At 45.3% G+C, this 253,075-nt stretch overlaps 4 protein-coding genes, 1 long non-coding RNA gene and 1 pseudogene across 15 annotated transcripts; 4 read left to right on the forward strand and 2 right to left on the reverse strand.

Annotated features, from left to right (window-relative positions):
• Nucleotides 1-5,547: 5,547 nt before the first annotated feature.
• On the reverse strand, nt 5,548-142,101 carry LYZL4 (lysozyme like 4). Of its 5 annotated transcripts, XM_049862323.1 has the most exons (6): nt 142,041-142,101; nt 46,891-47,130; nt 32,587-32,820; nt 32,325-32,474; nt 29,023-29,101; nt 5,548-5,813 (listed from the first exon to the last, which is right to left on the reverse strand). In XM_049862323.1, exons 3-6 carry the CDS (start codon nt 32,753-32,755, stop codon nt 5,744-5,746), a joined length of 468 nt encoding a protein of 155 aa, XP_049718280.1. In that variant the 5' UTR covers nt 32,756-32,820; nt 46,891-47,130; nt 142,041-142,101; the 3' UTR covers nt 5,548-5,743. The 5 variants fall into 5 exon arrangements, with proteins under 5 accessions (XP_049718280.1, XP_049718277.1, XP_049718279.1 ...); XM_049862320.1 differs by lacking the exons at nt 46,891-47,130; nt 142,041-142,101 and adding an exon at nt 141,373-141,763 and having other exon boundaries at nt 32,587-32,693; XM_049862322.1 differs by lacking the exons at nt 46,891-47,130; nt 142,041-142,101 and adding an exon at nt 141,373-141,763.
• On the forward strand, nt 122,669-125,762 carry LOC126063861 (uncharacterized). 3 transcript variants are annotated; one of them, XR_007514414.1, is made up of 5 exons: nt 122,669-122,866; nt 123,276-123,330; nt 123,584-124,563; nt 124,927-125,155; nt 125,377-125,762. It is a non-coding gene; the product is annotated as an uncharacterized LOC126063861 (long non-coding RNA). The 3 variants fall into 3 exon arrangements; XR_007514415.1 differs by having other exon boundaries at nt 123,584-123,788; nt 125,374-125,762; XR_007514413.1 differs by having other exon boundaries at nt 123,584-123,788.
• A 322-nt stretch (nt 142,102-142,423) lies between the features above and the next one.
• On the forward strand, nt 142,424-184,740 carry VIPR1 (vasoactive intestinal peptide receptor 1). 3 transcript variants are annotated; one of them, XM_049862318.1, is made up of 13 exons: nt 142,424-142,744; nt 154,328-154,436; nt 159,855-159,962; nt 169,168-169,274; nt 170,730-170,836; nt 171,302-171,434; nt 173,872-174,025; nt 174,570-174,630; nt 174,888-174,954; nt 175,331-175,422; nt 178,713-178,842; nt 179,079-179,120; nt 179,767-184,740. In XM_049862318.1, the coding sequence occupies exons 1-13, from the start codon at nt 142,676-142,678 to the stop codon at nt 179,956-179,958; spliced, it is 1,371 nt and encodes a 456-aa protein (XP_049718275.1). In that variant the 5' UTR covers nt 142,424-142,675; the 3' UTR covers nt 179,959-184,740. The 3 variants fall into 3 exon arrangements, with proteins under 3 accessions (XP_049718275.1, XP_049718273.1, XP_049718274.1); XM_049862316.1 differs by having other exon boundaries at nt 142,534-142,744; nt 170,733-170,836; XM_049862317.1 differs by lacking the exon at nt 142,424-142,744 and adding an exon at nt 165,147-165,270 and having other exon boundaries at nt 154,344-154,436.
• Nucleotides 184,741-186,480: 1,740 nt separating this feature from the next.
• On the forward strand, nt 186,481-190,543 carry LOC126064397 (proliferating cell nuclear antigen-like; annotated as a pseudogene).
• Nucleotides 190,544-198,412: 7,869 nt separating this feature from the next.
• On the reverse strand, nt 198,413-222,850 carry SEC22C (SEC22 homolog C, vesicle trafficking protein). Of its 3 annotated transcripts, none has more exons than XM_049862053.1 (8): nt 222,727-222,850; nt 213,259-213,390; nt 212,654-212,862; nt 208,105-208,268; nt 205,438-205,617; nt 202,817-202,935; nt 201,469-201,534; nt 198,413-198,963 (listed from the first exon to the last, which is right to left on the reverse strand). In XM_049862053.1, the coding sequence occupies exons 3-8, from the start codon at nt 212,833-212,835 to the stop codon at nt 198,763-198,765; spliced, it is 912 nt and encodes a 303-aa protein (XP_049718010.1). In that variant the 5' UTR covers nt 212,836-212,862; nt 213,259-213,390; nt 222,727-222,850; the 3' UTR covers nt 198,413-198,762. The 3 variants fall into 3 exon arrangements, 2 of the variants coding, with proteins under 2 accessions (XP_049718010.1, XP_049718009.1); XR_007514397.1 differs by lacking the exon at nt 213,259-213,390 and adding an exon at nt 200,623-200,770 and having other exon boundaries at nt 198,878-198,963; XM_049862052.1 differs by lacking the exon at nt 213,259-213,390.
• A 3,353-nt stretch (nt 222,851-226,203) lies between these two features.
• Nucleotides 226,204-234,198, forward strand: SS18L2 (SS18 like 2). Its single transcript, XM_049862054.1, has 3 exons — nt 226,204-226,373; nt 226,940-227,016; nt 231,107-234,198. Exons 1-3 carry the CDS (start codon nt 226,305-226,307, stop codon nt 231,213-231,215), a joined length of 255 nt encoding a protein of 84 aa, XP_049718011.1. The 5' UTR covers nt 226,204-226,304; the 3' UTR covers nt 231,216-234,198.
• Nucleotides 234,199-253,075: the final 18,877 nt, after the last annotated feature.

The following is a 253,075-nucleotide window of genomic DNA, read 5'->3' on the forward strand; positions in this document are numbered from 1 at the left end:
GGAGCCCAATAATTGTTGGAGTTAGAGAATGGTTAGAGGGAGTACAATGGAGAGATACAAGGAGGTGTTCAGAGAGTGGGATACTTAGAATTGAGATTTGGGAGGAGATAGAGATGTTGGTAATAAGAAGGCTAAGGTATGGTCATAGTGGTGGCTGAAGTGAGATAGAGGACAAGATCTTTGCAGGTGATGACACTGAGGAACTAAGATACCAGAGTGCTGGTGGCTTGTCTACACAGATACTGAAGCCACTGAGAATAGCAAGTCCAGTAGTGGTAGAAAAACAGTGAGCCAGGAGCCAAATCCTTCAGTGAATGAGGCACGGGGACCAGGAGAAAGCAATCCAGCCAGAGAAGTTTAGGGAGGAAAAGGAAGCAACAATGAAGAGCAGAGACTGCCTGGCTCACCTGGTCCCAGAGGTAGATAGGGTTTGGATCCTACATCTCCAGCATTTGTGGGGAATTCTGGGAAGCAGTATCCAAGGGTGAGCAAGACACAATCTTCTCACCCTGTAACTCACTTGGCCAAGCAGTGCTGCAGGATACACATGGCTCCCAGGCAGCAAGGGCTGCCCTCCCCCACAAGACTCCCCTGATGGCAGATCTATAGCAGCATCTTCACTCATGGAGAAAGCCAGCACGGCTCTGAAAAACAAGTAGAGGGTCCAGGAATCAGAAGATCCCATCACCCCACTGGCCCCACTGCCCTCAACATCACCACTGTGTGACCAGCGCAGTCTGGGTCATTTAGTCCTGTCTGCTGTTGTTGTTACCAAAAAAAAAAAAAACCAATGATTGTTGTTAGGTGCAATCAAATCAATTTTTGACTCATATCTACCCCATGTGACAGAGTAGAACTACTCCACAGGGTCTTCTAGGCTTCAATCTTTACAGGAGCAGATGGTCAGGTCTTTCTCTCGTAGAGCCACTGGGTGGGCTTGAACCACCAACCTTTCAGTTAGCAGCCAAGTGCTTAACGTCTCCATAACCAGGGCTCCTTTACTACAGATAGGAAAAATGAGGTTCAGAGAGTTAAGTGGCCCAGCAGTAAGTGGCAGAACCAGGAAAATTCCTATGCCGTCTGACTCTTCCCAGCCTTGTGCTCTTTCCGTTAACCAGTTTTTCCCGTTTCCCAAAGAAAAGATCTTCCCAAAGACCTTTTAAAAAGAGTCTCCAATATACCTGGAGACCTTTTTAAAAATACAGATTCCTGAGACCTGTTCTTTGAGATTTGGATTTAGTAGGCCCAGGGTGTAGGCCTGGAATCAGCTGCCACAGGTGATTTTTATCATGATACAAGTTTGGAAACTCTGCAAGTCACCATACTGCCCTCTCTACTGATTATTTCATGTTGTTAAGATTACTTCATCTCTTGGTGCCTCAATTTCCAGCCCTTGAATTGGGCACTATGTCAATGACCCATGTCCTAAGCTAATTGCCTAACAATCTCTTCCAATACAAAGTCCTAGTTTAAAAGCTGGAGATCAAATTTTCCAGGTAATGAATAGAATGGAAAATTAATACCAATTAATTAATTCTATAGAATTAACATTATATTATATAAATCTATGGAATTAATAATATTAATGTTAATAAACAAATAGGATGGAAAATTAATACCAATACAGTACTATGTGGGGGCTATAGGTTTTGAGAAGAAAACTATCCCATCTCCATAACTTAACAGGCTAGAATAAAGCCAAGTTATTTAGCCTCTCCACCTATAATTACAATTTATATCTACCTTACAATGTTTTACAAGGTTTGGAAATATTATACGTAAAGGTCAATATGCAAAATTTATAAAATTGGAGTCAATATGGTTGTTGTGTTGTTGCTGTCGCTAGGTATCATCGAGTCATTTCCGACTCATAGTGACCTTATGTATAACAGAACAAAACACTGCCCAGTCCTGTGCCATCCTCACAATTGTTGTTATGCTCAAACCCATTGTTGCAGCCACCGTGTCATTCCATCTCATCTTTTTCACTGACCCTCTATTTTGCCAAGCATGGTGTTCTTCTTCAGGGACTGGTCCCTCCTGATAACATGTCTAAAAATACATGAAAGGAAGTCTTGCCATCCTTGCTTCTAAGGAGCATTCTGCCTGTACTTCTTCGAAGACAGACTTGTTCGTTCTTTTGGCAGTCCATGGTATAGTCAATATTCTTTACCAATGCCATAATTCAAAGGTCTCAATTCTTCTTCAGTTTTCTCTATCATTGTCCAGCTTTCACATGCATATGAGGCCACTGAAAATGTCATGGCTTGGATCAGGCGCACTTTAGTCCTTAAAGTCACAGTCAATACGGTAGTTGCTGGTAATAGAAGTAATAATATTAATAGGAGTCATTGTTGTTGAGATTTCCTAATCTAGCTTTGATCATTCAGGGAGATCTGACCCAGAATGATTGCTCATTGTAAGGGCCATTATCAGTGAGTTTGAGAACACAAAGCCAGGAGCTGATATTGGGAAACCTTAGAGAGGATGTTTCAATCAATACACTAACATTTGCTTTATCCTCAAGCCTCATGCCCATGTTGACACAAGTGGCCATTAGACGACAATGAGCCACAGCAGAAGTAATGGGCTGGAAGGAGGCGGCAGCACGCTGGGTTTGGCACTTGAGGAGAGTGTTTTAATCAACTGCAGGTTGTCATTAATGTCTGGGTTAAGGTCAGGATAAGGTCAGGGGCATTATTACACCCAGGCCCACCCTTAGAAAGAGAGCAGGGTTCCAGCTCAATAAGGAAGGTGCTCTATGGTCTCAAAACCTTGTCATCGACCTCAATAGCAAGCACCACGCCAGCAGAAATGTTACTGCCCGATTCATGCTGTGGAGTTGGGAAACATCGAACACCATGTTCTTTAGAGAGGAGGGAAATTAATGCAAACCCAATGAGGGCTGTCCTCTTTCCCTACTTGCTGAATGTGAGAACAATTTCTGCCCTGAAATTCTTTCAGCCATTTCTTCCCCTTTCTGAAAAACAACCAAGTTGTAAACATTGCTTTAGGTCCTACCTGCCTTAAAGTGGCCACTGTTCGCTTAACTTGTTTACTTTGTCCCTGGATTAAAAAAAGTAACAGTAAAGGGTTATATACTGTATAGTTTGTCCATGTAATGGGGTACTGTGCAGTCCTTAAAAATGGTGCTGACAACAGAGAACCCCTGAGGGAGCAGGAGATCAGTGGGATGCAGACCCCAAATTCTCATAAAAAGACCAGACTTAATGATCTGACTGAGACTAGAGGAATCCCGGCAGTCATGGTCCCCAAACCTTCTGTTGGCCCAGGACAGGAACCATTCCCAAAGACAACTCATCAGACATGGAAGGGACTGGACAATGGGTAGAAGAGAGATGCTGATAAAGAGTGAGCTACTTGTATCAGGTGGACACTTGAGACTGTGTTGGCATCTCCTGTCTGGAGGGGAGATAGGAGGGTAGAGAGGGTTAGAAACTGGCAAAATTGTCATGAAAGGAGACTGGAAGGGCTGACTCATTAGGGGGAGAGTAAGTGGGAGTATGGAGTAAGGTGTATATAAGCTTATATGTGACAGACTGACTTGATTTGTAAACATTCACTTAAAGCTCAATAAAAATTATAAAAAAAAAATGGTGCTGAGATTCTTGTCCTAGACCCAGAAATATTAGACCACAAAATGTTAAGTAAAAATAGCAAGACACAAAACGGTGCATAAAAAGTAGTCCACATTTATAAGGAAAAAACATGTGCACACACACACCCTGAAGTAGGGCAGGACACACACCTAACCATCAACACTAATGATGCCTGGATCGGGGCTCTCTCAACTCTCTCTGCACAGCAGTGATAGAAGCTTCTGCTCTCAGTGGGAGGGACGGGTGATGAATATTTTTAATTTCCTTCTTTGTGACTATCTGTACCCTCTAAGTTTTCTTCATTAAATATATACGGTTTGTTTAATTTTAAAAATGTAAAAGATGACAAGAAGGACAATCCCCCAAAAAAGGGCAGTACAGCATTCCCTGTAACGGTTAAAAACAGGCAATACCTCAAAATCTAACAGTAGGGAAAAATTTAAATAAAACATGGTACATTCATATAATGGAACATGACTGGTACTAAAACCTCATTGTGAAGGTGCAAACCATTAGCATGCTTGGCTGTTAACCAAAACACTAGAGGTTCGAGTTCACCTAGAGTCACCTCAGAAAAAAGCCCTGTCAATCAACTTCTGAAAAATCAGCCATTGAAAACCCTGTGGAGCACAGTTCTACTCTGACACACATGGGGTCACCATGAGTTGGGATCGACTTGACAGCAACTGGTTACTAGTTAATAACATCATGAGGTGGCAGATGTTGCAGACAGACTTGCTTGACATCAGTTCTTTCCTTCCTTGGACAAGGGGATAGAAAGCTAAGGACTATGGTTTCCAAACTTCTTCATGGCTTGGGTTTCCACAGGTGACCTGGCTTCTGACAAGCAGCTACCTCTATGCCGTTTCCACTCCTGGGTCTCAGGCAGGTGTGTCCTGGAAGTCCAGGCTGACACCTGCTGCTCCATCCCACACAAGGATTCTGTAAGCCACTAAGCTTTAGAAACAAACCCTTTCCCCCTCAAAATTGGAATACATGCAGGTGAAATGTTTATTACCATGGAATTTTTTCTTCCAATAGAAAGCAATGTATAAAGCTCTGTCTATAGCATCATCACAGCACTGTGGAGAGCGAATGAAAAACCCCTACACAGAAAACAGACCAGAAGGAAATGAGACCAAAGTATAACAGCAGTTGTCTTTAGGTGCTGAGACCATGGGAAGACTCTTCTCCTTTTTTACCTTTCTGTGCTTTTCAAAATTTCTCTAATGTGAGTATTGAGTTATGGAAGTCCTAACCCCTGTACCTGTAAATATGACCCTATTGGGAAATAGAGGGCTTTTGTTATGTTAATGAGAGTAGGGTGGGTCCTAAACCTAATCACTTCTAGGTGATGTCTTGTAAAAGGAGCAGAATGGACTCAGAGAAGAAGAGACCATGTGAAGATCCATGTACAAGCCAAGAAACCAAGGAACACCCACGGCTACTAACAAGGAAGGACTATCCCCTAGACCTGAGTCCCTAATTTGGACCACTAGCCTCCAAACTGTGGAACAATAAACTCTGTTATTTAAAGCCATCCACTTGCGGTAATTTTTACTTGGCAGAGCTAAAAAACTAAGACAATGTGTTATTTATAATTTTGAAAATGTAACTTTTAAAGCAAAAGAGTACTGTCACTTGGTTCCCTCCATAGAAATGCAAAGATGATTTTGTGCTTGCTCACTTCCACCTGTGTGTCCCAACATAGGACAGTCCCAACCTTGGGTCTGGAGGCCCTGCTGTGCCAGCCTCTCCTCTTCTGATTCCTCTCCTTCTATGGCACCCTGTCTTTCTTTCCCTATTGACATTCATGGGAACATCTTGTTAACCAAATACTTTCCTTCCCTCAAATCTTCTCCACCATCTGAGATTTAATAATAAGTCATGACACTAATGGTAATGAAACAATCGTAATATAGTGGCACAAATGGAGACCTTGGGCCCAGGTTGAGTAACTGGCTGATTTATTCTGCATCCCTAGATGAAGCACATTTTTGTCCTTTTCCTTTTGGAGCTGTCAGAAAGTGAGATAACCAACAGGTTTTGGTGAAGGATGCAGACAGAAAAGCATCTTCATTCAGAAGATGTGACTGGTGAGTGCTGTGGGCCCACGCAGGCAGCTACAGAATGCATCCATCCAACCACCGTGCCAGCGTGTCGGAGTTCTGGCAGTTCAGGGTCCAGGAAGGCCTGTGGAGAGGAAGGTGGGAAGAATGAATGGGAGGGAGCTCCCTACATCAGGATCTCCAGGGCTCCACAGCCTCCACAGCCTCCTCCTGGCCCATTTACACCCTCCTGCGTGGTCACTGGAACAGCTGAGTTTACCACCCCTGCTGTGCGCACGCTTCTGAAGGGTTTGTCATCTCGACTTTGTCTCTCTTCCTCTCATTACATCCTGGCATGAATGCTGGTGCTCCCCACCTCCTCATACCCACTCCACACACCTCTTTCCATAAATCCCTCCCCCAACTCTGAAACGTGTGTATTACTAACTTCTCTGCAATGACTTCTGAGAAGTTCTATGACTTGCCCAGGGTCCCACAGCGAGTCCTTGGCAGACCCTAAACTTGAAATCAGAACACTTGTTCCCTGGCCAGGACACCCCCGCTCCCGTTCACTTTTCCATATGTCTGCTCCACCCATCACCTTTCAAAATTCCTTGTCACTCCTCAACCCTGCCTAGGTCAGCTGGACCAAGTTTCTCTAGCCTTTTCTACTGGTGTCCCTAAAAGTAATCCCCCAATTCCCAGTCCCTATGGCACCTGGACCCCAGGTCCTCCTACCCAGCCTGGAGGCTATAGGAGTCCCAGGCCAGCTTCAGGCCATTAGATATCCTGTTTATCCAGTCCCACCCCTCAACAGGATAAGCAAGGCTCCATGAGTCTTCCAGGGTAGAGGGTCTCACAGTTGAAGAAGGGGCTGTGGTCTCCTGTACTTTCAGAGCTATAGAGAGGCAGGGGAAACACACACACACTCATAAATTTTCAGAAACGGAAAACTAAGGCTCTCCAGGGCCCTGGGCAGACACTGCAGAAGGGACTCTGCGAAGCTGCCTGGTCTAAGCTTTGGAAAAGGCCTGGCTGCCTATTAGCTTAACTAGAGCTCACATTACTGAGAATCCTGAGCAAGTAAAAAAAAAAAAAAAAAATCTTGATCAGCCTGGCCCAGCCATGCAATAAAGATGATTTTAGATCATAAGGGTCAGTGAAGCTCCTAAATAAATTGCAAAGCTGAAATGATGTATGAAAAATATTTCAAATATGGTTAACGTTATTAAAGAGACTTCCACTTCAAAAGCTATTAAATTAGTGAGAGGAATGAATTAATTAATATGTGGTGTTGAGACCAGTAACTAGCCGTCCATATAATATAAAGGCTGAATCCCTACCTCACTTTTTATACCAAAATAAATCATAACAGGGGCAAAAATTTTAATGTAAAAGCATGAAACCATAAAAACTATATCTTCTAACTGATTTAACAAGAACTTAATTTTATTCCAGGCACAGTTTCAATATAGAGGAAAATATAATTTTTTTTATTTCTCTAACCTTTTAATTTCTTTACTATCTTGGGAGTAGGGAAGACCTTTGTAACAATGAGACTTCATATAAACCCAGAAGCCACAAAAGAAAAGATAGAAAAATCTGATTCCATAAAAACGTAAAACTCCCATACGACAAAAACACCTTAGCAAAGTCAAAACACAAATAACAAATCTGAAAAAATAGTTTACATAGCTACAATGGATGAAAGCTCATTGGTCCTAATTTATAAAAGACACACATAAAAACAATAAGAAGAAAACATCAATCCAATAGAAAAATAGGCTAAGAATATTTCATGGATTGAATTGTGTCCCCCAAAAAACATGTGTATCAATTTGGCTGGGCCATGATTCCCAGTATTGTGTGGTTGTCCTCCATTTTGTGATTGTAATTTTATGTTAAAGAAGATTAAGGTGGATTGTAGCACCCTCACTCAAAGTCGCATCCCTGACCCAATGTAAAGGACATTTCCCTGGGGTGTGGCCTGAACGACCTTTCATCTCTCAAGAGGTAAAAACGAAAGGGAAGCAAGCTGGGGGGGGGGGGGGGGGCGGGGAGCATACCACCAAGAAAGCAGTGCCAGGAGCAGGGTGTGTCCTTTGGACCCAGGGTCCCTGTTGGGGAAAGATTAATGAGAAGGCTGACAGAGAGAGAAAGCCTTCCCCTGGAGCTGAGGCCCTGAATTTGGACTTTTACCCAACTTTACTGTGAGGAAATAAATTTCTCTTTGTTAAAACCATCCATTTGTGGTATTTCTGTTATAGCAGCGCTACATGACTAAGACAGAATATGAATAAGCAGTTCACAGAAAAAAATGGCCAATAAACATACGAAAAAATGTTCAACGTCCTTTGTAGTTTGGAAATGCAGAGCAAAACAAAATGGTATCATTTTCTACCTCTCAATTTCCAAAAACTGCACGAGTTTGTAACAGCCCAGTCTGATGAGCTGAGGGGCCACAGGCCCCATTGTGCAGTGTGGCAGGAGGTATAAAATGGTGCCCCTTTTTCTAAGGGCAATATGGAAACATTTCTCCAAATTTTCAAATGCACCAAATAAACCTGTTACATCGAGTCAATTCCGACTCATAGTGACACTAGACAACAAAGTAGAACTGCCCCCGTGGGGTTTCCAGGGCTGTAAGTCTTTTGAAAGCAGATTGCCACGTCTTTCTCCCATGAAGCAGCTGGTGGGTTCAAACTGCCAACCTTTCAGTTAGCAGCTGAGTGTTTAACCACTGCTTCGCCAGGGCTCTTTAGATGCACCGAATAGTCCCAGCAAACCCACAGCAAGGGATTTCCCTAAGGATACACCTGATAGAACACACCAACTTCTAAGAGCAAGATACACATTGTAGAATTGTTTGAAACAACAAGTGCAGCAACAAAAATGAAAACCACCTAAAGGTTCATCAGTAGGGGACTGGCAGGTAAATCGTCCTGCTTCCATACAGTGCAGCACTAAGCAGCTGTTACAGCCAGGGGGAGATCTTTAGGTAGTGATGTGCCAAGGTTCGCAAGTTCTATTAATAAATGAGAAAAAAGCCACCTCCAGGACAGTGCATACACTCTGGTTCCACATGTGTTTTAAAACAATTGTGCATACATTTCCATCTGATTTATAGGACATGTTAACAGTGGTGACATACACAGGGCTGCTGATAAAAAAAAGCTGATAGGAAGGAAAAATTTTTTTTTTTAATCTTTATTTTCAAGCATGTGTATATTATTTTTATTTTAAAAACAACAAATAATACATTTTATGGATCAAAGACCTAAATATAAAATCTAAAATGATAAAGATCATGGAAGAAAAAATAGGGACAACGCTAACTGAACCCATTGCCATCAAGAGGATTCCAATTCATAGTGGCCCTATTGGACAGGGTAGAACTGCCCCACAGGGTTTCCAAGGAGTGGCTTGTGGATTCGAATTGCCAACCTTTTGGTTAGCAGCCGAGCTCTTAACCACTATGCCACAAACTCCAAGGAACAATGCTAACCCACTAATCCACTGCCGTCTAGGGGCCCTAATGCATGGTATAAATAGTATACAAACCTTAACTAATGATGCACAAACACCGGAAGATAAGCTAAATAGCTGGAGCTCCTAAAAAACCAAACACTTAGGCTCATCAAAATACTTCATCGAAAGAGTAAAAAGAGAACCTACAGACTGGGCCAAAAAAAAAATTGGCTACAATTAAACTGATAAGGGTCTAATCTCTAAAATCTACAGGATATGGCAACACCTGAGCAACGAAAAGACAAGTAATGCAATTCAAAAATGGGCAAAGGATATGAACACACTTCACCAAAGAAGACATTCAGGTGGCTAACAGGTACATGAGGAAATGTTCGATATCATTAGCCATTAGAGAAATGCAAATCAAAACTACATTGAGATACCATCTCACCCCAACAATACTTGCACTAATCCAAAAAGCACAAAATAACAAATGTTGGAGAGGTTGTGGGGAGATTGGAAATCTTATGCACTGCTGGTGGGAATGTAAAATGGTACAACCACTTTGGAAAATGATATGGTGCTTCCTTAAAAAGCTAGAAATAAAAATACCATATGATCCAGCAATCCTACTCCCAGGAATATATCCTAGAGAAATAAAAGCCATCACACGAATAGATATATGCAAACCCATGTTCGTTACAGCATTATTCACAATAGCAAGAAGATGGAAACAACTTAAATGCTCATTGACAGGTGAATGGATAAACAAAGTATGGTACATACACACAATGGAATACTATGCAACCATAAAGAACAATGATGAATCCATGAAACATCTCAAAATGTGAACGAATCTGGAGGGCATTATGCTGACTGAAATAAGTCAGTCGCAAAAGGACAAGTATTATATGAGATCACTATTATAAGAGCTCAAGAAAACGTTTACACACAGAAAAAAGCATTCTTTGATGGTTATGAGGGTGGGGAGGAAATCACTAACTAAATAGCAGACAAGTGTTAACTTTGGTGAAGGGAAGGACAATGCACAATATAACAGAAGTCAGCACAACTGAACCAAAGAAAAGCATAGAAATTTTCTAGACACATCCAAACACTTTGAGAGACTGAGTAGCTGGGGCTGGGCCTGGGAACCATAGTCTCAGGAGACATCTAGGTCAACTGGCATAACTATAAAGACTTGTGTTCTACATCCGGCTTCGGCGAGTCAGGTCTGGGGTCTTAAAAGCCTGTGAGTGGCCATCTAAGATACATCTATTAGTCCCATCCCACCCGGAGCAAAGGAGAATGAAGAAAACCAAAGACACAAGGAAAATATTAGCCCAAAGTACTAAAAGACCACATGAACACAGACTCCATCAGCCGGAGACCAGAAGAACTAGATGGTGCTTGGCTAACACCAATGACCACTCTAACAGGGATCAAAACAGAGATCTCTGGACAGAGCAGGAGAAAAATGTAGAACAGAATTCAAATTCATGTAAAAAGACCGGAATTACTGGTCTGACAGAGACTGGAGAAATCTGGAACTATGGCCCCTGACACTTTGCTAATCCAGAACTGAAACCATTCCCGAAGCCCACTTTTCAGACAAAGATTAGACCGGTCTATAAAACAAAAAATAACATGCATGAGGAACGTGCTTCTTAGTTCAACCAAATGGGTAGCTATTGTCCAAAAGCCGGACAAGAAGGCAGGAAGGGACAGGAACTGGACAAATGGACACGGGGAACCTGGAGTGGAAAGGGGGAGCATGCTGTCACATCGTGGGGATTGCAACCAATGTCACAAAACAATATGTGTATAAATTTTTGAATGAGACATTAACTTGAGCTATAAATTTTCACCTAAAATGCACACACACACACAAAATAGCAATAAGTAATACATCTAAAAAATAGAAGTTTTAAAAATAGCTTCTGGGTCGTGCTCCAAATGCAGCCTCAGTTTTCAACAAACATTTATTGTTGTTGTTAGCTGTCACTGAATCAGCTTTGACTCATGATGACCTTACGTACAACAGAACAAAATGTTGCCCCATCCTGTGCCATCTTCATGATCTTTGATATGTTTGAGCACATGTTGTGGCTATTGTCAGTCCAATTCATTGAGGGTTTCCTTCATTTTTGCTGACTCTCTACCAAATATGATGTCCTTTACAACCAAATATGGTGTCCCTTACAAACATATACAGGACACCTATTATGTGCTAGGAACAGAGCTAGATGCTAGAGACGAAGAGGTAAGAAAAACAGACAAAAATTCCTGGTCAAATCTAGCCCCAAGATACCTATGAAGACACAAAATGAGACAAAAAAGCAGCAATGAAAATTCCTGACCTCTGAGGTGGACACATCCCCCATTGCCAGGTTCTGGACAAGGCCTCCACTGTCTACAGGGCCTATGGATTACAGCAAGGGACACCCACCCAGGCTTCTATCAGTGAAAGTGAGCTGACTTACAGGTCTGAAGCTGATTTGTCCCTCCTCCACTGTCCGAACCTGCTCAGAAACCTTCAGTCCACACCACAGGAGAACTGGACCACTGTCCTTTGCTGCCTTCCATAGGCCAAACCACAGGTCTCTCACGCCAACCATTCCCATCTCTTTGAGTAATCTGGTGAAAGTTCAGGCTTGGGAAAACACAGATCCAGGATCAATCCTAGCTCTGTGGGTCTGGGCAAGTTATTTTATCTCTGTGCCTCAGTTTATTCATTTTTAAAATGGTTATAGGAATATTCACTGAAGAGGAGTTTGTGAGGATTAAATAATGACGAGTATGTAAATGTACAAAACCCACACGCTGTCAAGAAACGGTAGCTCTTATTACACTATTTCTTTTATTGTAAGATGCTTCAATGATTTAATAACAGCTTTTGGGAAAGGACACATTAACTGCAAGATAAGCCCTGATTTCAGAAATATTAAAATGTGAAAAATTGTATGATCTGGAACTAAGGAAATATGATGTTGTTTCTAGATTTATCTGAAGACTTATCTGACTTATCTGCCCAGGCAGAAAATTGTGAGATGTGAAATGAGAAAGAAGGAAGGGCAGAGAAGGCAGGGGAAGGTGGAAATCGGTGGTGGTGGAGCGTCCACTGCTTGGTGTAAGCCCACCACAATAAGTGGTATAGACCAAGGTGGTTGCAGTGCATGCTGGGAATGGGCATTTTTCAGAAAAAACTGGTTCAGTCTATCAAAAAGAACCAGCCACCTATACCAGTATAATCTCCAGATTAGAAATCAGGCTAAGAGATGTACACACCAATCTACCTCAAGATGGATATTTAAGAAGGAGGTCTGACTAGCACCCAAGTAAACAGTAAGCAGAGACAAGGAAAAGACATACAACTCATTTATTGGCAAACACTGGGTATGGGTAAATCTTCCCTCATTCCAAAAAGGGTAAAGAGGATAAAGCTAATATGGGGTCTATGGGAAAACATGATAAGGAGATATCATCATGAAATTCAGAGGAATATTCTTCTGAAAATAATATACTGCAAGATCCGGAAGTAAATTTCACAGAACTAACATCCTCAATAAGGTGCAGCCAGACATGACCTCTGGAGAAAGCCACGGGAGAGAACAGAGATAAAAAGACAACAGTTTACATTTAAAAAGGAAATTGAATAAGATAATGCCCAATTGGAAAGAAACTGGAAATGTAATAACTAAAATTCAACACCAATTCATGATTAAAAAAAATAAAAAGAAGCCCTTTAACAAACTAGATATAGAAAGGAACAGTCTCATTAAGAGTATCTCAGAAAACTTACAGAAAATATCACACTTAATAGTAAAATATTGAACTTCTTACCTGTGAGATTGGGAATAAGACAAGGATGCCACTATCACCACTTCTATTCAACATTTAATGGAGATTCCAACCAATGCAATAAGGCAGGAAAAAAAATAAAATGTATTGTAGAGCCAAATGAGAAAGGTTAAATAATAAAACTTTTAGGAAAAAAAAGAACGTTCGACAAATATTTCTTTAAAATAACCAAATAACCATAAAGGGAAACTAATGATAAATTAGAGTATATTAAGACTAAGAACTTCTGTTTATCAAGACACCATTAAGAAGGTGAAAAGATAACCCAAAGAATGAAGGAAGATATTTGTAATACATGTGTCCAACAAAAAAACTTTTACCCAGAATATATAAATAACTCTTAACAAATTAATAAGAAACACACAAAAGAAAATTTGACAAAACGTTTGAGCAGATACTTCACGAAAAAGGGATATCTAAATGGCCAATAAATATTTGGATAGGTGCTCAACCTTATTAGTCATCAGAGAAATGCAAAGTACAACCACAGCACAATACCACTACCCGGCCACAAGAATAGATTAGAAGATACCAAGCATTGGCAAGAATCTGGAGCAACTGAAACCCATAATTGTTGGTGGTAGTGTAAATTGGTAAAATCTCTTTAGAAAACTGTTTGACAGACTATACCGAATCTGAAAATATGCATATCCTGGGGCCAGCAATTCTATTTCTAGGTACAACCAATGGAAATCGGTTTATATATTCACCAAAAGATAAGTATGGGATGTCATAGCAGCACTGAAAAAAAAGAAAGAAAACTACCCATACGCCACCAACAGAAGAACAGATACATAAATGGTGGTGTATCTGTAGGATGGAATACTATACAGCAATGAGAATGAACAAATTACAGTTACACATGGCAATATGAATGAATCTTACAATTCCACTCTAATGTTGAGCAAAAGAAATTACTTGCAAATTTAGACTCCTTTCCTAAGCAAATATCTGATTTAAAAAAAAAAAGCAGAACTTCAGTTATTTTTGGCAACAAATATACAACAATCAGTTAATATATCTAATATGTAAAGAGCTTTTTCAAATCAATATGGTGACCTTAATTTTAAAAATATGGAAAAGATAGGGACAGAAAACATCACCACGAAAGAATATAAATATATAACAAACACAGGGGGGAAACACCCTCGTGAGATATCATAAAATGCAAAAGAAGATAAGACAAATTGTTATTTACCTTTCAAATGGCAAAGGTTTTGTAATAATATTGGTGGGGGTACAGTAAATAGTGATTTTACTAAATTCTTTTTTTTTTTAATTTTCTTGTGCTTTAGGTGAAATTTTATAGCTCAAGTTAGTTTCTCATTCAAAAATTTATACACTTTTTTTTTTTTTTATTGTGCTTTAAGTGAAAGTTCACAAATCAAGTCAGTCTCTCACACAAGAATTTATATACACCTTGCTATATAATCCTTGGAAACCCTGGTGGCGAAGTGGTTAAGTGCTACGGCTGCTAACCAAAGGGTTGGCAGTTTGAATCCACCAGGTGCTCCTTGGAAACCCTATGGGGCAGTTCTACTCTGTCCTATAGGGTCCCTGAGTCGGAATCGACTCAACGGCACACGGTTTGGTTTGGTTTTTAGTTATATAATCCTAGTTGCTCTCCCCCTAATGAGACAGCACACTCCTTCCCTCCACTCTCTATTTTCATGTCCATTTGGCCAGCTTCTGACTCCCTCTACCCTCTCATCTCCGCTCCAGACAAGAGCTGCCCACATAGTCTCATGGGTCTACTTCATCCAAGAAGCTCACTCTTCACCAGTATCATTTTCTATCCCATAATCAAGTCCAATCCCCGTCTGAAGAGTTGGCTTTGGGAATGGTTCCTGTCTTGGGCTAACAGAAGGTCTGAGGACCATGACCTTCGGGGTCCTTCTAGTCTCAGTCAGACCATTAAGTCTGGTCTTTTTATGAGAATTTGAGGTCTGCATTCGACTGCTCTCCTGCGCCCTCAGGGGTTCTCTGTTGTGTTCCCTGTCATCGGTTGTAGCCATCTAGTTCTTGTGGTCTCAGGCTGATGTAGTCTCTGGTTTACGTGGCCCTTTCTGTCTCTTGGGCTCATAATTACCTTGTGTCTTTGGTGTTCTTCATTCTCGTTGCTCCAGGTGGTTTGAGACCAATTGATGCTTCTTAGATGGCTGCTTGCTAGCTTTTAAGACCCCAGGCACCACTCTCCATAGTGGGATGCAAAATGTTTTCTTAATAGATTTTATTATGCCAATTGACTTAGGTGTCCCCTGAAACCATGCTCCCCAAACCCCAACCCCTGCTACGTTGGCCTTTGAACCATTCGGTTTATTCAGGAGACTTCTTTGCTTTTGGTTTAGTTCAGTTGTGCTGAGCTCACCTGTATTGTGTGTTGTCTTTCCCTTCACCTAAAATAGTTTTTATCTACTATCTAATTAGTGAAAACCCCTCTCCCTCCCTCCCTCCCTCCCTGCCCCCTCTTGTAACCATAAAAGAATATTTTCTTCTCTGTTTAAACTATTTTTTGAGTTCTTACAATAGTGGTCTCATACAATATTTGTCTTTTTGCAACTGACTAATTTCACTCAGCATAATGCCTTCCAGATTCCTCCACATTATAAAATGTTTCACGGATTCATCACTGTTCTTTATCGATGCGTACTATTCCATTGTGTGAATATACCACAATTTACTTATCCATTCATCCATTGATGGGCACCTTGGCTGCTTCCATCTTTTTGCTGTTACACATATTGTTTTTGACATTCACTGTAATCCCTACAATGTGACAGCACTCTTCTTTCCACCCTGGGGTTCCCTGTGTCCATTTATGTGGTTCCTGTCCCTTCCTGTCTTCTTGTCTTGCTTTTAGGCAGGAGTTGCACATTTGGTCTAGTGTATTTGATTAAACTAAGAAGCATGTTCCTCATGTGTTATTTTTTGTTTTACAGACCTGTCTAATCTTTATCTGAAAAACGGGCTTTGGGGGTGCTTTCAGTTCTGAGTTTGCAGAATGTTCAGGGGCCATAGCCTTGGGATTCCTCCAGCCTCTGTCAGACCAGTAAATCTGATCCTTTTGTCATGAATTTGAATTTTGTTCTGCATTTTTCTCCTGCTCTGTCCAGGACTCTCTGTCAGAGCAGTCGCTGGTTGTACCGGGCACCAGCTAGTTCCTCTGGGCTCAAGCTGATGGAAGCTCTGTTCATGTGGTCCTTTAGTCTTTTGGCTAATATTTTCCTTTTGTCTTTGGTTCTCTTCATTCTCTTTTGCTCCAGATGGGACGGAACAAAAAGATGTGCCTTAGATGATGGCTCGCAAGCTTTTAAGACCCCAGACACTACTCACTAAAGCAGGATGTAGAACGATTTTCTTTATGAGTTATGTTATTATGCCAATTGACTTAGATGTCCCCCAAGACTATGGTCCCCAGACTTCAGCCACAACAGCTGAGTCCCTCAAGGTGTTTGGATGTGTCTAGGAAACTTCTATGACTTTGCCTTGGTCAAGTTGTGCTGACTTCCTCTATATTGTGTGTCGTCTTCACTTCACCAAAGTTAACACTTGTCTTCTATCTAGTTAGTGATTTCCCTTCTCCCTCCCTCCTTACCCTCATAACCATCAAAGAATATTTTATTTTCTGTGTGTAAATCTTTTCTTGAGTTGTCATTACAGTGGTCTCATACAATATTTGTCCTTTTGTGATTGACTTATTCATTCAGCATACTGCCCTCCAGATTCATCCATGTTGTAAGATGCTTCAAGGGTTCTCCATTGTTCTTTATTGTTGTGTAGTATTTCATTGTGTGTATGTACCGTAATTTGTTTATCCATTCATCTGTTAATGGGCACTTAGGTTGTTTCCATCTTTTCGCTATTGTGAATAGTGCTGCAGTAAACATGGATGTGCATATGTCTATTCATGGGACAGCTTTTATTTCTCCTGGATCGTATAGTATTTCTATTTCTACCTTTTTAAGGAGGCACCATATTGTTTTCCAAAGTGGTTATGCCATTTTACATTCCCACCAGCAGTGCGTAAGAGTTCCAATCTACCTGCAACCTTTCCAATATTTGTTATTTTCTGAGTGTTTGTTCATTTTTAATTAATGCCAGCGTTGTAGTAGAGAGACGGTATCTCACTGTAGTTTTTTTTTTTTTATTTACTTTTATTAAGCTTCAAGTCAACGTTTACAAATCCAATCAGTCTGTCACATATAAGTTTACATATATCTCACTCCCTACTCCCACTTGCTCTCCCCCTCTTGAGCCAGCCCTTTCAGTCTCTCCTTTCGTGACAATTTTGCCAGCTTCTCTCTCTCTCTATCCTCCCATCCCCCCTCCAGACAAGAGTTGCCAACACAATCTCAAGTGTCCACCTGATATAATTAGCTCACTCTTCATCAGCGTCTCTCTCCCACCCGCTGACCAGTCCCTTTCATGTCTGATGAGTTGTCTTCGGGGATGGTTCCTGTCCTGTGCCAACCGAAGGTCTGGGGACCATGGCCGCCGGGATTCCTCTAGTCTCAGTCAGACCATTAAGTTTGGTCTTTTTATGAGAATTTGGGGTCTGTATCCCACTGATCTCCTGCTCCCTCAGGGGTCCTCTGCTGTGCTCCCTGTCAGGGCAGTCATCGATTGTGGCCGGGCACCAACTGGTTCTTCTGGTCTCAGGATGATGTAGGTCTCTGGTTCATGTGGCCCTTTCTGTCTCTTGGGCTCTTAGTTGTCGTGTGGCCTTGGTGTTCTTCATTTTCCTTTGCTCCAGGTGGGTTGAGACCAATTGGTGCATCTTAGATGGCCGCTTGTTAGCATTTAAGACCCCAGACGCCACATTTCAAAGTGGGATGCAGAATGATTTCATAATAGAATTATTTTGCCAATTGACTTAGAAGACCCCACAAACCATGTTCCCCAAACCCCCGCGCTTGCTCCGCTGACCTTTGAAGCATTCATTTTATCCAGGAAACTTCTTTGCTTTTGGTCCAGTCCAATTGAGCTGACCTTCCTTGTATTGAGTGTTGTCTTTCCCTTCACCTAAAGCAGTTCTTATCTACTGATTAATCAATAAAAAACCCTCTCCCACCCTCCCTCCCTCCCCTCCTCGTAACCACAAAAGTATGTGTTCTTCTCAGGTTTACTATTACTCAAGATCTTATAATAGTGGTCTTATACAATATTTGTCCTTTTGCCTCTGACTAATTTTGCTCAGCATAATGCCTTCCAGATTCCTCCATGTTATGAAATGTTTCACAGATTCGTCACTGTTCTTTATCAATGCGTAGTATTCCATTGTGTGAATATACCACAATTTATTTACCCATTCATCCATTGATGGACATCTTGGTTGCTTCCAACTTTTTGCTATTGTAAACAGAGCTGCAATAAACATGGGTGTGCATATATCTGTTTGTATGAGGGCTCTTGTATCTCTAGGGTATATTCCCAGGAGTGGGATTTCTGGGTTGTATGGTAGTTCTATTTCTAACAGTTTAAGATAACGCCAGATAGATTTCCAAAGTGGTTGTACCATTTTACATTCCCACCAGCAGTGTATGAGAGTTCCAATCTCTCCGCAGCCTCTCCAACATTTATTATTTTGTGTTTTTTGGATTAATGCCAGCCTTGCTGGTGTGAGATGGAATCTCATCGTAGTTTTAATTCGCATTTCTCTAATGGCTAATGATCGAGAGCATTTTCTCATGTATCTGTTGGCTGCCTGAATATCTTCTTTAGTGAAATGTGTGTTCATATCCTTTGCCCACTTTTTGATTGGGTTGTTTGTCTTTTTGTGGTTGAGTTTTGACAGAATCATGTAGATTTTAGAGATCAGGCGCTGGTCGGAGATGTCATAGCTGAAAATTCTTTCCCAATCTGTAGGTGGTCTTTTTACTCTTTTGGTGAAGTCTTTAGATGAGCATAGGTGTTTGATTTTTAGGAGCTCCCAGTTATCGGGTTTCTCTTCATCATTTTTGGTAATGTTTTGTATTCTGTTTATGCCCTGTATTAGGGCTCCTAGGGTTGTCCCTATTTTTTCTTCCATGATCTCTATCGTTTTAGTCTTTATGTTTAGGTCTTTGATCCACTTGGAGTTAGTTTTTGTGCATGGTGTAAGGTATGGGTCCTGTTTCAGTTTTTTGCAAATGAATATCCAGTTATGCCAGCACCATTTGTTAAAAAGGCTTTCTTTTCCCCAATTAATTGACACTGGTCCTTTGTCAAGTATCAGCTGCTCATACGTGGATGGATCTATGTCTGGGTTCTCAATTCTGTTCCATTGGTCTATGTGTCTGTTGTTGTACCAGTACCAGGCTGTTTTGACTACTGTAGCTGTATAATAGGTTCTGAAATCAGGTAAAGTGAGGCCTCCCACTTTCTTCTTCTTTTTCAGTAGTGCTTTGCTTATCCAGGGCTTCTTTCCCTTCCATATGAAATTGGTGATTTGTTTCTCTATCCCCTTAAAATATGACATTGGAATTTGGATCGGAAGTGCGTTAAATGTGTAGATGGCTTTTGGTAGAATAGACTTTTTTACTATGTTAAGTCTTCCTATCCATGAGCAAGGTATGTTTTTCCACTTAAGTATGTCCTTTTGAATTTCTTGTAGTAGAGCTTTGTAGTTTTCTTTGTATAGGTCTTTTACATCCTTGGTAAGATTTATTCCTAAGTATCTTATCTTCTTGGGGGCTACTGTGAATGGTATTGATTTGGTTATTTCCTCTTCGGTGTTCTTTTTGTTGATGTAGAGGAATCCAAATGATTTTTGTATGTTTATTTTATAACCTGAGTCTCTTCCAAACTCTTCTATTAGTTTCAGTAGTTTTCTGGAGGATTCCTTAGGGTTTTCTGTGTATATAATCATGTCATCTGCAAATAGTGATAACTTTACTTCTTCCTTGCCAATCCGGATACCTTTTATTTCTTTGTCTAGCCTAATTGCCCTGGCTAGGACTTCCAGCACGATGTTGAATAAGAGCGGTGATAAAGGGCATCCTTGTCTGGTTCCCGTTCTCAAGGGAAATGCTTTCAGGTTCTCTCCATTTAGAGTGATACTGGCTGTTGGCTTTGCATAGATGCCCTTTATTATGTTGAGGAATTTTCCTTCAATTCCTATTTTGGTAAGAGTTTTTATCATAAATGGGTGTTGGACTTTGTCAAATGCCTTTTCTGCATCAATTGATAAGATCATGTGGTTTTTGTCTTTTGTTTTATTTATGTGATGGATTACATTAATGGTTTTTCTGATATTAAACCAGCCTTGCATACCTGGTATAAATCCCACTTGATCAGGGTGAATTATTTTTTTGATGTGCTGTTGGATTCTATTGCCTAGAATTTTGTTGAGGATTTTTGCATCTATGTTCATGAGGGATATAGGTCTATAATTTTCTTTTTTTGTAATGTCTTTACCTGGTTTTGGTATCAGGGAGATGGTGGCTTCATAGAATGAGCTGGGTAGTATTCCGTCATTTTCTATGCTTTGGAATACCTTCAGAAGTAGTGGTGTTAACTCTTCTCTGAAACATTGGTAGAACTCTGCAGTGAAGCCGTCTGGGCCAGGGCTTTTTTTTGTTGGGAGTTTTTTGATAACCGTTTCAATCTCTTTTTTTGTTATGGGTCTATTTAGTTGTTCTACTTCTGAATGTGTTAGTTTAGGTAGGTAGTGTTTTTCCAGGAATTCATCCATTTCTTCTAGGTTTGCAAATTTGTTAGAGTACAATTTTTCATAATAATCTGAAATGATTCTTTTAATTTCATTTGGTTCTGTTGTGATGTGGTCCTTCTCGTTTCTTATTCGGGTTATTTGTTTCCTTTCCTGTATTTCTTTAGTCAGTCTAGCCAATGGTTTATCAATTTTGTTAATTTTTTCAAAGAACCAGCTTTTGGCTTTGTTAATTCTTTCAATTGTTTTTCTGTTCTCTAATTCATTTAGTTCAGCTCTAATTTGTATTATTTGCTTTCTTCTGGTGCCTGATGGATTCTTTTGTTGCTCAGTTTCTATTTGTTCAAGTTGTAGGGACAGTTCTCTGATTTTGGCTCTTTCTTCTTTTTGTATTTGTGCATTTATCGATATAAATTGGCCTCTGAGCACTGCTTTTGCTGTGTCCCAGAGGTTTTGATAGGAAGTATTTTCATTTTCGTTGCTTTCTAAGAATTTCCTTATTCCCTCCTTGATGTCTTCTTTAACCCAGTCTTTTTTCAGGAGGGTATTGTTCATTTTCCAAGTATTTGATTTCTTTTCCCTAGTTTTTCTGTTATTGATCTCTAGTTTTATTGCCTTGTGGTTTGAGAAGATGCTTTGTAATATTTCGATGTTTTGGACTCTGCAAAGGTTTGTTTTATGACCTAATATGTGGTCTATTCTAGAGAATGTTCCATGTGCGCTAGAAAAAAAAGTATATTTTGCAGCAGTTGGGTGGAGAGTTCTGTATAAGTCAATGAGGTCAAGTTGGTTAATTGTTGTAATTAGATCTTCCGTGTCTCTATTGAGCTTCTTACTGGATGTCCTGTCCTTCTCCGAAAGTGGTGTGTTGAAGTCTCCTACTATAAATGTGGAGGTGTCTATCTCACTTTTCAATTCTGTTAAAATTTGATTTATGTATCTTGCAGCCCTGTCATTGGGTGCGTAAATATTTAATATGGTTATGTCTTCCTGATCAATTGTCCCTTTTATCATTATATAGTGTCCTTCTTTATCCTTGTGGTGGATTTAAGTCTAAAGTCTATTTTGTCGGAAATTAATATTGCTACTCCTCTTCTTTTTTGCTTATTGTTTGCTTGATATATTTTTTTCCATCCTTCGAGTTTTAGTTTGTTTGTGTCTCTAAGTCTAAGGTGTGTCTCTTGTAGGCAGCATATAGATGGATCGTGTTTCTTTATCCAGTCTGTGACTCTCTGTCTCTTTATTGGTGCATTTAGTCCATTTACATTCAGGGTAATTATAGATAAATAAGTTTTTAGTGCTGTCATTTTGATGCCTTTTTATGTGTGTTGTTGACAATTTCATTTTTCCACATACTTTTTTGTGCTGAGGCGTTTTTCTTAGTAAATTGTGAGATCCTCATTATCATAGTGTTTGACTTTATGTTAGTTGAGTCGTTACGTTTTTCTTGGCTTTTATCTTGAGTTATAGAGTTATTATACCTTTTTGGGGTTACCTTATTATTTACTCCTATTTTTCTAAGTAAAAACCTAACTTGTACTGTTCTATATCGCCTTGTATCACTCTCCATATGGCAGTTCAATGCCTCCTGTATTTAGTCCCTCTTTTTGATTATTGTGATCTTTTACGTATTGACTTCTATGATTCCCTGTTATGTGTATTTTTTTTTAATTAATCTTAATTTGTTTGTTTTTGTGATTTCCCTTTTTGAGCTGATATCAGGACGTTCTGTTTTGTGACCTTGTGTTGTGCTGATATCTGATATTATTGGTTCTCTGACCAAACAATATCCTTTAGTATTTCTTGTAGCTTTGGTTTGGTTTTTGCAAATTCTCTAAACTTGTGTTTATCTGTAAATATCTTAATTTCGCCTTCATATTTCAGAGAGAGTTTTGCTGGATATATGATCCTTGGCTGGCAGTTTTCTCCTTCAGTGTTCTGTATATGTCGTCCCATTCCCTTCTTGCCTGCATGGTTTCTGCTGAGTAGTCAGAACATATTCTTATTGATTCTCCCTTGAAGGAAACCTTTCTTTTCTCCCTGGCTGCTTTTAAAATTTTCTGTTTATCTTTGGTTTTGGTGAGTTTGATGATAATATGTCTTGGTGTTTTTCTTTTTGGATCAATCTTAAATGGGGTTCGATGAGCATCTTGGATAGATATCCTTTCGTCTTTCATGATGTCAGGGAAGTTTTCTGTCAGGAGTTCTTCAACTATTTTCTCTGTGTTTTCTGTCCTCTCTCCCTGTTCTGGGACTCCAATCACACGCAAGTTATCCTTCTTGATAGAGTCCCACATGATTCTTAGGGTTTCTTCATTTTTTTTAATTCTTTTATCTGATTTTTTTTCAGCTATGTTGGTGTTGATTCCCTGGTCCTCCAGATGTCCCAGTCTGCATTCTAATTGCTCGAGTCTGCTCCTCTGACTTCCTAGTGCGTTGTCTAATTCTGTTATTTTATTGTTAATCTTTTGGATTTCTACATGCTGTCTCTCTATGGATTCTTGCAACTTATTAATTTTTCCACTATGTTCTTCAATAATCTTTTTGAGTTCTTCAACAGTTTTATCAGTGTGTTCCTTGGCTTTTTCTGCAGTTTGCCTGATTTCATTTGTGATGTCTTGAAGCATTCTGTAAATTAGTTTTTTATATTCTGTATCTGATAGTTCCAGGATTGTATCTTCATTTGGGAAAGATTTTGATTCTTTTGTTTGGGGGGTTGGAGAACCTGTCATGGTCTGCTTCTTTAAGTGGTTTGATATGGATTGTTGTCTCCGAGCCATCACTGGGAAACTAGTTTTTCCAGAAAATCCGCTAAAAAAAAATGCAGTCAGATCCCTATCAGAGTTCTCCCTCTGGCTCAGGCTATTCGGATGTTAATGAAGCCGCCTGGGGAGGGTGGAGGAGGGAACAGAGAGATAGGAGAGTAGCACCTCAGAATATAGCCAGAGTTGCTTGTCTTGCTTGGAATGATTATTATATGTGAGATTCCTGCGGGGCGCATCGCCTATGTGTGCTGGCTGTGTGGAGATTGCCCCCGGGGGGTCTGGCCCGCTGGAGTCAAGGTCAGATCCTCCGCTTTCAGCCCCACGCCCAGCGTCAAGGCTCCCCTACTGAGACGGTGCACTCTCGACTCCAAAATCAGTCGCTGCCTCCCGGGGACTTCTCGTCCCTCCAGCCGCGTTGCCGTGCCGCCTCCGCTAACCAGTTGGGCCGCCTCCCGGGGTTAGTTCAGGTGGGTGGAGCAGGTCCTCGTGCTTGTGCCGTGACCGAGCGTCCCGGCTGGGATGCTGTTCTCCCCGCTCCAATACCAGTCGCTGCCTCCCAGGGACTTCTCCTACTGTCTGCTTCCCACGCCGCCCGCGCGACCCAACTGGGCCCCCTCCCGGGGTTAGTTCAGGGGGGTGGAGCAACTCTCCGTGTTTATGCCGTACCTGCGTCCAGTCCAAATCCCGGCGAGACGGTTCCCCGGCTGGGACGCTGCTCTCCCCGTTCCAAGTCCAGTCACTGCCTCCCGGGGACTTCTTCTACCGGGTGCGTCCCACGCCGCCCGCGAAACCGGCTGGTCCCCCTCCTGGGGTTAGTTCGGGGGGGTGGAGCAGCTCTCTGTGCTTGTGCCGTACCTGACTGTTACGCTGGCTCCAGGCTCTGAAAACAATCGCTGCTTCCCCGTATTAGTTCGTTCTCCGTCTCTAAATCTGTGTTTGTTGTTCAGGGTTCGTAGATTGTTATGTGTGTGATCGATTCACTTGTTTTTCCGTGTCTTTGTTGTAAGAGGGATCCGAGGTAGCGTCTGCCTTGTCCGCCATCTTCTCACTGTAGTTTTTATCTGTATTTCTCTAATGGCTAATGATTGTGAGCATTTCCTCATGTGTCTCTTAGCCCCCCAAATGTCTTCGTTGGTGGAGTGTCTGTTTGCCTATTTCTGAATTGGATTAGTAGTCTTTTTGTTGTTGAGGTGTTGAAGTATTTCTTAGATTTGAGAGATTAGGCCCTTGTCAGATATGTCATAGCCAACATTTTTTTCCCAGTTTGTAGGTGCTCTTTTTGCTCTTTTGGTAAAGTCTTTTGATGAGCATAAGTGTTTAATTTTTAGGAACCCCCAGTTATCTAGTTTATCTTCTGGTGTTTGCACATTGTTAACTATGGAATGAGTTTCATTCATGACGTGTATTATGGCACCTAGCACTGTCCCTAATTTTTCCTCTAGGATCTTTATCTTTTCAGGTTTTGTATTTAGATCTTTGATCCACTGTGAGTTAGTTTTTGTGTATGGTGTGAGGTATGGATCTTGTTTCGTTTTTTTACAGATGAACATCCAGTTATGTTAGCACCATTTATTAAAGAGACTGTCTTTTCCCCATTTAACAGGCTTTGGCCCTTTGTCAAATATCAGCTTCTCAAAGATGGCTGGATTTGCATCTGATTTCTCAATTCTGTTCCACTGGTCTGTGTGTCTGTTGTTGTACCAGTACCAGGCTGTTTTGACTAGTGTGACCAGGCTGTTTTGACTACCGTGGCTATGTAATAGGTTCTAAGATCAGGACATCATACATGAAGAAAGGAAGAGGTCATTAAAAAGACAGGAAAGAAATAAAAGACTAAAATGGATGTCAGAGGAGACTCTGAAACTTGCTCTTGAACATAGAGTAGCTAAAGTGAATGGAAGAAATGATGAAGTGAAAGAGCCAAAAAGAAAATTTCAAAGGGCAGCTCAAGAACACAAAATAAAATATTATAATGAAATGTGCAAAGACCTGAAGTTGGAACACCAAAAGGGAAGAATACACTCAGCGTTTCTTAAGCTGAAAGAGCTGAAGAAAAAATTCAAGCCTCGAGTTGCAATTTTGAAAGATTCTATGGAGCTCTGGTGGTGCAGTGGTTAAGAGCTATGGCTGCTAACCAAAAGTCAGCAGTTCAAACCCACCAGCCACTCCTGGGAAACCCTATGGGGCAATTCTACTATGTCCCATAGGGTCACTATGAGTCAGAATAGACTCGACAGCAATGGATGGACAAAATACTAAATGATGCAGGAAGCATCAAAAGAAGATGGAAGGAATACACAGAGTCACTTTATCAGAAAGTATTGCTTTACACTCAACTATTTCAGGAGGCAGCATATGATCAAGAACCAATGGTACTGAAGGAAGAAGTTCAAGCTGCACTGAAGGCATTGGTGAAAAACAAGGCTCCAGGAACTGACGAAATACCAATTGAGATATTTCAACAAACAGACGCAGTGCTGGAAGTGCTCACTTGCTTATGCCAAGAAATTTGGAAGACAGTTACCTGGCCAACCAACTGGAAGAGATCCATATTTGTGCCCATTCCAAAGAGAGGTGATCCAACAGAATACAGAAATTATCAAACGATATCATTAATATCATGTGCAAGTAAAATTTTGCTGAAGAACATTCAAAAGCAGTTGCGGTAGTACATCAACAGGGAACTGCCAGAAATTCCAGCCGGATTCAGAAAAAGACATGGATCAAGGGGTATTATTGCTGATGTCAGCTGAACCATGGCTGAAAGCAGAGAATACCAGAAAAATGTTTACCTGTGTTTTATTGACTATGCAAAGGCATTCGATTGTGTGGATCATAACAAATTATGGATAACATTGTCAGAAATTGGAATTCCAGCACTTAATTGTGCTCATGAGGAACCTGTATATAGACCAAGAGGCTGTCATCAAACAGAGCAAGGGGATACTGCCTGGTTTAAAATCAAGAAAGGTGTGCGTCAGAGTTGCATCCTTTCACCATACTTATTCAATCTGTATGCTGAGCAAATAATCCAAGAAGCTGGACTATATGAAGAAGAATGTGGCATAAGGATTGGTGGACATCTCATTAACAATCTTCGATATGCAGATGACACAATCTTGCTTGTTGAAAGCAAAGAGGACTTGACGTACTTACTGATGAAGATCAAAGACTACAGTCTTCAGCATGGATTACACCTCAACATAAAGAAAACAAAAATCCTCACAATTGGACCAAAAAGGAACATCGTGATAAATGAAGGAAAGATTGACGTAGTCAAGGATTTCATTTTACTTGGATCCACAGTCAATACCCATGGAAGCGGCAGTAAAGAAATATTGTATTGTATTGGGCAAATCTGCTGCAAAAGGCCTCTTTAAAATGTTAAAAAGCAAAGGTGTCACTTTGAAGACTACGGTGCACCTGACCCGAGTCATGATATTTTCATATGCATGGGAAAGCTAGACAATGAATAAGGAAGACTGAAAAAGAATTGATGCTTTTGAATTACGGTGTTGGCAAAGAATACTGAATATACCATGGACCTCAAGAAGAATGAACAAGTCTATCTTGAAAGAAATACAGCCAGAGTGGTCCCTGGAAATGAGGCTGGCAAGACTTCATCTAGTGTATTTTGAACATGTTATCAGGAGGGATCAGTCTCTGGAAAAGGACATTGTGCTTGGTAAAGTAGATGGTCAGTGAAAAAGAGAAAGACCCTCAATGAGATGGATTGACACAGTAGCTGCAACAATGGGCTTAAACATAACAATGATTGTGAGGGTGACGCAGGACTGGGCACGGTTTTGATCTGGTCACTATGAGTCAGAACACACACAATGGCACCTAACAACAACAACAAGATCGGGTAGTGTGAGGCCTCCCATTTTGTTCTTCTTCTTCAATAATGCTTTACTTATCCAGGGCCTCTTCACTTTCCATATAAAGAATGGTGTTGGAATTTGGATCAGGATTGCATTGTATCTGTAGATTGTTTTGGTAGTACTGGTATTTTCACAATGTTGAGTCTTTCTATCCATAAGCATGGTATGTTTTTCCACTTATGTAGGCCCCTTTTGGTTTCTTGCAGTTGCGTTCTTTGTTTTTGTACTGTAGATGAAGGCTTACAGAGCAAACTAGCTTCTTATTAAACAATTAATACACATATTGTTTTGTGACATTGGTTGCCAACCCCACAACATGTCAACATTCTTCTCTTCTCAATCTTAGGCTCCTCATTACCAAGTTTCCTGGCCCCTTTGGCCTTCTCTTCCTTGCCCCTGGGCTGATGTACCCATTTAGTCTCATTTTGTTTTATGGGCCTGTCTAATCTTTGGCTGAAGGGTGAACCTCAGGAGTGACTTCATTACTGAGCCATAAGGATGTCCAGGGGTCATACTCTCTGGGTTTCTTCAGTTTCTGTCATACCAATAAGTCTGGTCTCTTTTTTGTTTGTTGGTTGGTTTGTTTTTTTGCGTTAGTAGGAATCTTTTAATGCTAACTAAAACCAAAACTGTTGCTGTCAAGTCGATTCCAACTCTTAGCAACCCTATGGAACAGAGTAGAACTGCCTCATAGAGTTTCCAAGGAGCACCTGGTGGAGTCAAACTGCCACCAGGGTTTCCTTTTAATGTTAAGTGATCCTTAAATCTAAATAGTGGGTGATGAGTAGTAGGGGGAATATGTATATTGCAGTAGCATTTTGTGGTTTTCCTAGTATAGGTCTTACATCTCTGGTTAGATTTATTCCTAAGTATTTCATCTTCTTGGGGGCTATTGTAAATGGTATTGATTTGTAGTTTTCCTTTTCAAAATTCTCTTTGTTGATATAGAGGAATCCAACTGATTTTGGTACATTAATCTTGTATCCTGCTACTTTGTAGAAATCTTCTATTAGTTCCAGTAGCTTTCTTGTGGATTCTTTAGGATTTTATATGTATAAGATCATATCATCTGCTAATAGGGATAGTTTTACCTCTCTCTTACCAATTTGGATGCAGTTTATTTCTTTTTCTTGCTTTATTGCTCTAGCTAGGACTTCTAGCATGATGCTGAATAAGAGTGGTGATAAAGGGCATACTTGTCTCGTTCTTTTTCTCAGAGGGAATGCTTTCAGTCTCTCACCATTGAGAATGATTTTGGCTGTTGGTTTTGTATAAATATCCTTTATTATGGCTAAACTCTTAATAGAAGTATAAATTGGTATAAGTTTCCTAAAGAGGCATTTCACAACATGCATCAAGAACATTAAAAGTATTCAAACCCTTGTAGGAATTTACATAAAAGAAATAATCAGAAAAAAAAAGTCAGATATATGCAAAGACTTATTTATAAGGATGCTCATCCTAGCATATTATCAAGATTTGAAAAAAAATCTTACCTAGCACCCTAAACAAGATTTAAAAAAATAATCCAAATGTTCAACTAAAGGCAATTTTTCTGATAATTATTCCGTTCCTCCATGACCTTGCAGCTGTGGGACTCCATGGCACAACATTGCTTTATTTGGTGGGTAGGACTCCATCAGTTTGAGATTGCATATGTAGAGTGACCAAGATTAAGATAATGGACAAAAGTCTTTAATACGGTTCTTTTGAAGATGGATCACTTACCATGCTCCCATCCCATCTTTTCCTTGTACAATTTTCTTGGCACATTCAATTGTCTTCTTTAAATCTGGATTCAGTAGAGCTGTGAAGAAAATAAAGTGGAACAATACCATGCCACCATGTGACATCTAAGTTACAGAGTGATGTCAGGGAAGGTAGCAGGTGCTGACACCTAGGAAAGCTCCCACATGTTTCCAAGAATAAATCTATATCTATATTTTTCTTAGACCACACCAGGAGGTAACAGGATGTGGTCATCTTTTACTAAATCCATTGCTTTTTTTTTTTTTTCTTATAATTCTTACAATCTTTTTTTCATTATAGATATAGAAAAATATATATCCCTCTATAGATATCTATATAATATTTATTCTGTGCTAGGCACTATGAGAAACAGTGGAGATATAAATGACAAACATGATAAACCAGTTCCTGCCCTCACAGAGCCTGCAGCCTGGAAGAGGGTAGAGTCATAACCATTGCCATTGTGTTGATTCCTACTCACAGTGACCCTGTAGGACAGGGTAGAACTGCCTTATAGGGTTTCCAAGGCTGTAATCTTTACAGATGCAGATCACCACATCTTTTTTCCATGGTGCAGCTGGTGGCTTTGAACTGCCAATCTTTCCGTTAGCAGCGAGCACTTAACCACTGCACCACCAGGGCTCCTTGGTAGAGTTGTAGGCAATTATAATACAAGGGATACCTGGAATGATAGGAATGCAGCATGATGTGGGAGCCCTGTGTAGGGGCATCTAATTCAGACTTGAAGGGTCAGGTTGGTGTCAATGGGCCAAGTGACATCTAAGGAATAGATAAGGAAAGGGAGTTGAGGAAGTCACAGGAGGAAAACTGTTCCAGGCTGAGGGAACAGCATGTGAGAGGGCCCGGCGGTACCAGTGAGGAAACCCTATGAGGCAGTTCTTCACCATTCCTCTTCCATTCCCTTGCACTTGGAACTACACTTTCTCCTTATTTATCAACTATCTCTTTATTTGACATTTTGCATTTATGACAATAGTAAAAAACTACTACCTGACTAATTTGCACATTAATGATATATGTCTGGCAGTAATGAACACCAAGGCGCAAGGCAAAAGTAACACTAAAGGTGATGATTAAGGATATGTGTCAACTTGGCTGGGCCATAATTCTCAGCAGTTTGGCAGTTACATAATGATGTAATTTGGCAGTTATGTAATGGTATAGTCATCCTCCATTTTGTGATCTGATGTGATCACCCTCCATTTTCACATAATGCCATTTTGCATAATGACCTGGTCTTTGGAACCTAACCATATTGAAGTGAAGGGAGGGAGTATTGCAATGCCCTCCTTCTTGTCTACACTACAGTCTCTGTCTTCTCTAATCTAGTGTGATGGCTTTTCCTTAAAACATCACTTCAGTGTCCCCTAGTTGCCTGTAAAACAGAACACCAAATCCTTAGCTTAGCCCAGTTTTGCCCCAGCATGCCTTTTCACTTCTACAACCTTAGTTCCCATTGCTTTCCTCCATGAAGCCATCATTCAAGACATGTCAAGAGGTGGGAGACAAAAGCTGTGCCCACCCCAAAGGTAGCACTCCACCCATGATACCCACAGCTTGGGGATCATATGCAATTCCTCCTCTGCAATTTTGTTCATGCTTATCCCCCAAACCGGGTCTGCTCATTCAAACAGTATAGTCATTCAAAATCTGTCACTGACCACCTAGCCCACTGTCCCCTCTCCCTTCTTCTGAATTCTTTTTAGGCCACTTTGATTCAGTACTTATCTATTATTTACATACATACATACATCCTAGTCTCCATTATCTTGCAAACAATTTGAATGAAGGAAAGCTGCATCCATCAAGCACCAGGCAGTAGCAGGTACTGTGCTCAGCACTTTACATACACTGTTGCATGGAAAACTCATAAAAGCCTTATGAAGTAGGTACTATATCCATTTAACAGTTATAAAAACTGAGGCTCAAATCACACAGCTAGTAAAGGTTAGAGCCAAGATTCAGTCTGGCCTCAAACCTGTGGTCTTTCTGCTCCCTCAGCCTACTGGACAGGGGAAGGCATTTTTACACAAGTAACACACACCTTCTATGTTTGTTTGCCAACCTCATCCTCCACCCACAAGTATTTTCTTAAGCATCTTTATGCCCATTTTTTAACATGTTGCTGTAAAAAAAAAAAAAATAGTATATTGTGCTTACAGAAATACCTCACAGGGCAAGGTACAGTTGGCAAACAAACGTAGAAGGTACGCATTATTTGGGTAAAAAAGTGGTTTATGATACCACTGTACTTCCCACAGTACTTAGTACAGGATCTGACACCTCTTGCTCACTTAACAGAGTCTAGCCCTTTTCGTCATGGTGCTTTGCTTCCTTGTGAATTCTATTGCTTGTAGTTACAAATTTTCAGGGAAGACTGTTTTCCTTCTCTACTTAGAATGTCTTCACTCTCTGGATTTTCTAGTTCATCCCTTTCACTGTAGCTTTTGAGGGGTCTCGGCTTTCTGTGGAAGTCTCCAATAAATCTCCCCATCTTGCTCAGGCCCTCCCTGTCTACACAGTGACAATTAAACCTGTGCATTAGGCTACAAGTATCATCTGATGCTCTCAGGACCATTACTGGCTTCAGGCCTCACTTGCTCCTCTTTTTAGCCTCTAGGGGTTTCTCTTCCTTGCCAGGTACTTTCAAAGATGGCAACGTGACAGCATCTGTTGCCCTTGAAGAAGGAAGCGGTGGCCAAGTATGGGTGAAATCAGGCCCGCCAGAACCCTCTGCTCCCACAGTTCAGGCTCAGATGGGTTTGGGTGACTGCAGCCTCCTCCCTGCCTCCTCTCAACATCCCAACACCATCTCTGCCCGTTTGGATGTGGGTTTCTATCGCTCCATTCCCAAGTTATCATGCCTGACTCACTGCAGCCATTTCTCTCTGTCTATCCTGGCAGTGGTGCAAACAGTTAAGCTCTCAACTATTATCCACAGGTACCTCAGAAGACATGCCTGGTGATCTGCTTCTGAAAGGTCACAGTCTTGAAATCCCTATGGAGTAGTTTACTCTGCACACATGGGGTCACCATGAGTTGGAATCAACCCGATGGTAACTAACAACAACAATCCTGGAAATACCGTGCTCAGGCCTCTCAGGGTTGTACCTTGGATGTGGTTCAGCCCAGATCCTACCATCCCCTCCTCCTTCCCCCTCCAAACTTATAGTTACACTCCAGCCTTTGGAAAGGCAGATCTCTGAGCACAACGCCACAGCCCCCAGTTTCCCAACATGGAACAGAGGGAAGGGACCTACCAGAGCATGACACGTGGCAGCGGTTCTTGCCGTGGTCACACCAGTCATTGTTCCGGATCTGGAAGAGGCCATAGCCAGTGTAGTCACCACGCAAGTTGTCATAGACAGCTGAGGGGTTGAACTTGCTCTCAAAGTAAGCCAGGCACACCCCTGAGATGGAACAGGAAGTTCGAGGCTCTAAGGAAAGTTGGAGTTGGGGATGTCTGGGGAGGGGGTGGAGGGAAAGGTAAGGAAAGAAGGAGAGTGGAAGGGCCCCACTCACAGTTTTCAAGGCTGTAGCCATCAAAGTCACTCAGGCCTCCTTCCTGGAGCTTCTTAGCCACCCTGCAGCGCCCTAAGACCCGAGCATCACTTGGCACCACCAGGTAACTGAGGAGGGAGAGAACCACAGATGCTTTCATCTTCTCAAGGCTCCTCACAGCTGAGGGCATGAGTGGTCAGGTAAGCAGACGGAGTCACAGATAATTCCTACAAGATCACAGGGTCACCGGGTCCTCTGAAGGAAAAGAAGAGGATGAGGTGAGGCATGTGGAATTCAGTGTGTTCAGAAAAATGGTAGTACTGCCTGGCTTGACCATGATACTTCTCATCCTAATTCTTTTCCTGGTGTTGCTGCAAACCTGGGACTCCTGAGACGACTCCTCTCCTCCTCTTCTTGACCTCCTGTTCCCTAAGAACATCGTTCTCATGAAGGTCTACCTCCTTTCTAACAAAACTCAATGGCCTTTTCTTGGTTTGTCTCTCATTCACTTCTCTTTGACATTAGCTATAGATGCTCAATTCTTCTCTTCCCCTCTATTGTGAAGGTATTACTTGTTCATCAGGTACACATGGGAAAACAGAAGAGAAAAATTCTGCCATGGTCCCACCACTGAAGCACACCCACTACTGTCATATTGATTTCCCACCTCAGGCTTTTATCCTGGAATATATTCAACTTGTAGTCTTACTCCCAAATTTTCTACAAGCCAAACTCCACTGAGCTTTTTCCTTGCTGTTCACACAAGGAAACAAACTCAGGTCCAGTCCAGATATACCACTTACTAGGTGGACAACAACCAACAAGTCACTTAGCCTCACAATTGCTCAGTTTCCTCATCTGTGAAATGGGGATAATTCATGGGGTGCTTCAGAAGACTAACTGAGATTCTGCATGTAGAGACTAGAGTCCATCCACTGCAGGGCAGGTGGTAAGTCCTCACTAATGTTAGTCCTTCTATCTTCTACTATATATAACAATTGTTCTTAATGACTGCCTTATATCCCATTGAGTGGTGTATTGAACCAATATCCTTCTCCTGGGCATTTATACTGTTTTCAATTTTTACTAATTTAAGTGATAAACATCATGGCACATCTTTGATTATTTCTTTAAAACAAACTCTAGGAATGGAACCACCACAGCAAGTATTAAAAAACATGAATATTATGGATCCTCTCAATTCATATTGTCAGTCTGCTTTCTAAAAGGTTGACAATAATCTAACATCCCATGGGCACTGGGTAAAAGTGCCCCTCCCAGGGACACTGGCTTGTCACCAATTAGTTTTATCGTTTTTAATCTTTGCTATTTTGGTAGATTATAAAAGACTAATTATACCTCTTGAATACACTGTGCTGGACTTCCCCCACCTCACCAGTGCTCCTCCGCTGCTTCCTTCCTTCATGAGGCCCTCTTTCCCTGGACCAGCCACTTCAGCCATTTATCCATCTGGCCTCACTCTTTTGGAGAGCACATGCTGTGGTTCCAACTCTAGGGGATTCTGCAGCTCCAGCTTCACCCCTGCCATCCCACTTCCCTTCAGCCCAGTGGACACTTCCCCACATGGCTCCCACCAGTTTGCAAGCACAACGTGCCCACCGGATTCCCAGGCCCTGGGCTGGAGGCCAGGTGATTTGGCAGTTGGCCACCAATCTCCTCAACCTGTGGTTCTTAGACAAGTGTCTGAGCTTCCAATTTCCTGATGTGTTAATTGTAAGTCACTGACATCGTGGGGTTGTTCAAGAATAAACTGTACTAATGTTTTTTTTAATGTGTTTGAGCGCCTCTGTGGAATCTGAAGTGCATAAGTGTAAAAGGTTGTAATTCTTCATTTCTGTTAGTATTCTCACTGCTACTCTGAGCATAGAGCTGGGAGAAGAGAGACACTCACATTTCCTCATAGCTTTTTTCTTTTTTTTCTCCATGCTGAGCAAAGTAAAAAGAAAACCAAACTAGTTGCCATGGAGTTGACTCTGATTCACGGCAACTCCATGTGTACTAGGTGGTTGATGAATCCTCACACCCTTGAGCAAAGATTCTATTCTCCCTATTTATCAGATAAGGGAAATTTTAGATTCAGGGAGGTTAATTGAGTTTGCCACCACCCATCTGTCAGTTTGTCGTACTGTGGTGGCTTATGTGCAGCTATGATCCTGGAAGCTACGCTACTGGTATTTCAAATACTAGCAGGGTCACCCATGGTGCACAGGTTTCAGCAGAGCTTCCAGACTAAGACAGACTAGAAGGAAAGGCCTGTTGATCTATTTCTGAAAATTAGTCAATGAAAATACTATGGATCACAACAGAATATTATCCCATATAGCACTTGAAGATGAGCCCCTTAGGTTGCAAGGTACTGAAAATACACAGTGGCCACAACAATGGACTCAAGCATACCAACAATCACGAAGATGGTAGAAGACCGGGCAACATTTCCTTTTGTTAACATGGGGTCGCCGTGGGTTGAAGCCAACTGTGACAACAACTAACAACCACAATAATTAAGTTTAAGCCTCACATCTGGTAAGACATGGAACTGGTATCTAGACTAAACCCTTTCCACACATCCACAAAACCCAGGAACTGTCTAACTCACCTGGATTCCTCATCTTCTTTAGCCAACCCGTCACAACAGCCTCTGAATCCTCCTTTTGAACAGACACTTGAGTTTATCCTTCATCTTCATTTCTGCTGCCACCACCTGCCCCCTCATTACCCCAAGCATGAGTCTGTTCAACCTCCTGGTCCCCATCTCTCCAGACCAGCTCCTTCAGGTGGCATTTTCTACCATGATTGAGGAATGCCCCCAAAGCATATTCAACATGTCACTTTGTGAACACTGCAAATCCTTGTTCCCTACCACAGCAAACCCACACTTGGTTTTCTAAGCTCTCCGTAATCTGGCCTTACCCTTCCCAGCCCCAGACAGGTAGATCTGGCTTAGTTAACTCCAGATTCTCACAATGGTCCCTGTTGCGGATTGAATTGTGTCCTCCCCAAAATATGCGTCAACTTGTCTAGGCCATGATTTCCAGTATTGTGCAGGTGTCCTCCATTTTGAGATTTGATGTAATTTTCTAATGTGTTGTAAATCGGTATCTCTGCCTGTGGTTAATGAGGCAAGTTTATGTTAAAGAGGATTAGGGTGGGATACAACACCCTAACTCAGGTCACAGCCTGACCCAACGTAAGGGGAGTTTCCCTTGGGGTGTGGCCTGCATCACTTTTTATCTTGCAAGAGATAAAAGGAGAGAGAAGCAAACAGAGAGATGGGGAACTCATGCCACCAAGAAAGAAAAGCCTGGAGCAGAGTGCATCCTTTAGAGTCTGGGTCCCTGTGCTGACAATCTCCTAAACCAGGGGAAGATTGATGACAAGGACCTTTCCCCAGAGCCAACAGAGAGAGAAAGCCCTCCCCTGGAGCTGGCACTCTGAATTCAGACTTCTAGCCTCCTAGACTGTGAGAGAATAAATTTTTATTTGTTAAAGCCATCTACTTGTGGTATTTCTGGGTTTTTTTTAGCACTAGACAACTAAGCCAGTCCCTCACTGTGCCTCTCTGCACCACCCAATGCCGCTCCACCAGCACCCAGTCACCTACCAATTCTCACCTTGGTACCTTCACACACAGTCCTCCCTCATCCAAGGCCCCTACCATGCCTTTCCCCACCCTAATGCCATTCCATCTTCAGGATGCTATTTCCCCAGATGCTACTTCCTTGGAGCCTGATGCAATTCTCCACGAATCTTCCCCCCTGACTCTCTACTGCCCTCACAGTCAATTCCATGACTCCTAGCAGGTGATCGTCCTGTTTTATGCTATTTCCAATGTCCCATTCTCCAGACAACAATGTGCAATTGGAAATTACAACACATCTTCTCCCGGCAGGCCCCACAGCCTCTAACACTCCTTCAATTGACCAATTAATTGTAACTCCCTGTTTGCTGCCATTCACAAGTATATGCGTATTCCTTGGCCTATGTTCACCTACACCAGGGGTTGAGAAACACTTGGCACTATTGACGTTTTGGGTCAGATAATCTTTGCTCTTGGGAGCTGTCTTGTACATTGTAGATTATTTAGGAGCATGCTTGGCCTCTACCCATTAGATGTCAGTAGCACTTCCCCCACCCCCAACTTGTGGTAACCCAAAATATCTCCAGACATTGCCAAATGTCTGCTGGGGAACAAAATCATTCCCTGTCAAGAACCACTGTCCTATATTAAACAGAGCCCTTGTGGCACAGTGGTTAAGTGTTTGGCTGCTAACTAAAAGGTTGGCAGTTCAAATCCACCAGATGCTTGGAAGCTCTTTGGGGAAATTCTACTCTGATAGAGTCGCTATGAGTCAGAATCGACTCAACAGCAACAGGTTTGGTTTTTTTTTTTTTTTAATAACTTTTATTAAGCTTCAAGTGAACGTTTACAAATCCAATCAGTCTGTCACATATAAGTTTACATACATCTCACTCCCTACTCCCACTTGCTCTCCCCCTCTTGAGTCAGCCCTTTCAGTCTCTCCTTTCGTGACAATTTTGCTGGCTTCCCTCTCTCTCTATCTTCCCATCCCCCCTCCAGACAAGAGTTGCCAACACAATCTCAAGTGTCCACCTGATATAATTAGCTCACTCTTCATCAGCGTCTCTCTCCCACCCGCTGACCAGTCCGTTTCATTTCTGATGAGTTGCCTTCGGGGATGGTTCCTGTCCTGTGTCAACAGAAGGTCTGGGGACCATGGCCGCCGGGATTCCTCCAGTCTCAGTCAGACCATTAAGTTTGGTCTTTTTATGAGAATTTGGGGTCTGTATCCCACTGATCTCCTGCTCCCTCAGGGGTCCTCTGCTGTGCTCCCTGTCAGGGCAGTCATCGATTGTGGCCGGGCACCAACTAGTTCTTCTGGTCTCAGGATGATGTAGGTCTCTGGTTCATGTGGCCCTTTCTGTCTCTTGGGCTCTTAGTTGTCGTGTGGCCTTGGTGTTCTTCATTTTCCTTTGCTCCAGGTGGGTTGAGACCAATTGGTGCATCTTAGATGGCCGCTTGTTAGCATTTAAGACCCCAGACGCCACATTTCAAAGTGGGATCCAGAATGATTTCATAATAGAATTATTTTGCCAATTGACATAGAAGTCCCCGCAAACCATGTTCCCCAGACCCCCGCGCTTGCTCCGCTGACCTTTGAAGCATTCATTTTATCCCGGAAACTGCTTTTGGTCCAGTTCAATTGAGCTGACCTTCCATGTATTGAGTGTTGTCTTTCCCTTCACCTAAAGCAGTTCTTATCTACTGACTAATCAATAAAAAACCCTCTCCCACCCTCCCTCCCTCCCCTCCTCGTAACCACAAAAGTATGTGTTCTTCTCAGGTTTACTATTTCTCAAGATCTTATAATAGTGGTCTTATACAATATTTGTCCTTTTGCCTCTGACTAATATCGCTCAGCATAATGCCTTCCAGGTTCCTCCATGTTATGAAATGTTTCACAGATTCGTCACTGTTCTTTATCGATGCGTAGTATTCCATTGTGTGAATATACCACAATTTATTTACCCATTCATCCATTGACGGACACCTTGGTTGCTTCGAACTTTTTGCTATTGTAAACAGAGCTGCAATAAACATGGGTGTGCATATATCTGTTTGTATGAGGGCTCTTGTATCTCTAGGGTATATTCCCAGGAGTGGGATTTCTGGGTTGTATGGTAGTTCTATTTCTAACAGTTTAAGATAACGCCAGATAGATTTCCAAAGTGGTTGTACCATTTTACATTCCCACCAGCAGTGTATGAGAGTTCCAATCTCTCCGCAGCCTCTCCAACATTTATTATTTTGTGTTTTTTGGATTAATGCCAGCCTTGCTGGTGTGAGATGGAATCTCATGGTAGTTTTAATTTGCATTTCTCTAATGGCTAATGATCGAGAGCATTTTCTCATGTATCTGTTGGCTGCCTGAATATCTTCTTTAGTGAAATGTGTGTTCATATCCTTTGCCCACTTCTTGATTGGGTTGTTTGTCTTTTTGTGGTTGAGTTTTGACAGAATCATGTAGATTTTAGAGATCAGGCGCTGGTCGGAGATGTCATAGCTGAAAATTCTTCCCCAATCTGTAGGTGGTCTTTTTACTCTTTTGGAGAAGTCTTTAGATGAGCATAGGTGTTTGATTTTTAGGAGCTCCCAGTTATTGGGTTTCTCTTCATCATTTTTGGTAATGTTTTGTATTCTGTTTATGCCTTGTATTAGGGCTCCTAGGGTTGTCCCAATTTTTTCTTCCATGATCTCTATCGTTTTAGTCTTTATGTTTAGGTCTTTGATCCACTTGGAGTTAGTTTTTGTGCATGGTGTGAGGTATGGGTCCTGTTTCATTTTTTTGCAAATGGATATCCAGTTATGCCAGCACCATTTGTTAAAAAGGCTTTCTTTTCCCCAGTTAATTGACACTGGTCCTTTGTCAAATATCAGCTGCTCATACGTGGATGGATCTATGTCTGGGTTCTCAATTCTGTTCCATTGGTCTATGTGCCTGTTGTTGTACCAGTACCAGGCTGTTTTGACTACTGTGGCTGTATAATAGGTTCTGAAGTCAGGTAAGGTGAGGCCTCCCACTTTCTTCTTCTTTTTCAGTAGTGCTTTGCTTATCCGGGGCTTCTTTCCCTTCCATATGAAATTGGTGATTTGTTTCTCTATCCCCTTAAAATATGACATTGGAATTTGGATCGGAAGTGCGTTAAATGTATAGATGGCTTTTGGTAGAATAGACATTTTTCCTATGTTAAGTCTTCCTATCCATGAGCAGGGTATGTTTTTCCACTTAAGTATGTCCTTTTGAATTTCTTGTAGTAGAGCCTTGTAGTTTTCTTTGTATAGGTCTTTTACATCCTTGGTAAGATTTATTGCTAAGTATCTTATCTTCTTGGGGGCTACTGTGAATGGTATTGATTTGGTTATTTCCTCTTCGGTATTCTTTTTGTTGATGTAGAGGAATCCGAGTGATTTTTGTATGTTTATTTTATAACCTGAGACTCTGCCAAACTCTTCTATTAGTTTCAGTAGTTTTCTGGAGGATTCCTCAGCGTTTTCTGTGTATATAATCATGTCATCTGCAAATAGTGATAACTTTACTTCTTCCTTGCCTATCTGGATACCTTTTATTTCTTTGTCTAGCCTAATTGCCCTGGCTAAGACTTCCAACACGATGTTGAATAAGAGCGGTGATAAAGGGCATCCTTGTCTGGTTCCCGTTCTCAAGGGAAATGCTTTCAGGTTCTCTCCATTTAGAGTGATATTGGCTGTTGGCTTTGCATAGATGCCCTTTATTATGTTGAGGAATTTTCCTTCAATTCCTATTTTGGTAAGAGTTTTTATCATGAATGGGTGCTGGACTTTGTCAAATGCCTTTTCTACATCAATTGATAAGATCATGTGGTTTTTGTCTTTTGTTTTATTTATGTGATGGATTACATTAATGGTTTTTCTGATATTAAACCAGCCTTGCATACCTGGTATAAATCCCACTTGATCATGGTGAATTATTTTTTTGATGTGTTGTTGGATTCTATTGGCTAGAATTTTGTTGAGGATTTTTGCATCAATGTTCATGAGGGATATAGGTCTATAATTTTCCTTTTTTGTAATGTCTTTACCTGGTTTTGGTATCAGGGAGATGGTAGCTTCATAGAATGAGTTGGGTAGTATTCCGTCATTTTCTATGCTTTGGAACACCTTTAGTAGTAGTGGTGTTAACTCCTCTCTGAAAGTCTGGTAGAACTCTGCAGTGAAGCCGTCCAGGCCAGGGCTTTTTTTTGTTGGGAGTTTTTTGATTACCGTTTCAATCTCTTTTTTTGTTATGGGTCTATTTAGTTGTTCTACTTCTGAATGTGTTAGTTTAGGTAGGTAGTGTTTTTCCAGGAATTCATCCATTTCTTCTAGGTTTGCAAATTTGTTAGAGTATAATTTTTCATAATAATCTGAAATGATTCTTTTAATTTCATTTGGTTCTGTTGTGATGTGGTCCTTCTCGTTTCTTATTCGGGTTATTTGTTTCCTTTCCTGTATTTCTTTAGTCAGTCTAGCCAATGGTTTATCAATTTTGTTAATTTTTTCAAAGAACCAGCTTTTGGCTTTGTTAATTCTTTCAATTGTTTTTCTGTTCTCTAATTCATTTAGTTCAGCTCTAATTTTTATTATTTGTTTTCTTCTGGTGCCTGATGGATTCTTTTGTTGCTCAGTTTCTATTTGTTCAAGTTGTAGGGACAGTTCTCTGATTTTGGCTCTTTCTTCTTTTTGTATGTGTGCATTTATCGATATAAATTGGCCTCTGAGCACTGCTTTTGCTGTGTCCCAGAGGTTTTGATAGGAAGTATTTTCATTCTCGTTGCTTTCTAAGAATTTCCTTATTCCCTCCTTGATGTCTTCTTTAACCCAGTCTTTTTTCAGGAGGGTATTGTTCATTTTCCAAGTATTTGATTTCTTTTCCCTAGTTTTTCTGTTATTGATCTCTAGTTTTATTGCCTTGTGGTTTGAGAAGATGCTTTGTAATATTTCGATGTTTTGGACTCTGCAAAGGTTTGTTTTATGACCTAATATGTGGTCTATTCTAGAGAATGTTCCATGTGCGCTAGAAAAAAAAGTATATTTTGCAGCAGTTGGGTGGAGAGTTCTGTATAAGTCAATGAGGTCAAGTTGGTTGATTGTTGTAATTAGATCTTCCGTGTCTCTATTGAGCTTCTTACTGGATGTCCTGTCCTTCTCCGAAAGTGGTGTGTTGAAGTCTCCTACTATAATTGTGGAGGTATCTATCTCGCTTTTCAATTCTGTTAAAATTTGATTTGTGTATCTTGCAGCCCTGTCATTGGGTGCATAAATATTTAATATGGTTATGTCTTCCTGATCAATTGTCCCTTTTATCATTATATAGTGTCCTTCTTTATCCTTGTGGTGGATTTAAGTCTAAAGTCTATTTTGTTGGAAATTAATATTGCTACTCCTCTTCTTTTTTGCTTATTGTTTGCTTGATATACTTTTTTCCATCCTTTGAGTTTTAGTTTGTTTGTGTCTCTAAGTCTAAGGTGTGTCTCTTGTAGGCAGCATATAGATGGATCGTGTTTCTTTATCCAGTCTGTGACTCTCTGTCTCTTTATTGGTGCATTTAGTCCATTTACATTCAGGGTAATTATAGATAAATAAGTTTTTAGTGCTGTCATTTTGATGCCTTTTTATGTGTGTTGTTGACAATTTCATTTTTCCACATACTTTTTTGTGCTGAGGCGTTTTTCTTAGTAAATTGTGAGATCCTCATTTTCATAGTGTTTGACTTTATGTTAGTTGAGTCGTTACGTTTTTCTTGGTTTTTATCTTGAGTTATAGAGTTGTTATACGTTTTTGTGGTTACCTTATTATTTACTCCTATTTTTCTAAGTAAAAACCTAACTTGTATTGTTCTATATCGCCTTGTATCACTCTCCATATGGCAGGTCAATGCCTCCTGTATTTAGTCCCTCTTTTTGATTACTGTGATCTTTTATCTACTGATTTCCATGATTCCCTGTTATGTGTATTTTTTTTTTTTAATTAATCTTAATTTGTTTGTTTTTGTGATTTCCCTATTTGAGTTGATATCAGGACGTTCTGTTTTGTGACCTTGTGTTGTGCTGATATCTGATATTATTGGTTCTCTGACCAAACAATATCCTTTAGTATTTCTTGTAGCTTTGGTTTGGTTTTTGCAAATTCTCTAAACTTGTGTTTGTCTGTAAATATCTTAATTTCGCCTTCATATTTCAGAGAGAGTTTTGCTGGATATATGATCCTTGGCTGGCAGTTTTTCTCCTTCAGTGTTCTGTATATGTCTTCCCATTCCCTTCTTGCCTGCATGGTTTCTGCTGAGTAGTCAGAACATATTCTTATTGATTCTCCCTTGAAGGAAACCTTTCTTTTCTCCCTGGCTGCTTTTAAAATTTTCTGTTTATCTTTGGTTTTGGTGAGTTTGATGATAATATGTCTTGGTGTTTTTCTTTTTGGATCAATCTTAAATGGGGTTCGATGAGCATCTTGGATAGATATCCTTTCGTCTTTCATGATGTCAGGGAAGTTTTCTGTCAGGAGTTCTTCAACTATTTTCTCTGTGTTTTCTGTCCCCCCTCCGTGTTCTGGGACTCCAATCACCCGCAGGTTATCCTTCTTGATAGAGTCCCACATAATTCTTAGGGTTTCTTCATTTTTTTTAATTCTTTTATCTGATTTTTTTTCAGCTATGTTGGTGTTGATTCCCTGGTCCTCCAGATGTCCCAGTCTGCATTCTAATTGCTCGAGTCTGCTCCTCTGAGTTCCTAGTGCGTTGTCTAATTCTGTTATTTTATTGTTAATGTTTTGGATTTCTACACGTTGTCTCTCTATGGATTCTTGCAACTTATTAATTTTTCCACTATGTTCTTGAAGAATCTTTTTGAGTTCTTCAACAGTTTTATCAGTGTGTTCCTTGGCTTTTTCTGCAGTTATCCTAATTTCATTTGTGATATCATTAAGCATTCTGTAAATTAGTTTTTTATATTCTGTATCTGATAATTCCAAGATTGTGTCTTCATTTGGGAAAGATTTCGATTCTTTTGTTTGGGGGGTTGGAGAAGCTGTCATGGTCTGCTTCTTTAAGTGGTTTGATATGGATTGTTGTCTCCGAGCCATCACTGGGAAACTAGTTTTTCCAGAAAATCCGCTAAAAAAAAAATGCAGTCAGATCCCTATCAGAGTTCTCCCTCTGGCTCAGGCTATTCAGATGTTAATGAAGCCGCCTGGGGAGGGTGGGGGAGGGAACAGAGAGATAGGAGAGTAGCACCTCAGAATATAGCCAGAGTTGCTTGTCTTGCTTGGAATGACTATTATATCTGAGATTCCCGCGGGCGCGTCGCCTATGTGTGCTGGCTGTGTGGAGATTGCCCCCGGGGGGTCTGGCCCGCTGGAGTCACGGTCAGATCCTCCGCTTCCAGCCCCACGCCCAGAGTCAAGGCTCCCCTACTGGGACGATGCACTCTCGACTCCAAAATCAGTCGCTGCCTCCCGGGGACTTCTCGTCCCTCCAGCCGCATGGCTGTGCCGCCCCCGAGAACCAGTTGGGCCTCCTCCCGGGGTTAGTTCAGATGGGTGGAGCAGCTCCCCGTGCTTGTGCCGTGACCGAGTGTCCCGGCTGGGACGCTGTTCTCCCCGCTCCAATACCAGTCGCTGCCTCCCAGGGACTTCTCCTACCAGCTTCGTCCCACGCCGCCCACGCGACCCGGCTGGTCCCCTTCCCGGGGTTAGTTCAGGGGGGTGGAGCAACTCTCCGTGTTTATGCCGTACCTGCGTCCAGTCCAAATCCCTGCGGGACGGTTCCCCGGCTCGGACGCTGCTCTTTCTGCTCCAAGACCAGTCACTGCCTCCCGGGGACTTCTCCCACCGGCTGTGTCCCACGCCGCCCGCGGAACCGGCTGGTCCCCCTCCCGGGGTTAGTTCAGGGGGGTGGAGCAGCTCTCTGTGCTTGTGCCGTATCTGACTGGTACGCTGGCTCCAGGCTCTGGAAACAATCGCTGCTTCCCCGTATTTGTTTGTTCTCCGTCTCTAAATCTGTGTTTGTTGTTCAGGGTTCATAGATTGTTATGTATGTGATCGATTCACTTGTTTTTCCGTGTCTTTGTTGTAAGAGGGATCCGAGGTAGCATCTGCCTAGTCCGCCATCTTGGCTCCCAGCCAGGTTTGGTTTTTAATGTACATGTATATATATGCATGATGCAGTGGTTTTCAATTGTCAAAGGAAAGCACCAGGGAACCAAAAGGTCGGCAGTTCATATCTACCAGCCTCTCCTTGGAAACTGTGTACAGCAGTTCTACTCTGTCCTATAGGGTTGCTGTGAGTCAGAATTGACTCAATGGCAACAGACTTGGTTTTTTATGTGTGTAATATATATATATATATATAGGTATATACATATGTTGCAATGACTAATTTTCAGCTGTTAAACAAAAGGTCAGCAGTTCGAATCCACTAGGCACTCCTTGGAAACCCTATGGGGCAGTTCTACTCTGTCCTATAGAGTTGCTATGAGTCAGGATCGACTCAACGACAACGGGGTTTGGTTTTGGTTTTCGTTATGTTTGTATATGTAAATATATACGTAAATTCATGAATTAAGAGAATTGCACTTTCAATTATTTGTTTAAAATCTCAAGCTGCAGAATTACAGTCATGACCATGACACCAAATACAGTGTCTATGGGAGCCTAGGGAGTCCCTGGGTGGTGAAAATGGTTAACATGCTCCGCTGCTAACCAAAAGGTTGGAAGTTTGAGTCTACCCAGAGGCTCCTTGAAAAGAAGGCCTGTCAACCCACTTCTGAAAAACCAGCCATTGAAAATCCTATAGAGCACACTTCTGCTATGACACACATGGAGTCTTCATGAGTCACACTGACTCAATGGCAACTGGTAATGGTAATGAGAGCCTAAAGTTTGAGAGCTCAGAATTGGGAATCAGATTGCCTGGATCCAAATCACAGCTTTACCCCTGAGTAGCTGTGTCATCTTAGGCAAGTTACTCAACCTCTCTGTGCCTCAGTTTCCTCATCTATAACAGAGATTAAAATAGTGCTTACCGAATTGTGTTGATTTGCAGATTAAATTAGTTAAATATGCAAAGCTCTTACAATCATGACTGGCACATGATGGGTGCTATAACATTGTGAGTTATAATTACTGGGTATGACACCCAGGGCAAGCACTGTGGAAGTAATGAACAAGAGCAATCTGAGGTGATTCTAAAGAGAACAATGTGTGCAGCTGGCCTGCCTGGGATAGAAGAATATAAGCAGTGAGCTGAAAGGCACAGTGGTGAGTAAGTCAGGAGACCAAGATGAGGGTGGAGGCTGGGAGCTGGGTGACCTATGTAGCCAGCAGGAATAGCAGGTGGTGTGGATTGGCAGCCAGGTAGTTCTGGATGCATTCCAGCCTCCACAATCCCTTTGCCATAGGGTTTGATGGGTCCGTGATACTAGAAACAGAAGCCCACCCTCCAGCTTTTGCGCCTTGGTGTCTACACTCCTTCCCTGATCTGCCTGCATCCATTCCTTCCACCATCCTCTCCAGGAAGCCCCTCTTCCCTCTTAGGTCCCTTGTGGACAGTCAGTTTTCTCAGCTCTGGTTGTACCCTGCATCCTTAGCTTAATAACTTATTTTCAATGAGTATAGGAAATAATTCATTTTTTAATTTCCCAACAGAGGAAAAAACATTTTCAGGCAATGTCTGCTCCCTGGAAGGCAGGACCCACCTCAACTCATAAAAGGCATCCTTGAGTCCTCTCTCCTTCCCTCTACTCCAGCAGCCAATTCATTGGGAGTGCCTGCCCTCTGATCCTTCAAAGCATATCCACCTCTCACCATCTCCTCTGCACCTTCCTGGTCAGACCACAACCATCTTTTACTTGGACTTCTCTAGACGTTTCTTAACTATCCTCCATACTACTTTCTTGTTCCGCTAAATCTATTCTCCACACATTCTCTAGAGCCCTGGTGGCACAGTGGTTAAGAGCTCGGCTGCTGACCAAAAGGTCGGCAGTTCAAATCCACCAGCTGCTCCTTGGAAACCCTATGGAATGGTTCTGCTCTGTCCTATAGGGTCGCCAAGAGTCAGAATTGACTCAACAGCCATGGGATCCAGTCACATTACTTACTTCCGGTGGATTCCCCTTGCACTTTAAATAAGTTCCCAACTCTTTGATCTGGCTGACAAGACCCTTGTTGAAGTAGCCCTGCCCACCTCTCCAGTCTGATTTCATACCACTAGCTCCCTGTTTACCTTCGCCCCACCACATTTCCCTTCTTTCCTTTCCTTGAGTGTGCCAATCTCATTCCCACCTCAGGTCCTTTGCACCAGTTTTTCCTTCTGCTTGGAACACAATCTCCCCTACCACCACACAACACAGATTTCTCTTTCTTGTCTTGGTCTTCTACTCACAAAAGATTCTCTGGTCACTGCCCTCAAAGCATAAGATAATGTTAGAAATTACTTTGTTCATTCAGTTGCAATAGATAGACCATAGCCTATCTCCCATACCAGAATGTAAGCACCAGGAATGCAGAAACATTGTCTGTCTTGTTCTCTGCTTTATTACAGAGCCTGGCACACAATACGTGCTCAGTAAAACTTTGTTGAATAAACGAATGAACCTACTCTTTCTAACAGAACTGTTATCAGATGTGCCATGAGTTAGTTTGCCGACGAGAGTCTCCTGCAGCTAGCAATCCTCATGCCTGTTTCAGGTCCTGCCTACCATATACCTACTTACCAGTCAACCAGTCCTTCCACAGGCCCTCTGGTCCTCCCCGAGGGGCAGCCACTGCGGCAGCTTCAACTCTTGCTGCAGGAGAGTTGCTCCGCCAACACTCAGCTCCCTGGATTTTTCAGATTCTACTTCCTTAATAACCCGTTTGCCTTCACTCAACAACTTCTAAGCCATTAGTCCTTCTCCATGCCCTGCTCTTCTAGAATCTTTTCTGTGACATCAGTTGCTATGCACCAGAATATTCTGAAACAATGAGAAGACTGTCATCATTACATTTGTATTAGTTTTCCATTGCTGTTGTAACCACTTGCCAAAAACTTAGACTATGAACTTAGTGACTTAAACAACACAAATTTACGATCTTAGAGTTCTGGAGGTCAGAGTCTGACACAGATCTCACCAGGCTAAAACCAAGGTGTCCACAGGGTTGTGTTCCCTTCTGGAGGCTCTAGGGGAGAATCCACTTCCTTGCTCATTCAGGTTGCTACAGAATTTGGTTCCTTGCAGTTGAAGGACTGAGGTCTCCCCATTTCATTGCTGGCTGTCAGCCAAGGGCCATTTCTACCTTCTAGTGGTTGTCTGCATTCCTTGGCTTGTGCCTTCCTTCCTCCATTTTCAAAGCCATCAAGGGCAGGTCAAAAGCCTCTCACGCTTGGTTACAGAGTTACAATACAATTGCAGGGCTTCATCTTTACTTGACATTATCAACTCTATTTCCTAACTTCCTGGGACAATGTTGACTAAAAGTATTCTAGGACAAGCTGTGCAAACATTCTTAGCAAACATCTTTTAACAAACAACTCCCAGTATTTGCTGAAGTTTTGACCCTTGCTCCTTTCTGTGTTACAAACAGTTAAACTTTTATAAGAGGCTGAATGAGGTCTTTTCAGCAAAAGCAGAAGCTTCTAGGGCAGGCTGCAGTTTGATTCAAAATGGAATTTAACTTAGATCTGAGCCAGCCACCTTAGATCATGCTAAGCACCCCAATTTTAAGGTCCACATACACATAACTTTAATCACATTTACAAAGCCCATTTTGCCACATGAAGCCCCTTTTCCTATATAATCACAGGTTCCTGGCATTAGGGCATAGACATTATTGGGGGTCACTATACTGCTCACCACAGCATTCTTTGGGCCCTCACAGGCCCACTTCCTGTATGGAGCAGTGGGGAAAGCCCTTATTTATCTTCTCTGCTTGTGATGGGGTCATGGGCAAGAACTTCTTCTCTTGCGCCTGGACAACCTTATTTGTGGTATGAGGGCATCAGGTTTGGTTATTCTTAAGATTTCTTCTAGCTTCAAAAGGTTAAGAGATACTGAGATGATTGAGAATAAAATTGGCCTTTTGATAGCACAGTAGAAGTCCTCTGGCTGATTCAATTAGGACTGGTAATTAGTTGATTAATTGAAACTCTGATAAAGTGGGGAATCATTAAAAAATGCACCCATATCATAAACACTGAAACTTAAACCCATAAATGCACATTTGCTCAATAGTCTTTAGTGATGGCCTTTTCTTAAATATGGGGACTGGCTAGACTAAGGCCTAAACTTTTTCGTGTGTGAACTTTATACTGTACTAGGAGCCCTGGTGGCACAACCATTAAGCGTTTGGCTGTCAACCAAAAGGTTGGTGGTTCAAACCCACCCAGTGGCTCTGTGGGAGAAAGACTTGGAAATCTGCTCCCTTAAAGATTACAGCCTAGAAAACCCTATGGGACAGTTCTATTCTGTCAGATGGTGTCACAATGAGTTAAAATTGACTCAATAGCGCCTAACACCAACAATACTGTGCTATATTCTGTTCCTAGTTTATCTTTAAAGTAGTACAAAAACTTAAAGACCCAGGCAAAGAAATGTCACTGAGGAATCCTCCTAGACTGCCAAGATTTTTCTAAATTTTCTTAGTTATTTTGACCACACTTATTCCTTCGGTGAAATGCTTTAGTAATTTGCCTTTATCAAGTCTTTCAAAGTACTCAAGTTATTTTTGACTATTACCTTAAGCTAGAGTGATCAACTTATCACCTCTGGGTGGGTTTGAACCACCTAGTAGTCAAGTGTTTAACCATTTATTGCCCCCAGAGACTCCGTTCCGTAACTCTATACACTTTCAAATAGCTTTTTGAAGATAATCTCAGATTGCAATAGTCCTGCTTCAGGTAATTATTAGTTTAAAGGCAAGGCCATCCCTTGTTATTGTATCTTTACACTCCACCATATTTAAAACTGTCTGACTTACAGAGATCACTCACTAGTGAAGTGAAGTGTCCAATATCCTTTACTTGAGATTGTACACAACCACTTGAAAATACAGCAAACTTTGCAGAGTTGCCATTAGGTTGATCAGGCTACAGAAAGGCTTCCCCTACCTCTGGCGGAAGGCTTTCTCTCTCTTTTGGCTCTAGGGGACAGTCCTTGCCTCTTTTCAGCTTCTGTTCCTTGCCTCCTTAGTGATCTTCCTGTGGCATGGAATCTGTCTTAACCCATGGTGCTTTCTTCTCTATGACTAATTTGCTCTTTTCATATCTCAGCTGTTAATGGTGTGAAACACACCCTACACTGATATGGTTCATTAACATAACAAAGAAAGTCCTGTTCCCAAATGGGATTATATCCACAGGTATAGGGATTAGGATTTACAACACATTTTCCAGGGACACAAGTCAACCCATAACAATTACCTATTCAAAAAATGAAATGAAGTATTTTAAAAGGTTTCCATGGCACAGAAAGAAGTAGACTAACTGCTCTCATACTGGAAGTTTCCCATACGTATGTACACACACACACACACACACACACAATGCCCCCACCCATTTTTAAGCAACTTTGCATCATGACTCTAATTAAAACTTTCTAGAAATAATTTATTTTAAAAATTAGGAAAAAGTGCTTAGACCTGCCCAAACAATCAAATGATCCACCTGACAAGTTAGACAATGATTGTGGCCGGACCCTACCCCCACCCCCGCCCCCGGCCCCGCGCCTATCAAACCACGACATCCTACTTGTATGTTTTTCCATAGTCACTCAATCATTAAAAGACCCTTTATTAAGCACAGACTACCTACTGGGTGCACAGTGGGCTCCAGTGAGGAACCAGACACAGTCTCTGCCCTTCAAGAAACTGCAGGGCTCATAGGGAGACAACCACGAAAAACAAGATGGAGTCAGCTGACGGCACAGGGAGGGAAAGCTCCCTTCGCAGGAAACTAACCGAACCAGCCTCAAGGCTGTGAGCCTGAACTCTAGTGTTAAGGGCTAGGATTGTGCCACTTGTTCCGTGTGGAAAACTGTCTTGCATCTCAGGGACAAATTCATCCCTGTCATTACAGGTACCGCTCTCAACCTCTGTGAGGGGGAGCTTCTAGCCTTCCCTCCGTTGCGGGAACTGCCCAGATTTTCCACCTGGACACCCACCTCACTCTTTCCTGTGATCTGCAGGGAGCTCGAGCCATTGCTCCCTGGTGGAGCACATGACCAGACCTAAACCAATCACCACATTGTATTTTCCTGGGCATAGGGATTGGTTCAGGCATGATGAAATGACCTAAGCTGGACCAATCAAAGAGAAGATTAGATTTTGATAGCAACTACTATAAAAGAAGCGTACCCCAGTGACCTGGAACCTCCAAGTAAGGAACTAGAGCTTTTGAGACCGTTGTGTCACCAGGAACGTCAAGTCTGCAGCTGCCAGATGTCACCGTGACAAGCCAGAGAATGAAGCTGTCTCTGCAGCAGGAAGAGCTAAGAGGCAAAGATAAACTGAGCCCTGGTAACATGGTTTTACTTCTGGATCTGGCGGTGTATGAAGCCAGCCCTATCCCTAGGCTATTCTGTCTCTCTTTGCTTCAGCCAGTTTGAGTTGTTTTAAGATCCCTGGCCCATTCACTCTGAGGAAAGCACAGGACTCTGGAGCTTCGCTAATAAGACAACCCGTTAGGACCATCCTTGTTGTCCTTAATTCCCATGAGAGACCAGAGGGTTCTTTGTGTTTATCTTTCTTTAAAAGCTCCTTATTCTGGTGTATCAATATTGCATTTCATTCCTCTTTCAGCTGACATTTAGGGGAGCCACATAACCTTGGTTGCCTTTTAACTTATCCTAAAATAGAAGGCACTTGGATCACTATTGATTTACTTGATGTTCTTCACACACAAAATTCATTCCAAAATCCAGATTGCAATTTATGTCATCTTGAGTTATCCCAACACATGCCTCTGCCGTGGCCTTGGGCTGGTGGAGTAAGTGTGTCTTTATCATGGGGAACCCACATTCCTGTTGCCAGGAGACCTCTACCTTCCAGGAGATGAGTGGCACCAGTCACCTCTGTTGCTGGCTTTCCAGGGGGAATTCTGCATTTGGCTCCTGTGGTCCCTGGAAGCTCTGATGGCATATGATCCCCCTGGGAATGATGGGTCTACTTCTGTTCCTCATTGACCATAACCTAAACCTAACTTGCAAGAGAAGAGGAAGTTGTGGCCTTAGGAATCAACATCATGTGTGCTTCTTATAATCTGGACATTTTGTATGTGTTGGGGATGGAGGAAATGTCTTTGTTCTGAGGAATGTACACTGCTGAAAGACTTCTCTCTGCAGTCCCGGAGCCCCAATTCCCACAAGGTCTTGAGCCACCCAGGCCTGCCTAACACTCCAGGAGGAACCCTCTTTAAAACATCTACCTCAAGCCGGTCCCGGACAGGCGCTCCCTGCTTACCGCTCTCTGCCCCTTGAGCTCTCTGGAAGCCAGAGAAGTTGTTAATGTGGTCCCATCTCCCACTTTTGCGTGGTACAACTGTCATTCAATGGGCTGATATGGGTATGGGAGAGTATCTCCCTTGGCTTTCTCTGAGAGGACCCTTTCCTTGTTTGGGGGCTTGGAAGGGCCTTGGGCTGGACCTCATTCTTGACAAAAACCTGGCTCTCTCAGCCTCAGGGATCTTTCAGAGAACTCAGATGTAGGTGAGGCACAAGAGAAGGGACAGTGCAAAGACAGCTCCAGGTTCTGGAGACTGGTTGACAGAGACCCAAGGTGCTCTTTACAGAAACAGGTTAATCAAGAAACATCCCATCTGCAGAAACTCCCATGTATGAAAAGCCATAATATCAGAAAAGAAACCCTGCCCCCCAACCCCCATCCGCTACAGTAGACTGTTTGCAAAAACAGCCATGATTCTACTGTCTTCTCTATATCAATGTCTTCTTTGCACTGTGACTTTTAGCTTTTCTCTTTAAGGAATGGAGTCTATTTCTTCATCCCTTGAATCTGGGTTAGCCTTGTGTCTTGTTTTGACCAATACAATGAAGAGGAATAATGGTGTGCCAGTGCTAAGGCTGGGCCTCAAGATGCATTGCAGCTTCTGCTCACTCTGAACCCTGCCACAACCATGTGTACAATCCTGGCCACATCTTCCAGGGGATGAGTGGAACCAGTTACCCCTGTTGCCCCAGTGGACATCCAGTCCACTGCCAGACATGTATATGAGGCCACTCTAGACTGGCCCCTAGCTGACCATAGATGCAAAAGCAATAACAGCCAAGATCAACCAAGTCCAGTCAGGATAAACAGAACTTTCCAGTTGACCCATGATCTTGTGAGCAATAAGCTACTAAGTTTTTTTTTGGTGGGGGGGAGTGTAGAGTCATAGTGGGGAGTGGCTTATTACACAGCAATAAATAACTGACAAAGCCCTCAGCCTTGTGCTCCAGGTCTCCAGGCAACAATCTGTCTGGGCCCATAGCATATTGGCCATCTGCTCCAGATTCCTATCAACAAACCACCCTATTAACTGCTTTTGTAGAATTGACTGGTCAAGCTGACATCGCAATCGCAAAACCTCCAGCAAGGGTGTAATTCCCAAAGGGATGGGAATTTCCTTTTCTCCCTGATATGATATTTACCTTACAGAAACATTGACCAGGAAGCCCTCATGATAAGGTACCTCCTTCAGGCAAAGGCACCAAAGAGCTTGCTGTCCCCTCATTTCCCCTGTTATTAAATCATTGGGTACAGCTCGATGGAATGGGTTTTAGGTTACACTGGCTGTGTGCACTGGGGAAACTGGTTGGAATTCGCTCTTTCTTGGGCAATGATTAATGGTTCTGTGCAGCATTCATTCACCTGCAAATATTTATTAGGCCCTACTATGTACTGGAAACCGTGGTGGTATAGTGGTTAAGAGCTACGGCTGCTAACCAAAAGGTTGGCAGTTCGAATCCACCAGGCGCTTCTCGAAACTGTATAGGGCAGTTCTACTCTGTCCTGTAGGGTCACTATGAGTCGGAATCTACTCAACGGCAGTGGGTTTGGTTTTGGTTTTTTGTACTATGTACTAGAAACCCTATGGAGCAGTTCTACTCTGTCCTATAGGGTTGCTACGAGTCAGAATAAACTTGATGGCAATGAGCTTGGTTTTTGGTCTTGGACTATGTACTAGGGTCCCTGGGTGGCACAAATGATTAGTGCTCAACTTCTACCCTAAAGATTGGTGGTTCTCCCTGAGAGTATGGCCTCCGGACACCCTTTTAACTCAGTACTGAAGTCACTCCTGAGGTTCACCCTTCAGCCAAAGATTAGGCAGGCCCATAAAACAAAACAAAGACTAACTGGGCACATCAGCTCAGGGGCAGGAACAAGAAGGCAGGAGGGAACAGGAAAGCTGGTGACAGGGAACCCAAGGTCGAGAAGGGGACAGCGTTGACATGTCATGGGGGTAGCAACCAATGTCACAAAACAATATGTGTATTAATTGTTTAGTGAGAAACTAATTTGTTCTGTAAACCTTCATCTAAAGTACAATTAAAAAAGAAAAAAGGTTGGTGGTTCAAACCCATCCAGTGGCACCACGGAAAGAAGTCCTGGCAATCTGCTTCTATGAAGATTATAGCCAAGAAAGCCTTATGGAGAAGTTCTATTCTGTAACACATGAGATTGCCATGGGCTGAAATCGACTTGGTGGAAGTGGGTTGGTTTGTTTGTCTGTCTTGGGAGAGATCACTATGTGCAAGTAAAATTTTGCTGAAGATCATTCAAAGACAGCCGCAGCAGCGTATTGACAAGGAACTACCAGAAATTCAAGCCAGATTCAGAAGAGGACATGGAACCAGGGATATCATAGCTCGTGTCAGATGGATCCTGGCTGGAAACAAAGAATACCAGAAAGATGTTTACCTATGTTTTATTGACTATACAAAGGCATTCGACTGTGTGGATCATAACAAATTATGGATAACATTGTGAAGAATGGCAATTCCAGAACACTTAATTGTGCTCATAAGGAACCTGTACATAGATCAAGGACAGTTATTCAAACAGAACAAGGGAATACTGCATGGTTTAAAGTCAGGAAAGGTGCACATCAGGGTTGTATCCTTTCTCCATACTTATTCAACCTGCTTGTTGAGCAAATAATCCAAGAAGCTGGACTATATGAAGAATGGGGCAGCAGGATTGGACGAAGAATCATTAACAGCTTGCTTTATGCAGATGACACATCCTTGCTTGCTGAAAGCGAAGAGGACTTGAAGCACTTACTGATGAAGGTCAAAGACCACAGCCTTCAGTATGGATCATACCTCAACATAAAGAAAACAAAAATCCTCACAACTGGACCAATAAACAACATCATGATAAACAGAGAAAAGACTGACGTTGTCAAGGATTTTATTTTGCTTGTATCCATGGAAACAGCAGTCAAGAAATCAAAATATGTATTGCACTGGGCAATCTACTCCAAAAGACCTCTTTAAAGTGTTGAAAAGTAAGGATGTCACCTTGAGGACTAAGGTACTCCTGACCTAAGCCATGGTGTTTTCAGTCGCCTCATATGCATGCGAAAGCCGGACAATGAATAAGGAAGACCAAAGAATTAATGCCTTTGAATTGTGGTGTTGGCAAAGAATATTGAATATACCATGGACTGTCAAAAGAATGAACAAATCTGTCTTGGAAAAAGTACAACCAGAGTGCTCCTTAGAAGCAAGGAGGGCAAAACTATGTCTCACATACTTTGGACATATTATCAGGAGGGATCGATTCCTGGAGATGGACATCATGCTTGATAAAGTAGAGGGTCAGCAAAAGGGAGGAAGACCCTCAGCAAGATGGATGAACGCAGTGGCTACAAAAATGGGCTCAAGCACAACAACGATTGTGAGGGTGGCACAGGGCCAGGCAGTGTTTCGTTCTGTTGTACACAGGGTCCCTATGGGTCAGAAATGACTCAACGGCACCTAACAGCAAAAACACCATGTGCCAGAAACTAGGCCAAGTCCTGGGGACACCAAGATGAGATCATAGCATGACGGGATATTTAAGCAGGTTAAAAAATAATAATAACTGACAGCACTCTAATAAATGCTCTAGTAGAAGTCTATTTGATGTTCTGAGGGAGGGGCAAAGACAGCCCTAACTTTGCATGGAGTAGAGTGGGATGGGGCAAGGAAGGCTGCACTGAGGAAGAAATTTGGAAGCTGAGTCTTGGAGAATGGGTAAGTGGGTCCTCTCAAGATGGGGGGAGTGTGCTTGAGATCAGCCTCTCTTCAACCTCTTCTTGTTTCTATCTCCTACCCACCAGCACCACCATGCTCAAGTGCTTTTTGAAATATTGAAACTTCTACCTCCTCTAAAATAGTAGCTAGCATTTCTTGAGTCCTGGTAATGTGTCAGGCACTGGAACAAAGGAAATAAATAATATGAACTAGGGAACATGAACTAGGTTATTTACATCCTTTAAGTTCATAAAAGAAGCATGGGGACATTGTCAATATTCCAGGAGTCTACATGAGTGGCTCTTCAAATCTGAGATTATGGATTTTACCATTTGGGACATTTCTGTCCCATTTGGGATCAAAAATATAACCAACATATTAGGCTTTTCCATTGCAAGTAATAGGAAATCAGTGCAAACTAGCTTAAGAGAAAAATGATTTGGTTTAGTCCAAAATAGATCTAGCTTCAGGTGTGAGTGGATCCAAGGATTCAAACGTCATGAGAAATCTGTTTGTCCATTTCTCTCTGCTTTCCTTCCAGGCAGCATTATTCTCAGGCATGTTCTCCCTAAGTGGGGGCACATTTGAACACCAGAGAACCCAGGCTGGCATCCCACTCTCATCGGCCAACCTAGGTTTTATGCCCCATAAACTGTTCACTGCTTTAGTTGGCCAAGTCTTGATCAAATGATGTTCACTGTAACTAGAAAATAATAATTCCAGAATTTGCTTTATTTGTTAGCAAATAAAAACTGCAACCCTGAAAATCTCAAAAGGATTCAGGATCACAAAGAATGGAAGGCTGTGATAAACTGTTTTCGTTGAGGAGACTAAAATTTCATCACAGCCAAAGGCAATGTATAAACCTGACTGGATTCTGGATTGAAACAAAAAATGGGTATAAAGGACACGTGTAGGACAACTGAGGACATTTGACTATGGACTGTGCGTTGGATGATGTAACTGAAATAAAGTTGATTTTCTTAGGAATGATAATGGTATTAAGGTTGGGAAGGCAATTGTCCTTGTTCTTGGGAGACTCAGACTGGAGTATTTAGGAGTAAAATGTCATGGTGTTTGCAGCCAACTTCCAGATGGTTTGGCAAAAGAGAAGTGTGTGTACATGTTGAGAGAAGGAGAGATCTGGAACAAGAGTGGTAAGACGTTCACAGCCAACAAACTTACCCAAGGGACATAGAGGTGTTTGTTACACTGCTCTTTCAACAAGAAAAATGAGTTAATATTTTTAAGAGGCTAAAAAAAAGAACTGGGGTTTTAAAGTCAGTCCTTGCTCTACCACTTCCTAGCTATGTGAGCTTAAATACATGATTTATCCTCTCTTACTTCAAATTCTTCACCTATAAAATGGGGATAATAACAGAATCTGCCACATAGATTTTTTGGGGAGAGTTAATTCAATAAGACAAATATATGTAAAATGCTTAACACAATGCCTGGCACATAGTAGGTGCTGCCATTGTGTCAACTCCAACCCATGGCAACCTTATGTGCAACAGAACAAAATGTTACCCAGTCCTGCATCACCCTCACGATCACCAGCATGTTCAAGTTCGTTGTTGCAGCTACTTGCCATCTCAGGTTGTGCCATCCTTACTGTCTGTGAACATCTTACCACTCTTGTTCCAAATCTCTCCATCTCACCGAGGGTCTCCTACACCCTCGTTTGCCCTCTGCTTCGCCAAAAATGATGTCCTTCTCTAGAGATGGATCCTTCCTGATGACGGGCACAGAGCAAATGAGTCTGTCAGTGTTCTGTTGTTACCCATAAGGTTTTCATTAGCTGGTTTCCAAAAGTAGATCACTAGGTCCCCCTTCCTAGTCTGTCTTAGTTTGGAAGCTCCACTGAAACCTGACCACCATGAATGACTCTGCTGGTATTTGAAATACCAGTGACATGGCTTCCAGCATCACAGAAACATGTAAGCCTCCATAGTATGACAGACTGACAGATGGGTGGTGGGCTCAACAAATAGTAGCTTTTAAAATCAAAATAAGAAGAAGGAGGAGAAGGGAAAGATTAGATGGAGGAGGAGAAGGAGAAGAGAAAGATGAGGAGGAGGGCAAGAGGAAGAATGAGAAAAAGGAAGAAGAAGGAAGAGAAAAGAGGGGGAAAGAAGTTGGTTCCCTTCCCCCTCTCCAGCCAGTGGCATTCCATCACACCAGTGCATATGACACAATTTGATCAGGGAAAGAAAAAATAAAAAAAGAGGACAATGCTGCCAGGCAAAGTTTCCTATAGGTGGGAAAATCTATTTGGGGAAATGTTTTTTTCTCAAAGCTCTCAAGGTAAGTCAACTAATATCCTAAGTTATAAAGGCAAAACATTTAACAAAGCCTTAAATAAATGCAGCTCAATCGCCACAACACCCAGCTCCCAAATCCCAGAGGGCAGCGTACCGCCAGCCATGGGACCACTGGTTGCTTGTCCTCCCCTTCCCAGGTCTGGTGACAAAGGGAAGTCATCAATCATTAACCTCCTTGGTCCCAAGTCCACCAGCACAGCTTAGGGGACCCCTCCTCTCACAAACCCGAATATACATGGAAGTTCCCTTTAGCTTCAGAATGCAGAATGTATTCACAAGAGGACCTTGCCAGGTGTTCCACCACTTTGGTTCTTTAGGGGTCATTTGTCAACCAAAATTCGAAAGTGAGATAGATTTGGATGGTTCAAGTACCAAGTCCCTTAAAGGATCCAGGAGCTCTCAACTGGGTGATATGGGACCAACCCTGAACCTCTGAGTCAGGCTTGCCGTCATGGAGATATGCCTTTCAGTTCTCCCCACCCCTAGCTGGACTTCTCCTAAGTCTTCTCTGACAGACGGATCTCCATCTGCTCTGCAGACATCACCAGATACCATGATCTACGACTACATTTGTATCTGTGTCAATATCTGCATCTATATCTGTACAATGTCTGCAAAAATGCTGAGAGCTGAGAAAAGATGCTGGCTGGCCAATCCTGCAGATACTCAGAAATATCTGAGGTCTCTTTGAAATGATGTAGTTTACCTGTTTTCAGAAGTGTTTCTTGCCATGTACACTTTGATGAAAAGCAATCTCATGCAGAAATCCTCACAGCCTACCCCTCCTTCATTGGTGGCCTATAGGGGCCATGGTGAGGTTTGAGGATGAAGCATTCAGTTTTGTACATCATTCATACATGAGCAAGACAGTATAACAAGATCAGAAGCAGAACTCAGGGTGTCTTAGTTTCCTAGTGCTTCCGTAATAGAAATACCACAAGGGGGTGGTTTTAATGAACCAAAATTTATTTTCCTACAGTTCTGAAAACCAGAAGTCCAAATCAGGATCTGTTGGCTCCTTGTAGGTAGTCCAAGACATTCCTTGGTTACTTTACTTGTAGACAATCCTTGCATGGTGTCTGTCTTCCCCATGGGTGTGTCTCTGTGTCCATTCTGCTCTATTTGTAACTCAGAAGTGATTAAATTTAGAGCCCATCCTACTGGGGTATGATCTAATTAACATAACAAAGAAAACCCTATTTCCAGAAATACTGGATACAGGCATAGAGGTTAGGATTTCAACAAACATTTTGGGGAGACACAATTCAATCCATAACACAGTGCTTCTGAATCCCAAGAAGGAAGGACTGGGAAATATACTGTTGGTCACACACTCAAAGCAACTTCTCTCTAAAAGAACCCAAACATTGTTTAGGCGTTGGGCAGAGACCTCTTAATTTCAAAGAAGGTGGAATCTGTCCCTAGCTTATGGGAGAGCATGTGATCCAGTTCTGCTAGTACAACGTAAGGGAAAATATGCTAGGGAAGGGGCTTCTGGAATGATTTCTTCCTTGATAAGAGAGAGAGGCAAGGGAGGAGAGAGTCTTTGTCCTGGGCTACCCTGCTTCCCCTCTTTGAACTCAGCTGTGCTGAACATGATGATTGAAGTTGCTGCTGCCATCTTTTGACATGAGGGATCCTAGATAAAGGCATTCACACCAATTCAGAGCCTGACATGACTGAGCCCTCAATCACTTATCAGCAGCCACAACCACCAGACTTTTTCTTATACAAAAATAAGAAAACTTTCTTGAGTCCCTTTAGTCACGAATTGTTACTTGGTGCTGAAAGCATCCCTAACTGATTCAAGGGATTCGTGTAAATCTGACCCACGTTTATTTTCACAGTCTAACCGTTTTTAGCTTTTGTGTTGCTCGCCTAGTTTAAAAATACTCAACTTCATCTAAAACAGCATCGGAAAGAAAACAGCCCTGCTTTTGTGTATTCATTGAACGGTTGTCTGAAGCAAGGTTAAAGGAGGTGGGAAGTGGAGGTGTTTTCTTTTACAAACACTCTTCTTGCTACCACATCAGGACAAAGCCTCCCTGAGCTACCCACAATGCCCTTAAATGGAAGGAGAAAGACATCAGGCTGTGCCGAGAGAAACACTGTGCAGGAAGCAGGCAGCGGATCCATCACAACCCACAAGCACAGGGATGGTGGGACACAAAACACCACTCTTGATCCCGGGAAGCTTTGGAGCCCACATCACAAAGGGGGTGAGAAAAACCAGCAGGAACCACCCCACACCAAAGGGCCTTCCATGAAGAAAGAAGGCTAAAAAGCAGGAAGATGTCGGATTCAGAAAAGAGACGGAATTGCCTCAAACATATGTGGTTGTGGTGGGATGTCCAACATCCAGGCTTGGCCAAGATTGAGGGGTTTCATGGGACACAGAGCTTCCAATGTTAAAACCTGGCGAGTCCCAGTTGTGGATCCTCTAAAAGGGAGTTAAATGAATGCATGAGATACACACGAGAGACAGGCCCCAGCTCCCCACTCAAACCCACCCCTACCGTGGAACAAGCTTAGCCTATGGTTTGGAGGATTCAGGCTGATTTGTCTCCAGTCACTGCATAGGTTCTGAGTGAACAGAAGGCAACAAATGCATGAATGAGTCCAACTGGGTAATTACTCATATTTACATGACAGTTCCATTTCCAACACAATTGTTTTCCATTGATTAAGGTATAAATTCAATCAATTGACAAACACTAGTGAATCCGTTGCCTCCCTATACTAGGCCCACTGGGGCAAAGGAAGCACATGTGAGGCCATGAATCAAAAAATCACATTCACATATATTTAATCCTCATACCTTCCTGCCTGAAGGAACTTGCTGTCCATTTGAAGAGGTGATGTGAGCACAGGAAAAATGAGAAACCATTCAGAAGTTTGTGCCCAATGCCAAAGAAGAGGGGCCCACGGGAAGTGCCATAGAGAAGCCTTGTGGTGCTGAGATGGTGATAACTTTTCCAGGTCCCAGGTACATGGTTTATGCGGTCATCTCACTTTACACTCCCGACGTCCTGACAACTGGGTACTCTTACCACCCCTGCTTTGCAAAGAGGGTACCTGTTTTAGTTATTTAGTGCTGCTATTTTTTTTATAATAGAAATACCACAAGTGGATGGCTTTAACAAACAAAAATTTATTCTCTCACCGTCCAGGAGGCTGGAAGTTCGAATTCAGGGTGCCAGCTCCAGGGGAAGGCTTTCTCTCTCTGTAAACTCTGGGGGAAATCCTTGCCATCAATCGTCCCCTGGTCTAGGAAGTTCTCAGCACAGGGACCTCAAAGCCCAAAGGACGTACTCCAGTCCCTGTGTTTTTTTCTTGATGGTATGAGGTCCCTCCCCTCTCTGCTTCGTTCTCTCTTTTATGTATCAAAAGAGATTGACTCAAAATACAACCTAATCCAGTAGATTGAATCCTGCCTCTTTAGAGTAACTGCCTCTAATCCTGCCTCATTAACATCATAAAGCAAAACCCAGTGCCGTGGAGTCAGGTTAGGATTTACAACACATAAGATAATCACACCAGATCAAAAATGGTGGACAACAACACAATACTGGGAATCATGGCCTAGCCAAGTTGACACATTTTTAGGGGACACAATTCAATCCACAAGAGTACCTAATATTTGTAGGATCTAGGTAACCTGCCCAAGGCCATACAAGTAGAAAGTGATGAAGCCACGTCTGTCTGACTTCAGAGGCCATCCTCTTAAACCCACATGCTGCTGCCTCTTGTGCTCCAAGGACAGAAGATCCAACTCTGCTTCTCAATACCTGTGTGACCTCAGACAAGATACTTCACTCCTCCAAGTTTATTTCTCCATGTGCAAAATGGGGATAGAAGTAGTGCTGACCTCACAGGTTGTATAGAAAATTTCTGGGCCACAATGAGCTCTCCGTGGCTGGCATCAACAAGGAGAAGAAATGTCAGGAGAGCTGTGTGGAGGTGGGTGATCGGGCCAGAGTGGCAGGTGAGGAGGAGCTAGCAGACAGAGACCCAAGGCTGAGAGGGTCAGCCTGGTGGTTCTCAACCCTGGCTGCTCATCAGAATCACCTGGGGAGTCACACCCCAAATCAGGTAAACCTGAGCATCTAGGAGTGGGACCCAGGCATCAGCATTTCTACCATCCTCGAGGAGACTGCAATGCGCAGCCAGGGTTGAAAGCCACTGGCCTAGCCCTTTGCTATTAATGAACCTTGGAGGTGCACTCACATCACTTGGGAGCTTGTTAGAAATGCAGAACCTCTGTAGCTCAACTAGCATAACAGTTTACAAAGAAAATGTTCTACATTCTACTTTGGTGAGTGGCATTTGGGGTCTTAAAAGCCTGTGAGCAGCCATCTAGGATACTCCCCTAGTCTCACCCCCTTTGGGAGTAAGGAAGAATGAAGGAAACTAAAGACACAAGGGAAAGAGTAGTCCAGAGGACTGGTGGACCACATCTACCACTACTGACGGCTCTGACAGGGATCACAATAGAGAGCTCGAGGCAAAGCTGGAGAAAAACGCAGAACAAAATTCTGACTCAAAAAGAAAGACCACAGACTTGCTGGCCTGACAGAGACTGGAGAAACCTGAGAGTATGGCCCCCAGATACCCTTTCAGCTCAGTAATGAAATCACTCCCGAGGTTCACCCTTCAGCCAAAGATCGGACAGGCCCATAAAACAGAACAAGACTGAAGGGGTGCACCAGCCCTGAAGCAGTGACTGGAAGGCAGAAGGGGACGGGAAAACTGGTAATAGGGAACCCAAGGTTGAGAATGGAAAGCATTGGCATGTCGTGGGGTTGTTAATTGATGTCGTAAAACAATATGTGTACTAACTGTTTAATAAGAAACTAGTTCTGTAAACCTTCATCTAAAGTACAAAAAAGAAAAAAAATCATATATGGACCACCCAAAAAAGAAAAAAAAAAAGAATGTAGACCCTCAGGCCCCACCCCAGACCAGCTGAATGGGAATCTGCATTTTAACAAGATCCCGAGAGGGAGATTCATGCTTGTACACATTAAAGTCTGAGCATCACTGAGCTAGCCTGTGGATCATACAGATGAGAAAAGTAAGCAAAATGCCAAGCAGGCTTTGAACTTGATTAAAATCCAAAGTGCAAGTTGGAGGGGGAAATGAGGGGCAACGATTTATAACTATTGCTCACAGCTAATCTCGTATGGCAAATGCAGAAGGCGAGAGCCGTCTCAGTAGTGTTTAAAGTTCGATGATTCTCTGATTGTGGACGCTCAGGAAGTCAGGGATTCTGCCGGCTGGCCAATGTTTGTTCCCCCGCCCCTGTATCGGCTAGAGAACCAACATTATCTGGTGTCAACAATGTACACACTGGGCCCTAACCTGGAATTCTCTGAAAAATATCAGCCTGAATGAGGCCTGGAAATCGTTACAAGGCAATAATTCCCAAAGGGCCTTTCCTCACCCAGAATGAGGAGCTCTCTACCCCTGGGCAAACAGAGGCTGCTGAGGCAGGCTCTGAGGAGAGCAGGTGGCAGCCAGCTCCGCAATGGGGGAATAAGCTTGCTTTCTGTGAATGAAGCCAAAGGCTGAATAATACATTCAGAGCTTTATGGGCTCTTAGAGCAGCGGTTCTCAAACCTATATGCCTCAGAAGCCCCAGGAGGCCTTGTTAAAACACAGATGGCTGGGGCCTCCCCCAGAGTTTCTGATTCAGCAAAGCTGGGGGTATGCCCAACAAGATTCCCACCTGCTACCGATTCTGCTGGTCCAGGGACTCACACCCTAAGAACCACACCTGAAGAGAAGCTGCTGGGATTTGACAAGTAAGGGACACCTTCTCCCCTCCCCTGAGAAAGACTGAAGTTGGATGAGAGAGGGAGAGGGGAGAGGACAAGAAGGAACATGCCCCTACTCTCGTGCTGTGCATTTCTATGTGTGTCCTCTCATTTAACAGTCATGCAAAGTAAGTTTAAATATGTGTTGAATCACGCATGTAACTTATGATCACTTTAAAACAAATCAGAAAATACAAATAAGCAAAAACAGAAAATATTGAATTAAAAATTACTCAAAATTCCTGCTGGGCTGAGGGCTGTGGAGGCCATGGTCTCAGGGAACATCTAGTTCAATTGTCATAACATAGTTTATAAAGAAAATGTTCTACATTCTACTCCGGTGAGTAGTGTCTGGGGTCTTAAAAACCTGTGAGTGACCATCTAATATACTCCACTGGTCTCACCACTTCGGGAGCAAGGAAGAATGAAGAAAACTGAAGATACAAGGGAAAGATTAGTCCAAAGGACTATTGGACCACATCTACCACAGCCTCCACCAGACTGAGTCCAGTACAACTAGATGGTGCCCGGCTACCACCACCAACTGCTCTGACAGGGATCTCAATAGAGGGTCCCAGACAGAGCTGGAGAAAAATGTAGAACAAAATTCTAACTCAAAAAGAAAGACCAGACTTGCTGGCCCGACAGAGACTGGAGAAACCCTGAGAGTATGGCTCTCGGACACGCTTTCAGCTCAGCAATGAAGTCACTGCTGAGGTTCACCCTTCAGTCAAAGACTGGACAGGCCCATAAATCAAAACAAGACTAAAGGGGCACACCAGCCCAGGGGCGAGGACTGGAAGGCAGGAGGGGACAGGAAATCTAGTAATAGGGAACCCAAGTTTGAGAAGGGAGAGTGTTAACATGTCGTAGGGCTGTAAACCAATGTTATAAAACAATATGTGTACTAACTGTTTAATGAGAAACTAGTTTGTTCTGTAAACCTTCATCTAAAGTACAATAAAAATAAATAAAGCACAATTAAAAAAAAATTACCCAAGTTTTCACGATTAGAGATAGACAGTAGAGCAGTAGGATCTTTTTTATTAATTTTGTTATTATTGTGCATTAGTGAAAGTTTACAGAGCAAACTAGGTTCCCATTGGATAGTTTGTACATAAAGTGATTGGGCCTCAAAGATACACATGTCATTTTTTTCAGACCACAGAATATTGATTTCCAGCATGCCAGAGCAGGGAGCGTAGGCTGCTAGCCAGGTCCCAGGGTTAGGTGAATCCCCTACAGCCCTCTGAGAAGGGCTGTGCCTTGCAGTGGAGAGCTTGGTCTCTGCAGCCAGGCAAACCTGAGATCAAATCCCAGGTTCTCTACTTGCTAACTCATACCACTACTGAGTGTCCATTTCCCCATCTGTCAACCCAAAAAACCTAACCTATTGTCATCAAGTCAATTCCAACTCATAGCGACCCCACAGGACAGAGAAGAACTGCCCCATAGGGTGTCCAAGGTTGTAAATCTTTACAGAAGTATACTGTTACATCTTTCTCCCAAGGAGCTCCTGGTAGGTTCGAACCACCAACTTTTCAGTTAGCAGCCTAGCACTTTAACCACTGCACCACCAGGGATTCTCCGTCTGTCAAAGTGGGCGTATTAACATCTCTCCTGCAAAGCTTGTAAGAGAATTTGAGGGCTCCACCCTCTCTCTGCAGAGTCCCTCTCTCTGCAGAGGCCAGGCTCAGCTCTTTGTCATCCACTAAAGCAACTCCCTAAGAACCAGGGCCACCCCCACAAAAAAAAGCCTGTTGCCATAGAATGGATTTCAACTTTTAGCGACACTATGTGACAGAGACAAACTGCTCCATAGGGTTTTCTTGGCTGTAATCTTTACAGAAGCAGATGGCCAGGCCTCTGCGGTGCTGCTGGGTGGGTTCAAACTGTCAACCTTTAGGCTATTAGTGGAGCATGAACTGTTTGTGTCATCCAGGGCCCTACTACTAGGGTACCTACTAATTATTTTCAAAATCAGGAAGTAGAATCAAGCATGTACCATGCTCCTCCTGTACACACTGTAACTCAAGGTAACCAAAAAGTTGATGAGGGAGAGTTTCACTTCATAGAAGAATTTTAGGTAATAAATGAAGAAGGAATAATGGAATTAGAACATCACTAGTTTGCAATCCCTAATGGACTAATGAATTTGGGCATTGAGCATTGATGGCTACTCACATCTCAAAAACAGAGACCACCAGACAGTGTGTGTCTCCTAATGGATGAGCACACTACCACCTGTGAAGTGGTCTTGCAAAAACATTGAGCCAGAATTGGATCAAGCCTCTATCACCAATTTTCAAGAAATGCAGGGGACAGAAGAACATGTTATATGTCACCACACAGATGCAATCAACAAAATCCAGACCAAGGGACATTCTACAGGACGAACAACCCAGTTTCTTCAGCATATAAACAAGAAATAAAAGAGATTTAAAGGGCTTGCAATGTGGGGGCCTTATCTGAATCTTAATTAAAACAAATCAACTGTAAAAGAAATTTAGGGCAATCCGAGAAACCTGAATGCTAACTGTACGTGACAAAGAATTATTAAATTTTACATGCAATAATGGTATTTTTATTATGTTTTTAATCTTTATCCTTTTTGTTATGGACGGAATTGTGTCCCCCCAAAATATGTGTTGTAAATCCTAATCCCTATACCTGTGGTGAGCCCTGTGGCACAGTGGTTAAGGCATTTGGCTGGTAACCAAAATATCAATGGTTCGAACCCACCAGCTGCTCTGAGGGAGAAAGATGTGGCGGTTTGCTTCCATAAAAGGTTTACAGCCTTGGAAACCCTGTGGGGCAGCTCTACTCTGTCTTATAGGGCTGCTATGAGTCAGAATGGACACTGTGGCAGTGGGTTTTATACCAGAGGATGTAATCCCTGTGGGAAATAGGGTTTTCTCAGTTACGTTAATAAGACCATATCTTCAGTGTAGGGTGTGTCTTAAACCAATCATTTTTGAGATACAAAAGAGCAGATTAGGCACAGAAAAAAGCAGAAGCAGGGGGAAGACCAACCCTATCTGAAGAGCACAGAGGCAGACCAGTGTTCAAGCCCAGGAACTCCAAGGATGGCCGGCTAAAGAAGCCGAGACAAGGATTGTCCCTCAGAACCAACAGAGCGCAAGCCTTCCCTTAGAGCCAGTGCCCTGAATTTGGATTTCTAACCTAAACTCTGTGGTGTAGTGGTTAAGAGCTATGTCTTCTAACCAAAAGGATGGCAGCTCAAATCCACCAGGTGCTCCTTGGAAACTCTGTGGGGCAGTTCTACTCTGTCCTATAGGGTCACTGTGAGTCAGAATCGGCTCCAAGGCAACAGGTTTGGTTTTGGGGGTTTTTTTAGCCCAAACTGTGAGAAAATAAATTTCTGTTTGTTAAAGCCACCCACTTGTGGTATTTCTGTTATAGTACCACTAAGAAACTAAGATACATACTAAAATGTTTATGGGTAAAATGAAATAATTTCTGGGGCTCCCTTCAAAATAACCTGGGAAGACAGTGGGTTTGGGATAGAGGTGGTATTGATCTTGACCATCGTCGAACATGGTCAGCATCAACTCGTGGTGCATGTGGGTTCATAATATTATTCTCCCAGATTTATATATGTGTTAAATATTCCATGATCAAAAGTTGAAAAACTTCCAAGCACTGGTGAGTAATATAGATTTTATTGAAGATTTGGAAATAGAATGTGATGGCAAAAGTCATTCAAATGTTCTCACTGCCTCACTCAAGTCTTTTCCTCCCCAACTCTTTGCCTCATTGCCTGGTCGGTTCTCCTCTACCCCCAAACCTATCTCCCAGCCTCCCTCTGTGGTTCAGTGTACTCCAGCTCCTCCTCTCAGCTTCTCTGCCCCACTCAGCAAAACCACAGCCTTCTATGGAGCCCAGCAATGAGCCCCTAGCACTTCTCTCAACTGCTCTTTGGAGCTTCCATTCATCCTGCCACCATTTCAAAGGCCTGGCACATGATGGGCATTCTACAAATGGAGGCTCTTCTCACTGGGGTCTAGCCCTACAGATGCAGAATCATCTGGGAGCTTTTAAAAATAAAGGTTCCAGTGTACACGCCCACATGAACACACACACACATGTTCCCATTCCACTGATTCGGTCTTTGTGGTAGGGTAGGGTTACCTGTATTTTCCCAAAGTTCTCCCAAAATTGATTCTGATACAATCAGTCTAGGCTGAGTCCAGTGTTTGGTGAGGTACATACAATTCAGCAACACATATGGAGAGAGAGAGGAAGTGAAATGGTCAATCATCTATCACTTGGGACCATGGGGCACAGACACAAATCAGGTCTCAGAAAATCAATTCAAGGAATGATTGATTCCCCCCAAATTGTGAAGCAAAGCATTTACACTGGGTCTAGGCCACACAAAAGGAACCCTGGTGGCACAGTGGCTAGGCGTTTGGCTGCTAACTGAAAGGTCAGTGGTTCAAACCCACCAACCTCTCTGAGGGAAAAAGATATGGCAGTCTGCTTTGGTAAAGATTACCGCCTTGGAAACCCCATGAGGCAGTTCTACTCTGTCTTATAGGGTCACTCTGAGTCAAAATCGACTCTATGGCAAAGGGTTTGGTTTTTGGAAGACAAATAGTGGTAACTTTTCACTGTAGTACCCTTCTGTCCTTCTGTGTATGTGGAGGAGTAAGAGGGTCAGCTTGTGCCCTGCCCTCTGCCTACCAGTCCTCAGGGTTACAGCCAAGGGGTATCGTGGATGTGGGAGCAAAATTTCTCAGGCTGGGCTGTGAGGTGGGTCTCTTCCTCCCTCCCTCCTCCTCTTCTTCCCTTTCTTCCTCCATCCTTCTCTTTCTCCCTTCTGTCCTTTCCTCCCCTCCTTCTCTCTCAAAGACACACACCCACAATGACTGCTGGAACTCAGAGTGGAGAAGTGGTGATACCCACTCCTCTGAAGGACAAGAGAGCAGGACGCTGTGAGTGTTGTATTATCTTGTATGTCCAGGATTGGTATAAACAACAGGAAAGGTTTCTTTTCCAAAACATTTTTAATCCATTTAAAGTGAAGTACAGACCCTAACCTAGACTCTGTGGCAAGACATCTCCACAGAAATGCCCTCCACTCAATTAAAGCATTTTACTACCAGTCTTTAGGGAATTCATTGATGTCAACTTTTCACTCATCTGTAAAATGGCTGTAACAGTAGTACCTACTTCCTTATCTGTCCAGTCACCATCAAGTTGATTCCAACTCATGGTGACTCCACGTGTGTCAGAGTAGAACTGTGCTCCACAGGGTTTTCAATAACTGATTTTTCAGAAGTAGATCACCAGGCCATTCTCCCTAGGTGCCTCTGGGTGGAATCAAACTGCCAGCCTTTCAGTTAACAGCTGAACTCTAACCATTTGCACCAATCAGGGATTCCTACCTACTTTCTTAAAAACCTGTTGCCATTGAGCCACTTCCAACCCATAAAGACTTTATAGGACAGAGTAGAACTGCCCTGTAGTATTTCCAGAAGCAGACTGTCACATCTTTCTCCCAGGGAGTGGCTGATGGGTTCAAACCACTGTCATTTTGGTTAGCAACTGTAATGGTTAAGGTTGCGTGTCAACTTGGCTGGGCCATGATTCTCAGTGATCTGATAGTCATATGATGGTGTGATCACTTCCATGATGAGATTTGATATTATGTGATCACCTCCATGATGGGATCATGGGCTTGTGGCCTGCATTGAATATAAGTAGATATTCTGGCAAGACTTTGTGCTTTTTCTAGTTCTGGATCCTGCAGTTGGCTCCTTTTCATCTGATCTCCAGTTTTGGGGACCTGAGCTAGCAGCTTACCTGCAGTTTTGCCTGCTGGTCTTTGGAATTCGTTGATCTTCACAGCCTGTGAACAAGAGCCTTTCTCTCCAACCTGCCGATCTTGGGTTCACCAGCCCCTGTGGCTATGTGTATCAGGAGAAGCCTCTATCCTGACCCAGGGACTTAGGACATTCCAGCCTATACAATCATGTGAGCCATTTCCTTGATATAAATCTCTCTCTCTCTCTATGTATATAATATACATATATAATATGCTTTACTGGTTTTTGTCTCTAGAGAACCCAGCCTAAGACAGCAGCTGAGCACTTAAACACTGTGCCACCAGGGCCTCTTACTTACTTAACCAAAAAAAAACCAAACCCATTGTCGTCGAGTCAATTCTGACTCACAGCGACCTCACTTCCTTAGGCCTCCAAACTTCTCCTTTCTCAGTCCTTATCCTTATTCCCACCTTAACTTTTCTCCATAGCACTTTTCACCATCTAATATATTATGTACTTTGCTTATTTCTAATTATTGTCTCTCTCAACCCACCCACTAGTGTGTAATTTCCACAAGGGTAATGACTTTTCCGTTTTGCTCACTGTCATTTCCCCAACACTTGGCACAGTGCCTGGTACATGGTAGGGCCTACGTACTTGTTGATTGCACGTCAGCTGGAGAGCTGTGAGGATGAAATGAGTCAACATTGATAGTTACAAAAGTGGTCGGTACCAGAGAAGCATTTGGTAAAGATTAGCTGTTCTTAATATTATTCTGACAAATTTCATTTTCAGAGACTGGTCATTCCATGAACCAATTTCCAGAGACTTTGACTGTTTTCCATTCCATCTTACCAACTTTTCCCTGAAATAAACACTTCCTGGACCCTAATGAAGGTTTGAATAGTTCTTCACCAAAGGGGCTGTGTGCTTCTTCCAAAGCCAACTATGTTCTTTGTCCCCACACGTCCCACTCACACCACACAAGGGTTGAGTCTTCCTGGGGTTTCCCATATAGATACTCCCAAGACCCCTGGGTCCTACATGGACCTTCCTTATTGAGAAATTTCCTTTACCTCCTTTCTCCCATCCATTTTCTATCACCTATTCCTTTTATGGAAACTCTGGTGGAGTAGTGGTTAAGTGCTATGGCTGCTAACCAAAAGGTCGGCAGTTCAAATCTACCAGGCGATCCTTGGAAACTCTACGGGGCAGCTCTACTCTGTCCTATAGGGTCACTATGAGTCAGAATCGACTCAACAGCAATGCATTTGGTATTTTGGTTTATTCCTTTTATTCCTTTCCCAGCTTTTCCCTTCCCCCATTCACTCCTACCTCTCCTCCCTATAGAAAAGTTTTGTCCTTATGACCCCGTCCTCCAGTGGTGAGCAGAAAGCCACAAACGTTAGCTCTGGAAAGGAGAACACTCTAGCCAGATGTCTCCACTCAAGCCACCATTATTCTCTTCCTGTGAAAACATTAATAATCAGCTCCCTCTCTACTGGGCTGCCACGGCTGTGGTGACCACCTCTGTTTGGCACCCCTCCCGAGATACAGCAATTATTTGTGAGTTTCTGGGGGTCCAGACTGTGGTTCCATCCTCTTTGTGGGCCCTGGTAGGAGCTCAAGGATTGTATGCTGAGTGAATGAATGGACACTTGCTGAACAGACCAGATGGTTTTCAATATCTTACCCAAAACCCACGTTCTGTAACCTCACGCTGTACACTTTGTAGCACTCAGCAGGTCTCATTGGTGTCTGTTTCCCTGTTCCCAGTTTCTAGCTAGGGCAACGAAAAGCCTCACTGTTTTGCTAACAGAGAGATCATGGAGAAATGAGACACATTCATGAGTTTCTCTTCAAAAATATTGGGCAACATCAAGGTGAACACAAGAGTGTAATGGCACTGAGCTTTTCTTCCATTATGGGCAAACGCTGTTATCTCAGACTTAATAGCTCTTACAGATAAATAATGGTAACAGGGAAACAAGAATGACTGTCACATGGAGAGAGAAATAACCACAAGGGAATGAACGAAAGCGAGAAAAGCTTGTTTAAAAAAGACAGGCATCAAACTGGGTGGGGGAAGTGGGGGGGGGGGCAGAAATCACAGTAACTCTGGGTTTTCTCAGAAAAATGATGTTGCAATTAAAACAAGTAGGAATGGGTTGGAAAAAACAGCTTTGACAGCTAGAACTAAAGTAGAAATAAGAAAAAAAAAACTATTTGACAATCAAAAGATAGAACATGCTTTACCCAAAAGAAAAGCACAAAGTATATATTCCAATCTATTGAGAAGATTCTGAATTTGGCAAGATGGTGGGCTGGGGAGGGAGGTTTCAGGCTGTCCCAGCAGTGGGATTACCCAGGAGGATTCTGATGAGAACTTGTTGTCTTGTAGAGCAAGCAGGAGATCTTCTGAGTAGATTCATGTCAGATCACCTGGGAGATGTCAGTAAAACCTCCACAGGGGACTGTTCTCATCCCTGCCCCTTCACAGAACATTCCTCCATCTCACAACCACCCAGCTGAGAAATTCTACCTGTGTCTCCCCAGTTTGTTCATTGTGAAGCATAGGACCTTGCCATTCTCTTTCAATCTATTGTTCACTCTCCTTCATATTGAAGCAAAGGATGATAGATAGAATGTGAGGCTTTGGAGAGGGAGGCTTTAAAAGTCATCGTCAATGTACACACAAATCTCCTAGGAAATCTTACTAAATAAAATACAGATTCTGAATTACTGATCAGTAAAATGCAGGTCTGAAATAGGGCCTGAGGTTCTGCATTTTTTCCTTAAGCTTCCAGGTGATGCCAGTGTTGTTAGCCCTAGGACAACACTTAGGGAGCAAGACTCCAGACCTAGCTGTCCAATATGGTAGCCACTAGCTACAGAAAATGGTCTGGGTGTGAAGGTAGGACCAGCTGAAGTCCAGAGAGCAATATAATATGGAAGAGACAACTCCTGGTTCCCTTGAAGGCAATCAAATAGAAACCATAGGGGTTTTCATCTAACAAGATGGCTATTTAAATTTAGATTAATTAAAATTAAATCAACATTCAGTTTCTCTGTTACACTAGCCACATTTCAGGTACTCGATAACTACATGTGGCTTGTGGCTGCCATATTGAAGCAGAAAGCTATATTTAACAGCGCTGATAAACCAACAGTCCTCCATCAGGAAGAAATTGTTTCTCCTCCTTATTGAATGGAGATCCCTGTGGTTTCTGTCTGATTACTTCTGAGGAACCCAGGAGTTATCACTTCCACAGTATGTTGCCCTCTGGTATTCAGTTGGTCTTACCTTCATGCCCAGCTCATTTTCTGTCTTTGCTGCTCACAACCAGTCGCTACTTGTCCTGATTATCTGGTTCTGCTATAACAGAAATACCAAAACTGGATGGCTTTAACAAGCAGAAATTTATTCTCTCACAGTCTAGGAGGCTAGAGGTTCGAATTCAGGGTGCCAGCTCCAGGGGAAGTCTTCTTCTCTTTCTTGGCTCTGGGGAAATGTCCTTGTCATCAATCTTCCCCTGGTTGAGGAGCTTCTCCATGCAGGGACCCCAGGTCCAAAGGACATGCTATTCTACTCGCTCTTGTTTCTTGGTGGCAGGAGGTCCCCCGGACTCTCTGCTTCCTTTTCTCTTTTATATCTCAAAAGAGACTGCTTTAAGACACAACCTGATCTTGTAGATTGAGTCCTGCCTCATTAACATAACTGCCTCTAATCCCACCTCATCAACAACATATAGGATTTACAACACACAGGAAAATCACATCAGATGACAAAACGGTGGACAATCACATAATATTGGGAATAATGGCCTAGCCTAGGTAACAGACATTTCTGGGGGATACAATTCAATCCATGACACTCCCATTTTGAAGGGGTAAATGGGTCCCAGACACTCCATATTATCTAATTCTAAATATTCATTCACATAAGGTAATCTCAGCAACAACATGATGAAAAGGGCTAATTTACTGCCTAGTAATTATGAAAGGCTTCCCAACCCTATGTTATTTGATTCATGGCTCTAAAAACCAAGAAATAAGGAGTTCTCGTTTTATGGGCTTTAGTTCAGGAGCCCTGGCAGTGCAGTGGTTAAGAGCTCGGCTGCTGGCCAAAAGGTCAGCAGTTCGAATCCACCAGCCCCTCTCTGGAAACCCTATGGGGCAGTTTACTCTGTTCTACAGGGTCACAATGAGGTGGAATCGACTCGTCAGCAACAGATTTCTAGTCTTTCACTGGGGAAGCTAAAATAAGAATAACCCCTCACTTGCAAATGACACTTGGTAGTTTACAAAGTCCCAGGCAAATGACTGTGTGGGTCCTGGTTTTATGTTCATGTCATGTTCATTGAAGAAGAAGGGCCTTCCCATTTTTTAAGAAGTGTTGTTAGTTGCCACTGAGTCAATTCGGACTCATGCAACCCCATATGTTTCAGAGTAGAACTGCTCCATAGGGTTTTCTTGGCTGTAATCTTAACAGAAACAGGTTGCTGGGTCTTTTCTTCCACAGTCCCATTGGGTGGGTCAGTTCAAACTACCAACCTTTAGGTTCACAGCAGAGAATACGGGCCTTCTTCTAAGAGGTACATAGAAGATGATCAGTCTTATCACACTACAGAGTAACGCCCTGTATGGTCCTTGCTCCTGAAATGATAGGATCTGCATGTTAGGGGCAGGAATCACGTGCACAAATTCAGGTGGCAAGAAATGTAATTTTCTTCACCATTTTATGACTCATTATAATTTCTATGATACATCTTGTGGTAGGCACGGGATGTGCTTTCCAGATCTCCCTTCAGGAATGAAGAACTTATCGCCCCAGCTGCTAGGGGTACTGCTGGTAGGCAACCCTCAGAACTCTTAGGGGATTGTTCAGCCAAAAGGAGCTGCCTCACCAAAGTTATGCTGCCTTTCCCAGTGGCTGCATCCAATGACTGATCAATGCAAGGGTATACAGCGCAGTCCCTTCACCCCCAACTCAGGACAACTCTGTAAGTCCATCGCATGGGCTTGGCTGAGGCCTCCATTATGATTGCGTTGCAGTTGAACTTCCCCTTTGCCCAATCCTGCTTCTTTCCTCTCCCTGCACAGGTGTTGATTTTGACAGCACTCCATAGTAAACTTCCTGCATGCTAAACATCACCTCAGTGTCTGCTTCCCAGCAAACCTGACCTGTGAAAAGGACCATTCTGCTGTCTTGGTAACCGTGCTTAATTTCCAGGGACCTTCCTAAATCTAAGGCATCCAGGGTAAGTGTAGGATGGTAGGGAGGGTGAAGGGAACAACGGTGTAGTTTTTGCTATCATCTGTCTACACTGGCATCACTGAGATGCCCAACATCCCATCTGGTCCTCAGAGGTCCTTTCACACTAGTCATTGATGAGTCAGTCTTTGATCCTCCCTGCCAGTCTTTGAGGACAATTCATTATGTGTGTTTCCCATGCTGTAAACATATGGGGACCGCTCCTCTGCTCCCCCACCATGCTGGAGCTCAGGGAAGTCTGTATAAAGCCCCATCATTCTGTGTCCACCACTCAGCCATCTTTTCTTGGAGTCTTGCTGTTTCCCCAGGCTCAACCCCAAGAGTGATAACGATACCACAATACTATTTCGGGATTCCTACATTCTTCCTTTTTCACTGTGGCTTGGCGTGGGAGAAGGAGACAGAACAAAGAGCCCTGTGGCATATTAAAAATGGCTACAAATTCTTTGACACTTCTCCTATCAAGAAGTATGATTTATGTCCCACCCCCCTTAAATGTAGACAGACTCTGTGACTGCTTTGAAAAATAGAATACAGCAGAAGTAATGTTGTATCCATTTCCGGGCCCAGGCCTTAAGAATCTAATAGTTCCCTACCTCTGGAAACACTTTCTGTGGAGGCCCTGAGCCACCAAGTAAGCCTGACTACTGTGAGACCCCTCACATTGAAGAGGCTATGTTCAGGTACACAGGTCAACAGTCCCAGCTAAGCCCAACCTTCCAGCCAAGCCATCCACCAGCTGAATACTATTGACAGTCCTAAGTCAATGCCACTTGGAGCAGAAGAATCACCCAGTTGAGCCCTGCCTGGATTCTTAGCCCACAAAATCGTGGGATATAGTGATTGTTGTTTTAAACTACTTCTGCCCTTTCTCAGGGATAGTCAATGGCTCCTTTCTTTCTCGCCATCTCTATTCCTACTTCCCACATCTCATTCAGTGGATCTTTTCTAGTTTCTTCTAGTTTTCACTTCTAGAACCTCTCTACAGCAAAGCTGTACAGAGCAGGAATCTTTGCTTTTACTGGTCGTGTAATCCTTCAAGTTGCTTAGGCCTAAGTTAAGTAAATAAAGGAGTGCTGGTGGTGCAGTGGTTAAAGCACTCAGCTGCTAACCAAAAGGTCAGTGGCTCAACCCCACCAAATACTCCATGGGAGAAAGATGGGGCAGTCTGCTTCCGTAAAGATTTGCAGCCTTGAAACCCTATGGGGCAATCTTACTCTGTCCTGCAGGGTTGCTATGAGTCAGAATGGGTTTGGTTTGTATTTTTTGTTGTTGTTGTTTTTCAAGTTCTTAAGTTCCTCCCACTCCCCACCAAAGGTTTGGCCTCTAGAATTCAAAAGCCAGGAGTCCATCTTATCTACTTCCTGCTGTCTTCCCTTCCCTGAGGCAAAGAATGATGAAGGGACTTGCTGGCCAAACCAGGAGTAAGAGTGAGAGAGATCATGAAGAGAACCACAGGGGAAACATAAGGTAACATGTAAATACTATCTTGCCATCTTGCCACCCACAGAATTTTACTGACTTTAGAGATCAAGATCCAAACCATTTATTTTACACTCAAAGAAACTAAGGCACAGACCAGACTTAATGGTTTGACTAAGACTGGAGGAACCCTCGAAGCCATGGCCCTGGATGTTCCTTTAACCAAGAACTAAAACCATCCCTGGAGCCCACTCTTCAGACAAACATTAGACTGGCCTATAAAACATAAAATAATACTCATGAAGAGGGTGCTTCTTAGTTCAAACAGATACACAGGACCAAATTGGCAGCTCCTGTTTGGAGGCAGGATGAGAAGGCAAGAGGGGACAGGAGCTAGTTGAACAGACACGAGAAATACAGGGTGGAAAGGGGGAGCACGCTGTCACATTATAGGGATTGCAACTGGAGTCGCATAACAATATGTGTATAAATTTCTGTATGAGAAATTAACTTGAGCTGTAAACTTTCACCTAAAGCACAATAAAAAGAAAAAAGAAACTAAGGCACAGAAAAACGTGGTGATCACTGTAGTATACAGGGTTGGGTGGCAGGGCTAGAACTTCAGACCCAGAATTCTTACTTCCAACCATCTATCTGCTCATCTGACAAGTTGTCCAAAAATGTGAATGCCCAGGCATGTTTACTTGAGACTGAATTAGTCATCTTAAAAATGTAATTCACTATCACGCGTTGTTGGTAGAAATGTAAACAGATGTGATGACTTTGGATAGCCATTCTACTCCATACTAGGAGAAATTAGTGCCTATCAAAAAAAGATATATAAAAATGTTCATAGCAACTTTATTCATGATAGCCAAATTCTTTGAAACAAGACAAATATCAAATCAACAGAAGAATAGATAAACAGATCATGATATATTCAAACAATGAAATACTACTCAGCAATAAAAAAGAACGAACCGGAGCCACGCGATGATACAGATGAATCTCACAGGCATTATGTTGAGCAAAAAAAACTGGACACAAAAAAAGTAACTACTGTGTGGTTTCATTTATGTGAAGTTCAAGGACAGGCAAAAGTGATCTATCATGGAATTCAAAACAAGGGTTACCTCTGGGGTGGGAGGATTGACTGAAAAGAGACACCAGGGGACATTCTCAGATGACAGAACTGTTCCAATGCATGACCTGGGTGGTGGTTACCTGAGTGTATACATAGATGAGAATTCATCTAGCTTAATGTCTTAAAATTTTTACTGTATATAGCTTATGCCTCAATTACAAAAAACACAAACTAATATATATGTATGTGTATATATATAGCTATGAGTTGAAATCGACTTGATGGCACTGGGATTTGGGTTATATACCATATATGTAATTTTTTTTTTTTATGTATGTATGTTTATACGTATATAAAACAAACATTTCCATTTCCAAATCTAACTCAAGAAATTATTCTTTGGCTACTTTTACTTTCTGGCAAGGTTTTGCTTTTCGTTTTCCTCAAAGTTAGTCCCCTTTTCGTCTCTTTATTTATTTATTTATTTTACTTTATTAGTACAGTTCTATTATTTGCAAAAATGTGCTTTGAGTTTATTATGTTTTCTAAAAAGCTGATTCACCAGGGAGCATATATTTCTACTCTCAAAAGCACCAGGGAACAAGCCCATTCTACCTAGACACACCATGCAACCCTCTTATCTTCAAGGTCTTGCTGCCTCCCCAGGATTTGCCAGGAAGTGGGAAAGGTCCCCTTTGCTCTTAGAGCTCCAGGCTGGTTCAGACCTCCATGATTCACACACGCTCTTCCCTCTGCCTGGAAAACCCTTCCTTCTTCTTATATTTGTCTGAATTCTATACATCCTTCAAAACCCAGCCTTCCTTCTAGGGATCCTTGCCTTACCCCCTTCTGCTTTCCACAGTTTTAGGGATTGAATTGTATCCCTTAAAAATGTGTGTCAACTTCACTAGGCCATGATTCCCGGTATCGTGTGGTTGTCCACCATTTTGTGATCTGATGTGATTTTCCTGTGTGTTGTAAATCCACCTCTATGAACCTCTATGATGTTAATGAGGCAGGATTAGAGGCAGTTATGTTGATGAGACAGGACACAATCTACAGGATTAGGTTGTATTTTGAGTCAATCTCTTTTGAGATATAAAAGAGAGAATGAGCAGAGACGAGGGGGACCTCATACCCCCAAGAAAGAGGAGCCGGGAGTGGAGTGTGTCATTTGGACCTGGGGTCCTTGTGCTGAGAAACTCCTAGATCCAGGGGAAAATTGATGACAAGGACCTTCACCCAGAGCCAACAAAGAGAGAAAGCCTTCCCCTTGAACTCACACCCTGAATTTGGGCTTCTAGCCTCCGAGACTGTGAGAGAGTTAATTTCCTTTGTTGAAACCACCCACTTGTAGTAGTTCTGTTACACCAGCACTAGATAGCTGAGACACATGGCTTCCCCTGTGCTTCCATAGAGCCCTGAGGCTACCTCTGTGACAGCATTCTTCCCACTGACCTCTGTTTTCACCTCTGCAAATTCCTCCAGCTCAGGGACACATTTCCATGGGCTTCCATCCCCTTCCTACCATAACCCACTGCCATTGAGTCGACTCTGACTCATAGCCACCCTACAGGACAGAATAGAGCTGCCCAATAGAGTTTCCAAGGATCGCCTGGCAGATTCAAACTGCCGACCTCTTGGTTAGCAGCCATAGCATTTAACCACTACGCCACCAGGGCTTCCTCTTCCTACCATAGTGCCCGGCAAAGAGTGGGGGTTCAATCTGTTAGGAGATGGCCCCCAAATGGGTGGATAATCCTTAGATTTGGTTTCAGCACAGCTGTTTTACAGGGATTTCATAAATGAAAAACTCCAACACTGCAGAAATTAACCTGGAGATTGAGGAAATGAAGTGTTCATAAAAATAAAGTGCTGTGAATGCAGCTGTCTGAACGGGAAGCCTCTCCTTTCTATGGCAACTAATTGCCCCCAACAGGCTGACAAAGAATAACAAGCAATGAAGGATGCCAGAATTATTTATAAAGATTTGGCTCCTGTGGCTTTGATAAATTTATCATGAAATGCCCTACAGAACCTCAACCCCAGCAGGAGCCTATTGCTTCTGTGATCACAACTTGAGATGCATTTAAGACTCTGCCTGAGGCTGGGTTTCAGAAATATCAAATGCCTGAATTTTCCTGTGGATGAGAAAAGTCATGGAATCTTTGAAAAAATGGGGAACCAGCTATTAGGAAATGTATCTGATCAAGCACTGCAAGTCTTTTGAATCCCTATTCCGAATCCCTACTCATTTTCCCTCCCTACAACTCCTGGGTATGTTAGAAAGATACAGGCAGACTTGCTTTTGTGGATTTAAATACAGGCATCCCAAGCGAGGCTGAAATCGGGTAAACATCATTGATTCTTAAAGATAGACAGATATGGAGTAAAATCTCAGTTCCGCTCAAGATTTCTGATCCCAGAGATCTCTCCAATCCATTGCCCTCAGCCATGCCACCATCTCCAACCCTCCAGGGCTTCCCTTAAATTTATGAAGTATTTTCAGTTCACAAGATCCTGGGTGGGGCAAACAATTTGCACTTGACTACTAACCTAAATGTTGGTGGCTCAAACCCACTTAGCTGCACCATGGAAGAAAGGCCTGGCTTCTGTAAAGATTATAGCCAAGAAAACCCTATGGAGCTTTTTCACCCTGTAACACATGGGATCTCCAGGGGACAGAATCAACTCGATGGCAAAGGGCTTGGATTTTTTGCTGTTGTTGTTTTAGTGAGTAAGTTGAGAGAGGAGGGAGAAGGAAGTTGGATGGTGGTTGTTTGGATCTGAGCAGCTCTGGCCCCTTTCCAGGTAGCTGTGAACAGCCAAAGGTATTAACAGGAGCTGAAAGGAACTTCTTTGCATAAATTCATCGCAAACAGCATCTTGTTAGCTTGTAGTTCTATTCTTCTGTTTTAAAAGGTGGAACTCAGCTCTATGAGTGATAAAGTTTCCGATATTTCCAGGCAACAGGTGCAAGATCTTGAGGCCTATTTAATAAGACGTTAAGTGGGGCTCCTCCAGCCTCAGTACAGTGAAGGTTTGCTGTGATAACCATTGCAAAGCCCAGGAAGTGTGAGACAAGGCTCCCTACACACAGACTTACCAAGGAGTGGGAACCTTCTTAGATCAGGAATGTAAAACCAGATCAGAATGTGACAAAGGGGCAGGGCTGGAGGAAGAATTCTTTGAAGGAAGGTGAGCTTTGCAACTTTCTACCGAATTTAACTCCATCTCAGCTCTACCAACTTTGAGTACTAACACCCTGCAAACAAAATGCCCTCTAGCTACCAGGATCCACACCCTACCCTTTAAAAGGCAGGTTAATAATAAGTCTTTCCAGTTGTTACAGCAAGAATGGGGTTTCTCTATGATGAGGCATGAATGGAGAAGAAACCAGGCAAAATTTGACAGCCAACCATGCCAGGAGACCCAAAGATTACATGGGCAAGAGAAGGCTAGTGAACCACCAGGGAAATGGCAAATCAATGCCACAATGAGATACCACTTCATACCCACTAAGAGTGCTAGAATCAAAAAGTCAGATAATAACAAGGGTTAATGAGGATGTGGAGAAATTAAAACCATTGTGCTTTGTTGCTGGGAATGTAAAATGATGCAGCCACTTTGGAAAGCATTCTGGCAGTTCCTCAAAAGAATTACCATATGACCCAGCAATTCCAGCAAATACCCAAGGAAATGAAAACACATATCTACACAAAAACTTGGACACAAATGTTCCTATCAGCATTATTCATAACAGCCAAATGTGGAAACAACCCAAATGTCCATCAACCTATAAATAGATAGACAAAATGTATTATAGCCATACAATGGAATACTACCCAGCAATAAAAAGGAATGAAGTACTGATTCGACTCACAACATGGACAAACTTTGAAAGCATTATGTTTAGTGAAAAAAGCCAGTTACAAAGGACCACAGACTGTGTGATTTCATATATAGGAAATGTCCTGAATAGACAAATCTATAGAAACAGAAAGTAGATTAGTGGTTGCCCTAGGCCGGGAAAATTTAAGGAGATGGGAAATAACTGCTAATGGGTATGGAGCTTCTTTTTGGGGTGATGAACATGTTCTGAAATCGCCTATGATGATAGATACACAACTCTATGAATATACTAAAAACCATCTAATTGTACAATTTAAATAAGTGAATTGTATAGTGTGTAAATGGTATCTCAATAAAGTTGTTATTTAAAAAAGAGAGACAGAAGGCCAGCGGGGGCGCTTCACAGTCTTTGAGCCAAGCAGTCCCATGGTGAATGCCAGCTCCACCAGTTACAACCATGTGACTTTGAACCTCAATTTTCTCATCTATAAAATTGGGATGTAAATACCTACTGCACAGGCTTGTTACGAAGATTAAATAAGATTAAGTGTGCGAACTGCTCCCTATGCTTAGCAGAGCACAGGCTTTGTTGTTGTTAGCTGCCATGAAGCCAGCTCCGACTCACTGCCACCTTAGCATAGGATATGTACTCAATGAGTGGATGCTAATAATAATATTGGAGTCCCTGAGTGGAGCAAACGGCTAAACACTTAACTATTAGCCAAAAGGTTGGCGGTTCGAACCCACCCAGAGACATTTCAGAAGAAAGGTCTGGCAACCTGTTTACAAAAGGTCACACAGTGTTGAAACCCTATAGAGCAGTTCTACTCTGCACACATGGGGTCGCCATGAGTCAAAATCGACTCAACTCGACAGCAACTAACAACAATAGCAACATTAATAATAGTAATCAAGGATGTGCCTTTCATCCAGAGGTTCTTTTTCATTTATTCCTTGTTGATTGAAGGAATATGTCCAGTGCCCAAGTGTTCGAGGCACTGGGGATACAGCAGTGAACACGAGAGATGAAATCTCTGCTCTTGTTTGTGAAGCTTACATTCCAGGGGGACAGGAAATAATAAACAGACATGACAAATATCAGACAGGGACACACAAGAGCCCCCAGCCTCCTCCTCAGAGCAGCTGGCTTTCATGCTTTGCACATGTGGTTTTTATGTAAGGTTTTGTTTGAACTACAATCCTCATGGCTAACCAAGCCTCTGCCCATTCTATATCCAAGAGATTCCACGCCTCACCCTGGGGCAAACATGGCATGTCAGGCGTAAACGTTCTTTCCAAGTTTGATCCTGACGACAGGACTTGAAGCAGGCCCTCTTCCCGAGCCTGACGAAATTGAATTTCCCCTCACTTTCAGTGAAAACTACGCTTCCTAGTAAACGCAGTTCCAACTAGCCATCCAGAGCCATGCCACTTACAAGGCCTCGTGTCTTTCTGATTCCGTTTGGATCTTTTGAAAAATGCCTTGATTAAATTTGGATCTTCCAAAAATGTCAGTGGCTCTGATTTAGGAAGTGTGAGTTCTGGCAAGTTTGCCAAGTGTAGGACGTATCTCTTCGTCACACATTCACTTTCCTCAGTGACTAAGGCCTGCGCTGTACACGAATGGTTCCATTTTTAGCCTGGTGCTTCGGAAAAACACATGCCAGAATTAAATTCTCATTTCCCTTTGTCTCACAGGTTCACTGTACCACGTAGGTAACATCATGCCCCGGATCCCCTTAGTCTGCTGAACACATCTGCAGAGCCCAGGCTTGAAGAGTTCCAAATTTGCTCCACGGCGACGCTCAGTGAGCAAGACATGGCAGCAATAACTGCCAGAAGGTTTGCTTGGCTGCCACAAAGCACTTCTCAGTTTTTAAAAGTCTCTGTAGCCTCCTCTACCTGCTCATCTCAGTCCTGCTCACATGGCAGATGGATGGGCTGGGATTCTCCGAGAAGATGCTCTTGGCGTCAGCTGTCAGAACAGATGCAATGACGCCCTCCCCAACCCCGGAAAGTAGCGCAAAGAGCTGATTGCTGTATTTTCTGACAGATGATAAGGGAGGAGGTACACCTGTCCTTTAATGCCTGACAGCTGTAACAACCACCACCCCCATGGTCATGGAAACGAGAGAAAGGATGGGGTTGGGACGGCAGTAATGACAGGACTGTGGGGAGATTTAAAGGAGGCCTTCCATGTGCTGTTGGAGAAGACTGGGAAACAGTAGCTGCATTTGCTTGTGTGTCCTGCCTCTTCCTGAGCCCCCACAGCTAAGGTTTCCTACCATCCGGGACCCAGGGAAAGGTTGTTACAGCAGGGATGGGAGAACAAAGGGTCAAAAATCTTGGCTTGAGTGGAATGGACATGAAAAGACAGAGTGGAGGGAAGGAGGGGGCTGTCTCATTAGGGGGAGAGCAATTAGGAGTATATTGGAAGGTGTATATAAATTTTTGTATGAGAGACTGACTTGATTTGTAAACTTTCACTTAAAGCACAATAAAATTTTTTTTTTAAAAATCTTGGCTTGACCTTTAAATTTCAAAACTCAGTTTTGAGTTGTAAGAGCTTAAAGGACTTGGGGCATGAGCTTTGCAGATAATGAAGAAATGCTGAAGAGCTTGTGACAAGTCAGAGCCCGTTTTTCCTGCCCCGGAGGAAAAGATTCCCAGGGCATAGGAAGGGAGAGCAGAGTCATGGCGCAGCAAGGGAAGGGGACACTGGGAAGTTTCCCTGAAAACAGCCAGGCAGATCCCGCAGTGGGAGGGAGCACAATACAGACCCCAGGTGGGAGTGGGAGCCCTAAGGGAAAAGGTCCCTTGCCTAGGGCTGCCATATAAAATACAATATTTGGGACATTATACTAAAAAATTATTCCTTGCTTATCTGAAATTTAAATTTAACTGAGTGCCCTGTACTCTTATTTGCCAAATCTGGCAACGCTACCCACACTTCAGTTCCTGGGGGTGGAGGAGTGGAGCTTAAAAGTCTCCTCACTACAAGTTCGATGAGGAAGCCAAAGACAAGGAAGGGCAGAGGGGGCCTGGAACAGCCTCAGGGCATCCCTACCCCACAGCCCGCGGCAGGAGAAGAAAAATGTTTGCCCTGCCTCCAAAACAGCCCCAAAATCAGTTTCCTGGAAGGTTTCAGAAGTCAGAAGGAGGAGGACACAGTTGCCATTTCCAGGCTTGGAAGGGTGATGTTCTTCTCAGAGAGCACCAGTATGAATGATGGTGTCTGCCCAGGCCAGATTTCACACACACACCACGTGCCTCTGCGCAGAAACGATAGAAGCCCAATTACTAAGCTATTGGGTCCCTGGGTGGTGCAAACGTTTAAGTACTCAACTACTAATCAAAAGGTTGGCAGTTCAGACCAGAGGTGCCTTGGAAGAAAGGCCTGGAGATCTACTTTCAAAAAATAACATCCATTGAAAACCCTATGGAGCTGTTCTATTCTGACACACGTGGGGTCGTCATGAACTAGAATCAACTCAACGGCAACTGTTTTTTTGTTTGTTTGTGTTTGTTTTTGTTTTGGAAAACAGTTTTACTTGATCAATTAAAAAAAAAAGTTCAGAGGTGAGCAGGCCACAAAGCTCTGAAAAGCTCTTCCAGATTTCCCTCTGCCGTCACCAGGCATCAAACTTGTGGTCCCAGAGGGCTGCTGGGGCCTCAGACATCACCTCTGCATTTCAAGTAGTGAAAGGAAGAAGGAGGAGAACAGGCAAGCTCCCTCCCTTTTAAACTCCTCCAGGAAGTCATGTACCCTACCTTTTAGTCCTATGGCTTCATTTTGCTGTAAAAGAGGCTGGGGTAAGTAAGTAATCTCTTGGCTGGTTGGCAATATGCCCAGCTACGATCAGGGGAAAAAGGAGAAAATGGCCATTAAGAAGCAATAGTAGTCTCTGCTACGCAATCTCTGGAATTGTAAAGTCCCTGGAACTTTGGAAAACCCTGGTGCTGTAGTGGTTAAGAGCTGCAGCTGCTAACCAAAGAGTCGGCAGTTCAAATTCGCCAGACGCTCCTTGGAAACCCTATGGAGCCGTTCTACTCTTGTCCTGTGGGGTTGTTATGAGTCGGAATAGACTTGACAGCAGTGGGTTTAGTAGATTCGCTGCCACCCAGACACCTTCCCCAGGATCCATCATGGGTGGAGCCAACAAAGCAGTGAGTGTGGCTTCCCAAAGCATTCACAAAAAAGCTAAGGAGACTGGAGGCTATGGTGTGGGAAGGGGTGAGGTGAATCTCCCATCCTCACCCCGAAGCAAGCACTGCTCTGATTTTTTTCATCATAGCTTAGTTTTGCATTTTCTAGGACTTTATAAGTGAGGGCCGTGGTGGTTCAGTGGTAGAATTCTCACCTTCCATGTGGGAGACCTGGGTTCAATTCCTGGCAATGCACTTCATCTGCAGCCACCAGCCACCTGTCATTGGAGGATCATACGCTGCTGTGAGGCTGAACAGGTTTCAGCAGAGCTTCCAGACTAAAACTAGGAAGAAAGGCCTGGAGATCTACTTCCAAATATCAACCAATGAAAATCCCAGGGACCACAAAAGTCCCATTTGTAACCAATCGTGGGGATGATGCGGGAGCAGGCAGTGTTTCATTCTGTTGTGCATGCGGTCGCCATGAGTCGGGGGCTGACTGGACAGCAGCTAACAACGACAATGACAACAACAGAACTTCATTTAAATGGAAATATAGAATCATTCAATATGAACTCTTTTGTGTCTGGGTTCTGTCAGTTAGCATTATGTCTGTGAGACTCACCCGTGTAGTGTGTATCAGGAGTTCATCCTTCTGGCTGAGAGCAGTACTCCGTTATGTGAGTGTACAATTTGTTTACCCACTCACTATTGACGAGCATCAAGCTTGTTTCCAGTTTGGAGCTATTATGAATAAAGTTCTCAGAATATTCTCGTATAAGACTTTTTGTTGACGTTGCTTTTTTCATTGCTCTTGGTGAAATACCTAAATGTGGAATTGCTGAAATAGGATAGATGGACATTTAACTTTCTGTGAAGCTGGCGATTTTCCAGAGCAGTGTAGTATTTCACACTCCTTCAGCCAATCTATGAATGTTCCCGTAGCGCCATATGGCAAGTGGTAGGGAGGAGCTCTAAGGGGTGGTACATTGTCCTCTGGTGGCCCAAAGGCCTGGGATGGGCAAGCCCACCACGAGTAGCTTCAGTGTGGGAAGCTATGGAGGAGGTTCTTCTGCAGGGCAACCACAGGGATGCTGAACTAAGGAATTCCAGAGCAAGAAACCACTGCAACCGGCCAGACTCTGTGATGGGAGGCCAGCATTGGGCAAAAGCCTTCCCAGGACCGCGAGATGGCAAGCCTGGTGCAGAAGTATCTCGGGAGTCTCCTGCTGTCCTTCGTTTTGGCACTGGCCTGCCAGGAATGCAGGGGCCCACAAGGATGTGTGAAGGAGGGTTGTTGTTGTTAGCTGCCGTCAAGTTGGCCCCCAACTCATGGTCACCGCATGCACAGTGGCATAGGACTGTTGTGACCCACAGGGTTTTCATTGGCTGATTTTTGCAAGTACATTGCCAGATCCTTCCTTCTAGTCTGTCTTCGTCTGGAAGCTCTGCTGAAACCTGTTCAGCATCATGGCAACACACAAGCCTCCATTGAAAGATGGGTGGTGGTGGAGCATGGGGCATGCTAGCCAAGGATCGAACCCGGTCTTCCACCTGGAAGGCAAGAATTCTACCACTGAACCGCCACCGCCCCCAAAGAGGAATTAGCAGATGAGTGTTAGACACTCAGGGTGGGCACAAAAGAGGAGTGATGGCCCCAGAAAAGAGAGCCAGCAATGAAATGACTCCCTCGCCAGTCCCAACACACTCTACAAAGTCATGCTCTTTCCTCTGGAGTAGAAATATCTTGCAGGGATGTTGGAAGCTGTTTTTCTGGATGCAAAAGCCACTGACCTCTTTGAGAAGACCCTCTGAATGGAGTCTTAGGTTCACAGGTCATGAACTCTGGAAAGTTGACATGGATTTGGGGTGGCCTGATAAAGAGGAAATCAAGAAGCATGTGTTTGTTTTTCTTCTGATTTTGCCATCTTCCTTTTTCCTCAGAAAACACTTAGTCTGCCATGGGCTGTGGCTTGTGGTAACGACAGGAGAGTAGACTGTAACACACATTAGTGTTAGATGTGGCATAGCCTAGTAGTTAGGCAAGAGGGTCTCTGAAGCCAGCCTGCCAGGGTTTGAATCTCAGGTCTGTCTTATATTAGCCGTGTGATCTAGGGCAAGTTACTGAACCTCTCTGTGCCTCAGTTGCCTTGTCTAGAAAATGAGGATGATAATAGGATATGCGTCACAGACTTTTTTGAGAAGTAAATGAGTCAATATATGTAAAGATTTTAGAGAAGACCTGAAAGATAGCAAGCCCTCAATAAATTATGATTCTGGGAGATTTGGGCTTAGCTTGAAAGCTGCTGTGTTGACACAATTAGCTCTGACTCTGAAACATCAACAGTGATGGAATTAATATCGTGTAGGTGAGGAAACTGAAACTGAGGCAAAAATTTAGCCCCTTGTCCAAGCACAAAACAGCTAAGTGGCAAAGCAAGGATTCCCATCTCATCTGGGTGGCTCCAAAGCCCAGGCTCCGCTTCTTATACCCCCTTCCTTTTGTTTGTATCAAGTAAACTGACTGGGCTGAATGACCTGCTAAAGAGGCTTTAGGAACATGGCATCACTGCCACCTGGTGGTCGGGCTGCCACATAACCCACGGCTGTGGTTCCTGCTGAAGACACCTAGGCAGGGATGGAGACGTCCTTAGACTGAAGGACAACCAGGGGCCACCTGACCAACGGAATACAACAGGTTCCTAAAGCCTCTGTGGCAACATCATCCCTAGAGGGCTTGGTACTCCCATGGTTAAGGTCTCTTCTTTAGGAAAAGGAGCTTTGAAATCAATGCTTGGAAGTTTTGTATGTGTCACTAATACTTCGATATGTTAATCAGGTTAGCCAGTTCTTGTGAAAAAGACAGACGGGTCAAGGAAATGGGACATAGGACAGGTCATTTTTGATGGGAAAGATGTAATTCAGAAGGATCGAAGCATGGCGTATCAGCAAGGAGGTCAGATGTGGGTGGGGGCACTGACATGAAAGCCTCTTTATAATTTTGTCTCCACTTGGCCGTTTTTTTTATAACTCCCACACTTGGGTGAAATAATGTGGATGGCACTCCTAACTGAGCAATACAAAGCCCTCCGTGTTCTGAATCCTCCTGTGTCCAGCCTCCTGTCTCGCTCTGCCTTGCCTCACATTCCAGGACAGTTCCATACATTTGCTGGACAGTTATTACTTGGACTTCCCCCTCTAACTTATTTTCTGGGAAATACCCTTCACTGCCTACCACTAGGGCCTCTCTTTGCTCAACTCCAAGGGTACCATATACATAGTATTCTATGTGAATAGCATCCCTGGGGCACAGTCCTAAACATTACAACATGAATGGTGCCTTTGGGGACTGTGCAACTTTGCAAAGCCTACCACTATCACTACCATCCACACAGGTACAATGGGTGCAACCATCTTTCATGACAGTGACCTGGTCTCCAGACCATAATCGATTGGTCTGGTATATGCTCCAAAACCTAGTGGATTAATCAGAGAGCTCCCACCCTCGAAATAAGGAATTGATATGAGAGATTCCAAGCTCAGATTGACTGGGATCTCTAATAAAGGGGGTGTATTTTTTTTTATTAGCCTCAGCGCTAAACTGTGTTGTGGATGCCCTGGCCAATTCCCTTTACCAGGGTGGATGTACCCCCTCCCCAGGTGCTTCGATGTTGCCTGCTAACATTCCAAAGCTACCCCTTCTTTATAAAATTTCCCGCTGCCACAGAAAGCTGCCTTCTCTGGGAGATTTTGTACCACCACCTACCCACCTCTCCCCAGACAGCAGTCAGACTGCCTGACACAGAGGTACAAAAGACCAACCCTAAGACGGGATGACTCTGCACCTCCACCACCCCTGGACAAGGCTTAGCCCTTGCTTAGCCCTGCCAGTTCCCTATCATGCTTTCTTCTCTCCATTACAGGTTTCACCTGAGAGCACTACCCCAACAAATCACCAAATCCCTGTCTCGGGCTCGGCTTCTAGAAAAGCCACCTGTCTTTGTTATCTAGTGCTGCTGTAACAGAATACCACAAGTGGGTGGCTTTAAAAACAGAAGTTTACTCTCTCACAGTTTAGGAAGCTAGAAGTCTGAGTTCAGGACACCAGTTCCCAGGGAAGCCTTTCTCTCTGTCAGCTCTGTGGGAAGATCCTTGTCATCAATCTTCCCCTGGTCTAGCAGCTTCTCAGTGCAGAGACCCTGGGTCCAAAGGACATACTCCGCTCCTGGCTCTTCTTTCTTGGTGATACGAAGTTCCTCTTTTCTCTGTTCATTTCTCTCTTTTATATCTCAAAAAAGAGTGACTCAACATAGAACCTAATTCTTGTAGATTGAGTCCTGCCTCATTAACATAACTGCCTCTAATCCTGCCTCATTAATATCATAGAGGTAGAATTTACAACATATAGAAAAATCACATTAGATCACAAAATGGTGGACAACCACACAATACTGGGAATCATGGCCTAGCCAAGTTGACATGTGTCTTTGGGGAGAACACAATTCAATCCATAACACCACCAAAGGAGCCGTGTTCTACCACACAGACTAGAAAGCAAAGGAAGCCAGTCAGTGGGGAGGAATGAAGCAACTATGCAATGGGGAGTCAGGGTGGGAAATGGGGCAGACATTGCCAGTACCCAAGTCCCTGCTTCCAGGTCATTCCGAGGCATTGCTTTCCCCCTGCCCTTAGGCTCCAAGAAATACCTTGTGACCTTGTAATAAATCCCAACATCTTGCTTAAGCTAACTCATGCCAGTTACCGTTAAACCAAAACAAACCAAACCTGCTGCCGTCGAGTCGATGCTGACTCATAGCGACCCTATAGGACAGCGTAGAACTGCCCCATAGAGTTTCCAAGGAGTGCCTGGTAGATTCAAACTGCCAGCCCTTTGGTTAGAAGCTGTAGCACTTAACCACTATGGAGCCAGAGTTTCCCAGTTACCATCAGTTGCAGCTAATTCAGCCTTCCCTGGTACTTCCTCCTCCTAGGCGGGTTAGGGTACCTTTTTCCTCCCTGTAGTCTACCTGGTTTATGCTCACCCATTTTTTAAAGAAACATAAAAATTGGCTCACTACAGAGAGAGAGCAATGTAATGGACCTGGGGAGAAATATATAAGCTCAGGTAGCCTCTGAGAGGCTGTGATGAAGAGAAAGCTTCCTTATTTGTGGTCACTCCAACCCTGGTCACAGACCGAGGAAAACTACTAAAAAGGCAAAAATAAATGTATCCAAAAGACAAAAGGAGTGATATCTTTAGTGTAAAGATACCTTAAAGAGAAAAATAAGCAAAAGCAATAAGCCAACAATTCATAAGAGATACAGTGCTAAGCACTGCAAAAGTGAAGAATTGTTACACGAAATAGTAGAAGGCTTTCTAAGCCATACTAAATGCAAAATTTTGGAATCAAATGACAGACAGTGGAACCATTCTGATTCTTAATACCTTTCCCTCTATAGTAAGGGTAGTGTTATCCATCCTTCTAGGCGGTTAACAGGCTTAATATATGTAAAGCCTTAGCAAAATCCCTTCCAGTTGGTCAGTGAAAGATCCTTTTGTTGTTGTTGTTAATTAATGGCTGTGATCTTTCAGAAGTAGACCACCAGGCGTTTTTTCTGATGTGGCTCTAGGTGGATTCAAACTGCCAACCATTCAGTTAGTAGGCATGTGCTTAACCATGTGCACCAGCCAGGGACTCCTTAGTCAATGAGTGGTGATGAGGTGGGGCTGATTTTTTTTTCTACTTCTCAAATGACTCCATTATTTCCACACTTCTCAGCGCCCAAGTCCCCAGCCTTATTTCAGTAGCTCATAACCTCTCCCAGCAATTCCAGGCTGGCAACCCTCTAGCCCAATATTCATAACGACCCAGGGAGAGCTTAATATCACCCAAAGGAAATTGTTAAACAACCTTAATTAAATAAAAAATAAAAAAATATTTACTGTTGCATTCCCTGAGCTCAGAGTGGGGGCGGCAGCACTAAGCTTCCTGCGCATCCCTGGTGCTGAGCTGGATCCCCAGCCCTTGGGACTCAGACAGGAGCAGGGTCCCCCACCCCCATCCCTGGAAGACCTGTTTGGAATTGATCCATTACCAAACTGTCATCCAGAGAGTGAGCAACTATTTGAACTTCCACCAGAAGTCTTTTAAATATTGCAATCAAGATATTTGAGGGAGGGTGGATTTCTTTTTTTTAATTCTTTAATAAAAAGTGAAACTAATTCCTAACAATGAATCTGCAGGTCTAGATCTGAGGGTGGCAATTAGATGGGCTTACAAAGCCACTAAGCTGTGGTGGTGCAGTGAGAATGAGCTTAGACTTCTGAACCAGGCACACTGGTTTGAATCCTCCTCAGGCACTTACTAGATGTGGGATCTTAACCCCAATTTCTTCTTCATTAAAGCAGGAATTGCTCAATTTGTTATGTATGCAAAAGGCAGATGGAGCCTGACAAAGGACAGTGGGTTATTATCTACTTAACTAGGTGGTCACTCCAATTTGTCTGCTGTCCCAGATGCCTTTTCTTTCCCAGAGCAAATGAGCGCAATCCTTAGCACCTGGTGTGCAGCTGCTTATCTGGTGAATGGTTTGTTCTGCATTTGCACTGGTAAAGACCGAAAGGAGATGTTTTCTTGTAGCCGGCAGGACTATATACCTTATTCCAGGGATGTACGAACTCTCCAGGCCTCTGTCATTGTTTCCTCTGCAGAGACTGATCACTTCTTTGTTTCACAAGATACCACACTGGTCTGCTATGATAGTGATGGTATTGTGCTGACTTGGAGCCCTGGTGGCATAGTGGTTAAGAGCTCAGCTGCTAACCAAGAGGTCAACAGTTCAAACCCACCAGCTGCTCCTTGGAAATCCTATGGGGCAGTTCTACTCTGTCCACAGGGTCTCTATGAGTCAGAATCGACTCGACAGCAATGGGTTTGATACTGACTTGGACAGGGTAATCAAGAAGTAGCAACAGTTTTAGACACCTTGGTAAGACACATGTGTACCAGCAGATGGGACATAAACCTACTAAAAATCCATAGGTCTGCTACCTTAACGAAACATCTAGGAGTCCAGGGCCTGGAGTATGGCGATATGTCCTTTCCTATGTGAAGGACAAGTTGTTGCATCTGTTTGCGCCTACATTGAGAAAGAGGCACCAAGCATAGTGGGCCTCTTTGGATTTTGAAGATAGCATGTACATCATTTGGGCTGCTTTGCTGACCCGTTTTCTGAGTAACCCTAACGACTACCAGTTTTGAGTGAAGCCCACAACAAGGAAAGCTTCAGGAACAGGTCTCAGATGCAGGCAAGCTGCTCTGTAACTTGTGCTATAAACCCACCAAATGTGATGGTGTTTGATGCATCTGTGACAGATGGGGATGCTCCATGGAGCCTTTGGCAGGTGAATCACACAACAGACCTTTAGGGTCAAGGAGCCAAGCCATGCCGTCCTCTGCAAATAACTATTCTCCATTTGAAGAGCAGTGTCTGGCTTCCTCCAGCACCCTAGTAGAGACTGAACACTTGATCATGGTTCTCCCAGTTATATATGACCCGAGTTACCCATCATGAATTAGGTGTTTTCTGACCCAACAAACCATAAAGTTGGGTGTACAGTGCAACATTCCATCACCAAGTGGAAGGGGTCTATATGAAATTGGTCTCAAGTAGGTCCTGAGGCACAAGTCACATGAGCAAGGTTCCCACGGCCCCTACCCCTACTGCATTGTGTCTTTTGACTCAATCTGCACCTGTGTCTTCATGAAGAGTTCCCTGTGACTAGTTAATTAAGGAAGAGGCTATTGGGCTATTTTATCCATAGTTCTGCACGATATGCTGGCACCACACAAAACTGGACAACTGTAGCACTACAGTTGCATTTAGCGATGGTTCTAAAGGACAATGGTTAAGGAGAACTCTCCCAGGGGAAAAGAGCTTTGAACAGTTCACCTGCATGTTCCTTTTTCTTGGAAAGAGAGTTATAGGTCTATATTGATTTGTGTCTCCAATAACTGCTTCCTGGATACTTTGGGCTCCTCATATCAGTGAGCCAATAAAGCAAAAGGTCATTAAAAAGACAGGAAATAAAAAAACACCAAATGGATGTCAGAAAAGACTCTGAAACTTGCTCTTGAACTTAGAGCAGCTAAAGCAAAAGGAAGAAATGATGAAGTAAAAGAGCTGATCAGAACATTCCAAAGGGTGGCTCAAGAGGACAAGGTATTATAATGAAAGACTTGGAGTTAGAAAACTAAAAGGGAAGAAAACACTCAGCATTTCTCAAGCTGAAAGAACTGAAGAAAAAAGCATCAAGTTGCAATATTGAAGGATTCTATGGCAAAATATTGAATGATAAGGAAGCATCAAAAGATGACGGAAGGAACACACAAAGTCACTGTACCAAAAAAAAAAAAAAAATGGTCAGCATTCGGTCATTTCAGGAGGTGGCATATGATCAAAAACCGATTATATTGAAGGTAGAACTCTAAGCTGCACTGAAGGCATTGGCAAAAAAAGAGGCTCCAGGCATTGATGGAATGCCAACTGAGATGTTTCAACAAATGGTTGCAGGGCTGGAGGTTCTTGCTCTTCTATGCCGAGAAATTTGGAAGACAGCTACCTAGCCAACCGACTGGAAGAGATCCATATTTGTGTCCATTTCAAAGAAAGGCGATTCAACAGAATGGAGAAATTATTAAACAATATCATTAATATCACACACACATAAAAGTTTGATGGAGATAATTCAAAAGCTGTTGCAGCACTACATAGAAAGGGAGCTGCCAGAAATTCAAGCTGGATTCAGAAGAGGATGTGGAACCAAGGATATCACTACTGATGTGAGATGCATCTTGTCTGAAAGCAGAGAATACCAGAACGATGTTTACCTGTGTTTTACTGACTTTGCAAGGCATTTGACTGTGTGGATCATAACAAATTATGGATAACATTACAAAGAATGCAAATTCCAGAACACTTAATTGTGCTCATAAGGAACCTGTACATAGACAAAGAAGCAGTCATTGGAACAGAACAACGGGATATTGTGTGGTTTAAAATCAAGAAAGGTATATGTCAGGGTTGCATCCTTTCACTGTATTTATTCATACAATAGGTTGCTGGCTCAAAATCCAAGAACCAGAGGTCAGATGATGATGAGCTGGATGCAGGATCCAGAGCAAGAGAACTTTGCCAGAGCATTCATATATACTGGCTGCAAACTATGCCCTCAAGGAACCTCCCCTTACTTGAGCAAGGCTGTGACTTGAATAAGGATAGTAAGTGTGATGACTGAGGTAAGGGTGGTGATTTGAGCAACACCCTCTAGTAAGGTGGTGACTCAAGATACATCCCACCTAATCCTGCCTCATTAATATTACAGACAACTCACCCACAAATAGGACCATAACCACGAGTACATAGGCTAGGATTTACAACACACCACAAAATGCAGGATCATTCCATCAGATCACAAAATGGAGGACAATTACATCAGACGACAAAATGGAGGATGACTATATCATTACATAACTGCCAAATTACATCAGTATATAACTGTTAGACCACTGAAAATCATGGGGCGGCCAATTCAACACCAAACCTTAACCATCACAGGTTTCATACACCTTATTTGTATCAGCAGGAAGCTGCCCAGTCCCCTTAATGAGCCACAAGCACCTTATTTGCAGAGTTGCACCCAATCATTGTGTGGGAGTCACAAAGACTATGGCTGGAAGGGCCATATTAAGTAATTTACCACAACACCCTACAGTAATACTGACTCACTAACATAACAAAGAAAAACCATTCCCAAACGGGGTTATAACCACAGGTATAGGGTTAGGCTTTACAACACACATTTTTAGGGGGGACACAATTCAATCCATAGCACCATCCTTCCAGTTTTCGAGGGAAAAAATCTTGGATTCATCCTCGTCCTCTGTTTCTTTCACACTTCAACCTTCAGCGCCTCAGGGAATTCTGCTGCCTCTGCCTTGAAAATCTGGGACCATCCCTTGCACACATCACTTTTCCAGCCACCACCCCATCTCAACCATCATTTCTTATCTGATTATGCCCGTAACCTTCCAACATATCTTCCTGCTTATTACATTTGTCCCCTACACCCCAGTTCTTTAAAAGCTGTCACGTCAGTTTGCTCCTCTGCTCAGAAGCATAAAATGGCTTTGCATTTCACTCAGATTAAAAGTCAGATTCTTTTCAGTTGCCAGGAAGTTGCCCAGAGCATATGCCCACTGACTCCCATCACGTCTCCCAGATTCCTCTACTATTACTCTCCAATATCTCATTCTGTTCCCGTCGCGCCAGCCCTTGGCTCTTCCTAAAACATATAAGACATCTTTCCACCTTCTGGCTGTTTCCTCTTTCTGGAACAATCTCTTCCCAGAGATCCCTTGGGTAGCTCTTCACATCCCTTAAGTCTTAGCTCAGCTGTTTCTTTTCACTGAAGCCCACTCTGTATAGCCTAATTAGTGCTGGTTCTTGCATCGTTAGCACTGCCATTACTCTCGATCTTGCTCTGCTTTTAATTTTTCCATTGATTTAATGGTGTGTTGTTGATTGCTGAGTCATCAACCCTAGAGTAGGGAGGTGAGTTTCTCAGTGATATAACCCAATTATATAGAAGACTGTCTTACATATTTTAGCTTATCTGATTTTCTGTTTATTCATTTGAAAGTGTGATACTTTTTTTCCCTTACCAAGCAAGGTTTCACTAGCTAATGTTTTCTAAAAGGATTATTTTACTCCTTACTCTAACTTACTAAACCTGTGTTACTTGCTGCCTATCCCCTTCCCATGCTATATTTTTCGTAGAACAAATCGCCACTCGACATTATATATTTATATGTATGAATTTAGTCTCCACACCTGAAGAACTTACGATCCATGTTCATCCAGGTATTCCTGTTTTGTTCACTGCTGTGCCTCCTTTGCCAATATGACGTAGGCTCTGTGTCCGTATCACCTAAATCAATTTTAATAAATGAAGGCAGCCACAGTTAAGAGAAGAAGTCTTGTCTGAGACATGGAGCTCCGTGTTCTGTGAATTGAAGAAGATGTTTCACTTGTCTCCTCTCCCTGGTATCCAGCAAGGCTCTAGATCATCCATGGTGTTATTGGAGAATAACAGCAAAAGTGTATGCATATAAACAGAAATGTAGTTGTCAGGAATTTAGGCTTCGAAGGCAAATTGACCTGCATTCTGACCCTGGTATAGCAATGTTCCAGGTGGGCAACATTGAGTGTATGGTTAATTGACTCAGCTATGAACCATTTGAAATAATATCGTCTAGGAGAGTCATGAGATGTAAGTGAGCTAGCATGCTGAAAACTTTTTGTAAAACCTTCCACAAATCGTAGTTGCTCAATACATGGGGCATTTATCGTTACTATATTGTATAATGAACATTAGGGTTTTTGATGACTTTAAAATATGTAACCTGGCCCACTACAGCGGAGGAGACTTTTGGATTTTGGCTCTAGCTTGAAGTTTGTTGTGACACCTTCATACCAGGATTGATTAGAGATGACATAGACAGCTCACTTCGCCTCTTCCCTGATAAGAGGAGTCTTCTTACCCTAAAGCTGCTCTGTTTTAGCGCGCAAAGCGTACTTTAGCAGCCTTTTGTCTCCTCACTACATGAAGAAAATGGGTTCAGGTAGTCATGGTTGTGTGGCTTCCATGGACTGCAAATGTGAAAGAATTTTGGAGTGGAGCTTCTAGAGGGCTGGTGTGTGAGTTTCCTAGGCTTCATGCGCAATTTAACAGGTAAACCATTTGCACTTCAACCTACTTCCAAAATTAATTCTTTTGTGGTTAAAGTTATGTCGAACAAAACACTTGCCACTTCAACAATGTTTACATGTGTAACTTGGTCACACTGATTACGTTTATCATGCAGTACAGTTGTTACGAAGCGGGAATCGTAACATTTTCTCAGTCAGCAAACCTAAGGGCCTGCTGTTCTTGTTTCTACAACAATGTTTTTTATAACATTAGACTGTGTTTGTGTGAGGGTACATGAGTTTATGTTTGTTGAGGGGAACAGTAACTAACAATTGGTGTACAGTTGCATCAGGTCTCAAAATTTGAGAATTGTAGGGAGAAATGGATTCTCATGTTTCCTGAGTTCTTTTTAACTTTTATTACCTTTGCCTGTCTCTACGAAACAGACAGAGGATGGCAGAACAACTGAGTTTTTGAAAAACAGTTGGATAACATGTAAAAGTTCATAATTCTCCAAAACAACATTCTTTTCTCAGCAGGTGGACCTGTCACCTCCTGATCTCCTAGAGTTCAAGAAAATATGACCGGCTCAGGGCCGTGGGTTGCCAGTTTGTTTGGGCGGGCCCCTGGACCTCCCATGGCTGTGAGGAGCAAAAGAAAACACTGCCATTCTGCAGCATTTCCCAGTTGTTTATACCTCATCCTGCCTTCACCCTGTGCTTTATGTGTTGTTGAGTGTTCTCGTGGGTCTTATGGAAGGAGGTCTAATTGCTTGTTCACAAGGAACTGATGATCTGAATTAGAGCATTTATCTAATTCCTGCCATTTTCTGCCTGTTCTAGTCCGTAAAGAAAGAGGGATAAAACTGAACTGGTCACATTCAAACTGTGGAGAGATTATTTCAATGTGTAGGAGTCTGAGAGACAGGATGCAGTCAGTGAGGAACTGAATGTAGCTAATGAAGCTTTGAGGCTGTTGGCCATACCCTAGAGTAGACCTTGTTAGAACACAGAAACTTGTGTCCAATCCCCATGAATTCTCAGTTCTCCGGGACTGTCAGCCTCACCCTTTGCTCTTGTACACATTGGAGTACATGGTTCCTTGCTGATTCAGAATGTGTGGGATGTTTTAGGACTCAGTGGTTGTTGAGGATGTGACCATGGTCTTTAGCCAGGGAAAGTGGTCTTTACTAGATCTTGCCCAGAAGAAACTCTACAGAGATGTGATGATGGAAACCTTCAGCAACCTGGCCTCAGTAGGCAAGAAAGCATCATTTATTTATTTATTCATTTAGGGATCAAAAATATTTTACTCATCAACTTTGTTCCAGTGGTGGGCTGAGGAAGGTGAATAAATTGTTAAGTAAAACAGGCATGGTCCTTTGGTCTGTGGAGTTCACCTCACATATCCTGGCTTCCCCATGAACATAGAGTTCTATGTATAAAAGCGAGTTTCCATTTATCTTGTGATTAAAAGCCCTGAGACACTTTAGGTGTTGTAAGTATAAGCACGTGTCGGTCAGTTTTTCATACTGTGGGGGCTTACATGTTGCTGTGATGCTGGAAGCTATACCACCAGTATTCAAATACCAGGAGGGTCACCCATGGAGTACAGGTTTCAGCTGGGCTTCCGGACTAAGACAGACTAGGAAGAAGGACCCAGCAGTCTACTTCTGAAAAGCATTAGCCAGTGAAAACCTTATGCATAGCAGCAGGACATTGTCTGATATAATGCTGGAAGATGAGCCCCCCAGGTTGGAAGGCACCCAAAAGATGACTGGGGAAGAGCTGCCTCCTCAAAGTAGAGTTGACCTTAATAAAGTGGATGGAGTAAAGCTTTCGGGACCTTCATTTGCTGATGTGGCATGACTCAAAATGAGAAGAAACAGCTGCAAACATCCATTAATAATCGGAACCTGGAATGTACGAAGTATGAATCCAGGAAAATTGGAAATTGTCCAAAATGAAATGGAACACATAAACATTGATATCCTAGGCATTAGTGAGCTGAAATGGACTGGTATTGGCCATTTTGAATCATTCAATCATATAGTCTACTATGCTGGGAATGACAACTTGAAGAGGAATGGTGTTGCATTCATCATCAAAAAGAACATTTCAAGATCTATCCTGAAGTACAATGCTGTCAATGATAGAACAATATCCATATGCCTACAAGGACGACCAGTTAATACGACTATTATTCAAATATACGGACCAACCACTAGGGCCAAAGATGAAGAAGTACAAGATTTTTATCAGCTGCTGCAGTCTGAAATTGATCGAACATGCAATAAAGGTGCATTGATAATTACTTGTGATTGGAATGCAAAAGTTGGAAACACAGAAGAAGGATCAGTAGTTGGAAAATATGGCCTTGGTAATAGAAACAACGCCAGAGATGGAATGATAGAATTTTGCAAGACCAACGACTTCTTCATTGCAAATACCTTCTTTCACCAACATAAACGGCAACTATACACATGGACCTCGCCAGATGGAACACACAGAAATCAAATTGGCTACATCTGTGGAAAGAAACGATGGAAAAGCTCAGTATCATTAATCAGAAGAAGGCCAGGGGCCGACTGTGGAACAGACCATCAATTGCTCATATGCAAGTTCAAGCTGAAACTGAAGAAAATCAGAGCAAGTCCACGAGAGCCAAAATATGACCTTGAGTTTATCCCACCTGAATTTAGAGACCATCTCAAGAATAGATTTGACGCACTGAACACTAGCAACTGAAGACCAGACAAGTTGTGGAATGACATCAAGGACATCATCTATGAAGAAAGCAAGAGGTCATTGAAAAGACAGGAAAGAAAGAAAAGACCAAGACGGATGTCAGAGGAGACTCTGAAACTTGCTCTCGAACGTCGAGCACCTGAAGCAAAACAAAGAATTGATGAAGTAAAAGAACCAAACAGAAGATTTCAAAGGGCGGCTCGAGAAGACAAAGTAAAGTATTATAATGACACGTGCAAAGAGCTGGAGATGGAAAACCAAAAGGGAAGAACATGTTCGGCATCTCTCAAGCTGAAAGAACTGAAGAGAAAATTCTAGCCTCGAGTTGCAATAGTGAAGGATTCCGTGGGGGGAAATATTAAACGACACAGGAAGCATCAAAAGAAGATGGAAGGAATACACTGAGTCATTGTACCAAAAATAATTAGTTGATGTTCAACCATTTCAAGAGGTGACGTATGATCAGGAACCGATGGTACTGAAGGAAGAAGTCCAAGCTGCTCTGAAGGCATTGGCAAAAAACAAGGCTCCAGGAATTGATGGAATGTCAATTGAGGTGTTTCAACAAACAGATGCAGCGCTGGAGGCGCTCACTCGTCTATGCCAAGAAATATGGAAGACAGCTTCCTAGCCAACTGACTGGAAGAGATCCATATTTATGCCCATTCCCCAGAAAGGTGATCCAACTTAATGTGGAAATTATAGAACAATATCATTAATATCACACGCAAGCAAAATTTTGCTGAGGATCATTCAAAAACGGCTGCAGCAGTATATCAACAGGGAACTGCCAGAAATTCAGGCCGGTTTCAGAAGAGGATGTGGAACCAGAGATATCATTGCTGACGTCAGATGGATCCTGGCTGAAAGCAGAGAATACCAGAAGGATGTTTACCTGTGTTTTATTGACTATGCAAAGGCATTCAACTGTGTGGATCATAACAAATTATGGATAACATTGGAAGAATGAGAATTCCAGAACACTTAATTGTGCTCATGAGGAATCTTTACATAGATCAAGAGGCAGTTGTTTGGACAGAACAAGGGGATACTGATTGGTTTAAAGTCAGGAAAGATGTGCGTCAGGGTTGTATTCTTTCACCATACCTATTCAATCTGTATGCTGAGAAAATAATCCAAGAAGCTGGGCTACATGAAGAAGAATGGGGCATCAGGATTGGAGGAAGACTCATTAACAACCTGCGTTACGCAGATGACACAACCTTGCTTGCTGAAAGCGAAGAGGATTTGAAGCACTCACTTACTAATGAAGATCAAAGACCACAGCCGTCAGTATGGATTGCACCTCAACATAAAGAAAACAAAAATCCTCACAACTGGACCAATGAGCAACATCATGGTAAACAGAGAAAAGATTGAAGTTGTCAAGGATTTAATTTTACTTGGATCCACAATCAACAGCCATGGAAGCAGCAGCCAAGAAATCAAAAGACGCGTTACATTGGGTAAATCTGCTGCAAAGGACCTCTTTAAGGTATTGAAGAGCAAAGATGTCACCTTGAAGACTAAGGTGCGCCTGATCCAAGCCATGGTATTTTCAATCGCATCATATGCATATGAAAGCTGGACAATGAATAAGGAAGACTGAAGAAGAATGGACGCCTTTGAATTGTGGTATTGGCGAAGAATATTGAACATACCATGGCCTGCCAAAAACACGAACAAATCTGTCTTGGAAGAAGTACAACCAGAATGCTCCTTAGAAGCAAGGGTGGTGAGGCTGCATCTTACATACTTTGGACATGTTGTGAGGAGGGATCAGTCCCTGGAGAAGGACATCATGCTTGGCAGAGTCAGGGGAAAAGAGGAAGACTCTCAGTAAGGTGGTTTGACACAGTGGCTGCAACAATGAGCTCAAGCATAACAACGATTTAAGGATGGCTCAGGACTGGGCAGTGTTTTGTTCTGTTGTGCATGGGGTCGCTATGAGTTGAACCGACTTGACAGCACCTAACAACAAAAACAGGTGTATACCCAAAGGAATTGAAAGCAGGAACACAAAAAGGTACTTGTACACCAATGTTGATTGCAGCACTATTCACAATAACTAAAAGATGGAAACAGCCTAAGTGTCCATTAACAGATGAATGGACAAACAAGAGGTGGTACCTACATACAATGAAGTATCACTCTGCTATAAAAAGAAATGCCCACACTTTTTGGTTTACGATGTTAGAAGTCCTTTGAGTTTAGGTGGGAAACCCACTTGGCCAATAGAACTGAAAAATGAGTATTTCAATGGAAACCTATCCATCATTTAGAGCATACTGCTCAGGGTGATCGATTTCTGATTCTACAGGAGCTAATTTGCAACTCTCTAAGTTATACATAACTGAGAGCAATGCAAAATACTTCTTACCTAGAGACTTGTAAATAATTCTGTGCAGTGAAGGGACAGCCTCCCTCACCACCCCCTCCCCCGTGGAAAAGTTCAGTTTTACATTGACTTTATACATTTGTACAAATGCATCTGTTCTTTGGATACTTCTTTGAACTGGTTGTAACATTTTTAATCAGTTTTCTCTTTAATGAGCTGAATAAAATCTTTGACAGATGTTCATTTTAATATCTGTTAATATCTGTATGATAGTGATGACCGTACTGTTTGTTTGTTTCATTATCCCTTAATAGAATATTGGAGTCTCTGGTTTTAATTCACATAATAACAGCTACTGTGAGCTGAATGCTGTGTTATGGGTTTTACATTCATTGTTTCATTTAAAGTGAAGATGTCATGGCTTTTGTTCACTACTCTATTCCCAAGCCCCTAGAACAGCCCCTGGCATGTAGCAAGTGCTCAAAAAATTATTTGTAACTAAATGAATAAATCTTCAGGAATGCCAGGCAAAACTGCTATTGTTATCACCATTTTTAAAGATTAGAAAGCTGAGACACATAGGTGGCAGAGTGAAATTTTGAACACTTTGGCTTCTCAAACAAAATTGAGTTAGAAAAAAAAAATCTCACTTCCTCTCCTTTTACAGAAGTATGGAAACTGTTCACAGGGGAACTTCCTGTAGACTCCTCCTCGTTTCTCATTGGCCCAAGTTGTGTCACACGTCCATTTGTGAATCAGTCACTAACAAGGAGAATGAAATAAAGCTTAGACCATCTGGCTCACCCTGAACTTGGTAATGGGGTCAAATCCATGGGGAGGGGTTTGAACAAAACAGGACACTGTTTACAACCAACAGTGTCCACTTCAGGCAGTTTTGCCATTGCCTCTGCCCTGACCCCACTGAGTTTGTCAGCTTATAATCCATTTTATTTTTGTCTTGTTAAATTAACTTTTTATTTTGTCATAATTTTTTATAATTTTAGAATTTACTTTAATAAAATACATCCGTTTTCAGTAAATAGTTCAATAAGTCTTGACCCGTGTATAAATCCATGAAGGAATCCCTAGGTGGCAAAAACAGTTAAGTGTTCAACTCATAACGAAACATTTAGCAGTTCCAACCCACCCAGAGGTGTCTCAGGAGAAAGGTCTAGCAATCTGCTTCTGAAAGTCCGCAGCCTTAAAAACTCTACGGAGAGCTGTTCTACTCTGATATACATGGGGTCTCCAGGAGTCGGAATCGACTCAAGTTGGTTTTTTGGTCTGTTTTTATATACCCATGTAACCACCACCCTAAGCAAAATATGGAACATTTACACCCACAAGAAAGGGCCTTTATGCAGCAATCTAGTCACTCCCATCAAGAGGTAGTCACCGTTCTGGTCTCTATCACCGCAGACTGGATTTGCCCGTTCTAGAACTTCACGAAAATGGAATCATAATAATATTTATGCCTGAATTCTTCCATTTAATGTTTTGAGGATTCATCTGTGTTTTTCCATTTATCAGCTGTATTTTTTTTTTTTTTTTTTTGCCAAGTAGCATTCCATTGCATGAAATACACCACAATTTGTTTATCCAATCCATAAACATTTTGGTTGTTTTCAGTTTGGTTGGGGCTTATGAATAAAGATGCTAAGAACAATGGTATACGAGACATTTCTGAATCAGTTTTTGAGTTGGTTCCACGGTTCAAGGATCCCAGACCATGGGTGAAATTAGTCTGAGCTCAATATATACAACAGCATTGTCCCAGTGACTCCTAAGTGACTCTTTCCACCAGTAGCCATCTCTGGCCCATGTTCCTACCCTGATGGCTGAGATTCCATTCTTGCTTATAGTCTCAGACAAGGCCATAATATCCCAGCTTTACGTTCAACTGTATGACACAGTTGTGGAGGGGCTCAACTCCTTTTCCTGAGAAGCGGTTATATACTCCTCCCCTGAGGTATGCATCTAGTCCATTTCCACCCAGCACCTGCCAAAGGATCACACAGCTTCAACTGCAACTCACCACTGAGACCAGGGGTTCTGGTACCTAGAGTTTTTGGTTTTTTTTTTTTCTTTAAGCTCAGCTACATATTTTTAAATGTTTGGTATCAACTAGAAAAACTTAGATCTGTTCAGTCATTCACTCACTAAATATTTATAAGGTACTTACTATGTGCCAGGCATTGGGGATGTATACCAGTTGCCTTTAAGCCAATTCCAACTCGTGGGACCCCATGTGTGTCAAAGAGTAGAACTGGGCTCCACAGGGTTTTCGATGGCTGATTTTTTAAAAGTAGATTGTGGGTTGCCAGGCTTTTCTTCCGAGGTGCCACTGGGTGGACTTGAACCTCTAACCTTTTGGTTAGCAGCTGAGTGCATTAATCATTTGCACACCCAGGGAATCCATTGGGGACATAAACCAAAAAAACAAGCGAAAAAAAAACCCATTGCCATTAAGCCACCTTCAACTCATAGCGACCCTATAGGACAGAGAACTGCCCCCATAGGGTTTCCAAGGACCGGATGGTAGATTTGAACCGCAGACATTTTGGTTAGCAGCCAAGCTCTTAAGCCCTGTGCCACCAGGGCTCCACTGGGGATACAGCAATAAACAAAAAGACAGGAAAAAAAAAAAAAAAAAGCTACCATCCTGCAGCTCACATTCTAGTGAGGGGGAAATAATAAACAAGATAGTATATTGGATACTGAGAAGCAAAGGGGAAAAAAGCAAAAGAGACCATGGAGATATTAGAAGAGTCAGCGGAGAGCTATATCCTGAGGGGAGAGCGTGCCTGGAATGTTTGAGTAATCACGAGGAGACCAGCTTGAGCTGAGTAGACAGATGGAGGAGGAGAGTAATAGGTGAGATGAAAGGGAACTGAAGGGCCAAATGAGGTAGTGTTTCACCGATGTTGTAAGGACTTTAATTTCTACTCTAAATGAGATGGGGAGACATGAGAGGATTGTGAGCAGAGACATGACACGATCAGTTTTCATTTCCATTGGATGATTCTGGCTCCTGCATTGAGGATAGGCTGAAGAGCAATGGCAGATGCAATGAGGCAGACAATGTCTACTGAAGACCATGCCTCCCAGCCTCCTTGCAGTTGTTTTGGGGTCATACGACTAGTTCTGACCAATGAAATGTGAGCAAAAACGACATGTTAACACTCCTGGGCTGAAGCTGAAGCAATGAAAATCCCATGCACAATTCTCCAGTCTCTTCCCCTAGCCAGCGGACACCAGCTCCAGTTGCAGCAGCTACAAAATGGTGGTGCTTCAGTTAGACTTGGCTCCTAAGTGACAGTGTAGCAGAGTCCCCATTCCCCTCCCCCTACCCCCAGTCTACCACCAGTATGTCCTGGACTTACGCTGTGTTAAATAACAGATTTCGGTGTGGTTGTTTACCCACAGCCTATCCTGACTAATGCAGAAAATTGGTACCAGAAAGAAGTGCTGTTATAGCAAAAAAACTAGAAAAGGTTAATAGGCAGTGGGTGGCAAGGAAATTGATGCATATGGCTGAAAAGATGGTACACCAAGCAATGCACTGGAAAAATAGTTAGAAAATTACAACTTGCAATAATTTGGCAGGTAGATCATGTGCCTAATAAACTTGTAGCTCTAGAGAAAGCTTAGAAAACAGAACGATAGTAGTATTAGGTATTGGCTGCACTAGTGAAACATTACTAGAAAAAGAAGCTCTCAGGAAATCAATTGCCATCAGGAATAAAACAGAGTAGAAAGAATTCAGAAAGGTGGAGTCTGCATTAGTTTCCTAGGGCTGTCATAACAATTATCACAAACTGGGTGGCTTAAAACAACAGGAATTTATTCTCCCACAGTTCTGAAGACTAGAATTTGGAAATCAAGATGTAAGCAGGGCCATGCTCCCTCTGAAAGCTCTAGGGAAGAATACTTCATTGCCTTTTCCAGCTTCTGGGGTTGCTGTAACCTTGGTGTTCCTTGGCTTGCAGCTGCATCTCTCCAGTTCTGCTTCCATCTCCACATAGCCTTCCTCCCCCTGTATCTGTCTCTGTGTATCCTCTCCTCTTCTTTAAGAACATGGTTGTTTGATTTAGGGCCCACCCTAATCTGGCATGGTTTAATTTTAACTAACTACATCCACAAAGACATTATTTTCAATTAAGGTCACATCCTGAGGTGCCAGGTGGACAAATATTTAGGAAAGACTCTATTCAAAAGGCTTCACATAACTGAAAATGCTAACTTCTTGGGGATCTTTATTACCAGATGATAAAATTGAGAAAGTCTTTCAGTACAAAAAATCACTAAGACTTCTGGCAAAGTAGATCTTTCCCACAGAAGCCTGATGGCCTCAAAGTGGCCCTCTTCGGAACAAGAGAGATTGAGAGAAGAAAGGGGAGGAAAAAGCCAAAAAATACGGTGAATCTGAGAACTAGATCTTGGGAAGAACTGTGTTTGTGGATACAGGCACATGGAACTGATTGGAATCAAACAGACAATAAGTCTACTAAGTTTTGCAAGTTTTGCCAAAGAAATGATACGAGACTAAACAAAACCCGGTACACTGACCCCTGCTCCCCCAAACTTCCTTTAGCAGCATGTAGACTGAGAAATCAATGCATCCTCCAAGGAGAATATATTCCCAGCCCCCACATCATATTAGCCAAGAAGGATAAAAAAAAAAAAAAGACCCTTCTAAAGAGCAGAACTAAGGCATAACCAAGGAGAATTCCTAACCCTACAATAGGGGGGTTCACAATATCTACCCAGTGGAATTTTAGAATTACAGCTGAGACAGTTTAGGAGATCATGGAAGAGTCTTGCTGTAGATACAAATTCAGAAGTCACAAGTATATATAGATAGTATTTGATACCGGAAGTCCAGGTGAGATCGACAACAGAATGAGCATAGATACAGAAGAGAAGAAGTCCAAATAATGAGCCTAGGAACACACCAAGGTTTAGAAGTCAGGGAGATGAGGACAAACCAGCAAAGGAGCCTGAGAAAGAGGATCCAAAGAGATAGGAGGAAACCAAAAGAGCATAGAGGTTTAAAAACCAAATGAATAAAGTGTGCAAAAGAATAACTTAGAGACATGTAGTTTGTGCACAGCTGAAAACGTATTCATATACCAGAGACAGCAACCACATATAAATCATCACTCTAAACAAAGGCAAAGACTGGATTTACAAACCAAACTTACCAGAGAGCATGTGGAGCAGATCCTTGAATTTTGTTCTTGGGGAAGACGGTGAGCTGAAAATGCTCAGGGAGGTGCTCCTGAGAAGGCTGTCAGGGCTAGGAAAGGCACTGTGTTCTTTGTGGAGCATCTGAGAAATCCTGGGATCACTCCTCTGGGCGTATGTGGTGCACCTGCCTCAGCCCTGGCAGCCAGTGTCTCTGCTGGTATCTGCACCTTACTTAAACCAGGTCTCTTTATGCCCCTCACTATGATGTCTCACTTTCCCTTTCAGTCAACCTGAGCTCCCAGAAGGCTGAGAAGGCCACAGGACCACAGCTGGAAGGAGCCGTTGTGGTGCAGATGGTTAAGAACTTGGCTGCTAACCAAAAGGCTGGTGGTTAAAACCTACCCAGTGGCTCTATGGGAGAAAGACCTGCCAGTCTGCTTCCATAAAGATTACAGACTAGAAAACCCTATGGGTCAGTTCTACTCTGTCACATGGGGTTGCTATGAGTTAGAATCAACTTGTCAGCACTCAACAAGAACAACACTGTCAGCTGTATGTCACCTTGGGATAACAGCTGTACAGTAACATTTAAGTACTGGGAGATTAGACAGCAGAGTAAGGCAAGAAAAAGAATACTTGCAAATATCATGATAAAAAAGTAAAACCCACTTGATGTGTAGTTTCCTACACCAAGAGAATAGGCCCCGCAGATAAGTTTGGTCAACATTAAATAACCAAGTGTGCTTTTCTCTCAATTGATTAATTGATTGTTTTACTTCTCCTTAAGTGATTGCCCAGAAAGTAGAAGCTGTATTAACTATTGCACAGACTCCCCTTTGACTGACTAGGCAGTAGTCAAAGGCAGTTCTGTTTCCTAGGACTATTTTAACCAATGAATTTATATAGTGTGCTGTATAGTCTGCTGAGCCCTGAACAGATTGTATTACCCTGAATATGTAACAGGCCCTGCTTCATTTATTTGGGTTACGTTGTTGTTGTTGTTGTTGTTGTTGTTAGGTGCCGTTGAGTCAGTTACAACTCATAGCGACCCTATGCACAACAGAACGAAACACTGCCTGGTCCTGAGCCATCCTTAAATTGTTGTTACGCTTGAGCTCACTGTTGCAGCCACTGTGTCAAACCACCTCGTTGAGGGTCTTCCTCTTTTCCGCTGACTCTGTGCTCTGCCAAGCATGATGTCCTTCTCCAGGGACTGAACCCTCCTGACAACATGTCCAAAGTATGTAAGATGCAGTCTCACTATCCTTGCTTCTAAGGAGCATTCTGGTTGTACTTCTTCTAAGACAGATTTGTTCGTTCTTTTGGCAGGCCATGGTATGTTCAATATTCTTCACCAACACCACAATTCAAAGGCGTCCATTCTTCTTCAGTCTTCCTTATTCATTGTCCAGCTTTCACATGCATATGATGCGATTGAAAATACCATGGCTTGGATCAGGTGCACCTTAGTCTTCAAGGTGACATCTTTGCTCTTCAACACCTTAAAGAGGTCCTTTGCAGCAGATTTACCCAATGTAACGCATCTTTTGATTTCTTGGCTGCTGCTTCCATGGCTGTTGATTGTGGATCCAAGTAAAATTAAATCCTTGACAACTTCAATCTTTTCTCCGTTTATCATGATGTTGCTCATTGTTCCAGTTGTGAGGATTTTTGTTTTCTTTATGTTGAGGTGCGATCCATACTGAAGGCTGTGGTCTTTGATCTTCATTACAGTCAGGAATAACTGATGGATTCACATAAAATTTAGATAATCACTTTTTATTCTCTATAAAATTTTTACAGTTAAGAGACTTTATAATCCAACTTATTGATTACCTTTGGATGTAGGCAAAGATAAACTAATTCATTTGCTCAGAAAATTTTTTACGTGGAAGAGAAACAAGAGGGAGAAAGAGCGTGTATTTAAAACATTACGATATGGGAGGGACGTTCTAGACAATCCAAATTCAATGATCTCCTTCTATGATTTTTATTCTACATAAAATTTTAACTTTTACATGCATTTTTGGTCCTTTTATACAGTTTTAACACAAACCAGGTAATCTTGCTTAGAGAAACTATAGCTCCCTGTTCTCTATGCCTTGTAAGAGCAATTTCAGTTTGTTAATTCTTTAAATATATGTATCAGAACTTGGCTTAGGTGTGTTGATCTTGACGTAGGACCAGTATTTGGCAAGGTCCTTGGATCTGATATTATACCTTGTCCTTGATCCTGGATCTGGACACAGACCTGAACCTTAGAACAGAACCATGAAACTTGGACTAGGACCTTGGTCATGGCCTCTGAATTTCACACTTGGACCTTGGGTGGAAACTTTGAACCTGAATCTTGAGTCCAAGTGTAAACTTCAGACCTTTGACCTTGAAATTGAACCATTGCCTTGAAATGTGGAGCTTCTATCTGGACTTGGACATGAGCTTTGCCCTGGATCTTGAGTCTCTGTTGGATCTTGGACCTTAACCTGGATTTTGTACCTAGATTTGGGCCTTAGATGTGGACACTGGACCTTGACCTTGGACCTACATTTGTCTAGAACCTTGAACCTGGCCTTAGACCTGGACCTTCGTATTGGACCTGGCCTGTGAATCAAAACCATAGACCTGGATCTAAATCAAGAGTTGGATCTTAGAAATGGAATTACAGCCATGGATTTGGCCTTCAAACCTGGACCTCAGCATTGGGCCTGTATATTTGACCTTGATCTGGGGCATGGAACTTTGTTCTAGACTTGGACCATGAAACTGGATTTTGGATCTGGATCTGGACCTAAACTTTAGCATTGGTGCTTAACGTTGCACCTAGGCGTTCTGTACCTCAGACCTGGATACGGATTTTGGACCTGGGCCTTGGACCTTGCTTTGAACTCACATTAGATCTGACCTTCAGCCTGGAACTTGGACTTGGATCTTAAATATGGACCTGGACCATTGAACAGGTGTTATGGATTGAATTGTGTCACCCAAAAATATGTGTTGTACACTCTAACCTCTATGACTGTGGTTACAATTCCACTTGCGAATGAGTTGTCTTTGTTATGTGAATGAGGCAGGATTAGCATAGGGTGTGTCTTGAGTTAATCTCTTTTGAGATGTAAAAGAGATTAAATAAGCAAGCAAAAGAAGCAGAGATGGAGAAAGACACATGCCAAGTCACATGAAGATTGGCCAGGACCAGAAGTTCAAATAGAGAAGGACTTTCCTCCAGAGCTGACAGAAACAGAAAGCCTTCCCCTAGAACCTACACTATGAATTCAGTCTTCTGGCCTCCTAAACTGTGAGAAAATAAACTTCTGTGTGTTAAAGCCATCCACTTGTGGTATTTCTTTTACAGCAGAATTAGATAACTAAAACAACAGAAATTTGACCTTCATTCAAGATTCGGAAATGGAATTTGGACCTTGGATTGTAGACTTTAGACATATCTCTCCCTATAAACAACAACAAGAAAAACCCACTCCCTATAGCTTTATGGAATAAACCATAATGAGCGTAAGTGTTACCTGAGCAAAAATTTGAAAAACACACATTCCTCTCAACTGCACTGACAAATGTTGGCAGTATTTGTGAAAATGAGCTCAGAGTCACACAGAGCTCTCAAAAGTTTCTGTTGCAAGTTAGAGTGAATTAAAGTGAAATCAAACAGTATTTCTGTAAGAAAGCCCATTATCACATGTTATTGTCAAAAATACTCTCTTATTGCAAGCCAGAGCCATTTAAGATGAATCAGAGCATTTTGGGGAAAAGTGATCAGTATACATGTAAATAACCTCCATCTCATACATTTGTTCTCAAAAGCATGTACTCTCTTAAGAGTTAGACCAAATCAGTGGTACTTGCACGTAAGAAAGAAAGTAACATAGAATCAAAGTCCAAAATTTAGTTCCAACATCAAAGTCCAGGTCCAAGTTCAAAATCAAAGATCTAGGTCCATGTCTAATTTCCATGTCTTAAAGTAAGGTCTGAGATTCAAGGTCCAAGTCCAAGGCTGAGGTCCAGGTCGGAGGTTAGAGTTCCTTATTCAGTGTCCATAACCAAGGTTCAGGTTCAGTGCAAAAGTCCATGTTCTAGGTCCAAGGTCCAAGGCTGTTGTCCAGTTCCTAGTCCAACTTCTAGGTTTAAGGCCCAAGAAATTAGAAAAATCCAGGTCTAAAGACTTGGTCCAAACATCCATGTCAAGGTCAAGTCCAGATCCATTACCTAGGTCAATGTCTGAGGTCCACATTGATGTTAAAGGCCCAAGTTCAAGGTCTAGGTCCAATCCAAGTTTAGCTCTAAAGTCACATCCAACTAACTAGAAAAGTCCAGGTTCAAAGTCAGTGCCTAAAATCAGGTCTAGGTCCAGGCCTGACATTAGACATCAGATCCAAAGTCAAGTTCCAAGGTCCAAGGTAAAGTTCCAAGGACCAGGTCCCGGTCCAGATCCAAGGTCCAGTAAAAATTTACACCCAATTTCATGTTCAATGTTGAGGTACAAATTGGGGTCAATGACATAGGTTTAAGGTTGAAGTCTATGTCCAAGGTCAGATTCTGATTCCAGTATTCCAAGTCCAGGTCCAACATCTAGTTCAAGTTCCAAGATCTAAGGTTCAGTTTGAATTTTAAAGTCAGGTCCAAAATCCAGATTCATGGATCAGGTCAAAGTCTGAGGTCCTGGCTCAAGGTCCAGGCCTAAGTTCAAGTTCTAGGAGTGAAGTCTAGGTCCAATGTCCAAATCCAAGCTCAAATAGCCACATTCAGGGCTGTGTGAAAGTTCTGACTAAAGTCTTTGTCACGGATTGAATTGTGTTCCCCAAAAATATCTGTCAACTTGGCTAGGTCATGATTCCCAATATTGTATGATTGTCTACCATTCTGTCATCTGATGTGATTTCCCTATGTGTTGTAAATCCTATCACTATGATGCAATGAGATGGATTAGTGGCACTGGGTTTTTTTTATATTGGAAACCCTGGTGGTGTAGTGGTTAAGTGCTACGGCTGCTAACCAAAGGGTCGGCAGTTCAAATCCACCAGGCGCTCCTTGGAAACTCTTGTGGGGCAGTTCTACTCTGTCCTATAGGGTCACTATGAGTCGGAATCAACTCAACGGCACTGGGTTTCGTTTTTTGGGTTTTTTTTATATTGATGTGATCTACAAGATTAGTGTCTTAAGCCAATCTCTTTTGAGATATAAAAGAGAGAAGAGAGCAGAGAGACATGGAAGTAGTGCCGGGAGCAGAATGTGTGCTTTGCACCTGAAGTTCCTGTGTGGAGAAACTTCTAGGCCAAGGGAAGATTGATGACATGGACCTTCCTCCAGAGTTGACAGAGAAAGCCTTCCCCTGGAGCTGATGCCCTAAATTTGGACTTGCAGCCTACTAGACTGTGAGAGAATAAATTTCTCTTTGTTAAAGCCATCCACTTGTGGTATTTCTGTTATAGCAGCACTAGGTAACTAAGATAGTCCTAATCTAAGGTTCAGGTTAAGTTTCAGGTTTAAAGTTCAAGATTGACTTTAAAGGTTCAATCCAATTCCAAATGGAAGGTCCAGATCCAAATGCAAGTCCAGTACAGAAGTATAAGTTCTGGGTCCCTGTCTAAGATCCAGATGCAATGCAGGTTCAAGGTCCATGTCTAGTTCTAATTTTCACATCTAAATTCAGGTCCAATGTTCAGATCAAATCAATGTCTAAAATCAAGACCTAAAGTCCAGGTCCAATATCTATGTCCAAGATCAGTTCAAAGTCCAGGTGTGCATTCCATATCTGAGGTCCTTGTCCAAGGTCCAAGATGCAGTTCCAAGGTCTAGGTCTTAATACGGGTTCAGCTCAAATCCATGTCAGAAATCCAGTTTCATTACCTACAACCACATCAAAGTACAGGGCTAATCTCCAGTCCATAATCTCGGTCCGGAATCGAGTTCCAAAGTCAAAGTCATGTTCAAAGGAATGAGAAATAGAGAAAATGAAACATAGAATAAAATGGCAAATCACCTATTAATGTAAATACATCAGTAAAAAGACAGATAGCAGCAGAGTGGATTTTTAAAATGATGCAACAATATGCTGTCCACAAGAAACTCACCTGAATTGCAAAGACATAAGTAGGCTGAAAGTATAAGGGTGAAAAAGATACAGCATGCAAACATTAATTCAAAAAAGGCAGAAGTGGCTATATTAACATTAGATAAGTAAGACCCTAGGGCAAAGAAAACTGCTAAAGACAAAGAATGACATTACATAATGATAAAAGGATCAATCCACCAGGAAGACATACTAATCCTAAATATATACACACCAAATAACAGTCTTAGCACCCCACTCGCAATAACTGATAGAACTAAAAAAAAACTACCAGACCAAAAATCAGATTTGATTGAAGAACTGAACAACACCATCAACAGAATCTAATTGACATATTACAGAACATGTTCAACTAATAACAGCAGAATACACATTCTTTCTAAGTGCTCATGGTACATTCACCAAGCTAGCTCATATCCTGGACCATAAAACAAACCTCAATGAATTTAAAAAATTGAAATCATACGGCGTATGTTCTCTGATCATAACGGAATCAAACTAGAAACCAGTAACAGAAAGACAACAGGAAAATCTTCAAACACTTGGAATTTAAATAACACTCTTCTAAATAAACCATGGGTCAAAGAGAAAGTCTCACAGTGAAAAAAAAAAAAATAGAACTGAATTAAAATTGAAATATAACATGTCAAAATATGTAGGACACTACAGGCTTACATTAGAAAAGAGGAAAAGTCTAAAATTAATAATTTAAGCACCCATCTCAAGAAACTAGAAAAAGAAGAGCAGAATAAACCTAAAGCAAGCACCAGGTAAGAAATAATAAAGAGCAAAAATAAAAGCAGGAAAACAATAAAGAAAATCAGTAAGACAAAAAGCTGACTCTTTGGGGAAAAAAAATCAATAAAATATATAAACCTCCAGCAAGACTGAAAAAGATAAAAAGAGAGAACACACAAATCACCACTATCAGGAATGAAATATTATGAACAAATTTATGCTCATAAATTTGACAATTTAGAAGAAATAAACTGATTCCCTGACAACCAACCAAACTACCAAAACTCAACCAAGATAAAATAGATAATCTGAATAATCTTAAAACTATTAAAGAAATTGAATTTATGAATAAAAATTTCCTGAGAAAGAAACCTTCAGGCCTAGGTGGTTTCACTGGAGAATTCTACCAAACAGTTAAAGAGGAATTGACTCTAATTTTACACAATCTTTTTCAGAAAATAAAAGAGGAGGCAATACAATATTTTCCAAGTTATTTTATGAGGCTGGTATTACCCTATACAAAATCCAAACACATCATAAGAAAAGAAAACTAGAAAGCAGTATCTATCATGAACTTGGACACAAAAATCCTCAAAATATTAGCAAATCCAGCAATGTATAAAAAGAATTCTATACTATGATCAAATGTGATTTATTCCAAGTAAACAAGGCTGGTTCATCTTTCAAAAATCAATTAATGTAATCCACCATATCAATAGGTTAAAAAAGAAAAATTTCATGATCATATCAGTTAACACAGAAAAAGCATTTAACAAAACTGGGCACCCTTCATGATAAAACTCAGAAAACTAGGAATAAAGGAGAACATATTCAACTTGATAAAGGACATCTACAAAAAGCCTATAGTTAACATCATACTTAATGATGAAAGGTTGAATGCTTTCCCTGTAAAATCAGGAATGAGATGAGGATGTCTGCTCCCACCACTGCTATTCACTATAGTACTGGAATTTCAAGCCAATGCAATAAGGCGAGAAAAAAAAAAAAAAAAAAAGCTGTCTTTATTTACAGATGACATGGTTGTCTACATAGAAAATTCCAGAAAATCTTTTAGAAAAAAATCCTCAAAGTAATAAGTGAGTTTAGCAAGTCGCAGAACACGAGACTAATAACCAAAAATCAGTCAAATTTCTGTACATTAACAGCAAACACTTGGAAACCAAAACACAATACCATTTATAACCACATCAAAGAAAATATTTGTAGACGGAACAAACATGTACGGGATGTATCCCGAAATTTTTTAAATGCTTGTGGCCTGTGATGTCTACCCCCGAAAGCCTGCAGTGAGTACACCACTCTGTGCCCAGGGGTTAAGTGATCTCAAACAACGGAAAACCCCATCTTGAAGGATCTCCCCCTGAGCCCTAAGAAAAATCCACCATCTCCATGATCAACCAGGCTATTCTTTGTTTGGGGAATTCCTTATCATTTTCCCCAGCCACATGACATGCTGAGTGGTTGTTGTTAGGTGCTGTCAAGTTGATTCTGGCTCATAGCAACCCTATGTACAACAGAATGAAACACTCCCCAGTCCTGCACAACTCTCAAAATTGTTGCTGTGTTTGAGCCCATTGTTGCAGCCATTGTGTCCATCCATCTCACTGAGGGTCTTTCTCTTTTTCACTGACCATCTGCTTTACCAAGCATAATGTCCTTCTCCAGGGACTGATCCCTCCTGATAACATGTCCAAAGTATGTGAGACAAAACCTGTCATCCTCACTTCTAAGGAGCATTCTGGCTCTACTTCTTCCAAGACAGATTTGTTCATAATTTCATATTTCTTATTTTTTTTTTAATTCAAACTCACAAATTTTCCTGACTCAAACTCACACACTAAGATGTGCAAGGAGTTTTACATTGGTCAATGTCTTGGGTCAAATTCCCTAGAAGAAGAGTTTATTGAGGAGGACCTTGGGAGGAGAAAAGTGAGGGAAGTAGCTGGGGCAGGGGAGGGAGCTGAGCAAAGTTGTGGTCTCAGTTGGACTGAGCTTTAGCCTGAGCCCACAGAGCACTCTAGAGCATGAAATGCATCACAGAGTTGGTCCCCCTTTGAGGCAAGGAGAAAGCCATTTTTGTCTTTGGAGCTGGGCTGCCCCTACTCCCAGGGTTGGGTGGGGTGGAGGTTGCATGTTAGCCCCATGAATGAAGTGGTTCCTGTTAGTGGAGAGCAATTCTCCCCACAAAGGGGAAGCCGGGAGCCATTAGCAGCCACACTTACACCAACGGAGATGGGTGTGCCACCTGGTGAAGGTTCTGGATGGGGCACTCCATCAACCACTGCAATGAATTTTCAAAGTCCTTTGATCCTGGATCACAAATCCCTGGGAACACAAAGTCCTGTGGATCCAGGGAAAGGTTAAGCCTGAGGCCATTCACCTCTGGACTTCACACACATCCCTATGACCTTACCCACTTGAGGTCAAGCCACTTTCTTGGGTTCTGCTACCCACACCTCTTAAAAACCTTTTATCAGTCAGGGTTCTCCAGTGATACAGAGCCAATAGGAGAGACAGAGAGAGAGATTTTAAGGAATTGGCTCAGGTGATTGTGGTAGTTGGCAAGTCCCAAATCTGTAGGGCAGGCCAGCAGGCTGGAAACTGGGGCAGGATTTCTCTGTTACAGTCTTGAGGCAGAATTCCTTCTGGAAACCTCAACTCTTACGGCCTTCAACTGGTTGGGTGAGGCCCACCCACATTATCAAAGATAATCTCCTTAAAGTCAACCGATTATAAACGTTAATCACATCTACAAAATACCTTCACCAAAACCAAAAAAACCAAACCCATTGCCATCGAATCAATTCCGACTCACAGTGACCCTACAGGACAGAGTAAAACTGTCCCATAGGGTTTCCAAGGAACGACTGGTGGATTCAAGCTGGTGACCTTTTGGTGAGCAGCTGAGTTCTTACCCACTGCACCACCAGGGCTTCACAAAATACCTTCAGCAAAAAAAAAAAAAAAAAAACCTGTTGTCATCCAGTCGATTCCGAGCAACATCTAAACAGTGGTTGACCAAACAACTGGGCACCATAGCCTAGCCAAATGGACACATAAAATTAACCATCACATTCCCCAACCCCTTCTTCTCAGACCCCGGGAATTCAACACTTCTGTGGGATGTGGTCCCCATCCCTAATATCATCCCTCAAAGCAAATTTTCTGTCCCTCTTATTCCTGGACAGTCCAGTTTCATCCTATTTCCTCCAGCGGCCTGGTTTCTGTCTCTCCCAGGCAGCCTCCCTTCTCCCATTCTGGAATACAAAGAGCCTGTGGACTCCTTCCTGGCAGTAAGAAGCACCCAAACCTTGGAACTAGGCTCCCTTCCGGTTGGGTCTTTGGTAACAAGAGACAATAATTTATCCTATGACACACCTGAATCAATCCTGTTGCTTCTAGCTTCTAGCCAGTTCCCTCAGGCTCCAAGGAAGAGAAGTTATGCAACTCAAGCCGGGTGTGGGTGTGGGTGAGAGAGAGAGAAGTGGGTGGTGCTGGATGTCAGGGCAGGTTGGGGCATGTGCCCATTGTCCAGTGAGGACAATCCAGGCCTCAGCCTATGGCCCTGGGAGGAGAACAGGAGCTGGCTACTTTCCAACATGTGGGGGGTCCTGGAAGGAGCTACCATGCTTCCCAGGGGAGGAAACAGTCATATTCCAAGAGCTGATGGAAGGCCCTTGGCCACCTCCTCAAACACAGATTAGCCACCTTTCAGGGCAGCGAGATTTTGTGGGGCTCAAGTCCACTTATAGCTTAAGCGATAGCCCCGTTAAGCAGAACATGGGGTCACCCAAAAGCACCCTACTCTGACTTCAGCAGCAGCAGGGAGAGGCCTGCTTGTGGGAGTCAGGGGCAGGTGCGTATGTCCTGGGCTCCTGTACCTCCAGAGAAGCCAGGGAGCAAAGAACCCTGCGTTCTAGTCCAGCCTCACTCTGTGTGCAGTGTGACTTTGGGATCTTCTTTGTCCTCTCTGACTTAAGCTTTCTCAGAGGCAGGCAGACAATTTCTCGGGCTATCCAATTTGGGGACTGACTCTTAGCTGTAACAGGTATGCCATCTTTTGGCTCCCCAAGCGTCTGCCTCCAAAGGTGGTGGGGGGGATTAAACCCCTCCCCCAAATCACTAGGTGACTTCCAGGGACCTGAAGCTCCTAGCCCTCCCCCAAGCACAGATACCTGGCAACTTCCAGGTAACCGCTCCTCTGTCCTGGAGCTGCCCATCTCTCAGCAGCATCCCACTTCCCAAGGATGGTGCAAAAAGGAGACATTCACACGTGGGGCCTGAAGACTGCAACTTCACAGACCAGGAGTGGGATGGGACTGAGCTCCCCCAGGGGTTCAATTGTCCCCGGTGGGAACGGTCTGTCCACACTCACTATGTGACCTTCCCAGGTCCTTTCCCCTCTCCTGGCCTCAGATTCTTTACCAAATATAATGGACACACACACAGCCCAGGGCTTGGCCTAGACCTTCCTCAGCACTCAGTAAGTAACCCCCAGCAGAGGGTCTGAAGGTCACTGCTCTGCCTAAGCTCTGCTTACTCTCATGCCATGGGGAAAACTGGGCCAGCTGCCCACTTCTTGGGAAGTCCTGGAATTCCACCACTAGACCTGGCCCCCTTACCTCTGAAGACCTGGTCCAGCAGGAATTGTGCACCCCTATTCTGAGCCAGGGGGATTTGGTGGTTCAGTGGTAGAATTTTCACTTTCTGTGTGGGACTCCTGGGGTTCAATTCCTGGCCAATGCACCTCAACCACAGCTACCGCCCATCTGTCAGTAGAGGCTTGCCTGTTACTATGGTCCTGGACATGTTTCAATGGAGCTTCTAGACTAAGAGAAACTAGCATGAAAGGCCTGGCAATCTACTTCCCAAAACATTAGCCAATAAAAACCCTATGGATCACAATGTTCCCAGGGGCAGTCAGTCATGGGGATGGCATTTCGTTCCATTGCACGTGAGGTGGCCGTGAGCTAGAGGTGGACTCCACTGCAGCTAACAACTACAACTACATTCTGAGCCAAAAAAAGGGGAATGGGGCTGAGCAGCCCCTGAATAACCACCATTTCCTTCTTTTATCCCAGTGAGCAGAGAGGCTTTGCTGATTATGAAAAATAAACCCCTGCTGTCAGCTGTTACCTCCAGACCCGGTGCAGGTAGCAACCACCTTACTTCATGGGAAGAACCAGGCTCTCAAAAGATTTGCACTCACAACTCCTTCTGAAAAGACATGTGTGTGCCAGTTTCTGAAAACAAATTGATCGATTTCCATTGATCAACCTAAAAAACGCCCAGTCCTTTCTAACATGTCCTCAGAGCTCTACTCTTGGCTCAATACCAAGCCCTGACCCTGCCTCAGAATCAGCCCTACCCTTGCAGAGGCTGAGAACACAAAAGTCTGGACCCGATGACAGAGAGCTACTCACACAAATATTATTGCAGCGGATGATGAGACAAGCACCACATTGGACATGTTGTCGTTGGGTGCCGTAGAGTCAGCCGCCCATTCGTGGCAACCCTACGCACATGGGACTAAAACGCTGCCCAGTCCTGTGCCACCCCCATGACCAGCTGGGACCGGGCCATTGTGATTTCACGGGGTTCTTATCGACTGATTTTCAGGAGCAGGTCAGCAGGCCTTTCTGCCTAGTCTGTCTTAGTTCGGAAGCTCCACTAAAATCTTTTTGGCGTTACAGCAAAACTGACATGTGGGTGGTGGCTACGCATGAGGCTCCTCGACCAGGAATCTACCCAGGTCTCTCACCTGGAAGGTGAGACTTCCACCACTGAACCACCACTGCCCTCATGTTAAACATAAACCAGTTGCCACTGAGTCAGATCGTGTTTCATAGAGTTTTCAATGGCTGACTTTTCAGAAGTAGATCACCAGGCCTTTCTCCCGAGGTACCTCTAGACGGACTCGAACTTTCAAACTCTCAGTTAGGAGCCAAGCACATTAACCATTTGCACCACCCAGGGACTCCATATTGAACATACAACCTGGGAATTACGGGCGATGGGGGAGAGATTCTTGGAAATGGAAAACTCAATGGGCTGGACTTTATTATTTGTTTTGTTATCCCCAGAAGACAGCCCAAGGGCTGGCATGGAGTAGGTGCTCAGGAAACATTGGGAGGGAGCAAGGAAGCTGGGTCTTGAAATATAGGAAGAGAGCTTTCCAGACAGAAAGAGCAACATGAGCAGAAATAGAGGGTTGGGACCTATGGCCCTATGACTCCTGCTTCCTGGGGTTGACAGCCTTTTGTAGTTCCCTCCTCTTGGGTATGGGCAGGAGCTGTGACTTGCTTCTAACCAACAGAATACAGCAAAGGGGATGGATGGATGTCTAGCTGGAGTCTCTCAGACCCTTGCTAACTTTGAGAAAGCAAGCTGCCACGTCGGGAAGGCCCACGGGGTACGGAACTGCAGGCAGCCTCTAGTTGCTGAGGGTGGTCTCCACCTGGAAATTGAGGCCTTTAGTCCTACAACCACAAGGATCTTAATCTTGTCAGCAACTCAACCAGCTTGGCTGACACCCTGATTGCAGCCTTGTGAGATCCTGAAGCAGAGGACCCAGTTGAGCCTGACCCACAGAAAATGTGAGGTAATAAATGTGTACTGTTTTAAGCCACCAAGTTTGTGATAATTGTTACACAGTGTTATGGATTGAATAATGCCACCCCCCCCCCCCCAAATATATGTTTTGTAAATCCTAGGCTCTATACCTATGGTTCTAATCCCATTTGGGAATGAGTTGTCTTTGTTATGTGAATGAGGCAGGATGAGTGTAGGGTGTATCTTGAGTCAATCACTTTTTAGATATAAAGGAGATTAAACAAGCAAGCAAGCAGAGATGGGGGAAGAGAGATGCCAAGCCACATGAAGATCACCCAGGAGCAAAAGCTCAAAGAGACAAGGGCCTTCCTCCAGAGCCAACAGAGAAAGAAAGCCTTCCGCTAGAGTCAGCTTCCTGAATTGGGACTTCTAGCCTCCTAAACTGTGAAAAAATAAATTTCTGTTTGTTAAAGTCACCCACTTGTGGTATTTCTGTTATAGCAGCTCTAGATAACTAAGACACACTGCAAGAGATAACTAACACAGGGTCACGCTGAGAAGTCTTTATGGAACTTCAGGTCATTGAGATAGTTGAGGGTAGCTGTTTGGAAACCCTGTTTGGTTAAGTGCTATGACTGCTAACCAAAAAGTCTGCAGTTCAAAGCCACTAGGCACTCTTTGGAAACTCTGTGGGGCAGTTCTACTCTGTCCTACAGGGTTGCTATGAGTCAGAATCAACAGAAACAGGGTTTTTTGTTTGTTTGTTTCTCAGGTGACAAAATAATGGGCATCAGTGGAGGCGGTGGGGGAAGGAGTAGTATGAAGCAGATAATAATGGTCACATTTTACTGGGCATTAGCTGAATGCCAGGCACTACGCTAAGTGATTTACATGTACAAACTTACTTAATCCTCAGAAATGCTAGGATTTAGGCACTTTTATTACCCCCATTTTACAGATGAAGAGATTGAGGTGCAGAGAAATTAAACACACAGCTGATAAGTGATAAAGCTAGAATTCAAGCTAAGAAGCCCAACTGCATTGCCGCCATTTTGAAGTGCTCTGCCGTACATAGCCCTCAAGAGTGAGGGGGCCGGGATGTCCTTTGAGAAACTGTACTCTTCAGGGAATGGCAGTGGGACAGGGGAGTGACACAATCCATTGTGTGTTTGGAAGGCCATCTTCCACAGGGCAGTGAGGAGAGTGGGGAGCCAGGCTGTGGGGACACTTGGTGGATGAGGGAGATTGGGGTGTCTGCAGGATGGGTGAGTCAAGGGGAGACCCAAAGGTAGGCACTGGGGGTAGACCGAGGGAGGTAGAGGACCAAGCGGCAGGGCTGAGATGCTGATAAAAAGCCCCCAGGCCAGCAGACATCCCTGGGGTCAGGGCCAGGTTGAAGTGCACTAGTGGGGCCTGAAGCTTGCTGCCACCCCAGTTCTGCTCTGCAGTCCTGAATCCTGTTCCTCTTCCTCCCAGGAAGCAGAGGGGCTGAGGGACACTCAGTTGCCACCCCAGCCAGTACCTCTGCAGTTGGTCTTCCTTTCCTCCTCCAAGTCCTCCTGGGAAGTACACTCAAAGGCTAATGTTATGCCAGGCGCATAGAGGCCTGATGGGCACAGCCAAAGCCACCACAGAATTCAGACCCCCGCTCTCCCACGCACAGTACCCACCACTCTATGAGGCTCAGGCTTGTCCAGGGTCCCATTGAGCCCATCTCTCCAGCCTCAGCATCCCCTACCAGAAATTAAACAAAACCAGGCATTGACTGGGATAAGCCAGGCTTAGGGCAAACACTGCAATTCATTTTTTAATCTGGAAATTTACAAACCTCTAAGACATCTGGGGTACTGAGCCTCAAAGCAACTGATCCCACACTAGCTAATGAGGGTAGTGGCTTCCCGCTAGAAGGCCTGGCAGCTGGCACTTCTGGGCAGAACCATCCCGAAGCCAAGAAGTGCACTGGTGGCTGGACCGGCTCTTCAGGTGGCCCCACTGGAGGAAATGCCTGAGGGTTCAGCTGAGGGGACTTGGCGCCCCAGCTTTCCTCTCTGCTAAGTCTCCTCCCCCAGGCCCCAGCCACGCTTACGTCTTTATAGAACTGTCCTATACCTGGGCTCTCCAGCCAGCACCTTAGCTCTTTCTGTGCCTCCTGACAAGAATGTCCTTATTCTCCTCCACCCAAAACAAACCAAACCAGTTGCCTTCGAGTTGATTCCAACTCATGGGGACCTCGTGCATACAGAGTAGAGCTGTGCTCCACAGGGTTTTCAAGGCTGTGCGACCTTTCAGAAGCAGATCGCCAGGACTCACTTCTGAGGCACCTCTGGGTGGGTTTGAACCACCCACCTTTCGGTAAGTAGTCACGCACTTAACTGTGCCAGCCAGGGACTCCTTACTATCCTCCAAACCCATTGCCATCAAGTCGATTTCGACAAAGTAGGACTGCTCCTTAGGGTTTCCAAGGAATGGCTGGTGTATTTGAACTGCTGACCTCTTGGTTAGTAGCCAAGCTCTTTAACCACTTCGCCATCAGGGCTCCTGTAAATCCCACTTTCACAGGCCAGAGTCTCCGCAACACCCTTATGAATCCCAACAGAGATGCCATTTCCCTTCTCTAAGACCCCCAACACTCCTGCCTCCCTCGGGTGCCCTCACAACATTTTGCCTCATATGATAGTATCTGTATGTTCTTCTCATCCTTGACTGAGCCACCTAGGGCCAGGGCTGGATCTGGCTCATCTTTGCACCGTCCGCCATGCAGGCTACAGAGCTCTACTCAATGACCCCCGCAAAAGCTGGCACAGGAGTGTATGCTGGTGAGTTGAGGCAGCCTTAGAGGAAGCCAGTGCACAGGGGGAGATTTCTAACAAACTAGCAGGTGTTTTTTCCCATTCTTCGCCAATAGCCTGGGAACCTTGTATCCATCACTCGGGGAGGGGGTTTGGAATGGAGTCTGCCCTACCTATATCTTCTTATCACTCACTTCTCCCCACCCCAAGCATACATGAAAACTTTTTACTGCAAGCACCTGCAATTCCCTGCCCGAGAGCTTTTTTTTTTTTTTTACAGAACTGGTGGTGAGCCAACTTGGCCCAAGGATTTTCACCTCCTGGTATTCACACCCTTGTGTAACTGCCTGCACACTCAGGGACAGTTCACGGCATGGGCCAGAAGTGCTGGGGGTTGTCATCTCTGGGAGCAGCCTTCAACCATGAGAGTGGAGTGATGGGCAGATAGCCTAGCATCCTTGACCTACAGATGAGACAATGCTAAGGTGTATTCTACAGTCTCCCAGGGGTCCCTGTTGGGATTGCACCCCAGATGCCCGCAGTGGTAAACTGTATGGCCTCTCTTCCCTGTCTCACTTTCTCACCTTCCTGCCAGTGTTTCCTAGAATCACCTCCCAAATTAATTCTGGTCTTGGGGTCTGTTTCTAGAGGAATCTAGCAGGGGGCAACAGAATAGAAAGCTGAGAAAAGACCGTGTCATTTTGCTAATGGGAGATAATGCCAGATGCCTCTGAGGGAAGTTTCAAGGCTGATGGGGAAGTGTTAACAGCAAAAAAAAAGTTCTTAGAACTCGAGAGCAAAGTGGCCTGGGCCTGTTCCTCAGACAGAGCCCTAGGGAGGTAGAAAGAGCTCAGGGAGGAATGGCCTTTTGGGGTGAGACTGCCTCTCTCCCAGAGATCTGATTCCGAAGGCAGAGCTGGAAGCCTCAGGTAGGTTCCTGACCCCACAGGCACAGCAAGGAAGCAACCAGGAACCCCAGAACCAGACCACCATGGGGACACGTGAATGCCTGGACCTAGACCAGCTCCCAGAGCTTTGACCCAACCCCCCAAAAAGGCAATAATCCTAGAAAACAGCTGTAGCAGAGCAAGGGCTCAGAATCAGAGATGATTTGGGTAATGGAGTATAAAGTACATTTCCTACACACCTGAGTTTAAGGACCCAGCAGTAGCTGCTAGACTAGCATCTCTTCCTCTTCAGGGTCCTCCCCAGGCCTTCTAGGACCACTGAGGACGCTAGGACCCTAATCCACAGAGTGAGGTCTGAAGTCCAGTGAATCACCTTCTACATATCTCCTCTCCCTTTGGGATCTCCTGGGGCTCAGAGTTTCCCTGACACCATGCCCAAGCCAGCCAGGCCCAGAGCCTGTCAGGAAGCAGTCAGAGGCCAAACCTCTCCATCCATGGGGAGAAAAGCTCCTTCTGGGGGTGTATGGGGTTGTGGGGGCGGGGCAGGGACTCTCCAGTTCCTTCTCAGTAGATGCTCAATACCTCCCAGCTCTGCTTTTCTCCCCGTGCCCACCCTGCCCTTGCCTGAAGGCCATAACATCTTGAGGCTGGAGTTCCCCTCCTGTTCCCCAGTGTCTGGATACTGAACATCTGCCCTGGCCATATTCACTGACAGGTCCCCCAGCCTTGTTGGCTCAATAGCACCCAGCCCAACAAGAGAGTCTTCAACTGGGACCACGTGGTCAGAAGGCAACAGACCTCACTTAAGGCTCGCAAAGAAAGGGGCTTCTTAACCCTGATTCACTGACCCCTACAGGATACACAGAAACCAGAGTGTCCATGAACGTGGATTGGAAAAAATGGCATCTGGCACTGTGGTTAAGTGCTCGGCTGCTTACCCTAAGGTCAGTAGTTTGAACCCACCAGCTGCTCTGTGGAAGAAAGACGTGGCAGTTTGCTTCCATAAAGATTACAGCCTTGGAAACCCTGTGGGGCAGTTCTACTCTATCTCGTAGGGTCATTCTGAGTCGGAATCAACTTGACAGCAATGGGTTTGGTTTTTTGGTTTTATTTTCATTAACTTTTAATTGAAATTTAGCATTTTTTTTTTCCATTATGAAAGCAGGCAACAAAGCACAGTGAGTGGAGTCCCTGGGTGGCACTCTAGTACTAACCAAAAGGTTGGCAGTTCAAATCCACCAAGAAACACCTTAGAAGAAAGACCTGGCTATCTGTTTCCGAACGATCAGCTGTTGAATACCCTATGGACCACAGTTCTATTCTGACACACATGGGGTCACCATGAGTCAGAATCAACTCGACAGCAACTGATTTTTTATCACAGGCTCTGCGACTTCGTCTCCAGTAGAAACCCCAGACATTTGCATCTCACGTTACCACTGGTAATGTCTTGAAATGTCATTGACGATCATCACTACTGTAAAATCATGGCAGTTACTTAGCCCACCGCTAGATCTTAATATCTGATGAACAAATAAACGCATGCTTCACTATGACACAAATTTGTTTTTCATATTGTTTTGATAACTATATTTCAATTGATTTCCTTTGTAATCCTTCAAGTTTTATATCTCTTGCATTTAAAAACTTCATCCTGAGAAGGGTCTACAGGCTTCACCAGGATGCCAATAAAAAGGTAGTAAAAAGGTCTGAACCCCTGCCAAGGGAAGACCCCTGGGAAGGAGGAAAGGGGTAGCATCCAGTTAAGAAGGGTCTTCATTCAATCTTCAAAGAGGTGACCCAGGAGGTCATAGAAAAAAGTATTCTGGGCCAGGCGTGCTGGCAGCCAGACTCTGGAAAACAATAGCCCAGCAAATGGCTTTATTCCATCTTTTCTACTCTTTTTTTTTTTTTAAACTTGTTGTATTTATAGCTTCAATTTCTGAACTTTGCCATTGTGCCCAGCATGGAGCTTGGCAGGAGGGGGTTCCTGACATGGTGGAGTGAAAAGTAAGGACCTGAGGAGCACCAGTCTGTGGCCCCCTGGATTAGGGGCTGGGTGGTGGCCAGGGGCCCAGGGGTCAGCCCTCAGTTTCTCAGTTGGGGGTTAGGAGTGAAAGAGCGTAAGTTCCAGAGGTTTCCTGGAAACAGCTCATGTTGGCTGTCAGTCAGGGCTGGTGAGACAGAGCCAAAAGTGAGCTCCAGGACCCAAACTGGAGTGAATGAACACTAAGTGCCTGCCCTGGGGAGTCACTGGCTGACAGGACCTCCTCAAGCACTTCAGGTAAAGGGAGAGCAACACTGGCAAGCTAGCTGTGGCAGAGATGTTGGGTGGCTCCCCAGTCATTGTCCTCTGCTTTTCCCTTAGGGTAGCAGATGCTTTGGGGGCCCATATCTGATTATAACCATGGTGTGGTGGCCAGTTCTGTGCAGGTTCTCAGCATCCCACCTCAAGAGCATATAAGACTCTCCCTTTACCTGCCTCAGGGCTATCTCTGAAACCACAGCCAAGAGTGAATTTGCCAGAGTCTAACCTGTGGATAAATGCTCCAGCCTCCTGCCCTCAGCACAGATGACTCTGGAAGACCTCCGAGGTCGTGCTGAGTGGATCCCCCATTCTCTACAGCAGAGACCTTGATAATACACTCCCTGCTCTCTTCCTCCAGTCCCCAGGAATCACCTCCCAAATTAACTACCTGCCTGGACCCAGACCCTGTCCCAGGCTCCGCTTTCAGGGAGATCCAAACTAAGACACATAGTAATAGAATTTTTAGTTAGGCACATGACCGCCCTGAATAAAGGCTACGTTTTCCAGTCACCTGTTATAGCTAGATGTAACCATGTGACAAAGTCGTGGCAAATGGGATATGAAAACAGGCGACTGCGCAACTTCCAGGTCACTCAGTTAATAGGAAAGGGCGTGCCCTCTCCTTCCCCTTTTGCCTTTCCCACTAGCTGAAATGCAGAAGTGGTGGTGAGCCAACTTGGCCCAAGGATCTTCATCCCCTGGTACTCACACCCTTCTGTGGGCCTCCCACATTAAATCCCACATTGACCTGTGTGACCAATAGAATATGACAGAAGGGACGGTGTGTGACTTCCAAGGCATTGTAGCTTCCATCTTGGTCTCTTGAATCCCTTGTTCTGGGGAAGCCAGTCACCACATCATCAGGACACTCAAACAGCCTACCACAGAGATCCAGGTGGAGAGGAACTGAGGCCTTCTGCCAATAGCCATGTGAGTGAGCCACCTCAAAAGTGGATCCTCCAACACTAGTCCAGCCTTCGGATAACTGCAGCCCTCACTGACAGCTGATTACAAACACATGAAAATCATCAAGCCAAAACAGTCCAGCCAACTTGTTCCCAAATTCCTGAACCACAGAAACTGTGAGAGGTAATAAGTCACTTATTGAAGCCACTAAACTTCAGGATAATTTGTTACACAGCATTAGATAACCGATACAGGGTAATTAACATCCAAAGGATGGTAGAGAAGCAAGGTAGAAGGATCCCAGGCCCTTAACATCACAGTGCGAGCCCCCATACCAACTCTGGCTTCTATGTGAAAAAGAAACTTCTGTCTCATTTAACCCACTGTCTTTTTTTGGTCTCACATTTTTTTTTTTTTTATCACGTTAGCTGAAGCTATATCCTAACTAATACAGCATCTGAAACTGCTCCCCACATGTTCTTTCCTGACAGCATTTACATGGAAATGATCTAAAGAAAGAGAGACCCGTGTTGCCAGTAAGATCCTGTGCAGGCTCTCAGCACACACAGACTCTCAGGATTTCTTCTAGACGGCAAACAGATGGCCTTGGGCTAGAGGAGATGCAGAAAGCCAGCTCAAGACACTCCTCACTACGAAAGAGCAGCAAATGCTAGCAGGACTGAAGGGGATGCCTGGGAAAACCACATTGGCTCCAGTCACTATTAGGAGATGGAGCACAGAATCATATTAAGACAAAAAAGAAAAAGCACCAGACCCAGAAGAAGACTCCACAGGTCAGGAGGTTACCATGAAGATTCATAGGACATGCCTCTCCCTGCATGGGTGGTGCGAATGGTTACTGTGCTCACTGTTAAACAAAAGGTTGGAGGTTCGAGTCCACCCAGAGGTGCCTCGAAAGAAAGGCCTGGCAATCTACTGAAAAAATCAGCCACAGAAAACCCTAACAAGCACAGTTCTACTCTCACACACATGGGGTCACCACGAGTTAGAATCAACTCAAGGGTAACTGGCTTGGTTTTGGTTTTTGGTCACAGAACTAAAACAAGCCTTTACTCCTTACTCCTTTCTTATTCCTCCTCAATATGGACTCCTGCACTCTGCTGTCCCAAACAACTTGGAGAGAAGGAGTATCACTGGGGACACAGTATTAGGACTCTCTCCATTTCAAGTGACAGAAAGCCGGCATACACTGGCTTAAGCAAAGCAGGGATTTATAGCTCAGAACCTGGAAAGCACATGGGTAGGCTAGCTTTAGGGGTCCCTGGGTGGCACAAACAGTTTGCTCTCAGCTGCTAACCAAAAGGTTGGCAGTTTAAACCCACCCAGCAGTGACATGGAAGAAAGGCCTGGCAATCTGCTTTTGTGAAGATTACAGCCAAAAAAACCCTACGGAGCAGTTCCCACTGTAACAAATGGAGTCGCCATGAGTCAGAATCAACAGCAACTAATGACAACAACATGATGACATGCTTTAGGCCCAGCTGGATCAAGGGGCTCAAGCAATGTCATCAGGAATCTCTCTCTCACCTTCTCTTGAATCTTATTTCTTATGTATTGTCTCAAATCTCAGGCAGGTAAACATGACCACAGCGGTAGGTGGCTTACATTTTCCTGGCATAATAGCAGAAAAGCATGCTTCTTTTCCCATATTTCAGCAAAAGTTTCAGGGTTAATGCTCATTTGCCCAGCTTGGGGCATGTGACCATCGCCCTGATTCTCACTGGCCAGGCCCAGGGCAAGTACACACCACTGGAGCCAGAGTGAAGGATGACCCTCGCCCAACTACTGAACCTCATAAAGAGTTGTAGTTTCCACCCCAAAATCAAGATGGTGTAAGCAGAAGGGTGCTGGATAACAGACACATTCTACACGGGGGTGTTTTCCACACTGACATCTGGAGGACGAGGGAAGTGGCTCTGACAGCTGAGGAGTGGCCAGCATGTGCCAGGCTAGAGCAGACCTGGCCGTGGTAGGATGTGTCCAGCCCATCCCTGGGGCAGGGAGGCTGAGACCCCAGCTTTAGTCTGACCCCAGATGAAGAGAATCTCAGACCCAAGCTGCCCCTTGAATTGGCACTTTCCGTAAACTAGGGGTGGGCCATTCCTTTTATGGACACAGCTCTGTACTTTCCTGGGACGCGACCCTCCTCATGGTCCTGCAGTGGTGCCCAATTGCCCTCAATGTGGCCTAGGCTCCAGTCTGCATGACCTCTGCCTCTGCTTCCTCCCCACCCCGACTAGAGGGGACAAGCGTGCGCGCGCGCACACTCACACACACACACACACACACAAGTCCTCTGCTGCAGCCAGTCCAAGACCTCCTCTCTCTTCAGCACACAGTGCTGCGCCCCTCCTCTGATCCGCACGGTCAGAAGTGGCTGAGCCTCACCCTGCAGCCCCCACAGACACCCTACCTCACCCCTGCAGAGAATTCTGGTCTCCCCAGCCAGCCTGGGGCTCTCAGGGCAGGGCCTGAGTTTCCTCCTTGTTCCCCCGGCCCTCTTTTCCTCCCCCTTGGGGAGGACAGAGCTAGGTCTAGACTCAAAGGGGAGGATTTATAATCTCCACTTTGGAGCCCCCACGAGGCAAGAGAAACCGACACCAATCTAGGCAGCTTCCTAGAGGTGGTGGCAGGTGTAAGTGTTCTCCTAGGCGCAGCAGAGCTGCTGAGGCTGTCAGTGCACCTGTTCCCATCCCTCTGGGCCCTGTGCCATCCTAGGTGAGATGAGGCCAAGGGGCAGGGACTGCTGGCAAGTGACTAGGGCCTGGGCAGGATCCAGGCTAGGGAGGAAGTGAGAGAGGCTTGAACAGCTGAGGCTATTTTTACCCAGACCTGTGCAAACAGAGGTGTGGGCTGGTCTGGCCGGTTCTTCCCTCCCCAGGTGTCTGGTCTCAGAGCCCCTTACCAGGACAGACCAGGAAGGCAGCACCCGCTGGGTTGGGAGCCCAAGGGAAGGAGTGGGTGGAGGAAGGGCCGGTGTGAGAACAGCCCCCATGTGCCCCAGAGACTCCCAGACTTGAGGCCCTGGTTCCCTTCTCAGGGTGCTAAACTCAAAGAAGGACACTGCCTGCTAGGTGCCAGCCACACTCTCCCACTCCCCAGAGTGATCCTCACCCCTCTCCTGTGCCCTGTGTGGGGCTGGGGCTGTGATCAAGATTAGGGGTCAGCCTGGGCTCAGAGATCAAGCTGGGTAGAGGCCTATGATCAGGGTTAGGGGTCAGATTGGAGTCAGGGGTCAGGCTGGGCTGGGCCAAGGCCTAGGATCAGGATTAAGGGTCAGCTTGGAATCAGAGGGCACTCTGGGAGGAGGCCTGTGATCAGGTTAGAGGTCAGCCTAGGGTTTGGATCAGCCTAGGGGCAGGGGTCAGGCTTGGCCAAGGATTGGAATCAGAGATAAATCAAAGCTAGCAAAGCCTCCTGGAGGAGCTTCACTAACACTGGCTCTGGGCTTGTCATCCCAGCAGTGGCCCCCAGGCGGCCCCCCAGAGTGGGTGACTGACATGGATCAAAGCCCTGAAGCATGACAGAGGCTCCTCTGAGAATGAATGTGGGGGAAGCATCCTGGCAGAAGGAACGGCCCAAGCAAAGGACCCAGGTAGTACAGAGCCTCCAAGGCCGGGCTAAGGAAGACCCCAAAGGAGTTTCCCGCAGAGCCAGGTGAGAAGACAGCGTCAGAAACCTGGGGCCGAGGGAGGGACAGCATCAGCTTTGGGTTTTAGGACGATTCATTCATTCGTTCATTCCACAAATATGAGTAGAGGCCTTTCCATATGCCAGGCCCCGTTCTAGGGACATGCTATACATTGACGGACCAAACAGCTACAAATTGCTGCCTTTGTGGAACTTATGTTCTACCCGGTTGAGATAGATAATAAACGTAACAAAGTAAACTCACAAAGAATTAAATGACATACAACTTAGAAGGTGATAAGTCCAGAGTAAGGGGGCTCAGGAATTTGAGGGGAGGAGGAGTTCACGGCATTAAACAGGGGGGGCTGGGTAGGCTGCCTTGAGGAGAGAGGGAGGGAGCTTTGGGGATACCTGGGGCAGAGCATTCCTGGTAGAGGGCACAGCCAGTGCAAAGATACTAAACAGAAGGGCAAGTTCTAGGAATAGCAAGGAGGTCATTGTGGCTGGAGTAGATGAGAACAGAGGTAAAGGGGAGGTGATGCGGGAATCGCAGACAGGCCCTGAAAACACCTGAGCCTTTCCCACCAGTGAGCAGCACTTTGAACTAAGAAGCAACAGGATCTCACTTATGTTTTAAAATAATCAGACTTAGAGGAATATGTTCAATAGCACCAAATTCACTGCTATCCAGCCCCACGTGTTACAGAGTAGAACTGCTCCGTAATGTTTTCTTGGCTGTAACCTTTAAGGAAGCAGGTTGCCAGGCCTTCTGCAGTGTGATAGGGTGGGTTCAAACCGCCACCCCGGGACGCAGTCAGTAAACTCAGACAGTGGGAAGCTATTGTACAGGACCAATGACCCAGTTTCTTCAAAGAGAACTTGCAAGGAAAACAGAGACACAGGCAGAGAGATGGAGGGGACCTCCATACTAAATTCTAATGTGTGAACCTTATTTAAACAGACAATTGGTTAAAAAAAAAATTTTTTTTAAGACATTTTTAAGGCAAGGATTGAAAACTAAATAATGACTAAAACAGAACAAAACCCTTGGCCATCTAGTAGATTCCAACTCATGTTGTTGTTTAGGTGCCATCGAGTCAGTTCCGACTCATAGTGACCCTAAGTACTACAGAACAAAACACTGCCCAGTCCTGTGTCATGCCCACAATCGTTGTTATGCTTGAGCCCATTGTTGCAGCCACTATGTCAATCCATCTCGTTCAGGGTGTCCCTCTTCTTCGCTGACCCTGTACTTTACCAAGCATGATGTCCTTCTCCATGATAACATGATAACATGTCCAAAGTATGTAAGACACAGTCTCGCCACCCTTGCTTCTAAGGAGCATTCTGGTTGCACTTCTTCTAAGACAGAATTGTTTGTTCTTTTGGCAGTCCATGGTATATTCAATATTCTTCACCAAAACCACAATTCAAAGGCGTCAATTCTTCTTCAGTCTTCCTTATTCATTGCCCAGCTTTCACATGCATGTGATGCGATTGAAAATACCATGGCTTGTTTCAGGTGCACCTTAGTCTTCAAGGTGACATCTTTGCTTTTCCACACCTTAAAGAGGTCTTTCACAGCAGATTTGCCTAACGCGATGCTTTTTTTGATTTCTTGACTGCTGCTTCCATGGGTGTTGATTGTGGAGCCAAGTAAAATGAAACCCTTGACAACTTCAATCTTTTCTCCATTTATCATGATGTTGCTTATTGGTTCAGTTGTGAGGATTTGCGTTTTCTTTATGTTGCGGTGTAATCCACACTGAGGAAACCCTGGTGGTGTAGTGGTTAAGAGCTGCAGCTGCTAACCAAAAAGTCGGCAGTTCAATCCACCAGGCGCTCCTTGGAAACTCTACGGGGCAGTTCTACTCTGTCCTATAGGGTCGCTATGAGTCAGAATTGACTGGACCGCAATGGGTTTAATCCATACTGAAGGCTATGGTCTTTGATCTTCATCAGTAAGTGCTTGAAGTCCTCTTCATTTTCAGCAAGCAAGGTTGTGTCATCTGCATAACATAGGTTGTTAATGAGTCTTCCTCCAATCCTTTTGCCCCATTCTTCATAGAGTCCAACTTGTTGGATTATTTGCTCAGCATACAGATTGAATAGGTACGGTGAAGGGATACAACCCTGACACACTCCTTTCCTGACTTTAACCCATCCAGTATCCCCTTGTTCTGTTTGAACAACTGCCTCTTGATCTATGTAAAGGTTCCTCATGAGCACAATTAAGTGTTCTGGAATTCCCAGTCTTCGCAATGTTATGATCCACACAGTTGAATTCCTTTGCATAGTCAATAAAACACAGGTAAACATCTTTCAGGTATTCTCTGCTTTCAGCCAGGATCCATCTGACATCAGCAATGATATCCCTGGTTCCACGTCCTCATCTGAATCCAGCCTGAATTTCTGGCAGTTTCCTGTTGATATACTCCTGCAGCTGCTTTTGAATGACCTTCCGCAAAATTTTACTTGCATGTAATATTAATGGTACTGTTCGATAATTTTTGCCTTTGGTTGGATGACCTTTCCTGGTAATAAGCTTAAATACGGATCTCTTCCAGGCAGCTAGCCAGGTAGCTGTCTTCCAAATTTCTTGGCATAGGTGAGTGGGCACTTCCAGCGCTGCATCAGTTTGTTGAAACATCTCCATTGATATTCCGTCTATTCCTGGAGCCTTGTTTTTCACCAATGCTTCGGTGCAGCTTGGACTTCTTCCTTCAGGACCTCTTGAAATGGCTGAATGTCGGCCAATTCTTTTTGGTATAGTGGCTCTGTGTATTCCTTCCATCTTCTTCTGATGCTTCCTACATAGTTTAATATTTTCCCCATGGAATCCTTCACTATTGCAACTCAAGCCTTGAATTTTTTCTTCAGTTCTTTTGGCTTGAGAAATGCTGAGCATGTTCTTCCCTTTTGGTTTTCTATCTCCAGTTCTTTGCACATGTCTTTACTTTGTCTTCTCGAGCCACCCTTTGAAATTTTCTGTTCAGTTCTTTTACTTCATCATTTCTTCTTTTTGCTTTAGCTACTCGAAGTTCAAGACCAAGTTTTAGAGTCTCTTCTGACATCCATTTTGGTCTTTTCTTTCTTGTCTTTTTAATGACCTCTTGATTTCTTCATGGACGATGTCTTTGATGTCATTCCACAACTCATCTGGACAGAATAGAGCTGGCCATAAGGTTTCCAAGGAGCAGCTGGGAGATTCAAACTGCCAACTTTTTGGTTAGCAGCTGAACTCTTAACCACTATGCCACCAAGGCTCAAAGTGATGACCGATTATTTAGTATTATTAAGGAATTTGGCGGGGGGAGGTTTAGGTGTTATGTGATAATGATATTGTGGTTATTATTTTTAAGAGTCCTTCCTTATCCATTAGATGGGACCCTGGTGGCGCAGTGGCTAAGAGTTCAGCTGCTAACCAAAAGATCAGCAGTTCGAATCTACCAACTGCTCCCTAGAAACCCTATGCGGCAGTTTTACTCTTTCCTATAGGGTTGTTACCAGTCAGAATCAACTGGGCAACAGGCTTGATGCTTGGTCTTTATCCTTTAGCTAAGCAGCCCTGCTGATGCAATGGTTAAGCACTCAGCTGCTAACCGAAAAATCGGATGTTCAAATCCACCCAGCAGTGAAATCACCCAGAAACTCTGTGGGAGAAAAGACCTGGTCACCTGCTCCCATAAAGATTACAGCCTTGGAAACCCTAAGGGGTGGTTCAACTCTGGCCTATAATGTCTGTATGAGTCGGAATCGACTCGACGGCACACAACAACAACATCCTTTAAATATGTACTGAAATATTGACAGATAAAACGAAAATCTGTAATTCAATTCAAATCATCGAAGTCGGGTTGGGGGCACAGAAGAAGCAAGCTAAGTATTGGGTAAGTGGGAGTTCATTATATTACTTTATCTACCTTGTATATTTTGAAGTTCTTCTTAATAGATTAAAAAATAATAATAACACTTAACCTGGCTGCTGAGATTGGGAAGTGGGGGCCAAGAGGCAGCCAGGGATTATGAGAAAGGTACAGCAGTGAGAAGGTGAGCAGGCCAGGGAGGAGATGACCACTCCACGGAGACCTGAGACAGGACGCAAAAGATGGGAGGGAGGGGACAGGAAAGGGCTTGCAAGACAAGGCATCCCTTCCCCCTCCTCACCCCAGCACTGGGTTTCCTCCCCTTCCCTTGCTCAGTCCTTTCTCCTGCCCCCCCTTTCCTCCCTCTATCCACTCTTCCTTACCCTCTCTTCCTCACTCCTCCTTCTCTACCTCTCCTTCCGAATCCTTCTTCTCCCCTCTTCTTGCATCTTCCAGACCTGCTTCCCTGCTCTGCCCAAATGATCCCTCGCAACCGGCTTTTTCTCTGTAGCTGGGTTGCCAGGCACCTCCAGCTTGATTTCCTTGGTCACAGACCCTCAGCCTCCTTCTGAGGCCTGCTGTCTCCTCACTAAGCGTTTCCTCCTCCAAATTTCCTTCCAAGGAGGAAAGCACTTCCCTCCTCAGAGCAGGCACCACCTCAGCCTAAGGCAGCTCTGTCCCAGCCTGTTGGGGAGAAGGACAAGCATGGGGTGACCAGTAGGACCCAACTTTTCAAGGAGAACTTAAGGTGGTCTTGGTGGTTCTTCTCCCTGGAAACAATCCCTTTCCTGGGTAGATCTCTCACTGCAAGGGAAGGCTGAGGCTGGGGAGGAAGTAATTTCCTGGTCAGGCCTTTGTCTGGAGGCCCTGCAGGAGGAGAAGGGAGGATTTCCCTGAGGTTCCCCCCCGAGACTTCCTCCCTTGGGCAGCACTGGACTCCCTGCCTGTTCCCACCTCAGGTAGGGTTGCAGTGTGCACAAGGAGGCTGGCTACAAGCCCCCCAAATTAATTCGAATTCTAGGAAATAAAGACAAGCCATGTTTCTTGTAGAAACCCTGGTGGCATAGTGGTTAAGAGCTACTGCTGCTAACCAAAAGGTTGGCAGTTTGATTCCACCAGGCACTCCTTGGAAACCCTAGGGGGCAGTTCTACTCTGTCCTGTAGGGTCACTATGAGTCGGAATCGACTCGACAGCAGCTTGTTTAGTTTTTAGCTTAGTATGTTTCTTGTACCTCAGAGTTGGTGGACTGAGATTCCCACCCAAGTCAAAAGAAAGGAAGGGAAAGGGCTTCTGGCTCCAGCAGGGCCTGGGCTTGGCTGTACCACAGCCCAGATTGTAGACCATAGCCCGTACCCAGTGGTGGTGCAACAACCCACCTTGCAACTTATAGGCTGCCATCAAGGTCTGTGCCACTCTCTTTAAGGCCTCAAGACCCTAAAATGGCCTATCACAACAGGGAGGGTGACACACATTCCTGGTGGTGTCAGACAGCAGAGCTGGGGTTCTGATAACCACAGTAATATAGATGATAATAAGAAACATTTTAGTGAGTATGGCTTGGCCTGACCCAAGCCATAGTATTTTCATTCTCCTCATCTGCCTTCAAAAGCTTGACATGATAAAGACCAAAGGAGAATTGATGCCTTTGAATTATGCTGTTGGCAAAGAATATTGCATATACCATGGACTGCCAGAAGAACAAACAAATCTGTCTTGGAAGAAGTACAGCCAGAATGCTCCTTAGAAGCATGAATGGCGAGACTTTGTCTCACGTACTTGGGAGATGTTATCAAGAGAGACCAGTCCCTGGAGAAGGACATCATGCTTGGTAAAGTAGAGGGTCAGCCAAAAAGAGGAAGACCTTCAACGAGATGGATTGACATAGTGGCTAAAACGATGGGCTCAAGCACAGCAAGAGTTGTGAGGATGGTACAGGTCTTGGCACTGTTTCATTGTGCTGTGCATGGGGTCTTTATGAGTTGGAATCGACTCAACAGAACCTAAAACAAGTGAATATGGCTGTTTGCCTGTGGGCATGCTCAGGCTGGACAAATCCTGGAGACCATTTTGCTGGACATCTGTGGCCAGGATGAGGGACAGAGGAGGGACCAGAGCTAGGCTCTCTCAGTCTAGCACAGGTCTCTTGTTCTCTCTGCTCAGTCTTCAAGTCACAGCCTGGCCCGAGTCCTGGAGCCCACTTGCAGTCCAGAGCATTACACAGTGGCCACTACGATGCCCTCAGGTCAAAGCCTTGGTCCTCCTGATGGGGAAAAAAGAAGTCAGCTGGATGCTCCCACCCTGTCTGCAAGGTCCAGGATAATAACTGTGCCTGGCATTTCCCATGGCTGGGCTGGGCTCTGCCTTCTCCACCCACGGAAGCCCAGACTTCGGGTTCATCTCTTTCTGCAGACATCTGGTTTATCCAGAGCGGCCTCCGTGTTCCCACCCCAGATCCTTGCCTCCAATCTTGACTTCCATCTGGCAGGAGAGACCGGCCTCTGCAGACACATCTCCTAGGCTCAGGTATCCTAACCTCACAGGCAGTGGCTGGCAGTGATATGCCTGAGGCACATCAGCTATGACTACACCTGCCTCAACTCTGCCCCCTTGGAACAGTCATGGTTTGTCTGGATTGTCTTAGTTCAGGTTCAGGAAGTGAGATATCTCTGTAGTTGGTTGACCTTCATATGTTGTTGCTTAATAATTTTTGCCTTTATGTTCATACATGAACATCCAATTAAATTAATATATAAATTTATTTATTAATACCATTAAATATTATTATGTGGCATTACAATTTTCTTTATTTGTGCTATTCTGGCCTTGTCTCAGCATTATGATATCTCATAGAGTCTGTTGGGAAACATTCCATCTTCTTTGCCAGTCTGGAGAAGTTTGATTACTTAGGGATTATCAACTCCTTAAAAAAAAAAAATTTTTTTTTTTTTTAAGGTTTATAGAATTCTTATATAAAATCATCTGGGCCCAATATCTTTTTTAGGGGTAAACTTAATAACTATATTTCTCTAGAAAAACATCCGTTTCACCTAGATGTTCAAATTATTGCCATGAAGTTGTACATAGTATTCCCTCACACACACACACAGACACCCATAGATATTGCAGTGAGCATTTGACTAAGAGACTGCAGCTGCTATTGGAGAGTAAACAGGGGGGAAGGGTCCTCCCCTCCAAGACTCACCGCACCATGACCCCCCCTTCAAGCTGCATGATGACAGACTTCTGACCCCCCGGACCAAATGGAGCCCTAGGATGGTGAGGAGAGGAATTCCTTCCCAGGCCATCCCTCTCTGTGTACCGACAAGGGTTCCCAAAGGCAGGACCCAGGTCTCCTATTCCTCTATCCTCTGGAGAAGGAGCTCTCCTACCACCTTCAATCCCAAGGAGCCATTCTCCATGCCTCAGTTTCCCTTCTATGGTAGCCATAAAGGCACACGGCCCTTCAAGAAAGAACATGCCATTCAGTTATCAGGAATACAGTGAGCTAACAGCCTCTTGCTGCAGTGTCTTTGGGGTGCACCACAGCATCTAAGCCCAGGCTGTCCTCCCTGACAGCCTCAGCCACTGACTGAGCACAGTGGGGCTACTAAGCTTTCTGTGTGCTCTGGGGCTCCCTGTTGGGTTGACAGAGACTATCAGATCAACATTGCAGTCTGAGGCTCTTGCTGCCAATCCAGCTTCCTCCCCCTTTATCTTTCACAAGGTCCCTTCACCCTCCACACTCCCGCACTCCCAGCTCCATCTTAACCCACTGCTTTTGATGGATAAAAGACTTAAAGGTCCAAGTCCCTTTAGCTTAAATGCCCAGAGAGGGCAAAGCTTGCCTACAGCCACACAGCAATGTGGGCAGCTCTGGTAGGGGATCCTGAAGCAGTGATGCTCAGGTCAGATCATTTCCTCACCTCCTGACCCTCGCCACACAGGCTGAGGCCACACTGTGGTCCCCAGCCATCCCTCCCACACCACCACAGAACTTAGCACCTTTGCCTTTCCGAGCTGGGAGCCAAGAAGGCGGTAAATGCACGACTCTGGGAGGTGGGTGAAGGGCTGGGGGAAGCGAGGGTGGATGCCACCCCAGGGATGAGGCAGGCAGCCAGGAAGCCAGGCAAGCTCCCAGTGAGTAACTGCCGATTTCCTCCTCACCGTGCCTGTCATCATGGGGGATGGCAAGTGGCTCTGCCTCTCTTCCCCTCCACCTCCTACAGCCTCTGCATCCCTGTGATTCCAGAATCTGGAAAGCGGAGATTGGGCCAGAGGCTGGTTCCAGGGATCTAGGAGAGGAGACCCAGAATATAACACCCCAGTGGGGAACCTGTGCAAGAGGGACATGGGGAAACAAAGACCCTTCCCAAGCCTGGACTGGTGAGGCAAAGACAGACTGCAAAGAGTCTCAGGCTTTGGAATGGGGCGGGGGGGACATGTAACAGAGCTTCTAAGTCCCTGCTTCCCACCCCACCCCACCCCGCACTGGTAGCCTGCCCGCCTTCCACCTCCTGCTCTGACAGCACTCCCCCCTCCCACAAGCCTTCCCAGACCCCTCCCCACCCCAGCAAAGGAGCCCTTCCTTGTCAGATCCCACAGGACTCAAGAGTGGGCCTGTGGTTGACCCCAGGTGCCACAGGACACAGGACAGGGCATGTGAGAGTGATCAGTAGAGACATGTTCAGATTTAGCCTTGGTTGAATTTTTGTAGGCTTTTTGTTTTGTTTGCTTGTTTTTTGTTTTGTCTTTTTCTTGCTTTACTTTTTGCTTCTGATTGTTCTGTGTGTGTGTGTGTGTGTGTGCCCTTTGATAGATAAGAAAGGGCGGGTTCCCCAAGGGAACAATTCTGAAAGAACAAAGAGTGATTTTCATTGCAAAGAATCTACAGGGAAACTATTCCCCCTGAGTCAGTCATCCACTCCCTTGCTGGGAGCCTGAGGACTGGAAGGCCCGTCTCCAGCCTGGCCTTCTAGCCCTCAAGCTGAACAGGGGTTTGAGTGTGGACCACTCTCCAGAGCATGGGGAAGGGCAGCCCATGCTCAGCTGGTAGCCCTAAGATTCCCTCCCCCATGAGCCCTCTCAATCCCTCCACCGACCTCCCTGTACATGGCCTGATGGTCACATGGCAAAATGGAGTCTAGCTTCATCCTGCCCTAATCCTCATCCCCTTCAATACGTTCTCAAGTACCCAAGACCCCTGTCCTCAGAGAGAGCAGGAACTTCAACAGGCCAGGGCTAATGGTGGGATTTCAGCATTCTGCAGCTGGCTAGGTGGGGTGTTGTGTGTCTGTGTGTCTGTGTGTATGCATTGTGGGGTACAGGTGACAAGGGTTTACAATAGCCAAAGCCCACGGATTTGCATTTCATATCCAGGGGCTCCTACAACCCAGGCCAGGAGAGGTGACTCCCAGAATGAGGGAGTCAGTGCCCTGCTGGGGAACTGAGACCTGAAAGTGAGTACAGTCAGGGCCACAAGGAGAGGCAAGGACCTCTGGCTCCTGAATCTAACTTTGGTCCCTGGAGTGGGGGTGGCTGAGGAGGTGTCGACCATTCAAACACTCACTCAACTGCAGGACTGGGAAGAAGCCCCTGAAAGGCCCAGGCAGAGGTGCCACCAGCATTCCCTACCTGGGGAGGGGCCTGTGTCCAGGCTCGTTGATTATATCTGGAGGGGATAGAAGTCGTGGGGAGCAGACATACACCCTCATGTCCCCCTCTGGTAAGGAGTGCAGCCTGTCTTATTCACCTCTGTGCCCCCAGTGCAGAGTACAGGGCCTGGCACACAGCCATAAAAAAAAAAAAAAAAAAAAAAAAACCCTTTGCCCTAGACTGGATTCTGACTCATGGCAACCTCATGTGTTACAGAGTAGAACTGAGCTCCATAGGGTTTTCTTGGCTGTAATCTTTACGGAAGCAGATCGCCAGGCTTTTCTTTTGTGGTGCCACAGGGTAGGTTCAAACCGACGGCCTTTAGATTAGCAGCCTAGCGCAAACTGTTGCAGAAGGAAGGAGGGAGAGAAAGGAAGAGAGAGAGGAAAGGATGGAGAAAGAGAGGGAGGGAGAGAGGAGAGGATGGAAGGGAAAACGGGGAGAACAGAAAGCACATGCGGCCACTCGAAATAAGCCGGAGTCAAGAAGGGCACCGAGCAGGGCGCTCATCCCTTCCCCGCTACCCCGCTTTCCCCTGACTCCTTCCAGCCCCACCCCATCCCAGAAGGTCCGCAGCCCAAGTTTTCTGCGCTGTAGCCAGCGAAGCCAGCGGTTCCCCTAGAATCTCGCGCACAAGGACCGGTCAGTCAAGGCTGACACTGGATCTCCTGCCAGGGACCGCACATCCAGCTACCCGCCAGGGGACGCGAAGTCGTCTCGGCTTCTCAAGGCACTGAACATCCCCGCCCCCAACACACACACATTACATCCACCTACCTACTCTCCATCCGGGCAACAACCACCGCCTCCTCCAGTCTGGATCTCACCGGCTCGGGGCCTCCAAAAGAGGCTGAGGCAACCACCTTCGTATGGGCCTCAAAAGACGCTCTCTTGGGTGCGGTGCCGGTGAACCTGCGCCCCATTCTAGTGATAAATAAGCCAAGCTCTGGGGATGGAGGGTGGAGGGAGAATGGCCCGACGTTCCCTAGCGGCCGACCTGCGGAACCTCGGAAGCGTGGCATTAGACGCAGGAGGCCCGGATCTGACCCCTGTCCGAACCTCAGTTTCCCCTGCTGTAAAACAGGAAGACCGGATGTGGAAGCGGTCTCGGGTTCGTTTTAGGTCCGGCGCGCAGAAACTCAGGCCAGCGCGCGGGGGTCAGAGCTTCCCTTTCCGCGCGGGGGCGCTGGAACTTCGGTCCAGCCCTCCCTCGGGAGATACCCTGGCTGAGACGCGCTAGGGCGCGGACGCGCCATCCTGCCGGGAGCGAGGCCCCGGGGACGTCAAGGGAGGGGCGCCCAGACCGTGCGGAGCGCTCCGCGCCAGGACGCCCCAGAGCAGGCCGGAGTCCGGCCTCTGTCTTGCCCTCGCTTGCTCCAGCCCGGCCTCTTTGGCGCGACAAAAGAGTTGGGAACGTTGGGAATCCTCCAGGGTGCCCTACCTACCCCCAGTCGCTTTCAGCCCAGGGCCCTGCGTGAGCCACAACCCGAAGCCTGGGAAGATAAGTGACACTTCCTGTCGCTTAGTCTGGTCGGTGCACAAGACCCCTCCGAGGCGCGGAAGTGGGAAATAGGGAGGCAGGCAAGGAGGCCTCCTGGAGGTGGTGGCTCCGAAGCTAGACGTAAAGGAAGTCCTTGGGTGGGGCTGAGGGGGCGTGCGAGGATGAGAGACTGCTTCCAAGCGCTTGGGACAGTCGTGAACCAAGCAGGAAAGGATGGGGCGTGATGGTAGCGCGAAACTCCTGGTAGAGGGGGCAAAGGGCTATGGATGCCTCCAGGTGGAGGGCAGACGGGGTGGGACTGGCTGAGAGAGCGCGGGGACTCCCAGCCCGCTGGGGTGCCCCCTCAGGCCCGCCCCCTACCTGCGCAGCGGCCCCGCCTCCACCGAGCCATTGGCTAGACCCGCCGCCTATCAGACAAGCCCCCGGGGCCCGCCCCAGCCTGGAGCAGTGCTTCTTAGCGCTGGGGCCACCGCCGCAGAGCCACTCAGCCTGGCGCCCGGCCTTTGCCCCCGCGGTGCACAGCCGGCCCGCCCGCCCATTACCCGCGCGGGGCAGCCTGCTGCAGACTCGGGGCGGACCATGAGCCCGCCGCCCACCACCTGGCTATGCGCCCTGGCCGGCACCCTCGCCTGCGCCCTCAGCCCCGCGGTGAGTGCCCTCCGGGCCGCCAAGAGTCTGGTCAGCTGGGGGTGGAGTGGGGGCGGCGGGACCCGGCCGTCTGAACACGTGTCTATGTAAGGGGAATAAGGGGCACGGAGCACCCCGTCTCGATCCCAGCCCCCGCGCCCAACCCTGGACCTGATCCAGCCACCAGAGGTGGGGTCCCTTCCAGCGCAGCGGAGAGCAGGCTCAGCGCAACGCCTTCGGAACACAAGGGGGATAGGGCGGGCCCCGGACTTACCTTCCCTGTAGTGGCTGGCCCTATCCCCCCTGTGCGGGCGGGCGTGTGTGGAATGGGGAGCGCCACGGGTGCAGGTCGGAGACTGTGGTGGATTGAGAGGGAGGGTCCGGTAGACGTGGGTGGGAGAGAGACTGTGAGGGTCCTCCTTGTGTGCTGTGCCCATCTGAAGGTGATGGTGGGGCATCGTGTGTATGTGTGGGGGTGACATCTACTCAGAGCACTCAGCACTGGAGCCTCCAGGCCTTGGAAAGGGGTCATTGGGAGCAGGTGGGGGACAGGCAGACCACTCCCTATGTCATCCCACTGAGCAGAATAGAAAGTCGCTGGAGCTCAAGGGGGAAGGTGGTGGGCAGTGAGGTGTTGGGGAGGCGGGTGGTAGCAGCAGAGGCCAGCATGTGCCAGGAGAGAACTGAGCAGGGAGCCAACAGCAAGCAGTGGCCTCGCTCTTCCTCCCACTTCTGCTTCCTCCCGTCCAGGTATGTGTACGCCCCTGACACATGTGTATTGTTTGCTCCATGAGTGAGCATGCCCTTGTGTGTGTCTGTGTGTGTCTGTGTCTGTGGATGGCTCACCTGGGGTGCAGGCGGCAGACCCTGATCAAGACAGAGAATGCATGGATCATCTCCCTCCAAATATAGGGAAGGCCTCGGGGCTCACTGAGTCCATCTATCCTCACTTCACAGATGGGCAAAGTGGGGACCACACACCCGGAGCTCACTCTTCTCCCAGTCAGACCTGAACTGAGGTTGGTTCCCTCCCCACCCGCACCTTAGTCCTTGAAGAATCTGGGGGTACTGTATGGGCAGGGACTAAAACCTTAGGGGGTTCCAGCATGTGGAACCAGCTCCAGGGGATTGGGTGGGAGGGTGGGGGATCTTGGACATCTGTTCTGTCCCATGATCATCTCCCAATCGTCACTTCCACCAGGGCAGGACCCACTGTGTTTCCTCCATCTAGCTGGTGCCTTGCATACCTTGAGGAAAGGGAGTTCATTGTCCTGAGAACAGGCCTTCTGACAACTGACAGAAGCCCTGATAGCCCTGAGACCCACTTCCCGAGCACTCAAAGCCTGATCAAGCTCTGTCTCTGGGGTCACAGCTCTGCCACCACTCGCAGCCCCTCAGTGTCACAGAGCCCCCAGTTCTGACGAACAGCCCTGGGCCCTGGCCACTCAAACTCTCTTTGAATGAGCCGGGGACTCCGGGACCATGACTGGCATCCCATCCCCCATCCCTGAAGCTTTTTCAGCCCAGGGGCAGAGGGGTTTCAGTGGGGCCTCACTTCACACCAGGCCACATCTGCCGCCATCTCCTGAGACAGCCCAGGTCTGGGCTTCTCCAATGCCCACCCTCCCCTGTCTTTCCACATCTTACTCATTCAGTGCCTAGCTCCATCTCCTTCTCCAGACTGCCTTCTCTGATTGCTCCAACCCACTCTGTCCCCCCACCCCCACTGACCCCAATCTCCAGCCCCACTTGCCTCCTAACCAGGCTCTTCTGACCATCCCACCGGGTCAAGGGCTAGAGCCCATGTCCCCCACAGCCCAGTGCAGAACTGGGCCCACAGGACAAGAAGGGACTCAGCCAGGACTAGGTGATGGGAGGCTAGAGTGCGTGGGCCCCAATTTCCCTCTCTGCTCCTCCTTCCTCTCCCACCAGCCACCAGTCATTCCCTCCCAGGATGGACACCAGGCATTCCTGCTCCAGCCGGACTCAGTGAGGGGGGTGGGGGCAGACATTATCAGAGTCATAAAATGTCAGCTGCAAAGTTCAGGTTGAAGGCCCAAGGCCTTATCACTCCTGTTTATGGTGCCCTGGCCTCAGCCTGGGAAAGGGAAATCTCTGAACAGGGAAGCAAAAGAGGGAAAGAAAACCTCCAGTGTCTCAGAGGAGGAAGTCTGCCCCAAGGCCACCCGCTGGGCCTTCCACTGCCCCTGGCTCCCCTTCCGCCCCACCTCCCAGGGACTCCTCACCCCTTGCAGAGCTGCCCAGGCCTGGGGCAGGGTGGGGGTGGTCACAGACCCAGGCTCTGCCTGGAAACACCCCCTAGGCTGGTGGGGGAGACCAGACCCAGTGACTCAGGGCGTTGAGATGGAAGGGTAGAAACCTCCAATGGGAGGCTCCCTCTTTCCAGCTTGGCCTCCCGAAAGCCCTGGGTAGGCCTAACCAAGGTCAACACCTCCCTCTGAGAAGAAGAGACCTGGCCCAGCTCCAGCATGTTACCTAAAGCCTCGGGGCAGCCTGCTGGGAGACCGAGGGGGCTTGGATAGCTGTGGACAGCCACTGCAGAGGTTGGAAGCAGGTGGCAGGGGCACGGTGAGGAAGCAAGGTGAGGTCTTCAGGGGCAGGTGGTCAACAACCTGCGTTAAAGAGCCAAACCTCCCCCACCTCTTGGGCCATTCCAGCCTTTAGGAGCAGCTGGAGGCGTCCTGAGCCCTCGTGGTACAGTGGTTAAGCACTCAGCTGCTAACCTAAGGGTTGGTCGTTCAAACCCACCAGCTACTCCACGGGAGAAAGCTGGCAGTCTGCTTCCATAAAGAGTTACAGCCTTGGAAACCCTATGGGGCAGTCCTACTCTGTCCTATAGGGTTGCTATGAGTCGGAATCAACTCAATGGCAATGGGTTTGGTTTGGTTTGAAGGCTTCCTAGTCCTTCTGGGGTCAGGCCTGTTGGTCCTGCCAACAGAGGCTGTTTTGTGGTCTAGGGTGAAAAGTCAGCCCAGTTTAGCCAAACTCTCCCAGGTACTGTCCTGCCTCCTCCAGGGAGCCTTCCCTGACTGCTCCTCTCAGCATTTCCTGCCTCGGTCCTTGGAGGCTGCATCCCACACCCACCTGGGTGATTCCTCTTGGGTAAACACACCTTGGAAGTATTTCAGAGGAAGAAAAGGAAACAGCTTATTCTCTCCACCGTATATATGGTGATTTTTTTTTTACTTTTATTATAAAAATTTTCAGTCATATAAAAAAGTAGAGAGAATAATATAATGAACATGGAAATACCCAATTCCTAGGTTTGACCATTGCTACACTTAATAATTACCTTTTACATCATCTGCTTTTTTGACTGAAGTGCTTTAAATAAGTGAATTACAGGACGTTTAACATTTTACCCCAAATTATTTCAAGATGCATCTCGGAAACCAAAGGACATTTTCCTACATCACCATGATACCATCATCGCACCTAATAAAATTAACAATGATTCCTTAATACCTAATATTCAAATATCCACAACCAGCATTTAATCAAGCACCGCAAGGTACCCATGCAGTGCCCCCAGATTCTTCAAGGGCTGGGGTGGTGATGGGGAGGGAACCAACCTTTGTTCAAGTCTGACTGAGAGGAGTGGGCTCTGGGTGTCTCCGGTCCCCACTTTGCCCATCTGTAAGGTGGGCATAGACGGATTCAGTGAATTCTGAGGTCTTCCCTATTTTTTGTGGGAGATGATCCATGCATTCTCTGCCTTGATCCAGCGGAGCCCCGCAGCCCAGGTGGGCCACACACACAAACACACACACACTTGGGACACATGACACACATGCGTCAGGGGCATACATATACCCGGGTGGGGAGGAAGAGGGAGGCCACTCCCTTTGGAGAAAGCATAGCAAAGTGATATTATCAGTGGTTTGGGGGCTTTCATGTCTGTGTCCTGATGAGACTGTACAGCAAGCTGGCAGGGTGGGTGAGGAGAAGAACTGGGTACCCTGACAGTGGGCATCAAGCTGGGCTTCACTGGGCTTGGCCCGTTCTTACATGCGGCTCGTGGCACGAGGATTCATATCTCTCAACCAGTGCCTCCCTACTATCTAACTTGAATCCTTCTCACTGAGCTTTAAAAACAAGTTTTCCTGCACAACAGGTTAGCAAAGGAGGAGAAGAGGTCGCCAATCAACCTCTGTGGAGGGAGGACTCGTAGCTTTGTGGCTCCCTGTGCTGGTGCCCAGCCTTCTGCTGGAGGCCCAAATACCAACATCACCCCCAGACTGTGTATTTGTAAACTGAGTGCTCTGTCCTGAAGGCTTCCTGGGATGACCTTCAAGGGGCGGAGGATTTAGGCTGACTGCTTAGCCTGAGTCCCTGCCGCCCCTCCTTTCCTGGCCAGCACCCCAGGGATCCTCTACAAAGACACCTTTAACTGCTTTGTGTCCCAAAGGAAACCTCCCTAGAAGGAGCCTTCAAGGGGACCAGTCTTAACCCTAGGATGAAAGTCTTTGCTTGGATTCTACTGATAACAAGAGCTCACTCTCTCCAGACACCTCTTTGGAATGTCTTGGCACCACTCTGAGCTCTGGAAAGTTCCTTCCTTGCCCCAAACCCATATCTACATTCCTTTGTCTCCCCCACACAACAGTTCTCATTCTGCCCTCTCATTACCAAAGGCTGAGCTCAGCCTACCCCAAGGTGGGGAGTCCTAGGGGTGGGTTGGCAAATATGGATTTGCAGACAGGGGAGGAGTCCTTTATATGTGATCCTCTTCACCACAACCTTGGAAGTAGGAGGTGCTGTTATTCCCATTGAACAGATGAGGATGGGTAGCATGCCCAGGGTCGCCCAGCCCGGAAGTGGCAGGCAGTCAGATTGCAGGACCTGTGGTCTTTATCAGGCTCTGCTGCTGCCCTGGGACCTGAGAGATGAGATTTTTAAATTAGTAAAATGCACCAATCGGAAGTGATGGCTCAGTGAGTTTTACCACATGGACATCTGTGTAGCCACCACCCAGATCAAGCCATGACACATTCCTATCACCCCGGCAGGCCCCTTCCCAATAAGATGAGGTCTGATTTCAACTTCTTTTAGAGCCTTCTGCAAAGCTAAGAGCATGCTTCGCCTCTCTTTTGTGACTTCTGGATTCCATGATCTAGCTTCCTGCCCCCCGACCTGCCCTACTCTCTTTAACCCCCTTGCCTCCTCAGCTACAAAATCTTCATCCTCTTACCAACTCAAAAGCAAAAGCCAAATGAAGAGGGCAGTCTAGAAAGCTGGGTTGTGGTCCTGTATGCCTGCCTTTGATCAAATGCCTTTCCCTCTGGGCCCTCAGTTTTCCGCTGTGAAAGAGTCTTTTGGCTGCCCCATGCATTCATGGGGGGAGGGAGGACTTAAATCCTCCAAGAAGTGCCTTAAATAAATGGAGGGTTTATTTAAGGCTTTCTGGAGTAATGATGGGGGCAGTAAATGGGACCATCCCTCAGCCCTCTTCCCTCTACTGCCCACACCCTCTGTCTCCTACATCCACCCCAGGCAGGAAAAAGAGGACCTCCTTTGATAGACTTCAGGATCACAAATTATTCACAGTGGCTCCCAGTGCTTGGCAGTTTGCAGGCAGGAAGTTCTTTCTCCTGTCTCCTCTAATCCAGCCTGATGCATTTAACACCCTTCTCTGAAACCAGCTGCTCCTCAGAGGGGCTCAGGTTCCCAAGAGCCCACATTGTCTCCCTCAGCTCATCCTGCCATTGTTCTCTGGCTCAGACGAGGCTGGGGGTTCTGATTCCAGGGTGGTAGTGGGGGTCTCAGGCTTCCCATTTGGAGATAGGTATAGCCCACACCTGAGTTGAACTCACGCCGACTTTCAGAGCCCCCAGCATCTAATAGCGCTAGCTTCCAGTATCCTCACATCCTGCACAACCCTAGCCTTTGCCCCAGATCTCAGGAGCCCCAAAGCAGGACTTTCTCCCAAGTACCTCACCAATTTCTGTGCTGGGCTGAGCTCCGAGAGGTGAATTTGCCTGCAAGCTTAAAGTCAGCCTGACCCTGTGGTTGGGGCCAGCCTGGACCCCTCACACCTCTAGGATAGCAGTTCCTGGGCCCAGATGAAGGGCCCCAGGCAAGAGCAGACAGTCTGCAGCATCTCCCATTCCGGCTCCTCTTCCGTACCCCACCGTGGTGTTGGCTACATATGGGAGGTGACTGACAGAGAGCTGGCCAGGGAATCCTGAGTCTCTGGTTGGAGGTGGGGATTAGTCAAGTCTTGTTCATTCCACCTGCTCAGTGGGTCCCTTCCTCTCTATTCCCACTGTCCCTGCCTGAACCCAGGCCTCATCAGTTCCTACCTGGACTGGTGCAATAGCCTTCAGCCCTACTGCCTGCAACCTATCCTCCACATGACCCCAAGGGATCCTTGTAAAATGTGTGGCCCCCATGCTCACTCTCCTATTTCAGATCTTTGATGGTTCCCCATGGCCTCTGGATCAAAGCCCACACTTCAAAACCTGCCATTCAAGGCCCTTTCCAATCCCACCCTGCCTACATCTCCTGACTTGTCTTCCAGTTCTCCCAGGCCCCCAGCTTCAGCTACACCAGGCTTTCCCAAAACATGAATGTATTAGGCATTTTCATTATGCTTCTACACGTTGTTCCTACCTTCTAGAATGCTCTTACTGCATCACTATCTAAATCTTACATAACCTCCAAGACCCACCTCTACTATCCCGTTCTCTAAGAAGCCCACACTCCAGCTATATCCCACCCTGGATCCCTTTCCTGGGATCAGTAATAGGCTTGGCTGTATACTGCCCGGGAATTTTCCAACTCTCTCTATGCATCTGGAGTCCAGAGGGATAACGAGGATGTTAGCATGGGGAAGTAAGTGAGAGAGGAAGTCCAAAGTCTGCCTAAATTCCTCAGTGATAAGGGCTGGAGGGAGCTGCCCTGGCACTGGCTCCCAAAGGGCAATGGTTGACCAAATAGCCCAAGGCAAAGTCATGGAGAGAAATTGATGTAGTCCAGACCTGTGGCCAGAGACCTGGGTTCTATCCGGGCTTGGCTTGGGAATTTGCATTTGCTAGGTGACCTTTGTCCTTCACTGCCTCTTTCTGGGCCTCCATTTCCTCTATCCCTCCTCCAGATAGGGCCCAGCACTCAACTAAACTGTGGTGAGAACAGAGCTAATTTTCTAGATCACCCCTACCTTATTTAGAAATACCCCAGCCTTCCAGGTTACTATGTGGGCTCCTCCCCTCGCTCCTAATGGTCTCTCAGGAAGACCTCTGTGGCTGCGCTGGTGGACGAGCAGCATTAGGTAGGGAAGTTGACCCAATACCTGTCTGCCCTCAGACAGTGGCAGGCAGAAGGTGCCAGAAATCTATGGTGCCCACAGTGATTGGGAAAGAAGTATCTCTTGATAAATCACACAGTCACAGCCCTGGCTTAATTGGTCCCAGCAAGTGATGGCATCCACTGTCCTGTTCTCAGAGTACAGGCTAAACTCTTGGGTACTAGGACAGAAAACTCAATTAGCTGAAGCCATTAAAAAAGGTATTGGCTCAGGTTTCTGGAAGCAGATTGGCTTCAGGCACGGCTGCATTCAGGGGCTCAATGTCAAGAGGACTCGGTTTTTCTCCATCTCTCTATTCTGCCTTCAGCTGTGTAGCCTTCATCATTGAGTTCCATTTGCCAACAAGATGAATCCTTTGAGGTTTCCAATCTCCAAAGGGAAAGAACAAATCTACCTGCTGTCTTAGTTACTTAGTGCTGCCTTAACAGAAATACCACAAGCGGATGGCTTTAACAAAGAAAAGTTTATTTTCTCACAGCAAAGTAGGCTAAAAGTCCAAATTCAGGGTGTTAGCTCCAGAGGAAGGCTTTCTCTCTCTGTCAGCCTTCTCATCAGTCTTCCCCCCAGAGTAGGAGTTTCTCTGCGTAGTGACCCCAGATCCAAAGGACACGCTGTGCTCCCGGCGCTGCTTTCCTGGTGGTATGAGATCCCCCTGTCCCTCTGTTCGTTTCTTTCTTTTATATCTCAAGAGATTGCCTCAAGACACAATCCAATCTTGTAGACTGAGTCCTGCCTCACTAACACAACTGCCACCCACCTTCCCTCATTAACATCATAAAGGCCGGATTTACAATGTATAGGAAGATCACACAATACTGGGAATCATGGCCCAGACAAATTGATACACACATTTTTGGCAGGACATAATTCACTCCATGACACTTGCCTAATTGCTTAATTCAAAGTCCCAGGAGTGAGTCTCCTGGCTCTGAGTAGCCTTACTTAGACCATGTGCCAAGCACTGTGGCCAAGAATGGTCTGACTGGCTCAAGTCTTGATTACTTGTAAATCCCCTGGAAAAGGGTTTATTAAAAATCCATGAAGTAAGAGTGAGGAAGGGGGTGTTTTCCCAGATAGAAAAAAGGACATGGGCACCAGAGGAAGGTAAGGGATTCTGGAAAGTAGAAACAACAGATGTCCACTACTATCCCTCCTGCTTTGACACTGCAGTGTGATAGGAGGTAACAATGGACAGGAGAAGAAGGTGAGGCTGAGAAGGGGCCAGAAGACAGGACAGACCCTGTTGGATAACAGGAAGGTGCCATGGGAAGAAGCATGCTCCAAAACAGGCCAATGGTGGGCCACAAGCTGGGGGTGGCCAGCCCCTTAGCTTTTCTCCCAGAGGCCACCTGTAGGATCTACCTGGCCACCTCTCTTCCCATACCTGAGCAGGATAAGCCATCCATAGATTCCTGAAGACAGGGCATCTCAAGCATTTCAGCCTGAGTAACCCTTATAAGGGAGGGAGGGAAGCACATGACCCCAAAAAGGAACCACGGAGTCTTAGTTATCTAGTGCTCCTTTAACAGATATACCACAAGTGGATGGCTTTAACAAGCAGAAATTTATTTTATCACAGTTTCAAAAAACCCGCTGCTGCCGAGTCGATTCTGACTCAAAGTGACCCTATATGACAGAGTAAAAGTGCCCGATAGGGTTTCCAAGGAGCAGTTGGTGGATTTAAACTGCCAACCTTTTGGTTAGCAGCCAAATGCTTAACCACTGCACCACCAGGGCCCTCTCACAGTTTAGGAGGCTAGAAGTCTGAATTTAGGGCGCCAGCTCTTGGGGAGGCTTTCTCTCTCTGTCGGCTCTGGGGGAAGGTCCTTGTCTCTTCAGCTTCTATTCTTTGGCTCCTTGGTGATCTTTCTGCAGTGTGGCATCTCTCTTCCCCCAACTCTGTTCCCTCACTTGCTCATTTAATCTCTTTTATATCTCGAAAGAGATTGATTTAAGATGCACCCTACACTAATACTGTCTCATTAACATAAAAAAGAAAACCCATTCCCAAATGGGATTATAACCGCAGGTGTACGGGTTAGGATTTACAACACTGTTTGGGGGGGACACAGTTCAATCATAACACATAGGGACAAGTTTCCTTTAAATTTTATATTTTTTCTTTTAAACAGTCATACAAATTCTGCATCCTGTTCCATAATAGATCTGTGTTCCTTCCAATATGCCAAGTTTTAATGAGTTACCAGCTAATGTCTTACCCCAATTGGCTGATAAAGTTGACAGCCCAATGGAGCCTGGTATTCATTGTGTGACTTCCAGGCCCATGGTACTGGGAGAGTGAGAGCTGGATGCTGGGGCATTCTGGAAGGCATCCTGGACAAGGAGTCCTGCCCTGAGGCCTGGACTGGGTCAGCCTTGGCACTTAGATACAGATGGGAAAGTTGGACTTTGGTGACTTCTTTGACAATAAGCCCCACCAAGGCTCCCAGGAAGGGATAAGGGGGCTAGTGGGGGAGAAGGGACTCAGTTGTGTGGCCGGCCTCTTGGGCACTGAGTTGTCCAGCCTAAGCTTGGATACCACCCTCCCACAGCATGGAGAGCTCACTGCCACTTGGGATGCATATCCCTCAATGGAGTCGATTTGCTTAAAACAATGGTCAAAGTCACCAGCTTGTACCCACAGGCCAGGCAGGGACCCCCTTAAAGGAAGGAAATAGGGGAAGCCCCCCACCAGTGATCTCCCCATAGCCCCACTGCGGGAAGCCTTTTAAGTCAGCAGGGGAGGTAGTTGAGGCCCATTAGACCTACAGGGAAACTGAGGCCCAAGGAGGTAGGACCTTGTCCTGGGGTGGGAGGAGCAAGTTGGGGGAGACTCTGAGAATCTCTGATTCTGGGTGGTCTTGCTAGACCCTCCCCACAGTCCTCTTGGGAACTGTGGCATTTTCCTACCTAAACTGGCATGAGGTTGCCAGGGACAGCAGCCACTTCCCTAAAACAAAAGACCCAGGCAGAAGCTCCCAGCAGCCCAGTGGTTCTTCTGTGGAGGCTTCTGCCTGCCCCTCCCCACCCAACAGTTCCCAAAACTGTTTTTTTCTGGCTGTCTCTAGACAGCCATCACCCCTACTCACATGTCTGCTCCAATGCCAACTTTCCCTGGCACACCTGGTATGGCCCCACCCTGATCCCTGGCCAGGGCACAGGGGAGGGAAGGTAGAACCCTGGGCCTTCCTATCCTTTCTACCCACCTCCTGGAGGCAGAGGTGCCCTGGTGATCCTGGACAGGCCTCTTTGACTTCCTTCAACCTACTGCTGCCCCATTAGACCTAGTATACCTTGAATTATTCAGAAGCTAAGGAGGAAGCAGGTGAGGTCTGGGCAGGAAGGACCAGAGGGGTGAGTCCTCTTCCCAGCCTGGTGACCCAGGGGACCCAACATAGGCTTCTGGAATGGGGACAGAGTGTATAAAATACAGCTAGACTCCTGGACTCCTCCTAAGCCTTGCCCTAGGAACTGGAGGATTGGGTCCAGCTCCTTATAACAAGGTAGCACTAACTGCGCCCCACACATCCAAGGAGACAGAGGTGGGATGGAGGACTCCCAACCCAAGCTAGAGAGAGTAGTAGACTCCAGAGGGCCAGCTCTGGGCTCTAAGGAGATGCCCTCTTACCTCTGTCCAGGGTCTCACCACCAATAAAGAGACAAAGTTGTTACAGCCACAGTACTGTTGGGGGAGCCATCTGGTTTTCCCAATTTCCCCCAGCATTTGTTGGGTCAACAAGCCATGACAGAGTCCTCAAGGCATACTCAGCCTTGAGGACAAGTTTTGGGTCAGAACTTGGTCAGGGTCAAGGCTCACTCTGGGGCTAGGATTAGGATTCAGTCCGGGGTTGGGATTGGGACTCAGTCTGGGGGTGGGGTTGGGACTTAGTCTGGGGGCGGGGTTGGGACTCAGTCTGAGGTTAGGTTTGGGACTCAGTCTGAGGGTAGGGTTGTGGCTCAGTCTGAGGTTGAGATTGGAACTCAGTCTGGGGGTGGGGTTGAGGCTCAGTCTGAGGTTGAGATTGGGACTCAGCCTGGGGGTGGGGTTGGGACTCAGCCTGAGAATGGGGTTGGGGCTCAGTCTGAGGTTGAGATTGAGACTCAGTCTGGGGGTGGGTTTGGAACTCCGTCTGAGTTTGAGGGCAGGGTTCAGTCTAGGGCCAGGATGGTGGCTCAGTTGGAACTTGGAACCTGCTTGACCCCATGCTTCTGGAGTCTGTGTACAAGAGGCAGGCCCTGAAGGAGACTGACGGGTCCCCTCCCATCTCTGTACCCAGGGTGGCCAGGCAGCTGGGCTACAGCGAAAGGAGTGCATGTTTCTGCAGAAGATCGAGATGGACCACAAGCAGTGCCTACAGGAGGCCCAGCTGGAGAATGAGACAGCAGGTGATGCCCCCAAGCTGCAGGAGCTGCAGGCCCCCATTTTTCCTCACATTATGGAACCAGATCCAAGTCACATTCATTCCACATTTGTTGGATGGGGGCCACAGGGAGGGGAGCACTTGGGTGATGAGGAGAGGATGCTGGGAGAAATGGGGAAAGCCAGATGGAATAAGAAAGGGCTTAACATGTTTCCATATTCCCATGACCTATCCCAGATCTGGGGAGCTCTTAGCCATTAGCTAAAGGAAGCATAATAAATTGGGGTTCTGAGAAGTGACTGGAGCCAACTCTGCCTTGGGGGATCCCTATCCTCTTGTCCAGGAAAAGTGGAAATAATGTCCAAGTCTGCCAGCCCACCCAGGGTAGGAAGGCTTAGGGTGCTAGATGGTGGGGGTCTATGGACAATAAAGGCAGTTCACAGAGGAGTTGGGGCAGCTCACTCGTAGGAACACTTCTGGGCCAGCTTTCTCAGCCCCTAAGCTTGGCTGGAGCTGAGGTGGGAAGAACTGGCCTTAAGCCACCACATTCTGGAATTAGACCATTGCACTGTGTTAGGATCTCGGAGGGGAAGCAGGGGACATTTGGTGACAGCATGCGACCCCATGAGGACCACATGGAAGCTCAGAACCATCTTGGAGTCTAGAGAGATTGGACACCAGACTAGTTGGCACAGGTCTGGAATACTCATCACCATGGGGAAGCAAACCTAATCCTTCATCCTAACCTGAGGCTCTGCCAACTACTATGACCCCAGAGAACTGGTTGTGACAACCAAACACACAGGTAGCTAGGACACAGGCATGCACACAGCTTCCCCATCCCAATACATCCTCAGCAGGCAGATGAGCCTTCAGCCCATGATCCTGCTAAATAGACAAGCCAAGGTCAGACCCAGAAGCTGAGCACGTGGAAGCCTGGGGAGGTCTGGGAGAGCTCCCACCTGGCTGTGTGAAGGGTGTGCCAGGGCATCCTGAGGTTATGGCTGCCCATCGGCTCAGACCTGGTGGGGCCATCAGGCCAGGACACCCTCTACTCTTCAGTCCCCACGCCCTACCCCATGTGCCCAGCACCTTGCTCAGCAGCCCTGAAGTAAAAATAGGAGCAATTACAGAGGACTTCCTTCCACAGGTGGTGCTTGAGCCAGACTTGGAAGGATGAGCAGGGTTTGGAGAGGCAGAGAGGCTGGAAAGGTGGGGGGACCAAGACAGGTTGCATGGGAGGGAGGGGTGTCGGGTTCAGGGCTCACTAAGGGGAAGGGGCGGAGCTGACACATAGGGCTGGAGGCTGTGAAGTGGCTGTGCTGGCTCTGGGCCTCCCTCCCAGGTCATCTCCCCAGGCTCTAAGATCAAGTTATGCAACAGCCTCACTCTTCCCAGGAGCGTCTTTGTGTCATCCCCACCCCTCCACCCCATTTTCTGAGACTGACATTTATGTAACCCCTCCTTTTTGGCCCCTTGGCAACCAGTCTCTCTGCCTTCTGCCCCTTAAGTGTTTGTGTGTAGCCTCACGGACAGCTTTTGCCCCCCAGGTCTCAAGGAGGGACGGCCCCCTGACTCCTGGGGCCCTGAAACTGAGGCCTGGGCCAAGGGGTAACCGACCTGCCTGTTGCATGTGCACCCCACCCCCACCCCAGCAAGGCAGAGAGGCAGGGCCAGGCTGCAGGCAGGGCCGGCAGCCCAGGGAGGCCTAGACCCCAGACTCTAGGCCCCAGAGGAGCACCTCCCAGGCCAGGAGCGCAGGCCACCCTCGTGATCCTGGTGAGGTCATTGCTGGCGCAGGGCTCCTGTTGGATGCCAACACAATGTCACCAGACAGCCAACCTGGGATCCAGGGGAGGGCAGGTCTCTGGGCTATGGGCCTGCCCATGACCTTGATAGGGCTCTGTGTGTGTTCACGTACAGCCAGGTGTATGCTCCTGGTCCCTGTCTGTCTGGGGTTGTGTCTGTGCCTCTGGGGTCTGTAGCTCTGTGTCTGACTCTGGGTGTCTCTGTGTGTCTGGATGTGTGCTTCTGTCTAAGCCTGGACATGCCTCGGTGTGTGGTGAGCCTGTGTGTGTGTGTGTATGTGTGTCAGGGGGGATGTCTGTGTCTGTCTGTGCATACCCAGACGTGTCTGTCTGTATGTCTACGAGTTGTGTGTCTCTCTGTGCCTGTGTTGCTGGGGACCGTGACCTTTTCTTGCCAGGTAAGTGTACCTGTATGCATGTGTTAATATGTGTCTAAGGTTCTTTGTGCCTGGGAGTGCTTGTCAGTGTGTGCATCTCTGGGTACACACAAGTCCATAAAATGACACAGTGGAGCCCCCCCCCCGCCTCCCCGCCCCAGGTTCTGTCCAGGTTGGGCTTTCCTGCTGTGGGGTCGCTGCCCCAATGGGCACACAAATCAGCCTGGGCGCTGTGATTCTGTGGGCCTGCTGACACTTGTGATGGGGCCTGCGGGGCCTCCCTGGACAGGCACACAGGGAATACTCCCAGGGCCAAGCCTAGGACAACACACCCTCCAGGTGCCAAGAACTTCCAGGGCTGTCACCGACTCCTCAGCTTCCTGCTGCCTTGGCAAACCAGCCCCATCTGGCCTCCTGTATGGGGCTTCCCTGACTGCTGGCTCCTATACTGACCACTCTCCCTGGCTCTCTGCCCTGCTTGCTGCCCTGTGGTCCAGCAGCTGCTCAGTTGCACTGAGTCCCAAGAGTAGGGTCGGTCTCCCTCTCCGCTTTCCTACCTCTAGTGAAGCTGAGCTCAGACCCGGAGACCCATTTCCAAATCTAGCCCCTGGCCTGTGCTCACAACTAGAGGTTCACAGAGAGCCCAGAGTCTACAGGGACCAGACACAGTAGCTGGGCCACAAAGCAGGGTGTGCCCCACTCTGTCAGAGAGGGGTAAACAAAGTCCAGCAGCAAAGTTCCCAGAGAAATAAAACAGCCCTTCAGAGCGGGAAGAGTGGGAAAGGCTTGCTGGGGAGGGAGGGTGTGAACAGGCTGTACACTCACCAGCGAAGTGGCCATGGGGCAAGTCACCTGACCTCTCCATGCCTCAGTTTCCTCATCTGTAAAACGAGAGGGTTAAGTAAGTGATTTGTTTAAAGAGGTTAGAACAGTGCCTGACACAAGGGCTACATACCAGGGCTACGTAAGTGTTTGCTGAACCCTGAGCAGATTCAACTGACCTGAAGGGCCCCTGCATGGCCTCCACTGAGGCTGGCACAGGAATGAGGGGGCACTGACACCAGTGAGGCCATAGGAGTCCTCAGGACAAGTTGGGGCAAAAGAGGTTGGCGTCCTGGAGGAAAGGAGTCTGTGCTCTCTGGCTGGGCCCCAAGCGTCCAGCCTTCAAGCCCCAGCTCCCACCTGGCTGCTGCAATCCTGGAAGGTACCCTCCCTGCTGCTAGCCCACCCCCCACTTAGAGTCCTGTGGCTCTTCCCCACGTGGGGACATCCCTCCACCTCCTCTTCCCAGGCCCTCTTCTTGGGAACTCGTGAACCTTCGGACCTGGGCTGGGCTGGGCTGGGCTGGGCCGGCTGGCGTTGACTTTGGCTCAGGGGTTGGGTTTTCTGAGCAAACCTATGGGACTGGCAGGATTGCAAAGAGACAATTAAACCTCCCTCAGGAGAGCCCAAAATAGCTCTAGTCCCTCAAGGGCACTTGGCCCCTGAACAGGCAGAACCAGGGCGTTTGCATCTGCCTATGAAAGCAGACCCCTAAGACCCGACACGCACCCTTTGCCAGCCAGGCCACTGCAGGGCTGATAGGTGCTTGGAAGAGAAGGCAGCCTGCGATGAGGGGGCACCCCTGAACTCACTCCCTGACACCCTTCCCAAATCACAATTCACAGTTTAACTGAGTTGGGGTACCTGGTGCTTTGTGAGTTTTACAAAGATTCCTCCAGAACTAGCCCAACCTCAGTATACCCATCGCCCCATATACTCAACACCCCTTTTTTATAACAAATATTTTCTAACGCCTCCTTTACTATCCTAAAATAAAACTCAGGATATACACATTCATCTTTTAAAAAAGAAGTTGTTCTACTGTAACATAAAAAAAAATAAAAAGAAAGCAATTTATAATAAAATACTATGTACATGTCAGGCACAATTGCAATAGAAGATAAGACATAGTCTGAAGGTTGTACCTATAACTATAGACTGGGAAGGTGAGAGCTGTAAAGGTAAATTAAGATATACGGGTAGTTGTTGCATCGGTGACTCAAATATCACAGGCAGTATAGCTACTGGTAACATGATGTTCCAAAACATTGAACAATGTTTATAAAGTTCAGAACAAAACAAAGTACGGTCTCCTCCACCTTTACTCGGTAGTTGTATTCCTGGAAAACTTCATGTCTGTTAAGTCTGTGCGATAAGTACCTTGTGTTATACGTAAAGGTTCCTGGGTGGCGCACACAGTTTGTACTTGATTACTAACCTAAAGGTTGGTGGTTTGAAGCTGTCCAGCTGTGCCATGGAAGAAAGCACTGGTGATCTGCTTCCATAAAAACCAAACCCATTGCCATCAAGTTGATCCCGACTCATAGTGACCCTACAGGACAGAGTAGAACTGCCCACATAGAGTGACCCTATAGGACAGAGTAGAACTGCCCACATAGAGTGACCCTACAGGACAGAGTAGAACTGCCCACATAGAGTGACCCTATAGGCAGAGTAGAACTGCCCACATAGAGTTTATAAGGAGTGCCTGGTGGATTCAAACTGCTGACCTTTTGGTTAGCAGCTGTAGCTCTTAACCGCTATGCCACCAAGGTTTCTGCTTCTGTAAAGATTAACCAAAAATCAAGCCTGTTGCCATCAAGTCAATGCCAGCTCATAGCGACTGTAAAGATTATAGCCAAGAAAATCCTGTTGAGCAGTTCTACTCTGTAACACATGGGGTTACTATGAGTTGGCATTGACTCAATGGCAACAGGTTTAGCTTTTTGGGGTTTTGGTTATATGTAAAATGGAGTAAAGAGTCTAGGCTCTGGCCATTACAAAAGGGTTTCACCTACACAAATGTCTGGTGGTTCATTTGAAAGTCATTCGGAACATGAGACAATTCATCATTGCGCAAGACTACCCAGGACGTCTACCTGGCATCCCTGGTGCATGCCCATCAAATGCCAGGTGAGGCCCCCCAATCACTGCAACAAACAAAACACCAACACTGCTTGCAACACCCCTAGGGGGCAGTCTGTCCCTCACTGAGGATCAGGGAGCTAGAGCCATGCCTTCACTGTTAAGCTAGGGTTGTGCCCCCCCACCCCATCCCCCACCTCCCCCCCCCCCCCACCTCAGACTGGAGGCTCCTCTAGGTGGGATGTTGGATTTCCCCAGCCTGGCAGGAGAAGAAGGAGAGTGAGTGGCCTCACCAGGCTGGAGGCACCTGGTGATCATGCTGACCCATGTGTCCTCTGCATCACTCCACAGGCTGCAGCAAGATGTGGGATAACCTCACCTGTTGGCCGGCCACCCCTCGGGGCCAGGTGGTCGTCTTGGGCTGTCCCCTCATCTTCACACTCTTCTCTTCTAGTCGAGGTAAGAGCAATGGGTTGAAGGGAGGGAGCAGGGGTGGTGTGAGTGAGGCCACTGCGGGGTGGGGTGTACTTAGCTCTCAAGGGAATGGGATGGCAAAGGAGCATGGCCAACGGGGGTTGGAGCAATCAGGGGGTACCCTGGTAGAGGCAGTGATAGCATTGGGTCTTTGAAGAACTTGTGGGATTTGATTAGCTCTTCAGGTAGAGATAAGGGCGTGGGAAAGGCTCACTAAATATTTGCTCAGCAATTGATAACTGATTGACTGGCAGGTACTTGATGAAATTATGGCTCCCATGTTCCCATTGTCTTGGACTGGTCCTGATTCCGTATTTGCTGCCTGGAGCTGATGACCTTTTGGCTTCTGTGAAACTGTCACAGGCCTTTGCTTACACACCTTGCCATGTTCTGCTTAAACGAATGTCCACATATAAGACAGAAAAAAGGTGAAGCCTCTTTACAAAGTGGGTTTTCTTGCTCTTGAGTAATTACGGAGGCTTACCGATAACATGTATTCAGTCCTCCTTTCATTTAGTGGGAGCCCTGATGGCATAGTGGTTAAGAGCTCAGCTGCTAACCATAAAGGCCAGCAGTTCAAATCCACCAGCCTCTCCTTGTGTGATAGTCGGAGTTGACTCGAAGGCAACGGGTTTTGGTTCATTTAGTGAGTATTTATTGAGCACCTACTAGTCCGCCGGACACTAGTAGATAAAGCACTGTAGAGGTGGGGGACAAAACACTCCCCACCCACCACCTGTCTGCCCTCAAGGAGCTGACGTTTTAGTTGAATAGACGTTTAGCAAGAAAACAAGCAGATACATTATCATAAACAGTAAGAAGTGCTGGGAGGGAGAATAAGGGGGGCTATGTAAGTAACACAGGCGTTCATGAACAATCTCTCTGAGGAAGTGGCATTGAGCTGCAATCTGAAGACCTGGGGGTGAGAAGGAGCCATGATCCCAGGGCTCCCCAAAGATGGGGAAGGGGATTGAGAGAGGGTACCAATGAACCACAAATTAGTCATTCAGGGAAACTCAAGGCTGGTGTGGCTGGAACAGAGAGAGCTGAGGGGTTGGGTGAGGAAGAAACGGGTGGGCAGAGGCTAGACCATGGAGAGGCTTGAGGACAGAGGTGAAGACTTGGGTTCTTTCTAATCTCCGTGAGAAGCTACTGGGGGTTTAAGCAGGGAAACTGATACAGTCTGATTTAGGTTTTTAACTGATAACTCTGGTTTCTGTGAGAAGGATTCTAGGAGTACAAACAGGAAGCCCCGATCACAAGGCAGGTAGGAGATGTTGATGACTGAACTAAGATGTGGACTGTGGTGGAAGAGAGAAGTGGGAGGCTTGCCTATGGAGTGGGTGTGGGGTGAGCCGGGGAAGGGAGGAATACGGCATGCCCCCCACCCAGGTCTTGGTGTAATGAGCTGGGGAAAAGGAAGGAGCAGGATTGGGGTGGAGAGGACTGAGGGAGAAGAATGGGTGAGGAGGACAGATGGGAGCAGGATGGGTACAGAGCACTAGGGAAAAGGTGGACCGGTGGTGAGGACTTAGGGAAGAACAAGGCTTGTGGGGAGGACTAATGAGGAGCAGACATGGGATACAGAGAATTGAGGGAGGAGCAGGAATGGGTGGGGAGGACAGCTGAGGAGCAGAACAGATGGGGGTCATGATGAGGAGCAAGGCCTGAATGAGGATTCAGAGGGTGGGCAGAGGACCATCAAAAAGACTGTTGGGCCTCACTCTAAGTGGCCTTCCCTTTCTGGACCTCAGTCTCCCTGTTTTTTAAGTGGGGGTGGGAGGTAGACCAAATTCTTTGTTTAGGGTGGGCAGTTTTGTTCCCCAGCGCTGTGACCTGAGCCCTGAAGGAAAGACCTAAATGCCCTCCCTGAGGCTTGCCATATTCCAGGCCAGCGTTCACCTAGCCCCGCCCTCCTCCAGGGGAGCCTAGCAGGCAGGAGATGAGTCAGTCAGGCAAGTCTCGTGATGCGCCCCATTGGCAGAGCCGGACAACCAGCCTTCTCCCAGATCCCAGGGGAAAGAAGACAGGGGAAAGCACCTGTTAATTGCGTTCCTCTCTTGCACTCTTCTAATTGGATTCCTCCCTGATGGTTCTTCCTTCTGTCCCTGCTGGAATGTCGCTGCTGGAAGTTTCTTCACTTGAGAACCTGGACTCCAGGCCACCATCTGGCTAACCCAGAGACTGCTGGCCAGAGCCCCTTAAGGAATGGGGATGGGCGATTAGACCAGGATGCTTGAACCGCAGCAGGGCCCGCTCAGGTCAGATTGGGCTCCAGCTGGACCAAACCTGACCTCTCCATTTCTAGGATGTTGGAGTTGTAACGGGGCATGGCAAGCCCATAAGTTGCCTTTATGCAGATGTGAAAAAATGCCCCTTTAGTTAGGGCTGCAATAGATGGACCCTGATAGAATGGGAGAAAAATGTGGAACAGAATCTCAAATTCCTAAAAAGAAAAAACAACCAGATCTACTGGACTAGTTGAAACTGGAGGACTTCCCAAGACTATTGCCCTGAGATACTCTTTGAACCTTGAACCGAAACTAACCCCCGAGGATAAAAAATTGGCTAAAAAAATAATGAATATCACCAGTAAGTACTGTTCCCCTTTAAAAAAAAATCACTTATTGGCATCTGGGGTCTTAAATGCTAGCAAGCGGCCATCTAAGATTCATCAACTAGTCTCAACTCACCTGGAGCAAAGGAGAATGAAGAACGCCAAAGACACAAGGTAATTATGAGCCCAAGAGACAGAAAGGGCCACATAAACCAGATACTACTTCAGCGTAGAACTAGATGGTGCCCAGCTACAACCAATGACTGCCCTGACAGGGAACACAACAGAGAACCCCTGAGGCAGCAGGAGAGCAGTGGGATGCAGACCTCAAATTCTCGTAAAAAGACCAGACTTAATGGTCTGACTGAAACTAGAAGCACCCCAGTGGTCATGGTCCCCAGACCTTCTGTTAGCCCAAGACGGGAACCATTCCCAAAGCCAACTCTTCAGACGGGCATTGGACTGGACAATGGGATAGAAAATGATATTGGTGAAGAATGAGCTTCTTGGATCAAGTAGACACATGAAACTATGGTGGCATCTCCTGTCCGGAGGGAGATGAGGGGGCAGAGGGGGTCAGATGCTGGCCGAATGGACACGAAAAGAGAGAGTGGAAGGAAGGAGTGTGCTGTCTCATTAGGGTGAGAGCAATTAGGAGTATATAGCAAGGTGTATATAAATTTTTGTATGAGAGACTGACTTTATTTGTAAACTTTCACTTCAAGCACAATAAAAAAAAAATCACTTATATGAGACCAATTGTTCAACAATTACTTTAAAACAAAAATGAGAATGTAAGGCAGGGCAGGGAAACTAGATTAATGGAAATGGAACAACCAGAACAGAAATAATGAAAACATTCACATTGTGAAGAATGTAACCAGTGTCGCTGAATAACTTGTATAGAAATTGTCAAATGGGAATCTAAACTGCTGTGTAAATCTTCACTGAAAACACAATAAAGTATTTAAAAAAAAAAAAAGTGCCCCTTCCTCAGGTGAAGTCGACCCCTCACCAGAGCCCACCTAGTGACAACCTGACTGCAAGCTGGATCTCATCCCCCATGGTCCATGAAGCAGGTCCCTTTGCAGTGAACAACTCCCACGGCCATACTTGGTGACCCTAATCTCTGAAAATGATACAGAGAAACAGGAAGCTGTGGGTCAGGGGCTGGAGACATGGAGGAAAGAGGGTGTGTTCCATGGCCAACTAGATAAGGAAGATGTAAGCAACGGACCTTAAGTTCCAAAGAGGAAAGTTTGCAAGTGAGGGAAGTGCAGGGTAGGAATGAAGCCAACCCAACCCCTGCCCCTTTGGGTAGCAAGACTGGAGAAGGCATGTTGTCTCCGGACACTGGAGGGATTGAGAGAATCAGGAGGGACCTGATTCTTCAGAGAAAGCTTGAAGAAGATAAAGACTCATGGAGGGCTACAAAGAAGTCATCTACCAGACTGGGTAAAATACCTGGGTCAGAATAAGGTGATGGGGCGGGGGGTCTGGGATTGCTCATCATGGTACCAAAATGTTCGTGGCAGCCATTCCTTCAATTCATGGACTGCATATCATTCATTTGTGGTATTTTTACCTTCAAATATTTAAACAGACTTTTTTTTTTTTAAAGAATAAAAAAATAGGATAGCTATTTTCATTGGGTAAACTCAACATGGCTTATGCCATGAGTTGGAATCAATTCCAAGGCAACTAACAACAACAAACTCAACATATAGTCTATGTTAACCATGTCTGTGGAGTGTATGAGACACCCCCACCCCTGCCACCTGCATCATGAAGCCATAAATAAGAAAGTCTTAATGTCAGCTCAACAAGTTTGGTCCCCTTGCTGATGGGGCCAGGGTACCTTTGACAGGATTTCAGCAGAAGAACACCATTATCAGGTCTGGGTTTCAGAACACGCCCTTCTGCTCTCTTGGGGTAGGGAGTGGGCAGGAAAGCAAGGGAGATCCATCAGGAGGCTCCTACCTAATCCAGGGAAGATGAGATGGTGGCCCAGTCTAGGAAGGTATTGCTGAGGAAAAAGAGGCTGGGACAGGACTCGTGACTGGTAAGGAGATAACAACAACAAAAACAAAACCAAACCTGTTGCCGTCAAGTAAGCGACCCTATAGGACAGAATAGAACTGCCCCATATGATTTCCAAGGAGCGGCTGATGGATTCGAATTGCTAACCTTTTGGTTAGCTCTTAGCCACTGTGCCACCAGAACTTTGGTAGTGGGAGAAGGGGGGATAAAATGACCCCTACTCTGATTTCTGGCTCCAGTCACTATGTGGTGCCATTCAGGCAATGGAGAACCCTGGGAGGAATGGGGGAGTTGACTTCTTTTTGAGACATGGTGAGTGGGAGGAAACTGGGAGAATGTGGGACAAAGTTACTTGCCCGAATCCCCGTCTACACATACAAGGCTTGCTGATGCCCAGACCCAGGCTGGGAAGAGGCTCTTGGCTGCTTCTGAGGGGCCCATGGCTACCACCTTTGAAATCTCCTTGAGAGCAGTTTCCTCTGAGGCCTAGGCCACAGTCCCAGGGCTCTTCAAAGAGGCTGTACAACCCTCTAAAGATGACCTGTTATTTCCTCCTTTCCCCCACCATCCAGGGGGACGAGGGGCTCCAGGCAACAGAGTGCCCCTTCAGTCACTGCTGGGAGCCCAAAAAGATCTGGAGTCAGGCTGACCAGGATCTGCATACCAAGTCTGCTGCTTCCTTGCTTGTAACCACCGGCAAGTCACTTACCCTCTCTTAGCCTTCAGATCCACATCTTTTAGTGGGAGTAACGAAATTCTTCATCCCTAGCCTAATGCATTAATGTTTGCACACCCCACATAAGGTGTGTGAAGTTGCTGTGTAGACACTGATGACCCAGGGTCACTAGCAAAGTTCATGTGGTTGTTGTTTTGTGCCATTGAGTCAATTTCAACTTATAGCCAGCTCCATGTAACAGAGAGGAACTGCCCCATAGGGTTTTCTAGGCTGTAATCTTTACGGAATCAAATCACCAGGTCTTTCTGCTGTGGAGCTGCTAGGTTTCTGGGTGGACTCAAACTGCCAACCTTTCAATTAGCAGCCAACTGCTTAACTGTGGCACAACCAGGGCTCCTTAGCAGAATTTATAGTGATATCAAAAACCAGTTGTGGTAGAGTCAATTCCAACTCATAGCAACCCATGTGTGTCAGAGTAGAATTGTGCTCCATAGGGCTTCAGTGGCTGTTTTTTCAGAAGTAGGTCTCTAGGCCTTCCTTCCAAGGTGCCCCTGGGTGGACTTGAACCCCCAGTCTTTCAATTAGCAGCCAAGCATGTTAACAGTTTATACCACTCAAGGACTCCATAAAGATACTAGGTGCCCACTTTGTCTGTGGGCCTGACCTCATCAAGTCCTGGTTCCTCTGGTGAGTTGGGGGCTCAAAGCTTAAGGCTTTAGTTTCCCAGCTTCAAGGCTGGTTATTTTGGCTTTGCCCCCAGTTTCCTACTCACCCTATCCTGGTGGGGGCAGGTTCCCAAAAAGAATAAGATGCTGAGGGTGGGCGTGGCCTCAGAGTAAGCTAAGTGAACTCCTTTGAACTGAGGATGAGGCAGGGCCTGTAGTTTGGTGAAGGGTGGGTTGAAAGCTCAAGGCCAGGCCCACATTTGGCTGCAACGGTGGGAAGCCAAGGGGGCAGAGTAGGGGAGGCTAAAGACTTTGCACCTAGCAGCATCTTGCAGCAGTATGGTTAGGAGGTGTGGGCAGAGAAGGAGCTGCCAAGGAAGGAAACCAGTGCAGCCCAGTGCCCCTTCCTGCCCTCCTCTGGGGCCACGCAGTGGAAAGAGACCCAGCCCAGGGTCAGATCTCTGTACTGCTCCTTCCTGGCTGTCCCTCCCTCTCCTCCCAACTGTCCCTCAATTCCTCATCCATAAAGTGGGGTGACAAGAACTTCTTTCAAACGTCACCAGGAGGATTTACGGAAATAATGAACATGGAACCACCTGGTATATTCCAGGTGGCAAAGTTTGGAAACTATTAAATACACATGCACAGTGACCCTCTCTGAGCTCTGCACCTGAACACCTGAAACAAGTCCTCAGGTCACCTCAGTGCAAATGAGGGCCAAGGTTACCGGGGAAGACTCTGGGGACCAGATCTGCTCTACCCTGTCCTCTCTGTGTGGCTTTGGGCAAGTGACTAACCTCTTGGAGCCTCCATTTCTCAACTGTGACATGGGGTTACCTTTGCATTGGGTGGTTGTTGTTGTTAGGTGTCGTCGAGTCAGTTCCAGCTCATAGTGACCCTATGTACAACAGAATGAAACACTGCCCGGTCCTGCGCCATTCTCACAATCCTTGTTATGCTTGAACCCATTGTTGCAGCCACTGTGTCAATCCATCTCGTTGAGGGTCTTACTCTTTTTCGCTGACCCTCTACTTTACCAGGCATGATGTCCATCTCCAGGGACTGATCCCTTCTGATAACATGTCCAAAGTGTGTGAGACATAGTCTCACCATCTTTAGTTCTAAGGAGCTGGTTGTTCTTCCAGGACAGATTTGTTTGTTTTTTGGCAGTCCAGGGTATATTCAATATTCTTCACCAACACAATTTAAAGGCATCAATTCTTCTTCAGTCTTCCTTATTCCTCGTCCAGGTTTTGCATGCATATGAGGCAACTGAAAACACCATGGCTTTTGTCAGGCACACCTTAGTCTTCAAGGTAACATCTTTGCTTTTCAACACTTCAGAGAGGTCTTTTGTAGAGGATTGGCCTAATGCAATGAGTCTTTTGATTTCTTGACTGCTGCTTCCATGGGTGTTGATTGTGGCTTCAATTTTTTCTCTGTCTATCATGATATTGCTTATTTGTCCAGTCGTGAGGATTTTTGTTTTCTTTATGTTGAGGTGCAATCCATACTGAAGGCTGTGGCCTTTGATCTTCATCAGTAAGTGCTTCAAGTCCTCTTCACTTTCAGCAACCACTGTTGTGTCATCTGCATAACACAGGTTGTTAATGAGTCTTCCTCCAATGCTGATGCCTCCTACTTCTTCATATAGTCCAGCTTCTGGGATTATTTGCTCAGCATACAAACTGAATAGGTATGGTGAAAGGATACAACCCTGACACACACCTTTCCTGACTTTAAACCATGCGGTATCCCCTTGTTCTGTTCAAACGACTGCCTGTTGATCTATGTACAGGTTCTTCATGAGCGTAATTAAGTGATCTGGAATTCCCATTCTTTGCAATGTTATCCATAACTTGTTATGACCCATACAGTTGAATGCCTTTGGATAGTAGAGGAAATTAAATAAGATAATGTGCATAAAGTGCTTTGTACAGCAGTGACTCATAGAAAGTTCTCGAAACTTGCCTTTGATGAAACTGATAATGATGGTGATGATGGTGATGACGAGTATAGCAGTGATGATGATAATAGTGATGACGGTGGTGCCTGTGAGAGAGGGACTAGAAGGCAGGGCTGTTAGGACCCATCTCCTTCCTCCTTTCTTCCTCATCTCCTCTCTTTCCCTACCTTTCTCTCCCTCTCACTACTTATTCCTCCATTTCCTTCTCTCCTCCTCCTGTCTTCTCCTCCCTCCCGCCCCTTTCCTCCCACTCCTTTCTCTCCCCTTCCTTCCTTCCTTCTGCCTCCCCTCCACACCAGCAAGCCTGGAGGCCATCTTTCTCCTGGACATCTTTCTCCTGCCTCTTTAATGAGTCCTGGGATGGGGGAAGGAAGTTCTTCTCTGGCTCACCGTTGTCCATTCAACCCCTCCTCTCCCTTCAGGGGAGACGACATCTCCCCAGGGCTGGAGAATGGGGGCCTCAGTAGTACCCGTCACCGCACGTACCCCCTTAGCAGTCCTACCCCCTTGCTAGCTCTGCTGTAGAACTGCAGGGAGCATAGCTGCCCTGGAGCCTCAAATAATTTCTTCCCCAGGATTCTGCAGTGCTCTGCAGCTTGACTCCCTTTGCACGCGGTGCCAGGAACCCCCTGCTTCTCCACTGATGAAGATTTCAGATCTGTGCCCTTATCAGGTGGCCTCCCCCACCTGCATCATTGGTTCCTCTCCAGCAACACCTCTGAGCTCCACTGGGTATGGGAGGCAACCCAGGTCCAAGGCCCCAGGCAGGCTGGCCAAGGAGGACTGGGCAGGCCCAGGCTTCACACCACAGTCAAAGGGCTACAGACTGTACTCACAGGACAAAGTAACCCATCTAGGCATCCCATGGCCTGGGTATCTGAGGCCAGGGTCCAGCCCCCATCTGTGACAAGGGTCAGCATTCAGCTAGAGTGTCAGGGGTCATTCTGTGACAAGGATCCAGTCTGGGTCTGTGACAAGGGTCAGAATTTATATTGCACCCGGGGTCAGGTTTGGACCGTAACAAGGGGCAGGACTGAACTGAGGAATGTGCTCTGACTCTGTCATCTGTGTCGATGGGTCCCCTCGTGGCCCTGGAGGGACTATGATGCCCTGGTTGTCTGGGTCAGTGCAGCTGGAGCCTGACAGCACCAGGGGTTGGCGGGAGTGGGGCGGAGTTCCCTGACCTGTGTCAAGCAGAGACAGCCAGACCCATGACCTACTCCACAGGCTGGCCCTGCTTCCCATCCCAACCTCTCTCAACCCTTCCTACCCTTGCCCTCCCCCAGGCCTCAACGTGAGCCGAAGCTGCACTGAAGAGGGCTGGACACACCTGGAGCCTGGCCCCTACTCTGTTGCCTGTGGCTTGGATGACCAGGAATTGAGTTTGGATGAGGTGGGCCTCAGCATACCCCCACCTCACCCCCAGAGCATCCTAGCCTGCTAGATTCCTTTCACCCATCTACACGAAGGGATGAGGTTGCTCTCTATGTGGGAGCCAGGATTCCTGGGGTCTGCCTTTCCCAAGGCTCCTCCCTCTCCAGGACTGTGTATCTGGAGGCTTATCCCCTGGCTACCTCCAACAGGGTGTCAGAGGTGGCATTCATAAAGATGACAGACGTGTAGAATGGGGTCCCCAGAGCAGAAAAAGCTAAAGCAGCAGCCCCAGGCTGGGCCACCTTGCTGCCTCGTGGGAGCCTCGCTCTAACCTGGAGGTAGCAGGGCAGACAGATTCCATCATGCTGGTAACATCCAGAGGCGACACCTGGGTGCAGATCTTGGAAGGAACCAGCCTCCATTCCCCAAGAACCAGTCAGAGTCAGGGACAGGAATAAGACCCGTTGTCCTCAGTCTCAGGAAGGGATCTGCCCCCAGGGCAGGTGCAGCATAACGGGTCTCTGTAAGGATTTGAGCCCAGGGGCCAGGTAGCGATCTTGATGGGAGGCTGGAGTATAATTGGAGTTCTCAGCGAGGTGCCCCCTCATTGCTCTGGTGTGCAAATGCATGTGTCTGCCTGCCTGTCTGTAATGGCATCTGCCCCGCCCTCAGACAGCCTTTTCAGATGGGGCTTCCACTCCTCCCAAGGGGGCAGCAATTTCCTCAGAGGCCTTTGAAGCCCACTGGTGCCTCAGGCCCACATTCCCCTAGAGCCCTCTTAACCACTGGCCTCCAATCAGGCAGGGGTGGGAATTGGAGAGGAGGGAGGGGCTTTGCCCAGTGACTGTCCTCTACTTAAGACCATGAGGAGGGTACCGGGCAAAGGAGTCCAACAAGAGGTCTGTTGGGGCCCAGATTTGTCTGCCTTCCCCGGAAAGGCCAGATTGCCCCCATTCTGCTGCCCTAGCCCCTAAGAGCCCAAAATGGGAAATTACCCCCATGGTGTCTTCTTTAGGCTTTTGCATTCACTGCCTGCGTCTCCTGGCTATACAGCATGAGGACGTTGTGTGGGGGTCTGCAGGGCAAGCAGTCGGTCCCCTAGGCTGCTGAGCCCAGAGCTGGGCACAGAATGGGTAGCTGACTGGAGAATGAATGAATGAATGAACAAATGGAACACCTGAGGTCTTCACTCTTTCTCTCACTGACATATCCCTCCCAAAGGAGCAGTAAGAGGAAGTTGAATTCAATCCCTGCCCCCACCCTGGGAAGCCCCCTGTCCTGTCTATGGACTCTGGGGGGTTAAGTATCAGGGGACTGAAGAGGGCCCCTCAGCTGCTCCTGGGAGACCGGGTCCTCAGCCTCCTTATCTACCCAAGGCACGGATGGGAAGGCAGGGTGTATAGCGCACCCCACCCCTGCCAACACCCCCTAAGGGGGCCCAGCCCCACCAAAGATCCTCACCCCCTCCCTCTAGCAGCAGCAGACCAGGTTCTATAGTTCAGTGAAGACTGGCTACACCATCGGCTACAGCCTGTCCCTTGCAGCCCTTCTGATCGCCATGGCTGTCTTGAGCTTGTTCAGGTGAGGACCAGCCAGAGCAACACGTCTCAAAGCAGATCTGCCCCACGTCACTCTCACCATGGAGCCAGCCTACCCTGGACATGCTCTGCTCGCTCCACTATCACCCATCAGACATTACACAGTCCCTGCCACAGCCCCCTGCCAGGCCAGCCACCCCTGGACATGGTAGGGGGCTCTAGGGGTGCCTGCGGCCTAGTCCCCCCCAGGAACAGCCCTGCACGTGCGACGGGGCACTTGGGGGCGGAGCCCACACTGGGGATAAGGCACCAGAGGGTAGTGCTGCACACTGGGATGGAGAACCTGGGGGTGGGGCCCGCATTCTGGGCTGGGACCCCCTTCAGGTGGGGCTTGCTCATGGAGCCTACATCCTGCCCCACCCCACCCTTGCCGAGAGCTCCAGACAGCGTTAGTTGGGGCGGGGGCCCAAGGCCCCTTCAGCCTCCCAGACCTTCCCGCCCCACACAGGAAGCTTCACTGCACAAGGAACTACATCCACATGCACCTCTTCATGTCCTTCATCCTGAGAGCCACCGCTGTCTTCATCAAAGACTTGGCCCTGTTCAACAGTGAGGAGTCAGACCACTGCTCTGCAGGCTCGGTGAGGATCCCGCCTGGCCCGCCTCTCTCGGTCTCAGCTTCTTTCACCCCAATCTCCTCTTCTCTCTGTCTCTCCCTCTCCCCTTCTGTCTCCTTTTCTCCCTTTGTCCCTCTCTCCCTCCCTCCCTTTTCCCCCCTCTTCCTTCCTCCCCTTTTCCCGTTTTCTCTCTTTACTCCTTCTTCCTTCCCCCAAGGGTGGCCAAACCCCCACTGACCCCTCCTGGCAGCTTCTCAAATTCCACTCCCTCCCTAGTGGCAGGAGATGCTGCCCAGCCATCAGGGAGCCCACAGGCCTGCCCCTACCGATTTCTCTGCTGGTGGCAAATGGAGTCATGGCCACAGCACAGAGCCCCCGCCCCACCTCTGTTGCTAAATTCCTATGTGACCTTGGAGGACTCCCTGACTCAGCTCCCACAACTGTGCAAAGACTTCTGAGATTCCATCCAATCCTGCCCTCTGCCATTTGCATACCCAGGGCTCTGCTCACCCTGTCACCATTCCTGCCCCTCCTCCTTTCCGCTTGCCCTCTGGAGTTGTTAAACACACACACAGACCCACATATACAGCCCTCCTCTGTTATTCACCTGCAGTAAGTCCAGTGTGGGCCTTCCCAGGAAAGGGAGATTAAGGGAACTTCTAATGAATTCACTCCCTGTCACTAAGGGGTCCATCTCCAAGTGATTCTGAGCTCATCGAGTGCCCCCAGGTTCCAGCTCCCATACCAAACTAAGGCCAGAGACCAGCCCTGGCTCCCACTCATTCCTTGTGTTCAGTGACTCATTGACCATCCCCAGTAACCCCAGAGGCAGTGCATTGTTTCGGGAGTCAACAGTACCTTCTTCCAAAAGAATGAACCTATGATGGTGGAACCTTAAGCATCTTAACAAGGAGGAGAGGGAACCCAGCAAAGCAACCTTGGCCGTTCCCACAGCTCCTCAGAGGATTCAGCCCAGAATCTGTGAGCCAAATCAGAAGGTGGGGTGTGAGCCCCTGAGCCTAGAAGCAGCCTCCAGCCTCCAGTGCACTTTGATAAGGATAATTCTGGAGATTGGCTTCCTGATTCATTAGCATCTCTGTGAAGATTTTCTAAGGCAAGGAGAAAGCACAGATAATTGGCCTGTTAAAGAGCAGAGTTATTCCTTGTGAAGCAAATGGGGGGAGGGGGAAGGCAAAAAAAAGCCCGTATCTGGAGGGACTGAAGTGCAACCTGAGGAAGGCCTTTCCAGTCACAAGGAGGGTAGAGAGCAGGCTGCTCTCTGAGGATGTCTCAAAGCCAAGGGCAGTAGAAGTAAGGGTAGGAACCCATGTTCTGGGTACAGGAAGGAGTGGAAGCTAGAAGCTTCCTGGGAGGAGGGTAACTTTAAGCCCTGGCTCACAAGCATCTGAGTTTGATGCAACATGGAAGACTGTTTCTGAGAGGGCACAAAAGGACCCAGAAGAACTTCTAAGCATTCCAGGTGGGCCACCCAGAACCCCTAGATTGCTCAGGGTCTCCCTGACTTCTCTATCATCCTCATCTACTCTTCTACTCCTCTGGCGCCTGGGGGGAATGGCCACCCTTCTCTCTCCTTCCCTCCCTCCTTTCCACTTCCCCTTCCCAGTCCCTCTTCTCAGTCCGTCTCTCCTCAACACTTACATCTGGCTCCACTCCAGAGTCCCACACATTCAGGGAACTCTTGGAAACTTGAGCAAGAATTCTCCCTCATACCTCTTCCAGATACCTTCAATTCTAATTGGAATAAGATGAATGACTAGGTGGGCTGGGGTATGGTTAAGTGGATGGGTAGGTAGGTGGATGGCTGAATAAATGGGTACATGGATGGCTGAATAGGTGGAAGGATAAATGGATAAAGTAAAGAAGATTGTACAGATGATGGGTATAGGTGTAGGTGGGTAGACTGGTGGATGGATGGATGAATGAGTAGACTGATCGGTGGGTGGATAGATGAATGGATGACGAATGGTTAGGTGGGTGGTTGCAAGTATGTGTCTAGTAGATGGGTAAGTAGATGAATAGGGAGATAGGTGGGTGGGTGGATGGATTGATAGATGGGAAGATGAATATATGATGGATGGATGCATGGATGGCAGATGGATAAATAGATGAGTTGGTTGTGGATGTCTGGTGGGTGGGTGGGTAGATAAATGTATAGATGGGTGGATGGGTAGGTGGGTAGACAGATAGATAGACGGGAAGGTGAATAGATGATGAATGGATGGTTGGATAATTAAAATCATCAGCTTATCCCAAATCATCAGATGATCTAAAATCAGGGATAATGGGAAAACCACTGAGGCATTTTAAAGGAGATAATGTAAAACAACAAAGAGATTAAGATGGCTGTACCAAGATGGTATGTGTCCCCTCAGAGAGAAGTGTGAGCACGCAGGGACCCCAGCTAACCCCAGTGAACCCCTCCTTGCTCCTCTCCCTGCAGGTGGGCTGTAAGGCAGCTGTGGTCTTATTCCAGTACTGTGTCATGGCCAACTTCTTCTGGCTGCTGGTAGAGGGACTCTACCTACACACCCTGCTCGCCATCTCCTTCTTCTCCGAGCGGAAGTACTTCTGGGGGTACATACTCATCGGCTGGGGTATGGTACCAGGGAGGGCTGCCAGGCTGGGGAATAAGGGGGCAGGGCCTGGGGAGCTCACCTGGGGAAGGGTACCAACTCAGCCTGCAGACTAAGTGTCTTGCTGGACTGTAGGTCTTGCCTCTAAGCCTCTCAGCCAATGGTTGATAAAGTCCCCAAATGTCTGAGCCCTGGGCAGGTGCCCTCAGGCTACTGCTGCACCTAGGGCAGATCTGTGGGACAGGCAGGTTCTGTAAGCATCCTTTCATTTCCCCTCAGCCCCTGAAACAAAAGGGGCCATTGCTTGTCTGTAAGGTGCCTTTGTCAAAATAAGAAAGAAAGACTCTCCCTCTAGGTAGACACAGTCCCTCAGGGATACAGCTTTACCCCTCAGCAGAGCATCTCTGCACAACAAACAACCTATGCAGCCATAGGTGGCAGCCCTGGAAACCCACCCTTTTCTCCCTCCTTGTCTCTGGCTCTGTCTTTCTCTTAAATCCCTCACTCCCTCTGTCCCTGCCTCCTGTGCCCTCTCCTCTTTTTCTCTCTCCTTTGGCCCTGACAGGGGTACCCAGCACCTTCACCATGGTGTGGACCATCATCAGGATCCATTTTGAGGATGATGGGTAAGCTGTCACCCCACCCCCTCTCCCCTGGGTAGGATGATAATGCCACACAGGCTTGGCAGGTGGACGAACCACAGCACTTATTCCACAGGGGAGGGCTGCAGCTGAAGGGTGACCTGGGGAACAGCAGACTCTGGGCCCATGGTCTCTGAGGAACTTGGGGCAGAGCTGGGACAATTGGGAGGACTCCTGTCCTGCTGATGCTCTCTCTGGCTGTGGACAACCTCTTTCATTCTCCCCCACCATCCCCTGCCCAGGTGCTGGGACACCATCAACTCCTCATTATGGTGGATCATAAAGGCCCCCATCCTCACCTCCATCTTGGTAAGGCCTCCTCCTACCACTTAGAGATGGGGAAACTGAGACCCACACTAGGGAAGCAACTTACCTCAGGTCATACAGGAAACTAGTGTCTAAGGTCTGAACTAAAACCTAGGCTTCCCAATGCCCATTTCAGGGTTCTCTCCATTCCCTCCCCAACCAGTTCTTCCTCGAGAGGAGAAAAAAACAGGTGGGGAGGCACAGATCTGAGGGAAGTGAATTAGGGTTCCTGGCTGGCTGCCCAGAGAGGGCAGAACCTGGGGGGAGAGATAAGACAGAGGGGCAGCAGGGACCTGAGAAAGGAAACAGGCCATTATCAGCCCAGGGGGCTGGATACTCATCTCCTCTCTGACCTCCTGACCACGGCCCCACCCACCAGGTAAACTTCATCCTGTTCATTTGCATCATCCGAATCCTGGTTCAGAAACTGCGGCCCCCAGATGTCAGGAAGAGTGATAGCAGCCCATACATGTGAGTGTGGGCCCAGCGCCCTGGCTCCCCAGTCCCCCACTCCCAGTCCTCTAATCATGCCGCATACCCTTAAGGCCCCCTACACCAAAACTTCAGAGTGACCAGATTGCCACATTGCTGTTACCCACCTCCACGCCCCCTGACCTGAATAAGCCCAGAAGTGTCCCCTGCCTGGACCCCACCCTCACCAGATTGCCTCAGAGCCCCAAGTTTGCTTCTTCTTGACTCACCTAGCAGGTGATCTGACCCAAGAATGCCACTGCTGCCAGGCTAGGGAGCTTCAGAAAACAGTAGATAACCCGTGTCTTGTTCACACCATGTCCCCAGTGCCTGGCATGTGCCTGGCACAGAGAAAGTACAATAAATCCACAGTGGATGAAGGCCCTGGGGGAGTCCCCAGTCTACCAAAGAGACAGCCATGCTCAGGACTCAGTACTCCTCAGTCATAATAATGATATCTACAGTTGACTGGTGCCAGGCATGGGCTAAGGGGTCTCCATGTATCATCTCATTTCACCCACATAATCCCCGTTAAAAAAGGAAAAAAAAAAAAAACATTTTACAGATGAGGAAACCGACACACACTTCCTCTTCCGCAACTGACAAAGCCTGCCCACTCTCCATTCCCCATGGGTGGTAGGGGGTGGAAAGGTATAGTGTCCATGGGACAGTGATCAGGACTCCTTGCTTGGAAAGGTGTGAGTGCTGTTCCCTGTGCTTGGGAGGACTAGAGAAAAAAGTGGGTTTTCATGGGCGCAACAAGGCTTGCAGGGAGAACTAAAAAAACGGAACACAAAAATGTGGAAAGGGTGGTGGCTGTGGGCAGGCGAGTAAGCAGGGCCAGATTACCCAATAAGCAAGGTACACATGGGCCAAATGTGCCTTCCCAACGATCTGCAGCATACAATTTCACCTGTCCCCTATCACGTCAAATATATAGTAAAACCCATGTGAAATTACTTACCACAGATTAGCAAGTAAATACAATTAAACCCGTGGGTACCTTGCTCAATGCAAACCAGCGCATACTGTGCGTACTGGTTAATCCACCCCTGCCAGTAGGGGTTTGCACGCCCACAGATGGAAACAGGGGCTGATTGACAGGGGTGGCTTATCCAATAAGCAAAGTAAGCACGGGTTTACTTGTGCTTACTAATCTGTAGTGAACAATTTCACATGGGTTTCACCACATCTTTGACTCTTGTTACAGTTTGCTACTCTGCACCCCTGGGAATCCAGTCTTTACCAAGGCTTACATCTTTGATGTGGTGAAACCCATGTGAAATTGTTCACTGCAGATTAGTAAGTAAGCACAAGTAAGCCCGTGCTTACCTTGTTTTCTGGGTCATCCACCTGTCAGCGATTATAAATTTGAAAAAAGGTTTTGATTCTGTAGGAGAGTGCTGTGAGGCTGGGAGAGAGACCGATGCCAGCCATACCTAGAAGCAGAATCTTTGATGTGGTAAAAAAAAAAAAAAAAGACAAAAATGAAAGTGTTCACTACAGATGATCTAGTAAGCAAGATAATCACCGTGCTTACCTTGCCTATTGGATAGTCCACCCCTGCTGACTGATCATCAGGGCTGTGCAGATAAGACAGGCCTGGGTATCCCACAAGGGCCTTCTAGTCCTGGGATTCTAGAATGTTCTTCTGGGCCTGACTTCTCATTTGGGGAGTTTGTGCTGTGGTTCTAAGATTCCAGGCTAGAATGTCACGAGCTGCTGGATTTAGGATTCTATTCTAGAATCCTGTGATTCTCTCAGATGATACTAAGACTCACGTTCCTGGTGTCACAGAATTCTCTCCTGCTGGATGAGTAGGCGGACCTTCACTTCCTGTTTGAGAAGGGAAGGCCCTGTAGGGGTCTGCTGTATACTGAGGGGCAACACACTGGGCTTGCACACTCATCCTTTACTTTGCCTGTCGGACCTTGTTTCCCCCAATGTACAACCACTTGAAAGAGCTTGCATCTGAGGCAGAGGAAGCTGGTCATCGCCAGGTCTGCGTGGGTGAGATGGAAATTGAACAGCTGTCAGCAGGCAGAAGGGGCGGGGGGAGTAGGAGATGGAGCTCCCCGCGGAGGGGGTGTCAGCTCCCACTTTCCACCTCCCTATAAGCATTCAATTTAAAGAAAGCCTCCATCTGTCAGCCTCAGCCATGAGAGACAGGCTTGCAACTGGGGAGGGTTGGGCAGTGCTGGGGATCTTGGTATGGCTGGGAGCCATGTTCAGGATGCAGAGGAGGGCAAGGCCAGCTCCTCTGGCCCCAGCTTATTGTGGGACCTCAGGCCTAGGGCTCAGCCTCCCTGGGCAGACTGCCAAAGCAGGAGAGAAAGAGGCAGAGACACCTTACCCCAGGCCTCTACCAGCAGGAAACCATGGGCTCACACTGCCTGGACCAGCTATGAGGTCAGGTGGGTGGGAGGTCTGAACCATGGTGATCCCTGCTCCACAGGAGAGGGGTGAGTCATTTGGAGTAAATTTGGACTCTGCTGGGCACACAGGCTGGTGAAGGAGGAGCTGGTCCTTTAGAGCATGTTGGGAGTGTGTGTATTGGTATGTGGGAGGGTGCAATCCTGGAGAAGGTAGTAGCCCCTAGAGAAGTGAACACAGCAGAAAAGACAAAGACAGAGGGCTGGACCCTGAATCATCCCTAGTGACCAAGCACCAGGTGGGTACCCACCACCCTCCCAAGTGGCCTTGGGCATATGTAGTCAGCACCCCCGTTAGAAAGGCTTCCTTCCCAGAAGTTCTCATTCCCTGTAGGGAACTGGTGTCTCACGGATACACCGTACTGTACAGCAGTCAAAGCACTAGGGTTTTCAGTGGGCCTTCAATTCTACAGAAATGAAGAAATGACCATGTTAAGTATACATTTACCCCATTATACAGATGGGGCAACCGAGACCAGAGGAAGAGGGACCAGGCTCTCCTGTTGCCTGAGACCATCTACTCAGTAGCTGCTGCAGAGTCAAAAGTCCCACTACTAGGCATCATTTTCAGAGTTCATTACTGGCCTCTACACTCTCTCCTCCAGAGCGGTGAGAATAGAAGTTTCTTTCTCATGCCTCCTTCCAGACCAGGAGGGCCAGCAGGGAACATAAGGGCTGAGTCACTGCAGATACAGCAGAGCAGGCATAGTGTTTCCTGGAGGTAACAGCCTGTCCTCACATGTCCTCCTCATGTCACTGTCTCCATCTTCTAGGCCCCCAGCCGCCCCTACAGCAGACCCAATCTTATCTGCACATGTGGACACACATACCCACTGACTGCCCCTTCCCTGTCCCTAGGAGGCTGGCCAAGTCCACGCTCCTGCTGATTCCCCTGTTTGGAGTCCACTACATCATGTTTGCCTTCTTCCCTGACAACTTTAAGGCTGAAGTGAAAATGGCCTTTGAGCTCGTCCTGGGGTCTTTCCAGGTATGTACTGTTGGCTTAAGGCTACATTCTTCTTTGGCCATTAAGGGAATTCAACCTGGGGCTTTGGCCCCTTGTTACTGGATTCTAACCTTTTCATTGCAAAAGCATTGATTGAGCATGTATGGTGGGCTGGGCCCTATGCTTAACCGCTTAACCAGAGGAACACAGGGGCTGGGGCAGGGCTGGGAGTTCCTGGGGTCTGTCTACTCCACCTTTCTTGCCCCCTTTCTCCCCAGGGTTTTGTGGTGGCCATCCTCTACTGCTTCCTCAATGGCGAGGTAAGCCCCTCCCAGACCCTGGAGGCCAGGGAACACAGAGCTCCAGTAGACCCAAGGCCCAGAAACCCAGATGGACACATGCAGAGCAAGCCTGGTTAAACCTTGCTACTCCACATGTGATCCTCAGGCTAGCAGCATCTGCATCACTTAGGATAGTGCTAAAAATGCAGATTTCTGGACCCACCCCAGACCTGCTGACTCAGAATCTGAAATTTAACAAAACCCCCAAGGGATATGTGTGCCTAGTGAGTAGGGAGGGGAGGGCCAGTGAGCAAAAGTTGAGTTGCAGTGGAGACCTGGTTACAAGGCACAAAAATTCAGTTGGATGATGAGCTCAAGTGAGCTGGAGGGTAGAGATTTGAAGAATGGGGTTACAAATACCCCTAGGCAGCATCTTACTTCCACCCCGGACTGCATTCTCTGGTCCTCTCTGCTTTTAGCCTCCCACCAACCCCCACTCCAAGGCCGTGATCTGCCCCTTTCCCTAACCTGGTCCCAACTCTAATTCTCAGTGCAGCATCTGGGTCTCTCAGTTTAGATTCCCAAAGGAGGATATGATTGGCTGGCTCAGTGCCCTAGTCAAGAGCAGCCCAGTCAGCAGCAGAGTAGGCTCTAGGGTGGGCCTGACCACCCTCTCCTCTTCCAGGTGCAGGCTGAGCTGCGAAGGAAATGGCGGCGCTGGCACCAGCAGGGCGTCCTGGGCTCAAACCCCAAATACCAGCACCCTTCTGGAGTCATTAACTGTGCCACGAGCAGCACTCAGGTCTCCATGCTGAGCCGCATCAGCCCAGATGCACGCCGCTCCTCCAGCTTCCAAGCTGAAGTCTCCCTGGTGTGACTGCTGGGCACCCAGGGCGGCCCTTCTGCCCCCACCCCCCCCCAGGTGGCACGGGAAACAGAGGCCTGCCTGGATGCGGCTAGCCCCAGCTGTGGGCATAGAACGTGCTCCGGCCCCCAAGTCACTGTCTGGACTTCCTTGGGGAGTGCAGCCCTTGTGCTTGCCTGGGAAATAGGAGGGTGCATACCTGGGAGAGCCAAAGAAGAGGTGGGAGTGCTTCCCCTGCAGGATGTAGGGTGGAAATCAGTCATCAGACTCCTCCCACAAAGGCCCCCTCTGCCAATCAAGAGCAGAAAATCTGACTTTGACCCCTGATAGCTCTCCTGATCAATCAGAGGAAGGCAGCCCCTCCTCCAACGCTGTTGGTGTGATCTGAGAGGACAATGGTCATGCCCAGAAAGGTCACCCACCCGCCACCAGCCACCACCTCAACGGTGCCTGAAATTCCATCATTACTGTCACATTCCTTTGGGTTAAGCATTGCCACTCACACATCTCTCTGAAGATGCATTTCCCCCTCCCCCAGGGCCTGCTCTGAGCTGCCAGTTCGATACGTGAGTGAGTTTCTCTGCCTCAGGCAGCTGCGGTTGTGACATTGGGTTTGGGGGGCACAGCTACCTCTGCAGTCCCCTCTGAGATGGAGCTAGGGGCTCCAAGGGCCCTCTCAGACCATGGCTGTGGCTGGAACCATGCACCCTGAGGACCTGAGAACCCTGAAGCTTCTGGGGAGCCTACCCACTCTCCAACCCTGGCAGCTCTACATCCAGCCAAGAGGAAACAGTTCTATTCTTAGGTCAATATGAAGCAGCTGACAGAGCTGCTGGAGGTCCCAGAAATGGTTAAGTATGAGCGTTCCAAAGGCCGAAGTCATTCCAGCAGAGAAGGAATAGATGGAGTGTGAGATGACCATGTCACCCTTGCCTAGGGTTCAGTCAAGAGGAGGTAGATAGAAGAGAGCACAGATGTCACCAAAACAAGTGAACAGAGGCAGTATGACTAATAGAAAAGTTTAGAAACAGGTAGTAGGGCGAAGTAGATGATGTCAGTCAGCAAGAGATGTCTCCATAGTCATTGCCCAAGCTGAGCTCTGAGAATTGGAGGGGCTCCTTCTCCAGAGATGAGCTGAGGTGGTAGAAGAGGGGCAGGGAAGGAAGAGAAGCAGAAACCAGAGGAGCCAACAGATCCTAGAAGCAGGGTGTTTGTAGAGGGGAAGGCAGCACCTTGCCTTCCACTTCCTGTAAACTTGCAAGGAGGCTGTCTTGCTGCCGGAGCAGGAGAGAGATGCCAAGCTGTTAAGAAGAGACCAGAGAGGGCTGGTAAAAGCTCAGATCTACCCACAAAGCTCTTTCAAAGTCTTGTTCTGCTCACTACCATCCCATGACCCATCACCAAATGACAGCCCCAGCCCAGCATCCTGCAGAGGATATGTGTGACTGTGAGCCTGAGGCAGGGGCAGCCCCAGGTAAATACCCTTTGATCAGTTGTCTAGGAGTAGCTAACACCTTCCATCTACATTCATAAACACACCATGCCCTGCCCTGTGCATGGTCAGCTGTAGGACAGAGGAGGTGGTACTCCCAGCTTTGGCCTCAAGTACTCCCAGGCCTGCTGGAGAGAGCATTCTCAGCTCCCCCACCCCCAGGCCAACAGTGTCTGCTGACTTCCAGTGAGAGACCTCCAGTTCCAGGAAGGTGCTGATGGTGAAGAGCTGGGCTGGGGACTTGGGGGACCAGGGACTTCCATTCTTCCCGGAGGGTCTCACACTCCTGCTACTCCCAAGGCATGAGGGATAAGAGGAAACAGGCAATGTGTCCATGTGCCTCTCACCCAGCTGGGCATGTCACTCACCCTCTCTGATTTCCCTCCTCCTCTTCCTCCCTCCCTACTCTGTGCTTCCCCAAACTGGTTCCTTGTTCACTCCCATACTTCTCAGAAAGGTCCAGAAGACAGAGCCCAAGTCGTTTAGTCCTGATTCTGCTTCACATTTGTTCTGAGACCATAAGCAGGTCGTGATCTCTGGACCTCAGTTTCTCTATCTGTACAATAGAGGGTGTTGTGTGGGGAGTTCTTCACGTCCTCCTGGCCAAGGCTTTGGTGGCTAACAAGAAGAGGGCTGCCCAGAGCCCTCAGCCACCTGCTCTGCCCTCTGAGCTCAGAAAAGGAGGACAGCAGCTGAAGGGGAAACCTCAAATACTCTGGGGGCCAAGGGCATACACAGAGGATGGAGCCTGTGCAGAGAACTCGGTTTGAGAATTGGAGGGGCTCTTCTAGAGATGAGCTGAGGTGGTGAAGAGGGGCAAGGAAGGAAGGGAAGCAGAAACCAGAGAAGCCAACAGATCCTAGAAGCAGGGTGTATGTAGAGGAAAGGGCAGCACCCTATCTTCCAGATCAGGGATCTCACAGGCTGCCTGAGGTATGTGAAGGCCAAGTGCGGCCCCCAGACCAAGCTGAAGCTGGTCCATCCACCACAGTGCCTGAAATCCCAACATCAGTGTCATGGCTTCAGGGAAAGGCAGAGAGCCCTGCGTAAGGGAGCAGAGTTACCAGCCAAGAGGGTGTAGAGTGAATGAAACGCACAGAGACTGAAGATACGGGCAACAAAAGGCAGGACAGCTGAGGCCCTCTGACCAGGGAGGGGACAAGAGGTGAAAAGCCCAGTGAAGCCAAAACACAGATGCAGACCAGCAGAGGCTGTAACTGGGCATCCCGACCTGGAAACAGACATGGAGTAGGGGTGACCACGAGCAGCACTCCTCCTCCTTCCCCTCTACCCCCCAGGTCCCAGGGTCCCTATCCTGCTTTGCAGGGCACTTGTCAGTCAAGGCCAGTTCATCTCTGTCGCCACCTGGTGGGTGCTTCAAGGATTTCACCAAGGTTAGCTGTAGTGCCCCAAAGACCAGGTTGCGGGCCCCTGCCCAGGAGGCCTAGTGACACAGGGCAGGTCTCTCTCAGCTGCATTTCAGAGTGACAGACAAGAGGGAGGTGGTGAGGCACAGGACTGGTGACCCCAGGGTCAGCCTGGGGATAAGGAAACCCAGGGCCTGGGCCCCATACCCAGGACCCCTGATCTTGGTGAACCCTGGGATCTGTGCCTCAGATCCAGCTGTGACACCTGGCAGAGCCTGCCTCTGGTTAACCACAGGCTAGGCCTTGGCCTGTGTGCAGATTGAAACCTGGCCCCTGACCCCAGATCCCAGTCTCTGACGCCAAAGCCCAGTTAACCCAGGTTAGCACCTCCTCGGACGACAAAGACAAGGAAACCTCCCTCCCCAGCACTGAGATCCACCAGTGTGTAAATGTCAGAGCAACCATGTAAATGATTCCTGCCAAGCAGGGACACGGGCTGCCCAAGGACGATGGCCAGTCTGTCTGCAGTCAGGATAGCGAGCAGCTTTTCAGGTGAGGTAACATCGGGCTGGTCTCTGAGGACTAGGTAGGCTCCCTGGGCCCCACAGGAGCAGGATGAGTAATAGGGACACCTGAAACCAAGTGACTGGCTCCTGGAGCCCTTTCCAGCAGGAACACAGGGGAGGCTTCTTAAATGAGGCCAAAGGGGTGGGGATGGCTACTCTGGCTGCTGTGAAGGGCCCCAGGGGCAGGTCTGGGAGAAGTGGCCAGTCCATTATCCAGGTGAGGGAGGAGGAAGAGCAGGTTTGGGAGATGATGACCTGGTTTTGCACATGCTGAATGCAATGTCTGTGGGACACCTGGTGAGAAGCCCCAAAGCTGTTGGAAATAGGACCTAAAGTGACAGGGCCCAGGCAGGGGCCGAGGAGACCAGGACAGCCCCTGGGTGTGGGAGAGGGGTGCACAGGGAGTCTTTAGCCCAAGGCACCTCCATACGATGTGCTGGGCAGAGGAGGGGTACGGAGTCAGCATCAGCCCCTCTGTTCTCACCCCTCACCAGGGCCTGTTTTAATGAGCAGTGACCCAGCCTCTCCCCACAACCCCCCCCCCATGTGGGAACAGGAACTGGTCTTATCTCTCCCGGGGGAGGGGGCTGGAGCCACAGCTGGCAGTCATTAAACACCCTCATCACGCCAGGGATGGCCGAGATATTAATAGCCAGGAGCCGATGGCCCTGGAGACACAGGCTCCCAGGAAGAGGGACAGTAACCTCACAGGCCATGGGGATGAAGGGGATGGGTCAGGAAGCCATCCCAGCAATGCCCCAGCCTCCTCCATGCAGGACAGAGAGGGAAACCAATGTCCAGAGAAGGGAAGGAATTGCTCAGGGTCTCCAGCAAGTCACTGACAGAGCCCAGCCTTGAACTGAGTTCTCCAAATTCAAAGCCCTGCTCCTCCCAGTGTGTGGATTGTCACAGGAGAGACTGATTGGGAGTGCCCTGTGGGAGGACACAGGAGGAGCAGACCAGGTTGGGGCTGCTGATCTTGTCTTTACTACTTTTTTAAAAATTGAGGTCAAATTCACATAACAGAAAATTATCCATTTTGAAGTGAACAATTCAGGGGCATTTTGTGCATTCACAGTGTTGTGCAACCACCTCTGTCTAGTTCCAGAACATTCTCATCAGCCCACAAGGAAACCCCGTACCTGCTAAGCAGTTGCTCCCATTGCCCCTCCTCCCCACTCCTGGTAACCACCGATCTGCATCCCGTCTCTATGGGTTTACCTCTTCTGGGTATTTCATATAAACGGAATCGTACAATATGTGACCTTTCACATCTGGCTTCTTTCACTTAGCATAATGTTTTCGAAGTTTATCCACATCGTAGCATGTATCAGTACACTTTAAATTTTTGATATTTTGTTCATTATGTATTTTTGCATTACTTTTGATTTTTTTTAATATTGCATTAAAATATTATTTATCTTGCTTACTGAGTTTTCTGGTGCCCTCTTGTATTTTGCACCTTACCCTGGTTCCAGCTCACCTGGGATTCACCTCACCCTAAACCCTCGTGGCATAGTGGTTAAGAGCTATGGCTGCTAACCAAAAGGCCACCAGTTCGAATCCACCAGGCGCTCCTTGGAAACCCTACAGGGCAGTTCTGCTCTGTCCTATAGGGTTGCTATGAGTTGGAATCAACTCAACGGCAACGGGTTTTTGGTTTAGTCTCAGCTGCTCCCAGAGCCCCAGCACACCTGAGTCCCAGGATGTTGGAACTGGAAAAGAGTCTGGAGAACTCTGGACCAGGCTCCATGTTGCTCAGAGGGAAAGGGATAGTGTCAAGATGATGATGTCTATAGGAAATAGGCAGCTCCAGGATTAATTCGGTGGTTCAACAACGTCATCATAGACCTAGGTGTTTTCTACCTGTCCACTCTGCAATCTTCAGTATGTTGAATTTCTTCCTCAAACTTAACTCCTCATGATTGCCAGATGGCTGCCACTGCCTCAAGTTTCATGTTCTCACAGAACCCCAACCACTGGCGGGGGAATTTCTCATCATACGTCTCCTTTTATCAGGGAAGATAACCCATCCCAGAACCTATCTCCCTGCATACTTCCCTCAGGTTCCTTGGCCAGGATTAGGTCACATGCCCAAGCCCTAGCTTCAAGAGAAGCCAGGCTTGTATAAGGGAAGTTGATCTGCCAAGAAGAAATGGGGGATGGCTGCTGAGTAAGCAACCAAGAAAGTCTGACTCCCAGTCTGGTTTTGGGATGCTTCTTTGAGTAAATGTGTGGCCTTTCTGTTTCTTTCCATCTAAGCCTGTGGTGTAGCATACAGTGGAGGTATGGGGGTGGGGGGAAATGCAAATTAGTCACGGTTCAGTACAGGAAAGAGAAGACACTTTAGGTATTTCATGCAGAAAGAGAGTTCAAGTAGGAAATTTAATTTAATGGAAGTTAGGACCCACCTCTCCCTTTCATGGTCACACCACCACAGCTGTTACCTTTCAGGAAATTATTGTTAACGTCTCAATGTCGGACTCGAAAGTGGAAGGAACATAATGTCTTGGTGCTGCAAAAACTCGTGCCTGCCAGATTCTACTCATCAACCACCACACCAAGGAAGAATGGCCTTCACCCCGCTTTTGCCTTCCAACTCTGTCATGAGTACAACTCTCTAGCAGAACCTAAGTTGCATCCACATCTCTAGCAGCAAGGGAGTCTGGAAAGGAGGTCTTTAGCCTTCCATTCCCTGCAACACAGAAGAATATGGAACGGGCTTGAGAGGGGTGCCAAGTGCCGAAGTTCCCCAGAAAGCAGAGACTGAGATAAGAGCCTGCAACAGGGAAACAGGAATGGGGAACAGAGAAGAGTGAAACAAGGAAGTAGGGAAAGCCAATATAAGGGTATTGTTGAACTGGTCACTACTGTGGCAACAGGGACTCATTTCCACTAGGACCGTCTGAGGAGCTGGCCTCAGAATTATCCTTCCAAGGGACTGAAGAGGGAGTTTTAACCACTGGCTCCCATTCCCCATAGCTCAAGGTTTTCCCATGTCAACTCCCTCAGACTTCCAGTCTTGGGCATGCATAAGTGCCAAGCGGGTCCCTACGGGCGCTCACACATGGTGTCAGAGGAACTGGGGGCTATGATAGATATGGGTACAATGCGGGTGATGAGCTGTCAGGTTACTCCTGTAGGAACCTGGCAAAGGCAAGTCAATAGGGCATGAGGCATGGGTGGTCTCCTGGTGGCAGAGAAGAGGAGCCTCACACAAAGGTCTTATGCTGCCTTTGCATGAGGGTCTTCATGGGCGTTCACTGTACCTGCTGTTGAAGTCTGCGGTTGGCGGACTTGTAGCCTGTTCTCTTGGCTGAGTCGCCAGAGTCTGCCCCACCTTGGCTCACTCTGGTCCCTCAGGTCTCAGCCACACTTCTATCCAACCTTGGGTGGGAGCCGCCCACAGCATGGCTTCTGTGGCAGGCTCACCTCACCATTCACCATGGCAGCACCACAACAGGGCCACCAGTCCAGCTCAGCACCTTCCTCATGCCATGGAGCACGCAGGAACTTCTGGATCCCTTCCAGGCCTCTGGGAATGGAAGGAGGCTTGGGGTGCTCACTCAGGCCTTCTTGTCCTCAAATCCATAGCCCCACTGTTTTTAACCAGCAAGGCCACCCCCAGTGGGCACAGGCTATCTTCCAAATGCAGAGTGGGACACACACCCAACTCTATTTTCAGCTTCCCGTTCTTTTCCCTCAAGATTTCATCGTGCAGGATTACACCAGAACACATATGTTTGACAGATTCTCCCCCTTCTTTCCACCATTCACTAGCTATGAGGGTGGGCTTCCCTCCCTCCCTCTAATTCCTATCCTCCTCCTTCCTGAAATGACATTCACCCTTCCCAGCCCTTCCCTGGGGTCATAATGGTGGAATGGCTTCACATCATTTCATCAATGAGGGGATGAGAAATACATCCTTTTAATATTTTCAAAGTATTAACATCCTTAAATTCATTCGCCAAATATTTCTGGGGCACTTCCTATGAGCCAGGCACAGTTGTGGGCACGGAGGATACAGTGGCGAACAGGCAGAGTTCCTGCCTTTGTGGTGCTGAACCTCCAAAGGTGGAGACAGATCATAAATCAGGAAAATTATAAAAGAAACAAGCAGGTGAAGAGCGAGTCGGGGTGGTCAGAGGAGGCCTCCCCAACAGAGTGACGGTTATGCAGGAGGAACTTGTTCTCCTGTTTCGATCATCAGAGGGTTTTAAGCCATATGCATCAGAGCTGGGGCCCAGAGACCTTGATCCCAAGTCAAAACACCCAGCCCTCTGCCTCTCCAGAGACAGCCTTAGACGGCTCCCTGCACCTTCACTGGGTAGGGACCCAGACACCCACTGCTGGCCAAGTGATTGGGAGGGGGTGCCTGGCTGGACCTGGAGAAATTGAGGCATGATTCTCAGGCCCATAGATTCCATCTGGGCGTGGGGACCAAGAGGTCCCCCCCCCGCCAGGCTCAGTGTCCTCGGTGCCGAGTGACAGAGAACAGGCAGCTCTTAAGAAGACTAATATTTACTCTTCAAATGAGAGCTGGCACAGCCTGTTTCCTGCAACTGGTGTCCAGCACACCCCATGGGATGGACACAACAGGAGCCACTCCGGGAGTCAGACAAATGTCCCCGCAGACACCAGCACCCAGGATAAGACAATGCCTGCAAGATGGGGACAGTATGTTCCAAGGCCCTATCTACCATGTCTTGTCTTGGCTTGCACACCTCTGTGCTGGAGAGCTCACTACCTCTCCATCCTGGTTGGACTGCTCTGTGAGAGAGTTCATTCTAATGATGGCCCTGTGTCCCCTGCCCTTTGCTCTTGCTCTGATCCCCCGGGCCTCAGAAAATGTGCATAGGACAACCTCTCAGGGCAATGGTGGTTCTGGTCACCTTCTCCCCTCCCATTCCCCACCCCCGCTTCACTTCCTTTAGCTCACACTTTGTGGTCAGAACAGGCTATTCCAGGGTAGGAGGAAGGACTTGCCTTGGGGGCACCTCTGTCCCCCTGCAGCTGTGTTCCTTGTCCTTGTAGAGCCCTTCAGCTGAGTGGCTTGTGTGGGAAAGTCTCTGCCAGGAAACTGCTGGTCAGACAGCCTGAATCTGGGAAGGACAGTCCCTGGGCTCCCATCCTCCCACCTTCCCCTCTGGAGTCCCCTCCTCTCTGTCTCCCCTTCATGGTCCCCCTATGACTTCCAGAAGGCCTCTCTGACCACTGAAGCCCTGACCTCTGCTTTGTTCGCCACCCCCAACTCCCCCCAGCCACCAGGTCAGCCCTGGGTGTTCAAACACTCTGGCAGCAGGTGGGGCTTTGGAGCTCCCCAAAGGCAGACTTCCCAGCCCCCTGAGTCCAGTGCTGGGCATACCCAAGGTGGAATCTCCCCCAGAGCAAAGTAGGCCCACCTGGTTCTCCCAGGACTCAGACCTGACTGCTGACTCTAGCAAGCCCTCTTTTCTTTTTTTTTTTTTAATAATTCCTTATTGCATCAATTGGTCTCGACCCACCTGGAGCAAAGGAGAATGAAAAACACCAAAGACACAAGGAAATTATGAGCCCAAGAGACAGCAAGGGCCACATAAACCAGAGACTAGATCAGCCTGAGACCAGAAGAACCAGATGGTGCCCGGCTACAACCAATGACTGCCCTGACAGGGAAGACAAGAGAGAACTCCTGAGGGAGCAGGCGAGCAGTGGGATGCAGACCTCAGATTCTCGTAAAAAGACCAGAGTTAATGGTCTGAGACTAGAAGGACCCCGGAGGTCATGGTCCCCAGGCCTTCTGCTGGCCCAAGACAAGAACCATTCCCAAAGCCAACTTTTCAGACAGGGATTGGACTGGACTATGGGATAGAAAATGATACTGGTGAAGAGTGAGCTTCTTGGATCAAGTAGACACATGAGACTATGTGGGCGGCTCCTGTCTGGAGGGGAGATGAGCGGGCAAAAGGGGTCAGAAGCTGGCCAAACAGACATTAAAAATAGAGTGGAGGGAAGGAGTGTGCTGTCTCATTATGGGGAGAGCAGCTAGGAGTATATAGCAAGGTGTATATAAATTTTTGTATAAGAGACTTGATTTGTAAACTTTCACTTAAAGCATAATAAAAATTAAAAAATAATTCCTTATTAACCCTACAGAGTTCCTGCGTGGTATAAATAGTTAAGGCGCTCGTTCGGCTGCTAGCTAAAAGATTGAAGGTTTGAGTCCCCCAGGCATGCCTTGGAAGAAAGGTGATCTACTGAAAAATCAGCCACTGAAGACCTTGTGGAGATTAAACAGTTGCAGACACAGCAGACAGGTTGTGGTCCTTCTTGGTCTCAAGCTTTGACGCCACTTGCTCTGATCTTTGTGAGGCCTTGACTGGCTGATCTTCCTCCTTCCCACCTGCCTATAGCAGCGTTGTCATGAGTCCACCTCCGTGTTTGAGGCACGCCTGGTCCAGGGCTCCATCCTGAAGAAAGTGCTAGAGGCGCTCAACAATGAGGCCTGCTGGGACATCAGCTGGAGCACTGTGAACCTCCAGAGTATGGACTGGTCCCATGGCTCCTTGGTGCAGCTCACCCTGTGCTGCAAGGACTTCAACGCCTACCACCATGACTGTAAGCTGGCCAAGAGTGTGAATCTCACCAGCATGTCCAAAATACTAAAACCTGCTAGCAACGAAGATGTCATTACACTAAGGGCTGAAGATAATGCGGACCCCTTGGCACTAGTATTTGAAGCACCAAACCAAGAAAAGGTTTCAGACTATGAGATGAAGTTAATGGATTTAGATGTTGAACAACTTGGAATTAGATGCCTTCTAATTGAGTTTGCACTTTTATGCTGAGATCTCAGTCATATTGGACATGCTGTTGTCACTTCCTGTGCAAAAAGATGGAGTGACATTTTCTGCAAGTGGACAACTTGGAAATGGAAACATTAAATTGTCACAAACATGTACAAGCGATGTTGATAAAGAGGAGGAGGCTGTTCCTGTCGAGGTAAATGAGCCAGCTGGGCTAACTTTTGCACTTAGGCACGTGAACTTCTTTACAAAAGCCACTCCACTGTCTCCTGCAGAAACACTCAGTGTGTCCGCAGATGTACCCTTGTAATAGAGTATAAACTTGCCAGTATGGGACACTTGATGTACTATCTGGCTCCCAAGATCAAGGACGAAGGAGGGTCTTAGGCACACTTAAAATCCAAGAAACTAAAACAAAGCTCTTTTGAGAACTGCTCCTGAGATGGCAGCATGTACTTGTCTTTCTGCTACCAAACTGGCACCTGAGTATATATGCAGATATTGTTTTCTGTAAATAACCTATTTTTTCTCCATTCTCTACAATTTGTTTAAAGAAAAAAGTCCAAAGTCAAATCTGCTCTTGTGAACCTAGAAATACTTCTGCCTTACCTAGAAATACTCTTTATGCTTTTTCTAAAAGGGTCTTCACTCTAAATACAGTTTTAAGAATGTGTTTTCAATTTAAATAAAGTTAAATTGAATTTCAAATATAAAAAAAAAAAAACCTTAAGGAGCACAGTTCTATTCTACTCTGACATAGGTGGGGTTGCCACGAGTCGGACTCGCTCGACGGCAACCAATTTTATTATCCCTGCACCCCCTGGCCCCTAGTAGGAAACTGTTCTGGATTGAATTGTGTCCCCCAAAAGTGTCTGTCAACTTGGCTAGGCCATGATTCCCAGTATTGTGTGACTGTCCACCATTTTGTCATCAGATGTGATTATCCTGTGTGTTTCAAAATCCTACCTCTGTGATGTTAATGAGGCAGGATTAGAGGCAGTTACGTTAATGAGGCAGGGCTCAATCTACAGGATTAGATTGTATTTTGAGTCAATCTCAAGATATAAAAGAGAGAAGTGATCAGAGAGACAGGGGGACCTCATTACCATCAAGCAAGAAGGGCCAGGAGTGCGCATCCTTTGGACCTTGGGTCCCTATGCTGAGACACTCCTAGACCAGGGGGAAGATTGATGACAAGGACTTTTTCCCAGAGCCAACAGAGAGGGAGGCTTCCCCTGGAGCTGGCACCCTGAAATCAGACCTCTAGCCTCCTAAACCATGAGAGAATAAATTTCTGTTTGTAAAAGCCATCCATTTGTGGTATTTCTGTTATAGCAGCACTAGAGAACTAAGACAGAAACCATTCTTGCAAAATATTTTATTATTTTGTGTCCATATATTTTTCATCATATAAATGTTTCTCTCTCAGCTCTATGCTTTGAAGATCTATCTATGTTCTAAATCAGGGTCTCCTGACTGCTGCATTGTGCTGCAGGGTGAGTGTGCTTACTGTATCTGTCCCCACTGGACACACAGGCTGCCTTCAGCTCTCCACCAACACAAAGAATGTTTCAGGGGATGTCTATCTTCATGCATGTCCCCTTGAGAATCTGTGTAAAGAATCTCCCTGGGACACATGCCCAGGAGTGAATTTCTGCATCATTAAGGTGTGCACACACTTAATATGGGTAGGGAGCGTTGTGCTCCAGATTGGCGGTGCCTGTCTATACTCTCCCAGCAGTGAGCAAGGTCCTGTGTCCCCGCTTATCCTCCGACAGTGTCATCAGCTAAGTTTTGCCAAATGAATAGATAAGGTGACATCTTACTACTGTTTTAGTATGCCTTTCTCATGATTTTAAGTATCTTCGTATGCTTACAAGCTTTTGGGGGTTTCTCTTCTGTAAATTGCCCGCTCATTTTTCTACGGGAATTGCTTTCTTGGTGATTTGCAGGAATTGCTTGTATATTAATCCCTTGGTTTCAGACATGGCAAATAACTTTCCCCATTCTTTTAACTTTACCCATGAAATCCTTATTTGCATATATTCAAATTAATCAATCATTATGCCTTAAGGGTTATGCTCGTGCTGTTTTTGTGTTTGTTTTGTTTAAAAAGCATTTTTCCACCCTTAGGTCACAAAGGTATTCTCCTTCATGTTCTTGGATAAATTTTATAGCGTTTGCCTCCCTCATTTGATCCAGTGACATCTGGGAGCCGTCTCAGAGCCATCTCAGCAGAGCCAGGCAGCGCCTCCCAGGCAGCTGCACTCTGATGGCGCCTTCCTCTCTGGCCCCTCCACCGGCACTGCGAGAAGACGCTTGGCTGTGGTCAGGTAGCACTTCTGCTACCTGGGCCCCTTCAGGGGGCTGCAGTTCCAGTTGCCTTTGAGTTGATTCCGTCTCATGGAGATCCCATGTGTTACAGAGTAGAACTGTGCCCCAGAGGGTGTTCAAGGCTATGACCTTTCAGAAGTAGATCGTCAGACCCTTTTTCCCAGGTGACTCTGGGAAAGTTCCCACTGCCGAACTTTCAGTTAATAGTTCAGCACTTAACCATTTGCATCACGTAGGGACCCCCTTCAGTGGGTAAGGCTCAGAAAAAGAGAAGGCAATTCATCAGCCTGAACTTCTCCCTCAGTTCTCCTGGCATAGAAAGGACAGCCTTCATGAGCCAAGGACCCCCTTCACTCTTTGTGGGTACTGCCCAGTGGTGGATAACTCCTTGTACCCAGCCCAGGCAACAGAGCTCTGGACTATACTGTCACTGGCTCCTGGCACAGGCCTCAGTTTCCCCACCTGAGCAATAAGGAGGCTGAACCAGATGCTCTCTGAAGGCTCTGTCAACTCCCAAATCCCAGAACCTAATAACTCGGATGTTTATTTTGGAAGCCTCTGCCTTCCTCCAAAAGATTTCTGACTCGGGACAGATGGCGTAGAGAAGCTTGGAGAGTGCGTTCCCCGATGTGTTCGAGGTGGTCAGGAGGCTGCTATGTTTGTGTCCTTTCTGGGAATTTGATCAGCTGCTGCAGGAACAGCCTCTGCAAAGGGGTGCAGTCCCCTGGGCTGGGAACCCGATGATGTGACTGGCAGCTGCGCCTCCTGGTGGCCATTCCATGACCAGGCTGGTCCTGGGAGATGAAAGTTTCATCACCCTCACAGTATAGACAGGAGTCCGGAACCCGGCACAGGGAAGATGCCTGCCCAGGGGCAAGCAGTGGGTCAGGAGCAGAACCTGGAAGAGAAGGCAGGCCTCCCTGCACCCAGGGAAGCAGTGGGACTGCCATTTTGACTTTTCCAAGGTCTTTCCAGGACCCTTGATTGCATTCCAGAATCTGAGAGTTGTTTGCTAGAGAATATTTGAGCCCTTGCACTTAACTTGACTTCACTGGACAAGAGCACTTGAATTTCATTGTCTTGGCACCTCGACCTCCAGCATGCCAGGCCCACATCACATTGTCTAGGGAAAGGGGCCTGCAACTCAGAATTTTTCACACAAGCACAAACACACGTTAATAAACACCTCAGGTTTATTCTTCCCCCCACTTCTGAAGCCACCTCATTCAACTTATATATACATAGTATATGAACAGCTACACAACATTCTTTACACACATTAACACAAGTTTAGGTTTTACTACTGTGTGAAAGTTTATTAAAACGTACCACCATCTCTTCAAAATAGATCTTTCTTATAACATGAAAAAATAAGTATGTGTAACTGGGACAGCAAGCACTCAAAATGAATACATGGAATGAGTGGATTGACACTGGCTAAATCAGCCTCAATCTTTTTTGCTCTTAGTAGAAAAGTCCTCTAAACAAAATAGAACTCTAAACAAAATCAACTCAGATGAATAACTTACTAAATATTTCTAAACCAACCCTCGAACCATATAAATATATGGGTTAAAGAAGGTCATATGGACCAAGCACAGGTTGAAGGAACAGGAAGGATTCGATCAGTTTGCCTGAAATACAAGGCATTTGTGGGCAACAGCTCTGCCACCGATACACACGGCAGATATTTCCACATCTGCCCAGGACTAGATTTTACCGATGAGCCATTCTCCACGGGCTCCCTGCCAATGAGGTTTCCCCAGCAACAGAAGTTTGACATCACTGCTCCCCAATGGGACAATCAGAGATCTCATTTTGGTCAGTGAAGGACCATGAGGTTTGTCCTACCAGGAGAACGTGCCTCCTGGAGCCTGGCGCAGACCCTACGGGCAATTCTACTGTCACGTGGGGTCGCTATGAGTCAGAATCGACTCAATGGCATTCAACAACAAAACCCAAACCCATTGCCATCGACTTGATTTTGATTCATAGTGACCCTGTAAGACAGAGAACTGCCCCACAGGGTTTCCAAGGCTGTCATCTTTATGGAAGCAGACTGCCACATCTTTCGACTGCAGAATGGCTGGTGTGTTCGAACCACCGACCTTTCCTTAGCAGCCACCCAGGGCTCCTTTTCAAAAACAACAACATCATCATAAAATACTTGTTTTTAAAAGGCCAGAAGACACAGCCGTGCTGCCTGAAGCATGCTGAAGAACCTCACGTTTCTCCTCCTGCGAACAATGAATGGACACACCCTGCACTTCCCCTGCTTCTGATCTTCAGGGCAGCCTGCCAGGAGGCAGGTAGGTTTTATTACCATATTTTCCACGTGAGGACACTGAGGCCAGAGGGGCAGTGACCCTGACCACTGTCATGCAGGACTTCGTGAAGGAGCCAAGCCTATCTCCAGGTCTTCTGACCGCCTGACCCGTGACCCCTTCCTGCCTCATGGCTCAAGAGCACATCTCCTGTCTTTCCTTCTGCCATTATCAACACAGAGAGCACACAGGCAGAGCTTCCCTGCATCCATGCAGGGCTCTGTGTAGGAACATGTGGAATGTGAGGAATGTCAGGGGGCGTTTACTGGGCACAGCTGGTCGCCGCAAACACCCCCATCCCTGCGTGGCCTCACTTGCACTGCCCTGTGCAAACAGCAGGTTCTCTGAAGGCCACCTGTTCTGCACATTACAATGAGTGGCGACTCCTTCGAGGAACCGCAAACAGCAGCCCTGGCTAAAGGTTTTGCATGTAGCCCCAAGAGCCAAGGAGCAGCTCTGTCTTCTAGCAGCCAGAGAACGCCAGCTCTGCACCTACTTTCTGGGCCCCACAAGCTAGCCTTGCTGCTAGCTGTCATCTGTGATTCTGAGCAGTGCTGGCAACCAAAGTGCTGCTCCCCACTAGACCCAACTGACAGGTACGCACTGGGGGCTCAGTGCAATCTGCTCCCCCTCTGGAGCTCCTGTACCCACCCTGTCAACTACAGGGTGGCTTTACAGTCTCCCCAGATTCCAGTTTCAGCCTCTGTCCCCAGGGCTGGAGTGTGTGGAAGAGGAGGAGAGGCAGAGAAGACCTGAGGAGCAGGGGCACCTAGGAAGGAACAGAGGGGCTCAGCGAGGTTGAGAAACGATGGTTAAATATTTTCAGTTCAGCACTCCTCCAGATAGCCTTTTCCCACCTCTTAAAGAACTTTAAGACGTTGGACTTTGGTTCACGATGCATGTGAGCAGAGTTCACAAGTAACAGAGGTACGAATCCCAGAAGTAAAACCAGGCACATACCTCCCTCTGCAGGCAGTGAGGCGCTAGCACGACAGGGAATACCACTCCCAATGTACCCCAGCAGGCTCTACCCAGGAATGGTCCTCGTCACAGTAAGCTAGCTTAGGGAAGAGAAGGCCAGGTTCTACATGGTCTCTTCATGAGGGGACCTGGGGAAGGGGAAACCCTTTGGGCTTTGGCCCCTGGTTGGGAAAGCCTGCCCAAGGGCACTGAGCCATAGCCCCGTTCCACTTTGATGGACAAAACATTCAGATGCTCAATGATCTTACAGCATCTGATACCAGAAGGCACTTTTAAGCTTTTTTCCCCAACATTATTCCTTCTACTCCCAGGTCTAGCCCTGTGAGGTCAGTTGGGCAGGTAGTACTTAACCACTGGGAAAGCACAGGTGCTAGAACAGCAAGAAGTCCATGGTGCAGCAAGGGTAAGTCCAGAGATTCGGAGCTAACTTTCCAACATCAAGGATCACAGAAGGAACTACAAACCTCCAAGCCTAGACCAAGTCAACCCTGAGCCTGGAATTTCCCGTGGAAGAAATCTCCAAAATGTATTCCCTATCTTCAGCTGCTTCTTCTAGTTAGCTGAGGCTTCTTCGTAGCTGGACTTCGGTTAAACGATGTGTTTGCAGTCATTGTTCTGTACTGTTTTTCTAGTGCATATTTTCCCTTTTACAAAAGTGAATCTCAAACCCCACTTAGATGTTAACTGATTAAGATCACATTCAGTCAAATGTGGGTAACACCTCCTCGTGGGCAGGAAGAATTCAGCAGGAGGCATCGGTCTTCAAGTCCTGTTCTTTACCACTTGCTGAGTGTGGATCGTAGGCTCAGGCTCCAGAGCATCTGGGCCTACATGGGCACCCAGCAAAACCAATACCACAGGGGCTTGAAAACAACCCATTTTGGAGCTGTTCTGATAAAGCTTTTTAAAGTGCTTTGTTTTGTTTTTGTGTGTACGTGTGCTTTCAACTTAAAAAGCTTTTTCCTCCCTCCTTGGCTTCTCATTCTAACTTACTACCTCTTCAAAATTATTTCCCAGAAAGACTTCAAATTCAACCTGCTGCAGAAAATTATACAAATGCAAACTCAATGGAGAGACAGCTCTGAAATTTACATCTGAGGATACTGCCAATATAATTTTCATATCCAGATACTTCATGCATGATTAAAAATAGAAAATTCCATTTATAAGAAAATAAAATTACTATGGCAACAGTTCCCCAACACAGTTCCCAGGCACATACACTTGTTTTTCTTAAAGTAACACCACGGTAGCTCAAGAACAATACACCACCAGTAACGACCAAGTACAACTGAATTCCCTAAAGCTACAATCTTGCTTTCCACACCTACTCCATAATTCTGACAATGATTTTCAACTTTTAAAAACTATCAAAATAGAATGTGTTATTATCAAGACCACATAATTCAACCCAGAATATTCCACGCAACAATGGTTGAGCTATTCAGGTTCCAGACTTCCATCAAGAACAATCCAAAGGGGGAACTCTTTAAATGGCCTCCTGAGTACCAGGCAACCCAGGGTGAAATTTCTGGAGACCTAAGGGGTCTCAGGTTCATGTTTTGAAGGGTGATGATCAATTAATTTTTTAACAACAGAAGAAAGAAGAGTAACTTTCTGGAGCACAGGGTCAAAAATATTGTTAGAACGCTAAAAAGAATAGTTAATACCAACTTACTGCTTGCTCATAAAATAATAAAGCCCTTGATCTAATTAAGATTATTAAGAAAGATTAGGGGTAGAGGAATAATTAATTTGGGAGGCTCTATGTGTTTTTTTATGTGTACAGGGGTACCACTGGTGGCACAGTGGTTAAGAGCTCAGGCTGCTAACCGAAAGGTTGGTGGTTCGAACCCACCAACCACTCCATGGGAAAAAGATTACAGCCACAAAGATTACAGCCTTGGAAACTCTGTGGGGCAGGTATACTCCGTCCTATTGGGTCACTATGAGTTGGAATAGACTTGACGACAACAGGTTTGGCTTGGTTTGGTTTCTGTGTACGAGTACTGCGCTCAAGTATTCATCATCATTAAAACAACAGACACTTGGTTGCTATTTAAAAGGCTGGTATTAGCTGCCTGTCTGAGTCTATAGAATGTGCTAATGAATCCATGCCATTGATTAACTCCAGTTTGTGGCCAATTGCAAGGAATCCTGAAACTCTCATTTCTGCTCATGCTTATAAATTTATGACCCCTGTAGTACTGGTTACTCAATTAATTTTTAAAAATTTCAGACACGCCCCGCAAATAAATATCCAACGTTTCTGTACCCACTATCTTTAGTGCACATTCTCACCACCATAAAAGGCTGTATATAAGTTAACTAAACTCAGCTTTCTTAACCATTTTCTCAGCTTAAGTTTGTTTTTACCTTAATGAAGATAAAGTTCCATGTATATCCAAAATATATTTAAATATTCCAATGATATCACATTAGACCTAAGTTATCAAAAAATATCAACAATATTTACCTAGCTTATATTTTTAAGTTTTTAAGTCACCCTGCGCCAACCCTCTTAAACAAACTAACAAGCCACATTTAGACTTAAAAGCTGCTGTGGATTTTAAAGTGATTCCCAGGGGACAATTGCCCATTACCAAAACTAGCGGAATTGAATCTAGTGGTTTATTGCATCATTCAATCTAAAAGACCAAAACCATCCCATTCTGATCTCCCAGTGATGCTCTTTCTGAAGGGCCCCAGGTCCTGCTGTCCTAAGTCAGGTGCTGAGCCAGGGACCCTGCAGGACACTCAGCACAAAACAAGGGCTGGCATAGAGGGGCCTCCTCATGCCTTCAACCGCACCTGTGAAAATGCCCAAATCCTCGACTTGTTAGTCCAGTCTGGTTGAGTGGTGCTTCAAGGATGGAAACGTGAGGTGAAGTTGAGAAGCAGGAAGGGAAACAGATTGATCCTCAAAAGAAAATCCAAGGATCTGTTCCTCCCACAGTGGCATCATCGTCACACTCCACAGTCAGACTGCTTCTCTTGCAGCTGCCTTGTCAGTATCTGATGCGAAGACAGAAAAGCCACTCCTATGTGGAAAAGGATTTGCCAAAGGTTCCTCAGCCCGTGCAGGTACATGTTGCCCAGGCAAATAAAGAGCAGCATCAGCACCACCTTCACAGTCCTGGCTGGACTGTAGAACAGGTACAAATAACACTGCAAGGGACCACAACAGATCTGATCAGAGGCAGTAAAGGGGCCACAAGGTCTCACCTCCCACACCGACCACCCACAGTGTCATTCTCTGCACACATTAGCTTGTCCAATAGTGTTGACTACGGTGATGCTTGGGCCCCCTGGGAGGTTGCTGTTAGTCATTGGACAAGAGACAACAGGGGGTTTGGAAGAGAGAAGCAAAGTGAAATGGTGTCATGGGATGAACTGGTGCAAGGCACTCTTGAAAGAAATTTAACAAATAAAGAGAAATGCCCAGGCTGAGGGCCATGGAGAAAGAAAAGATGGAGGTGAGGGGCAGACAGCCAGGCCAGGATCCCTAACAAGATCGACTGGCCTCCAAATGAAGTCTTCCCTCAGGGAGCAGCAGAGCTGGGGAAACTCTAGCCGTGACAGGCAAGATGGTGGTGAGGGAAAGCTGTGCTTTTACTATTTTGGTTTCTCCTGAGCCACAACTACACTGAGTATCACTGTTGCCTAGATACCCTCCTTAGCACCTCTTTAAAAGCATCTCTGAGTCAGGGAAAGGTCTCACAGCAGGGAGAGCAACTTGTATTTTACATTGGGGTATCACATAGAAAAAGGACCTTGATGGTGCAATGCTTAAGTGCTTGGCTGCTAACCAAAAGGTTGGTGGTTCAAACCCACCCAGCAGCTTCGTGGGAGAAAGTCCTAGATATCTGCTCCTGTAAAGATTACTGCCTAGAAAAAACCCTATGGGGCAGTTCCACTCTGTTGCATGGGGTCACTGTGAGTCAAAGTCAACTCGATGGCACCTAACAAAAACAACACATAGTAAAGGGGTCATTTTTGTTCTGCAAAAGGGGTGGAAACAGCTTTTTGGTCCAATGTAAAAAAATAACTACATACATACATTCTCAAAGCACAAGCAATCTGACAAAGGCTCAAGATATGGTGGGAGGGAGAGTCTTCCATGGAAGGAGCTATCCAAGTAGGAATAGAGTTGAAGGAATGAAGGTGGGACGGTAAGATTCCTGCAGCCCTGAAATGCCTAAAATGTAGGCTCTAGGAAACTTCCACCGGCAAAGCCCAAGCTTTTGGAGCTTTGTTTTCTGAAAAGTGAATGCATTTTCAATCTTCGGGTAAAAATTTCTCTTTTTACACAATCATGTAATTCTTAAAAAATAAACCATTCTAGGACATACGGTTGATCCTAATTATTCATGGATTTCATCATTTCCAAATTTACCTACTCACTAAAATTTGTTTGTAACTCCAAAGTCAACACTCGTGTCACCGTCGGGGTCCTTTGCGCACACGCGCAGGGTGGCGATAAATCTGAGTCGCCCAACACACACATTCCCAACTGAGGACGAACGAGGAGACACTCTGCCTTCTTGTTGCAGCTCTCATAAACAAGTGTCCTTTTTGCAGTCATTTGGTGCCACATTTTTCACATTTCTGTGATTTTTGTTGGCAATTTCACTGTTCAAAATGGGCTCCAAGCATAGTCCTTAAGTGCTGTCTATTGTTCCTAAGCACAAGAAGGCTGAGATGTGCCTTATGGAGAAAATACGTTGGTTATGTGAACTTTGTTCAGGCATGAGTTATAGAGCTGCAGGCTGTGAGTTCAGTGTTAATGAATCAACAATATATAATAAATAAAAAAACCAACCAAACCTGTTGCAATTGAGTCAATTCCAACTCATGGCAACCCCACATGTTACAGACTAGAACTTGCTCAGTGGGGTCTTCTTCGCTGTAATCTTTAGGGAAATCCATCAGGCCTTTCTTCCTCAGTGCTGCTGGGTGGGTTCGAACTGCCAACCTTTAGGTTAATAGACAAGTGCAAACTGTTTGCACCATCTGGGGACCTCATATAATAAATAAGGAATGTTTAAACAGAAACACAAACAAAACAAGATTATCTATTGATCAGGTGATGAAAATGTTGTGACTAGAGGCTCACAGGACCCTAACCCTGTATCTCTCCTAGGGGCAATGGTTCAGCATTTGCTAGTTCAGTGTCTGCTGCAACTTTACAGAACAGAACCACCCCAAATAACAAGAATCAACTGTGCATGCAAGAGAATGGGAGTGCCCTGAGAACAGGAATTAAAAAAACAAAACTTAAGCACGCAGAGAAAGTATTAACATCCTAGTCCACGTGGAGGATGAGGAAAGAGAATTAGAGTCGGGTTTTAATTACAATTAATTCTGCCTACAGGGAATTCAAAAGATCGTTTCTACCCTACCCCCTAAGTATTCAGCTTATTTGAAAATGACTAAATAACAATCAAAGCCCTCTACTTAGTGTTCTAATTTTTGCTTTGTTTCCTTTTCTCAGCTCAGAGACCCCTCCTTTGTAAAATGAGTTGCCTGAGCAGCGTGGGCCTAAGGTCCTTCCACTAAGGGCTTGATATAGTCCACGACTTGAACCAAAACTGGGGTGGAACAAAAACAGATCCAGAAACTTGCTGATGCTTCCAACAGAAGAACTCACCAGAGGATGAATGTTTCACCCACCTGGAAAATGCAGGCTACAAAAGGAATAAGAAAAGCGACAATGTTTCCAATTTCCTCCTGGGCAACCTAAAACAGGCATGAGGAACACAGGAAAGGGATATTTAGATGAATGGAAACGCTATGACAGGAAGTACTTTACTCCTCATTAGGTATGGCTGACTGTGCAAAAGCCCTTTTATGTGCCAGATTAACCAGCTGGCAAGCAGCTATTTTCAATGGCCTGGACACACCATGCCCTTTCCTGTCTCCATGCATCTGTGCTAAGCCCTCAATCCCACCACCTCTCAAAATCCTACTCATCTTTCAATAGCAAGCTTTCCTTAACCCCACCCCCACCTCGACGCACTACCCCCTCCTCAGTACCACTGCCATGCTCTGCTTTGTGCCACGAAAACCTCTAGGAAGCAGGGTATGTCTTAGTCATCTTGCTGGCCAAGTACCTGTTCTACTGGATACAATGGACACTTGGCAGGTAACTGGTTAAGGAGCTAATGGGTGGTTCAAAACAATAAGAATGGAAACCGCACCATACCTTGGCCAGATAAGATGTGCTAACAGGCAGTTATCATGCTTGTAACACAGGCCAGCGGCCATTCTCCACATAGGTCAGTCTACGTTAGCTCCCTGAGGTTCAACATCAGCCATGCTTCGGACCTTCAGCACACATGTGAATGAGCCTTATGCTTCTATCTTTAAAGGTACAAATCTATCTGTTTATGCTTATAATGGTTCTATGCTTTTTCAAAGTGTTTGAGATACTTCAAATTTTTAATAAACTGTTTTTTAAAAAGAGTTGAAATGCAAAAGTTGCTTTGAGATGAGCAGGCCAGGGAATACACTTCTCAGTGATATAATTCTTTGACAAAAACATAGTGAAGACCTATATATCCACATTATATACGACATACTGTAGATATACTGTATATGTTTATCTACATATATATCTACATTACATAAGCCAGATAATGAGACAACCTTCTCCCAGGGAAAGAAAAGAGCCTGAATCTTTAAGTCTGAGAATCCACCTTTGCCCTGGGTGAGGAATCCAGTCCCTGGAGGGAGTCCTGGGGTCCCAAGGGCCCTGGGGCGGTCTGACATCCTTGTAGCACATTGTCTGTTTCTCACCAATACACCAGCAAGCCCCTCTGCCTACTTAGGACAATGGACACAAAAGAGCTACCTCCATATTTGTTCAACTTACTACAAGGATTAAAATTAAAAATAAAAACTTTATTTGAATTTTTAAAATTTTCAAACCTTGGTGCAGAATAATCTTATGAATAAAATGTATCTCAATCAGGTTCTTCTATCACATGTCCAGCCATTTAAACGGTAAAGATGAGGCTACCTGCAAAGAATGTTCTGCAAGGTGAATTCCACGAATGAGGTTCAGGGCAGCACACATGATGTTGAGAATTAGGGAGAGGACGCCCAGGGCTGTCACTGGTTCCATTCGGAAATTGGGAGCTTCATGATTAAAAAAGAAAAAAAAAAGTATCTAGTGAAAATAATTTCTATACGAAAGGAAAAATAAATAAAAACATTAATAACTAGACCTCCACTAATGCTAGGTTCATTATGTTAAACACAGAATTACAAACACATTAATTGCAAAAGGAGTAGAAGAGGCGGACACAAGGCAAGAAATGAAGGACAGAATGGAACTGGCAACTCCAGGTTGAGTTTCTTCCAGAAACAGCCCCCTCCACTCTGGGCAAGCACAGGTTTTTTAAGTGCTTTATTTCCATTTAAAGCAGTGGTTCTCAATCAGGGACAATTTGGCGCTCCAGGGAACACCTGGCAATATAAGGAGGCATTTTTGGTTGTCACAGTAGGAGAGGGTATTACTGGCATGTAGCGGGTAGAGGCCAGGGTTGCAGCTACAACCCTACGGTGCACAGGACAGCCCCCACGACAAAGAATCATCAAGCCCAAATGTCAACACGGCTGAGGTTGAGAAACTCTGATTCAAAGCAATTTCTCAGGCTACCAGAAAGGACCGTGGCTTTGTGTGCAAATTAGCTGTCAAATTCTGAAAGCATTTCTGTCTACACCTCAACCCTCGGCTTGTAAAACGCTCCACACGTTTTCTGACAAGGACAACATTCAGTGTCATCTGTGCTTCCGCAGCAAGTCATGGCAAATGCAATTCTTTAAATTCTAAAATAATTTGGAAGAGGAAAACATTGATTATTTAAGCTACCAGCTGTGTCTAGAACTATAATTACAACAATTGATCATTGTCTCTTTAAAGATAATCGGTGAAACGGATTCTGGGTCATGCAATTAAATGGTGTCCCACCCCACTGTCCTGCTACGCTCTTTGTAAATCACCCTTTCTTGTCCTTACGTTCTTCAAGCACATACACACAGATACCAGCCACAATCCAATTTACGCCAATGGTTAGTGTGTTAGAGTTTCCACTGGCAATCCAAAGTTCCCGTTAGAACAGAACATGCTACCTGTAAAGATTCGAGCCTTGGGACAATAGGGTGAATTAAACCACAGTAAGACTTCCTAGAAAGATGGGCAAGTTGACTGGATTTTTTTTTCCTCTTGTCTAGTATTTGAAAAACAGAACATATATTACAAAATTATCCCTATCTTCATATATGGCAAGGGAAAAGCTTCGTACTCATTTACTCAATCTTCCTTCTACAAAAGTTAACCTTACTCCCAATATAAATTAGAACAGCTTATCGATTGGCATGAGAGCCAACACAGGAATTTACTGGTTGAAACAGATTAAATAAAAGTAGAAAGTTAAGGCAAAAACATTAACATTTTTAACACATCACTTTTAAAAACTCAAACAATGAGCTTAGTATAAACAGTTAAAACAGAGTAATTAGACTATGTTACAGTGTAGGGGCCTTCGTGGTGCAGTGGTTAAATACTCAGCTACTAACCAAAACGTCAGCAGTTCGAACCCACCAGCCACTCCACAGGAGAAAGATGTGGCAGTCTGCTTCAGTGAAGATACAGCCTTGGAAACCCTATGGGCCATTCTACTCTGTCCTATACAGTCACTACGAATCAGAGCAGTATAGCCAGGATTTGGCTTTTACACCATTTCAGAATTCTGAGACTATAAATATCCACTATTATTGGTTTAATTGTGTAAACAGGGAATGCAAAAAAATTATGCTTCAGTATGTGCTAAGCAACTGAGTGGTTAATGGTGTTAATGCCAGACTAAGTCACAGAAAGCCACAGCCCTGTGATCACGTCCATCAGCGCTTCCTTCTTCAGATAAGGACTCAAACCCACAGGGACGGAGGGATGTCCCCAGACAGTGAGAGCCCTAGAAGCCCTGACTTTCACCCCACAGCTTCCCTCCAACAAGGAAGGCAGGGGCTTCTCAGTGCAGATCTGGGCTGAGAAACCACAGTGGTTCACTCAGCGATGCGATAAGGACTCACTGTCAGAGAAAAAATGTATACAGAACGCTAATCTGGACAGTTCAATGAGGGACTTCCAGCAAAAGAGAACGGATCTCCTTTACAGGGTTTACATTTGTGAAGCTCCATCCTAGTTAAGAAAACAGCCTGTCAGTCGCTCTTCAACTCCTGAATTTCATCCTAAGAGCAGCCTCCCCCCAGACAAACCCACTGTCATAATAACTCATTGCAGTTGAACTGATTCCAACTCATAGTGATGCTACAGGACAGAATACAACTGCCTCATAGAGTTTCCAAGGAGCAGCTGGCGGATTTGAACTGCCAACCTCTTGGTTAGCAGCCAAGCTCTTAATCACTGCACCACCAGGGCTCCACTGTCATAATGGTCAAGGGTTTTATTACCACAACCCGGAAAATGAATCAGTTCATATTTCCCCCCATGTATTTTAATACACCATCCCCACGATCCCCCAAAACAACAGCCATCCTAGTGAAAACTCAATGCCCATTTGAAATGCATACCACCAGCTCATCTTCACTTACATCAGAGAGAAGGAGGTGACTTACCAGGCTCCAGATGCACCTGTGTGTGACCGTTCATCATCCCATTTGCCACATCTGTGTCCTCCAGCGTGAGAGCCACAGGCGGCTGGAACTCAAGTTCCTCCTGAATTTTTTCCAAGTTGCTCTCCATCTGTGAGGATTTTACATAGTTAAAGTGCCACTTCACTTTCTGTATGACGCTGTCTGTAAAAAAAGAGCAAGCCAATTGAGTATTTTCATTAGGATAGGTGTTATACGTCAACATGCATGCAATGAAGCTCTCCTTTCTAAGAAAGCTACTGTCAGCTAGATTCTGTGGAGTGTCAAGTTATGCCCAAAAGTCACATGATTAGTACATATCAACCCTACCCTGATCAGTCTCTCCAAGCAGAAAAATTAGAATGTGATTTTGTGTCTAAACAAAAGGCAACAAAACATAACAGAAACCTCAGTGAAGAGGAATTAGGCCTACAATGGACTATTACTCAGCTGGAAAGATAAATGAAGCCCTAACGCATGCCACAACATGGATGAACCTTGAAAACATTATGTTGCGTGAAGTCAGTCACAAAAGGACATATACTGTATGATCTTACTGTATATGAAATGATCAACTATATGGAAACCAAAGATTATTAGTGGTTACCCGAGGGAAGGGGAGTTTTTACTTAGAATGTATTGAGTTCATTATTAATGGTGGTAGAATAATTTGGAAAAGGATAGTGACAATGGTTGGGTAACATGAAGGCTATAATCAATGTCACAGAATTATAGAAATTACCAAATTGGTGAATGTTTTGTTGTGTGTCAGCACAATAAAGGAAAAAAAGGGAGGGGGAGTAAGAATGATAGGGCCTTAAATCTTAGCTCAACCACTTCTGACAGTACTATGCTAGGCAATTCACAGAATCGTCTCTAAGTTTTGAAAATCAGTCATTATCTCAAAAAAAGGTTTGTGAGAAAAAATCACGAACGTATGTTGAGCAAACGGAGGCTACATATTTGAAGAGTATTGGTTTTCTTTCTTTTTTTTTTTATTTTAGCATTAATCCATTGTCCAGTCTTCACAAGTGTTTGAAGTTTCATACCTACTGGCTGGCAAAGCAAAATCATGTATAATTCTAATATCGATGTACTTAAACTCTCCTCCCGCTTCATGAGGAAGCCTGATGCTGGGGAAGTCTTCTGTGCAGAGGCCTATCTAAGACCTGGCAGGTAGGGTGCTTGCCCTGGGCACTTTTTTTTTTTTAGGGAGGGTGCCAACATGGGACGCAGTGCTGAGCAGTTTCTATTGGCCATTACAGGTTTCCATCACCAGCTGTGAGAGACCACTCACCAATTTAAAACTAATTGCCACAGGTGCTATTTTCCGTAGCTATGCTGCTGCCTGTCAGAGCAAACACACCACTTTGGAAGGAAGGCATTCGCAGAGATGAGGGGAGAGAAGAGCACAAGCCCAGCCAGCTCCAAACCAACAGAGAGCCAAGAGGTGTCACAGCTATGATCTCTTTGGGGGAGCACAGCCCCTTCACAGGAAGATGTGGGCTGAGAGCAGTGGTTTGATTAAGGCCTCACAAGGAGCCTGGGCAGAACACCCAGTCTGTATCACAGGTTTTCCAGGCCGGGGCCTGTGTACCTGGGAGTTCCCTAGCACCTTCAGATGACACCCGAAGAGGGTGCTGACCCCATTCCTGATGAGCCAGCCTGTAGGTCCCATAAGGAAACGTGAAGACTATGGCAGTAGTTGCCAGAAAGCATATGTGGCAACACTTCCTTGCGGGCCCTGCACCTGACCATCTGTACCACATGCTGCCGCCCCTCGTTCCAGACATCACAGAGGCAGTGGCTGCTTACACAAAGACCACAGAATGCCCCCCAACTCTCACCTCTACCCCCATCATCCCAGGAGCTCAAAGTGGCTTAAATCCCACCTGAGATACACAGCAGGCTACAGCTAACAAGCTGTATTCCACAGCCCCTGGGCCTCTACAGGTCTCTCAGGAGCCTCCTGGAGAAGAAGGCGCCTTTCCTTGAGCTATGCTTCTCAAACCTCTGAGGAAAGTCCAGGTTTTTCTCACTTCCAACTGTTGGAAACTGATCCTTGCATAAAATACAATTAGAAATACCACAACAATGTCAAATTACTATAGGAATTTCTAAACACTTGGTATTTTCGCTTCAGTACTCATTATGGAAGGACCAGTTCACATACTCCTTTGGGTAGTTCTACTCTAGCTTTATTTTAAAGCACCAGATAGTAAATATTTTAGGCTTGGGGGACATAATGGTCTCTGTCACAACTATGTACTCAGCTCTGTCACTGTAGGGCAAAAGTAGCCACAGACAATATATGCGTGTGGCTATGTTCCACTTTACTTACAAAAACAGGCGGCTGGCCTGTGGGCCACCGTTTGCTGGCCCCTGCTCCAGAAGGCTGTGGTGAACAGTCTCTACAGCTTTCACTCTCCCTCTGCCCTGCCCTCATGCTCTGGAGGGATGAACAGCCAGAGTATTAAACCTTGACACTTTCCAGGCCACTCATCACTGTGAAATCTCACAGTCCAAGGCTGTTCTTCAGTGACAGGTTACTGCACTTCCAATGCTTTTCCCTGATGGCCAAAGCCAAACTCCACTCTAAGTCCTACATATACAATGCTGGAGGAGAGAACGATAAATGTGAGAGTTACGAACCAAATTCGAGAAAGGCGTATGGCCTGGAGGCTAAGCCAATGCAGGTGGTGTCATAGGAAGCTGTGAATTCCCACCACAGGGTCTCCAGGAAGCAGAAGGCCATGGCTGCTGAACACCGGCGGGAGCAGATAGCCATGCAGGCCACATCCCCTGAAGAAGAAAAACTGAAACAGAAGGGTGACAGCTACATTACTGGGAACCAAAACCATAAAGCCAGGTGCCATGCAGTAGATTCCCACACCTGGCGACCCCATGTGCCGCAGAGTAGAACTGCTCCATAAGGTTTTCAAGCTTGTGACCTTTTGGAAGCAGATCATCAAGCCTGTCTGCCGGGGCACCTCTGGGTGGGTATGAACCACCAACCTTTCGGGCAGCAGTCGAGTGTTTAACTGTTTGTGCCACTGAGGGGCTCCTACTGGGAGCTGGACCCAATGTATTGCCATCCCACACCCAGACACAACCTTGTAGCAGTTTGCTGCATATATACTATATCTTCAGCTAGACCTATTCCTGAGACTGTGCCTTTCTTACACTGTTTCTAAAATGTCTAGCTGTATCAGCCATTGACAGTGTGTGACTATGCTTATTTATTCATGCACGAGGGATGCACATTCCATCACTGAGAACCAGCCTCAGACTTCTTCGCACCTTTTGAGAAAAATGTTTTTCTTCTTTAATCTACATCAGTAGATATTTTAATGTTAAATCATTCTGACATCCTGAAATCAACTCTTTTTGGTTGTGAATTTATACATATTCATACACATATGACTGCTAGATTTAGTTGCTAACGTTTTATTGAGAACTTTTGTGTCTACACTAAGTAATATCAGCCTAGAACTTCCCTTCCTTGTATTGTCTTCATCTGGTTGTGGTATTATTCTGGTCTGATAAAATGAATATAGGGATTTTCTTCTTTTTCTGCTTCTTTCAGACTGTTACGTGATTGTTATGGATTGAATTATACCCTCCAAAATTGTGTGTCAACTTGCCTAGGCCCCGATTCCCAGTATTGTGTGGTTGTCCTCCATTTTGTGATCAGATGTAATCATCCTGTGTGTTGTAACCCTAATCTCTACCTGTGGTTAATGAGGCAAGATTAGGTTATGTTAACAAGGATTAGGGTAGGATGCAATACCCTTACTCATATCACAGTCCTGATCCAATTGTAAGGGGAGTTTCCCAGGCGTATAGCCTGCATTGCCTTTTATCTTCAAGAGATACGAGGAGAGAGAAGGAAGCAGAGAGAGGGGGACCTCATACCACCAAGAAAGAAGCTCCAAGACTGGAGTGCATCCTTTGGATCCTGGGTCCCTGAGCTGAGAAGGTCCCAGACCAGGGGAAGATTGATAACAAGGACCTTCCCCTAGAGCCAATAGAGAGAAAGCCTGCCCCTGGAACTGGCACCCTGAATTTGGACTTCTAGCCTCTTAAACTATGAGAGAATAAATTTCTGTTTGTTAAAGCCATCCACTTGTGGTATTTCGTTATAGGGATACTAGATAACTACGACAGCTATCATTTCAAGTTTTGGAGGCCCCAGGTCTTCTATCTGCAGTGTCTACTGACTCCCACTCATGGAATATTTCCTTTGTGCTTTCACATTTTCTCCTGAGAGTTCATCACTGTGAGAGTCTTTATTTCTCTAAGAGTCCCTCAAGGCCTGAGTTGTGGCACATTTCTTCCACAGTGGTTCAGTATTTGCTTTGGCCAACTACCCCCAGGAGTGTCATCAGACTGGGACCAATACTGATGCTGAACCTCGGCTTGGGGATTCCTGGACCTCAGGGTGTATAAACTCACAGTCTAACCCTATTATGAGGCACAGGATCAGGGTCTCAATTATTCAGATGAGATCTTATTTTTCCTTCCCATCCAAAGCCATGGAGATGAATACCCTGTGTCAGTGAGTAGACTACTCCTCATCTAGCATCATTTCACTAGGGTTGTAGCTGACAAGAATCCTCCCCTTTATACATGGGTCTGAGTTCCAATACTCTATCCTACATAGGCCCAAAGGCCTCTCCTCTCGTGGGTTCTAAAACTCAAGCCCCAAGTTAGCTAAGATGATAACCCCAGTGCCACGGCATTACACATTTTCCTATCTTGATATTCTACTCCCCTTTCATTTCTGGCACCTGGGGGTTTCTTTCTTGCAAGCTCAGCTATACATTTACAATATTTTTTTTTTAACCAAGATTTAAAGTTTATTTGATTAACAGCTTAACTGATAACTGTATCTATCCATGCACAGGTATTGAGAACAAATCATTTCTGATACATTAGTATTTTTCTCTTTAGACGTTCAGATTTGATTCTAACTAATTTGGGATTAATTTAATACATTAAGTTTTCTTTCATGCTGGTCTTTTAAAGTCAAACAACACAGAACATATTTGAAAAGCAGAGAGCTGGGAGTTGTGACATAAGCCAGGGCAGAAATATAAAAAAGCATAGCTAGAGTAATATACCTAGACACACCACTGGGAGAAAGCCAAAGGCGAGGGCTAAAGCATGGCGTTCATGAAGCACTCTTCAGGTACTGATACCAGGTGTGGTCCCCGAGCCTTGCCAGGGGACTTTCAGTTCCCCATGAGCAAATTTCTTGAGGTGTTTGCAGAAGTAAACTGTTTTGTTGTTGGCACTGCTTTTTTCAGCAGGGCTTAGGGGCTTTCCAAACCCTGACCTAGAGCCCATGGCTACCTAAGGGGTGGGCTTGGGGCTGGGCTGAGCCCCGCACCCCTCAAAACCCCCAGGTGTTACATTTACAATAAATTTTTATATATATTTACCCACATTTCTGGGTGTTTCTGGCAGGAAGATTTTTAGGTTATATCAATCTACCACCTTTTTGTAACTAGAAAGTCTGTATTTAAAAACTTTTTCAATTAAAAAAAAGAGGATGACCCCCCTTCTTATAAAAAGAATCCTCCAGAAGGATCTACGCCTCTCTAGGCTAGTGACGTTCCTATACGAAAGAGAAGCCCTTAACTATAAAATAAGCTACAGTACTGCTCACCTGTAAAAAAGGAAAGCCTCAGCTATCCACTGTGAAAATAATGGTGAGTATTTCATTCAAAATACAAGTGAGGAGAAAATCTCTTCTGTGAAAAACAGCCCTTGAAAGAGGTTTCCTATCTGAGGTGCAGCACGAAGACCCCACAGGACGTTCATCACAGCATAATGAGGAAAGGATCGCCAAGAAAAACGGCTTCAGACCCCCAGAGCTGTGTGACAGCTGCCTGTACCTGCTGCCAGGTCGCCCGCAGGCCACAGCCCTGCTCATCAGACAATGCTGCAGGGCCTGACTGATGTCTGGCCTAGACTTCTCCTTTTGGTTTTATGATTCTGAGACTTAGTTTCCTTAAAAGGACCCCAACTTATCAAGTCAACTAAATAGTTACTGCACAAGAAGAGCAAAAGAGAGACTCGGTAAAAAGTGCCTAAACACTGGAAAACAAAGATATAAAATCTGTAACAAGCCATTTTGATATTTTAAAGCCTGCCTTGTCCCCAGTCCTGCCATAAAATGACCTGCTTCTTACTCTGAGTTATCTTAGAACAGGAAACGATATAACACAGATCTTGGGGCCTGTTTCCAAAAATCCAAACCACTGCTGTCGAGTCGTTCTACCGCTTCTAACAGTATAACCATAGGTAAGTCACTCAACCTCAGTTCCCTCCCCTATAAAACAGGTGTAATATTATTTAATACTATTACCTACCTCATAAGCTACATAATGCACTTAGAGTAGTGCCCGACACACAGAAAGCACTCAACAGTATTAGCTAATATTATGATCATTATTGTAAACACTTGATTCCTATTTCTACGAGAGTACTTTTCCTACTGTATTACATTCAGTTATGTATTTCCCTTGTTATTTCACTAGGCGTTCTTTGAGAAGAGAAACCCTGCCTCATTCATTTTGTACTCCACAGTTCCTGTCACATAGTAAGTGCTGAAAAAACTAAATAGCAAAAACTTCTGGGGTCCAGCGACCCGTGCATTTCAGGTCACCCAGGGAGATGGGGCGCTGAGCAGTTTGGTGGCTATATCCTCACTTACAGAGAGATGGAGGAGGGTGGATGCTCATGGCAAGGAGAGCAGAAGGCAAACACGGAACTGACAGAGAACGCCCTCCTGACTAAGAGCTGTAAGTAAGGTCTTTTTTTCCTATTTTCTTTGCTTTCTCATTCTCATCCTTTTCTCTTCCCTATATTACAATCCAATTATCTCTTCTCTCCTCATGTTTTTCTCCTCCCCCGCATCTAAGTGGGGAAAACAAGCAAACTAAAGGCATGAAAATTGCTTCAACTTGGGCGTCCTAATGCTCACGGGTAGGAGCCAAAGCAGCAACGCACGAGGCTCCAGGAAACCCGCTTCTCCCTTGATTCTGTTGTTGTCAACACCCACAACCTCAGACCACTGACTGATGCCAGATCTACTTTTACCACACCATGTGATAAGCATAAAGTTACCTCAACCTGTGGTTAAAAGTAAGGCAAATATTGCTCATGTTCAGAGAAAGTGAATATGCTTGCTTACTGTATGTTGAGGCCACGTCCTTCTGCAGAACCTCGACCTGGGTACTGGGCCAGTCGCAAGGCTAATGTCTTGAGCTGTCTCCTGCATTCCACAAAGTCCTGGGTGTGGTAAAAGTCAGTGGAGGCCGAGAGGGGCAGTCCATCCCTCACCCGTACCACACATGCAAAAAGGATTATGGACATGGTCCGCAAGAGAAGTCATGAGGACACCTGAGGGAAAGAAAGACACCTTATTACTGAGGGCCAGGTGATAGTGCCATAGGCACCCCCCAAAAAGTCCACTCTGTGTTGTCCAACCACCACACCCACTGTAATTGCAAATGCTGCTTTTATTATTTCCCGGTCTTCTACTGCTGTGTCACTCCCATTTTCTTCCCCTCATTATCCTTCCTAATGGTCTCTTCTCCATTCCTCTCTAATGAACCTCTTCCTGTCTGGAATTCAGCCAACTAAGATGAAGGAGAAAGGAAGAGAGAAGCAAGGGAAGCAGGACCAGGAGGGCTCAGGAGCAAGAGCAGTAATGAAGTAGAAGGGACACTAGTAGCAACATGGCCCTAAAGTGACAGGAAGCACCTTACACTGAAGCAAGGGCTTGAGTCCAGCTACCTGTTTGGTGGCCATGTCCTCACTTGCAGGGAGATGGAGGAGGGATTCTGATCGTCTAACTGAATGCTGGTGGCAACGGGAGCAGAAGGCAAAGACGGAACTGATAGAGGACGTCCTCCTGAATTTCTGCAACTGTTGGATACAGATCCAGTCTTCAAAATGATGACTGAGTTCCTACAGATGGCTAAAGGGAGCTGTTCACCAAATTATATTACACAAATATACTAAATATTTGCCCATGTTATGTGAGCACCATTAAAAAACAAAAGGAAGCAAACTGGCTCCATGATGCCTTGGCAAATTAGAACATGGTGCCTCTCTGGATTGCCACAGCCCCACACGAGCTCAGCTGGTACAGCACTGGCTGGGTTTCAGCCCCATCTGTTAATTTCACAGGGCGCTTGCGCAGGGCATAACGTGCACATCTGTACACAGCAGCCCTGTGACCAGGGATTAGTGAAGTGGCCATTTTCAGCTCTAATGGGTCTTTCCATACATCCACACTTTTGTTTCACAGATCCTATCTACTAGGCCCTCTACTTGATAGGATGTTAAAAGGCTGACCATCAGTGTATACTTCCAAAGAACTCTATGGATGTAACCTTATTTATCATCTCAACTCTTTGGAGCAGTAGGAAAGGGCAGCCCCCGGGACACACACTACTTTCTTTGTCTCTGTGCCTCTGCGTATTCTTCACCTGTCTGCAGTGCCATTCCCCTCACCTCCCCGTATCCATATCCTAGCTCTATCCACAAGGACTGCCTCAAACCCATCCTCTCCATGAACCCTTCCCAGACTCGGCCAGCTGGAAATACTTTCTCCTTCTCTTAATAACTTCCCAGAGAATCTGCCTCTTTGTTCTCTATTTACTGATTTAGTATTTCTATTAAATCAAAAATCAAACCCGTTGCTGTGGCGTCAATTCCAACTCATAGCGACCCTATAAGACAGAATAGAACTGCCCTACAGGGTTTCCAAGGAGCGGCTGGTGGATTCAAAATGCCAACCTTTTGGTTAGCTGCTGAGCTCTTAACCACTGTGCCACCAGGGCTCTAGTATTTCCACTACCTAAGCGTAAGTCCTGAGGATAAAGAGCATATCTGGAATAAATGAATGAATGATTGTTCCCATTAGACACATGCAGAAACTGCCATATTATAAGAACACAGAGAAGGTAAAAAGAAAAGTTAATCTACCAGCCAACAGACCCCACACAGTCCATTTGTCCCATTCCCCCCCCCACCTTTCTTTGGGGAGTAAAATTGAGAAAAGCCCTAAAAAATACAGAAACATTCTGATTGCTTCTAACCGTGCACATGCATCTTCTGGTTTCCACCACTCCTAGCTACGATAAAAATGTTTCCTAAAAGTTTTTATTCCCGTTTCCAAAAGCCATTATACTTTATGAGCCACCCAAAGCATATGTTATATATTTTTAAATTCCAAACTAACAAAGTGGCTTGAAAAATATTCAGGTCATTTTTTAGAAAATCACATTCCAATTTCCCTTAAATTTTACATCTTCCCTGCGAAGTGGGAACCTGCTGAGATGCTCATGTTCCAGGGTAGGCCACTCCTCCTGGCTTCTTTGAGACTCAGCTCAATTATCACCTCAGGTGAGTCAACCTGACGGTTTCAAAGACCTTATCCCTCCATCATGTGTTCTGATGGCACCATGTCCCTCTCTTTCACAGGCCTTACATGGCTATACTATTACATTTGATAATTATTCATTTGTGTCTGTCTCCCTCAGTGGCCTGAAACTCCATGAGGCCCGGGACCATGCTTATCACTATATGCCCTAACACTCAGCACGATGCCTGGCATGTAGTGGTACTCAGACTCTCAGTGAATGAAAGAATAAACTGTTTTAGAAAAGCAGACACAATGGTGTCTGCAGGTGGAGTCAACAAAATTCCCCCTGTTGCTGTCGAATCTATTCCAACTCATAGCGACACTATAGGACAGAGCAGAACTGCCCCATAGGGTTTCCTGGACTGTGATCTTTACGAGAGCAAATCTCCAGGTCTTTTCTCCCATAGAACAACTAGTATGTTTGAACCAGACCAACACAATTGGCCCAACTTTTGTATTCCCAACCATACTCTTGCCATCCCATCAACACTGCCCCCAAGGATGCCTTCCTCACTGAGCTTATTTCCCTCTTGTAGGCCCACTCCCTTATACTCATGTACACGCAAGTGCACATCCACACACAAAAACTGCTAAGTTCCCGGCACCACCGGCAGGGCTGGGCCCACTGCCAGAGGCACTGTGGGTTCTACACCAGCCACCCAGTCAACAGTAAGACTTCTAGCACCAGAAAGGGACTTGGGTGCTGGAAATATGGGGGTCAATAGCACTACCTTACATATTTTTGTTACTTTCTAAGATATATAATTTTAAAACAATTTTTTGAAGAGTTACAGGGGACAAAGCCCTGACAGACAGGTGGAGACTACAAGATCAATTTGAGACCAAGGCTTGGAGTCTAAACGGTAAGTCTACAAAAGCCTTAAACCAAGACATACAGACACTAAGGCCAAAAGAAAAAGACAGTGAAACAATGAGATACTCCGAGAATCAGAGACTGGACGGAAACACCTCAAGGCAAAATAAGATATTTGGGGGAGGCGGAGGGCCAGAGTAAATAGTATGCTCTGTTAAGAGAAAAAAAAAAAAAGACCAAACTCACCGCCGTCAAGTTGATTCCGACTCATAGCGACCCTACGGGACAGAGTAGAACTGCCCCATAGAGTTTCTAAGGAGCCCCTGGTGGATTCGAACTGCCGATCTTTTGATCAGCAGCCACAGCACTTAACCACTGTACCACCAGGAACGAAGGAAGGCAGGCATTTATTCCAAGTGTCAACCCCAAAACGTCCTCGACTGGCTGACGATCCAGTTCCTGAAGGAGCACATGACTCTATTGCTGTTTTAATGGAGCATCTGTTATGTGCTAAGTATAGTGGTGCAGTGGTTAAAGGGCTCAGCTGCTAACTGAAAGGTCAGCAGTTCGAAACATACCATCTAGCTGCTCTGCACGAGAAGGATGTGGCAGTCTGCTTCCATAAAGATTTACAGCCTTGGAAGCCCTATGGGGCAGTTCTACTGTATCCTACAGGGTAGCTATGAGTCAAGTGGGTTTGGTTTTTTTGTTGTTGTTGTTGTTATTGTTGTGTTAAACCAATAAAAAGGAAAGTGGTAATGTTTCCAAGTGACAGTAATGGTTAGAACCAGTTCTGCTACTCTCTGAAGGACCTAGAAGTCCCTTCCAGGCTTTCTACTTCATCCATCACACCCTTTGGTAATCAAACCTGCTTTTCCTCAAACAATTGCATTCTAGATTAGTAAAACTCTTACTATTTTCAGTTCTATCAAGTTACTAGTACTGAAAACTAGTGAAACCCACATCCGTTTAAAAAATATTTGGTTACAATCCACCCAATATGACAAAAATAATTTAAATAATCCTATAACTAAACTTCCTTAATTATGAACTAAATTTTATAATATAAAAAACTTCCAAGAAGGGAGCCCAGATTATTTCACTGGGGAAATCTACCAAACATTTTTAAAAAAAGAATTAACGCCAATTCTACATAATCCCTTTCAGATAATAAGAGAGGAAGGAGAAGCTACTACTATCCTGATACCGAAACCAGACAAAGACAGTACAAAAAAAGAAAACTGTGGACCAACATCCCTCGTGAACTTACATGCAAAAATCTTTAAGCATTAACAAATAGAATTCAGCAGTATAATAAAAAGACTTAGACACCATGACCTAGTGAAATTTATTCCAGAGATGGAACACCGATCCAATATTCTAAAAAATCAATCAATATAACCCACCACATTAACAGGCCAAAGAAGAATAATCTCATGATCACATCAATTGATGCAGAAAATGCACCTGACAAAATTCACACCCATTCATGATAAAAACCCTCAGCAAAACGAGAATAGAGGGAACTTCCACAACTTGATAAACAGCATCTACAACAAGTCCACAGCTGTCTCAGTCATCTAGTGCTGCCATAACAGAAATACCACAAGTGGATGGCTTTAACAAAGAGAAATTTATTTTCTCACAGTCTAGCAGGTTAAAAGTCCAAATTCAGGGTGTCGGCTCCAGGGAAAGGCTTTCCCTCTCTGTGGGCTTTGGAGGAAGGCTACCCCTGGTCCAGGAGCTTCTCAGGCGCAGGGACCCCATGTGCAAAGGAGACACTCTGCTCCTGGTGCTGCTTTCTTGGTGGTATGAGGTCCCCAGCTCTCTGCTTGCTTCCCTTTCCTTTTATCTCTTGAGAGATAAAAGGTGGTGCAGGCCACACCCAGGGAAACTCCCTTTACCTTGGATCAGGGAGGTGACCTGAGTACGGGTAGTGTTACAATCCCACCCTAATCCTCTCAACATAAAATTTTACAATCACAAAATGGAGGACAACCACACAATACTGGGAATCATGGCCTAACCAAATTGATACACACATTTTTGGGGGGGCATTCAATCCATGACAACAGCTAACATCATACTTAACAGTGAAAGACTGAATGCTTTCCCTCTAAAATCGGGAACAAGGCAAGGATGTCTGCTCTCACCACTGCTATTCAACACAACACTGGAAGTTCTAGCCAACTCAATAAAGCAAGAAAAGGAAATAAAAGGCACACAGACAGGAAAGGAAGAATAAAACTGTTTCTATTTTCAGATGACATGATTGTCTACAGAGATAATCTTAAACAGCCTATAAAAAAAATTTTTTTAAAAAAAACCTCCTATAACCAATAACAGGTTCAAAAAAGTCAAAGAAAACAAGATTAACATACAAAAATCAACTGTATTTCTATATACGAGCAATGAATATGTGGAGACCAAAATTAAACATACAATACCATTCACAATTGCTTTAAAAAATGATGTCAATAAAGCTGTTATTCTAAAAAAACTAAATACTTGCATATATATATCTAACAAAACTTGCATGATGAAAACTTTAAAACACTGTTGAAAGAAATCAAAGACCTAAATAAGTGGGGAGATAGAACATGTTCATGGATTGGAAGACTCAACATAGTAAAGATGTCAATTCTCCCAAAACTGATAAACAGTTTTAATGCAATTCCCATCAAAATATCAGGAAGATATATTGTAGATACAGATGTGATTTTATAAAATTTATATGGAAAGGCAAAGGAAGTTAAATAGCTAAAACAATTTAAAAAAATAATAAAGTGGGAAGAATCACTCTAATTTTAAGACTTATTATATAGCTTCAGTAATCAATCTCATGTGGTATTGGCAGAGGGATAAACACATAGATCAATGGAACAGAACAGAGAACCCAGAAATCAACCTACTCAAGTACAGCCAAATGACTTTTGGCAGAAGTGCAAGAAGCAAATCAGTGAAGAATAAGTTTTTTTTTTTAAAACAAATGGTGCTTGAGCAACCAGATAAACACAGGCAAAAAAAAAAAAAAAAAAAACTTGTCCTAAATCTCACACGTCATATGAAAATTAACTCAAAATGCATCATGAATTTAAATGTAAAAAGTAAAATTATAAAGCTTTTAGAAGAAAACAAAAGAGAAATCTTCAGGACCTGGTGACTGGTGAAGGGTTCTTAGACATGATGATACCAGAAGCATAATCCATAAAAGAAGTAAATCAGTAAGTTGGACCTCATTAAAATTAAAAACTTTTGCTCTGCAAAGTCCATGTGAAGAGGATGAAAACACAGCTACAGAGTGGGAGAAAATATTTGCAAACCACATATCTGATAAGGGATTCATATCTAGAACTTACAAAGAACTCTCAAAACTCTACCCCCCAAAAAATTAACAAACAATTCAGTTAGAAAATAGGCAAAAGACATGAGATATTTTACTGAAGAGGACATATAAATAGCAAATAAGCAAATGAAAAGATGTTCAACATCACTAGCTATTAGGGAAATGCAAATTAAGAGCACAATATTACTACACATCTATCGGAAGAGCTGAAATTAAAAACAGTGACAATATCAAATGCTGGCAAGCATGTGGAGAAACTGGACCTCTAATACATTACTGGCGGGACATGTAAAATGGTACAGCCACTGTGAAAAACAGTTTGTCAGTTTCTTAAACTAAATATGCACTTATCATACAATCTATCAATAACACTCCTGGGCATTTATCTCAAAAAAATGAAAACATATGTCCACACAAAAGCCTGTGCACAATTGTTCACAGACGCTTTAACAGTACAAGTAGTGAATGGTTAAACAAACTGTGGTACATCCACACGATACAACAATACAAAGAAACAGACTACTGATACACGCAACCACTTGGCTGGATCTCAAGGGCATCACACTGAGTAAAAAAGGTAAACTCAAAACTTAACATACTGTGTGGTTCCATTTATATGATAGTCTCCAAATGACAAAATAATAGAGATGAAAAACAGATTTCTGATTGGGGGAGTGGTTAGGGATAGTGGAGGGGATGAGCATGGGTGTGGCTATAAAGATCACCGTGGTGATAGAATCATTCTGTATCTTGATTCTGGTGGCAGTAACAGTCATCTACTACCCATGTGATAACTATTGAACTGCATACACTTTATACCCATGTCAATTTTTTTTTCAATTTCCTATTTTTGATATTGTGCTAATAGTTATATAAGATAAAACCAATGGGGGAAACCGGGTGAAGGGTACACAAGTCCTCTCTATACTATCTTTGAGACTTCCTGTGAATCTGTAACTGTTTTAAAAGTTGAAAAGCTCCATGTCTAAATTATGCTCACACTTGCTTTTTACGTTTAAATGTCATATTTTAATATCTCCACTAGCAGAACAGTAATAATCTTACATGGTAATTACTGAATTATGCATGAATGTTGAAGGGCATGCTGTAGAGTGAGCATCTCCATAACTACATGACATTTCCAAACTGGAAGGTGCTCTAATCTCAGGGTTCATTAGAAAGAAGCTGCAGGCAGATTAAAAAAAAAAAAAATCAAACCCACTACTGTTGAGTCAGTTCTGATAGTAGTTCCAATAGCAACCCTAAAGGACAGCAGAACTGCCCCACAGGGTTTCCAAGGAGCGCCTGGTGGATTCGAACTGCTGACCTTTTGGTTAGCAGCCATAGCTCTTAACCACTACACCATCAGCGAGTGTTTAATTTAAAAAGTGGCATGAATCTGGAAAACTGTCACATTTATAGGAAAAAACATTATCAATTTCACAAAGACAAAGGCAGCCCCAGAGTGCTCACAGAGAGAGGCACTGTTCTGTCTTCTAGGACTTTCCAGCTTCTTCCACAGGCCACTGCACTTTGTAACCTAGCACCACGTCTGGCACATGTTAGGAAGCACACAATAAAAACTGCCAAATGAATGTATGAATGACCTAAGAGCTGCCTTATTTTTACTCACTGAAACAAGAAGTGTAGGTTTCCAGATCCCTTGCCATAATTCTGATCTACATGTTGAATACTTTTCTACAATAAATCTCTACTTGGAGAGAAAAAGAGAAAGAGGTTTGTTTAGATGGAATTTTTAAAGTAGAACTTAAAAGTAGCAATCAAAAACACAGCAGCCATGTTACTAAACTCTATAAAATATATTTTAATCTGCTCCTACCCCTCCCCCCCGCCACCATTTCCTAAATCCTCTTCCCAGCATCTGTTTTTATACTGCTAATGCCATACATTATCCCTATTCTACCAGCAAACACTTGGTGTCTATGCTGGAGGCCACTCTCATTCCTATTGCTTCCCCCGCTTTATCATAAAGTCTCCAAATTCCCACCACATATACTTCTTCCCCTTCCAAAAAGTGAAACAGAAAACAACATTAAATGACCAAACCAAAATTCAAACATGTTGCCATCCAATCGATTCCAACTCATGGCAACCCCGTGTGTTACAAAGGAGAACTGCTCCATAGGGTTTTCTTGGCTTTACTCTTAACAAAAGCAGATCACCAGGCCTTTCTTTAGCAAGCCACTGGTGGGTTCAAACTGCCAACCTTTAGGTTAGTAGTCAAGTGCAAACCATTTGTACTATCCAGGGACCTCCATTAGGGCTTGCAAAGTAAGCTTAATTTAGAACGTAAATATTTAGACACAAGCGTTCACTACAACGTATACTGCCCACTCCTAAAACACGGAAGATAAAACTGAGGTCTGCCACCCTTACTGAATTCACTGTCAGCCACAGGACTTGGAAACTGGCTACCTAAATTTGTAGATCATGTAAGCTCCTTGTTCCACATTGTCTGGGGATGGGATCAAGAAGAGGGTGAAAGTCAACTTTGTCACTTGTTAGGAGCTGAGAAGTGTAGGGGGTTGAATTTAATGGGAACTAATATATTTTTTTAAATATATGTGCCAGGCACTGTACTAGGAATTTTTCCATTCATCATGTTATTCATACACAAAACTAACCAAAGATCTGTTAGTAGGGGAAGGAGCCCAGGCCTAGAGTTATGCTTGTTACAGTTGCTCCTTATTCTCTGGATTACCTTGAATAAATCCAGTTTTTTTCTCAGTAAGCTGCTGGATGCAGTAGCTGATCTCTGAGGCTCCTTCTAAGAATAAAAAACACTGGAACCCCAAAATGTCCTCTGTGTTGTAAATACAAACACTTTAATACGAGTGGGAACCGACTCGATGGCAGTGGGTTTCGTTTTGGTTTGATGCCAACATTGTCTAAAATACATTTCCAGAGCAAACTCTATTGAGCCAATTTAATTCTATATAGCATTGCTAAGCCATTTCCAATTATTTATGTTTTACTAAAACTATCAATTCGTTTCTGTGTGAAATTGAATGAAGATTTACCCCATCCATTGGTTCTCAGTTTTTTCTTTTTCTGATCATGTCACAAATTTCACCTATTACTTTCCACCACTGAGAATGTTCTTCTGTGGCTTTATCTCTTTTGATTCCAATTTTTTCCCCAAGCGCTTTAGAATTTTTCTGGCGGTCTATACGTAAACCTATAAGGGACACAAATATCCACCACCTCCTAGAGTTGATGTTCAGGAAGTTGGTCCAGTGCATCTAGCACTTGGTAAACCAGGTCTATAATATCTACACGCTATGAGAAGTTTGATGATAAAATTAAACAATTCTCTGATTTGAGCTCCGAGGACAATTAGACAATCGCCTTGTCACTTCTTGGACACACCCAGGCTCCTCCCACTGGGGGCAGCGCTCAGCTCGCAGCTGTCAGCCGAGCCTCCCCGCAGGCACACTCCTCGGGTAGTTCCGGGTCCAGAGAGCAGCCGGCGGGAGAAAAGGGGAAAGAGGACGCCGAGAAGCCCCACGAAGCCCTGCGAGGCTAAATCGGTGCTGAGGGCGGGGCGGACCCGGTGCCGCCACTACTTTCAGGCCCGCCCCGCGCCACACCCGACCCCGCCTGCTCCCGGCTAACGGGCCGCGGCGCCCGCCTCCGCGCGCCAGGCCTCACCTCGCCCCGACGGCGGCCTCCGGGAGTCGATGCCCGCCCGCCGCGCTACCTGCCGCCTCCCCGGCAACCTTAGCCAACCGGGCGGACCCGGCTCCGGTCACCGGCGGCCCAGGCGCAGGTAGGCGGTGGTACGCAAGCGCGAACCTTGCGAAGCCATTGGCTGCTGCTAAGCGACACCCACATCCTGAATCCACCAATCCTGGAGCACTTCTACAGCCCGGTTCCCGGCAGGGTCGTGAATAGAATGGTTCTTAAAGGGCTGCGACCCAAAAGTAGAGGGGCGTGGCTGGGCGTGCCCCTTCCAGCTCCCTCTCCACCTCCCGGCTCTCACCTGCGTGGGTTTGAGGTACAAGCCCGCAAGACCCACGTCCGGAGGTGAGAGGAGGCTTCGCTGTCTAATCTCGATTCCTGCCGGTGCAGTGAGCTGGGCTGACGTTCGCGGGCCGGGAGGCTCCGCGTGACGGTGCGGCACGGCTAGGGCGTGAGTTCCGCGGTCTGCGAGGCTGGGCTCGAGGCCCGAGATAGACAAAAACAGCACGGTCTCCTGCCAACCTGGACGCGGAGCCAAAGTCCGACCCCGAAGGAACCACGCCCCAGGCTTGAGGCGGAGGCACCCACAGACTGATGGCCGGCTAGCGGTAGACTGAGAGGCAGAATTTGTCTATATTCATTGAACGAGTATCGAATACCTACTGTGTGCAAGGCACTGTGCCAGATGCTGGGAACACAGCAAGGAACTCCTGACACTAAAAGCTACGTTAAGAGAGGACAGCGTGAGAGCACCCATCAAACAATTAGCAAAAACGTGTTTAAATACAAACTGAGGTACACGTTCTTCAGAGAACAACAGGGTTTTGGAGGGCATTTACAGGAGCTTCTGGCCTGTAACGGGGGTCAGGGGAGGTTTCCCTGACAATGTTATCCTGGCTAAGTAGCAGCTGACCAGGCAAAGGGGAGAGAAAGAGTGTTTCAGACAGAAGAAACAGCATGTATAAAGAACCCTGTGTAGAAGGCAGCAAGGCTTCTTTGCATTTTATAAAAATCACTTTGGCTGTTGAATGAAAGATCAAATTGGAAACGGCACAGAGTAGGTGTGGTGAGACCAGCCCAGAAGCCAATTCGTCTGGGCAAGAGAGGATGGAGCTGTGCTCGGAACTGGGACGATGGTGAAGAGGAAGAGAACTAGGCAGGCTGGAGAGAGATGTAGGAGCAACATCATCAGGACTTGGTGAAGAACTGGATGTAAAGGGGTGAGGAAGAAGCAGTCAAGGATGATGCCACTGTTCTGATAAATAAATGAGAGTGGAGGGATTTACAGATAATGAGAACACTGGAAGAGGATCTGATTTGGGAAAGAAGATTGATCACTAGTTTCATCATAGAAAAGTTGAATTTGAGGTGCCTTTGAGACTGCTGGTTGGGATGTCAACATAGGCAATTGGATATACAGGTTGCAGTTTAATGCAGATGTCTGAGTTGGACATAGACTTTTGAAAGTCATCAGCACATGGGTGGAAATCGAAGACAAGGGTAGGGCTTGCATGGGCAAAGAAAAACAACATAAATAAGAAGAGAGTTGTGATGGAATCCAAGGTGGTCACCAAGGATCCTCACTTCCTGGTATTCACACCCTTGTATAGTCCCTCCCACACTGAGTCAAAGCTGGCCTGTGGGACTAATAGAATACTATGGAAGCAGCATTGAGACTAGGTTATAAAAGACATTGCTGTGGACTCGTGGATTGCTTGCTCCAAGGGATGCTCTGAGGAAATTCAAGCAGTTCCACAAAGAGACCCACAGGGAAAGAAACTGAGTCCTCCTCTCCCCCGTAGCCAGTACCAACTTGCCAGCAATGTGATTGAGCCACCCTAGAAGGAGATCATCCAGCTCAAGTTAAGCCCTCAGTTGGCTGCAGCCCCAGCTAACACCTGACTACAACCTCATGAGAGGCTCTGAGCCAGAACTATCTGGCCAAACTGCTGCCGAATTCCTGACCCACAAAAACTGAGAGAAGATAAGTGATTGTTGTTTAAAGCCACTGATTTTTTTTTTTTTGGGTGATTTTGTCATGTGGCATTAATTAATTCATATAAGAGCCTAGGATTGAACCTTGAAAATCTCCATTTATTAGCTGGGAGAGAAGGAAGAGCCTACAGAGAACACAGAGGAGAACAACCAGGAGACTTGGGGTTGGTAAAGGAGTTGGAAAACCCTGCAGTTTATGGGCTGGGAAAGGATTAGGATTCCCTCTCTAAGTACATTCACACTAACTGTTCTTCCTATTACAGGTTGCGAAATAAAAGGCTCTGGTCTAGGCAGTAAAGCCCTGGTGGCTAGTGGTTAAGTGCTACAGCTGCTAACCAAAAGGTTGGCAGTTTGAATCCGCCAGGCACTCCTTGGAAACTCTACGGGGCAGTTCTACTCTGTCCTGTAGGGTCGCTATGAGTCAGAATCAACTCGACGGCAGTGGGTTTTTAGTGGGGGCCTAGGGGGAGAGGGAAACATTGGCGCTAGAGCTGTTAGACTCCAGAGCTTTTAAATATGGAGGCCTGACCTCTCAGAATCTAGGATGTGCTTTAGAATAGGGTCTAGCACCACCTGACTGGAGCACTTGGTGTGGCCTGGGCACCACGGTAGATTGAGCAGCAGGGGTGATCTGAGGTACCTTAAGTACTAGCCCTCCTCTCTAATCACTTTGGCTCCAGGCTCACAATTGTCTTCAGAGATCTTCTCTTGCAGGACTCTTCAGCTCCCCACCCTCGCCACCCCACATACACACACTCCCAGGAGTCACACCCTAGACCTCTGCATCACTACAGAACAGCTCCATATCTGAAGTTATAGATGCAGACACCTGCTTTCTGACTTACCCTTCAGCTCACCCACTCAATTCCTCCTCTTTAGATGTCCACAACTGAACTTATCACCCTCACTTCCAGTCCAGCTTTTACCCTACTGTTCCCGACCTCCATAAATGGCATCATCAGTCTCTTAGTTGTCCAAATCAGAACCCCTGGGGTCATCCCTAATTCCTCTCTCTCCCTTCCTCCCCCAGGCAGTCACCAAGGTTTGGCAGAAGGCAATGCCCAGAGTTCAGGTTCCAAACGCAGGGCTGGAGACACCAGAGTGATGTCAAAAGAGCTCTGGACTTGGAGTTAGAAATCTGGGTGCCAGCTACGAGTCCCGTGTGATCCTGGGCAACCTGCCTTTGAAAATAATTGTACACAGCACCTAAAATGCGAGGAGCCAACGCCGGGCAGGTTATCAGCTGTCCCGGCCCCGCCCCCGAGGGAGCGTCCCAGAGTCCGCAGGCGCAAAGCGGTCCTGGCGGGCCCCGCCCTCTGGGGGCGTGGCCCGAGACGAACGCTGCGCGGGGTTCTTGCGCGTCTCATCACCGATGACGTCCCTTCCGTTCACCGCCCTCTAAGCGGGAGAACCCAATCAACGTCAAGAGCGTGAGCCCTACGTACGGTGGGTTTCTACGGCGGTAGTATTGCGGCTGGGTCTGCGGGTTGGTTCTGGGCGAGGCGCGGTCCTTACCGTGGGGCCTGAGGCACGATTCCGCCAGGGCTCCCGGGATGTCGGTGGCCTTCGTACCGGACTGGCTGCGGGGCAAGGCGGAAGTGAACCAAGAGACTATCCAGCGGGTGAGCGTCGACGCGGGCATAGGGAAACCAAAACCAAACCCGTTGCCCTCGAGTCGATTACGACTCATAGCGACTCTACAGGACAGAGTAGCACTGCCGTATAGGGTTTCCAAGGAGCGCCTGGTGGATTCGAAACTGTAGCCTTAACTGTTAACAACACCACCAGGGTTTCCTAGGCATGGAGACCAAACAAACCCACTGCCGTCGAGTCAATTCCGACTCATAGCCACCCTATAGGACAGAGTAGAACTGCCCCGTTTCCAAGGAGCGCCTGGCGAATTCGAACTGCCTACCTCTTGGTTAACAGCCGTAGCATTTAGCCACTATGCCACCACGGTTTCCAGGCATAGAGAACGGGTTCCTTAATAGAGTTCCCGAGGGGCTGCGGGTTGCTGGAAGCTACCTGAAGTGATTGGCGTCCCAGCTGAGACTTGTATAGGGCGTTCACATGCAGGGGTACGGGGTGAGATGGGGGTGGAGTCAGCAAAGACTCCGGGGCAACACAGCATGGCGTGGGGCGTGCAGTCATCCCGCCGACCTGACGTCGGTGTTCTCTGGTCTTTCAGCTCCTGGAGGAAAATGACCAGCTGATTCGCTGTATCGTGGAGTATCAGAACAAAGGCCGGGCAAACGAGTGCGTCCAGTAAGTCCTCCCGCCCTTGCTCTTGGGTAGAGGGGATGTCCTGAATTAAGACCTGTGAACTAAGGCCTCATTTTACAGTGGAGGAAAGGCAGGCTCAGAGGGGTTTCTTACCTGCCCAACACAGCCAGTACATTGTGGAACCTGGAGCCAGACCTGGCTGCTGCTTCAAAACTTTTTTCTTTGGATAATGGCACTTAGCAAACACAGTGGCTATCCCAATTACTAGGAGAATTTAGGATGGACCATATATGACAAATGGTGCTGTCAAATCCTCTTACTTGATAGCATGTATGAAATGGGTTGCATCAGCTTGGCTATGTAAAGGATAAAATTCCTTTCTGTCTTTGCAGTCTGTTTACTGGGTTTCTTGTGATGCGCACCACATTCTGGCTTAAAAGTGAGTCACCTACCATGCCTGTTTCCACCTAAGGTTGAACAAGGTGGTGACGCTCTGCTTCTTTGTTTCAGGTCTCATACTGTAAGCAAGTGTCCTTTTTACAGTCCATTCAGTGCCACTTTCCTGCATTTTTGTGCTTTTAGTTGATTTTACTGCTTAACATGTCCCCCAAACACAGTGCTGAGGTGCTTTATAGTGTTCCTAAGTGCTAAAAGTCTGTGATGTGCCTTATGAAGAAACTATCTGATAAGCTTTGTTGAGGCTTAAGCGTAGTACTGTTGGCTCTGAATTCAATGTAAATGAATCAACAATGTGGATTAAATAATTCGTCTTTAAAAAGAAACACACATCCATCAACAGATGAATGGATAAACAAAATGCCATAGACATACAATGGAATGCTACTCAGACAGTAGGAGAAAAGAAATCTTGATACATACTACAATATGGATGGAGCTGGAAGACATTATGCTGAGTGAAATAAGTCAATCACAAAGGGGCAAATATTGTATGGCTTCACGTATATAAAAAGACAAACGTATAGAAAGCAAAGTTTATTAGTGGTTACCAGGGGCAGGAGGAAATGGGGGAGCAAAGAGTGATGGAAATACCATGTTGATGAAGGGTAGGGTTGCACAGCTGATCATTGTTAAGTGCTGTAAATAAGTTGTACATCCGTAAAAAGTTGTGTGATAGATTTATTTACAACAATGACAAGAAAAGACAGAGTAGCTGCTTAGGCTGATCATGTATAGCCAGAAACCTTATGGGATTTGGTTTCCTGGTTTGGAGGTTTAGGGTCATGGTTTCATGGGACATCCCAGTTAATTGGCCTAATAACATGTTTAGTGCTTCTTTTCTACCTCCTAGTTAGATGTGTGGTGTCTGGGGTCTTAAAACTTGCAAGTGGCCATCCAAGGCACAGCATTTTGTCTATTTACTTAGAACAACAGGGGAAGGAGAGTCAGGGATAAGAGGAGGATATGGAATGTGTGGCTAACTGCCTCCATGAATAAGTGCCTCCTTTGCCATGAGACCAGAAAAACTGGATAGTGCCCCGCTACCATTACTGAACATTTTGGTCAGAGTCCATAGCAAAAGGGAGAAAATGCAGAACAGATTTCCAAATTCTCATGGAATCCAGACTTCCTAAAGCCATGAAGGTTGGATGAACCCCTGAAACTATTGCCCTAGGGTATAATCTTTAAATCTTAAACCAAAAATATCCCTTGAAGTCTTCTTAAAACCAAACAACAGTTCAGCTTAACTAGTAAAAAATATCTGCCTTGAGCATTTCGCTCTTTTAATAATTATCTGTAGGAAGAAATTGACAACAGCAACTCGAAAGATTAGATAGGAACCTTAGGGGACAATGAATTTGTTAAGGTGCAAGGAGCAACTCAGAAAAGGAGGGTGAGAATGGTAACACAACTTGAGGAATGTAATCAGTGTCACTAAATTGTACATGTAGAAACTATTGAATTGGTATGTTTTGCTGTGTGTATTCTCAGTAACGAAATAAATAAAATTATATCTATATAAAAAAGAGAGAAACACATGTAAGACTAGGTTATGTATTGATCAGTTGATGAAAACATTGTGACCAGAGACTTACAGGAACCTAACCCTGTACTCCCCCAGAGCAGTTGTTCAGTATTTGCTAACACAGTGTTCACAGCAGCTTTATAGAACATAACTACCATGAATGATGAGGATCAACTATATATTGTTGACTGAAAGCCATGTGTTTAGGAACACTAAACAGGACTTCAGCACTACACTTGGGAGCTATTTTTAAGCAGTGAAATCACCAACAAAAATGCAAAAAATACTGTACTAAATAGACCATGAAAGGACACTTGTTGACAGTTTGAGACCTGAAACATGAAGGCAGAGTGTCACTGTGTTTGACAGCTAGGAACATGCATGTCAGGCAGTTCAGATTTTTTGCTGCTTTGCGCATGTCCATGAGTGACTGTGAAAGCACCGGGAGTATTGATTGTGGATTACAAATAAATTTTAGGAAGTAGGCAAATTCACAATTTGGGATTCACGGTAATGAGAATCGACTGTATATGATATCATTGTTACTGAAGAAATAGAAGCCCTGGTGGTGCAGTGGTTAAGCACTTGGCTGCCAACTGAAAGGTCAGCGGTTTGAACCCGTCAGCTGCTCTGCTGGAGAAAAGACCTGGCGATGGGCTTCCATAAAGATTTCAGCCTAAGAATCCCTATGGGGCAGTTCTAGTCTGTCCTGTAAGGTCACTATGAGTCGGAATCCACAGCACACAACAGTTGAAGAAATGTTTAAGAAAGCCATCCTTCCTCCACTCAAATAAAATACAAAATCACATATAATCCCTCGTTGGAATACAGTAGAGTACCTACTCTGGGTAAGTCTTTACATTTGACTCTGGCGTTTGGTATTTTGGTTTTTCACTTAGAGTTTATAGTAAACACTTTCTCATTTTTTACATATAGGAAATAGTTGCAAACATTTTGTTCAGTGCAGTGATTCTCAGCCTGAGGTAAGAACATTATCAAAATCTCCTAGTGTGCTTTTTCACGTCTCCCAGGCCATTCTCCCTGACCCCTACTCTACCCACCTGGTTGAGAATCGCTGTTGTAGTAAGCGCATGTTGATCATGCAATAGTCTTGTCCCCTTAAGTTTGTTCAACAGATACAAGTACTACTGAGTACCAGATACTTTTTCAGGTACTGATTAGTAGCAAAACAGATACCAGTTCTTCTTTCATGGAACTTACATTCTAGACTCTAGAAGTTAAAGGGAAGAAACTATGTTTTTTTGTACATAATAATAAGCGCTTGGCATAAAAATGAAGCAAGAAGATGAGGCGGTGCTATTTTATACACGATGTCTCTGATAAGGGTACTTTTGAGCAGAGATATGAGATGAGCCAGGCAGCTACGCAAGATAGAGATGCAGCAGGTGGAAAGGCCCCCAGGCAGGAGCATGCTGGGTATCTTCAAGCCACAGCCAGGAGGCCACTGTGACCAAACCTCAGCAAACAAAGGGAAGCAGCAGGAGATGGGATCAGAGAGGTAATGAGGCCCTGGTCGCATAGAGCCTTGTAGGCCACGAGATGGCTCGGCTTTACTCTGAGTGAGATGGAAGCTGTTGGAGGGTTTTGAACAGAGGAATGGCATGATCTTGACTTATATTGTGCAATGATCATTCAGGCTGCTGTGTGGAGAATAGACAAAGGGTGTAAAGTTAGAGCAGGGAGACCAATTAGAAGACTATTACAATAGTTCAAGCAAGAAATGACAGTGACGTGGACTAGAGTGGTGGCTGTGGAAATGATAAGTGAGACTGGGTGAGATTCTGGATCTGTTTTCCTTGAATGTGTAAAACAAGCAGGTTGACAACACTGACCTCATAGACGAGCCATTCCCTAGAGTGGGTAAGTTGTTTTCCAGTGTTTTATTCACGCTTCCAAAAAAAACCAGCTGCTGTCAAGTTGGTTCTGACTCAAGGCTTCATAGGGTTTTCAATGGCTGATTTTTCCCAACTAGATTGCCTGGCTTTTCTTCTGGGCGCCTCTGGATGGATTCAAACTGCCAACCTTTCGGTTAGTGGCCAAGCACTTAACTGTTTGCACCACCATTTTTGTTCATGGTAGGAGTTGGTAAAAACAAACTGCTAATTTTTGTCTGCTTTTCATCCATAGGTACCAGCACGTGTTACACAGAAATCTCATTTATCTGGCTACCATTGCAGATGCCAGCCCAACCAGCACTGCAAAATCAATGGAACAGTCTTCCAGTTGGCTGTCATGAGGAGTAATGGAATGTAACCTACCTCCTGGGAAGCGGAGACAGGATTGTTACCAACTGAGCTGCTTAAAATGTGAATGAAACCTCTGGGGCTCTTTTAAAAACGTGAAAATGTGAGGAAAGCTACTAAATTAATGTTATTCACAATACATGTATTTCACAACTTAGCACACCACCTCACTGTTGACCCAGGGTGTCCTCTTTCCTGAAATGAGAGTGTGTTTGGGTAACGAACACTTCATGGGCACCTTCAAGCTGACCATTTTAGTTTCAACCTAAAACGGAAACTGGGTTGGTGTTGGGCAGTTAGCGGAATTAGGGAGCCTTTCAAGTGAGACTTTGCCAAATGGACACGTAAGTGTGCCCCCTTCCAGCAGTTTGTAGTTGTGGTGTCTCTGACTGCTCTTTTTGGGCTGCTTTGAAATAAAGCTTGCCTTTCTACAAAGAACAGATATGGAGGTGTAAAAGTTTCTGTGTAATAGCATTCCATCGAGAAAAAAGAAGGAATTAAAGAGGTATGTAACAACAGTAGCATTATCACTCTACAAAATTAATAGTGCAGTAAAACCTGTGTAAGGCAGAAATCTGTCAGAGAAGGAAAACTCCAATATTTTCCACTAAAACAAGCAATAGACAAGTGGTAAGACTGCACCTTGTCAAAGGCAAAAAATTTGAGAGACCCTGAAAAACAAGGCAGTCCCGTTGAGTTCTGGCTCTTACAGGTTTCACTGTAATTCTTAGAACATCTAATGCTAGTAGATGTTCAGTTTTCCTCAGTTGTCCCAAATGTCTTTCTGTTGGCTTATCTGAATCAGGATCCAGACAAGATTCAGACATTGCATTTAGTTATGTCTCTCAAATCTCTAAAAATATTGCACAGCTCCCCTTTCTGTTTCCATGCCATTTATTTGCTTAAAAACTAGGTCATTTCTCAGGTTCCAAATTTGTCTCTTACTGTCCCTCTGGTGGTGTTAAACGTGTCCCACTGTAACCCACTTTTCCTGTAAATTGGTAGATTGAGAGGCTCAGTCAGATTCAGGTTCTAATATTTTTGGCAAGAATGTGTCATAGGAGCTGAGTTCTTGCTTTTGCATCACGTCAGGAAGTGACCTGATTTTTAGTAGTATTAAGACTGAGAAATGGGTTCATGTGATCTATTATCAAGTTCCCAGCCACCTTTCACTAAATCTTGCTAGCCTCAATCCGTTATTCGTTAGGGATTGCGTGGTGGTGCTTTTCTGTCATTCCTTTTGCCTTTATTAGACGTGTTTCCTCTGTAACGAGCTTTTCCTCTGTAAGACTTACCTGTAAAATGAGGCAGAGAGATTCTGGGAAGTGAACCTAACATGAAAACCCTAGTTTCCTGGCTCCTTTTGTTAGAGTCAAGGGTTATAACCCCAGGAGGTTGTGATGTGTAAATAGTGAAGGAGACCTCAATTTGAATCCCAGCTCTATCACTTAACCTCTGAGAACTCCATTCTCTCACCTCCGAATTGGAGATAATGAGAATAATATGTGCCTTCTGCAAGAGAAAGACCTGGAGATCTGTTTCCTTTGGGGCAATTCTACTCCTGTCACATAGGGTCACTGTGAGTTGAAATTGATTCAAAGGCACCTAACAACAAAAACCCGAGGTTATAAGATTGAAATAATGTGGTTGGGAGTTGAGTACCTGATAAGCCCTCAACGTATGTTACCTGTAATGTGTTACCAGAGGGCCCTGGCCCTTTATAGGCTTTCTCAAATCTGGGAGGTAGCCTGTTCCTTTGCTCCTTCAACCACTCTGCCCTCCTTAGGCTTCTAGCCCATTAGTGGGCTCCTCCCTCCTTCACTGCTCATAGGCCTGGTCTTGCAGCAGATGTGTTTTGGGGCTGTACAATGTTTGTACAGTTTTGAGATAGTTGCAAGCATTTAAAAATAAGAGGATTTTCCATTAAAGCCTGGATTTCTGGCAATGCTGGGCTTGCACGTGCACATGGCAACCATCAGCTGGAGTGGGATGGCAGCTGCCCCCCCTTTACCTGGGCAGCTAAACTTGTTTGCATAAGGCCTGGCACCCATGGACTCTTGAGTGGAGCCGTCAGAATAGCCCCAGCTGGAATGTGAGCACAGGCTGATATTTCAATTTGGGGCTCCCTAAAAGCAGAACCAGTGTGATAAAATGAGTTTCTTTATGTGGGCTTTTGCCTCGGTTCTGTGAAAGAAAGAAAAAGAAAACAACTTGAGAGATTTTCTCCCTGTGCCTTGAGGAATCGTTACAGTGGCCCTAGTCCTTTGGAGAAGCTTGTTATTTTTGCCCAGGGAAGAAGCCAGTCCTTGCCAGCAGAAAATGTCATCTATCATGCAAATAGCTGGAGTTTGCGAGAGAATTGGTCAGTTATTACGCAAATAGGGTATGTAAAATCCATCCAATAGGAATTGAGCCACTTTCTTATATAAGCACCCATCCCACAGAGGTTGAGGAGGGCCTCGCTATTACCATGAAGAAGAGCCTGGAGCAGAACATGTCCTTGGACCCAGGATCCCTGTGCTGAGAACCTCCTAGACCCAGGAGACAAAGAGCTGGAATACTGGAGTGGGAACAGCAGAACCAGAAGACTGGTGCAAGATAGAGTGTTGGGCTCCCCGACCCATAGAGCGAGGTAGCTACAGTGGGCTTGCTAACACTCTCTGGGCAAGAAGATTGCTGGAAGTGTAGGGTGCCCCTGGGCACTTGAAGCTGAAAAGCCTTACCATTTCTGCAAGCATAGTGGAGACCAGGCTCAAGAGGGGGCTAAGATCAGCCTGTCCTCAGGGGGCCTAGAGGAGGCCTGCATGGCTGGCTGAGAGAGCTGTCCTACATCAAAGGGGGGCAGGTTGTGTTTACTTTGAGGGAGCCTTCCAGACGTTGCCTGTGTGCTTCCTGACATTGATCCTGTTCCCGTTATTTCCAAATTAATCTTGATCCCATGTTACTCCCCTAATAAACCATATAAATGTGAGTGTACTCTGTGAGTTGTGTGTGGCCACTGCAACGAATTATTAAACGTAGCAGAGAACTAGAGAGTGTCATGGGGTGGACAGGTGGTGTCAGAATTGGTAAAAAGGATGAAGAGTGGAGGTACGTTTGACCTCTGCCTCATAGGAATCAACTTTGGGCTGATGCTGGTGCTGATTCGAATTCTCCTGGAAGTTAGATGAGGTCCAAAGCTACCATTGCAACCAGAGACAAGGCCTTGGGTGGAGATAGTTTATTTGGAAGTTTATTTTCTCCAGAAGCAGGAGTAAGGCAGGAAGAGAGAGAGAGAGGGAAGGGGGAAATACCACCGTAAGAGTGTGTTATAAAGGCCACTGTGGTAGGTGATAGGGGCTCAGTTCTGCAGTAACCTTTGAAAAAACATGCAGAATGTCGCAGAATTATCCCCCGGCAGACTGGTTGGGCGTTGCCTCCAGGGAGTTAGCTCCCCTGTGCTAACAAACTGGCCAAGTGGGTTCCCATATGTCAGACGAGGCAGAAGAAAGCAGAAAACTGCAAAGCCGGCCCATGAGGTAGGCTACTGCAGGCGCAAGGTGAATCTGACCTCGCAAGAACAAGCTGCTACTGGCTGCGACCCATATCCGAGGTGGATGAGAGGCTCTGACAGCATCAGACGCTCCTCTGGCAAGGAGTGTGGGCTCAGTGAGCAAGCCAGTCAAGCGCAGCTTCCTGCGTGGGGGTGGGGGATAGGGCAGCCGGAAGATAAAGCTCAGCTGACCCCAGAGGAAAGGGGGTTTGTGACCTGCTGTGTTACCTTCCCTTTGTCTCTTGGGAGGATGTTTCAGTCCCCAATCAGAGGACTGAGTCAGGAATGTCTGAGAACAGCTGTGGCTGTTTAGTCATAGCCCACCCCACACCCCAGAGGACCTCTTCCTGGGAGATTGCCTAGAGAAGCTGGTGCAGCCCAGCTAGCTGTCACAGTCTGTGTTCCAGCACATCTCTACCTACTTCCTTCAAAGGAAGTCTGCAGCACAAGCACCTGCCATCACTTTTGAAGGTCCCAGGACTCGAGATAGTTGTGAAAAATGATTAAAAAACTAAACAGCAACCGTGACCAGATTATGTTAACCACCGCTCCCTCTTAGAGGATCCCCTGCTTCAAGAGTTGAGCCTCCCACTCAGCCTTTGAGCCCTTCCCCAACTCTCAGGGTCAAGCTGATCTCCCAATACCCACAGGGGGTCCAAACCTATGTCTTAGGGATTTTGCCACAGTGGTGACTTCTGTCACTGCCACACTCTCCTGTGATAAGGATATGACTGAAAACAGGGCATATCGTCAGAGGACAGGTTGTATCCCTGGGTGCTGCAAATGGTTAAAGCTCTCCAACCAAAAGGTTGAAGGTTTGAGTCCACCTAGAGACACCTTAGAAAAGCCTGACATCTACTTGTGAAAAATCAGCCATTGAAAACCCTACGGAGCACAGTTCTACTCTGACACACATGAGGTTGACATGAGTCGGAATCGACTTGAAGGCAACTGCTTTGTATCCCATAAAATGTTAAGCTACTTTTCTACTTCCTCTAGAGGATGCTTGACGTCCCAGTCTGATGGTCAGACTCCCAAGTGACCGCATGGCTAGGAAAGAGATGTTTAGTGTTACTTCATGTGCCCTTGAACCCTTGCAATAAACCTTCATCAATGAAGATGACCTGAGCTTTTTTTTTCAGCTAGGTACATAGCAGCTTCATTTTATTGTTACTCTTTCTACTTCACCCATCTAATATTCTTTTGAATCTATTCCATCTTAATAAAACAATTTTAAGATTTTAATTAATCACCTATGTTCCCAGCGAAAATCCCACGGATTCTGTGTCTTAGTTATCTAGTGTTGTTATAACAGAAATACCACAAGTGGATGGCTTTAACAAACAAATTTATCTTCTCACAGTTCAGGAGGCTAGAAGTCCAGATTCAGGACACCAGCTATAAGGGAAGACTTTGTTTCTCTGTTGGCCCTGGGGGAAAGTCCTCTTTTCAGCTTCTGTTTCCTAGTTGCCTGGAGATTTCATATGGCTTGACTTCTATCTTTCCCTATGTCTACTTGCTTGCTTAATTTACCTTTTTTATACTTCAAAAGAGATTGGCTTAAAACACACACTAAACTAATATGTCTCGTTAACATAATGAAAACGCATACCCAAATGGGATCATAACCGCAGGTATAAACCGATTGCCGGTACAGTCAATTCCAACTCATAGTGATCCTATAGGACAGAGCAGAACTGCCACATAGGGTTTCCAAGGCTGTAAATCTTCACAGAAGCGGAGTCACATCTTTCTGTCTTGGAGTGGCTGATAGGTTCGAACTGCCAGCCTTTCATTTAGCAGCCAAGCACTTAACTGTGCCACCAGGGCTCCAACCACAGGTATAAACCAAAAATCTGTTGCTGTTGAGTCAATTCCAACTCACAGCAAGCCTACCGAGGTCAGGATTTACAGCACATATTTTAGGGGGACACAATTCAATCCATAACACTCTGGAATCTACACAGTCTCTTGAGTCACCAGGACCTTCTTTCCCAAACCTTTAATAAGAGGCCAAGATCCAAGAGGAGGTTGTTTGCATTAAATTCATTTGTTCATTCAAAAAAATACTTATTGATCAGTTAGTATGTACTGAGGATACTTCAGTGAGGAAGCCAGACAACAGCCCTGTTCTCCTGGAACTTACATTCTTGTTGCCACAAGCGAGACAATAAATAAAGCACAAAGAGTCAGGAAAAACATCACATGATAAGTGCTGTGCAAAGAACTACAACAGGGCAATGTGTTGGGTCGTGTTTGGGTGGATACTTTAGATTCCTGAGTCAGAGAACACCTAAAGAGGTAATGATGCAGCTGAGATCTGAATAACAAGGACCATCAAGGGACATAACAATGCAGGTAGGGGCAATATCTGTGCAACGACCCTTCATTCCAATTGTTTTTCTCTCTCTTGAATCCATTTAATGAGCACTTATTCACCAAAGGGTCAGCCGTTAGAATCCACCAGGCACTGCTTGGAAACCCTATGGAGCAGTTCTACTCTGTCCTATAGGGTCGCTATGAGTTGGAATCAACTTGACAGCAATGGGTTTGGTTTTTTTGGTTTATTCACCTATATGGATCCCTGTTGGCACAGTGGTTAAGAGCTGGGCTGCTAACCAAAGGTCACCAGTTTGAATCCACCAGCCCTATGGGGCAGTTCTACTCTGTCCTACAGGGTCACTATGAGTTGGAATTGACTCCATGGCAATGGCTTTTTTTTTTTTTTTTTTTTCTATTCACCTGTGTGGGATCCCTGGGTAATGCAAATGGTTAAACACTCAACTACAAGCTGAAAGGCTGGTGGTTTGAATTCACCCAGAGGCACCACGGAAGACAGGCCTTAGAAGAAAGGTCACAGCCTGAAGGCACAATGGAGCAGTTCTACTCTGGACACATAGAGTCAGCATGATTCAGAATTGACTCGATGGCAACTAACAACAATATTCACCTTTGTAGACATTGACTCAGAACTTAAGTCCTCATTGGACCAGGCCCCATCCTGGGCTCTACAGTGACAAAATAGAGGAGGAGAGGCACCAGGTCCTGCACTCAGGGATCACCTAAACTCACCTGAATAAAAGAGACCCACACCCTGGTACAGACCAGGGCACCATACAGGACCAAAGATGCCTGAGAAATTGTCCAGACCTTGAGGCTACAGGGATTCCATGTGGAAATTATTAAGGACTTACATCACAGAGAAAAGGGCTATGCTTTGCAATTCCTGAGCGTTCACTTGTCTGGGGAAAAAAAAAAAAAAAAGACCTCTGTAGCAGAAGCTACCAGCGTCCAACTCTCATTCCTTGAACTTTACCAATTCGGTATCCTCCAACTGATTCCCAACAACTTGTATCTGTTTTTCTACCCCTGAGGGCTTTTTCCTAGAACTGGAAGTCTGCTGTGCTTAGACTTTCTGGGCAAGAAACCAACCCAAAACCTTTGCCGTCGAGTTGATTCTGTAGATTCCGTAGTACAGTAGAACTACGCCATAGGGTTTCCAAGGAGCAGCTGGTGGATTCAAACTGACCTCTTGGTTAGCAGCCGTAGCTCTTAACCACTACGCCACTAGGACTCCCATGGGCAAGAAAAAAAAAAAAAAAAAACCAAAACCCATTGCCTTCAAGTGGATTCCAACTCATAGTGACCTTATAGGACAGAGTAGAACTGCCCCATAGGGTTTCCAAGGAGTAGCTGGTGGATTCAAACTGCTGACCTTTTGGTTAGCAGCTGAATGCTTAACTATTACATCACCAAGGAATTATTACTCCTGGGAGCAGTCCTCAACCCATGATGCTTAGGAGATGGTATATGAATACCCCAGCTCTCTCTTCTCAGGCAAGACAATTCTGAGGTGTTTCTTCTGTACTGGCTCCCAGAGTTCCCCAGCAGGATTAAGCTTCAGCCACCCACTGTGGTAGCTGGTTTAATAGCACACAATTTATTGGCTGCCTTTCCCACTCCCTGAATGGAGTTTCCTGGGATCACTTCTCAAATAAACCACTTGCACTCAAGTCCTCACCTGCGGGTCTGCTTCTGAAGGAAACCAAACCAAGACACCTGTTGTATGGCTCTATAATATGGGTTCCACCTGCACCAACGCAGGTGAAACATTTTTACCGAAACCCTATTTGCAAGGACTTTGTTCTGGTTCACTGCTGAGTCAGCCCAACTCATGGTGACCCCATGGACAATGAAATGAAACACTGCCCTATCCTGCACCATCCTCATGAACAGTTGTGAATCAGACCGTTGTAATTCATAGGGTTTTTATTGACTGGTCTTCAGAAATAGATTGCAAGGCTTTTCTTCCTACCCCCTCTTGGTCTGGAAAGTCTGCTGAAACCTGTTCAGCCTCATAGCAACATGTAAACCACCACGGGCAAATGGGTGGTGGCTGCAGATAGGTGCATTGGCCAGGAAAAGAACATGTGTCTCTCACATCGTTGTTGTTAGGTGTTGTCGAGTCAATTCTGACTCGCAGCCACCCTATGTACAACAGAACTAAACACTGCCCTGTCCTATGCCATCATCATGATCGTTGTTATGATTGTGAGCCCATTGTTGCAGCCACTGTGTCAATCCATTTCCTTGAGGCTCTTCCTCTTTTTTGCTGACCCTCTACTTTACCAAACATGATGTCCTTCTCCAGGAACTGATCCCTCCCGACAACATGTCCAAAGTATGTGAGACGTAGTCTTGTCATCCTTGCTTCTAAGGAGCATTCTGGTTGTACTTCTTCCGAGACAGATCTGTTCAGTTTTTTGGCAGTCCATGGTATATTCAATATTCTTTGCCAACACAATTCAAAGGCGTCAGTTCTTCTTGTTTTCCTTATTCACTGTCAAGCTTTTGAATGCGTATGAGGCAACTGAAAACACCATGGTTTGGGTCCTTAGTCTTCAAGGTGACATCTTTGCTGTTTAACACTTCAAAGAGGTCTTTTGCAGCAGATTCTGTCTTTTGATTTCTTGACTGCTGCTTCCATGGGTGTTGACTGTGGATCCAAGTAAAATGGAATCCTTGACAACTTCAATCTTTTCTCCATATATCATGATGTTGCTTACTATCCAGTTGTGCAAATTTTTATTTTCTTTATGTTGAAGTGTAATATATACTGAAGGCTGTGGTCTTTGATCTTCATCGCAAGTGCTTCAAGTCCTCTTCGCTTTCAGCAAGCAAGGTTGTGTCATCTGCATATTGCAGGCTGTTAATGAGTCTTCCTCCAGTCCTGGTGCCGAGTTCTTCTTCATGTAGTCCAGCTTCTTGGATTATTTGCTCAGCATACAGATTGAATAGGTATGGTGAAAGGATACAACCCTGATGCACACCTTTCCTGACTTTAAACCAATCAGTATCCCCTTGTTCTGTTCAAAGGACTACCTCTTGATCTATGTACAAGTTCCTCAGGAGCACAATTAAGTGTTCTGGAATTCCCATTCTTCGCAATGCTATCCATAATTTGTTATGATTCACACAGTCAAATGCCTTTGCATAGTCAATAAAACACAGGTAAACATCTTCCTGGTATTCTCTGCTTTCAGCCAGGACCCATCTGACATCAGCAGTGATATCCCTTGCTCCACGTCCTTTTCTCAATTCAGCCTGAACGTTTGGCAATCCCTGAGTTATGAACAAAATCCATTCCTGTCTTTAAGTCAAATTTGTAGGTAAGTTGTAATCGGACGGTTCTTATTTAGCATCAGTTAGTCTATATTTTATCTTTCTATGCATATAAAGGAAACCCTGGTGGCGTAGTGGTTAAGTACTACGGCTGTTAACTAAAGGGTCGGCAGTTCGAATCCACCAGGTGCTCCTTGGAAACTCTATGGGGCAGTTCTACTCTGTCCTATAGGGTCGCTACGAGTTGGAATCTACTCGACCGCAGTGGGTCTTTTTTTTATGCATATAAAACAACTTAAGAAACACTTCCAAACCTGCAGTATTTTCATAAGTGTCACAAAGTAGTGTGTGTTTATTATTACAAACTATTGTATTTACCTCAAGTTTTTAAAATAATAGGCTTTATGGCAGTCCATTCTTCAATATGAGTCTTCTGTAAATTGGACGTTCATAACTTGAGGACTGCCTGTATAGCAAATATTTTTCTCTTCCCTCTCTTAGGCATTACTTATAAAACATGAGATGTAAATGGGACTAGTGCATTTTCAGTTGGACGCTTCTTAGTTCTATCATGTTAGGTGCGAGTCTGACATTATAATTGTCTTTATACCGAGATTATTTATGGTTTAAGGATATGTGTACAGGTGCCAACTGACAAAGGGTAAATTGTGATGGTTAATGTTACTGTCAACTTGGCTAGGCCATTATTGTCAGTATTATGTAATTACCCTCCAATTTGTGATCTGATGTAAGGGGATTTTCCTTGGCAGTGTGGCCTACATACAACATACATGGATGCTCTGGAAAGCTCTCTCTCTCTCTCTCTCTCTACTACATCCAACTTGTCATCACCTGACCTCTGGCTCTTTAGAGGTGAGCCATTAGCCTGCTACCTGACCTGCAGATTTTGGGATTCGCCAGCTCCTGCAGTCCCATAAGCCAGCAGCCTGATGTCTGACCAGCTGATTTTGGGTTCGTCAGCTCCTGCATCCATGTGAGTCGGGAGAAGCCTCTAGCCTGATGCCTGATCCACAGATTTGAAACCTGTCAGCCTTCGCAACTGAGCCATTTTCTTGAAACAAAATACCTCTCTATAAATATTTATATATATATATATGCTTCATCAGTTTGCTCCTCTAGAGAACCCAGCCTAAAACAAATCCCAACTGCTGGTTGTGATCCAACTCTAAAAGCCTCAACACCCAGTATCATTACCTGGAAATTTCAATTGACAAGGATTCCCTTTTGTTATGGACTGAATTATGTCACCCAAAAATATGTGTTGTAAATCCTAACCTCTATGCCTGTGGTTATAATCCCATAATGGAATGGGTTGTCTTTGTTATGTTAATGAGTCAGGATTACTATAGAGTACATCTTCAGTCAATCTCTTTCGAGATATAAAAGAGAAAAAAATGCAACCTAGCAAGAGAAATGGGGTAAGATAGATGCCAAGACACATGGAGATCTCCAAGGAATCAGGAAGCAGAAACTAAAGAGACAAGGATCTTCCCCCAGAGCTGACAAGAAACCTTCTCCTAGAGCCAGCACCCTGAATTTAGACTTCTAGCCTCCTAAACTATGAGAAAATAAATTTGTTTAAAGCCATCCATTTGTGGTATTTCTGTAATTAAAAAAAAAAAAATCTGCTGCTGTTGAGTCAATTCCGACTCATACCGACCCTTTAGAACAGAGGAGAACTGCCCCATAGAGTTTCCAAGGAGCACCTGGTGGATTCGAACTGCTGACCTTTTGGTTAGCAACTGTAGCACTTAACGACTGCACCACCGAGGATTTCTCTGTTATAGCAGCACGAGATAAATAAGACACCTACCCATAGGGACCCTATCGGACAGAGCAGAACTGCCCCATAGAGTTTCCAAGGAGCGCCTGGCAGATTTGAACTACCAACCTCTTGGTTAGCAGCCATAGCACTTAACCACTACGCCACCAGGGTTTCCCCTTTCATGGTAACAATGGCTAAATTAAGCCTGAGCTTGTAACACCTTGGATACCAACTTGCTACCATTCTTGGAGACGAGGAGGGAGGTGTCAGTCCTTTTTGGTGGATTCTAGCTCTAGGTTTGCCTGTTCCAGAAGTTTCTTTACCACCATCACAGACCAAGCAGCATATCTTACAATTCAAATTATCTGAAATATAATTTGAACTCACAGGACAGAATAAAAGAATCTTTGAGCAAGAAGAAACCTTAGAAGGTATTTTATTTTACAGATGAGGAAACTGAACTCCAGAGAGATCAAAGTGATTTCCCTCAGGTAACCAGTGGCAGGAAGCAGAGAGGAGACTTTATTGGAGTGTCAAGATAAGAATGAATCCTAGGACATTTAAAGTACTTTAAGTACACTTCAAAATAAGTTATTTCATCCCTGAGCTCTAAAGCTTACTTACGCTGTAGCCAGATGTCCCAAAACACAGTAATTACAAACCTGGGTACTGTTCTCCTGTTCTGGTCTTTGAACTGGTTTGTTGTGGCTCGAATCCCTGCTGAGAATTTGCATTTCTAACAAGTTCCTTGCTGAAAATTTGCATTTCTAACAAGTTCCCCTGAAATTATATATGAGGATCACCTGGGGATCTTGTTAAATTGTAGATTCTGATTTAGTATATCTGGGGTGGAAATGCAAATTCTCAGCAGGGAACTTATTAGAAATGGAAATTCTCAGTAGGGGTTCCAACTGGAACAAACCAGTTTGAAGACTTGCTCCTTTCCTTTCACCGGTCTTTGTATGAAAGGTAATTTTGCCAACCCATTTCAGGCATATGCATTTCAGTTTTTAAAAGACCTTTGTGTGAATATGCCATAATTTATTTATCCATTCATCCATTGATGGGCACCTTGGTTGCTTCCATCTTTTTGCTATTATAAACAGTGCTGCAACAAACATGGGTGTGCATATATCTGTTCATGTAAAGGCTCTTATTTCTCTAGGATATATTCCAAAGAGTGGGATTGCTGGATCCTATGGTGGTTCTATTTCTAGCTTTTTAAGGAAGCGCCAAATCGATTTCCAAAGTTGTTGTACCATTTGACATTCCCACTGGCAGTGTGTAAGTGCTCCAATCTCTCCACAGCCTCTCCAACATTTATTATTTTGTTTTTTAGATTAATGCCAGCCTTGTTGGAGTGAGATGAAATCTCATTGTAGTTTTAATTTGCATTTCTCTAATGGCTAATGATCGTGAACATTTCCTCATGTATCTGTTAGCTACCTGAATGTCTTCTTTAGTGAAGTGTCTATTCATATCTTTGGCCCATTTTTTAATACGGTTATTTCTTTTTTTGTAGTAGAGTTTTTGCAGTACCATGTAGCTTTCAGAGATCAGATGCTGACTGGAAATGTCATAGCTAAAAACTTTTTCCCAATCTGTACATAGTCTTTTTACTCTTTTGGTGAAGTCTTTGGATGAGCACAGGTGTTTGATTTTTAGGAGCCCCCAGTTATCTAGTTTTTCTTCTGCATTCTTAATAATGTTTTGTATACTGTTTATGCCATGTATTAGGGCTCCTAACGTTGTCCATATTTTCTCTTCCATGATCCTTATCGTTTTAGATTTTATATTTAGGTCTTTGATCCATTCTGAGCTTGTTTTTGTGCATGGAGTGAGGTATGGGTCTTGTTTCATTTTTTTGCAGATGGATATCCAGTTATGCCAGCACCATTTGTTAAAAAGACTGTCTTTTCCCCCATTTAACTGTTTTGGGGCCTTTGTCAAATATCAACTGCTCATATGTGGATGGATTTATGTCTGGATTCTCAATTCTGTTCCATTGGTCTGTTGTTGTACCAGTACCAGGCTGTTTTGACTACTGTGATGGTATAATAGGTTCTAAAATCAGGTAAAGTAAGGCCTCCCACTTTGTTCTTCTTTTTCAGTAATGCGTTATTTATCCGGGGCCTCTTTCTCTTCCATATAAAGTTGGTAATTTGTTTCTCCATCTCATCAACGAATGTCATTGGGATCTGGATCAGAACTGCATTAAATATATAGGTCGCTTTTGGTAGAATAGACATTTTTATAATGTTAAGTCTTCCTATCCATGAGCAAGGTACGTTTTTCCACTTATGTAAGTCTCTTTTGGTTTCTTGCAGAAGTGTACTGTAGTTTTCTTTGTATAAGTCTTTTACATCTCTGGTAAGATTTATTCCTAAGTATTTTATCTTCTTGGGGGCTACTGTAAATGGCACTGACTTGGTGATTTCCTCTTCGATGTTCTTTTTGTTGGTGTAGAGGAATCCAACTGATTTTTGTATGTTTACCTTGAAACCCGATACTCTGCTGAACTCTTCTATTAGTTTCAGTAGTTTCCTGGAGGATTCCTTAGGGTTTTCTGTGTATAAGATCATGTCATCTGCAAATAGAGATACTTTGACTTCTTCCTTGCCAATCTGGATGCCCTTTATTTCTTTATCTAGCCTAACTGCTCTGGCTAGGACCTCCAACACAGCGTTGAATAAGAGCAGTGATAAAGGGCATCCTTGTCTGGTTCCCGATCTCAGTGGGAATGCTTTCAGGCTCTCTCCATTTAGGGTGATGCTGGCTGTTGGCTTTGTATAAATGCCCTTTATTATGTTGAGGAATTTTCCTTCTATTCCTATTTTGCTGAGAATTTTTATCATGAATGAGTGTTGAACTTTGTCAAATGCCTTTCCTGCATCAATTGATAAAATCATGTGATTCCTATCTTTTGTTTTATTTATGTGGTGGATTACATTAATTGTTTTTCTAATGTTGAACCATCCCTGCACACCTGGTATGAATCCCACTTGGTCATGGTGAATTATTTTTTGATGTTGTTGAATTCTATTGGCTAGAATTTTGTGAAGCATTTCTGCATCTACATTCATGAGGGATATAGGTCTATAATTTTCTTTCTTGTGGTGTCTTTACCTGGTTTTGGTATCAGGGATATGGTGGCTTCAAAGAATTAGTAATAGTGGTGTTAACTCTTCTCTGGAAGTTTGGTAGAACTCTGCAGTGAAGCCTTCCGGACCAGGGCTTTTTATTTTGGTGAGTGTTTTTTCATTACCTTTTCAATCTCTTCTTTTGTTATGGGTCTATTTAGTTGTTCTACCTGTTTGCGTTAGTTTAGGTAGGTAGCGTGTTTCTAGGAATTCATCGATTTCTTCTAGGTTTTCAAATGTGTTAGAGTACAATTTTTCATAGCAATCTGATATGGTGCTTTTAATTTCATTTGGGTCTGTTGTAATATTGCCCCTCTCATTTCTTATTCAGGTTATTTGCTTCCTATCCTGTTTTTCTTTTGTCAGTTTGGCCAGTGGCTTTTCAATTTTGTTGATTTTTTCAAAAAACCAGCTTTTGGTCTTGTTAATTCTTTCAATTGTTTTTCTATTTCATTTAGTTCAGCTCTAATTTTTATTGTTTTCTTCTGGTGCCTGTGGGTTTCTTTTGTTGCTCTCTTTCTACTTGTTCGAGTTGTAGGGATAATTACTTGATTTTGGCCCTTTCTTCTTTTTGGATGTGTGCATTTATTCATATAAATTGGCCTCTGGTCACTGCTTTTGCTGTGTCCCAAAGGTTCTGATAGGAAGTATTTTCATTCTCATTGGACACTCCGAATTTCTTTATTCCATCCTTAATGTCTTCTATAATCTAGTCTTTTTTGAGCAGGGTATTGTTCAGTTTCCAAGTGTTTGATTTCTTTTCCCTGCTTTTCCTGTTATTGATTTCCACTTTTATGGCCTTATGGTCAGAGAAGATGCTTTGTAATATTTCAGTGTTTTGGATTCTGCTAAGGCTTGCTTTATGACCTAATATGTGGTCTATTCTAGAGAATGTTCCATGTGCGCTAGAAAAGAAATACTTGGTTGCTGTTGGGTGGAGTGCTCTGTATATGGCTACAAGGTCAAGTTGGTTGATTGTGGCATGTAGATCTTCTGTGTCTTTATTGAGCTTCTTTCTGGATGTCCTGTCCTTCACCAAAAGTGGTGTGTTGAAGTCTCCTACTGTTATTGTGGAGCTATCTCACTTTTCAATGCTGATAGAGTTTGTTTTATGTATCTTGCAGCCCTGTCATTGGGTGCATAAATACTTAATATGGTTATATTTTCTTGGTGTATTGTCCCTTTAATCATTATATAGTATCCTTCCTTATCCTTTATGATGGATTTAACTTCAAAGTCTATTTTGTCAGAAATTAACATTGCCACTCCTGCTCTTTTTTGATTGTTGTTTGCTTGATATATTTTTTTCCGTCCTTTGAGTTTTAGTTTGTTTGTGTCTCTAAGTCTAAGGTGTGTCTCTTGTAGGCAGCATATAGACGGATCTTGTTTTTTAATCCATTCTGCCATCTCTGTCTCTTTATTAGTGCATTTAGTCCATTTGCATTCAGGGTAATTATGTGTAGGTATGAATTTAGTGCTATCATTTTGATGTCTTTTTTTGTGTGTTGTTGACAGTTTCTTTTTCCCACTTATGTGCTGAGTAGATTATCTTTATATACTGTCCTTTCCTCATATTTGTTGTTGTTGATTTTGTTTGAATCTCTATTTTTTCTTACATTTTATTCTGACAAGTAGGATAGTTTGTCTCCTTTGTGGTTACCTTATTATTTACCCCTATTTTTCTAAATTTAAACCTAACTTTTATTTCTTTGTATCGTCGTATCTTCCTCTCCATATGGAAGGTGTATGATTACATTTTTTAGTCCCTCTTTATTATTCTAATGTTGTCTTCTTTTATACAATAACATCGCTGTACCCTGTTTTGACTTTTTTTCTTTTTTAAAATCTTGTTTTTTTTTTATTTCCCTGTCTGGGTTGACTTCTGGTTGCTCTGCCCAGTGTTCTAGTCTTGGGTTGATACCTGATGTTATTGATTTTCTAACTAAAGAGCTCCTTTTAGTATTTCTTGTAGTTTTGGTTGGGTTTTTACAAATTCCATAAACTCGTGTTTATCTGGAAATGTCTTAATTTCACCTTCATATTTAAGAGACAGTTTTGCCTTCTTGCCTGCATGATTTCTGCCAAGTAGTCCGAATTTATTCTTATTGGCTCCCCTTTGTAGGTGACGTTTCGTTTAGCCCTCACTGCTCTTACAATTCTCTCTTTATCTTTGGTTTTGGCAAGTTTGATTATAATACGTCTTGGTGACTTTCTTTTAAGATCTACCTTATGCGGAGTTCGATAAATATCTTGGATAGATATCTTCTCATCTTTCAAGATATCAGGGAAGTTTTCTGCCAACAAATCTTCAACAATTCTCTCTGTATTTTCTGTTATCCCTCCCTGTTCTGGTACTCCAATTACTCGTAGGTTATTTCTCTTGATAGAGTCCCACATGATTAAGGTTTCTTCATTTTTTTTAATTCTTTTATCTGATTTTTTTCCAAATATATTAGTGCCAAGTGATTTATCTTCGAGTTCAGAAATTCTAGCTTCTACTTGCGTAATTCTGCTCCTCTGACTTTCTACTGAGTTATCTAAGTCTGTAATTTTATTGTTAATCTTCTGAATTTCTGATTGCTGCCTGTCTATGGATTTTTCCAGCTTATTAAACTTTTCATTATGTTCCTGAGTAATCTAATTTCTTCAATTACTTTATCTGTGTGTTCCTTGGCTTGATCTGCGTATTGCCTTATTTCCTTCCTGATGTCTTGAAGGGTTCTGTATACTAAACTTTTGTATTCTGCACCTAATAATTCCAGGAATGCACTTTCATCTTGAAGATTCCTGGATTCTTTGTTTTGAGAACCTGTTGAAGTGATCATGGTCTGTTTCTTTATGTGACTTGATATTGACTGTTGTCTCCAAGCCATGAATAAGTTATTGTATTACTTTATGTTTGCTTACTGTGTTGTAGTTGCTTGCTTTGTTTTGTTTTGGTATACCCCTATGGGTTGCTTAAGTGAGCTAGCTTGATTATTTTCACCTTTGGAGCTCTGACGTCCTGTTCCCAGATGGCTAGAGCTGTTACCAGGTATATCAGTCTAGGAATCCATTCAGTTTTCTTGTATGAATTCAGCTCAGGTTTCCAGGTAGCTGATCATCAAGTGTGTGGTACAGGCTCTGTCCTACAGTCTTAGAGGGGCAGGGGTGATTGGCGTATATACCAGTATCTGATTGCTGCAGGGGGTCACGCTCTGAACAAGGCAGGGGGCTGAGAACCGACCCCCACGTGTTTCTGAGGAAAGTGCGTCCCTATTCCCTAGAGCATGCAGGTGGCTGGGTTCTGCAGAAGGACCATGGGCGCCCGAAGTTTTTGGCTGTAAGGACTGAGAGGTACCAGTTATCTTTGGACCCCTGTCACGGGTGGCTGGGTGACCTGAGTGGAGCTACCAGTCCTTAGGTCCCTGATGTGGGTAGGTGAAGACCTTGTTTAATAGGCAAAGCCATGTCAAACATCAAACACCCACCTCTCCACTGCACAGTTGAAATGGTTGAAGTCTGCCAACAAGGGCCTATTCTCCCGAAATAGGCCCACATATGTCCACGCAGAAGGGAAAGGTGCTCAAAGTCCACAGACAGATTATGCCTGGTCAGGAGCCGCTTCTGTCCTGAGCTCCCCCAGTTAGTGGAGCCAGCAAATTATCTTTTCCCCAAATGCAAATTTTTTCCTTCCCCAAGGCTGGAGGATGGCTCTAGGTGTTCAATAGCGCCTATCTCAGGCCCAGAGAATTCAGCCGCTGAAGCCAGTTTGTTGGGGGGGGGGGCGCGTTAAAATATATGCAAGTACTCAGCTTTTGCTTAGAGTGCCGTTCTCCTCAGGGTCCGGGGATGTGAGTAGGCTGTGTGGTTGGCTGCTTCTCCCTGAGGAAAATGAGGCCGAATGCTACTAGCAGCCTGCCGCCGCCGCCGCCTCCGCTCTGGGAATGGTGCCTGAGGGCTCCCCACGATTGAGGTCCAGTAATTCCTCTCTGCTTCTGAACGGTCTCTTCCTCCCCTGCCCCTCCGTTTGTTTTCTGAGCTTGCCTTTGAAGCTCAGGGCTTCCAGCTTGTCACGAATATACTCGTTTCACTTGTTTTTTCCGGTCTTTGTTGTAAAGAGGGCTCACTAGAAGCATCTGTCTATTCCGTCATCTTCGCTTCGCCTCTATAACACTTCTCTTTGTCTTCTCAAGCCACCCTTTGAAATCTCCCATTCAGTTCTTTTACTTCATCATTTTTTCCTTTTGCTTTAGCTGCTCAACATTCAAAAGCAAGTTTCAGATTCTCCTCTGACATCCATTTCATCTTTTCTTTCTTTCCTGTCTTTCAATGACTTCTTACTTTCATCATGTATGATGTCCCTGATGTCATTCCATAACAAGTCTGGTCTTTGGTCATTAGTCTTCAACGTGTCAAATCTATTCTTGAGATGGTCTCTAAATTCAGGTGGGATATACTCAAGGTTGTATTTTGGATCTCATGGGCTTGCTCTGATTTTCTTCAGTTTCAGCTTGAACTTGCATATGAGCAATTGATGGTCTTTTCCACAGTTGGCCCCTGGCCTTGTTCTGACTGATGATATTGAGCTTTTCCATCGTCTCTTTCCACAGATGTAGTCGATTTGATTTTTGTCTGTTCCATCTGGCGAGTTCCATGTGTATGGCCACCATTTATGTTGGTGGAAAAAGGTATTTCAAATGAAGAAATCATTGGTCTTGCAAAATTCTATCATTCGATCTCCAGCATTGTTTCTATCACCAAGGCCACATTTTTCAACTACTGATCCTTCTCCTCTGTTTCCAATTTTTGTATTCTAATCACCAGTAATTATGAATGCATCCTGATTGCATGTTTGATGAATTTCAGACTGTAGGAGCTGATAAAAGTCTTCAGTTTCTTCATCTTTGGCCTTAGTGGTTGGTGTATAAATTTGAATAGTTGTCATGTTAACTGGTCTTCCTTGTAGGCGTATGGATAGTATCCTATCACTGACAGTGTTGTACTTCAAGATAGATCTTGAAATGTTCTTTTTGACAATGAATGCAACAGTATTCCTCTTCAAATTGTCATTCCCAGCATAGTAGACTATATGATTGAATGATTCAAAATGGCCAATATCAGTCCATTTCAGCTCACTAACGCCTAGGATATCAATGTTTATGCATTACGTTTCATTTTTGACAATTGCCAATTTTCCTAGATTCATACTTTGTATATTCCAGGTTCTGATTATTAATGACTATTTGCAGCTGTTTCCTCTCATTTTGAGTCATGCCACATCAGCAATTGAAGGTCCTTAAAACTTCACTCTATCCATGTCATCAAGGTCAACTGTACTTTGAGGAAGCAGCTCTTCCCCAGTTGTCTTTTGAGTGCCTTCCAACCTGGGGGGCTCATTTTCCGGCACTATATCAGACAATGTTCCGCTGCTATTCATAAGGTTTTCATTGGCTAATGCTTTTCAGAAGTAGACTGACGGGTCCTTGTTCCTAGTCTGTCTTAGTCTGGAAGCTCAGCTGAATCCTGTCCTCAGTGGGTGACCCTGCTGTTATCTGAGTATCGGTGGCATAGCTTTCAGCATCACAGCAACACACAGAGCCCCACAGTATGACAAACTGATAGACACACAGGGGATGCATATACAGAACACAAAGGGGGCACCACCATAGAAGCTTTCTAGATACATCCAAACACCCTGAAGGTCCAAGATATTGGTGTTGAGGGCTGGGGACCATGATCTCAGGGGACATTTATGTCAAATGGCATAACACAGTTAATAAGAAAAATGTTCTACATCCTGCTTTGATGAATAGCGTCTGGGATCTTAAAAGCTTGTGAGCAGCCATCTGAGACACACTGATTGGTCCCAATGTATCCAGAGCTAAGGAGAATGAAGAGAACCAAAGACACAAGGAAAATATAGTCCAAAGGACTAAGGGACCACGGGAACCACGCTTCCATGAGCCTGAGCGCAGAACTAGATGGTGCCCAGGTACCACCACCAGCTGCTTTAGCTGGGATCGCAACAAAGGGTCCCAGACAGGGCGGAAGACATATGTAGAAGAAAATTCAAATTCACAAAAAAGACCAGACTTATTGGTCTAACAGAGACCAGAAGAACCCGAGACTAGGGCCCCCAGACATCCTTCTAACTCAGAACTGAAGTGACTCCCAAAGTTCACCTTTCAGCCAAAGATTAGACAGGCTTATAAAGCAAAGAATAACACATGTGAGAAATGTGTTCCTTACCTCTATCAAATATAGGAGACCAAATGGACAAGACCTGCCCAAAAGCAAAGAAGTCAGGAAGGGACAGGAAAACTGGACAAATGGACACATGGAACCCAAAGTGGAAAGGGCGAGAGTGTTGACACGTTGTGCGGATTGCAACTGATGTTATGAAACAACTTGTGTATAAATTTTTGAATGAAAAACTTACTTGCTCTGTAAACCTCCACCTGAAGAGCATGCACGCACGCGCACACACACACACACACACACACATAAAACCTAAGAAGGGCAGCTCTACTCTGTAATACATGAGGTCACTATGAGTTGGAATCTACCAGATGACAACGGGAAAAATAAATCATTAGCTGTGATATCATAAGGAAAATCAGATCCAGGATCACTAGTTTTTCAATTCAACCTAGGTTACAAGTCAAAATCCTGGAGACTGTTCCTCTGATAGAGATACTGACTTCTCAGGGAGGTAGTACTTAAAAGCTCTGACAGGGAAAGCACTTCCATGATGGTGTAGAAATGTCAAAGGTCAGACTGTGCTTCATGCAGGTTGCACAGGTACAGAAACACTTTAGAAACCAAGCAAACCTGATTTTGAGATTTACTATAAGGCTACAATTAAAAACTGTGGCACTGGCATAAAGATAGACATATAGACCAATGGAATGGAATAGAGTTCAGGAGTAAATCCATAAATATGTGGCTACAAAGCCAATGTAGTTCAATAGAGAAAAGTCAGTTTTTTCAACAAATGTCGATGGAATTACTGTATTATCTCTACAAAAGGGGGGGGAGAACCTCAACCCCTACCTCACACCATACAAAAAAATGAATTCTAATAGATCGAAGACCTAAATGTAAATGGTAAAACTATAAAATTTCTAGATGAAAATATAGCAGAAAACTCGTCAGAAGGTTGCAGTAGGCAAGATATTTCTTAGCACAGAAAAAGCACAAACCATAAAAGAAAATAAATGATAAATTCACTTCTCCAAAATTAAAAACTGCTTTACAAAACCCACCGTCAAAACAATGAAAAGACAAGACACAGACTGGGAGAAAATATTCAAAATCGTATACTAGCTAACAAAATCGTATACTAGCTAACAAAAAGAGTTGTATCCGAAACACACAAGAACTTTTACACTCAATAATAGACAAAGAACCTGATTAAAAAATAAGCACAGAACTCCCGAAGTGGCACTTCACAAAAGAAGTTGTAGAATGGCCAGTAAACCATAAGGACAGAAATTATCCCAGTGACGCTGGAGCGAAACCGTGAAGGAAATGAAGGGACACAGTGTAATGAGAACATTGCCTTCGGAGTGGAGCAAACAGTCTAATATTAGAATACTTTTCATAGCTACTTTCTGCGAGAAAAAAAAAAAAAGCCAAAACATCTACCTTGGCTTACTAAACCTCAACAACTTAACTCACAGAACTCCTTCGCTCCTGTTCAAAACGCAGAAGCCTGGCGATACTGCGAAGTGCTGGTAAGTTTACGGCCCTGAGAGAGGAAGGAGGAGCCCTGGTGGCGCAGTGCTTAAA

This window comes from Elephas maximus, chromosome 20 (assembly GCF_024166365.1).
Source record: "Elephas maximus indicus isolate mEleMax1 chromosome 20, mEleMax1 primary haplotype, whole genome shotgun sequence".
Lineage (NCBI taxonomy): Eukaryota > Metazoa > Chordata > Mammalia > Proboscidea > Elephantidae > Elephas > Elephas maximus.

Excerpts from the sequence above, each read along its gene's own strand:
- LYZL4 (XM_049862320.1), bottom strand. The coding sequence starts at position 141,617 with ATGCCACGCTTCCGAGGTTCCGCAGGTCGGCCGCTAGGGAACGTCGGG. Across the intron at positions 29,102-32,324 it reads CTGCCACGTGTCATGCTCTG|CTCTACTGAATCCAGATTTA; the intron begins GTAGGTCCCTTC and ends TTTTCTTCACAG. Across the intron at positions 5,814-29,022 it reads AAAGATGGGATGGGAGCATG|GCCTTCCTGGACCCTGAACT; the intron begins GTAAGTGATCCA and ends TCCTCTCCACAG.
- VIPR1 (XM_049862318.1), top strand. The coding sequence starts at position 142,676 with ATGAGCCCGCCGCCCACCACCTGGCTATGCGCCCTGGCCGGCACCCTC. Across the intron at positions 169,275-170,729 it reads AGGAATTGAGTTTGGATGAG|CAGCAGCAGACCAGGTTCTA; the intron begins GTGGGCCTCAGC and ends CCCTCCCTCTAG. Across the intron at positions 170,837-171,301 it reads GCTGTCTTGAGCTTGTTCAG|GAAGCTTCACTGCACAAGGA; the intron begins GTGAGGACCAGC and ends CGCCCCACACAG.
- SEC22C (XM_049862052.1), bottom strand. The coding sequence starts at position 212,835 with ATGTCCATAATCCTTTTTGCATGTGTGGTACGGGTGAGGGATGGACTG. Across the intron at positions 208,269-212,653 it reads GGACGTGGCCTCAACATACA|TTTTTCTTCTTCAGGGGATG; the intron begins GTAAGCAAGCAT and ends CTTCTGTTTCAG. Across the intron at positions 205,618-208,104 it reads ATACGCCTTTCTCGAATTTG|ACAGCGTCATACAGAAAGTG; the intron begins GTTCGTAACTCT and ends CTTTTTTTACAG.
- SS18L2 (XM_049862054.1), top strand. The coding sequence starts at position 226,305 with ATGTCGGTGGCCTTCGTACCGGACTGGCTGCGGGGCAAGGCGGAAGTG. Across the intron at positions 226,374-226,939 it reads ACCAAGAGACTATCCAGCGG|CTCCTGGAGGAAAATGACCA; the intron begins GTGAGCGTCGAC and ends CTGGTCTTTCAG. Across the intron at positions 227,017-231,106 it reads CGGGCAAACGAGTGCGTCCA|GTACCAGCACGTGTTACACA; the intron begins GTAAGTCCTCCC and ends TTTCATCCATAG.